Below are 288,358 nucleotides of genomic sequence, written 5' to 3'. Positions count from 1 at the left end.
GTCACAGCCTAAGTGTGCCCATGCACCTGTCATTGCAGACTTGCAACAATCACCATCCACGTCCTTGTCCCAGTGCAACTTTCAGTTGTCCCAACCCTATTCCTTGGAATGCAAGCGCAAGTATGCAGCCAGCCACCCACCCACAGACTGAAATACTATACTGCCAAATTTTTGACAGCTGCTTGCACTTGAAATGTGGCCTTTTAGGCTTGAGGAGGCAGAAGCCGTCCACAACCTCATAGCGGCGGCCGGGTGTCCATACTCGGTCCCCAGCCGACACTATTTCTCCCAGTGTCGTCTCAGTCTTCCACAAGCATGGGTTCCAGAACATTACCCGTGCCCTCCCCAGTGCACTTACTGGGAAGGACTGCCTAACCACAAACACTTGGTCAAGTGAATGTGGCCAGGGATGGTACGGAGCAATTATACAGCTTGTCGGTGAGTTGTATTTCACCACAGTCATATTTTTTAGCTCGGTGAAAGGACTGACTTTTGTGAAACCATATCTACTCTGGCTGTCATTTCTCCATCACCAGGTTCCGCCCATTGTCACACATGACCATGCCTGGCTGTATGTTCAGTAGTGAGAGCCACAGATCAGGCTTCTGTGTTAAGATTTCAACAACTCTGCAGCAGTGGGCGGTTTGTCACCTAAGCATTAAGCATATTATCTTCAACACAGCCTGTTGCAGCTTGGCCATGTTAGAACCCTCCTGTTAGTTTTTTTCTATTTTGTGGTCACGTGACCTGCTGCCTATTTATTCCAGCTCCGCCCTTCTGGCTTTGCTGGACTTCAGTGTTACTTTGACTCTTAATCTAGCCAGGTGCTTTGTACCTATCTCTATAGTTTGCTTGGTCCTTGGACCTCTAAGTATTTTTGTCTGTTTGTCTTTTTGCTCTGCTACAACTTCTGCTAGGAGGTGTCCAATTTTGTCCCAGTCCTTAGTACTTTTAGGGACCCCTCCCTTATATCTATAGGTCTGCGTTCAGACTAGCTGAGGACGAATGCGAGTCTGTTCACAAGGAACAGGTTGCCCGCTGCATCGTAGGGAATCAGCTTAGTCCTATTGTAGGGACAGTTTTCCTATATTTCCTTAGTTCTTGTAGCAGATCATAACAGGCCAAGGCAGTGCTGCAGTCCTTTCAGCTTGTGACTGATGTGGTCTTTCGGAGATGGAGGCCGAACTGGAGGAGGAGGTGCAGGAGCTGACCAATGTGATTACATTGAGGTTACATTGGCGACACTGGTTTTTATACTAAAGAAAGATCCTACTTATCTGGCCATGTGGTCTGTGATACCTCATCAGACACATCCTGTTTCATTTATGATGGAGGGACTCTGAAAGTCACAAACCTATTTTTATAGGGCCATCATGCTGCCTTACTATTCTTAAAGGGCCAGCAGTCAGCCCTTGCTATTGTTAGACAGCCATCAGCCGGCTATGCTTTGTTGTTCCCATTATTAACGAGTGGGTCTCCTATAATGTTATTACGTATGCAGTGACTGCAAGGGCTTCCAAAAATTTGGAGGCACTCCAATGCCCCTTGCAAGACACGTAGAGGTCAGAGAGCCTCCTAAAAACAATGTTCCCATTATTAGAAAGTGGGTCTCCCATAGTGTTTGCCTATGCAGTGAAGCAACGGCTGCCAAAAATTTGGAGGAACTCCAATGCCCCTTGCTGCTGAGCTGCCTGGCGTTTTGTGGGGCCAGGAGACCTGCAGTCTCCTGCCCTCTGGATTTAGCTGCCTGGACTTCAGTACCTGAACATCCACGGACTCCGGTGTCCGGTTTCTCGCGCTTTTCTCTGGGGCGAGCTTGGTCACAGCTCCCCTCCCCAGGTTCTCTCTTTATCGCTCTCCTGTCTCCAACTGACTTTTCTCACTCCAACCGACTTTTCTAAACCCCGCCTCCAGCTCCAATTTAAAGGAGAAGCTCCCCTGAAACCAGGTTAGAGCTCCCCCTTCTGATCTGGAGCCAGGAAATGTGTTGGATGCCGGTGTTACCTGATAAGGGGACCCTTCCTTGCTTCTAGGCATGGCATCACCCCCTGTGAGAGAGGCAATGCCAATGTGGCAACCGGACTCCTGGGGTGCCACACAAGAGATGTAGAGGTCAGAGAGCCTCCTAAAAACAATGTTCCCATTATTAGGAAGTGGATCTCCAATAGTGTTTGCCTATGCAGTGAAGTTACGGCTGCCAAAAATTTGGAGGAACTCCGATGCTCCTTGCAAGAGACGTAGAGGTCAGAGAGCCTCCTAAAAACAATGTTCCCAGTATTAGGAAGTGAGTCTCCCATAGTGTTTGACTATGCAGTGAAGCAACGGCTGCCAAAATTTTGAGGAACTCCAATGCCCCTTGCAAGAGACGTAGAGGTCAGAGAGCCTCCTAAAAATAATGTTCCCATTATTAGGAAGTGGGTCTCCCATAGTGTTTGCCTATGCAGTGAAGCAATGGCTGCCAAAAATTTAGAGGAACTCCAATGCCCCTTGCAAGAGACGTAGAGGTCAGAGAGCCTCCTAAAAACAATGTTCCCATTATTAGGAAGTGGGTCTCTCATAGTGTTTGCCTATGCAGTGAAGCAATGGCTGCTAAAAATTTGGAGGAACTCCAATGCCCCTTGCAAGAGACGTAGAGGTCAGAGAGCCTCCTAAAAACAATGTTCCCATTATTAGGAAGTGGGTCTCCCATGGTGTTTGCCAATGCAGTGAAGCAATGGCTGCCAAAAATTTGGAGGAACTCCAATGCCCTTTGCAAGAGACGTAGAGGTCAGCGAGCCTCCTAAAAACAATGTTCCCATTATTAGGAAGTGGGTCTCCCATAGTGTTTGCCTATGTAGTGAAGCAATGGCTGCCAAAAATTTTGAGGAAATTCAATGCCCCTTGCAAGAGACGTAGAGGTCAGAGAGCCTCCTAAAAACAATGTTCTCATTATTAGGAAGTGGGTCTCCCATGGTGTTTGCCTATGCAGTGAAGCAATGGCTGCCAAAAATTTGGAGGAACTCCAATTCCCCTTGCAAGAGACGTAGAGGTCAGAGAGCCTCCTAAAAGTAATGTTCCCATTATTAGGAAGTGGGTCTCCCATAGTGTTTGCCTATGTAGTGAAGCAATGGCTGCCAAAAATTTGGAGGAACTCCAATGCCCATTGCAAGAGACATAGAGGTCAGAGAGCCTCCTAAAAACAATGTTCTCACTATTAGGAAGTGGGTTTCCCATAGTGTTTGCCTATGCAGTGAAGCAACGGCTGCCAAAAATTTGGAGGAACTCCAATGCTCCTTGCAAGAGACGTAGATATGTTGATATGGTACATATGGTGGTGATATGGTGGTGGAGGATGAGGATGTGGAGAAGGAGGAGGACAAGAGCAAATAGACAAAATCAGGAAGCATATACCCATGTCTGGGTGTGAAGACAGAGGTGCATGGGAATAGAGTTAGACCTCCCCAAAAAAAGACACTGTATTTGAGTTTATGTTACTCTGCTATCATTCGGTGGTGTTGAGAAGTCTGGCCCAATCCAGCCCTTGTTCATGTTTATAAGACTCAGCCTGTCAGCATTTTCAGTTGACAGGGGAATGCGCGAACAGTGTCTCCCTGACTGGTCAGACACCAATATATCTGTTTAAAAATTCTGGTGTACGCCACATAACTATAACTGTGGTTTTGCAGTTCCATGGGTCAAATCTCTGTATTATCCTACTTTTGGCATTTTGTATTTGACAAAAATTCAGCCAACAAAGAAAAGCAGTGTGTGAAAAATTAAGTACACCTTATCTGCTTTAAAAGGAATTAACAGGGGAAGTAGCTGCCATGTGCTGCTAATAATATGGACCTAAAGAGAACCTGTCAGGTCCGATAATCAGGGGCGGAACTACCGCCCGTGCAGCCGGTTCATTGAACGGGGGCCCCGAGGGAGAGGGGGCCCCTTCAGCCTCCAGCAGGGCCGCCATCAGGGCATGACTGCCCTGACTCCAGTATGGGGCCCAGCCGGTAGGGGCCCCCTTGGGGGCCCCCCTCTTGTGCGTCTCTCTCCTCATGGGGCCCCCGGCCCCATGCTAAGCGCCGGGGCCGGAACATCTTAGCGCTGCGCTGCTGCGGCAGCGCTTTCATGATTCCCCTGACTTCCGGTCATGTGACGGCACCGTCACATGACCGGAAGTCAGGAGAACCTGGTGTCATCGATTTGGACGAGCGCCAGGATTCTGCAGGGATCGCATGGGGGTAAGTATAACAAGTTTTTTTTTTTTTTTAAATACAATTTACTAGGAGTGGGGGGAATGGGAGGTGCACATGTGGGGGAGGGGAATGAGAGAGGTGCACATGTGGGGGAGGGGGATGAGAGAGGTGCACATGTGGGGGAGGGGGATGAGAGGTGTGCACATGTGGGGGAGGGGAATGAGAGAGGTGCACATGTGGGGGAGGGGGATGAGAGATGTGCACATGTGGGGGAGGGGGATGAGAGATGTGCACATGGGGGGGATGAGAGAGGGGCACATGTGGGGGAGGGGAATGAGAGAGGTGCACATGTGGGGGAGGGGGATGAGAGAGGTGCACATGTGGGGGAGGGGGATGAGAGAGGTGCACATGGGGAGGGGAATGAGAGAGGTGCACATGTGGGGGAGGGGAATGAGAGAGGTGCACATGTGGGGGAGGGGGATGAGAGAGGTGCACATGTGGGGGAGGGGGATGAGAGAGGTGCACATGTGGGGGAGGGGGATGAGAGAGGTGCACATGTGGGGGAGGGGGATGAGAGAGGTGCACATGTGGGGGAGGGGGATGAGAGAGGTGCACATGTGGGGGAGGGGGATGAGAGAGGTGCACATGTGGGGGAGGGGGAATGAGAGAGGTGCACATGTGGGGGAGGGGGATGAGAGGTGCACATGTGGGGGAGGGGGATGAGAGAGGTGCACATGTGGGGGAGGGGGATGAGAGAGGTGCACATGTGGGGGAGGGGGATGAGAGAGGGGCACATGTGGGGGAGGGGGATGAGAGATGTGCACATGGGGGGGTGAGAGCTGCACATGGGGGAATTGGGAGAAAATGAGCTGCACATGGGGGAATTGGGAGTAGGGGGATAATGAGCTGCACATAATGAATGTGGGGTGGGGGACAGTAAATGATAAATGATGATGGGGTGGGGAGAGCAGGACATGATATAATGAATTGGGGCAGGGGGTGCATGTAAATAATGAATGCGGGGAGCAGGAAGTATAGAGTAGGGGGCGTTGCGGATGCAGGAGTGTAACTGGTAACAAATTGGCGGAAAGAGTAGAGGTTCTAATTAAATTATATATTAAGTGCCTATTTACAGTTAATGGGGGCACCGTGGTGGATTACAATTTATATTTGGAATGGTAGGTTGTATAATAACTAACCATATATTGATGGTGGATACACGTCTGTATTCAGCTGCGTAATGTAGAAGTTGGGGAATGTGCTCTAGATAACTGTGTTATTTTATGCAGAGACGAGTCCTGGCTGGAAGACGTAATGGCGGTCTGTGCTGGATGAAGGAGAAAAGCGTAGCTGAAGGACTTCACCTAGAGACGTCACCAGTGAGTCAGTGTATTACATGTACACTTACACTATATACTATGTACCGGGCTCCTGTGTATAATGTCACTGGTGATCACTGTATTACCTGTACACTGACACTATATACAGAGCTCCTGTGTATAATGTCACTGGTGATCACTGTATTACCTGTACACTGACACTATATACAGAGCTCCTGTGTATAATGTCACTGGTGATCACTAGATTACCTGGACACTTACATTATACATACCATGTATAGAGCTCCCGTGCATAATGACACTTATGGTAATATTAGTAATGTGGTGGTAATATTAGTAATGTGGTGGTAATATGTGGTCTGGTCATGGTGTGGCAGTTTTTCCCCCTTCTGTGTGGTATTATTCGGTCACTATGTTGTGGTAATATGTGGTCTGGTCATGGTGTGGCAGTATTCCCTGTATGTGGTATTATTGGTCATTTTTAAAAAAAAATGTATATGACACATTCCCTTAAAGAAAACTAAATAAAAATATATCTAAAAAGAGTATTGGATATTTTAAGAAAATTTTAATAGGTTAGAGTAGGGCCCTGCCAGAAGAGTCTACCTTATCGTGGTGGCGGCTTTAAAAATCTTTTGGCCAAAACAAAAGCTGATGGCTATGCATGTGGCACCGTCTGGTGGCAGCGACGTGGACGAGCGCCAGGATTCTGCAGGGATCGCATGGGGGTAAGTATAACAAGTTTTATTTGTTTTAAATACAAGTAGTTAACTAGGAGTGGGGGGGATGAGAGATGCACATGGGGGGGGGATGAGAGATGCACATGGGGGGGTTGAGAGATGCACATGGGGGGGATGAGAGATGCACATGGGGGGGATGGGAGATGCACGGGGGGGATGAGAGCTGCACATGGGGGGGGATGAGAGCTGCACATGGGGGGGATGAGAGCTGCACATGGGGGGGATGAGAGCTGCACATGGGGGGGATGAGAGCTGCACATGGGGGGGCGAGAGCTGCACATGGGGGGGGTTATGTTTAGATAACTTTGTTGCCTTATGAAGCGCAGGGGGGGGGGGCCCAAAAAATTTCTTGCACAGGGGCCCACTACAGTCTGTGTCCGCCCCTGCCGATAATGAATATATCTGTTTAAAAGAGTCTGGTGTAGGCCAGAGAAATAGAACTGTGGTTTTGCAGTTCCACGGGTCAAATCTCTGCATTATCCTGCTATTGGCATTTTTTGCCGTAAAAAAAACTGTAATAGTGTCTCCCTGACTGGTCAGACACCAATATATCTGTGTAAAAGAGTCTTGTGTAGGCCAGAGAAATAGAACTGTGGTTTTGCAGTTCCACGGGTCAAATCTCTGTATTATCCTGCTTTTGGCATTTTTTGCCGTAAAAAAAACTGTAATAGTGTCTCCCTGACTGGTCAGACACAAATATATCTGTTTAAAAGATTCTGGTGTATGCCACATAACTATAACTGTGGTTTTGGAGTTCCACAGGTCAAATCTCTGTATTATCCTGCTTTTGGCATTTTTTGCCGTAAAAAAAATCTGTAATAGTGTCTCCCTGACTGGTCAGACACCAATATATCTGTTTGAAAGATTCTGGTGTAGGCCAGAAAAATATAACTGTGGGTTTGCAGTTCCACAGTTCAAATCTCTGTATTATCCAGCTTTTGGTATTTTTTCCGTAAAGAAAAACAGTAATAGTGTCTCCCTGATTGTTCAGCCCCAAAATATATCTATTAAAAAAAGTCTGGTATATGCCAGTAAATTAGAACTGTGGTTTTGCAGTTCCATGGTTCAAATCTCTGTATTATCCAGCTTTTGGTATTATTTCCGTAAAGAAAAACAGTAATAGTGTCTTCCTGATTGTTCAGACACAAATATATCTATTTGAAAGATTCTGGTGTAGGCCAGAAAAATATAACTGTGGTTTTGCAGTTCCACGGGTCAAGTCTCTGTATTATCCTGTTTTTGGCATTTTTTGCCGTAAAAAAAACCCGTAATAGTGTCTCCCTGATTGTTCAGACACAAATATATCTGTTTGAAAGATTCTGGTGTAGGCCAGAAAAATATAACTGTGGTTTTGCAGTTCCACGGGTCAAATCTCTGTATTATCCTGTTTTTGGCATTTTTTGCCGTAAAAAAAAAACGTAATAGTGTCTCCCTGATTGTTCAGATACAAGTATATCTGTTTGAAAGATTCTGGTGTAGGCCAGAAAAATATAACTGTGGTTTTGCCGTTCCACGGTTCAAATCTCTGTATTATCCAGCTTTTGGTATTTTTTCCGTAAAGAAAAACAGTAATAGTGTCTCCCTGATTGTTCAGACACAAATATATCTGTTTGAAAGATTCTGGTGTAGGCCAGAAAAATATAACTGTGGTTTTGCAGTCCCACGGTTCAAATCTCTGTATTATCCACTTTTGGTCTTTTTTACATAAAAAAACTGTTTGAATCTGTTGCTGACTGTTCAGCCCCAAATATATCTATTTAAAAAAGTCTGGTATGCGCCAGTAAATTAGAACTGTGGTTTTGCAGTTCCATGGTTCAAATCTCTGTATTATCCAGCTTTTGGCCTGTTTTACGTAAAAACAAAACAAAACAGTGTCTCCCTGTCTGTTCAGTCACAAATATATCTGTTTAAAAGATTCTGTTGTAGGCCAGAGAAATAGAACTGTGGTTTTCCTCTTCCACTGTTCTAATCTCCTTTTTATTACCCTTTTTCCATTGATAGTGCAAGTGTAAGCTATTTTACTTAATTTACAATGGGCAAAGCGCTTGGCAAGGGACGTGGAACTGGACGTTCTGGTGATGGTGTGTGTAGAGGACAAGGCCGTGGCGAAGGTGAAAATGTGCCACAACCAACAGCTACATCTTATCGCTGCCACTTCTTGACCGAATTACTAGGGAATCACACTACAACACCAGTATTGCGAACTGATCAGTGGGAACAGGTTATTAATTGGATAGCAGATAATACTTCCAGTTACCTGGGCACCACCACCTCCGGTCTGTCTTCCACACGGTCAAGTTTTAGTAGCTGTGAGTCTCGACCGCATACTCCTCCTCACCCTGATGCTCCTTTCTTCCACCATGCCGAGTGTCGTCAGACAGCAACTAATCCCACACTTGGACACTCTGAAGAGCTGTTCACTGGTCCATTTCCAAATTTGTGCCCCTTGCCTGCTCCTCTTGAAGTGGTGGAAGAGGAGATCCCATGTAGCGATGCCCAAATATTTGAACAGCCACGGCCACAGGAAGTTGACGCTGGCAATTTGTCACAAGAGGTGGACGATGACGAGACACAATTGCCACGAAGTGAGGAGGAGGATCGTGGTGTGCAAGTGGAAGAGGAGGAGGTGGTGGATGATCTAGTAACTGACCCAATGTGGCAGGAGGACACGCAGAGCGAGGCCAGCAGCACACAGGTGGAGGGAGGCAGAGTACCCCAACAGACAGGAAGAAGCAGTGTGGTGGCCGCACAGAGAAGGCGGGCAACAGTTCCCCGTAACACCAACAGAAGGGACGTTGCCAATACAACCGGTAGGTCTTCCAGAGTCTGGAATTTTTTTTAAAGACTCTGCTGATAACCCCAAAAAGGCCATTTGTACCACCTGCCATGCCAGCATCAGCAGGGGTGACAAAACTACCAGCCTGACCACCACCAGCATGATCAGGCACATGGCAGCAAAGCACCCGACTTTGTGGGGCGAACCCCAGGGTCCACGACCAGTGTCAGCGGATGTCACCACTCCTTCTTCCGCTGTTGTGCGTGTAATAGAACCCCCTATTGTGCGTGCAAGCAATCCCCTGTCCATACTGCATTCAAAGATGCCCCCTCCTCTCAGTCTTCACTTTTTATTGTAGTTTCTCAAGAAACAGCATCAACGTCCACGTCTACATCCCACCACAGCGTTCAATTGTCCATATCCCAGAGCTATGAACGAAAGCGCAAATTCGCAGCCAACGCCCCACAGGCCACAGTCCTAAATTCGCACATTTCACGACTGCTTACGTTGGAAATGCTGCCTTTTAGGCTGGTGGAGACGGAATCCTTCCGCAACCTTATGGCGGTGGCCATCCCTCGGTACTCGGGCCCCAGCTGACACTATTTTGCCCGGTGTGCCATCCCCGCTCTACACAAGCACGTGTCTCAAAACATCTGCCGTGCCCTCAACAATGCAGTTACTGGGAGAGTCCACCTGACAACGGACACGTGGACAAATGCTTGTGGCCAGGGACGGTACATCTCCCTGACGGCACACTGGGTAAACATAGTGGAAGCCGGGACCCAGTCGGACCTTGGGACGGAACACATCCTCCCCACACCGAGGATTGCGGGCCCTATGTTAGTCAGTTGCCCCCACAGTGTACAGCTCCTGCGCATCATCCTCCTCCTCCTCCTCATGTTCAGCCTCCATCTCAGATATCACCACATCAGTTACAAGCTGGAAGCACTGCAGTACTCACTGCTTGTGAGTTGTGGACAACTGTGAAAGAGCAGGCAGATCTGTGGCTGAGACCGCTGAACCTACATCCAGGCATGGTCGTGTGTGACAATGGCCGTAACCTGGTGGCGGCTCTGAGGCGAGGCGAGATCACACACGTACCATGCCTGGCTCATGTGTTTAACCTCGTGGTTCAGCGGTTTCTTAAATCGTACCCCGAGTTGCCAGATCTGCTCGTCAGAGTACGCCGCCTGTCAGCTCATTTTCACAAGTTGGTTACAGCTTCCGCCACCCTTGCTGTGTTGCAGCAGTGTTTGCAGCTTCCGGCACACCGACTGGTGTGTAATGTCCCCACAGGTTGGAACTCTACCCTCCACATGTTGCAAAGGATTTGTGAGCAGAAGAGAGCAGCTGCAACAAGGCCGTCGATATTCAGGTCAGACTTCACACATAAGACCTCAGGAGTCGACCTGGATGTCTGACATATGTACCATCCTGACAAACTTTGAGGAGTCCACCAAGATGGTGAGTGGCGATGACGCCATCATTAGCGTCAGCATCCCACTGTCTTTTGCAATGTTCTCTGCAGAGAATTAAAGAGGAGGCATTGCAGCCAGAGTATGATGAGATGGATCAAGAAGCTGTAGTGGGCGATTACACACAGCCCAGCCTCATCTCATCCCAACATGCATTGGGGGACAATGAGGGAGAAGAGGAGGAGGAGGAAGAACAGGAGCTGGTATCATGCGCTGTAGACGGTAGTACCTGTACAACTGTCATACCGTCGGTTCAGCGTGGGTGGCCTGAGGACAGGGGGGAGGAGGAGGAGGAGGAGGAGAGCATGGTCAGTCATCATCTTGGTGAGGACACGGAAGTCTTGCCCGTTACCAGTCTGGCACTCATGGCTGACTTTATGTTACGCTGCCTTAACCATGACCCTCGCGTTGAAAAAATGTTGGGTGACAGTTATTACTGGTTGGTGACACTTTTAGACCCCCGCCACAAGGAGAACTTTCACTCTCTTATTCCTGAGGTGGAGAGGTCTACAAAAATGGGGCAGTACCAGAAGGCACTTGCTGCAGAATTGTTAAAAAAATTCCCATCTGAACACGCTAGCGGCAGAGGTCACAGTTCGTTGCCCAACCAAGGCGTACAGGTGAGAGAGACGCAACTCCAATCCAGCAGATTCAGGGGAACACTGTTAACATTCTGGGACAGTTTTCTGAGACCCGCACAGCTTACAGGCCCTGAGGCGCAGGGTAGTCTCACAAGGAGTGGAAAGTTTCAAAAGATGGTGAGGGAGTACCTTGCCGACCGTACCAGCGTCCTCCGTAATTCCTCTGTGCCTTTTAATTATTGGGTATCCAAGCTGGACACTTGGAATGAACTCGCTCTGTATGCCTTGGAGGTCCTGGCCTGCCCTTCCGCTAGCGTGTTATCGGAGCGTGTTTTTAGTGCCGCTGGGGGAATTATAACAGATAAGTGCACTCGCCTGTCAACTGACAATGCTGACAAGCTGACCCTTATCAAAATGAACAAGGGCTGGATTGGGCCAGACTTCTCATCACCACCAAATGACAGCAGAGTAACATAAAGTCAAATCCACTGTATTACTTCGGGAGGTGTATTCCCATGCACCGCTTCACACCCACACATGGGTATACGCTTCCTCATTTCGGCTGTATTTTGCTCTTCTCCTTATCCTCAGCCTCCACCACCATTATACCACCAGGGTGACCTTGGTCCGTGTTGCCAGCATTGCAAGTTCCTCCTTCCTCATTTTTGGCAGCTTTTGCTTTGAAGGCATAGGCAAAGACTATGGGAGACCCACTCCCGAATAATGGGATTAATGTTTTTAAGATGCTGTACTGCATGGCTCTTCCAAGGGGCATTTAAACCGTCTTGTTAAGCTACTGCAACCTCCACGTCTCTTCCAAGGGGCATTAAAACCGTCTTGTTAAGCTACTGCGACCTCCGCCACATTTTCAAGGTGCATTGATATTGTCTTTTTATTCCACTGCGACCTCCACGTCTCTTCCAATGGGCATTAAAACCGTCTTGTTAAGTTACTGCGACCTCCACCACATTTTCAAGGGGCATTGATATTGTCTTTTTATTCCACTGTGACCTCCACGTCTCTTCCAAGGGGCATTTAAACTGTCTTTTTAAGCTACTGTGACCTCCACCACTCTTCCAAGGGGCATTAAAACTGTCTTTGTTAAGCTACTGCGACCTCCACCACATTTTCAAGGTGCATTGATATTGTCTATTTATTCCACTGCGACCTCCACGTCTCTTCCAAGGGGCATTAAAACCGTATTGTTAAGCTACTGCGACCTCCACCACATTTTCAAGGGGCATTGATATTGTCTTTTTATTCCACTGCGACCTCCACGTCTCTTCCAAGGGGCATTAAAACCATCTTGTTAAGCTACTGCGACCTCCACCACTCTTCCAAGGGGCATTGATATTGTCTTTTTATTCCACTGTGACCTCTACGTCTCTTCCAAGGGGCATTAAAACCGTCTTGTTAAGCTACTGCGACCTCCACCACTCTTCCAAGGGGCATTAAAACCGTCTTGTTAAGCTACTCCGACCTCCACCACTCTTCCAAGGGGCATTGATATTGTCTTTTTATTCCACTTCAACCTCCACGTCTCTTCCAAGGGGCATTAGAACCAACTTGTTAAGCTACTGCGACCTCCACCGCTCTTCCAAGGGGCATTAAAACCGTCTTGTTAAGCTACTGCGACCTCCACCACATTTTCAACGGGCATTGATATTGTCTTTTTATTCCACTGCGACCTCCACGTCTCTTCCAAGGGACATTAAAACCGTCTTGTTAAGATACTGCGACCTCCACCACTCTTCCAAGGGGCATTGATATTGACCTTTTATTCCACTGTGACCTCCACGTCTCTTCCAAGGGGCATTTAAACTGACTTTTTAAGCTACTGTGACCTCCACCACTCTTCCAAGGGGCATTATAACCGTCTTGTTAAGCTACTGCGACCTCCACTACATTTTCAAGGTGCACTGATATTGTCTTTTTATTCCACTGCGACCTCCACGTCTCTTCCAAGGGGCATTAAAACCGTCTTGTTAAGCTACTGTGACCTCCACCACATTTTGAAGGGGCATTGATATTGTCTTTTTATTCCACTGCGACCTCCACATCTCTTCCAAGGGGCATTAAAACCGTCTTGTTAAGCTACTGCGACCTCCACCACTCTTCCAAGGGGCATTGATATTGTCTTTTTATTCCACTGTGACCTCTACGTCTCTTCCAAGGGGCATTAAAACCGTCTTGTTAAGCTACTGCAACCTCCACCACTCTTCCAAGGGGCATTAAAACCGTCTTGTTAAGCTACTGCGACCTCCACCACTCTTCCAAGGGGCATTGATATTGTCTTTTTATTCCACTGCGACCTCCACGTCTCTTCCAAGGGGCATTAAAACCAACTTGTTAAGCTACTGCGACCTCCACCGCTCTTCCAAGGGGCATTTAAACCATCTTGTTAAGCTACTGCGACCTCCACCACATTTTCAAGGGGCATTGATATTGTCTTTTTATTCCACTGCGACCTCCACGTCTCTTCCAAGGGACATTAAAACCGTCTTGTTAAGATACTGCGACCTCCACCACTCTTCCAAGGGGCATTGATATTGTCTTTTTATTCCACTGTGACCTCCACGTCTCTTCCAAGGGGCATTTAAACTGTCTTTTTAAGCTACTGTGACCTCCACCACTCTTCCAAGGGGCATTAAAACCGTCCTGTTATGCTACTGCGACCTCCACTACATTTTCAAGGTGCATTGATATTGTCTTTTTATTCCACTGCAACCTCCACGTCTCTTCCAAGGGGCATTAAAACCATCTTGTTAAGTTACTGCGACCTCCACCACATTTTCAAGGGGCATTGATATTGTCTTTTTATTCCATTGCGACCTCCACGTCTCTTCCAAGGGGCATTAAAACCGTCTTGTTAAGCTACTGCGACCTCCACCACTCTTCCAAGGGGCATTGATATTGTCTTTTTATTCCACTGTGACCTCCACGTCTCTTCCAAAGGGCATTAAAACCGTCTTGTTAAGCTACTGCGAACTCCACCACATTTTCAAGGGGCATTCATTTTGTCTTTTTATTCCACTGCGACCTCCACGTCTCTTCCAAGGGGCATTAAAACCATTTGTTAAGCTACTGCAACCTCCACCACTCTTCCAAGGGGCATTGATATTGTCTTTTTATTCCACTGTGACCTCCACGTCTCTTCCAAGGGGCATTTAAACCGTCTTTTTAAGCTACTGTGACCTCCACCACTCTTCCAAGGGGCATTGATATTGTCTTTTTATTCCACTGTGACCTCCATGTCTCTTCCAAGGGGCATTTAAACCGTCTTTTTAAGCTACTGTGACCTCCACCACACTTCCAAGGGGCATTAAAACCGTCTTGATAAGCTACTGCGACCTCCACCACTCTTCCAAGGGGCATTGATATTGTCTTTTTATTCCACTGTGACCTCTACGTCTCTTCCAAGGGGCATTAAAACCGTCTTGTTAAGCTATTGCGACCTCCACCGCTGTTCCAAGGGTCATTAAAACCGTCTTGTTAAGCTACTGCGACCTCCACCACTCTTCCAAGGGGCATTGATATTGTCTTTTTATTCCACTGCGACCTCCACGTCTCTTCCAAGGGACATTAAAACCGTCTTTTTAAGATACTGCTGTAGCACCGGCGTCCCTGCCCTCTGCTAGGCAGGGACGCTGTTCCCCTCACCTCCTTGCTCCGTGCCCGGCGTCCTCCTCCCGCTCTGCTGGCAGCGTGCGCTCCTTCCCGGCCACTGTGCTTAGGGCGCGCGCGCTCTCCCTCCCTCTTAAAGGGGCCGCGCGCGCCGTCCTAAGGAGTCCCCGGCCAATGGCCGGAGGACTTCACCATACATAAGGCACCTCCTCCAAAATGGAGGTGCCCGAGCAATGTTGTTGCACTGTTCACTACTCTGCTTCAGCCCTCAGGTCCCGTTGCCAGTTATCCTGCCAGATTCCTGCCTGATTATCTGCTACCTGCCTGCTAGTCTGAGGTCCGACGGTCTGCCTTACTACTCCTGTCAGTCTGTCTAAGGACCAGCCTGCCCGCTCACCTGGGAGCGCACATCAGCCACCTGCCTGCTTGCCTGAGGTCCGACGGTCTGCCTTCCAACTCCTGTCAGTCTGTCTATGGACCAGCTTGCCCGCTCACCTGGGAGCACACATCTGCTACCTGTCTGCTAGCCTACCTGGAGGCTCCGCCGTCACGTGCTGTGACCACCCGCCTGTCCAGAGACTTCTGCCCGCTCACCTGGGAGCGCTCATCTGCTGCCTGTCTGCTAGCCTACCTGGAGGCTCTGCCGTCACGTGCTGTGACCACCCGCCTGTCCAGAGACTTCTGCCCGCTCACCTGGGAGCGCTCATCTGCCGCCTGTCTGTTGGTCTTCCTGGAGGCTCTGCCGTCACATGCTGTGACCACCCGTTCATCCAGAGACTCTCGCCTGCTCACCTGGGAGCCCACGTCTATCATCAGCCGCCACAGGTCGTACCAACCCTTTACCTAGAGACTGCCCCGGTCACTTGCCGTGACCATCTGCCCGTTCATCCAGAGACTGCCCCGGTCACTTGCCGTGACCATCTGCCCGTTCATTCAGAGACTGCCCCGGTCACTTGCCGTGACCATCAGCCCGTTCATCCAGAGACTGCCCCGGTCACTTGCCGTGACCTCCAGCCCGTTCACTCAGAGACTGTCCCGGTCACCTGCTGTGACTTCCTGCCCGTCTTCCCTGGTCGCCACCCGCTCCCTTACAAGGACCGCCCCCTTGTATAGTAGCTCAGAGGTTCCGCCTCCCAGACCCGTTACAGTTTTGCTCGGGCCATGGAACCCGGTGGCACCCAAGCTCTCTCGCTCTCGGACCTGTGTCATGAACTGTCCCGTCAAAGGTCCCAACAGGAGTCCATCCTGGGTCACCTGCGGAATGTCAATACTCGCCTGGACACTCTGACTGCTCCACCAGCAACCTCCGCCAGTGCCATGACTCGCAACCCGGCAGCTCCGCTGCCCACCAATACCATGGCATCCTACCCCGGACCCCGGCTTTCTGCACCTCCTCGCTTCGGAGGCGACTCCGCCCAGGCTCGGGGCTTCATTAATCAGTGCACCCTGCACTTTGAACTATTGTCACACCAGTTTAACTCCGACCGGGCCAAAATTGCCTTCATCATGTCCCATCTCACCGGGGAGGCCCTGGCCTGGCTAAATCCTCTATGGGAGAGAGGAGACCCCCTGGTGTCCGACTTGCCTGCCTTCCTCACGGCTTTCCGGAAAGTCTTCGACGAACTCGGACGGAAGACCTCATCCGCATCATCTCTGCTACGCCTCCGTCAGGGAAGTCTCACCGTGGGCCAATATGCCATACGGTTCCGTACCCTTGCCTCGGAGCTGGCCTGGGATAACGACGCTCTGGTATCCGTCTTCTGGGAGGGTCTGTCCGGCCGTATTAAAGATGAACTTGCCGGTCGGGACGTTCCTACCACTCTCGATGACCTAATAACTCTTGCCACCCGGATTGACCTACGGTTCCAGGAGCGTGCCAAAGAGGTCGCCCGTGAGAGGAGGTTTCCACGTCTAGCTCCTACTTTTCAGAAACCCGTCACTCCCTCCGTATCTCCCCAGGTACACTCTCCTGAGCCTATGCAGGTCGACCAGACCAAGATGGTCAAAACCCGTCAGGACTTACGCCGTGCCGAGGGGAGCTGCTTCTACTGTGGCAGTAAGGAGCACCGGATCCGTGCCTGCCCAGAGAGGTCGGGAAACGCCTGTGTCTAGGTTCGCTCAGAGAGGTCGACCTAGACAAGAATAAATCCTCTCCATCTCTGCTGCTGTCAGTTTCAATCGTCTGCGGGGAGAACCGTTATTTCGAACTAGCCCAACTGGACTCTGGAGCAGCCAGGAATCTTATTTCACAGTCCCTGGTAGAGAAATACCGCATCCCCACCAAACCTCTGGCTGTACCCTTGTCTGTTGCTGCCGTGGATGGGGGTCTCTTACCACGCCCCATCCAACTCATCACCGAATCCATTACTCTGCAGGTGGGAATGCTGCATTCTGAGAGTATCTCCTTTCATGTTCTGCCTGGACTCTCTCACGCCCTCCTGCTAGGTCTACCTTGGCTCCAGAGACATGCACCCGTGCTTGACTGGCAGACCGGAGAAGTCCTTCGCTGGGGACAGGACTGCCATAAGACCTGTCTGGTTCCCGTCCATCCCGTCCGTCCTTCTCCTACCCCAGCTAATCTACCTGGACTTCCGATTCCTTATTGGTCTTATGCTGATGTCTTTAATAAAAAGGAAGCAGAGACACTACCCCCTCATAGACCATACGACTGCCCTATCGACTTGTTACCCGGTACTACTCCTCCCCGTGGGCGTATTTATCCATTATCCGCTGCTGAGACCCGGTCGATGTCCGAATATATTGAGGAGAATCTGGCCAGGGGATTCATCCGGAAATCTACCTCCCCGGCGGGAGCAGGCTTCTTCTTCGTAAAAAAGAAGGACGGCTTTCTCCGTCCCTGTATAGACTATAGAGGCCTTAACCAGATCACGGTGAAGAATAAGTACCCCCTTCCGCTCATTCCGGAGTTATTTGATCGTCTGAGAGGGGCTAGAATCTTCACCAAACTGGACCTCCGTGGGGCATACAACCTGGTTCGTATCCGTCAGGGGGATGAATGGAAGACGGCATTCAACACCCGGGATGGCCACTATGAATATCTGGTAATGCCCTTTGGCCTCTGTAACGCTCCTGCCGTCTTTCAAGAGTTGGTCAATGACATCTTCCGGGACCTTCTCTACTCCTGCGTAGTGGTGTACTTGGACGACATCTTGGTCTTCTCTCCGGATCTCCAGACTCACCGGAGGGACGTTCGTCAGGTCCTGCTCAGGCTCAGGCAGAATCACCTCTTCGCTAAATACGAGAAGTGCCTCTTTGAGCAGACCTCGCTTCCGTTTTTGGGCTACATTATTTCTCAGACCGGCCTACGAATGGATCCAGAGAAACTGTCTGCCATCGAGAAATGGCCTCGACCGGAGGGGTTGAAGGCCATTCAGCGGTTCCTGGGCTTCGCCAACTACTACCGCCTCTTCATACCACACTTCTCTTCCCGGACTGCTCCAATTTCCGCGCTCACCCGTAAGGGTACTAATCCCAAAGAGTGGCCACCCGAAGCAGAGGAGGCCTTCCTTTCCTTAAAACAGGCCTTCTCTTCCGCCCCGCTGCTGCATTGCCCGGACGGCAACAAGCAGTTCTTCCTGGAAGTTGACGCCTCCTCCTCTGGAGCCGGAGCGGTACTTACTCAAAAATCATCTTCCGGGAGGATGGTAACCTGCGGCTTCTTCTCTAAACTCTTCTCCTCCTCAGAGCGCAATTATTCCATAGGAGACCGAGAGTTATTGGCCATCAAACTGGCATTGGAGGAGTGGCGTTACCTGCTCGAGGGGGCTCTTCACCCGGTAATAATTTACACTGACCACAAGAACTTGGCTTACCTCCAGCATGCCCAGAGACTTAACCCGCGCCAAGCCCGGTGGTCCTTGTTTTTTGCTCGCTTTGATTTTGTTCTTCATTTTCGCCCGGCTGACAAAAACGTCAAGGCGGACGCCTTGTCTCGATCCTTTCTGGTGTCTGATCTCGAGGAAGATCCGAAACACATCATCGATCCCGCCAGAGTAATGCAGGTGGCTCCCGTGAGTCTAAATCGTCTCCCTCCCGGAAAGACGTTCGTATCAGTACCTGATCGGGAGAAGATCCTTCACTGGGGTCACTCGTCTAAACTAGCTGGCCATGCCGGTCAGAAAAAGACCCTCCAGCTTATTACCCGGCACTACTGGTGGCCTACCCTGCACAAGGACGTAATAGACTTTGTTTCTGCCTGTGTGTCCTGCGCCCGCAACAAGGTTCCGAGACATCTGCCAGCCGGTCGCCTCCTTCCGCTCCCAGTACCTGCTGCCCCCTGGCAGCATATAGCAATGGACTTTATAACAGACCTCCCAGTCTCTGCCGGTTGTACGGTCATTTGGGTGGTCGCTGACCGCTTCTCCAAGATGGCTCATTTCGTTCCCCTGCCAGGCCTCCCGTCTGCACCCGAGCTAGCTAAAGACTTTATTCATCACATCTTTCGTCTTCATGGCCTGCCCCTCCACATCGTGTCGGATCGTGGGGTACAGTTCACCTCACGCTTCTGGAGAGCCACTTGTAAACTGCTAGATGTCACCCTGGACTTCTCTTCCGCTTACCACCCACAGTCCAATGGTCAAGTGGAGCGGATCAATCAGAACCTGACCAGTTACCTCCGGCACTTCGTTAATGCCCATCATTCTGACTGGGTGGATCTCCTACCATGGGCCGAGTTCTCTTATAACAATCACGAGAGCGAATCCTCCTCCAAATCCCCGTTTTTTGTAGTCTTCGGTCAGCATCCTCAGATTCCTTTTCCTGTCTCCACCTCTGTGGACAACCCGGCTGCGGAATCTCTCGTTAGCAAATTTTCCTCCATTTGGGAGAGTACCCGATCCGCACTCCTTCAGTCGTCCGAACGGATGAAAAGACACGCAGACAAAAAACGCCTGGATCCTCCACAATTTCGTCCCGGAGATAAAGTCTGGCTCTCATCTAAATATGTCCGACTCAAGATACCTTCTTACAAGTTAGGGCCCCGGTTCATCGGCCCCCTGGAGGTCATCAGTCAGATCAACCCGGTGGCCTATAAATTGAAACTCCCAGCCAACTTACGGATCCCTAACTCCTTCCATGTATCTCTCCTCAAACCTGTGGTACTTAACTCTTTTTCCAAGTCTACAGGTACGCCTCCTGCTCCGGTTTCTGCTGAGGACGAGTTTGAGGTAGAGAACATTCTTGCCACTAAAAGGGTAAGAGGAAAGACCTTTTTTCTAGTAGATTGGAAGGGGTTTGGTCCTGGGGAGAGAACGTGGGAGCCCCGGGAGAACATCCATGCCCCTCTTATCCTTGCTAAATTTCTGTCTGGCCTAAAAAAGGGGGGCCTAAAGGGGGGGGTACTGTAGCACCGGCGTCCCTGCCCTCTGCTAGGCAGGGACGCTGTTCCCCTCACCTCCTTGCTCCGTGCCCGGCGTCCTCCTCCCGCTCTGCTGGCAGCGCGCACTTCTTCCCGGCCACTGTGCTTAGGGCGCGCGCGCTCTCCCTCCCTCTTAAAGGGGCCGCGCGCGCCGTCCTAAGGAGTCCCCGGCCAATGGCCGGAGGACTTCACCATATATAAGGCACCTCCTCCAAAATGGAGGTGCCCGAGCAATGTTGTTGCACTGTTCACTACTCTGCTTCAGCCCTCAGGTCCTGTTGCCAGTTATCCTGCCAGATTCCTGCCTGATTATCTGCTACCTGCCTGCTAGTCTGAGGTCCGACGGTCTGCCTTACTACTCCTGTCAGTCGGTCTAAGGACCAGCCTGCCCGCTCACCTGGGAGCGCACATCAGCCACCTGCCTGCTTGCCTGAGGTCCGACGGTCTGCCTTCCAACTCCTGTCAGTCTGTCTATGGACCAGCTTGCCCGCTCACCTGGGAGCACACATCTGCTACCTGTCTGCTAGCCTACCTGGAGGCTCCGCCGTCACGTGCTGTGACCACCTGCCTGTCCAGTGACTCCTGCCCGCTCACCTGGGAGCGCTCATCTGCTGCCTGTCTGCTAGCCTACCTGGAGGCTGTGCCGTCACGTGCTGTGACCACCCGCCTGTCCAGAGACTTCTGCCCGCTCACCTGGGAGCGCTCATCTGCCGCCTGTCTGTTGGTCTTCCTGGAGGCTCCACCGTCACATGCTGTGACCACCCGTTCATCCAGAGACTCTCGCCTGCTCACCTGGGAGCCCACGTCTATCATCAGCCGCCACAGGTCGTACCAACCCTTTACCTAGAGACTGCCCCGGTCACTTGCCGTGACCATCTGCCCGTCATCCAGAGACTGCCCCGGCCACTTGCCGTGACCATCTGCCCGTTCATCCAGAGACTGCCCCGGTCACTTGCCGTGACCATCTGCCCGTTCATTCAGAGACTGCCCCGGTCACTTGCCGTGACCATCAGCCCGTTCATCCAGAGACTGCCCCGGTCACTTGCCGTGACCTCCAGCCCGTTCACTCAGAGACTGTCCCGGTCACCTGCTGTGACTTCCTGCCCGTCTTCCCTGGTCGCCACCCGCTCCCTTACAAGGACCGCCCCCTTGTATAGTAGCTCAGAGGTTCCGCCTCCCAGACCCGTTACAACTGCGACCTCCACCACTGTTCCAAGGGGCATTGATATTGTCTTTTTATTCCACTGTGGCCTCCACGTCTCTTCCAAGGGGCATTTAAACTGTCTTTTTAAGCTACTGTGACCTCCACCACTCTTCCAAGGGGCATTAAAACCGTCTTGTTAAGCTACTGCGACCTCCACTACATTTTCAAGGGGCATTGATATTGTCTTTTTATTCCACTGTGACCTCTACGTCTCTTCCAAGGGGCATTAAAACCGTCTTGTTAAGCTACTGCGACCTCCACCGCTCTTCCAAGGGGCATTAAAACCATCTTGTTAAGCTACTGCGACCTCCACCACTCTTCCAAGGGGCATTGATATTGTCTTTTTATTCCACTGCGATCTCCACGTCTCTTCCAAGGGGCATTAAAACCAACTTGTTAAGCTACTGCGACCTCCACCGCTCTTCCAAGGGGCATTTAAACCGTCTTGTTAAGCTACTGCGACCTCCACCACATTTTCAAGGGGCATTGATATTGTCTTTTTATTCCACTGCGACCTCCACGTCTCTTCCAAGGGACATTAAAACCGTCTTAAGATACTGCGACCTCCACCACTCTTCCAAGGGGCATTGATATTTTCTTTTTATTCCACTGTGACCTCCACGTCTCTTCCAAGGGGCATTTAAACTGTCTTTTTAAGCTACTGTGACCTCCACCACTCTTCCAAGGGGAATTAAAACCGTCTTGTTATGCTACTGCGACCTCCACTACATTTTCAAGGTGCATTGATATTGTCTTTTTATTCCACTGCGACCTCCACGTCTCTTCCAAGGGGCATTAAAACCGTCTTGTTAAGCTACTGCGACCTCCACCACATTTTCAAGGGGCATTGATATTGTCTTTTTATTCCACTGCGACCTCCACGTCTCTTCCAAGGGGCATTAAAACCGTCTTGTTAAGCTACTGCGACCTCCACCACTCTTCCAAGGGGTATTGATATTGTCTTTTTTTTCCACTGTGACCTCCACGTCTCTTCCAAAGGGCATTAAAACTGTCTTGTTAAGCTACTGCGACCTCCACCACATTTTCAAGGGGCATTGATTTTGTCTTTTTATTCCACTGCGACCTCCACGTCTCTTCCAAGGGGCATTAAAACCATTTGTTAAGCTACTGCGACCTCCACCACTCTTCCAAGGGGCATTGATGTTGTCTTTTTATTCCACTGCGACCTCCACGTCTCTTCCAAGGGGCATTTAAACCGTCTTTTTAAGCTACTGTGACCTCCACCACTCTTCCAAGGGGCATTGATATTGTCTTTTTATTCCACTGTGACCTCCACGTCTCTTCCAAGGGGCATTTAAACCGTCTTTTTAAGCTACTGTGACCTCCACCACACTTCCAAGGGGCATTAAAACCATCTTGTTAAGCTACTGTGACCTCCACCACATTTTCAAGGGGCATTGATATTGTCTTTTTATTCCACTGCGACCTCCACCATTCTTCCATGGGTCATTGCATTTCCTCCTAATTTTAGTCAGCTTTTGCTTTTCATTGCATAGGCGAACACTAAGGGAGACCCACTCCCCAATAATGGGTAGAAGGTTTTTAGTATGCTGTAATCCACGTCTGTTTCAAGGAGCATTGCAGTTCCTCATAATTTTTGGAAAGCCTTCCATTCTCGGCTTACGCCAACAGTGCACAGGAGACCCAGTTGCTATAAATGGAAAAAACGGTTTAGTTAAGGCCCTCTGACCTCCATGTCACTTCCAAGGGGCATTGGAGTGCCTCAAAATTTTTGGTAGGCATTGCACTCTCTGCATGCTCTTTAACTGTGTAGCCGAACCGCTCCTTTTGGTACAGAAACATATCCTACAAGACATGTGTGGTTGACTATCCTGATATTGATGTGAATAGTCCCTGCTCCTCCTGCTCTTTCTCCTTTGCCACCACCTCATCCATCATTCATCACCTGAAGCTTTGTTTTAACGGGAGTCATAGAACTGGGATAGTAGCAGGAAAACATCCAGCAATCCTCGGAGGAGGTAGGATATGCGCCAAAACACTGACCACCTCAGGCCTAGCCGCTACTACATACATGCGCTTGCATTCCAAGAAAACAAAGCAGACGCTAACTTCTATCATCATCATCATGCTCCTCACCTTGGCACTCTCAACTCCCCTGATGGAGAAGCCAGGGCCCACCGGAGGAGTCTGGTTCTCTGGTGGGCTCGTCCAATGCTGCCCTAAAGCAGGCCAGGCTAAGAAAAGTGTGGGGGAAGTTGACAGGAGAAATAGGGGCGGCTGGGGACCGTTTATGGACACCCGGCCGCCCCCAGGCGGCTGGGGAGCGTGTATGGACACCCGGCCTCCTCCAAACTAAAAGGCCCCATTTCAAGTGCAAGCAAGCTAGCAGTATGGTATTGCAGCCTGGGGGTGGGTGGGTGTCAGGCTGCATAGTTGCGCTTGCACTGCAAGGAATGGGAGAGGTACAATTGAACACTGCCCTGGGACAAGGACTTGCACGGGGATAGTTGCAAGTCTGCATCTTCTGATGCGGAAAGGATCACTTCTGATGGGCTCACTTTTAGGCAGTGACCTGGGTGTCAGAGATGTTTCCAGGGGTCTTCCCCATGCTGTTCCCATGTCTTTTCAGCACTGTATGCATGTGTCACACAGCACATGGCCAGATAAGATTGTAAAATGTTAAAATGACATTTCCCGGTGAATGCATTTGTCATGGTTGAAAGCAATACAAAAGTGCAAAAACGCATAAAAAATGCTACTTGTGAACATAGCCCAAGGTGTGGAGGAGTATTTTTGTTTTTGGTTATTTATTTTACCTTATACACAAGTCTTTACCCTGGAAAGGAAGTTCCTAACATATTTCACAGGAAAACCGTTTCAGTTTCGTTTTTGAACATTTTATTGTGAGCCCGTTAAAGTGGCTTAATACCTCTGACCACGTTGTTGACAGCAGTGACCTGGGGGTCAGAAATGCTTCCTGTGGCGATGCCCATGCTGTCCCCATGTCTTTTGAGCACTGTCACTATCGTTTTGGGCACTTTTTAGGCTTTCTACAGACTGCCGGGGGTGCTGCCGCAAAATTGCTCGGGTCTCCCATAGACTAACATTGGGCTCGTTGCTCGGGTCAAGCACCCGAGTATCACGGCGAGCTCGGCCCGAGCTTCGAGCACCCGAGCATTTTAGTGCTCGCTCAACACTAGTCAACATATATGTGAAAAGTGCATGCATGAGTGTATGGTGCATTTGAGATCTGTATGTAAACATATATGCATTGTGTGTGTGTGTGTATATATATATATATATGTATATATATATATATATATATATATACATATATATATATATATATATATATATATATATATATATATATATATATACAGTGCATTGTGAAAGTATTTGGCCCCCTTGAACTTTTCTACCTTTTGCCACATTTCTGGCTTCAAACATAAAGATATAAAATTATAATTTTTTTGGAAGGAATCAACAACAAGTGGGACACAATCGTGAAGTGGAACGAAATTTATTGAATATTTTAAACTTTTTTACCAAATTAAAAACTGAAAAGTGGGGCATGCAATATTATTCGGCCCCTTTACTTTCAGTGCAGCAAACTCACTCCAGAAGTTCAGTGAGGATCTCTGAATGATCCAATGTTGTCCTAAATGACTGGTAATGATAAATGGAATCCACCTGTGTGTAATCATGTCTCCTTATAAATGCACCTGCTCTGTGATAGTCTCAGGGTTGTGTTTCAAGTGCAGAGAGCATCATGAAGACCAAGGAACACACCAGGCAGGTCCAAGATACTGCTGTGGCAAAGTTTAAAGCCAGATTTGGATACAAAAAGATGTGCCAAGTTTTAAACATCTCAAGGAGCACGGTGCAAGTGAGCATATTGAAATGGAAGGAGTATCAGACCACTGCAAATCTACCAGCTGAGGTGGGAGAGTCTGTCCATAGGACAACAATCAGTCGGAAATTGCACAAGTCTGGCCTTTACTGAAGAGTGGCAAGAAGAAAGCCATTTCTCAAAGATATCCATAAAAAGTCTCGTTTGAAGTTTGCACAAGCCACCTTGGAGACACACCAAACATGTGGAATAAGGTGCTCTGGTCAGATGAAACCAAAATTGAATTTTTTGGCTACAATGCAAAACGATATGTTTGGCGTAAAAGCAACACAGCTCATCACCCTCAAAACACCATCCCCACTGTCAAACATGGTGGTGGCAGCATCATGGTTTGGGCCTGCTTTTCTTCAGCAGGGACAGGGAAGATGGTTAAAATTGATGGGAAGATGGACAGAGCCAAATACAGGACCATTCTGGAAGAAAACCTGTTGGATTCTGCAAAAAACCTGAGACTGGGACAGAGATTTATCTTCCAACAAGACAATGATCCCAAACATAATGCAAAATCTAAAAGGGAATGGTTCAAAAATAAATGTATCCAGGTGTTAGAATGGCCAAGTCAAAGTCCAGACCTGAATCCCTCCATCCAACCTCAATGAGCTTGAGCTGTTTTGCAAGGAAGAATGGGCAAGAATTTCAGCCTCTCGATGTACAAAACTGATAGAGACATACCCTAAGCGACTTGCAGCTGTAATTGCAGCAAAAGGTGGCTCTACAAAGAATTAACTCAAGGGGGCCGAATAATATTGCAAGCCCCACTTTTCAGTTTTTAATTTGTTTAAAAAGTCTAAAATATCCAATAAATTCTGTTCCACTTCACGATTGTGTCCCACTTGTTGTTGATTCTTCCACCCAAAAATTTGAATTTTCTATCTTTATGTTTGAAGCCAGAAATGTGGCAAAAGGTAGAAAAGTTCAAGGGGGCCAAATACTTTCACAATGCACTGTATATGTATATATATATATATATATATATATATATATATATATGCACCATGTGTATATATGTGTGCAGTGTGTGTATGTGGTGCCCCTGAGGGTCAGTCTCTACAGGGGTACTGCACCTCAGATAGAGGTGTGGTATCTCCTCTTTCAGGTAAGGATGGAGCATCACTCAGGACCCCACTTTACACTCAACACTACACCATTCCTGTCCTGAAGGGGGCCTAAATGCACCAGGGTGCTGCCCCGGCCCGGGATAGAGGAGCTGTGGGGAACCAAAGATAGGGGGAACCAAGTAGTGGGTGAGGGTGGAGGAAACACTTACAGGAAGCGCTTATAGAATCATATAAAATATACGGCCATCTTTAGTTCAAGGTCTTTTGATTGTGGTCTTCTGTCAGGGTCCAGCAAGAGTCTGTAGCTGGGTGAAGATTCATGGTCCTCGTTCTTTGGCCTTGAGGCGAGGAGCGGGTCAGAGTTAACCAGTGTCTCTGCCCGGTCAGGGTCCTGTTCTAAGAAGGCCTTGGAGGGGATCAGAGGAGATAGGCTCCACTGGCAAAAGGATCCCAGGGGGATAAGGACGGAGCTGAGTCGCCACCTGTATTCTTCACTCTGGCCTAGCCAGAGGGATTCCTGCTGCAAGAGGGGTGACCGGCCCCCGATATCTGACTGTGTACTTCACGTCACTGTTGGAAAAGCCCTGCGGCTTAGTGGATCCCAGGGAGGAACACAAGCAGGAGGAGATAAGAAGGAGAGGAACACACCAGCGGGGTCTTGACAGGTGCTCCTGATCTACCTGGAAACTGTTGAACCCCCTACCCGGTGGCCGCAGTACGCCGTGTGTAGCAGAGAGAAGCTTTGTGGCTGAAAGTTCATCTAAAGTGAGTAAAGACCCGGATGACTTCATTCACCGCCTCCGCTTGTTTATTCCTGCGCGGCACTGCACCCACCATATCTCCATACAGCTCACCAAACACTGCCCTGAGGCAGTGGGGAGTAGTACCAACCAAGCTGCCAGAACACCAGCCTCAGAGGACTGTTGCAGCGCTGGTGGCCTTCACCAGAAACCACAGGTGGCGTAGTCGAACAACCACTCATCCAAAAAGCCCATTTTTCATGTGACAGCCCTGGGCACGGAATGGGTCTAGGCCACGACTGCATCCCGCCCCCCCAACAACATCCTTTTAGGCTCGGCTCCGAGTATTCCCCCATTTGCTCAGGGAGGGCCTCACAACTTGGCATAGTCGGCAGGATTGCGTGCCCGCAGAAACGGAAGAGGATAATCCCCATTGCCGCCGGGTACTGCGCGCTTTTCACAAAAGACTGTCGTTACACACTTAATGTGGCGCCTGCCCAAGAAGAACGGACGTCATTATGTGCAAAAACAACAGCAACCTAAGACCTCCCATCGTGGGCCTGGTTCCCCAATGGCGCCAAAAGAGCCGACCACTCCCTCCAGCAGAGACTGTCCGCATAGTAGTGTCCGTCAAGATGGATGGGACGTCCCAAGGAGTGCCCGTCAGCCAGCCGCCCTGGAGCCGCCCCAAAAGAAGGAGGAGAAACAGACCGCACCCAGCAGCAGAGATGGACGCAGCCAAGGAGAAGCTCTCCGTCGCTGGCCCACCCGCTGCTACCTCCCTCACTATGGAGGGAATCCACTTGACCGCGGAGGAGGCCGACTTCCTTCGCGGTGAAACGCAGGATCTGACCCAGAGGGTTGAAGAGGCCCAACGACTGGCCGCCGCAGAATGGAGGGAAGAGATGCTGAGAAAGATCCAGGCCCGCCGCCAGAGCTCGTCGCGCATGACCATTGCGGCCTCAGCCCAGGTGGAGGAAGCCCAGGAGACCCTGTGCAGCCCTAGAGTGGGTAAGGCTGAAACCCCTATCCTGGGCGCCAGACACACCCAAGCCCTCCTAGATCTCCTGCCGTCACCCCCGTCCCCGGGCGCCATCGTTTGGGAGCAGTTCCTAGCTCCGGAGGCCGAGGCCCAAGCCACCGCCACCCCCGGGAGCCTTCTATGCCTTCCTACTCCCGATACAGAAGACCCTGCAATTTCCTGGGTGTACACCTGCCCCAACCCGGACTGGTCCGCACCAATAGAGGGCCCGCAGCAGCCCCTGTTATTGCTGCTGCCCGCACCTCCGGTCACCTGCCCGGCGGCCGGAGAGTTTGCCTGAGACAACCGGGGGGGCGACCTGATGGGCTTCCCCCGGGAAACCCGGTCCGAAGTGCGGAGGCGGGAGGAGACTTGCCGCAAGGAGCTCCTCCAGCTCGAGAAGGAGCGGCGAGAGAGGAGGATTCGCTTTGAGCGCCTGGAGGTGCGCGCCAAGGCTGCCAAAACACAGGCCCGTCAGGCGGAGGCCACCCATCCAAGCCCCCGGGAAGAAGGCCTTATCGTGTGCTTCCACCAGGAGGCAGGATGGGGCTTTATCCGTAGCCCACAGTTCAACCGGGACGTCTTTGTCAACCGGTGGGACGACGAGCCGCAGCTGGAGCAGGGCCACCCTGGCTGCAACCTCTACCCGGGCGATCTGGTATCCTATACCCGCCAACACGGGGAGCGTGGGTGGTATGCCCTGGATGTCCACAGGGTATTCAAGGAGGATGCCTACACGCACCTAGTTACAGAGGACCGGTCAGGCTCCGTTGGAAAGAATGAGCTGTTTCCCCGGTAGGGATACCAATGTTGAGCAGCCCCGGGAGATGCATCTCCCACTTATTAGGACTGTTATTTGTTTCTCAAGTTTTTGTTGCACCCAGATTCAGTTGAAAAAACATTTGTCCCTGCGGACGCTGAGCAAGAGACAGATTAATTTTGTAAATAGTTTGCACCTATCCAGGTGCTCCCTATTGGTTTTATGCAAAACCATCTCTACCTCATGCCTCAGAAGCAAAACCTGTCTGGTGTGGCTCTACTGGAGGTCCAACTTGGGATCTCCATGCCCTACTGCAACCCCAGGGCGTATGTTGAGGGTTTTGGGCGGGTCCCTCATGCTGCTGAACTGACACTTTCCTACAAAGTTTTCTACCGTGATATCTACATGACGCGCCCCCTGGGCCGTGGGGTACCCGGAGCCGGGCCTGTAGATGCTGGGGGTTGTAGTCACCATGGCGGTGACCCGGTCCGTGACCCAGGTGGTCAAACCAGGGTAGTCTATGTGTATAGGTTATATATAGTCCGACTACGCCACCTGTGGAATGTGGTTATTGGGAACCGCCGCTGCGGAGCAGTCCGCTAAAGCTGGTGGTATGTGCAGCAAGGTGATGTAACTCCCCACAGGAGGAGTGGAGCTTCAGGGCAGCGTATATGGATGATGGTGGTGGTAGTGCAAGGTATCAGTAATGACAACACGGAGTCTTTGCAGTGCAGTCCCAGGGTGTTTACTGTTGGCAATTATATGGGCCCCAATGGGAGTACCGGCTAGTGATGAGGGACTGATCAGTCTGGGAACAATCCTAGAGTCCTCCTGGCCAGGTGGAGTTGTATGCCTGCTGTTCTGACTATACTCTTTGGCTATCCCGCTTATAGTCGTGTTGTAGCCCACGTCCCTGAGTGTAACGTGCTGTGCTCACCCATATGGCTGGCGACTCGGACCTTGTGGATTCCTCGCTCCTCTGTGGCGGTACGGGTCCTGTCGTGTGGCTGAGCCTCCGGGCTTCTGTTGGGCCAGGAGACCTGCAATCTCCTGCCCTGCTGTATCTGCTGCTGGGCCTGAAGGGTCCCACAGCCTCGGACTCCGGTGTCCGGTCTTCTGTAGATACTATCCAGGACGAACTAACTCCAGCTCCAGTCCCTGGCTCTTTACTCCTCCGTGTCCTACTTGACTCCTCACACTAGACTAGACTCAGATTTAGACTGACTAACCCTGCCTCCAGATCCAGTTATATAGGGCAGGATCCTCCCCTTTCTGGTCTGGGGCAGGAAGTGTTGCATGTAATGTATTCCTGAGCAGGAAACTCCTGTTTTGCTCCCAGACATGGTATTACTACCACTGTGGCAACCAGACCCTCTGGGGTGCCACATTCCCCCCTAGTAAATTTCAGTACTCCCGGACTGAGCATATCTTGCAAAAATATAACAGATAACAATAAACAATAGCAATAACAATACATGAACATATTTACAAGCATTACTGTCTTTTTAGGTCACGGTATCATCCGTAACCAGGTGTCCATTCCACTGAAGAAGATGTAGTTTGAGGGACCCGTCCCAAACCCTCCTTGGGGGCCCTGGGGTGGCTACAGGGCATCGATGATCCGGATGTTGGACCATGTCTTCAGCCACCTCCACGGGTTTTTGTTCTGTGGTCTGGCACAAAGGGGCACTTTATAGGTGCAACTATTTATAAGGGAAGTTCTTGGTTATTCATTGTCCATAACCTAAAAGTCTTTGGACCCTTTTCAGGTAACGGGATAAACCGGTTAAATGCACACATATAAAACATTTAAATACGTTTATACTTTAAATTTCTGCATTTCTAAATCCTCCAACGGGCAGGGATTTGATCTCTGGTGCTTCTGGTAGATCTACGTAACACACTGTCTGTCTGTGTTCTACCTTGGTCCCCTGTATTTACCCCTGGTGTGGTGGGCTCAACGTTCACCTCACTACTGGTGTTTGGAGGTGTCTCTGGTAGGTTGGGCAGCTTCCTGCGGATCCTTTGGCTTACTGTGGGTACGACAGGCTCGCTACTAGCAGAGGGTAGATTCTCCTGGTCTGCTGATGAGGAATCTTCTGTCTCCGGGGCCAATGGTTCTTCCAACTCTACTGGGACTTCTACAGCTCCCTGAGGAGCTGGTTGGAGAAATGTAAGGACTGGCACAACAATGGCATTATTCACTTGCGTCCATGACCGGGGAAATTCTCCGAGTACTGTGCTGACCATTTCTTCCACTTCCTCTGCGTGTTGAGGGATATCTTGGCCTTCTTCAGCATGCTGTAGCTGCTCGGGACATTTCTTCAGGTGGTCTCTGGAAACTGTTGCTGTCGTTTCTCCTCCATCCTTACTTATGAGGTACACCTTGGTGTTATCAAGACTTGATGGTAGAATGGTGTACGGCTCTTCCTCCCACTGGTCATCCAATTTATGGAGCTGCCTTTTTCTCTTTAGGACTTGCTCTCCAGGTGACAAGGGGGCAGCAGGTGCATGTTGATTGTAAGTCCTCTCTTGCCTTTCTCTTGCTTGGGACAGACTTCTTTCAACACTTTCCTGTACCTTACAGTATTGCTGTTGCCGCTCAGTATCCCAATCTGCATCTGGTGAGGCGTCCTCTGGTGTCAGAACTCCCATATCCAGATCGATGGGCAGCTTACCAGGTCTTGCTCTCATCAGGTAAGCAGGTGTGCAGTTGGTGGAATTCACTGGGATGTGGTTGTAGAGATCCACCAGGTCTGGCAACTTTTCTGGCAACAGGCTGCGTTCTTCCAGGGGCAACGTCTTCAACAGGTCTATCACCACCTGGTTCATCTTTTCACACATCCCTTTGGTCTGGGGGTGATAAGGCGTTGTCTTGATCTTCTTGCAGCCATACAGGTTGCAGAACTCCTGGAAAACTTCTGCTTCGAAGGCCGGACCTTGGTCAGTTAGCACACGTTCTGGGTAACCATGCGGGCGGCAGAAGTGCTGTTGGAAAGCTCTGGCTGCTGTCTGAGCCGTTTGGTCCTTGACTGGCACTACTCCAGGAACCTGGAGTAGTGGTCTACGATGGTGAGAGCATAGACATAGCCTGACCTGCTCGGGGATTGCTTCACATGGTCCAGGGCTACCAGTTTGAGTGGCTGCTTGGTGATGATGGGCTGCAGGGGAGCCCTCTGGCTGTCACGGTCTTTTCTTCTCAGGTTGCATGGTCCACATTCTCGACACCGCCTCTCGACTGCTTTCCTCATTCCAACCCTGTAGAACCGTTCACATAGCAGGACTTCCAGCTTCTTCCATCCAAAATGTCCCGCTCCATCGTGGTACGCTTCCAGGACCATAGACGCATCTCGCCTCGGGACTACCACCTGCCAGACCAGCTCATGTTGTCCGGGAGTTGACATTTCTTCGACACAGCTTCCCTTCATAGTTGAACAGCTTGCTCTTTTCTTTCCACAGCTGTTTGGTCTCTTCTGGAGCATCTGAATCAGGGTATGAGTCAGCTTGTGTCAGCATCTCTTTGACTAGGCAAACAGCCGGGTCACTGTCTTGCGTTTCTGCCCATCCATGGTGGGGCAATGGATTGAACGTGACTTCTCTGTTGGCAGAGCACCTGTTCTTCACACAATGGGAGCACTGCTTTATCCCATGGCGGTGGAACGCGGGGATTTCTATCTCTTCCAGCTCCTCTGGGTCTTCTCCCCCGTCTGGCAAGTTAGGCATTCTGGACAGCGCATCTGCGTTTGCATTCTTGTGCCCAGCCCGGTACTTGATGGTGAATTCATAATTAGACAGTCGGGCCATCCATCTTTGTTCCAGGGCACCAAGTTTTGCAGTGTCCAGGTGTGTCAGCGGGTTATTATCCGTGTACACAGTGAATTTGGAAGAGGCGAGATAATGTTTGAAGCGCTCAGTCACAGCCCAGACGATGGCAAGGAACTCCAACTTGAAGGAGCTGTAGTTTTCTGGGTTTCTTTCTGTGGGCCAGAGCTTCCTGCTGACGTAGGCTATCACCCTTTCTCTGCCTTGCTGGATCTGGGACAGCACCGCTCCTAGTCCCACGTTGCTCACGTCCGTGTGAAGGATGAAGGGTTGGCCATAATCAGGGTAGGCCAGGACCTCGTCTCCTGTTAGGGTCATCTTCAACCTGGTGAAGGACTCATCTTCCAGCTTGTCCCATTTATATGGTGGTTTCTGGTTCTTGGCCTTCCTGGACTGGCCTATCAGGAGGTCCTGCATGGGTGCCGCCATCTTGGTGAAGCTTGGTATAAACCTTCGGTAGTAGCCTACCAACCCGAGGAACTGCCGCACTTCTTTGATGGTGGAAGGACTCGGACAGTCCTTGATTACGGTGATCTTATCGGGGTCTGGTGCTACACCGTCAGCGCTTACCACATGTCCTAAGTACTGTACTTTGGGCTTCAGCAGGTGGCACTTAGACGGCTTCACCTTCAGGCCAAAGCCAGCCAGGGCTTCAAACACTTCCGCCAGGTGCTTCAGATGATCCTCATATGTCTTGGAGTAAACTATGACGTCATCCAGGTACAGCAGGACTGTCTCGAAATTCTTATGCCCTAGACAGCACTCCATCAACCGCTGGAAGGTTCCTGGGGCGTTGCAGAGCCCGAATGGCATGCAGTTGAACTCGCTGAGGCCCATCGTGGTGGTGAATGCGGTCTTTTCCTTAGCCGCCTCTGCTACAGGAACCTGCCAATACCCACTAGTAAGATCCAAAGTAGAGAAATAATTAGCAGATTTTTACGCAGCTAGTGACTATCCTGAGTAGTGGGTATGCATCTTTATGTGTTATGCAGTTAAATTGCCTGTAGTCTACGCCCATTCTCATTGTGCCATCCTTTTTCTTTACAAGAACTAATGGAGCTGCCCAGGGGCTACAACTGTCTCTTATTACCCCAGCCCCCTTCATCTCTCGCAACATCCCTTTGGCATCTTGGTAGTGTGCTGGCGGTAGAGGCCGGTACCTTTCTTTAATGGGTGGATGGTCTCCCGTGAGGATATGGTGTTGAACCCCCTTTACCTGCCCGAAGTCGAGCGTGTGTTTACTGAAGACCCTTTCATACTCTTGGATCACCCGGTATACTCCTTGTTTTTGGTGTTGAGGGGTGGAGATAGTGCCCACATGCAGCTTCTGACACCAGTCCTCCATCTGTCCCTCAGAGCCATTACCCTCCGCCTGGTTGGATGGAGGTAAGGGTTCCACTGTTTTTATAGAATTGTGGCTGACGGTGAATAGTTCTTTTTCCCCAATGTTCAGGATGCAGACTGGCACTCTCCCATGGCGGACATCAACCACCCCCCTGGCTGTCAAAATGGTGGGCCTACTGTCAGAGTAGACGGGCTCTACCAGGGCCTGGTAATCTCTACCCCGGAGACCGATTGCTGCCCAGCACCTTATCAACATTTCACTTCGTGGGGGCATGGCAATAGGGAATGGGTCACTCATCCTGACACTGCCAATTTCACCACCAGACAGTTCTACCTGTTGTCTTTTCATCAGGGCTCTGATCTCTCTTTGTAGAACCCGCTGCTGGCTGGAACTGGCTGTCTCCGCAACCTGCTGTAACAAGACAATTATTTCTGCAAGACAATTTTCAATGACATTAGTGCCTAAGGTTATCATGGGATGACTTTCTCGGCGATCAATGTCGACAATAATCAGTCCTTGTGCTGGCAGTTCGACTTTGCCAACCTTTATGGTCACTTCTTTGTACCCCACCTGAGGTACGGGTTGACCATTACTAGCATAAATACTCAAATGTTCGTCTGGACGGCGGGTAATGTCCGAATCAGTCTAGTACCGTTTGAAAAGAATGTAGGGGATGGTGGTCACCTGGGACTCAGTGTCCAGCAATGCGCTCATTGGAAAGCCGTCCAGCATGATAGGTAGGACTGGTCGTCCTCCCACATATTTGTCTCACCAGCTTGATGGGCCTGGTGGTCTTACGCCTGGGGGTTGGCCCTCTGCCCCAGGTTTTGCTCGTTTAAATGACAGTACCTTGCATAATGTCCTGGCTGGTTGCAGCGGCGGCAGATGGGTTGTCCGTCCTGGTCGTAGCGGTCGCTGTTCCTCCCTCTGGACGATGGAATCCACTTCTGTGGGCGCCACGGGACGTCCTCTGGACTGGAAGCCAGCTGGATCTTTCATTTGGGATACACCTGCAAGGACTGCACAGTTTTGGTTAGCGTAGCTACACTTTTAGTTAACTATTGGACCTGATGGTGCAGGTCTGTAGACGGGGCCCTGTCCAGAGTCTGTGCATCAGTTCCTACAGGCTCCGGGGAAAAGGGTGCCACCTCCTGGTGGTAGGTGATAGCTGGGCGCCGGTGAGCTGTAGCGCCACCTGGTGCTGGTTCCCGTAGCTCCCGGATGGCCCTGTCCTTAAATTGAGCAAAGTCCAAGTCAGGGTTTTGCAGAGCCATTATGCGCAGCTGGGTTCGGTGGGCGCTGGACAGTAAACCCTCAATAAATTGCTCAGTTAACAGTCTGTTTTCATCACGCACACTGTCAGGGTCTACCTGTTTGATGGCCCTCAGCGCCTCCTGCAGGTTTAAAGCATAGTCCCGTACACTGTACTGTGCCCGTTGTTTGCACCCATAAAACTTCATCTTTATCTCTGCCGTAGTACGGGTGTCAAAAGTGTCCTTTAGGCGGGCCAGTATCTCTTTTACAGTCCCTTTTTCTCTGGCTGACCAGGATTTTACTTCTCTCTGGGCTGCACCAATCAACTGGCCTATGAGCATGCTCACTTTCTGCTCCTCGGACAGGGGGTATACTTTAAATAAACTGCTTAGTCTCTCCTTGAAGTCACTCAGGGTGTGCGACTCTCCTGAGTACTGGGGCAACCACGCCGCCCACAGTATATATGGCATGGAGAGTGGCATTACCGCGGCAGCGGCCGCGCCGGTGTTTGAAGTTCCCTCCATATCGGGCGCCTTCCTCCCCCCTAGTGAACTGTGGCCTACCTTCCTTCTCTTTTCTTCCGTAGGCGATGGTCTCCGTCGAGGATCTGGCGTCGCACGCGTCTGACGTCAGCGTTCGCTGTGGCTCCTTCCAGGACCTGGCGCTGCGTCCGTGCATGGGGCGGGTCTTTGGACTTCGCGTGTTTCCAGCGATCACGCCCCTCTTCTTCCCGCGCGACGACTTGAAAATGGCGGACAATGGCGGGAAAACGGCGACAAATGGCGGGAAATCTTCACCACGGTATGTGACGCAGTCTGTGAAGGCGCGCAGTACCCGGTGGTAGCGGGCATGCAATCCTGCCGACTACGCCAAAGTTGATGTGCCCCCTGGGCCGTGGGGTACCCGGAGCCGGGCCTGTAGATGCTGGGGGCTGTAGTCACCGTGGCGGTGACCCGGTCCGTGACCCAGGTGGTCAAACCAGAGTAGTCTATGTGTATAGGTTAGGGGCATTATCATGCATGAAATGATCTCGATGGTCCAGATGGATGGAGTGGAGGATGGCTGGTTGATGGACACCCCATGCAAACATGGCTACGGCGCTAACAAGGAGGAGGTGGGGTAATGTTTTGGGCTTGAATCATGGGGAGAGAGATTGTCGGCCCTTTTAGGATCCCTGAAGGGGTAAAGATGAACTCCATAATGTTTGTTGAGTTTCTCAAACAACACTTCCTTCCATGGTTCAAGAAGAAGAACCGTGTATTCCGCAGCAAGATCATTTTCATGCATGATAATGCCCCGTCTCATGCTGCACATAACATATCTGCATCTCTGGCTGCTATGGGCATAAAAGGGGACAAACTTATGGTGTGGCCCCCATGCTCCCCTGACCTCAACCCCATTGAGAACCTCTGGAGCATCATCAAAAGGAGTGTCTATGATGGCGGGAGACAGTTCACATCTAAGCAACAGCTCTGGGAGGGTATTCTGTCCTCATGCAAAACAATTGAAGCAGAAACCATCCAAAACCTGACAAATTCAATGCACGAGAGAGTTCAGAAGCTCCTTTCAAACAAGGGGTCCTATGTGCAAATGTAACATCACCTAGAATAAAGTTTTGAGTTGAAAACTGTTTGATTTCAGTTTGTAATAACCTGCTAATGCTTAGAATTTCAAAAATGACCATTTTTTTGTTCTTTATTAAAATGAAAAGGTTGAAAACTCTGCTGTGCATAATAATTTGGAACATGCATTTTGAGTGCAGTTTGAGTCTTTTATTTTTTTTAAAATATACTGTTATCATAAGCAGTTTGTACAAAAACCTTTCAATTGTACTCTAATAGTTATTTCACTGGAAAATTACAATGACTGCAATTCATATAGGTAATTTGGGAAAATCTGAGAAAATATTATTTGCATAATAATTTGGAACACAGTGTATATGTTCGTGCATGTCATAGAGAGAGATGTGAATATACTGTACCTGTGTAAAATAAATATACTACAATATATTACACAGGTATATTTGTGTACACATACTGTACATATTTATATATAGCAAGAGAGAGAGCCATATATATAAGCATACGTGTGTGTATATAGACAGAGGGGCTCAACCATAATATGCAGTTACATAAAGGTGCTCTATATATAGATCTATTGATATAGAGAGAGCCAAAATTGGAACAGCACCATATCTTCAAAATATCGGGTGCAAGGCCCCCAAACAGATATCCATAAGTATAGACAGTATAGCAAAAAAACGACAGACAGCACTCCAAAAGTTCTTTAAAAAAATATGGACTTTATTATCCCGGCGTGGAGACGTTTCGGTTGCGGTCAAGCAGTGATGAAAGTTGTCCGCAACTGAAACGTCGCCACACCGGGCTAATAAAGTCCATATTTTTTTAAAGACCTTTTGGAGTGCTGTCTGTCGTTTTTTTTGCTATAGATATAGAGAGATATATGGAAAAATATCAGCAACCAGCCAAAAACCTTCAAATTAGGAAAAAATAGAATGGAAACAGCACTTCACTGAAAATAAGTGATACAGACTTTACTCCCCCATCTGATCTGCATGGATTCGGCCTTTCTCACTTATTTCCACTGGAGCGCTGCTTCAACTCTATTGTTCAACTTGCTCCATTTTTAGCCAGAAGATGTAAATGTGGATTTTTATTAGCAGATATGGGTGATATAGGCTGAGGTTACTCTGTAGTCTTCTCTCTCGCTCTACACACAGTATATATAGACAGGAGACCCCTTTATATAGATTGTCCCCCTTTCTATTACAACCATTTGATAAAAGAGCTCTTAGGCTGTGTGCCCACGATGCGTTTTTGGTGCGTATTTGCAGCGCGTAAACGCTCCAGAAACGCATTTCATACCTTATCCTATGACCTCCTATGACATTCTGCAAGCTCTGTGCACATGGTCAGGATATTTTCTGCGCAGATTTTACTCGCAGAAAAAATACGGAAATGACCAATTCTTGTGCGTTTCTGCATGTGACGCGCCCCCTGGGCCTGTGCTGTGCCCCGGAGCCGGATCGCTGGGGGTTGTAGTCTCAGTGTGGCGGTGACCCGGTCCGTGCCCAGGGCGGTCAAACCAGTGGCGGTCTTAAGTAATAACAATGTCCGACTACGCCACCCGTGGATTGCAGTCAGTGGGGACCGCCGCTGCGCTGCAGACCGCTGAGGCTGATGTTGTATGCGCAGCCAAGTATGGGATAACTCCCCACGGGAGAAGTATTGCCTCAGGGCAGCTAATGTGGATGATGGGAGTAATGGTGGTGTGAGCGTCCCAGTCCTAATGGTGCTGGTGCGGCGATGAAACACAGAGACTTGTAATTGCAGTTTCCAATGCTTTACTCACAGTTGTTATTCTGGTCACTTGTGCACATGAAGGACCGCCTGAGCCGTGCTGCGTTCACCAGGCAAGGGACTCGACCAACTCCCAGGCAATTCCAGAGCGTGGCACAGGGCTCCCTTCCTTTCCTTTCTCTGGCCTTCCCCACCAGTGACCCACCTTTGTCCAGCTCCCTCGGGCCTTCTGTTGGCGAAACCTATCTCCGGTTTCCCTGACCCTATATGGTATGCCTTCCTGGTGGATGTAGTGAGGGGTCGCACCAAGATGTGGTAACAACCTCCGGTCTTTGGCTGAGGAATTTGTTGCCTCCACCAATTTGGGTTCCGGTACCCTGCTCTGCCAACCCTTCACCCTGTATCTCCTGGGCATATGGGGTTCCTTCTGTCCTCGTGTCTCTGGGCCTTTCTCTGTGTTCCTTGCTTCCTTTCTCCCCTGTTCCAGTTCCTTTCTTACTGTCCTTTCCGTTCCTTCTCCTCTCTCTTTCTGCTGTTTCTGGCCTCCACTCCAGGCCTGCCTCTGGAGCTGGGCCCAGACTGAGCCACAGCTCCCTGTCAGTCCTCTCTGGCTGAGCTCCTGACTGAACTGAACACTGTCGAAGGGACTAATCCTAAGGAATAACTTTACTGCTGATGATTTTACACCAGTCTGAGGGACCTTGAAAATTGATGCCTGGAGTGCTGTTACTATTTTGGGGAGTTCTGAATTGTGGATTGACTATATTCAGTTATGTATATAAAAAAAAGGACATCTAATGGACACCACTCAAGGCACTGTGTGAATCTCAGATGGACTAGAGATTAAGATAAGTGTATTACTATTTCTTATTTGGTCTGACTAGTACACATTTTTACCTATTCCAGTGGGTTGGGACAAAGGGATTAATTATAACCTTATTTGCGGATGACCTTACACCAGTCTGAGGAATCTTATAATATTGATGTCTGGAATATTGCTATTATAGCTTTGGGAAATTTTGTATTGTGGATTGACTACATTTAGTCATTGTACTAAAGGCCAACTAATTGATATAATTTATTATGGCATTGCTTGAATCCTAGTTTGATTGGGGATGAAAATATTCTAATATTTTTTTCGGACTTACTCTGACTGGTACACATGTCTATCTATTTATATTAGTGGGCTACTGTAAATCAAAAACCTTCTATTTGTGCAACTATATCTATTTTTGCCCACTCCCCACTGATATGGTATTGTTGTAATTTTTTATATTGAGCATGTCAATTATGACATGAATAGTCTACAATTGGTCCATTTATATGTATGTGTGTGGCATCTTTTGACTGTGTAGGGATACCTAGGGAAAGGAGAGGGACAGCCTCCAAGGAGCGGGGACACCATCTGAACCTTAGGGTGAAAAACATTCCGCTGTTAGGTAGGGAGAGAAATCTTATTAGGTGCTATCCAGGGTAAGTTTGTCTGAATTAATTGCTAATTTCATATTATATTCTCCTTACATGGTATCCTGTTTTTGAGATATATGTGTAGCTTTTTCTCACTTGTACTATAGAGTACACTTTTAAGGATAATTATTAAAAGTTAATTTTTATTGGGTATTTTTTCTATCTATGGTTCTCTGAACTGAACACTGTCCTAAGATGGTGCTCACCTTAAATACCTCCCTCTATGAGTGAGCCTAGGTGACTAGCAACCAATGGGCTCCTACCTATGCCCAGAGACCCACCCCTATCTGCTCCTACACCACTGGGTTTTCCTCCCCCTCCCCACTCCAGCCAGGGACAGATGCTGTCGTGCCTGCACTTCTGTCTAGTGGGAGCACCGTTGAGCTGTCCCTCGGAAATGGGGTGTGTGTGGTGCATGCAGCCTACCGAGTCCTGGTCCACAATCCATCCTTACCCGGGAGTGGAATATCACACCTCTGGATTGAGGTGCAATACCCCTGTAGCAGCCGAGCCCTCGGGGTGCTACATTCTCCCCTGGTAAATCACAGCACGTCCTCGGGCTGGAAAAGAATAAAACAATTTTCAACATACAAAATTTTTAGAATGCATTCGCATATAAGACATTTAACCAACACTCATCCCTTTATGGGAGGTACTCTTTTCTTTCCAACGTTACTGGTATAAAACATTTTACTAATGCCACCGGAACTCTTTTATAAAATACTATATAAAACTTTGGCATTATTATTTTAGCAGCATATTAAACTTTTCAATTTAAGACATTTTCAAGTGAAACATTTACAAACAGATTCTTGAACTCTGGCCGCTGTGCAACTTGTGACCAGGTAAAGGTGCAACAGTCCATTTAATCCTGAGGTAGACGTTGCAGTCTTTTTATAAAACCAGTAGGGGGCGCTTTAAGAAGCGCAACTATGTACAGGATGGCCGCTCTCAGTCCTCGGCCAGTGGGGATAAGGGAGTGGCTGCTCACAGTCCTCAGCCTGGTTAGGGATTAGGGGCAATTTTTAAACAGTCAACAGTTCACTATTTGTCCCAACGGGGACCACACTTTCACAAACGGGAACAGTTCCATTTTACCGTTTACTGGTAACGGTGTCCTCCTCGCTCTTCCGGGTAGTCCATGTCTGGGCGGTACCGCAGCTCCTCCTCTGTTAGACGGTGGACATGGAGGGCATACAGTCTCTTTGCGCCCTTGTGCCGGGTGTAGGTGACCACGTCGCCGGGGTACAGGTCACGGCCGTGATGTCCCTCTGGCAAGTGGCTTTCGGCGTCCCTTCTAGTGACGAAGACGTCGGTGTCAGCCTCCGGGTCTCTGATGAAGCCCCAGCCGTGCTCCAGCTGGAACTTTACTACGGTCCCGGTGGCTCGGGGACCGCGGATGGCTTGGGAGTCCTGTCGGGCCCTCCTCTTCTGTTCCGCGCTCCTGGCCTGGAGTCGCTCCTCCCTGATGCGCCTCTGCCGCTGCTCCCTTTCATAGGTGGCCAGCTGCTGACGGCAGCAATCCAGGCGCTGGGCTGCTTCCGCCCGGGTCTCCTGGGTGAACCCCATGAGATTCTCGCCGGTGGGGTCCCATGCAAACTGGGCAACCTCCGGCGGGGGTGGAGCGATGTTGGCGGGCTCCGGGGCCGGGATCAGAGGCTCGCTCAGGGGTTGTTCTCTCCGAAGACGGGGGTTGACAAACTCCGGTGGCCACTCAAAGGGCAGCCCGTCCGGGCTGGTATGTTGGGCATACAAGTCCGCACCCAGGGGTGGCACCGCGGGCTTCAGACGGGTGGCAGCGCCCGGGGGCACTCGGCCTTGCAACCAGGCCGGTGGTCGCTTGTTGGTCGTGCCCGGGGGTGGCACCGCCAAGGTAGGGGGTGCTGGTGAGGCAGCGGCGCCAGGGCGTGCTGGGCCTTGCGTCCTGGCCTGTGACGTCTCCCGCTTTACGGCGCCCGGGTTCAGAAGGCACAGCGCGGGGCGTGATGACGGTTCTTGCTGCCTGAGGCCTAGCTGGCGGCGGTGGAGGCGTGGTGTCAGGTACGGTCCCCGGGGCTTCGGGTCCCGCAACGGAGGGTGAGGGCAGGCTGGTGTTCCCAGGGCTTGGGGTGGTGGCGTCCCCATTACCTGCCTCGGTCTCCGTGGCCTCCTCCTCGGCGTTGTCTGCAGCTGCCGGTCCCTCTTCTCCGCGCCCAGCGGTAAGCACTCTGCCCGGTCCCGGTGGGGTCCTCCACTGGCTGCCTTCGTGCTGCCAGGCCATCTCCTCTCTCCACCCGGCAAACACATCCCGCTGCGCCCGGACCATCCTCCTGTTCAGGTCTTCCAGCACTGCGCGCGCACTGCCCGGGTCTCTAGGCAGCTGGGCCAGCAATTCTGTCAGGCTGCAAGGTGGCTCCGCTTGCAGCAGGCTGCGGGCCAGGGTGCTGGTGGAGTTCTCTGCTCCCTCCATCTCCGGGTGCAGCAGGTCCAGACTGATCCAGGCCGCACCCAGCCCCTCAGTTTTCTTTCCTATCCGCCCCCATGGGGGTTGGTCTTGGGGGCATCTGCTGACAATCACCTTCAGGGGCAGCCCCCCCACGTTGATGGACATCCCCACTGCTGCATTCATTGCTGGTGGGGGCGGACTCCTCCTTTGGCGCCATTCTGGGACCTGGCCCACGATGGGAAGTGGCTTCCTGCTGTCTTTTGGTGCGCACATAATGGCGTCCGCTCTGCCAGGGCGGGAAAAACTGATGAAGATGGCGGGAAACAGTCCAAAATGGCGTCTGATGGCGGGAATCGGCTCCGGATGGCGGGAAACGACTCCGGACGGCGGGAAACTTCTGGAAATGGTGGGAGACTTCCTTTTAAGGTACATGTGCAGTTTTCTTCAGGCACGCAATACCCGCTTGTGGCGGGTTGGTAATGATCCTGCCGACTACGCCAAAGTTGACGCGCCCCCTGGGCCTGTGCTGTGCAGGGGGATACCCGGAGCCGGATCGCTGGGGGTTGTAGTCTCAGTGTGGCGGTGACCCGGTCCGTGCCCAGGGCAGTCAAACCAGTGGCGGTCTTAAGTAATAACAATGTCCGACTACGCCACCCGTGGATTGCGGTCAGTGGGGACCGCCGCTCCGCTGCAGATCGCTGAGGCTGATGTTGTATGCGCAGCCAAGTATGGGATAACTCCCCACGAGAGAAGTATTGCCTCAGGGCAGCTAATGTGGATGATGGGAGTAAAGGTGGTGTGAGCGTCCCAGTCCTAATGGTGCTGGTGCGGCGATGAAACACAGAGACTTGTAATTGCAGTTTCCAATGCTTTACTCACAGTTGTTATTCTGGTCACTTGTGCACATGAGGGACCGCCTGAGCCGTGCTGCGTTCACCAGGCAAGGGACTCGACCAACTCCCAGGCAATTCCAGAGCGTGGCACAGGGCTCCCTTCCTTTCCTTTCTCTGGCCGTCCCCACCAGTGACCCACCTTTGTCCAGCTCCCTCGGGCCTTCTGTTGGCGAAACCTATCTCCGGTTTCCCTGACCCTATATGGTATGCCTTCCTGGTGGATGTAGTGAGGGGTCGCACCAAGATGTGGTAACAACCTCCGGTCTTTGGCTGAGGAATTTGTTGCCTCCACCAATTTGGGTTCCGGTACCCTGCTCTGCCAACCCTTCACCCTGTATCTCCTGGGCATATGGGGTTCCTTCTGTCCTCGTGTCTCTGGGCCTTTCTCTGTGTTCCTTGCTTCCTTTCTCCTCTGTTCCAGTTCCTTTCTTACTTTCCTTTCCGTTCCTTCTCCTCTCTCTTTCTGCTGTTTCTGGCCTCCACTCCAGGCCTGCCTCTGGAGCTGGGCCCAGACTGAGCCACAGCTCCCTGTCAGCCCTCTCTGGCTGCACTCCTGACTGAACTGAACACTGTCCTAAGATGGTGCCCACCTTAAATACCTCCCTCTATGTGTGAGCCCAGGTGACTAGCAACCAATGGGCTCCTACCTATGCCCAGAGACCCACCCCTATCTGCTCCTACACCACTGGGTTTTCCTCCCCCTCCCCACTCCAGCCAGGGACAGATGCTGTCGTGCCTGCACTTCTGTCTAGTGGGAGCACCGTTGAACTGTCCCTCGGAAATGGGGTGTGTGTGGTGCATGCAGCCTACCGAGTCCTGGTCCACAATTCATCCTTACCCGGGAGTGGAATATCACACCTCTGGATTGAGGTGCAATACCCCTGTAGCAGCCGAGCCCTCGGGGTGCTACACATGCGTATTTGCCTATGCAATGCATTGGAAAAATGCATGGCAAAAACGCATCAAATACGCATAAAAAACGCATGGAAAAAACGCATGCGTTTTTCTGCCAAGGAGATGCAGAAATGCTCAGGAAAATTTCTGCTTCTTTTCTGCATCGTGGGCACTAAGCCTTAGGCTGCGAGCACAGGATGCGTTTCCGCTGCGGAATTTCCGCAGCGGAAACGCATCAAAAACTCATGGTAATCCGCACCCCATAGTCCCCAATGGCATTCTGCAATGTCAATGCACATGCTGCGGATTTTTCCGCAGCGTTTCTGCAGTGCTCATAAATCCGCAGCATGTTCATTAATTTTCCGGAAGCGCACCGGAAGCGCCGCCATTGACTTGCATTGAGACGCACAGAATCCGTGTCTGTAGATTTGTACACGCGGATAATATGCGATTCATTGTGCGGATGGTACCCAAGTCTGGAGGAGAGAAGACTCTCATCCAGACCTGGGTACCATTGTACCTGTAAAAAAATGAATAAAATAAAAAATAAAGTTTATATTCACCTGTCCGGCGGCCCCTGCAGCGCTTCTCCTTCCAGGACCTGAGATGACGCCGCGGTCATGTGACCGCAGGCTGTCTCGCTAGATGCCCGGTAACCCGGAAGAAGCCAGGACAAGCGCGACAGCACACGCGGCGGGGGATCGGGGGTAAGTATAGCTTTATTTTTTTATTTTTACGGTCACACTGTATAAATCCATGCCGTTTGCATGGATTTATACAGTGCGACCTAGTTGTCAAGCACTTTCCAAGTGATGCTATCGCCTGGAAAGCGCTTGTCAATCTGCATGCGGAAACGCATGTGAATCCGCATGTATTCCGCATGTATTCTGCAGGAAAAACACATGCACAATCTGTATGCGTTTTTTCTGCCAGGGAGATGCAGAAATGCTGCAGAAATTTTCTGCTTCATTTCTGCATCGTGGGCACATAGCCTTAGGGTCACTACACTGCTGCTGACCAGAGGAGCTGCCTAGCAACCAGCCTCTGGGGGTGTGTCTCAGAGCACAGCACGCTGAGCTGCCAATCCCAAAATGGGATGTTTAATAGATTAGAGCAGAGTAGTGCCCGGCCAAAAAGTCTACCTTATCGTAGTGGCAGGATTAAAAAATCTTTTGGCCAATACAAAAGCTGATGGCTATGTATGTGATATGGTTCGATGGGAACTGTCAATGTGTGTTTGGTGAGGATGTGGTGCAGAAATGGAGTTTTTACAAGAGAGGGCGGTGGGACTGTGTAAGGTTCGAGGGGTGGAGATAGAGCTGGGGTGGAGCCTGGGCAAGGGGGGCCCCAAAATATTGCCAGTATGGGGCCCTGAAATTCCTTGTGGCAGCCCTGGAAATGGGTATGTATTTTTAAATGCAATTTTAACTCACAGAAATCGAGGCACGGACAGCGACTGCCCGTCTTTCTTTTCAACAAAGAAAAATCCAGCCACTTCAGGAAAGGAAGAAGGAAGGATATGACCCTTCTGTAAACTTTCATTCACATATTCTTTCTTGGTGGTATGTTCAGGACCCAAAAATTATACAGGCGAACTTTAGGTAATTTGGCATTACAGATAAGATTAATAGTGCAGTCATAAGGACGATGGGGAGGTAATATCTCTCCCTCTTTTTTCGAGAACACATCTCCAAAGTCATTCAGATACCCCAGTAGACCCTCCAGACTTGTGGACCAAATTTATAAAGAATGAGAAAATCTGGGCAGTGAGAAAGATAAAAACTGGGAAAAGAAAGGAGCGCTATCTGAGCGCAGTAAATAACTCCAAAGACATACTGATAGGGAATCTAGATTGTGAGCCCCGATGGGGACAGCGACGATAATGTATGTAAAGTGCTGCGGAATATGTTAGCGCTATATAAAAAATAAAAAAGATTATTATAAAGATATAGAATTTTGAAAAGGTAACTGGAGAGGCTCACCTTTGTGGGTTGTGCAGATCCAGGCACAACTCTAGTAAAGATTTAATAAAATGTTTTAAAGGGTCTCCACCAATGGTCTGCCTCTCATCCAAAAGCCATGGTTGCACACCTTGTCCTGGCCTGACAGGTTGCCTCCACGTGGGTTTGTGGGTTTGAGATTACCGGAGGCGCTCCCGTGGATGATGATAGAGACTCCACTGTAAGTTTAGTGGAAACGTTCCAATAGGCTCGCAGGTGACTGTTCAAAAGCGCATAGGTTCAAGATAAAAATTTATTTTGAATTAAAAACCAGTCAAGGGATGAGTGGTTGGCATATAGTAGCATATAATGGCACAACACGTTTCTACTCTCAAGGAGCCTTCACCAGGTGCATGTTGAGCTATACAATCTTTAAATACCCTATTTGTATCGTAAGGAGTGGGGCTCTCTCCCCCTACATTGAGCTGAACTTTATTATATCAAACAGCCTACACCTTCCCACCCGCACACAGGCTGCGAGAACACTCCATCCCAACCACATTTAAAAAAAAAAAGCCTGCCAGTATCCAAAAAATGACCGGCATACACATGAAATACACAATTGACTGAAAGGATTCTATACACAAATAAAACTAAGAGAATAACCAAGGAGAAAATGAGATTCTCATAAAGAAATATGATGTATTGGATTGATAAAATAGATATCTAAAGGAACCATTTTTGATTTTTAGTTTTACATTTGCATTCCCCATTTACTTCATATTCATTCATAAATAGATTCATGTTTTGTATAGTTGGCCTTTAGATATGTAGAAAAATATATGTAAGTATTATAAATAAAGGGACGATAGTAAATAAAAAAAGAAATAAATTAAAAATTTTTTTTGCAATAGAATAAACATATTAAAATGGCACGACCCTCCTCAAGTCTGAAAACCTTTCTTCCGATGTGAATTCAAACCATGGGCTATATTTGTATATATTTTATATATTCCATCTGTGAATAAAGAACATTGCAAATGTTAAACTGTTTTGCTTTGATAATGGCTAGTAAATAACCGTTTGATAAAACTATGTTTGTATAGTTTATTGTCATCTTGAGATTGAAAAAAATAAATAAATAATAAAAAAAATATAAAAAAAAATAAAAAAACACTAAGAAAAGAAAATGTATGTAAAAAAAATAAATGTTATATATATATATATATATATATATATATATATATATATATATATATATGTATGTAAAAAAAGAAAGAAAATAGAAATAAATAGGGGACTATTTAGGAAAGCCCTACTGGAGTTGCAATAAATTACCAATCACAAGTGCGAAATATACGCACCTATATCTGAAACTAACAGGATTTTTATTTTGGCTGTGGGTGATTGATTCCGTCTACTATAAAAGGATGGTGTTAGATGGACTCTACGACCTCATTTAAAGCGTCCGGGTGGAGGCTCCCAAGCCTAAAAATCCAGAAGGATTCTTTGGAATTAAGGGTGGCTCATCTATTTCTGATATTCAAGGAACATTCACTCAGTCCCTTAGGTCTAAATCTCATTCCAGAGACAATACCTTACCGGCCCCACGGGTGGACACCCCACCTGTTACTCCATCCCACCCTGTTATTAACCATTCCATATCTGCCCCTAATACACACAATCCACTGGTGGATGTGGATCCCTCCAGCTATCCCACACCCAATACAAATTTACCAGCATTCATCACTATTAAAAAAGGAGATACCCTCTTACCTTCTGGATCTGAAACTCTATCTCCTATTAATCTCAGCAATATCTCTGTTTATGACACTTCAGCCAATTCTTCTTCATAAAACACCATAGTTCCCACGAATATCACGACTCCATCCTCCTGGTTTCTCAAATCATCTTCGTCATCAGTCGCATCCACATTCTGCAATGCATCCGATATTTCTTTTTTACGATTGGGCCCCACATGCCCATCCTTGACATTTCCAGGGCACATATGCCGCGCCACTACCCTCCCTCCTCCTCTATCCCTCCGGTCACACTCCATAACAAAGTTCTTTCCACCACTCAAATCATCTCGAAAAAGAAAAGAACATTGCGGGGAAAACGAGGAGGAAGAAAACACCAACAGTACCCCAAAATACACCCCCACAAAAAATGTTCCAAGCTGTAAAGATTTTCAAATTATCACAACATACACTCGATAACTTTGAAATTAATCTCCTGGCCAAAGGATTATCTTGCTTGTCCCTCACTTGTCCCTCACAACAAGCAAGTGAATATCAACTATTCCTGGATTTAAATAGGTTAGTTCGCAAACTCACCCTAGATAGACACTTCCAGATTGAAAAAATCAAAGTTAAATCTGAACCTTTGACTTTAGAGTCAGACGTATACACACATGGTCAAAATTGTTGGTAGCCTTCGTTTAATGAAAGTAAAACCCACAATGGTCACAGAAATAACTTGAATCTGACAAAAGTAATAATAGATGAAAAATCTATGAAAATGAACAAATGAAAGTCAGACATTGCTTTTCAACTCTGCTTCCACAGAATTTAAAAAAAAATTAAACTCATGAAATTGGCCTGGACAGAAATGATAGTACCCCTGAAAATAATGTGACAAAAGGGACATGTTAAATCAAGTTGTGTCCACTAATTAGCATCAGAGTTGTCTACAATCTTGTAGTCAGTCAGTGGGCCTGTATATAGGGCTACAGATACTCACTGTGCTGTTTGATGACATGGTGTGTACCACACTCAACATAGACCAGAGGAAGCAAAGGAAAGAGTTGTCTCAGAAGATTAGAAAGAAAATTATAGACAAGCATGTTAAAGGTAAAAGTTATTAGACCATCTCCAAGCAGCTTGATGTTCCTGTGACTACAGTTGCACATATTATTCAGAAATGTAAGATCCATGGGACTGTAGCCAACCTCCCTGGACGTGGCCGCAGGAGGAAAATTAATGACAAATCAAAGAGATGGATAATACGAATGGTAACAAAAGAGCCCAGAAAACTTCTAAAGAGATTAAAGGTGAACTTCAAGCTCAAGGAACATCAGTGTCAGATCGCACTATCCGTCGTTGTTTGATCCAAAGTGGACTTCATGAGCGATGACCAAGGAGAACACCATTGTTGAAAAAAAATCATAAAAAAACAGACTGGAATTTTCCAAACTATATGTTGACAAGCCGCAAAGCTTCTGGGAGAATGTCTGATGGATAGATGAGACAAAAATGGAAGTTTTTGGCAAGGCACATCAGCTCTATGTTCACAGATGGAAAAATGAAGCATATCAAGAAAAGAACGCTGTCCCTACTGTGAAACATGGTGGAGGCTCTGTTATGTTCTGGGGCTGCTTTGTTGCATCTGGCACAGGGTGTCTTGAGTCTGTGCAGGGTACAATGAAATCTCAAGATTATCAAGGGATTCTAGAGAGAAATGTGCTGCCCAGTGTCAGAAAGCTTGGTCTCAGTCACAGGTCATGGGTCTTTCAACAGGATAATGACTCAAAACACACAGCTAAAAACACTCAAGAATGGCTAAGGGGAAACCATTGGACTATTCTGAAGTGGCCTTCTATGAGCCCTGACCTAAATCCTATTGAGCATCTTTGGAAAGAGCTGAAACATGCCGTCTGGAAAAGGCAACCTTCAAACACGACAGAACTGGAGCAGTTTGCTCATAAGGAGTGGGCCAGAATACCTGTTGAGAGGTGCAGAAATCTCATTGACAGTTACAGGAATCGTTTGATTGCAGTGATTGCCTCAAAAGGTTGTTCAACAAAATATTAAGTTAAGAGTATCATCATTTCTGTCCAGGCCTATTTCATGAGTTTCATTTCTTTAAAAATTCTGTGGAAGCAGGGTTGAAAAGCAATGTCTGACTTTCATTTGTTCATTTTCAAAGATTTTTAATTTATAATTACTTTTGTCAGATTCAAGTTATTTCTGTGACCATTATGGGTTTTTCTTTCATGAAACGAGGGGTACCAACAATTTTGACCACGTGTGTATGTACATCAACCAGTTGCACCAAAATCTCAATTTTATCCTCTACATCATAGAGGACACTTTCTTGGAACCTTTTATAACCTTGTCATGGGGGAGTTCGAAAATATTAATAAAACTAAAATAAGTGCATACAATTTACAAAAAGGGGAACGTTTGGCTTTAAAATGTCTACAAAATAACACCAAAATTGTCATAAGACAAACTGACAAGGGAGGGGGGGTGGTTGTACAAGATCGAGATGATTATATCTAGGAAGCACTAAATATTCTGTCTGATAATAAATACTACAAAATTGTTACAGTACACCCTACCAAATCCTATGAAAAAGAATACAACATCCTGATAAATGAAGCGTATCAAGCAAAAGTACTCAACAAAAAAGAAAAACGTTTCTTAACCAATAATAATTCTAATCAGGCAATATTTTACCATTTACCTAAAATTAATAAAGAAAATAAAAAAACCACGGGAAGACCCATCATTTCCGGAATTGGTTCCTTAATCAGCTCCCTGTCCCATTATGTTGATTTATTCTGACAGGATTATGTATCAAAATGACCCTCATATCTTAAAGATTCCACACAATTGATATTGGAAACTAGAGATATAGAATGGGAGACTGATTTCTTTTTTTAACCCTTGACGTTTGTGTGCTGTATTCAAATATAGATCACAACCAAAGTATCGAATCTATAGATTATTATTTATCAAACGACGCAGCCGTGTTGATGGAACAAGAAATCTTTCTGCTCAAAAACCTGAGATTTATACTCGAACATAATCTTTTTTGGTTCCAAAACACACTGTACCTGCAGCAGTTTGGGAGTGCGACGGGTACTCGGGTCTAGTGTTGAGCCACCCCCGTAGTGTTCGAGTTCGGTTCGGTTCGTCGAACACCCGTGTGTTCGCCGAACTGTTCGTCGAACTGTTCGTCGAACACCTTCGAACACCGTTAAAACCAATGGCAGGCAAACAAAAACACATAGAAACACATAGAAAACACCTTCAAAGGTGTCCAAAAGCTGACAAACTGCTCAGAAGACACAACTAACACATGGAAAAGTGACAAGTACATATAGTCATGCGAAAAGAAAAGAGGTGGAGGAGTAAAAGGAGGGGGAGACACAGATATAGGCATGTCATGCCCTTCTAAAATCCAAAAAGTGAGAAGCCGAGACGGCCAGTCCGCTCCTGCCCGTGCCACCTCCGTGTCGCCGGGTTTGTGCCAGAGCCGCGGTGAACCCTGACGGCCAGCCCCCCTCTCCCAATACTGGTGCCTGTCCGCTGGTGGGTCGAGAGAGCCCCCCTGTGGTGGAGGCAGCTCTAAGCTTTTTAATTTAAATTGTCCCTCTAATTTGAATGAATACACTTTAAATCCATTTACAAGGATCTATTGGAGGGCAAGTCTCATGCCAGCAGCCGCGTAATTCCAGCTCCAGTAGCGTCCACTAAAGCTGCTGCAGTTAAAAAGCTTTTATAAGGATCGAGCTCGGCTGTCCACCGCAAGGCATCCTAGTGCCAGTCCCAGCCCCTATGCCTTGGGGTGCCTCCTGATGCTCTTCACTAAGTATCCCGTGGTCCCGAAGCATTTCCTTTGAAAAAATTAAGTGTCCAAACTACAGGTGGTGTAGCTTGCTTAACAGCCGGGATAATCCGCTGACTAGCAGACACTGCTACTAGGCACAAAGTATTTCCTGGGCTAGATGCAGTTAAAAATTTGTAAGTAGATACTCTCGTTGGATGCTGAGAAAGCATTCCATAGAGTCTCCTGGCACGCCATATATGATTCTCTTAAAAAGCTTGGGGTAGGGGTCTAGGGGACTCTTTTATAGCCAAAATCACGGCCCTGTATCACAATACGTCACCTAGGCTGAAGATAAATGGAACTGTAGCACCGAGGGCTCGGTTGCTACAGACATATTGCACCTCACCCAGAGGTGTGATATCTCACTCTCATATAAGGATGGAGTGTGGATCAGGACCCGACACCTGCATGCATTACACCACATTGCCGTGGGGCAGGGCGACCAATATGCCCCTGAGATGGGCACGACAGTCCCTGTCCCTGGCTGGAGTGGGGGGAGGGAACACTGAGGAAGGGGAACCCTGCAGTGCAGGAGCAGGGAGGAAGCAGTTCCTGGGTGCATTGAGAAGGGAGTATAAAAGGTGGGCACCATCTTAGTTCAGTGCAGAGAAGTCTGAGCAGAAGTGGCAGGGAGCAGGGGCTCTGCATGAGCTCTGCTCCGGAGGCGGGCCTAGTAACAGAGGCCCAGGCCTGCAAGAGGGAGAAGGAAGGAAGAGGAGCGGAGAAGGCTCCAGGAACGAGGAATGAAGGGATCCCAGGGGTGCGGACGGGCGAGTCGCCACCGCACGCCCGAATCCACCTGCGTGGAGGGGTCAGGCCAAAGGGGGAGACCGGTCCCCGAACTAGTGGAGGCAGGAAACGACCCTCAGCTAGAAACCGGAGGCTCTGACATTTTATGTGGCGCAGCCCCTTGCTCCACCCGCTAGGAAGGCACCACATAGGGTCAGGGAAACTGGCGCCAAGTTTACCAAGAGGAGGCCCGAGGCAGCCGGACAGAAGTGGTGGTAAGAAAGGCCAGACAAAGGACACACAAAGGGGGTCCTGTGAAGCGCTCCAAAGTTATCTGGGAGTTGTCTGAGCCCCTCACCTGGTGAGCACAGTACGACGTGGGCAGCCGTTACCTGCAGACGTGGTCTGGATAATAAGAACTGTGAGTAAAGGCCCTGAACTGCATCACTGACTCCGTGTCGTTACTGCTGCTGCCCTGCACCATCACCCCCATCCTCCGCATACACTGCCCTGAGGCTATACTCCTCCCGTGGGGAGTTATGCTACGCTCTGCTGCACCCACAACACCAGCCTTAGCGGTCTGCCCTGTAGCGGCGGTTCACTCTGACCGCAATCCACGGGTGGCGTAGTCGGACATTTAAACATCAAAACTACATAAATAGTTCCGCCACTGGTTTGACCGCCCTGAGCCACGGAACCGGATCGCCGCCACGAAGACTACAACCACCAGCATCCACCAAAAAGGGTCCGGCTCCGGGTGTCCCAAGGCCCAGGGGGTGCGTCAGAACATTTTCATCACCTTTCACAATCACCAATGGGACAAGGCAGGGATGTCCTCTGTCCCCTCTCTTATACATCCTAGTGACGGAGCACCTGCTCTCATCAATTCGCCATAACCCCAATATTAGGTGGATTGAGGTGGGAGGCACCGAGTACAAGTGCTCTCTATTTGCTGATGATGTCCTAGTATATATCACTCAATCACATATATCCATCCCTGCTGTTATGGCTGAAATAGATCACTTTGTTACATGGTAAAATTTTAAAATCAATGCAGCGAAGTCTGAGGCCCTCGATGTCTCCCTCCCTAAATCCATATAGGATTCCATCCAGTCCAACTTTCCCTTTGCCTGGCCCTCACAGGGTATCAAATACTTAGGAATTCCTATTCATAGAGACCTCTCCCATCTATGTTATCTTAATTTTGGGCCCTTTATTGAACAATTCCATACAGACCACGGTTGGCAAGTTAGAACTGTAAGATTCACTACGTGAACCACTGGTGTTTTGTGGAAAAGCACATGTACACCGCGTTCCAAATTATTATGCAAAAAGTGTTTAGGAGTGATAAGGGAAGAATTTGTTTGTTTGTCAGTTAAACTCATTGATGGTGATGTGTGTCAGGGCTCTTTATATCACTGTAAGCAATTGAAGACACCTGTGCTAATTAGTTTGGCAGGTGTGTCCAATGAAAGGCAAGACTACTTAAGAAGGCTCTCTCACATTATTAAGCAGCCTACATTTTCTGCCAAAATGGGAAAGAAAAAGGATGTGTCGGCTGCTGAGAAGCAACAAATTGTGGAGTGTTTAGGTCAAGGCATGACTACAATCAACATTGTGCGATGATCAGGATGAAGTGTCTTGGCAATCAAGAAGTATGTAGCTGATTCACAGTACACACGTGTGCGTGCTGATAAGGGCAAATTGAGGACTCTTTCCTACAGGCAATTACGTCAGGTTGAAAGAGCAGCGGCAAAAAAGCCTTGTCATAGCAGCAGACAAGTTTTTGAAGCTGCTTGTGCCTCCAACGTCCCCCGAACAACAAGATGCAGGGTCCTTCAGAGGTTTGCAGCTGTGCATACGCCATCCTGTCGACCTCCTCTATCCACTTCACACAAGCAGAAACGGCTCCAGTGGGCCAAACATTACATGAAGACTGATTTCAAAACTGTTTTGTTCACGGATGAGTGACGTGCAGCGCTCGATGGTCCAGATGAATGGAGTGGAGGATGGCTGGTTGATGGACACCCCACGCAAACACGGCTACAGCGCCAACAAGGAGGAGGTGGAGTAATGTTTTGGGCTGGAATCATGGGGAGAGAGATTGTCGGCCCCTTTAGGATCCCTGAAGGCGCTAAAGATGAACTCCATAATGTATGTGGATTTTCTCAAACAGCACTTCCTGCCATGGTTCAAGAAGAAGAACCGTGTATTTCACAGCAAGATCATTTTTCTGCATGATAATGCACCATCTCATGCTGCACATAAAACATCTGCATCTCTGGCTGATATGGGCATAAAAGGGGACAAACTTATGGTGTGACCCCCATGCTCCCCTGACCTCTTCCCCATTCAGAACCTTTGGAGCATCATTAAAAGGAGTGTCTATGATGGCGGGAGGCAGTTCACATCTAAGCAACAGCTCTGGGAGGGTATTCTGTCCTCATGCAAAACAATTGAAGCAGAAACCATCCAAAACCTGACAAATTCAATGGACGAGAGAGTTCAGAAGCTCCTTTCGAACAAGGGGTCCTATGTGAAAATGTAACATCACCTAGAATAAAGTTTTGAGTTGAAAACTGTTTGATTTCAGTTTCTAACAACCTGCTAATGCTTATAATTTCAAAAATGACCATTTTTTTGGTCTTTATTAAAATGAAAAGGTTGATCGAAAAGTTTGGGGGATCTAAGAGTGTGGCAACCCAGTAGTCATGATTACTTCGAATTCTGACAATATGAGGGTCATGCTGCAGGTAGTGCAGCAAGAAGGCACTTATGTGTCTTGCGCATCTCGGAGCCCCAAAATTATTTTCCGGGCTAGATGCAGCTAAAAATTATTTTTAATTTTAAATCTGGTGAAGCTTATTATAGATGGCCTAATAGGATCAGTGCTGCACACTGCTACAAAGCCCAAATTATTTTCCAGTCAAGATACAGATAAACATGATTAGTAATTTGAAAGCTTAAAACGGTTGGTAGGGTGATTTTAACCAATCATCAAGCTTTTACTCTCCCCAGGATGACACAGGGGTAGAAAAGTCGTTTCGGATCCATGATTTGTTCATCTTTATGAACGTGAGTCTGTCTACATTATCAGTGGAGAGCCGCGTGCGCTTATCTGTCAGCACACCACCAGCAGCGCTGAACACACGTTCAGACAGAACGCTGGCTGCGGGGCATGACAAGATCTCCAAGGCGTAAGTGGCTAGCTCCGGCCATTTATCCAGATTGGAAGCCCAAAAAGAGCAAGGGTCCAGTGACACAGTCGTGGCTTCAATGTTTAGTTGGAGATACTCCTGTACCATCGTCTCTAGGCGTTGACTATGTGTCAGACTTCTTGTCTCCTGTGGCCTTGCAAAGGATGGGCTAAAAAAGTGGTGAAATGATTCCGCAAAATTGATGTTACCAGCAGATACTGTGGTTCTGTTACGGTTTGAGTGCTGAACACTTGACGGTCCCACGGTTGGCAAGTTGGAACTGTGAGATTCACTACGTGCACCACTGGTATTTTGTGGAAAAGCACATGTAAGATTCTGCAACAGTCTCTGCTGATACTCCTGCATGCGTGCATCCCTTTCTATGGCAGGAATAATTTCTGCAAATTTACTTTTGTACCGGGGATCTAACAGTGTGGCAACCCAGTAGTCAGGATTATTTCTAATTCTCACAATTCGAGGGTCATGTTGCAGGTAGTGCAGCAAGAAGGCACTCATGTGTGTTGCGCATCCAGGAGCACCAAGTCCCTGTTGTGTTGGTGGCGAGGTAACAATCATGCTTCCTTCCTCTGTCCTCTCCCCCCAACCTCGCACAACAGAAATGTGATCAAGGTCTCCCTCATCTGATGAGTCTTCCATCAGTTCGTCCTCCACTTCTTCCTGGGCTCCTGCACCTTCCTCACTAGTTTGGCTGCTACCATGCGCCCTGGTAAAATCATCTCCCCCACCCTCACATGCCTGCCGCCCTGGTGCTGCCGACCGTCTGGACCTTGCAGATGTTAGCCCTTCCGCATACAACTCCTCCTCCTCTACTTCCTCCACCTCCTCTTGTGCCACCACCTGACTCCGAATTCTGTTTAACATGTGCTCCAGCATGTAAATCACCGGAATAGTCATGCTGATAATGGCATCGTCAGCACTAAACATCTTCGTCGCCATTTCAAAACTGTGCAGAAGGGTGCATAGGTCCCTGATCTGAGACCACTCCTCCAGCGTGATTTGCCCCACCTCTGAATCTCGTTGGCCCAGGCTATACGTCAGAACGTATTGCACCAGGGCTTGTCGGTGCTGCCACAGTCGCTGCAACATGTGCAGAGTTGAATTCCACCGGGTAGGCACATCGCATTTTAGCCGGTGAAGTGGCAGGCCCAACGACTTCTGTAGAGATGTAAGTCGCTGAGCTGCGGGATGCGAACGGCGGAAGTGAGCACACAGCGACCGTGCCCTCTGCAGAAGGCCATCTAGTCTGGGATAGTGGGCTAAAAATTGCTGGACAACCAGGTTCAACACGTGAGCCATACAAGGCACGTGTGTGACATTGCCCCGGCGAAGGGCCGCACCCAGGTTTGCAGCATTGTCGCACACGGCCTTCCCTGGTTTCAGGTCCAGTGGAGACAACCATTCATGAAATTGGTTCTCCAGAGCTGACCACAACTCCTCAGCTGTGTGACTCACATTTCCCAGACATTTCAATGTAAAAACCGCCTGATGACGTTGAGCCCTACTGCCAGCATAGTAAGGAGGTGTGCAGGATCCCTTCTGCGCAGTTAGAAAGCTTGTGGCATGACCAGACAGGCTTTGGGTGCAGGTGGAAGACCGAGAGGAGGTTGAGGAGGCAGAAGCAGTGGAGGAAAAATGACATAAAGAGGATTGACGCACAACTCGTGGGGACGGCAAGACTTGGACAGCAGCCCCTTGTCCTGCTGTCACCATAGTTACCCAGTGCCCAGTCAGCGACATGTAACGCCCCTGTCCATGCCTACTCGTCCAAGTGTCTGTGGTGAAATGCACCCTGTCACACACAGAGTTTCTCAAAGAAGCGGTGATGTTGTGTGCGACATGCTGGTGGAGCGCAGGCACACCTTTCTTTGAGAAGTAGTGCCGACTGGGCATCTGGTACTGGGGCACTGCGACGGACATAAGGTCTCGAAAATCCTCTGTGTCCACCAGGCGGAAAGGCAGCATTTCTGTAGCCAAGAGCTTGCAGATGGTGAAATTCAACCTCTTAGCTTTCTCATATCTAGGAGGAAATGGTCTTTTACTTGTCCACATCTGAGGGACCGAGGGCTGGCTATTGTGCTTAGACGGGGTTGATAAGGGTGTCCCCGGCAAACTGCCGGTCTGTGAGGAAGATGCAGGCGGACATGTTAGGTTGCCTTGATCCAAAGGTGGTGCTATCGATGTCGGACAGCGCTCAAGACCAGCTGGTGTTACCACCTCCAAAGAAAATGATGACCTGCCAATCACGCTGGCTGTTGCGGGTAAAGAGGTGGCAGGTCTGCGCCCCAAAACAGGTGTGACTGCTGTCCCCCCAGTCACAGAGGATGAAGAGGCCGCGGATGCACAAGATATGGCAGACGGTGGTTGGCCCGGCCGGCTAGACCGCATTGTAGCACACTGAGCTTCCCACTGCAACTTATGCTTCATGTCCATGTGCCGGTTCATGCATGAAGTACTCAAACTATGTATTTTTTGGCCTCTACTTAGCTTTTGCTGACAAATGTTACAGATAACACGAGTTGGGTCATCTTTATCGATCTGAAAAAATGCCCAGGCTATGCAAGGCTTAGCACCCATGCGACCTGAAGAGCCACCACGACTTGTGGTGAGAGGCAGAGTTGTGTTTGAGGATGCAGTTGTTGACGTGCTTCCAGTACTACGTCTCTGTCCAGGAAGGCGCAACCTGACCTCGTCGTCACTAGCATCTTCCTCCACCTCCTCTGCTGACCTCATCTCTTGGCTGACTGTGGGTTGACAGTAAGTGGGATCTCCGACCTCATCATCATCACCCTGTGCGTTATCACACCCGTCGTCCTCAGAGCCAACCTGTTCCTGCCCTGACAAAAAACTAAAGTTGTCGCTCCAATCAGGTATTTGAGTCTTATCATCGTCTTCCTCATTGTCTCCACCAACAGGAGTTACAGTTTGGGAATGAGGGTCTACATTATGGTCAGAACCTTCTGCGTCTGGTCCTGGATCCGACTCATAAAGATTCTAGGCATCAGTGCAGATCATTTCCTCGTCTGGATTCACAGAAGCGCTGGAGTCGACCTCTGATTCCCAGGCTATAGTATGAGTAAACAGCTCTGCAGACTCAACCATCTGTTCTACCTCATACTCAGACGGGCAGCTGGAGATTTGGGAGCTGTGAGGAAGCAAGTGCGATTTGGGTGACACCTTTGAGACTGGAGTATTTGTGATGTTGAAGTTGATGTGGAGGAGAGCCCACTTAAAGGAGCACTTGATATCCGTTGAAGCACCTGCTGTTTTTGTGCCTCATCTGGAATTTGTAGCGATTGGCGTGGCCGTAAGAAAGGGATCTTATCACATTGTCCGCTAAAAGAAGTAGACATTTTAGTTTGGCTGGAAGATGGTCTTTCTTCTGCACCTACCCCACGGACACAACCTTTTTTCCCCTTCCCAACACGCCTATTCCCCTTTCCACCAGCAGCAGGCCTTTTTCCACTCATTTTGGTGGTTAACTAATTCACAACTCTGGAGTTGTTTGCACAAAAAAACAATGGATGGTAACCGAGCAGAGCTGAGTGGCCAAACTGTGGTATTAGGCCAAAACTATTGGCTGGGTTAGATGCAGAAAAAAATTATTTTTAATTTGCAACCTGATGGAGGTCAGTATAGATGGACTAATAGACCAAGTCCCACACACCGCTAGAAGCCCAAATATTTTTTCAGAGCTAGATGCAGAAAATTTTTTTATTCAATTTGCAACCTGATGGAGGTCAGTATAGATGGACTAATAGACCAAGTCCCACACACTGCTAGAAGCCCAAATATTTTTTCAGAGCTAGATGCAGAAAAAAATTATTTTTAATTTGCAACCTGATGGAGGTCAGTATAGATGGACTAATAGACCAAGTCCCACACACCGCTAGAAGCCCAAATATTTTTTCAGAGCTAGATGCAGAAAAAAATTATTTTTAATTTGCAACCTGATGGAGGTCAGTATAGATGGACTAATAAACCAAGTCCCACACACCGCTAGAAGCCCAAATATTTTTTCAGAGCTAGATGCAGAAAAAAATTATATTCAATTTGCAACCTGCTGGAGGTCAGTATAGAAGGACTAATAGAACAAGTCCCACACACTGCTAGAAGCCCAAATATTTTTTCAGAGCTAGATGCAGAAAAAAATTATTTTTAATTTGCAACCTGATGGAGGTCAGTATAGATGGACTAATAGACCAAGTCCCACACACTGCTAGAAGCCCAAATATTTTTTCAGAGCTAGATGCAGAAAAAAATTATTTTTAATTTGCAACCTGATGGAGGTCAGTATAGATGGACTAATAGAACAAGTCCCACACGCTGCTAGAAGCCCAAATATTTTTTCAGAGATAAATGAAGAAAAAAATTATTTTTAATTTGCAACCTGATGGAGGTCAGTATAGATGGACTAATAGACCAAGTCCCACACACTGCTAGAAGCCCAAATATTTTTTCAGAGCTAGATGCAGAAAAAAATTATTTTTAATTTGCAACCTGATGGAGGTCAGTATAGATGGACTAATAGACCAAGTCCCACACACCGCTAGAAGCCCAAATATTTTTTCAGAGCTAGATGCAGAAAAAAATTATATTCAATTTGCAACCTGCTGGAGGTCAGTATAGAAGGACTAATAGAACAAGTCCCACACACTGCTAGAAGCCCAAATATTTTTTCAGAGCTAAATGAAGAAAAAAATTATTTTTAATTTGCAACCTGATGGAGGTCAGTATAGATGGACTAATAGACCAAGTCCCACACACTGCTAGAAGCCCAAATATTTTTTCAGAGCTAGATGCAGAAAAAAATTATATTCAGTTTGCAACCTGATGGAGGTCAGTATAGATGGAGTAATAGAATGATGCTATGCCCAAAAGATTTTACTTCACTAGGTGCAGTAAAAAAATTGGTATTCTATACACAGGTGGTATATCTTGCAACACAGATAGGCTACTCCACTGACTAACACACTCTGCAATAGGCCAAAAAGGATTAGCTTTGCTAGATTCAGCCAAATGCTGTGAAAAAAACTTGCACAGCACTGGCACAGACCTGCCTGGCAAAAACTGATAGGAACTGATGTAACCTAGTCCTGAAAAGTACTCCAATTACAATTAGTCTTTACTCCCACAATCTATCTATTTAAGAGCACAGACCTGCCTGATAAAAGTCGTAGGAAATGCTGTAACCTAGTCCTTAAAAGGACTGCAATCACAACTATTCCCTACTCCCAAGCTATCTGTATATTTGTGCGAAAATTGGCTTGAAATTAACAAGGTATAGCGCACACAGCAACAGCGGTGCCGTCTAACACGCAGCTGCAGCAGTGAGAAAATGGTGGCGACGGGGAAAATGGCTTGGTCTTATAGGGCAAGGACATGTGACATACACTGCCAATCACACATGCCCTTGCTTGTGTGAAAAAAAGCTCTTCGCTCCGTGTGTGCGCTGCTGATAGGCTGACAGATTGCAACTCCCCACTGCAAATGCGGGAAAGAGAAAAAAAAATGGAGATCTTCATTGTTCCTGCAGAGATCCATCCCCTGCCCCTCCCCCCGCCCCGCTGTACACTCAAACTGCGTATTAACATTAATTTTCATCATTACTGAGAAAAAATCCAGTTATGATTTTGGTGCACGAACAGTTATCGAACATAACCTCGAACAGCCGAATTTTTCTCAAATTGTTCGTGTTCGCCGACCGGCTCGAACACCGCCCAAAACAGCTCGAATTTGAGATTGGCGAACAGTTCGAGTAGAACAACGCTCATCTCTACTCGGGTCACACCCAGTTTCACAAATTTATTCATGGGGCGATTCGAGTCCCTGTCACCACTCACTGCCCCCAAATACAAGGATCACATTCGATATTATCGCAGATATATCGATGATTTAATCATAATATGGAGGGGCACAGCAAGCGAAGCAGAGTCCTTTGTGAAAGAGTTAAACCAAAATGATTGGGGCTTATCGTTCGCTAGCAATACATCTAAAGAAAAAAATGTTTATTTGGATCTTGAACTACATACTGCAGGTCAAAAAATCCAAAGTAGAACATATTTCAAATTGGTAGACACTAGTGATGAGCAAGCACTAAAATGCTCGGGTGCTCGAAGCTCGGGTCGAGCACATTGGAATACTCGGGTGCTCGACCCGAGCAATGAGCCCAATGTAAGTCTATGGGAAACTCGAGCATTTTTCTGGTGGTCCCCCCCGGCGGTCTGCAGAAGGTCAAAAATTGCCCAAATCGATGGGAACAGTGCTCAATTAAACGTCAGGCAGGCAGAATATATAGGCAGACAGGGTATATAGGAGGGTGCATGAAAAACATAGCAGGGCACTTGGAACACACTAGTGACCTCCGATTTTCATGCACCCGTCTCTTTAAAAAAGCCGGCCGGCAATTCAGCAGCGGCATACACCGGTACCCGACAATTTAGAACAGAAAGAATAGAGCATCACACATAGATTAGATAGATAGAAGCATGTCAGTCACATATATAATAAGTACAGTGACAGTGTTGGTTACTGTACTTGTTATTTAGTGTTAAAATAAAGGATTTATTTAAAAAAAATAATAGTGTTTTTGTCTCTTTAAAAAAGCCTGCCGGCAATTCATCAGCGGCATACACCGGTACCAGACAATTTAGAACAGAAAGAATAGAGCATCATACATAGATTAGATAGATAGAAACATGTCAGTCACAAATATAATAAGTACAGTGATAGTGTTGATTACTGTACTTGTCATTTAGTGTTAAAATAAAGGATTTATTAATTAAAAAATTGGCGTGGGGTTTCCCATAATTTTAGTCTCTAGCAGAGGTTAAGCAGACGGCTGTGGCAGATGTTTGAAGCCTGGGAAGGGGGTAATACCCATGGAGCTTCCCAGGCTACTAATATCAGCCCCCAGCTGAATACCAAGCCTTTACCAGCTATTAAAATGGGGGAACCCTCAAAAAAATGACATGGGGTCCCCCCTCTTTTAATAGCTTGCAAAGGCTAGGCAGATAGCTGGGGGCTGATATTAATAGCCCAGGAAGGGTGCCATGAATATTGGCCCCCTCCCAGGCTAGAAACACCAGCCGTCGGCCGCCCCAGAAATGGCGCATCCATAGGATGCGCCAATTCTGGCACTTAGCCTGGCTCTTCCCACTGCCTTGTAGCGGTGGTAGTGGGGTAATAGGGCTAGGGTTGATGTCAGCTTATAATGCCAGCTGACATCAAGCCCAGGTTAGTAATGGAGAGGCGTCTATAAGACACCCCCATTACTAACCCCATAGTCAAAGTTAAAAAAGCCACAAACACCCAAAATAAAGTCCTTTAATTGAAATAAACACACAATTCCTTAATGTTCTAAATTAAACCATACTTACCATCACGCCCATTCCAGCTGGAGCCAATGATCTCCTGCAATAAAAATAAAATAATAAACCAACCTCATCCTTACCTTTCCATGGTTCCCAGGACAGCTCCAGCTCTGCTACATTCACATGACAGGCTGGATCGCAGCAGAAAGCTGCCATTATTTCATGAAATAATTTAAAAAAAAAATACGTGGGGCTTCGCCCTATTTTTGTGTCCAGCCAGGTACAGCAGGCAGGAACGGGCTGCCCCCATCCCCCAGATGCCTATTTGTACCTGGCTGGAAAAAAAATACAAGGAAGCCCTTTTTTTAATTATTTCATGAATTTCATGAAATAATTAAAAAAAAAAAAATACGTGGGGCTTCGCCCTATTGTTGTGTCCAGCCAGGTACAACTAGGCAGCTGGGTGCTGGAATCCGCAGCACAGGGAGGCCCAAGCTTTCTGGGCCCCACTCGCTGCAAATTGCAGTCCGCAGCCACCCCAGAAAATGGCGCGTTCATAGAAGCACCATCTTCTGGCGCTGTACCCAACTCATCCAGGGCCCTGGTGCAGTGGCTCACTGGGTAATTAAGGGGTTAGGGTCAGCTTGGTATTATCAGCTGGCCCTAAGCCCAAAATTCATGGGGTCACGCCAATGTTAGACATGACCGCCATGAATTTCTAGTAAAGTATTTAAAAAAAACACAACACCCAGAATAAAGTCCTTTAATTGAAATAAACACACGATTTTTTAATGTTCTAAATTAAACCATACTTATCATCACGCCCATTCCAGCTGAAGCCAATGTCTTCTGCAATAAAAGTAAAATAATAAAGCAACCTCATCCTTACCTTTCCATGGTTCACATGACAGGCTGGATCGCAGCCGAAAGCTGCCATCCAGCTTGCCATGCCGCAGACACTGAGAAGCGCAGGCATGCTTGCGCTCCTCAGTGTCTGGCTGTGACGGCATCCAGATGAGCCGAGTTCATGTCCAATGAACTCAGCTCACCTCATGCACGTCACTGACAGCGTGGGAAAATTCTCCTGCGCTCAGTGCTTCAGCAGGAGAATTCTCCCACACTGGGATGGCATTGAGATGACAGGCTGGATTGCAGCTGAGCGCTGCCATGCAGCTTGTCATCCTGCAGAGACATTGCAGAGCGCAAGCATGCCTGCGCTTCTCAGTGTCTGCGGCATGGCAAGCTGGATGGCAGCTTTCTGCTGCGATCCAGCCTGTCATGTGAATGTAGCAGAGCTGGAGCCGTCCTGGGAACCATGGATGAGGTTGGTTCATTAATTTATTTTTATTGCAGGAGATCTTTGGCTTTAGCTGGAATGGACGTGATGGTAAGTATGGTTTAATTTAGAACATTAAAGAATTGTGTGTTTATTTCAATTAAAGGACTTTATTCTGGGCGTTTGTGTTTTTTTTTTAACTTTGACTATGGGGTTAGTAATGGGGGTGTCTTATAGACGCCTCTCCATTACTAATCTGGGCTTGATGTCAGCTGACATTATAAGCTGACATCAACCCCAACCCTATTACCTCACTGCCACTGCTACAGGGCAGTGGGAAGAGCGAGGCTAAGTGCCAGAATTGGCGCATCCTATGGATGCGCCATTTCTGGGGCGGCCGACGGCTGGTGTTTCTAGCCTGGGAGGGGGCCAATATTCATGGCACCCTTCCTGGGCTATTAATATCAGCCCCAGCTGTCTGCCTAGCCTTTGCTAGCTATTAAAATAGGGGGGACCCCACGTCATTTTTTGGGGGGGTCCCCCATTTTAATAGCTGGTAAAGCCTAAGTATACAGCTGGGGGCTGATATTAGTAGCCTGGGAAGCTCCGTGGGTATTACTCCCTTCCCAGGCTTCAAACATCTTTCCCAGCCATCTGCTTAACCTCCGCTAGAGACTAAAATTACGGGGAACCCTACGCCAATTTTTTTTTTAATAAATCCTTTATGTTAACACTAAATGACAAGTACAGTAACCAACACTGTCACTCTACTTATTATATATGTGACTGACATGTTTCTGTCTATCTAATCTATGTGTGTCGCTCTATTCTTTCTGTTCTAAATTGTCGGGTACCGATGATGAATTGTGGGCCGGCTTTTTTAAAGAGACGGGTGCATTGAAAACACTATTATTTTTTTAAAATAAATCCTTTATTTTAACACTAAATAACAAGTACAGTAACCAACACTGTCACTTTACTTATTATATATGTGACTGACATGTTTCTATCTATCTAATCTATGTGTGATGCTCTATTCTTTCTGTTCTACATTGGCGGGTACCGGTGTATGCCGCTGCTGAATTGCCGGCTTTTCATTTTTCACTGTGAGCACTGTTCCCATCAATTTAGGCAATCACTGTAATGCCACAACCACCATGGCTGTGACATTACAGTGAGTGGCAGACAATCCCTGTATGATTGGTGCTCTAAATAGCGCCAAACATGCAGGACGGGGACCCGAGCTCCCATCCGAGCATCGCGCAAGTACTCGGCGAGCTGCGAACATCTCGAGTACTGAGATGCTTGGGCGAGTACCGAGCAGTGGCGAGCATGCTCGCTCATCACTAGTAGACACAAATGGATATCTTGATAACTCAAGCATACATTACCCCAAGTGGAAGAAAAAAATTCCCTTCTAGTCAATTCCGACGCATTAGGCGTAACTGTACCTCAACAGCAGATTACCAGGAACAATCAAACACATTGATCACAAGATTCAAAGAGAAGGGTTACCCTAGAGCATTAATGGCATCCTCCAATCAAAATAATCTAGCGCTCACTCAAAACGATTGTTTGATTCAGAAACCACCAAGCAATCCAGAGAAGAGCAAATCCGACTGGAAACATAGTTTCATTACAGTATATAATAAAAGAAACCACATCATTCGTAAAATATTAAATAAATATTGATATCTTGTTAGGAAGGACCCAATTTTAAAAGATCGAGACCCAATATAGTGTTTAGCAGGGGCAAAACTATAAAAAATAGTTTAGAGCCCAGTCTGTTGAGGAATGAAAATATTTATACTGTACAGAGGCCTGATAAAGAAAAAGTGGGAATCTTTAATTTCCAGAAGAAAAATTGTTGTTGTTGTAGAATTATCAACTTTGACAAGAGAGCCCCAAACGATAAAATAGCTCAGGTTACTGCAAAGCCTACGTATGAGTTCACATGTGGTTCTGAATTTCTTATATATGCAGTCACATGTAACTGTGGGCTCAATTATGTGGGATGTACAGTTCAGACCTTGCGGAACCATGAGAACGGCCAGAGGCATAATGCCAAAACAGGCTTTCTGAAGCAAAGTCTATCCAAGCACATCACATTAGTGCATAATAAAAATTTTGATTCTGTAGTAGTCACACCGCTTGAACAGATCCCTGCAGGTATCAGAAATAGAAGAGCCACCCTTAATTCCAAAGAATCCTTCTGGATTTTTAAGCTTGGGAGCCTCCATCCGGACGGTTTAAATGAGGTTGTAGAGTTCGTCTAACAGCATCCTTTAATAGTAGATGGAATCAATCACCCACAGCCAAAATAAAAATCCTGTTCATTTCAGATATAGGTGCGTATATTTCGCACTTGTGATTGGTAATTTATTGCAACTCTAGTAGGGCTTTCCTTATTTATTTCTATTTTTATTTATTTATTTTTTTAATATTATTTTTTTTTTACATAAAAAAAATGTTGTGTGTCTTTTTTTAGTGTGTTTTTATTTTTTTCTGTTTTTTTTGTTTGTTTTTTTTAGTGTTTTTTATATATTTATAGTACAGACCAAAAGTTTGGACACACCTTCTCATTTAAAGATTTTTCTGTATTTTCTTCACTATGAAAATTGTACATTCACACTGAAGGCATCAAAACTATGAATTAACACATGTGGAATTATATACTTAATAAAAAAGTGTGAAACAACTGAAAATATGTCTTATATTCTAGGTTCTTCAAAGTAGCCACCTTTTGCTTTGATGACTGCTTTGCACACTCTTGGCATTCTCTTGATGAGCTTCAAGAGGTAGTCACCGGAAATGGTCTTCCAACAATCTTGAAGGAGTTCCCAGAGATGCTTAGCACTTGTTGACCGTTTTGCCTTCACTCTGCGGTCTAGCTCACCCCAAACCATCTCGATTGGGTTCAAGTCTGGTGACTGTGGAGGCCAGGTCATCTGGCGTAGCACCCCATCACTCTCCTTCTTGGTCAAATAGCCCTTACACAGCCTGGAGGTGTGTTTGGGGTCATTGTCCTGTTGAAAAATAAATGATGGTCCAACTAAATGCAAACCGGATGGAATAGCATGCCGCTGCAAGATGCTGTGGTAGCCATGCTGTTTCAGTATGCCTTCATTTTGAATAAATCCCCAACAGTATCACCAGCAAAGCACCCCCACACCATCACACCTCCTCCTCTATGCTTCACGGTGGGAACGAGGCATGTAGAGTCCATCCATTCACTTTTTCTGCGTCGCACAAAGACACGGTGGTTGGAACCCAAGATCTCAAATTTGGACTCATCAGACCAAAGCACAGATTTCCACTGTTCTAATGTCCATTCCTTGTGTTCTTTAGCCCAAACAAGTCTCTTCTGCTTGTTGCCTGTCCTTAGCAGTGGTTTCCTAGCAGCTATTTTACCATGAAGGCCTGCTGCACAAAGTCTCCTCTTAACAGTTGTTGAAGAGATGTGTCTGCTGCTAGAACTCTGTGTTGCACTGCCCTGGTCTCTAATCTGAGCTGCTGTTAACCTGCTATTTCTGAGGCTGGTGACTCGGATAAACTTATCCTCAGAAGCAGAGGTGACTCTTGGTCTTCCTTTCCTGGGGCGGTCCTCATGTGAGCCAGTTTCTTTGTAGTACTTGATTGTTTTTGCAACTGCACTTGGGGACAATTTCAAAGTTTTCCCAATTTTTCGGACTGACTGAACTTCATTTCTTAAAGTAATGATGGCCACTCATTTTTCTTTACAAATTCTAACAGTCTATTCAGTAGGACTATCAGCTGTGTATCCACCAGACTTCTGCACAACACAACTGATGGTCCCAACCCTATTTATAAGGCAAGAAATCCCACTTATTAAACATGACAGGGCACACCTGTGAAGTGAAAACCATTTCCGGTGACTACCTCTTGAAGTTCATCAAGAGAATGCCTGGTTCCCATTGTGAAGCTTGGAGGAGGAGGTGTGATTTTGTGGGGGTGCTTTGCTGGTGACACTATTGGGCATTTATTCAAAATTGAAGGCATACAGACCCAGCATAGCTACCACAGCATCTTGCAGCGGCATGCTATTCCATCCGCTTTGCGTTTAGTTGGACCAACATTTATTTTTCAACAGGACAATGACCCCAAACACACCTCCAGGCTGTGTAAGGGCTATTTGACCAAGAAGGAGAGTGATGGGGTGCTACGCAAGATGACCTGGCCTCCACAGTCACCAGACCTGAACCAAATCGAGATGGTTTGGGGTGAGCTGGACCGCAAAGTGAAGGCAAAAGGGCCAACAAGTGCTAAGCATCTCTGGGAACTCCTTGAAGATTGTTGGAAGACCATTTCCGGTGACTACCCCTTGAAGCTCATCAAGAGAATGCCAAGAGTGTGCAAAGCAGTCATCAAAGCAAAAGGTGGCTACTTTGAAGAACCTAGAATATAAGACATATTTTCAGTTGTTTCACATGTGTTTCATGTGTTAATTCATAGTTTTGATGCCTTCAGTGTGAATGTACAATTTTGAAAGTCATGAAAATACAGAAAAATCTTTAAATGAGAAGGTGTGTCCAAACTTTTGGTCTGTACTGTGTATATATATATATATATTATTTATTAATTAATTAATTTATTTTTTCCAATCTCAAGATGACAATAAACTATACAAACATAATGTTATCAAACGGTTATTTACTAGCCATTATCAAAGCAAAACAGTTTAAAATTTGCAATGTCCTTTATTCACAGATGGAATATATAAAATATATACAAATATAGCCCATGGTTTGAATTCACATCGGAAGAAAGGCTTTTGGACTTGAGGAGGGTCGTGCCATTTTAATATGTTTATTCTATTGCTAAAATATATATATATACTGTATATATATATTTTTTTATTTACTATCGTCCCTTTATTTATAATACTTACATATATTTTTCTACAAATCTAAAGGCCAACTATACAAAACTTGAATCTATTTATGAATGAATATGAAGTAAATGGGGAATGCAAATGTAAAACTGAAAATCAAAAATGGGAGAATCTCATTTTCTCCTTGGTTATTCTCTTGGTTTTATTTGTGTATAGAATCCTTTCAGTTAATTGTGTATTTCATGTGTATGCCGGTCATTTTTTGGATACTGGCAGGCTTTTTTTTTTAAATGTGGTTGGGATGGAGTGTTCTCGCAGCCTGTGTGCGGGTAGGAAGGTGTAGGCTGTTTGATATAATGAAATTCAGCTTAATGCAGGGGGAGAGAGCCCCACTCCTTACTATACAAATAGGGTATTTAAAGCTTGTATATTGTATAGCTCAACATGCACCTGATGAAGGCTCCTTGAGAGCAGAAATGCGTTTTGCCATTATATGCTACTATATGCCAACCACTCATCCCTTGACTGGTTTTTAATTCAAAATAAATTTTTATCTTGAATCTATGCGATTTTGAGCAGTCACCTGCGAGCCTATTGGAACGTTTCCACTAAGCTTACAGTGGAGTCTCTATCTTTATCCACAGGAGCACCTCCGGTAAAAATTTATAAAGAAATAAATAATTTCTTATGAGAGTTGAGGCTCCACTTAACAATATTCTTCAATCACCAATCAATAACAGAATAATGAATACGCAGCCATGGAAACCCCAATAACAACCCAGCAGGCAAATTATCCAAAACATAGCAGGAGATGGACTCAGAGTGAATTGTTCCCACTTTAAGTGTGAATTCCACCATTATCAACTTGACAAAGTTCTGGAGTAACAGTGTCAATGGCAAGAATTTGAATAGGTCTTTCTAACCTAACTGTCCCAAATCCTAATCTGAGGACTAGTCCTGAATCTATGAAGTTGGCAACAGACCCACAATCAATGAAAGCTACCTCTGATAATGATACCTGACCCTGGACTTGGCTTCTGACTATCCATTTAACTTACTCTTTTGTCTTGATGTACTCTCCTGGCATTTAACCCTGGACTATTTCCTGGCCATGCCACTTGTCTTTCCTCTCTGTACCTCGATCCCTCCTGGTATCTGACCTTGGACCTACTGACTACCTTTTCTCATGGCTTCTCAGAGTCACATTACAGTTGACCGTTTCCTTTTTTTCACCAGCATGGATCCCATGCACACGCTTGGTGATCATGTGGCGAACTTGTCTCTGGAGATTCAAGATCTGGCTGAGAGACACTAAATTCTTGAATCTTCTCAGTCCCAATTGCAGGGCCAGATGACTAGCTTTAGGAAAACTCCCCATAGCTCTTCGCTGCCAGCAGAGATTGTGATGTCTACACCTTATGACTTTCAGGGGGTCTCCCCCGAACCTGTAGTGACCTTCCCATATAAATATTCAGGGGAAAGAAACCAGTTTAAAGTCATCAACTGTAGTCATAGGCAACGGGAAAATACGGTGTGAGATGGCCCGGCTATTAAGGGGCGGAGGAGACTTTTTTTTTTCTCTTTTTAATTCTGCCTTATATGCAAGTCATTATACGGGAAGGAATGGTTTTGAACATTTTTTTCCTGTAAAATTCATTTTATCTTCAGTTTTGTATGTTTAATTGTCAGTCTATAAAAGTGGAGGAAAACTCTTGACAACATTGTCCCCAACATTGACCTTGGAGTCAGAGATGAGTCCAGGCATCTTCCCCATGCTGTTTCCATTCCATTTGAGCACTGCTTTCACCCATTTCAGCAATTTTTTTCCTTGCCTCCCCAACCCTCCTGTTAAGGTCTTCCGGAAAAAAGTGCGAGTTTCCCATTGACTTCCATTATACACGGTACTCAAGTAGGGCCCATCCGAGCGTCCAACATGCTTGATTCGAGCACTAGAGTATTTAGTGCTGGATCATCACTAATCCCAATATATTGGAGCTGTGCTACTAATGGAATTATAAATGAGGCTGAGGCAGACCTAAGCATTGGTCCTGAAATATTTGGGGTAAGACCCCTGAAGATGGGTAATTTGTAGAGCACCAGGTTCTGGAGAAGTTTAAATGAGAAATGACTCTTGTAAGTGATTTCCTGCTTGTCACCTATTATCTGGAGCTGGTGAGCTCTAATCATCATGAGATGGGTGGAAAAGCAATGAATCTGGTCATTAATACTTTATTCAGCTGAGATGTTAAACTTTATTTCATGTATTAATTATTGTAATGGCTCACAATCTAATTATTGATATTGTTGTGGCTCACATTCTAAACTCCCTATCTGTATGATTTTATAGTGTGGGAGGAAACTGGAGTACCTGGAGGAAATCCACGCACTCACGGGGAGAACATACAAACTCCTTGCAGATGTTGTCCTTAGTGGGATTTGAAACCTGGACCCAGTGCTGCAAGGCTGCAGTGCTAACCACTGAGCCACCGCGATGCCCCAAATGTAATTCAGACAAGTTGTTTCCGTACAACAGCTCCATCCATCGCTTCTTCAACCTTGTACTGTATAGCGAGGAGAGCTGTCCGCCTTGTCTCTTCACCCTGAGTTGCTCTTGTTGCTGTGACATCCTTACATGGTGGCCAGTTGATGTACTCGACCTCCACAGCGGCGGCAATAACATTTATTCTCGGCTGCTTTTCTAAAATGCCCGAATCTAGAAAGATAGAAGGAACATTGGTTAGCAGACTGGCATGAATGTTGGTTAGTACCATGGATTGTTTCAAAAAGTACAAACAAAATATATATAATATATATAATATAATGTAGCATCCTTAACCCTACAGCTTCCAGATGTCAGTCTACTCTTATAGAAGTAAAATATAAAAGCATAATACCAAAGAGCCGCACCGGTGTTCTTCCACAGTGATTGCATTTCATGAGGTATTGAGTCATCAAATTTACTTACCTGTTATCACAAAGTACATCGACAGTTGAAGTTATATCATAAAGTATAATTGTGATGTTTCTTCACCTCTGGCAGCTCAGGATGGATAGAATTGACACTTTTTGCATAAGCCTGCCATAACGGACCATGCTTGTCATTTACATCATTGATTAACCAGCAGGCAGCATGGCACATCTCGTGTGCAAGTGTGGATCGTAATCGCTCTGAAAATAAAATAATTTATACAGGCATTAGATTAACTAAGTACACCCTGTATGAATTTTTTTTGCTTTACATATCAGGACATAATAAGAAAAGATCTGATTATTAGAAGATCTTCAAAGAAGGGAAATACAGGCATCCCTGGATCAATACAGTTGCCACTTAGGGCACTGAAATCGGTGGCTGTAAAAACACTCTGACTGAGAGCCACACTGAACTGCGCACTGGCGAGCTGGCTATCAGTCAGTGCCGGGGTGTGCTCACCGGTGACTGTAATTGCTCCGGGCACACCTGCATCACTGAAAGCCGGCAGTTCCCGGATGAAGTAAAGTTCATTTTCTCCCGGGTGCTGTACTTTCAGTACTGCGGCCGGGCTCCCTCGTAACACTATTACCCTACACAATAACCCTATATCTGCAGGCTAATAGCATTATCGGACCTGACAGGTTCTCTTTAGCTCCATATTATTAGCAGCACATGGCAGCTACTTCCCCTGTTAATTCCCTTTAAAGCAGATAAGGTGTACTTAATTTTTCACACACTGCTTTTCTATGTTGGCTGAATTTTTGTCAAATACATAATGTCACAGAGTTATTTATCAGGAGTTGTTGTTTCTGAGGTTTTATTTACCTAATTTTAAGACATTCTAAGCACCAAATGCTTTTTTATTTTGTCCTGATGTAAATTCATGGAATTCAAAGAGGGTGTACTTAGTTCTTCTCATGATTGAATGTACAATGAGTATATGAGATGTATTACAACCAAGTAGCAGCTTTTTACCATGTATACACGTTATCTTATGAAGCTGGTGGAAGTGATGTGAAACCTACCGGCAGAATCCAAGACTTTGTCGGAAAGTTCTATGCTGGAATAATGTTTTTTTCTTCCCTTCAGGTTATAGGTTTGACCAGATGTTGTGGTCAACGTGTTATTCCACACAATTTTCATTTCGTCAGGAAGCTAAAAAGAGGAAACAATTTCCATTTAATCTGTAAACTCTTAGGTCCCAATCTAACAAACTTCCCACACTCATATGTAATTTACTTTACTGGTCTCCTTATATTGGGCATGGGATAAAAATAAACTCATTATAAAATGTTCACATGTCAACTAGATGGATTTATATATAAATGTAATAATCCTTTGAACATTAAGATAAAATGTGAGATTCTCTATGCCTATGTATGGTGGATCTCCTGTATGGTCTCCACTCATTCTATAGATAAGAAGAGGGTTTTCCTGAGATTCTCAATAACTAAATTACAGAACAGTGACAAAGGTATTAGGGTGCCCTCCAGAAAGCTAAAGCCGCTTTTCTTGTTTTCATGTATAACCCAGATACCTGATTCCCGAAGACGGTTTCATTATACAGCCGATACAGTCGTTTCACTAGCTCCTCTTTATTCTCCTGGAAGTTTGTCACGTAGATGGAACTTGGTGATATGATGTCTTCCAGGAAACAACCAGGGATTTTGCACATTGGCATTCTGGGAAAAATAAGGAATCATCTATAAATTCACAGGAAACATTTCTTACCTAGTTCATGGCTTTATATAGAGATATTTATGTACAACATAACTCACCTCTCCTCAGTGCCGGGGCTCTCCTGATTATCAGATGGTTCATTATCTGTACAGAAATATGGAAGAGTGAAAAGATTTTTCAAAGTTTTAGGCTCAAAACTGATGATTTTGCTGATAAAGTATGTCAGTATACAGGTCCATACTAGACAGTCTGGAGTCTGGAAAGCCAACAAGACTACAAATGTAGGTTCAAACCAGAGCAGAATACATCACTGACCAGACTACCAGGTCAACAGGATCCAACATTAGGACCAGAATCTGACATTATAATGAGGTCCAAACCCAACAGGACGCAGGAGTTTTACCAGATGTCTATCCCATCTGCTGCTCAGTTAAATTGTCCTTATTGTTTATATGATTAATGTATTCAGTACAAGATTAGAAATGAACATGTCCTACGTAGCCGGAGTGTGGACCCTCAAAAATCTCAATCATTCTAACAAGGAAATAAATGGATGCTCAGATTAGATGATTTCCAACTAGTTATGAAAAGTTAAGTCACTTAATATCTTCTGCACAGATAATACTGTCATATTAGTTATTTATGGCAGATCAAAAGGAAAGGTCTGTCCAGTGGGGCCTCTATTTAACATGAAAATAGACATCCCGTGACCTTAATTGATGTGTCATGGTAGTGTCCATAGGTTTTAATGGAGATGTGGGAGCACTTTTATAGGACTCTATCGATGTATATGGGACTTAAAGCAAAACCCAAGCAAATTTATTGCATTGATGTAAGAAATTCTGTAAAGACAACGGTGGCCATAAGTCAACATGGCGGTCAGTTGTTTTGCCAATATGGAAGTGTCCATCTCAAAAAAACTAAGAATTGTTCTTTCTACAATAACATAAACCTGAATTTTATCTGACCCTATGCTTGGTGTGCCTTTCTAGCCGGAACCACAACTCCCTGTCAGCCCTTCTGGCTGAGCTTCTCTGCTCTGCTCCTCAGGCTAAACTCTGACAGACTGACCCTGATCTAAGATGGTGCCCACCTTATATACTCCCTCTATGTGTGAGCTCAGGTGACCAGCACCCAATGAGCTCCTAGCCTTACCCAGACTGCTCCCCCTATCTGCCCCTACACTACTGGGATGTTCCACCCCCCTCCCACTCCAGCCAGGGACAGACACTGTCGTACCTGCACATATACTGGTGGGAGTACCGTCGGTCTGTCCCCCGGAAATGGGATGTATGTAGTGTATGCAGCTAACTGAGCTCAGTTCCACACTCCATCCTTACCCGGGAGTGGAATACCACACCTCTGGCTTGAGGTGTAATATCCCTGTAGCAGCTGAGTCCTCAGGGTGCTACATTCCCCCCTGGTAAATCACAGCACGTCCTCGGGCTGTAAAAGAATAAACATCCATAAACATACAATTTTTTTTCATAAAACATAAACATATAAAACAATATATATACTATCAGCATAAAACTTTTTCATATAAACATTTTTGTAAACTTTCTTGTTCCTCCGGCCACGGTGCAACTTGTGACCGGGTAAAGTGCGACAGTCTCTTGTAGAATAACACAGCTTTCCTATAAAACCAGTAGGGGGCGCCTTAAAAAGCGCAACTATATACAAGGGGAAATATGGCCGCTCTCAGTCCTCGGCCAGGTATTAGGAAAGGAATGACCGCTCTCAGTCCTCGGTCAGTGGGAATAGGGACACACGGGTTTCAGTTCAATTTGCTGGTCCCAACGGGGACTATATTTTAACTAGCAGCAGTAACAGTTCTTATACCCTGACGGGTAACTATGTACAGTCTCTTTACCGTACTTTAATGACGGCGTACTCCTGCTCCTCCTTCAGACCCGTCCGGATCCTCTTGCTCCTCTTCACACCGTAGCTCCTCCTCCGTCAGCCGGTGTACATGGAGGGCGTAGGGTCCTTTGGCACACTTGTGCCGGGTGAACGTGACCTCGTCCCCTACATATAGGTCACGACCTCTGTGTCCCTCCAGCAGATGGGACTCCACGTCTCTTCTGGTCACAAAGACGTCGCCGGGGGTGTGGTGATCCCTGATGAAGCCCCACCCGTGCTGCAATTGAAACTTAATCACAGTCCCGGTGGTACGGGGACCATGAGCTGCACGGGGGTCTCTCCTGGTCCTGCTCTTCTGCCCTGCGCTCTGTTCCTGCAGCCGCTGCTCACGGACCCGCCTCTCTCTCCGTTCTTGCTCGAAGACTGCCAACTGCTGGCGGCAGCACTCCGCACGCTCAGCTGCGGCTGCCCGAGTTTCCTGAGTGAACCCCATGAGGTCTCCTCCGGTGGGGTCCCACTCGAACTGTGCTTCTTCCAGCGGGAGCGGGGTCCTCTTAACGGGCTTCGGAGCCGGAATCAGGGGCTCGCACAGGGGCCTTGCTTTTTGGAGTTCCAGTTGGTAGTACTCCGGTGGCCATATAAAGGGCTGCCCATCCGGGCACGTATGCTGGGCAAATAAGTCTTCACCCAGGTGCGGCACTCTAGATGTTGAGGGCGCGGTGGTGGTAGCGGCGCCCGGGTTCGCCAGGCCTTGCGACCAGGCCTGGGGTACCCTGAACGTAAAGGACACCGTGAAGACGGCGGCGCCCGGGGTTACTTGGCCCAGCGACCAGGCCGGTGGCTCAGTGGAGGTAGAGGGCGCTGTTGGTACTGCGGCGCCCGGGGGTACTAGACCTTGCGACCAGGCCTGTGGTGTTTCCTGCTTTGCCGCGCTCAGGGTTGAGGCGCGTGACGTCACAGGGGTCGCGGCCGCGGCTTCTGCTTGAGGCCTTGTCTGGAGCGGTGACGATGCAGCGACGGGCACAGCAGGGGGAATTTCGGGCTCTGCGACGGGGAGCTGGGGCAGGCACGCGGTTTCTCGGCTCGGGGTAGTGACGTCCCCTTTACCTGCCTCCATCTGTTCAGCTCCCTCTTCGGCGCCGTCTCCGGCCTTCACTCCTCCTGCACCATCCTCAGAGGCGGTCTGTCTCCTCGTCTCGGGTGGCGTGCTTCGCTGGCGGGTTCTTGCCTGCAGGGCCATCTCTCGGCTCCACTCCGTCAGCGTCTCTCGCTGCACCTGGGCCATCCTCCATGCGAGGCGCTCCAGCGCGGTCTGCGCACACTCCCGGTCTCGGGGGAGCTGTGCCAGGATCTCCACTAAGCCTAGTGGGGTTGTTGCTTGCAGCAGGCTCCTGACCACATGGTCGGTGCTGCCTGACTCTCCTTCCATCTCCGGGTACGACTTCTCCGGAGTCCTCTCCAGACTTCTTGTCTCCGGGTGCGCTCTCTCCAGACTCCTCCAGGCTGCACCCATATTCTCTCTCTTGTTCTGTCTCCGCCCACATTGGGGGTGGTCCTAGGGCAACTTTGTGATTGTCAGTTCCAGGGGCAGTTCTCTCACGCTGATGGACATTTCTAGCATCACAGTCTCTGTTGGTGGGGGCGGTTTCCGCTTTTGGCGCCATTCCTTGACCTGGCCCACGATGGGAGGTGACCTCTTGCCACCCTCTGGCACGCCCATAATGGCGTCCGCTCTTCCAAGGCGGGAAATCTTCTGGAAATGGCGGGAATCGTCTCCCAGTGACGGGAAACTCCGTGGATGGCGGGAAAAAGCTGCAGATGGCGGGCAACCGGCGGGAAACGATCCGTGATGGCGTCCCATGGCGGGGACCCTCTGGAACCGGCGGGAGACTTCTTTTTGAGGTAAATGTGAACTTTTCTTCAGGCACGCAGTACCCGGTGGTTGCGGGCACGAAATCCTGCCGACTACGCCGAAGTTGACGCGCCCCTTGGGCCAGTGCTGTTTGGGGATTACCCGGAGCCGGATCAGATGGGGGTTGTAGTCTCCGAGTGGCGGCGACCCGGTCCGTGCCCAGGGTGTCAAACTCAGTGTGTGGCAGTCTTTACAGATGTTATAGTTGTTCTTAGTGTCGACTACGCCACCCGTTGATTTGCGGTCAAAAGGCCGCCGCTGCAGAAGGGTCCGCTGAGGCTGGTGGTATGTGTGCAGCTGTGGTAGTATAACCCCCAACGGGAGGGGTATAGCCTCAGGGGGTCAGATGTAGAGGATGGTGGTTGTGAAGGTGCAGGATGATCAAGCAAGAAGACTCAGAGTCGGGCTGTGCAGTTCAGGGGTTTTTACTTACGGGTGTTCTTATGGTCACTCTGGCCTGAAGCGACCACCCGAGCCGTGCTGCGTCCACCAGGTCCTGGACTCGGCCAACCCCCAAGCAATTCTGGAGCGTGGTGCTGAGCTCCCTTTCTGACTGTCCTCTCTACTGGCCGTTCCCACCAGGGATCCACTTTTGTCCGGCTCCCTCGGGTCTCTTGTTGGTCAAGCCTCCTCTGGGCTCCCTGACCCTATGCTTGGTGTGCCTTTCTAGTGGATTTGGTGAGGGTCGTGGCGGATCCTGCCCACGACCTCTGGTTCCTGGCTAAGGTGTGCTTTTCTCTCTGCCAGCTTGGGATCCGGTACCCTGGGTGCCAACCCTTCACCCTGCTGTTTGTATTCTGGGGTCTTGGGGTTCCTTCTTCTTCTCTCTGGGTCCTTCTGACTCCTCTCTCTCTCTCAGACTTGGCCTTGGAGCTGGGCCCAGCCGGAACCACAACTCCCTGTCAGCCCTTCTGGCTGAGCTTCTCTGCTCTGCTCCTCAGGCTAAACTCTGACAGACTGACCCTGATCTAAGATGGTGCCCACCTTATATACTCCCTCTATGTGTGAGCTCAGGTGACCAGCACCCAATGAGCTCCTAGCCTTACCCAGACTGCTCCCCCTATCTGCCCCTACACTACTGGGATGTTTCACCCCCCTCCCACTCCAGCCAGGGACAGACACTGTCGTACCTGCACATATACTGGTGGGAGTACCGTCGGTCTGTCCCCCGGAAATGGGATGTATGTAGTGTATGCAGCTAACTGAGCTCAGTTCCACACTCCATCCTTACCCGGGAGTGGAATACCACACCTCTGGCTTGAGGTGTAATACCCCTGTAGCAGCCGAGTCCTCAGGGTGCTACAAGAACATCATGAAGACCAAGGAACACACCAGGCAGGTCCGAGATACTGTTGTGGTGAAGTTTAAAGCTGGATTTGGATACAAAAAGATTTCCCAAGTTTCAAACATCTCAAGGAACACTGTGCAAGCGATCATATTGAAATGGAAGGAGTACTGTGGTGCCCCTGAGGGTTCGGTTGCCACAGAGGTGTTGCATCTCAGCCAGAGATGTGGCATCTCACTCTCAGGTAAGGAAGGAATACAGCTCAGGACCCTAACACCTGCATCCAACGCACCACTCCAGGCCAGCAGGAGGGGCAAGATGTCTCTGGTTCTTGCTGAGCCCCTGACGCGCCCCCGGGGCAATGGGGTAATCGGCAGCCGGGCCTATGGATGCTGGGGGAATATGTCACAGTGGCTGGCCCGGTCCGTGGCCCAGGGCGGTCAACCAAAAAGGGGGATTGGAACTTGGATAGAAATAAAAATAAAATAAATAGTACGTGACGCCACCTGTGGTACCTGGTAAGGATTACCAGCGCTGCTGCAGACCTCCGGGGGTGATGGGATGGCAGCTGGGATGTTTCTGCTCCCCACAGGCGGAGCGGTCCCCCGGGGCAGTGTAGGTGCAGATGGTGGTGATGCTGGGCGTTGTAGTGCAGGCAGGATGGCACAGCAGGAGTAACTGACAGAGACAGGGGATTCGCTTCAATACCTTTACTGGTGCGGATGTCAGGTACGGTCCAGGGTACTCAGTAGGATGGGTGCACATCAGGACTTCTCCCCAGTGAGCGGGTGTAAGGCCTCCTGGTCCGTGTCTGCCTCTCTGTATGCTCCTGGCCAGCCTGCAACTGGGCCTAGCTTATGTGTCGTGTTGCTCTCTTCACCTGTCGCTTGGTAGTAGGACCTTCTGCTTGCAACCACTATCCCTGGTAACGCTGGGGCCTTCGTGGTTCCTGGTCCTGTTATGGGTCTAGCTTCAGGTCTGCCAGGGACTTGTAGTCCTCCTGGAATGCCCGTGGTCCCTACTGGGTATAAAGGACCCTGTAGGCGCGGATCCCTTGTCCGGTTTGTATCTTCGGGGTGAGCCTATGATGCTCCTCTGCCCCTTCAACTCCTCTCTCCTCTCCTCTTTTCCGTCGGCCACACTCTGGGCCCTCAGAACTCAGCAGCAGATGTGCTGCGTCTTCGCAGCTCTCAGCGTCAGCACGCTCTCAGACTCACTCTCTGTCTGACTCTCTCCAACTGACTGACTGCCTGGCTCCACCCTCCATATATATATGTCCCTAACGGGCTCCATCTGCTGGTGTGAGGTGGAAGGGTGGAGGTGTTTGTATGTAGGGAGGGCCTCTTGTGGAGAAGTCCGCCCATGCACCCTGGGTCCTGTGGTACCTGTGAACAGCAGGGTGCCACATTCCCCCCTAGTACAATTCACTACTCCTGGACTGAAGCATTTTTTTCAAAACCGGTTACAACAATAACAACAATAATAATTATAACAACAATTATAATAGAGTTACAGTATGTCCCGTAACCTGGTGTCCATTTCACCGATGATGTAACAAGAGTAACATGAGGGACCCGCCTGAAAGCCCTCAACGTAGGCCCTGGGCGTGGCTACAGGGCATAGGTGATCCAGGTGCTGGACCACGTCTTCGGCCACGCCAAACGGGTTTTTGTTCTGTGGTCAAATAAAGGGGGCACTTTGATAAGTGCAAATATTTACAGGACAGTTTTTGGCTGCTCACAGTCCTCAGCCTACAAGTCTCTGTACCCTGACGGGTAACTAAATGCACACATATTATTGTCAGTTTATGCAATAAATATTAGGCAATACCCAACTGGGTAACTATTTACTATTTAGGCACTTCATGCTTATTCCCTAAACCGGGCAGGGATTTGTCCTTGTGTGCTGCATGTGGACCTTCGTAGCACTGGGGTGTCACTATTGTCTGTGCGTACCCTTTCTGTTAATCTAGCAGGTGTATGTGCTGGTAGATTATAGAACTGCCTTAATCTCTCTATGGGACTGGCAAGTACACTGTCCACTGGGCCTTCAGGCTCTGTTTCAATGGGTGATCCTCCTCTTACTGGGGACTCTTCCTGTTCTTGAGCAGGTTCTTCCAGAGCCCTCACAGGTTCTTCTTGTGGCTGATAGAAGTGTATTACGGGTATAATCACTGCTCCATCAAGTTGAGGCCAGTCCGCAGGGAAATCTCCTAGAACTGTGTGAAGCACATCTTCCTTGGGTTCTTCCGGTGCTATAGGAGGTACTTCTTCCGTTGTCTTCAGTAGACCTGGGCACACTTTCAGATGGTCTCTTGAGACTGTTGCAGTTGTTTTTCCTCCATCTTTGCTAATCAGGCAAGTTTTACTGTTGTCAAATCTGGAGTTCAGCACTGTGTAGGGCTCTCTTTCCCACTGGTCATCGAGCTTGTGACTTCTTCTCTTCCGCTTTAGCACTATCTCTCCAGGTGCCAAGGGTTCTGCTGGTGCATGTTTATTGTACTGTTCTTCCTGTCTTTCCCTTACTCTGTTCAGACTTTCTTCGACACAGGCCTGTACTCTCCTGTACTGCTCTTGCCGATTTATATCCCAGTCTTCAGTGGACATATCTGCTTCTGGTTCTACCACTCCGAGTTCCAGGTCCATGGGCAACTTTCCGGGTCTTACTCTCATGAGGTACGCTGGGGTACAATTAGTAGAACTCACAGGTATGTGATTGTACAGATCTACCAGGTCAGGTAGCTTGTCTGGCCACTGATTTCTTTCTTCCAAGGGTAAGGTTTTCAGCAGGTCTATGACGATGTTGTTCATTTTCTCACACAAACCATTGGTCTGAGGGTGGTACAGCGTAGTCCGGATCTTTTTGCACCTGTACAGGTGTCAGAATTCTTTAAACGGCTCGGCTTCAAAGGCAGGGCCTTGATCCGTCAGCACTTTGTCCGGGTATCCATGGGGCCTGCAGAAGTATGCTTGGAATGTTCTTGCTGCAGTCTCTGCTGTCAGGTCCTTGACAGGGGCTACCACCAGGAACTGGGAATAGTGATCCACCATGGTCAGTGCATAGGAATAGCCTGACCTGCTGGGTGACAGCTTGACGTGATCTAGAGCGACGATCTCCAGGGGCTGGGTTGTCTCGATGGACTGCAAGGATGCTTTCTGGCTGCCGTAGTCTTTTCTTCTGAGGCTACAGGGCCCACAATTCCGGCACCACCTCTCTATGGAGCTCCGCATTCCAACCCAGTAGAACCGGTCCTTCAGCAGGGTTTCCAGCTTCTTCCAGCCAAAGTGACCTGCTTGATCGTGGTAGGCTTCCAACACCATCTGGATATCCGTCCTGGGTACAACAATCTGCCACACCATTTCATGGGTCTTGGGGTTGACATATCTTCTGCACAACTTCTCTCTGTAGATGAACAGCCGGCTTCTTTCATTCCACAGTTGCTTGGCTTGTGGAGGAGTATCCTTCTCCAGGTGAGAACCTTCCTGGGTGATCAGTCTTTTGATAAGGCTGACAACCGGGTCACTGTCCTGGGTCTCCTTCCAACTGTGGTGGGGTAGAGGATTCAGCGTCCTTCCCTGATGTCTTCTGGTGACGTGATGCTCGTGGACCACTCCGCTTTGGTGGAAAGCAGGTAATTCAACTTCCTCTAAATCATCCACTTCATCCTTGGTGTCTGACTGGTGAGGCATCCTTAACAGGGCATCAGCATTGGTGTTCTTGTGACCTGCCCGGTACTTGATGGTGAACTGATAATTTGACAGTCTGGCCACCCAATGCTGTTCCATGGCTCCCAACCTGGCTGTCTCCAGGTGTGTCAAGGGATTGTTGTCAGTAAAAACTGTAAACTTAGTTGAGGCTAGGTAATGCTTGAACCTTTCAGTGATAGCCCAGACCAAGGCCATGAACTCCAGCTTAAAGGAACTGTAGTTCTCCGGGTTCCTCTCGGTAGGGCGTAGCTTCCTGCTGGCATACGCAATTACCTTCTCTCTTCCATTTTGCTTCTGGGGCAACACAGCTCCCAGTCCCTCGTTGCTGGCGTCAGTGTACAGCAGGAAAGGCTGGCTGTAGTCAGGGTAAACCAAGATTTCTTCACCAGTCAGGATTTCCGTCATTACTGCCAAGGATTCAGCCTGTTCTTTGCCCCACTGGAATGGGGGACTCTTTCCTCTTTTGGACTGTCCTACCAGGAGGTCTTGTAGAGATGCTACCTTTTTGGTATAGTCCTTTATGAACCTCCTGTAGTACCCGACCGGTCCCAGGAATTGCCGTACTTCTTTGATGCTTCTCAACTCAGGCCACTTCTGGATGGCAGTGACCTTCTCCGGGTCTGGTGCTATTTCCTCCGAGCTGACTACGTGCCCCAGGTACTGAACCTTCTGCTTGAGCAAGTGGCATTTAGAAGGCTTTAGTTTCATCCCATACCGGGACAATGCTTCAAATACCTCCGCCAGGTGCTTCAGATCGTCCTCATACATCCTCGAGTACACGATAGCATCATCCAGGTACAGCAGCACTGTCTCGTAGTTCCGATGTCCCAAGCAACACTCCATCAGCCTCTGGAACGTTCCAGGTGCATTGCAGAGTCCAAACGGCATACTGTTGAACTCGCACAGTCCCATCGGGGTGGTGAAGACCGTTTTCTCCCGATCTTCCTCTGCAACAGAGACTTGCCAGTACCCGCTGGTGAGATCCAGTGTAGAGAAGTAATTGGCAGATTTTAGTGCAGCCAGGGATTCCTCTATACGGGGCAAAGGGTATGCATCTTTATGTGTTATGCGATTAATCTGTCTATAATCTACACACATCCTCATGCTACTGTCCTTTTTCCTGACCAGGACCAGGGGAGCTGCCCAAGGGCTACAGCTATCCCTTACTACCCCTGCCTTTTTCATGTCACGCAACATTTCCTTGGCTTTCTGATAATGTGCTGGTGGTATGGGTTGGTAACGCTCCTTAATGGGTGGATGGTTACCGGTGGGTATGTGGTGTTGTACCCCTTTAACGCTTCCAAAGTCAAGTGGGTGTTTACTTAACACTTGTTCATATTCCTGAACCACTCTGTAAACACCGTGTTTCTGATGGACAGGAGTGGCGTCAGTCCCAACATGGAGCTGTTGACACCAATCCTCCAGCTGAGCTTCGGAGTCATTGTCCTCCACTGCATCTGGTGGGGTCAAGGATTTCACTGTGTGTATGGCATCATCATTCACAGGATACAATCTAGCAACAGTGGCATACCTTGGCAATTTGACTTCCTCCTCCCCACAATTTGACAGTGTCAGCAATCTGTTGGAGCAAAAACAACACTTCTCCCAAACAGTTACCAACAATATTTGTACCAAGTATCATATACAAGTCTGTATCACCAGGGTTAGATTCTATGACAATTAGTCCTTTAGTTCCACTCTCCCCACCTTCACTGTCACATCCTTAACCCCTACTAGGTTAAGAGGAAGGCCGTTAGAGGCATACACAGAGAGGTTCGGGGCTGGCGGGTGGAGTTCATCTATGGACCAGTACCTTTTGTAGAGGACATCAGGTATGATGGTTACCTGTGAGCCGGTGTCCAGTAACGCAGGTGTTGCTATGCCGTCCAGAACGATGGACAGGAAAGGCCTTCTTCCTACGAACCGGTGGTACCAGCTTGATGGGCCTGGTTGATTTACTCCTGGGTGTCGGCCCTCGGCCCCAGGGTTTGCCCGTTTAAAGGACAGTTCCGCGCGGTGTGGCCTGACTTGTGGCAGCGGTAGCAGATGAAGTCTCCTGGAGGGCGACGTTGGTCGTTGGTCCTCCCACGGGGTGGCGTTGTCCTCCTATGGGGTGGCATTGTCCTCCTATGGGGTGGCGTTGTCCTCCTTCTTCTCCTCATCCAGGGGACATCCTCAGGAGTGTCGGCGAGTAGGATCTTTCCTTCTGGCTCAGGCTCCGTCTGTAGCTGCAGGGTGCTCAGGACAGTGGCCAGGGTTTAACTTAGCTAACGCACTTCAGAGCGCAGGCTGTCCAGCTCGCTAGGGGGCACTGTTTGCATCTTTGTTTCAGCCGTTAATGAAGGAGCAGTGGGTGCTGCGGGCACTGGGGTGGCCCCACCCTGGTAACGCTGGATAGCAGTCCCTGATGTTTCCAGGGGCTGAAGGCCCTTAATAGCAATGTCCTTCACGGTGTCAAAGGTGGCATTTGGATGATCTAAGGCCCACCACTGTACGGTTCTGCTCTCCTCCTGAGACCTCAACCCCTGGATGTATTGTTCTGTCAGCATTTTATTCTCATCTTGTATGCTGGCTGGACTAACCTGTTTCAGGGCCCGCATGGCTTCTTGTAAGCGCCAGGCATAGTCCCCTATACTGTCCTCAGCTTTCTGGGTACAGTGGTAGAACCTCATCCGGAGATCTGTCTCAGTGCGGTTTTCAAACACAATTTGCAGTCTCTTAAAGATAATGGATACTGATTCCTGGTCTGCTGCTGGCCAGGTTTCAACTTCCCGCTCTGCGGCACCAGTCAATTGTCCCAGCACAACTGCGGCTCTCTGTTTACCAGTCATTGTACACCGCATATTTTCCTTTTGAATCCAGACAGGGTGTCTGGTTTGCCATCATACTGGGGAAGCCATTTTGCTCCAGGGATATACGACAGGGCCATGGGTATTAATGGAGTCACGACCCCAGCTGGTGGGGCGGCCGCTCCGACCTGAGCAGTGCCGGGCGCAAGTTGAGCATCAGGAGCGTTAACCGGTGCTCCGGCGTCTCGCTGGTCGTCGGCCATGGTTGCGCCCCCCTAGTGAACCATAGCCTATCTCCTGTTTCTTTAATCGGGTAGGCCACAGCTCCGCAGATGACGGTCTCCTTCCAGGACCTGATGCTACCAGGTGCTGTGTCAGAGCGCGAGGCGGTGCTTGAGCTTTGCGCACTTCCAGCAGTCACGCCTCTCCGATTCCCGCGGTTATGCCCCACTTCTTCCCATGAGGCAACAGGAAAATGGCGGATAATGGCGGGAAACAGCGGTAATTGGCGGGAAAACATCACCATGGTATGTGACACGGTTCTTTAAGGCGCACAGTACCCGGTGGCAACGGGCACGCAATCCTGTTCGTGATGCCAGAAGTTGACGCGTCCCCGGGGCAAGGGGGTACTCGGCAGCTGGGCCTATGAATGCTGGGGGAATATGTCACAGTGGCTGGCTCGGTCCGTGGCCCAGGGCGGTCAACCAAAAAGGGGGATTGGAACTTGGATAGAAATAAAAATAAAATAAATAGTTCGTGACGCCACCTGTGGTACCTGGTAAGGATTACCAGCGCTGCTGCAGACCTCTGGGGGTGATGGGATGGCAGCTGGGATGTTTCTGCTCCCCACAGGTGGAGCGGGCCCCCGGGGCAGTGTAGGTGCAGATGGTGGTGATGCTGGGCGTTGTAGTACAGGCAGGATGGCGCAGCAGGAGTAACTGACAGAGACAGGAGATTCGCTTCAATACTTTTACTGGTGCATATGTCAGGTATGGTCCAGGGTACTCAGTAGGATGGGTGCACTTCAGGACTTCTCCCCAGTGAGCGGCTGTAAGGCCTCCTGGTCCGTGTCTGCCTCTCTGTATGCTCCTGGCCAGCCTGCAACTGGGCCTAGCTTATGTGTCATGTTGCTCTCTTCACCTGTCGCTTGGTAGTAGGACCTTCTGCTTGCAACCACTATCCCTGGTAACGCTGGGGCCTTCGTGGTTCCTGGTCCTGTTATGGGTCTAACTTCAGGTCTGCCAAGGACTTGTAGTCCTCCTGGAATGCCGGTAGTTTAAAGGACCCTGTAGGCGCGGACCCGGTGTCCGGTTTGTATCTTCGAGGTGAGCCTATGATGCTCCTCTGCCCCTTCAACTCCTCTCTCCTCTCCTCTTTGCCGTCGGCCACACTCGGGGCCCTCAGAACTCAGCAGCAGATGTGCTGCGTTTTCGCTGCTCTCAGCGTCAGCACGCTCTCAGACTCACTCTCTGTCTGACTCTCTCCAACTGACTGACTGCCTGGCTCCACCCTCCATATATCTATGTCCCCCACGGGATCCCTCTGATGGTGTGAGGTGGAAGGGTGGAGGTGTTTGTATGTAGGGAGAGCCTCTTGTGGAGAAGTCCATCCATGCACCCTGGGTCCTGTGGTACCTGTGAACAGCAGGGTGCCACACCCCTTTCCTGGCTGGAGTGGGGGGAACCCAGAGAGGGGGAACCACGTAGTGGGTGTGGGTGGAGGAAGTAGCTTAGGGGAGCACATGAGAGGAAGATATAAAATTGGAAGCCATCTTAGAAAGAGAGTTTAGTCAGAGGAGGAAAGGGAGGGGAGCAGAGGCTATGCAGGAGCTCTGCTCCAGAGGCGGGCCTAGTCAGTGAGGCCCAAGTCTGAAGAGAAGGAGAGAAGAGAGGAGACGGAGCAGGAGCAAGGCTCCAGGAATCAGGAAAGGACCCCAGGGGTACGGCCGTACAGGAAGCCACCCGTACGCGCGCATCTGCCAGGCGGTGGAGGGGTCAGGCCATCTAAAGGGAATCGGTCCCTCAACTAGCGGAGGACTTTATGCCCAACTAGAAACCGGAGGCTGCAGAACTTTATATCCTGTAGCCACAAGTCCACGCCAGTCTCACCGAGAAGGTAGCCACATAGGACCCAGGGGACGGAACAGACGTCGCCCGCCAAGGCCCGCGGTACCAGATTGGAGATACTAGGTGTGAGGTGCAGGAGAAGGCCAGAGAGCGAGGACACATGGAAGGGGGTCCTGCTAAGTACTCCGGAGTTACCTGGGGTTAGACCGAAACCCTCCCTGAGTAAACACAGGGTGACGAGGGCAGTTACATGGATCCCTGTAATCTGAACTGCAACAACTGTGAGTAAAGACCCTGGGACTGCACTTCCTTGTTTCTGTGTTTCCTGCTGCGACTTCAACCCCTGCACTACAACGCCCAGCACAACCTACAACATATACACTGCCCTGGAACTAGCTCTTCCTGTGGAGAGCCACACCATCCCTGCTGTAGTAACATCAGCTTCAGAGAACTGCTGCGCAGTGGCGGCTCCCTTTAGCCACAATCCACAGGTGGCGTCACGAACTTTATAAACTATAATCCCCTGTAAATATTTATCTATTGTATGACCGCCCTGGGTCACTGACTGGGTCAACGCCACTGTGACATCACCCAGCATTCACCTGCCCGGTACCGGGTACCCCACGACCTAGGGGGCGCGTCATCTTTGGCGTCACGAACAGGATAAACTATAATCCCCTGTAAATATTCCCCTATTGTATGACTGCCCTGGGTCACGGACCGGGTCACCCCCACTGTGACATCCCCCAGCATTCACTGGCCCGGCACCGGGTACCCCACGGCCCAGGGGGCGCGTCATCTTTGGCGTCACGAGCAGGATATGAACCCACTCGTTATCACCAGGTATTGTGCTCATAGAGACTGTGTTTTATACTGAATGTGGCGCCCGCCCCAGAAGAACGGGCGCCATTATGTGCAAGCAAAACGACAACAAGAAATCACCTCCCATCGTGAGCCTGGTCCCAGAATGGCGCCAAAAGCGCGGCCCACCCACTGCAACTGTGGCCATATCCCTGGATCTGTCCATCGGTCTGGAGGAGACGCCCCCAGGTGTGACCGAGAGGAAGCAGACGTGGGACCGCCCCAGAAAGGGGAGAGGGAAGAATAAAACTGGGAGACAGGGTGTGGTCTGGGCCAACTTAGACAGACTACACCCGGCAGGGAACATGGAAGGAAGAGAAACCGGAATCCCTGCCAGCGGCCTGCTACAACCGGAGGCGCCCCTCATCCTGGAGGGGTTAGTTGCCAGGCTGTTCCGGGAGGGTTCAGAGTTCCTCTACGCCGGGATGGAGGACCTAAACAGGAGAATGGAGAGGGCCCAGCAAGATGCCATCACAAGCTGGAAAAAGGAGATGGTGGAAAGGATGTCAAGCCAGCAGCAGTCAATGCTACCAAGCACAGGCAGCGCCCCAGCCTTGGCGGATCCAGACCAGCACCAGGAAGCAGAGTGCAGCGCAAGAGCGGCCGTGGGAGCAGGTAAGAGGAGTCTCCCTGTCCCGGGCGCTAGAGCCGCTGACCTGCTTCTGGGCCCCCTGGTGGAACCGCCGATCCCCGGCGCTACTGACACCGGCCCGCTCCTGACACCCCAGCCAGGCCCTCTGCCCCCGGGCGTGGAAGAGGCGTACCCATTCCGGACCCTCCTCCCAGGACATCTGCCCCCGGGTGCGCCCGCCCTAGACATCCTCCAAGCCCCGGAACCATCATCTCTGGGCACCAGCGACACCGGCCCGCTCCTAGGCCCCTTATGGAAACGGCCTCCCCCGACACCCGAATGGGTGTGTAGACGCCATCCATGGGATTGGTCCGCGGAGGTGGAGGACCAGCAGCCCCCACTCCAACCGGCTCCCCTTCCCTCCGCCGTCTCCCGAGGTGAGGAGGATCAATTCGAATGGGACAACCCTGGGGGAGACCTCATGGGGTTTCCCCAAGAAACGAAAGCAGAGGTGGCCCGCAGGAAAGAGCACTGCAGGAGGGAGCTGGAGCAGCTCGAGAGGGAGCGGCACATCCGACGGGTGCGTTGGGAGAAGCTGGAGGCCTAGAGCATGGAGGAGAAGGCCCGGGCTGGCAAAGACAGGAGGGCAGCATCTGGTTCCCGTGCCGAAGGGACCATAGTGAAGTTCAACCTGGAGGAAGCTTGGGGCTTCATCCGGGACCCGCAGTCCGAGACAGATCTTTTTGTAAACCGGAGGGACGTGGAGTCCCACCTAAAAGAAGGTCACCCGGACTGGAATCTGTACCCGGGTGATTATGTCACCTACACCAGGCACAGAGGCGAGAGGGGCTGGTATGCCCTGAATGTCCACCGGGTGGGGAAAGGGAGCAGTTCCTCACCCTACAGCGCTGAAGACCCGGCTGGGCCAGCCTACAGTGGACAAGAGCTTCCCCGGAGGGAGCACCACTACTGAGCGCAGTAGATGGAACTGAACTGAACTCTGTAAATAGTTACCCGGAAGGGTACAGAAGAAAAGTTAAAAAGAGTGATTTTCCATAGTTACCCGGTAAGGGTACCAAAGACTGACAGGCTGAGGACTGTGAGCAGACAAGAACTGACCTTGTACATAGTTGCACTTCTCAAAGTGCCCCTTATTGGTTTTATATCTATACAACAATGACCTCAGAACAAAATCCCGTTTGGCGTGGCCGTAGACGTGGTCCAACACCTGGATCACCTATGCCCTGCAGCCACGCCCAGGGCCTACGTTGGGGGTTTTCGGACGGGTCCCTCATGTTCGTGTTTGCTAGTTTGCACCTTAATAAGGAAAAAGGACACCCGGTTGCAGATCGTGCTGTAACCTGCAGAAGAATAGTTTATATGAAGAATGTTTTATGTGAAGAAGAGTGTTATTAAAAATGCTTTTGTAATGTTTTGATAAAGGAACCAGCAACGTTCATGAAAGTGTGCCTCTCATAAAGGGAAGAAAAAGTTTGTTTAATAATCTTCTATGTGAATGCATTCTAAAATTTTGCATGTCTTTAAAATTGTTTTTACTCTGTTCCAGCCCACGGACGTGCTGTGTTTTATCAGGGGGGAATGTGGCGCCCCTGAGTGTTCGGCCGCCACAGAGGTGTTGCACTCAGCCAGAGATGTGGTATCTCATTCTCAGGTAAGGAAGGAGTACAGCTCAGGACCCTAACACCTGCATCCAACACACCACTCCAGGCCAGCAGGATGGGCAATATGTCTCTGGTTCTTGCTGCGCCCCTTTCCTGGCTGGAGTGGGGGGAACCCAGAGAGGGGGAACCACGTAGTGGGTGTGGGTGGAGGAAGTAGCTTAGGGGAGTACATGAGAGGAAGATATAGAATGGGAAGCCATCTTAGAAAGAGAGTTCAGTCAGAGTAGGAAAGTGAGGGGAGCAGAAGCTATGCAGGAGCTCTGCTCCAGAGGCGGGCCTAATCAGTAAGGCCCAAGTCTGAAGAGAAGGAGAGAAGAGAGGAGAGGGAGCAGGAGCAAGGCTGCAGGAATCAGGAAAGGACCCCAGGAGTACGGGCCGTGCAGGAGGCCACCCGTACGCGCGCATCTGCCAGGCGGTGGAGGGGTCAGGCCATCTAAAGGGAATCGGTCCCTCAACTAGCGGAGGACTTTATGCCCAACTAGAAACCGGAGGCTGCAGAACTTTATGTCCTGTAGCCACAAGTCCACGCCAGTCTCACCGAGAAGGTAGCCACATAAAACCCAGGGGACGGAACAGACGTCGCCTGCTAAGGCCCGTGGGTACCAGATTGGAGATACTAGGTGTGAGGTGCAGGAGAAGGCCAGAGAGCGAGGACACATGGAAAGGGGTCCTGCTAAGTACTCCGGAGTTACCTGGGGGTAGACCGAACCGCAAACTGAGTAAACACAGGACGACAAGGGCAGTTACATGGATCCCTGTAATCTGGACTGCAACAACTGTGAGTAAAGACCCTGGGACTGCACTTCCTTGTTTCTGTGTTTCCTGCTGCACCATCAACCCCTGCACTACAACGCCCAGCACAACCTACAACATCTACACTGCCCTGGAGCTAGCTCTTCCTGTGGAGAGCCACACCATCCCTGCTGCAGTAACATCAGCTTCAGAGGACTGCTCCGCAGCGGCGGCTCCCTTTAGCCGCACTCCACAGGTGGCGTCACGAACTTTATAAACTATAATCCCCTGTAAATATTCCCCTATTGTATGACCGCCCTGGGTCACGGACCGGGTCACCGCCACTGTGACATCTCCCAGCATTCACCGGGCCGGCACCGGGTACCCCACGGCCCAGGGGGTGCGTCATCTTCAGACCACTGCAAGTCTATCAAGACCTGGCCGTCCCTCTAAACTTTCATTTCGAACAAGGAGAAGACTGATCAGAGATACAGCCGAAAGGCCCATGATCACTCTGGATGAACTGCAGAGATCTACAGCTGAGGTGGGAGAGTCTGTCCATAGGACAACAGTCAGTCGTACACAGCACAAATCAGGCCTTTATGGAAGAGTGGCAAGAAGAAAGCCATTTCTCAAAGATATCCATAAAAAGTCTTGTTTAAAGTTTGCCACAAGCCACCTGGGAGCCACACCAAACGTGGAATAAGGTGCTCTGGTCAGATGAAACCAAAATCAAACTTTTTGGCCACAATGCAAAACGATATGTTTGGCGTAAAAAGAAACACAGCTCATCACTCTCATAACACCATCCCCACTGTCAAACATGGTGGTGGCAGTGTGGCACCCCAGGGGTCTGGTTTTCCACAGTAACAGCAATGTTATGTCTGAGAGCAGGTGGGAGGTCTCTTGGTCAGGGATCCTATGCATGCCACACCTCCTGCCCAGTCCTGGGAGGGGAAGAACTTCCCCTATATAAACCTAGGGCTGAGGCAGGGTGAGTGAGTAGAGAAGAAGCAGAGAAAAGAAGCAAATATAGGAAGAAACAACAGGAGCTCTGTGGGAGCAGTGTTACAAGGAGTCAGGGGCTGGCAGCTGCAGAGCTCGCCCTGACTGAGAAGTTATCACCGGACCCGGAGTCCGAGGCTGTGGGGACTAACTCCTATCCAGCAGCAGAAACCGACCGGCAGGGGATTGCAGGTCCTCTGGCCCAGAAACCCGAAGGCCCCGAGTCACCGGCCATACGGGTGAGCACCACACGGTACACTCAGGGACGTGGGCTACTTATACCCGCCTCTAGCAAGGTAGCCAGAAGAGTATCGTTTGTTTGGGAGGCCTACAACTCCGCCTGGCCAGGGGAGATCCCATCTGCTCAAGGACTGATCAGGCCCCAATCGCTAGCCAGTACTCCGGGAGGGTCTATCTTTGTCACCAGTAAAGACCCTGAACTACACAGTACCGTCTCCGAGTGGTTCCTGCTACCCCCATCATCCACGTCGGCTGCCCTGAGGCCATACCCCTTCCGTTGGGGGTTATACTATCACGCTGCACAATCCTACCACCGGCTTCAGCGGTCTGCCCTGCAGCAGCAGCTCCCTGGCTGCACTCAACGGGTGGCGTAGTCGTCCAACATCTACCGCTAAAACAGCGCCACTTAGTCTGACTCCCTGGGCACGGACCGGATCACCGCCACGAGACTACAACCCTCAACAGATCCGGCTCCGGGTAAGCTCCCACGTGCGCAACGCAGCGCGACACAGGCCCAGGGGCGCGTCAACTTTTGGCGTAGTCGGCAGGATCTCGTGCCCGCAACCACCGGGTACTGCGTGCCTGAAAAAGACTGTGAAAACTTACCCGTGGTGAAGATTCCCGCCATCCGGCGCCATCTTCCGCTTTCTTCCCGCCATCGGTGGAGTTTTCCCGCCATCCGGCGCCATCGTCGGCCTTCTTCCCGCCATCCGTGGAGTTTTCCCGCCATTGGACGCCATCTTGAGGACGCCGCGCGGGAAGAAGAGGGGCGTGGACTCCGAAAACGCGCGAGAACTGAAGCCCCGCCTCACGTCCGGACGTTGCGTAAGGTCCTGGAAGGAGCCCAGCAGACGCCGACGTCACAGGAGCGCGACGGAAGGTCCTCAACCCTGACGATCCACTGCAGAGCCGCGGCCTACGGAAGAGGATCATCGCAAGGTAGGCCACGGTCCACTAGGGGGGAGAAGGATGTCGGATACGGAGGAGAGCTTCACCGCTCCAACCCCCGCCAGCGCCACCGCTGTTGCGGTCATGCCTTTCACCATTCCCTATATCCCGGGGGCAGCCTGGCTACCCCAGTACTCAGGGGAGTCACATACCCTGCAGGACTTTAGAGAAAAACTGGATAGCCTCTTCCAGGTGTACCCCCTCACAGAAGAGCAAAAAGTAAGCATCCTGGTGGCCCAATTAACCGGGGCAGCCCAAAGGGAGGTAAAGTCCTGGCCACCTGGGGGGAGGACTGTCGCAGGGATACTAACCCGGCTGAGGCACACCTTTGATACCCGCACCTCAGCCGAGATCAAGCTTAGATTCTACGGGTGCAAACAGCGGGCACATGAGAGTATAAGGGACTATGCCCTGAACCTACAAGAGGCCCTGAGAGCCATTAAGCAGATCGACCCTGACGGCGTGGGAGACGAGGACAGGCTGTTAACTGAACAATTTATAGAGGGTTTATATTGCAATGCCCACCGAACCCAGTTGCGGGCAATGGCCTTACAGGACCCTCATCTGGGATTTGCACAGTTCAAGGACAGAGCCATCCGGGTGCTCCGAGAACCGGCACCAGGTGGCGTTGTGACCCACAGACGCCCCACTACCACCTACCACCAGGAGGTGGCGCCCTTGTCGGCAGGGCCTGTGGGAGCTGATGCGCAGGCTTTGAACAATGACTCGGCTCCAGACCTGCACCATCAGGTCCAAGAGCTAGCTAAAAGCGTTGCTGCGCTAACCCGAACTGTGCAGTCTTTACAGGTTTCCACTCCAGGGAAGATCCAGCTGGCATCCGGACCGGAGGACATCCCGTGGCGTCGACCAAGGAGAACCCCACCGGCCAGAGGAAGACCCAGCGACCGATACAACGAGGACGGACGACCCATCTGCCGCCGCTGTAATCAACCCGGACATATGGCAAGGTACTGTCCTTTAAACTGGCACAACCTAGGGTAGAGGGCCAACCCCTAGGAAAAAGATCATCAGGCCCATCAAACTGGCGCGACAAATATGTGGGAGGATGTCCAGTCTTGCCTGTGGTACTGGATGGCATTCCTATGAGTGCCCTACTGGACACCGGGTCACAGGTCACCACCATCCCGTACGTGCTCTTCAAGCAGTACTGGAATGACTCGGATATTACCCGCTACCCTGACGACGACTTGAGTATCATCGCCAGCAATGGTCAGCCCGTGCCACAGATCGGATTTAAAGAGGTGACCATTAAAATTGGTAGAGTTGAACTGGCAGCACAGGGACTGATCATTGTAGACATTGACAAACACGAGAGTCACCCAAAGATAACTCTAGGAACTAATGTAATTGAAAATTGTCTTGCAGAGGTGATTTTCCTTTTACAGCAGGTTGCCAAGAACACCAGCTCCGGCGAGCAGCGAGTGCTCCAAAAAGAGATCCGGGCACTGATGCGACGGCAACAGGTGGAACTCTCCGGCGGTGAGATTGGTAGCGTGAGAATGTGTGACCCTTTCCCTATTGCCATGCCCCCAAAAAGTGAAATGATGATTTGGTGCCGGGCAGCTATTGGTCTGAGAGGTAGAGATTACCAGGCAATGGTAGAACCAGTTTACTCAGACAGTAGGCCCACCATCTTGACAGCACGGGGGGTGGTTAATGTACGCCATGGGAGGGTGCCCGTTCGCATAATCAATATCGGGAAGAGGGAAGTGTACCTGCCCCGGTATGCCACGCTAGCCAAATTATATACCATTAACCAAAATGCTATACAATCTGTGGAACCCTTGCCTCCATCTCACCCGGAGGAAGGTAACGGCTCTAAGAAAACAATGGAGGACTGGTGTCAGCAACTACATTTGGGTACTGACTCCACTCCCTCACATCAGAAACAGGGAGTCTATCGGGTGGTTCAAGAGTACGAGAGAGTGTTTAGTAAACACCCGTTAGACTTCGGGCGAGTCAAGGGGGTAGAACACCACATCCCCACGGGAGACCATCCTCCCATAAAAGAGAGGTATCGACCCGTACCCCCTGCACACTACCAACACGCCAAGGGGATGCTTAGAGACATGAAGGAGGCTGGGGTGATCAGGGATAGCTGTAGCCCCTGGGCAGCTCCACTAGTCTTAGTCAAAAAGAAAGACAACACCATGAGGATGTGTGTAGATTACCGGAAAATCAACCGTATCACACACAAGGATGCGTACCCCTTACCAAGGATAGAGGAGTCTTTGGCTTCTTTAAGATCTGCTAACTTCTTCTCTACCTTGGATCTCACTAGTGGGTACTGGCAGGTTCCTGTTGCAGAGGCGGACCGGGAGAAGACCGCATTCACCACCCCGATGGGACTTAGCGAGTTTACCTGCATGCCGTTCGGACTCTGCAACGCACCAGGAACCTTCCAACGATTAATGGAGTGCTGTCTGGGCCATAGAAACTTCGAGACGGTCCTGTTGTACCTGGACGATGTCATCGTATATTCTAAGACTTATGAGGACCACCTGAAACACCTGGCGGAAGTGTTCGAAGCTCTGGCAAGCTACGGCCTAAAGGTGAAACCCTCCAAGTGTCACCTCCTGAAACCAAAGGTGCAGTACCTGGGACACGTGTTGAGCGCTGACGGAGTGGCTCCCGACCCTGATAAGATCACCGCAATTAAGGAATGGCCAAGTCCCTCCAGTGTAAAGGAAGTGCGGCAGTTCCTCGGGTTGGTAGGCTACTACCGCAGGTTCATCCCCGGTTTCACCAAAAAGGCAGCTCCTATGCAGGACCTCCTGATAGGCCAGTCCCGGAAGGCCAAGAACCAGAAGCCGCCCTTCAGATGGGAGAAGTTGGAAGAGGAGTCCTTCCGCCAGCTGAAGATGGCCCTCACGGGGGATGAAATCCTGGCGTACCCGGATTACAGCCAGCCCTTTATCCTCTACACCGACGCAAGTAACATCGGGCTAGGAGCCGTGCTGTCCCAGATCCAGCAGGGGAAAGAACGAGTAATCGCTTACGCCAGCCGAAAACTGCGACCCACCGAGAGAAACCCTGAGAATTACAGCTCATTTAAGCTAGAGTTCCTGGCAGTGGTGTGGGCAGTCACCGAACGCTTTAAGCACTACCTCGCTTCTTCCCGGTTCGTCGTGTACACGGATAACAACCCGTTGACACACCTGGACACAGCAAGACTCGGTGCCCTAGAGCAGAGATGGATGGCCCGTCTGTCCAACTACGAGTTCACAATCAAATACCGGGCAGGACGCTCCAATACCAACGCGGACGCCCTGTCCAGGATGCCAAACCTACCGGACGTAGGAGAAGATCCAGAGGGACTGGAAGAAGTCGAACTCCCTGCGTTCCACCGGCATGGGACTATCCAGTATTCCCACCGGGTAAGGAGTAAGCAAGCCGCTACGTTTAACCCCTTGCCTCACTACAACTGGGAGGAAACGCAAGACAGTGACCCTGCCGTCCGACTGGTGAAGGAGATGCTGACTCGGTCAGAGGCTCGCCTTGACCCAGACGCTCCGGAGGAAGCCAAGCAACTGTGGGCTGAGAAGAGTCGACTGTTCCTTTATAAGGGGAAGTTGTGCCGCAGAATGGTTAACTCCCGGACGCATGAACTAATCTGGCAAGTAGTGGTGCCACGAAGAGACGCAGCCATGGTGATGGAGGCATACCACGACGGGGCTGGACACTTCGGATGGAAGAAGCTGGAGTTCCTGCTGCGCGAGCGGTTCCACTGGGTAGGCATGAGGGGAACCATCGAGAGGTGGTGCAGAGACTGTGGCCCGTGCAACCTAAGAAGGAAGGACCGTGCCAGCCAGAAGACTCCCCTGCAGTCCATCGTCACCTGGCAGCCGTTGGAACTGGTAGCCTTGGATCATGTAAAACTGACCCCAAGCAGAAGTGGCTACGTCTACGCACTAACCATCGTGGATCACTACTCCCGGTTCTTGGTTGTCGTCCCCGTCAAGGACTTAACAGCTCGAACAGCAGCGAGAGCCTTCCAGCAGCATTTCTGCCGTCCACACGGGTACCCGGACCAAGTGTTGACAGACCAGGGACCTGCCTTTGAAGCGGAGGTCTTCCAAGAATTCTGCACTCTGTATGGCTGCCGGAAGATAAGGACGACACCCTATCATCCGCAAACTAATGGACTTTGTGAGAAAATGAACCAGGTGGTAATGGATCTTCTGAAAACGTTGCCCCTGGAAGAACGCAGTCTGTGGCCTGAGAAGCTGCCCGATCTGGTGGACCTATACAACCACATCCCGGTAGGTTCCACCAACTGTACCCCGGCTTACCTAATGAGGGCGAGACCTGGTAAGTTACCTGTTGACCTGGAAATGGGAGTCCTGACACCTGAGGACACTTCACCAGAAGCAGACTGGGACACAGAGAGGCAGCAGCAGTACCGGAGAGTACAGGAGAGCGTGGAGCGAAGTCTCTGTCAGGCTAGGGAAAGACAAGAGAAAACTTACAACCAGTATGCTCCCACTGTTCCCCTGGGACCCGGAGAGCAGGTCTTGAAGAGAAAAAGACGGCTCCACAAGTTGGACGACCAGTGGGAGAAGGACCCGTACACCGTACTGCCCTCAAGCCATGACAACGCAAAGGTCTGTACCATCAGTAAAGACGGAGGGGAAACCACGACCATTGTATCCCGGGATCACCTGAAGAAGTGTCCCGAACAGCTACGGAACCCTGAAGAGGAACAAGAAGACCCTCGACCCGTAGAGGAAAGGGAAGACATGGTTAATACTGTGCTCGGAGACTTCCCTCGGTCTTGGACTCAAGTCAATGGTGCAGTTGTGGTACCCGTACTCACCTTCCTCCAACCAGCATCCCAAGCACCTACGGAGCAACAGGTAGAGCTGGAAGAACAGCCGGTCCAGGAGGCAGAAGACCCCACACCAGCAGACCAGGAGGATCAACCCTCTGCTTGCAGTGAGCCTGCCATATCCCTAGTGAGCCAAAGGGCCCGTAGACCGCTGCCCAGTTTACCCTTAACAGCTCCTACACCCTGTAGTTCAGGGCCAGACAGTCATCTCCGTAGGTCCACTAGGGCCACTAGGGGCCAGTTACCCGCACGTTGGAGGATTTGAAGTGTATAAATTGTTTTATTTGTGGTTACCTGTTTATTGTTGCTTGTGTATAATTATGTGTTTCTAGTTATTTTTAGGAGTCCTTGGTGGATTTACCGGGAATCCTTTGTACATAGTTGGAGCGTAACCCAGGACGGACTAAAGACTGTTAAGGACTCGGGGCAGGACAGACCCCTACCTGGTTACGTCTCCCTGTTTTGGTGAAATGGACACCTTGCTTTCTTCAAAGACTGCACCCGGTTACGGACATGCCGTGACCACCTTTATGTGTTTCTTTATTGTTATTGTTATATCTTGTTATGTTTTTCTAAAATATGTTTAGTCCCGGAGTACTAAATTTCACTAGGGGGGAATGTGGCACCCCAGGGGTGTGGTTTTCCACAGTAACAGCAATGTTATGTCTGAGAGCAGGTGGGAGGTCTCTTGATCAGGGATCCTATGCATGCCACACCTCCTGCCCAGTCCTGGGAGGGGAAGAACTTCCCCTATATAAACCTAGGGCTGAGGCAGGGTGAGTGAGTAGAGAAGAAGCAGAGAAAAGAAGCAAATATAGGAAGAAACAACAGGAGCTCTGTGGGAGCAGTGTTACAAGGAGTCAGGGGCTGGCAGCTGCAGAGCTCGCCCTGACTGAGAAGTTATCACCGGACCCGGAGTCCGAGGCTGTGGGGACTAACTCCTATCCAGCAGCAGAAACCGACCGGCAGGGGATTGCAGGTCCTCTGGCCCAGAAACCCGAAGGCCCCGAGTCACCGGCCATACGGGTGAGCACCACACGGTACACTCAGGGACGTGGGCTACTTATACCCGCCTCTAGCAAGGTAGCCAGAAGAGTATCGTTTGTTTGGGAGGCCTACAACTCCGCCTGGCCAGGGGAGATCCCATCTGCTCAAGGACTAACCAGGCCCCAATCGCTAGCCAGTACTCCGGGAGGGTCTATCTTTGTCACCAGTAAAGACCCTGAACTACACAGTACCGTCTCCGAGTGGTTCCTGCTACCCCCATCATCCACGTCGGCTGCCCTGAGGCCATACCCCTCCCGTTGGGGGTTATACTATCACGCTGCACAATCCTACCACCGGCCTCAGCGGTCTGCCCTGCAGCAGCAGCTCCCTGGCTGCACTCAACGGGTGGCGTAGTCGTCCAACATCTACCGCTAAAACAGCGCCACTTAGTCTGACTCCCTGGGCACGGACCGGATCACCGCCACGAGACTACAACCCTCAACAGATCCGGCTCCGGGTAAGCTCCCGCGTGCGCAATGCAGCGCGACACATTCCCAGGGGCGCGTCAGCAGCATCATGGTTTGGGCCTGCTTTTCTTCAACAGGGACAGGGAAGATGGTTAAAATTGATGGGAAGATGGACGGAGCCAAATACAGGACCATTCTGGAAGAAAACCTGTTGGAGTCTGCAAAAGACCTGAGACTGGGATGGAGATTTATCTTCCAACAAGACAATGATCCCAAACATAAAGCAAAATCTACATTGGAATGGTTCTAAAATAAACGTATCCAGGTGTTAGAATGGCCAAGTCAAAGTCCAGACCTGAATCCAATCGAGAATCTGTGGAAAGAGCTGAAAACTGCTGTTCACAAACGCTCTCTATCCAACCTCACTGAGCTCGAGCTGTTTTGCAAGGAAAAATGGGCAAGAATTTCAGCCACTCGATGTGCAAAAGTGATAGAAACATACCCCAAGCGACTTGCAGCTGTAATCGCAGCAAAAGGTGGCGCTACAAAGTATTAACTCAAGGGGGGCGAATAATATTGCACGCCCCACTTTTCAGTTTTTAATTTGTTAAAAAAGTCTAAAATATCCAAGAAATTTCGTTCCACTTCACGATTGTGTCCCACTTGTTGTTGATTCTTCCCCAAAAAATTAGAATTTTATATCTTTATGTTTGAAGCCAGAAATGTGGCAAAAGGTAGAAAAGTTCAAGGGGGCCAAATACTTTCACAAGGCACTGTAGGTTGTAACTACAGATGACCGAACCTCTCAAGGTTGGATTCAGTTCATATCAGCAAACTTCCCCATATTCTCCAAACAATTCGTTGTACAGTTCGACAAAAATATCCGAATCCCGTTGCATTCAATCGGAGGCAAAACCAAACTCATAGACAACACCTTCAAAAGGGGCCCAAAAGTTCCAAAGCAGCTAAAATTGAGGGCAGACACCAGGAAAAGTGGTGTCAATTAACCCACAGTGTACAAATAGTATAATTATTATTATTATTTATTATAGAGCCATTTATTCCATGGCACTTTACAAGTGAAAAGGGGTCACTGACTGGTACAGGAGGAGAGAGGACCCTGCCCGCGAGGCAGGGCTGGCGTCAGCACCCGGGCAAGAGCCGGGGCCATGAGCAGGCGGGGGGGCCCACTCGCCGTTGGGCACCCCGCCGCGCTATGGGACCCGTGAGCGAAAGAGAGTGGTGCCAGCGCCCACTCCCCCCCCCTGCTTGCTCAGGGCCCCGGCAGCTGGCGCAATACTTACCTCTCCCTGTGCCTCCGCAGCAGGTCCTGTCTCTTCCGCGGCTGCTGCACAGTGACGTCTCAGGTCAGAGGGCGCGGTGACGTCTTTCGACCGCGCTCTTTCCTGAGCAGTCACAGCGCAGAACGGGAAGACGCCGGCGCGCGTGAGGAGTCTGGAGCAGCGGCAGCAGGTGAGGAGTGAGATGAATATTTGATTTTTTTTTTTAATAGTATGGAGACATGGGGCATTTTATGGTGGGGTGGGGTAGGGTGGGGTGGTGTGACATCCAGCATGGGGCATTATAAGGGGGGTGTGTGACATCCTGCATGGGGCATTATAAGGGAGGGGGGTGACATCCTGCATGGGGCATTATAAGGGAGGGGGGGTGTGACATCCTGCAAGGGGCATTATAAGGGAGGGGGGTGTGACATCCTGTATTGGGCATTATAAGGGGGGTGACATCCAGCATGGGGCATTATAAGTGAGGGGGGGTGACATCCTGCATGGGGCATTATAAGGGAGGGGGGTGTGACATCCTGCATGGGGCATTATAAGGGAGTGGAGGTGTGTGACATCCTGCATGGTGCATTATAAGGGAGGGGTGTGGGTGACATCCGGCATGGGGCATTATAAGGGAGGGGGTGTGTGTGACATCCTGCACGGGGCATTATAAGGGAGGGGTGACATCCTGCATGGGGCATTATAAGGGAGGGGGGGTGTGACATCCTGCATGGGGCATTATAAGAGGGGGTGACATCCTACATGGGGCATTATGTGGGGGGAACAGCCTGTGTGGGGCATTATGTGGGAGGAACAGCCTGCGTGGGGAACAGCCTGCATGAGACATTATGTGGGGGGAACAGCCTGCATGGAACATTATGTGGGGGCACAGCCTGCATGGAGCGTCACATGGGGGCCAGTATTCTGTATGGAGAGTTATATGGGGCCAGTATCCTGTATGAAGCGTTATATGGGGGTCAGTATCCTGTATGGAGAGTTATATGGGGGCTAGTATCCTGTATGGAGCGTTATATGGGGACCAGTATCCTGTTTGGAGCGTTATATGGGGGCCAGTATCCTGTATGGAGCGTTATATGGGGGCCAGTATCCTGTATGGAGAGATTCACCGGTTTCTGAGCTTTTGTAGAATTTACAATAGATATCACTCATGTAATGTAAGAAGTGAAATCTTTGGCCTTGTACTATATATATATTTCTCTGCAGTATCTTTGCATCATGAATCGTGGTATGTGTTAAAGGGGCCCACTGAGAATCTTTCACCCAGGGCCCACAAAAACCTGGAGCCGGCCCTGCCGCGAGGGCTCACAAACAACCTACAAGGGATAAGTGAGGATACAGTAGGTGAGGGTATAGCTGGTCATGCAGCGGTATGGTGGAGCTAGGGTTACTGCAGGTTGTACGCTTGTCGGAAGAGGTGGGTCTTCAGGTTCCTTTTGAAGTTTCCCACGGTAGGCGAGAGTCTGATATGTTGGGATAGAGAGTTCCAGAGTAGGGGGAATGCACGGGAGAAATCTTGTATGCGATTGTGGGAGGAGGAGATAAGAGGGGAGTAGAGAAGGAGATTTTGTGAGGATCGGAGGTTGCGCGCAGGTAAGTACTGGGAGACTAGGTCACAGATGTATGGAGGAGACAGGTTTTGAATGGCTTTGTATGCCAAAGTTAAGGTTTTGAACTAGAGTCTCTGGGCAACAGGGAACCAGTGCACGGATTGACAGAGGGGAGAAGCCTGGGAATAGCAGGGTGACAGGTGTATTAGTCAGCCAGTAAAGTTTAGGATAGATTGGAGGGGTGTGAAAGTGTTAGAAGGGAGGCCACAGAGCAGGAGGTTGCAGTAGGTGGGAGATGATGAGGGCGTGCACTAGTGTTTTTGCAGATTCATGGTTGAGGAATGTGCGGATCTGGGAGATATTTTGGAGTTGAAGTCGTTAGAAAGTGGAAAGGGCTTGGATCTCAGGTTTGAAGAAGAGATCAGAGTCAAGTTGCGGGAATAGGGAGAGAGGGCAGCCATTGATTTTGATGGATAGCTCAGTTGAGGGGGTTGAATGAGAAGGTGGAAAGATGATGAATTCGGTGATACTGATGAGACTCAGATACCTGAAATGCACGCGGGGCGTACTGTGCTGTCAGGGCAGGTAGAGGAGGAGGGTGACTCTCAGGGCCAGGAGTGGGAGAACAAATAGGATGATGATGAGGTTGTAGATCCCACTTGGTGTGAACCCAGAGGCACGCAGCTGATTAGCTCAGCAGAGGAGGTGGAGGAGGAGGAAGATGAAGAGGTTACATTGCGGCTTCCTGCACAGACACTGAGTGATGCAACCACGATAAGCACTGCATCCACAGCCACAACTGTGGCCAGCAGCAGTCACGGGTCTGCAGTTCACAGGGGTGGCAAGGGTTTCCTAGCCTGGGTCTTTTTGGAGACCTCAAAGGATGACACAACTCACGTTATCTGCCAACTTTGTAAAAAACGATTGAGCATAGGCAAAAATTGCAATAATTTGACTACTACATGCATTAGACTGGGAATCTCACTGCTCTAAAATGCAGACTCGTGGGCCTCGCCTACCACCAGCTGCCCCATCAACTGCCACTGCTGCTTCTTCCTCCTCCGTCACCGTGGCAAGTGTTATCACCCAGGTCTCCGGCCGCAGAACCTCCACTTGTTTACCCGCAACAGACGGGGTGAGTGAGAGCCTTTCAGCTGTTATGGAAGTGGACATGCCTGCTGTTTTTGACCGATCTCAGACACCGAGCACACCACATCTTTTTCAATACACCATAACATCTCCGCCTGCACCTTTCTTACAGTCCAGCAGTTTGTGGTGTTCACCCTACTCCACCCTCTCTCAGGACAGCAGCCAATCCCCAGTACCACAGTTGTGGTCACGTAAAAGATTGTTTCCTCCTACACATGTCAAAGCAAAGAACATGACCTTCACCATCTCCAGTCTGTTGGCCACGGAAATGCTGCCTTTCCGCCTGGTGAATACAGATGTTTTCCGAAAGCTGATGGCCGTCGCAGTCCCCCAGTAGCAGTTGCCCAGTCGCCATTACTTCTCTATGAAAGATGTGTCTGTGCTACGCCAGCATATTGCAGACAACATCAACTGTTCTTTGAAAAAATCTATGTCTGAGAGGGTGCATTTCACCACTGACACGTGGACAAGCAAGCATGGCCAGGGGCATTACATCTCACTGACTGGGCACTGGCTGACTCTGGTGGCTGTGGGGGCAGGCACGGAATGGGCTGTTCCACAAGTCTTGGAACCCCCAAGGCTTGCAGGGAGCTTGGGGATGGAGAACTAAACCACTATCCACCAGAAGATGGAGAACTAAACTAACAGACAACAGAGGTTGGAGAACTAAACTGGGAAGTAGCTAGTGTTGGAGAACTAAAGCATTACACACCAGGGAATGGAGAACTAAACCACTAGACACCAAGTCTTGGAATCCCCAAGGCTTGTGGGATAAACCACTGCTTCTGCATCCTCCACTTCCTCTAGGGCCTCCACCTGTGCCCTCAACCTTTGCCTTAATGAGACATGCATTCCAACAGTGGAGAGAGAATTTCCCCCTCCTCTGTACTGTGCAGCTTGGGCTCTCTGCAATCAGGCAGTGTTTAAATTAATATGCCTTGGAGATCGCAGTCATACAGCTCAAAAGTTGTAGACAACTATCCAGGCCAAGTTTGAGCAATGGCTGTCTCCACTGAACCTGGAGCCAGGGAAGGTCACGTGCGATAATGGTCGAACCTGGTGGCGGCCCTACGCCAAGGCAACCTCACACATGTGCCTTGCACTGGCTCACATCCTCAACCTGGTGGCACAGCAATTTTTCCGCCACTATCCTGGCCTGGATGCGCTGCTGCAGAAACCTGTGCTTACTTCCGCCATTTGCAATCTGCGGTTCATCGACTTGCATTGCTGTAGAGATCTTTCAGCCTACCGGTTAACCTGTTGATATACGATGTGCCGACATGGTTTAATTGAACTCTGCACATGTTGCAGCGACTGTGGCAGCAGCTATGAGCCCTGGTTCAGTATGTCATTTTACATAGCCTGGGTGTCAAGGGTGTGTCAGAGATGACAGACAGTCTCCCTGCAGTTGGTTGCAGTAGATCTCTACGTTTGGCATTACAAAAATCTTTCTAGAGGTGGGATGTCTCTAGGACCCAGCAGCTAGCTCCCTCTGGCTGATTAGCTCCATGGCCTGGGTGTATAAATACCTGGTGTGTCTGAGAGGGAGGTGCCAGCGATATTCATTACTACTTGTGAGGCTTAGCAAGAGTAGTACTTCGTCCTCTCTGGAGCTTGAGGCCGTGTGCGCATTTGTTTGGAGTCGTCTAAATCTAAGCAATTCCCCCTGTTTGTCTACCCTTGTTGTCTATATAGTTTAGTGGAGATCGGCTAGTGCTCATTTCCTTCCTTTCCTAGCCTTAGCCATACGCCAGGGAAAGTCAGGGCGAGGCACGCGTGCTGCGATTGGTGAAGAGCCATTATAAGGATGGTAGTGGAGATAGGGTGACACTAGACCAGACTAGAAGATCTTCACTCCCCTCTTTCCCTAGTGTCTGGGCCCCCTTTCCCTCTTCCCTTTGTGTTGCACTAAGTCTTTCCCACACCTTGCGTGACACTGGGTCAATGCAGTATGAATGTGGTGCAAATCACACTTGCGGAGTGGACACTGTTATGATCTGCAACATGTACTAAGGAAAGATAGGGGAAAGCTGTCCCTACAGTAAGACTTAGCTGAATCCCTACGATGTAGCGGGCTGCCTGTTCCTATCGAACAGACCCGCCTTAGTCCTCGGCTAGTCTGAACGAAGACCTATAGCAAAAGGGGAGGGGTCCCTAAAACAACTAAGGACTGGAACAAAAATGGGACACCTCCTAAACAGAGAAGTTGTTGCAGAACACATAAAGACAAACTGATAAAAATGTACTAGAGGTCCCAGGGGACCAAGCGAACTTGACAGAGAAAGGCACCGAAGCACCAGGCTAGAGAAACAGTCAAACACTGAAGTCCAGCACAGTCACAAGGGCGGAGCTGGAATATAAAGGCAGATGGTCACATGACCACAAAACACAAGATGGAAAAAACAAACAGGAGGGTTCAAACAGTTCCCGCTCTTTTATGAGGATCCTCCAGATCCTTCAGGCCCAGGCCTATCCGGAAACCTCCTGTGGAAAGCTTTAACAAGCCTAGGAGCAGAGACATCATCCGTCCTTACCCAGGAGTTGTCTTCGGGACCGAAACCCTTCCAGGAGACAAGATACTGTAATCTCCCTCTATGCCATCTGGAATTCAAGATACGAGAAATTTCATATTCGCCGTCTTCCACAACAGGAGGAACTGTGACAGTGGCGTCCCTATCAGATACATCAGCCTTTTTCAACAAGGAAACATGAAACACAGGATTAATCTTCCAGGAAGTAGGGACATCCAACCTAACAGCAGACGGGTTAACAACCTGAAGCACTTTAAATGGACCCACAAACTTAGGACCCAGTTTTTTAGAGGGAATCCTCAACCGCAGGTTCTACAAGGACAACCAAACCATGTCACCCACAGTAAACAAAACATCCTTACGTTTCCTGTCAAAATAATTCCTGGACTTCTTGTTAGCCTGTTGAAGGTTGCAACGTACATTAGTCCAAACTTTCTCCAAATCACCGGAAAAATTCTCCTCCTCTGGCACCGCCGACCCCAATTTGGAGAACGAACAAAAGACGGATGTCTCCCAGTACAACAAAAAAAAGGAGAACACCCAGCAGAGGAGGATGTATGATTGTTAAGAGCAAATTCTGCGAGAGGCAGAAACTCAGACCACACCTCTTGATTGTCCGCCACAAAACAACGCAAAAACTGTTCAACATCCTGGTTCTTTCTTTCAGTTTGTCCATTAGACTCAGGATGATAACCAGACGAAAATGACAAATGGACTCCCAACCTGTCACAAAAAGCAAGCCAAAAGCGAGCCACAAACTGAGGTCCTCTATAAGAAACAATATCCATGGGAACGCCATGGGGCTTGACAATCTCCTTAACAAACGCCTTAGCGAGTGTCTTGGCGCAGGGCAACTTAATGAATGGAACCAAATGACACATCTTACTAAAACGGTCCACGACCACCCAGATGACAGTAAAACCCTCGGACACAGGAAGATCAGTAATAAAATCCATTGTGAGATGCGTCCAAGACGCACTAGGAACCTCCAGAGGGCAAAGCAACCCCGCCGCAGGAGTATGTGAAGCCTTTGACCGAGCACAAACAGTACACTGACGCACCCACTTGACGACTTCCTTCTGCCATCCAGGCCACCAAAAACTGTGACTGATAAGTCTCTTAGTATCCGAAATTCCTGGATGACCTGCCAACCGAGACTCATGACACTCCACAAACAAATCTCTCCTAAAGGCTCTAGGCACGAACAACCTCCCATGGGGAGTGTTGGATGGAGCATCATCTTGAGCTTTCAGAATCCCATTCTCCAAAACGGAGTCCAATGCCGCCACCACAACTCCTTTCTGTAAAATGCTTTCCTCCTCCTCAGCACCGACCGTAGGAGAGAAGCTGCGAGATAAAGCATCGGCTTTAACATTCTTAGTACCAGGGATATAGGTAACAGAAAAATGAAACCGAGAAAAAAAAAGTGTCCACCTAGCTTGACGGGCATTCAAGCTCTTGGCAGCATCCAGAAAGATCAAATGTGAAAACCTGAATAGGAAATCTAGCACCTTCCAAAAAATGATGCCAATGTTCCAAAGCAAGTTTAATAGCCAGCAACTCCTGATTTCCAACATCATAATTCAGTTTGGTTTCCGAATTTTTTTTCGAAAAGAAGGCACAAGGATGTACTCCACCCTTGTTCTCCTGAGACAAAACTGCTCTGACCCCCACCGATGAAGCATCGACCTCGACCATAAAAGGCTTGGTCTCATCAGGCTGCATAAGGATAGGGGCAGAACTGAACCTCTCTTTGAGATACTCAAACACTTCAATGGCCTCAGTAGTCCACTGGACCGTATTCGCACCTTTCCTGGTGAGATCGGTTAGAGGTTTATCAATTACAGAAAAATTCTTAATGAATTTCCTGTAATAATTGGCAAAACCCAAAAATCTCTGTATAGATTTCAAACCAATAGGCCTATGCCATTCCTGCACAGCCTGAACCTTCACAGGGTCCATCTCAAAGCCCTCGCTGGAGACAATGTAGCCGAAAAAACTAATTTTCTGCACAGCGAACTCACATTTCTCCAGCTTAGCAAAGAATGAATTATCACTCAATAACTGCAAAACTTCACGTACACTCTGCCAATGGGACTCTAGATCTGGTGAATAAATCAAAATGTCATCCAAATACACAACCACATTCTTACCAATCAAAGGTCTCAGGATGTCATTAATAAGGTTCTGAAAAAATGCAGGTGCATTGGTAAGACCAAAAGGCATCACCAGATTCTCAAAATGACCTAACGGAGTGTTAAAAGCAGTTTTCCATTCATCACCCTCCTTCACACGTAACAAATTGTATGCCCCTCGGAAATCAATTCTTGAGAACCACTTGGCTCCCACTAACTGGTTAAACAAGTCAGGAATTAACGGCAATTGGTAGGAATTGCGTACAGTAATCTTATTAATTTCACGAAAATCCAGACATGGACTTAAACCGCCTTCCTTTTCTTTAACAAAGAAAAATCCAATTGCCACAGGCGACTTAGAAGGTCTAATGTGACCAGCAGCCAGGCTAGTCTGTATGTACTCCTCCAAGGCCTTTCTTTCAGGGACAGATTAAACAAGCGACTCTTGGGAAGAGTAGCTCCCAGAACAAACTCAATGGCGCAATCATAATCCCTATGAGGAGGTAAAACTTGCGACTCCTCCTCCGAAAAAGCCTCCAAAAATCTTGAATAGGGTCCGGTAATTCCCCTTTTTCCACAGCCGCAATGCGACCATTACAACATTTATCATAACACTTCGGACTCCAAGACTTAATCACATTAGTAGACCAGTCCAATAAAGGATTGTGCAGTATTAACCCTAGAACACATACCTGGGGCCTCGCAGGCCCGCCCTGTTAATTGTTTTCTATTTTCTGCAAGATTTCTTTAGTTAGAATTTTGAAACTCTAGCTATTCCTCAGGTATATAGTTGTTTGTCATTTCCAGTTGGTCATTTATTTATTATTTGCACACGAGCCTAAAAGGACCCAGGTATGTGAAAGTGTAGATTTTTGTGGTCATGCGTTCTAGGGTTAACCAAGGCAATCCTAGAACAACTGGAGAGGGTAAATTATCTAAACAACCAAGCCCAAAATTTCTTGGTGAACTCCATTAATAGTGAGGGGAAATGCAGCAGTCTTGGGAGTAATGCATTTCAAAGGAGTGTTATCAATTGCAATCACAGAAATAGGTGATGACAAAGGTTTGGATTTCAATTTAAGGTTTTCCAAAAACCCTTTATCAATCACATTAAGTGTTGAACCACAATAGGCAAATACCTGAAATTCAATCAAATCTCCCTGCAAAGTAGTACTCCCAGAAAGAAATACTCCTGCAGAGAGTAAACAAGCTATATGGGCGTAACTGACCTTTTTTTTTTCTTTGCTTAAACGACGCTCACAATACTTAATCAAATGGTCAGCTTTACCACAATAAAGACACAATCCCTCGGTAGCCTCCGGTCTCTTTCCTGAGAGCGGAGTGACATCGCCCCAACCGCCATCGGTTCTCCGCCGTCAGAGCAGATTTTCTGGGGACTAGGAACTGACATTACAGGAGTCTTTACCTCATTGAGCCTGCACCTCAGTCTCCTGTCTATACGAACAGCTAACTGCATGGCATGCTGCAGAGTCTCAGGTGCAGGGAATGCAATTAGCAAATCCTTAACCCTTTCACTCAGACCAGAAAGAAATAAACATCTCAGCGCAGGATCATTCCACTTAACTTCTGAAGCCCATCTCCTGAAGTGTGTGAAATAATTTTCAACATCATCTGACCCCTGATTCAAACGCCTGAGTTCTGATTCAGCAGATGAGATTTGATCAGGATCGTCATATAATAGCCCCATAGCAGAAAAAAATTCTTCAACAGACCTTAAACACAGATCATTAGGCTGGAGAGAAAAGGCCCACCTTTGTGGTTCTTTGCGCAAATGTGACATAATAAAACCAATGCGCTGTGATTCATTCCCAGAGGACCTTGGTCTCAAATGAAAATGTAACAAACAAGCATTTTTAAAGGAAAAAAAATCTTGCTGTTTACCATAAAAAACATCAGGCAGTCCTACCTTGGGTTCGACAAAATGCGCTCCAGAACAGCTAATCACGTGTTGCTGAAGCTCGGCCACCTCCAGAGACAATCCCTGCAGGCGTTGACCCAAATCCTGGATGGAAGCCATACTGATCCCCGAATTTCTTTCCTTTTAGTTTTTTGGGCTGGGCTTACTGTTATGATCTGCAACATGTACTAAGGAAAGATAGGGGAAAGCTGTCCCTACAGTAAGACTAAGCTGAATCCCTACGATGTAGCTGGCTGCCTGTTCCTAGCGAACAGACCCGCCTTAGTCCTCGGCTGGTCTGAACGAAGACCTATAGCAAAAGGGGAGGGGTCCCTAAAAGAACTAAGGACTGGAACAAAAATGGGACACCTCCTAAACAGAGAAGTTGTTGCAGAACACAAAAAGACAAACAGACAAAAAGGTACTAGAGGTCCCAGAAGGACCAAGCGAACTGACAGAGATAGGCACCGAAGCACCTGGCTAGAAAGACAGTAAAACAACACTGAAGTCCAGCACAGCCAGAAGGGCAGAGCTGGAATATAAAGGCAGGTGGTCAAGTGACCACAAAACACAAGATGGAAAAAACAAACAGGAGGGTTCTAACAGTACCCCCTCTTTTATGTGGATCCTCCGGATCCTCCAGGCCCAGGCCTATCCGGAAACCTCCTGTGGAAAGCTCTAACAAGCCTAGGAGCAGAGACATCATCGGACATTACCCAGGAGTTATATTCGGGACCAAAACCCTTCCAGGAGACAAGATACTGTAATCTCCCTCTATGCCATTTAGAATTCAAGATACGAGAAATTTCATATTTGCCGTCTTCCACCACAGGAGGAACTGTGACAGTGGAATCCCTATCTGGTACATCAGCCTTTTTCAACAAGGAAACATGAAACACAGGATTAATCTTCCAGGAAGTGGGGACATCCAACCTAACCGCAGACGGGTTAACAACCTGAAGCACTTTAAATGGACCCACAAACTTAGGACCCAGTTTTTTAGAGGGAATCCTCAACCGCAGGTTCTTTGAGGACAACCAAACCACGTCACCCACAGTAAACAAAACATCCTTACATTTTCTGTCAAAAAATTTCTTGGACTTCTTGTTAGCCTCTTGAAGGTTGCAACGTACATTAGTCCAAACTCTCTCCAGATCCCCGGAAAAATTCTCCTCCTCCGGCACAGCCAACCCCAATTTAGAGAATGAACCAAAAGATGGATGTCTCCCAGTACAACAAAAAAAAGCAGAACACCGAGCAGAGGAGGATGTATGATTGTTAAGAGCAAATTCTGCGAGAGACAGAAACTCAGACCACACCTCTTGATTGTCTGCCAGAAAACAACGCAAAAACTGTTCTACATCCTGGTTCTTTCTTTCAGTCTGTCCATTAGACTCAGGATGATACCCAGACGAAAATGAAAAATGGACTCCCAACCTGTCACAAAAAGCACGCCAAAAGCGAGCCACAAACTGAGGTCCTCTATCAGAAACAATATCCGTGGGAGCGCTATGAAGCTTGACAATCTCCTTAACAAACGCCTTAGCGAGTGTCTTGGCGCAGGGCAACTTAATGAATGGAACCAAATGACACATCTTACTAAAATGGCCAACGACCACCCAGATGACAGTAAAACCCTCGGACACAGGAAGATCAGTAATAAAATCCATTGTGAGGTGCATCCAAGGCGCACTAGGAACCTCCAGACGGCAAAGCAACCCCACAGCAGGAGTATGTGAAGCCTTTGACCTAGCACACACCGTACATTGACGCACCCACTTGATGACTTCCTTCTGGCATCCAGGCCACCAAAAACTGTGACTGATAAGTCTCTTAGTCTCCGAAATTCCTGGATGACCTGCCAACCGAGACTCATGACACTCCACAAACAAATCTCTCATCTCTCCTAAAGGTTCTAGGCACGAACAACCTCCCATGGGGAGTGTTAGATGGAGCATCATCTTGAGCTTTCAGAATCCCATTCTCCAAAACGAAGTCCAATGCCACCACCACAACTCCTTTCTGTAAAATGTTCTCCTCCTCCTCGACACTGACCGTAGGAGAGAATCTGCAAGATAAAGCATCGGCTTTAACATTCTTTGTACCAGGGATATAGGTAACAGAAAAATGAAACCGAGAAAAAAAAAGAGCCCACCTAGCTTGACGGGCATTCAAGAGCTCGGCAGCATCCAGATAGATCAAATTCTTATGATCTGTGAACACCTGAATAGGAAATCTGGCGCCTTCCAAAAAATGACGCCAATGTTCAAACGCGAGTTTAATAGCCAGCAACTCCTGATTTCCAACATTATAATTCAGTTTGGTTTCCGAAATTTTTTTCGAAAAGAAGGCACAAGGATGTACACCATCCCTGTTCTCCTGAGACAATATTGCTCCGACCCCCACCGATGAAGCATCGACCTCGACCAAAAAAGGCTTGGTCTCACCAGGCTGCATAAGGATAGGGGCAGAACTGAACCTCTCTTTGAGATACTCAAACGCTTCAATGGCCTCAGTAGTCGGTTAGAGGCTTAACAATTACAGAAAAATTCTTAATGAATTTCCTGTAATAATTGGCAAAACCCAAAAATCTCTCTATAGATTTTAAACCAATAGGCCGAGGCCATTCCTGCACAGCCTAAACCTTCACCGGGTCCATCTCAAAGCCCTCGCTGGAGACAATGTAGCCCAAAAAACTAATTTTCTGCACAGCGAACTCACATTTCTCCAGCTTAGCAAAGAGTAAATTATCACTCAATAACTGCAAAACTTCACGTACACTTTGCCAATGGGACTCTAGATCTGGTGAATAAATCAAAATGTCATCCAAATACACAACCACATTCTTACCAATCAAAGGTCTCAGGATGTCATTCATAAGGTTCTGAAAAAATGCAGGTGCATTGGTTAGACCAAAAAGCATCACCAGATTCTCAAAATGACCTACAGGAGTGTTAAAAGCAGTTTTCCATTCATCACCCTCCTTCACTCGTGACAAATTGTATGCCTCCCCGATATCATTTTTAGAGAACCACTTGGCCCCCACCAACTAGTTAAACAAGTCAGGAATTAATGGCAATTGGTAGGAATTGCGTACGGTAATCTTATTAATTTCGCGAAAATCCAGACATGGACGTAAACCCCCGTCCTTTTTTTTAAACAAAGAAAAATCCAACTGCCACAGGCGACTTAGAAGGTCTAATGTGACCAACAGCCAGGCTAGTCTGTATGTACTCCTCCAAGGGCTTTCTTTCAGGGAAGGAATAGTCAGATTAAACAAGCGACTCTTGGGAAGAGTAGCTCCCAGAACAAACTCAATGGTGCAATCATAATCCCTATGAGGAGGTAAAACTTGCGACTCCTTGGAAAAAACCCTCCAAAAATCTCGAATAGGTACCGGTAATTGCCCTTTTTCCACAGCTGCAATGCGACCATTACAACATTTATCATAGCACTTCGGACTCCAAGACTTAATCACATTAGTAGACCAGTCCAGTAAAGGATTGTGCAGTTTTAACCAAGGCAATCCTAGAACGACCAGAGAGGGTAAATTATCTAATAATACCAAGTCCAAAATTTCTTGGTGAACTCCATTGATAGTGAGGGGAAATGCAGCAACCTTGTGAGTAATACATTTCAAGGGAGTGTTATCAATTGCAATCACAGAAATAGGTGATGACAAAGGTTTGGATCTCAATTTAAGTTTTTCCAAAACCCCTTTATCAATCACATTAAGTGTTAAACCACAATCCACAAATACCTGAAATTCAATCAAATTTTCCTGCAAAGTAGTACTCCCTGAAAGAAATACTCCTGCAGAGCGTAAACAAGCTATACGGGCATACCTGACCTTTTTTTGTTCTTTACTTAAACAAAGCTCACAATACTTAATCAAATGGTCAGCTTTACCACAATAAAGACACAATTCCTCGGCGAACCTCCGGTCTCTTTCCTGAGAGGAGAATGACTTCACTCTAACCTCCATTGGTTTTCCTCCGTCAGAGCAGATTTTCTGGGGACTAGGACCTGGCATTACAGGAGTCTTTACCTCATTCTGCCTAAATCTCAGCCTCCTATCCACACGAACTGCTAATTGCATGGCATCCTGCAGAGTCTCAGGTGCGGGGAATGCAATCAGCAAATCCTTAACCCTTTAACTCAGACCAACAAGAAATAGACATTTCAGAGCAGGATCATTCCATTTGACTTCTGAAGCCCATCTTCTAAAGTGTGTGCAATAATTTTCAACATCACCTGACCCCTGAATCAAATGCCTGAGTTCTGCCTCAGCAGATGAGATTCGATCAGGATCGTCATATAATAGACCCATAGCCGAAAAAAAATCTTCTACAGACCTTAAGCATGGATCATTAGGTTCTTTGCGCAAAAGTGACATAATAAAACCAATGCACTGTGATTCATTCACAGAGGACCTTGGTATTTTTAAAGGAAAAAAAAAATCTTGCTGTTTAACATAAAAAACATCAGGCAGTCCTACCTTGGGTTCCACAAAATGCGCTCCTGAACAGCTACTCACGTGTTGCTGGAGCTCGGCCACCTCCAGAGACAATCCCTGCAAACGTTGAGCCAAAACTTTGACGGAAGCCATACTGATCCCTGAATTTCTTTCCTTTAGTTTTTTTTCTTTTTGGGCTGGACTTACTGTTATGATCTGCAACATGTACCTAGGAAAGATAGGGGAAAGCTGTCCCTACAGTAAGACTAAGCTGAATCCCTACGATGTAGCGGGCTGCCTGTTCCTATCGAACAGACCCGCCTTAGTCCTCGGCTAGTCTAAACAAAGACCTATAGCATAAGGGGAGGGGTCCCTAAGAGAACTAAGGACTGGAACAAAAATGTGACACCTCTTAAACAGAGAAGTTATTGCAGAACACAAAAAGACAAACAGACAAAAAGGTAATAGAGGTCCCAGAAGGACCAAGCGAACTGAAAGAGATAGGCACCGAAGCACCTGGCTGGAAAGACATTTAAACAACAGTGAAGTACAGCACAGCCAGAAGGGCGGAGCTGGAATATAAAGGCAGGTGGTCACTTGACCGCAAAACGCAAGATGGAAAAAACAAACAGGAGGGTTCTAACAGGAGACCCACTCGTTAATAATGGGAACAACAAAGCATAGCCGCCTGCTGGCCCGTTAAGAATAGTAAGGGCCGCCTGATGGCCCTATAAAAATATTCTTTTCGACTTTCAGAGTCCCTCCATCATAAATGAAACAGGATGTGTCACACACCAGATGGCCAGATAACGTAGTAAAATGTTAAAATGACATTTACTGGTAAATGTTTTTTCACCGGTAAATGTTTTTTCACCATTGAAAGCAATGCAAAAGTAAAAAAATGCATCAAAAATGCTACGTGTGAACATAGCCCAAGGTGCGGAGGAGCATTTTTGTTTTTGGTTATTTATTTTGCCTTATGCACAAGTCATTATCCTGAAGAGGATGTTCCTAAACATATTTCCCAGGAAAATCCATTTTAGTTTTATTTTTGCATGTTTTATTTTGAGTGCGTAAATGTGGCGTAAGACTCTGACAACATTGTTGACAGCAGTGACCTGGCAGTCAGAAATGCTTCCAGGGGTCTTCCGCATGCTGTTCCCATGTCATTTGAGCACTGTTCCCATTAATTTGGGCAATTTTTAGTCCCTGTGCATGCTGCCGGGGGGAGCCGCCGGTAAAATGCTCGAGTTTCCCATAGACTTACATTGGGCTCGTTATTCGGTCTGAGCACTCGAGCATTCCAATTTGCTTGACTCGAACAACGAGTACCCGAGCATTTTAGTGCTCACTCATCACTAGTGGAGACTCCAAGTCGGGTCTCCATCTGGTGGATTTCCTGTAGGGGAAGGGTGTCAGAGCCCCATTATACTATTTCAATTCTGGGGAAATTGATAATGTCTGTAAAGTGCTGTGGAATTAATGGTGCTATATAAGAGAGTAAAATAAATAAATAAAAATTGATTTCACTTTAGTGGCATCTTCCCATAATTCTTGGAAATGTTTGGTCTCCAAGTTGGGTTTCATTCATGTGTGTTGCCCAGCTCTCAGAGCACCTGTCATTCATCCACCTGTTACTGATCAAAGTTTAAGCTAGAAATGCTGCTCTAAGCCCTGTCCAATGTTGAAATGTGGCCTGGTTTCAGCACCACGCTATTAGCACAATCAATTTAGATTCTGAAATTGGGACTCCTGGATGAAGCACAATATTACAGAAAATATTTATATGCTGAAATGTGGCCTGGTTTCTGGACCATGCTATTAGCACAAAGAATTTAGATTTTGAAATGTGGATTCCTAGCTAGAGGACAATATTAGCACAAAATAATTAAAAACTGAAATGTGACATGGTTTCTGTACTACGGTAGTACCAGAAAAAATTAGATTTTCTAATGTGGGGCCCTGGTTAGAGCAGAATCTCAGCGTAAAACAATTACAACCTCACTCCTGCTTCTGTTCTCTGCTGGTGACAGTTTACAACTGCCAAGTTTGGTGTTGAAGGAGTAGTCCATATTTGTAGCAGTCTGTTGTTATTTTTTTTCAAGGAGATATCTGCATGGTTTTGGTATTGTGTATATCCTTATCCTCTTCCCATTTGGTTGGTCCCTCCTACTGTTCTCTTGATTTCCACTTTTTTATTTTTTGAGAGTATTTGTATGATTGCAGTTTCCTTTTATCCTTGTCTGTTTTCCCTGTCTGTCTGCTATGCTATCCTATACACATCTGTCCCATACCTCCTTGGGTGGGGAATGAAACAGTTCAGTGTGCATTTAGGAGCGTAGCAAGGTACAAGGCCCCAGCATATCCATTATCTGGGGCAATTTGGGGAACAGGAATAGCCAAGGGTCCCCCTAGCTTGAGGGACAGGGAAGGAGCCCATTGCCTTGGGAAATCCTGCAATAGTATTGTGACATCCCACTAGGTAGTAATTTGGTATCTAAACATAAAATCCTATATGCTTCTCTCAAAGTAAGCTGTTTTAACCAATCTCCACCACGTCAAGGGTATGCAACTTCTTCAATGCCAAAAAGGGCAAAATGTGTGTGATTATGAACAGGTACAAAATGTTTTGTTGCACCTGAGTATGTGCAGTTGTTCTTGATAATATTTGCAACATGTTCCGCAATTCTTTTTTTTTTAAATTTTCTTGTAGTGCAACCTATATATTTTATTTTGCACAATTGGCATTCTATGTAATAAACAATGTATTTGGAGAGTCAGTGCCAGGGTGAGGACATACTTTGTTGGTGGAGTTAGCGTGCAATGCGATCCTGTCCCACAGATGAGGAGAACAGTGGCAGCCCCTCACCAGTGATGTCTATACCCCCAACCCCCCCAGTGATGTATATGCCCCCAGCGTCTCCTGTGATGTATATACAGCAGTCCCAGCATCTCCTATGTGATGTATTTGCTTTACAAAACTTGTTATCACAAAGAGTTGACTGCGCCCCAGTCCTGGAAAAGCAGTTGTGAGAAGTAACATTCTCAATATCACCAAACATCAAAACCGCACCAAAGAGAAGCAGCAGCAGACGTCACATTAGGGGTGAGTTGATTAATTGTTTGGCCAAATATAGTAGGGTAATTTTCAAGTTGATAATTTTGTGCGGACCCCAAATGATGGTAAAAATTTCCAAATGGCCCTTGGCAGAAAAAAGGTTCCCCACCCTTGCTTTAAGGTCTTGAAGTTGAACTCAATCAATTATGGCCTGCACCTTCCCTGCATCCATCTTAAAGCATTCAACTGATACAATGAACCCCAGAAACGATATTTCTTGAACATAAAAAGTACATTTCTCCAATTTAGCAAAGCAAATAAAGAATTTTCCCTAAGTTTTTGTAAAACAAAATGGACATGTTCATAGTGCGAATCCAGATCACAGGAAAAAATTAGAATGACTTCCAGGTGTACCACAACAAACCTTCCAATACAATTAGAAAATATATCTTTCATAAAGTTTTGAAAAACTGCTGGGGCATTGGTTAGCCCAAAATGCTTGACAAGATTTCCAAATAGACCCTCAGACGTTAAAAACGCTGTTTTCCATTCATCACCCTTCCAGATATATCAAATTAGAAGACCCTCTAAGATCTAGTTTACAAAAACATTTAACACCAGTTAGTTGATTATATAGGCCGGGGATTAGTGGAAGTGGGCAGGGCCACATTGAGGGCATTACTACCCTTAGTGGTGTATGGGGCCTAGTGAACAGAAGCAAAGGGGGGGCCCGAATCAGGTGAGACACGCTGAGCACATGTCTCATCCAGTCCAGGCCCACCCCTCTCTTGCTTCAGCTCACTGGGTTCTAGGGGCAGGGGTAGGTGGGGCCGGTTCAATATATTACCATGCAGAAAGCCACCGGCTTAATGCACGGCAGTGGTTAACAGCCGCCAGCCAATCAGAGGCTGGCAACTGACTCATATCAATAAGGAAGAAGATGTCACTGGACTGCGGCCAGGTAAGAAGAAATTTTTTTTTTAATTTGCTTGCAGTGTTGAGCGAGCACTAAAATGCTCTGGTGCTCGAAGCTCGGGCCGAGCTCACCGTGATACTCGGGTGCTCGACCCGAGTAACCAGCCCAATGTTAGTCTATGGGAGACCCGAGCATTTTTGCGGCGGCACCCCCGGCAGTCTTTTAAAAGCCTAACAAGTGCCCAAAACGATAGTGACTGTGCTCAAATGACATGGGGACAGCATGGGGATCGCCCCAGGAAGCATTTCTGACCCCCAGGTCAATGCTGTCAACAACATGGTCAGAGGTATTAAGCCACTTTTAAGGGCTCACAATAAAACGTTCAAAAACGAAACTGAAACTGCTTTCCTGTGAAATATGTTAAGGAACTTCCTTTCCAGGGTAAAGACTTGTGTATAAGGTAAAATAAATAACCCCCCAAAAAATACTCCTCCACACCTTGGGCTATGTTCATAAGTAGCATTTTTTATGCGTTTTTGCACTTTTGTATTGCTTTCAACCATGACAAATGCATTCACCGGGAAATGTCATTTTAACATTTTACAATTTTATCTGGCCATGTGCTGTGTGACACATGCATACAGTGCTGAAAAGACATGGGAACAGCATAGGGAAGACCCCTGGAAGCATCTCTGACACCCAGGTCACTGCCTAAAAGTGTGCCCATCAGAAGTGATCCTTGCCGCATCAGAAGATGCAGACTTGCAACTATCCCCGTGCAAGTCCTTCTCCCAGGGCAGTGTTCAATTGTACCTCCCCCATTCCTTGCAATGCAAGCGCAAATATGCAGCCAACCAACCACCCACCCACCCGCAGGCTGCAATACCATACTGCTAGCTTTCACTTGAAATGGGGCCTTTTAGTTTGGAGGAGGCCGAAGCTGGCCACTACCTTATGGCTGCTTCTTCAGCGAGGTATCCATACTCAGTCCCCAGCCGCCCGGCGGCCGGATGTCCACGCTCGGTCCCCAGCCACCAGGGGGTGGCCTGGTGTCCATACTCGGTCCCCAGCCGCCCCGCGGCCGGGTGTCCACACACGGTCCCCAGCCGCCTGGGGACGGCCGGGTGTCCATAAACGGTCCCCAGCCACCCCTATTTCTCTTGTTACCTTCCCACACACTTTTTTTAGCCTGGCCTGCTTTAGGGCAGCATTGGACGAGCCCACCAGAGAACCAGACTCCTCCGGTGGGCCCTGGCTTCTCCATCAGGGGAGTTGAGAGTGCCAAGGTGAGGAGCATGATGATGATAGAAGTTAGCATCTGCTTTGTTTTCTTGGAATGCAAGCGCATGTATGTAGTAGCGGCTAGGCCTGAGGTGGTCAGCGTTTTGACGCGTATCCTACCTCCTCCAAGGATTGCTGGATGTTTTCCTGCTACTATCCCAGTTCTATGATTCCCGTTAAAACAAAGCTTCAGGTGATAAATGATGGATGAGGTGGTGGCAAAGGAGAAAGAGCAGGAGGAACAGGGACCATTCACATCAATATCAGGCCAATCAACCACACATGTCTTGTAGGATATGTTTCTGTACCAAAAGGAGCGGTTCGGCTGCATAGTTATAGGGCATACAGTGAGTGCAATGCCTACCAAAAATTTCGAGGCACTCCTATGCCCCTTGGAAGTGACATGGAGGTCAGAGGGCCTTAACTAAACCGTTTTTCCCATTTATAGCAACTGGGTCTCCTGTACACTGTTGGCCTAAGCAGTGAATGGAAGGCTTTCCAAAAATTATGAGGAACTGCAATTCCCCTTGAAACAGACGTGGATTACAGTGTACTAAAAACCTTCTACCCATTATTGGGGAGTGGGTCTCCCTTAGTTTTCGCCTATGCATTGAAAAGCAAAAGCTTCCTAAAATTAGGAGGAAATGAAATGCCCGTTGGAAGAATCATGGAGGTTAGAGGTAATTAAGAACAACATTTCAATGCCCCTTGGAAGAGCTGTGGAGTTCAGAGTGGTTTAACAAGACGATTTTAATGTCCCTTGGAAGAGCTGTGGAGTTCAGAGTGGTTTAACAAGACGGTTTTAATTCCCCTTGGAAGATTAGTGGAGGTCGCAGTGGAATAAAAAGACAATATCAATGCCCCTTGGAAGAGTGGTGGAGGTCACAGTAGCTTAACAAGATGGTTTTAATGCCCCTTGGAAGAGTGGTGGAGGTCGCAGTGGAATAAAAAGACAATATCAATGCCCCTTGGAAGAGACGTGGAGGTCACAGTAGCTTAACAAGACAGTTTTAATGCACCTTGGAAGAGCTGTGGAGTTCAGAGTGGTTTAACAAGATGGTTTTAATGCCACTTGGAAGAGTGGTGGAGGTCGCAGTGGAATAAAAAGACAATATAAATGCCCCTTGGAAGAGTGGTGGAGGTCCCCGTGGAATAAAAAGACAATATCAATGCCCCTTGGAAGAGTGGTGGGGGTCGCAGTGTAATAAAAAGACAATATCAATGCCCCTTGAAAGAGACGTGGAGGTCACAGTAGCGTAACAAGACGGTTTTAATGCCCCTTGGAAGAGCTGTGGACTTCAGAGTGGTTTAACAAGACGGTTATAATGCCCCTTGGAAGAGTGGTGGAGGTTGCAGTGGAATAAAAAGACAATATCAATGCCCCTTGGAAAAGTGGTGGAGGTCACAGTAGCTTAACAAGACGGTTTTAATGCCCCTTGGAAGAGTGGTGGAGGTCGCAGTGGAATAAAAAGACAATATCAATGCCCCTTGGAAGAGTGGTGGAGGTCACAGTAGCTTAACAAGACGGTTTTAATGCCCCTTGGAAGAGTGGTGGAGGTCGCAGTGGAATAAAAAGACAATGTCAATGCCCCTTGGAAGAGACGTGGAGGTCACAGTAGCTTAACAAGATGGTTTTAATGCCCCTTACAAGAGCCATACAGTACAGCATCTTACAAACATTATTCCCATTATTGGGGAGTGGGTCTCCCATAGTCTTTGCCTATGCCTTTCAAGCAAAAGCTGCCAAAAATTAGGACGGAGGAACTTGCAATGCCACAAGAGCCATGCAGTACAGCATATTACAAACATTGTTCCCATTATTGGGGAGTGGGTCTCCCATAGTCTTTGTTTATGCCTTCCAAGCAAAAGCTGCCAAATATTAGGACGGAGGAACTTGCAATGCCCCTTACAAGAGCCATGCAGTACAGCATATTAAAAACATTATTCCCATTATTGGGGAGTGGGTCTCCCATAGTCTTTGCCTATGCCTTCCAAGCAAAAGCTGCCAAAAATTAGGACGGAGGAACTTGCAATGCCCCTTACAAGAGCCATGCAGTACAGCATATTACAAACATTATTCCCATTATTGGGGAGTGGGTCTCCCATAGTCTTTGCCTATGCCTTTCAAGCAAAAGCTGCCAAAAATTAGGACGGAGGAACTTGCAATGCCACAAGAGCCATGCAGTACAGCATATTACAAACATTGTTCCCATTATTGGGGAGTGGGTCTCCCATAGTCTTTGCCTATGCCTTCCAATCAAAAGCTGACAAAAATTAGGAGGAAATGCAATGCCGTTCGAAGAGTCGTGGAGGTTAGAGTTAATTAAAAACAACATTTCAATGCCCCTTGGAAGAGCTGTGGAGTTCAGAATGGTTTAACAAGACGCTTTTAATACCCCTCGGAAGAGACGTGGAGGTTCCAGTAGCTTAACAAGACGGTTTTAATGCCCCTCGGAAGACATGTGGAGGTCGCAGTAGCTTAACAAGACAGTTTTAATGCCCCTTGGAAAAGTGGTGGAGGTCACAGTAGCTTAACAAAACGGTTTTAATGTCACTTGGAAAAGTGGTAGAGGTCACAGTAGCTTAACAAGACGGTTTTAATGCCCCTTGGAAAAGTGGTGGAGGTCGCAGTAGCTTAACAAGACGGTTTTAATGCCCCTTGGAAAAGTGGTGGAGGTCGCAGTAGCTTAACAAGACGGTTTTAATGCCCCTTGGAAAAGTGGTGGAGGACGCAGTAGCTTAACAAGACGGTTTTAATGCCCCTTACAAGAGCCATACAGTACAGCATCTTAAAAATATTATTCCCATTATTGGGGAGTGGGTCTCCCACAGTCTTTGCTTATGCCTTCCAAGCAAAAGCTGACAAAAATAAGGACGGAGGAACTTTCAATAATGGCAACACGGACCACGGTCACCCTGGTGGTATAGTGGTGGTGGAGGCTAAGGATAAGGAGAAGAACATAAAACAGCCGAAATGAGGAACTGCATACCCATGTGTGGGTGTGAAGCGGTGCATGTGAATACACCTCCCGAAATAACACAGTGGATTTGACTTTATGTTACTCTGCTGTCATTTGGTGGTGATGAGAAGTCTGGCCCAATCCAGCCCTTGTTCATTTTGATAAGGGTCAGCTTGTCAGCATTGTCAGTTTACAGGCGAGTGCGCTTATCAGTTATAATTCCCCCAGCGGCACTAAAAACACGCTCCGATAACACGCTAGCAGCAGGTCAGGCCAGGACCTCCAAGGCGTACAGAGCGAGTTTATTCCAAGTGTCCAGCTTGGATACCCAATAATTAAAAGGCACAGAGGAATCACGGAGGACGCTGGTACGGTCGGCAAGGTACTCCCTCACCATCTTTTGAAACTTCCCACTCCTTGTGAGAGTAACCCGCGCCTCAGGGTCTGTCCGAAGGGGGAGTCTGAGAAAACTGTCCCAGAATGTTGACAGTGTTCCCCTGCCTCTGCTGGATTGGAGTTGCGTCTCTCTCGCATGTACGCCTTGGTTGGGCAACGAACTGTGACCTCTGCCGCTAGCGTGTTCAGATGGGAATTTTTTTAACAGTTCTGCAGCACGGGCCTTCTGGTACTGCCCCATTTTTGTAGACCTCTCCACCTCAGGAATAAGAGAGTGAAAGTTCTTCTTGTAGCAGGGGTCTAAAAGTGTCACCAACCAGTAATGACTGTCACCCAACATTTTGACAACGCGAGGGTCACGGTTAAGGCAGAGTAATATAAAGTCAGCCATGCGTGCCAGACTGGTAACGGGCAAGACTTCCGTGTCCTCACCAAGATGATGACTGACCATGCTCTCCTCCTCCTCCTCCTCCCCCCTGTCCTCAGGTTACCCATGCTGAACCGACGGTATGACAGTTGTACAGGTACTACCGTCTACAGCGCATGATACAAGCTCCTGTTCTTCCTCCTCCTCTCCCTCATTGTCTCCCAATGCACGTTGGGATGAGATGAGGCTGGGTTGTGTGTAATCGACCGCTATGGCTTCTTGATCCATCTCATCATACTCTGGCTGCAATGCCTCCTCTTTAATTCTCTGCAGAGAGCGTTGCAAAAGACAGACAAGTGGAATGCTGACGCTAATGATGGCGTCATCGCCACTCACCATCTTGGTGGACTTCTCAAAGTTTGTCAAGAAGGTACATATGTCAGACATCCAGGTCCACTCCTGAGGTCTTATATGTGGAGTCTAACCTGAATATCGACGGCCTTGTTGCAGCTGGTACTCCACAACTGCTCTCTTCTGCTCACAAATCCTTTGCAACATGTGGAGGGTAGAGTTCCAACGTGTGGGGACATCACACACCAGTCGGTGTGACAGAAGCTGCAAACGCTGCTGCAACACAGCAAGGGCGGCGGAAGCTGTAGCCGACTTGCGAAAATGAGCTGACAGGCGGCGTACTTTAACGAGCAGATCTGGCAACTCGGGGTACGATTTAAGAAACCACTGAACCACGAGGTTAAGCACATGAGCCAGGCATGGTACGTGTGTGATCTCGCCTCGCCTCAGAGCCGCCACCAGGTTATGGCCATTATCACACACGACCATGCCTGGATGTAGGTTCAGCAGTGTCAGCCACAGATTTGCCTGCTGTTTCACAGCTGTCCACAACTCACAAGCAGTGTGAGGTTTCTCACCTAAGCTTATGAGTTTCAGCACAGCCTGTTGCCGCTTGGCGGAGGCAGAACTGCAGTGCTTCCAGCTTGTAACTGATGTGGTGATATCTGAGATGGAGGCTGAACATAAGGAGGAGGAGGAGGAAGATGCGCAGGAGCTGTACACTGTGGGGGCAACTCTGACTGACATAGGGCCCGCAATCCTCGGTGTGGGGAGGATGTGTTCCGTCCCAAGGTCCGACTGGGTCCCGGCTTCCACTATGTTTACCCAGTGTGCCGTCAGGGAGATGTACCGTCCCTGGCCACAAGCACTTGTCCACGTGTCCGTTGTCAGGTGGACTCTCCCAGTAACTGCGTTGTTGAGGGCCCGGCAGATGTTTTTTGACACGTGCTTGTGTAGTGCGGGGATGGCACACCGGGCAAAATAGTGTCGGCTGGGGACCGAGCACCGAGGGACGGCCACTGCCATAAGGTTGCGGAAGGATTCCGTCTCCACCAGCCTAAAAGGCAGCATTTCCAATGCAAGCAGTCGTGAAATGTGCGAATTTAGGACTGTGGCCTGTGGGGCGTTAGCTGCGAATTTCCGCTTTCGTTCAAAGGTCTGGGATATGGACAATTGAACGCAGCGGTGGGACGTGGACGTTGACGTTGATGCTGTTTCTTGAGAAACTGCCATAACAAGTGAAGACTGAGAGGAGGGGGCATCTTTGCATGCAGTATGGACAGGGGATTGCCTTGCACACACAACAGGGGGTTCTATTGCTCGCACAACAGAAGAAGCAGTGGTGACACCCGCTGACACTCGTCGTGGACCTTGGGGTTCACCCCACAAAGTCGGGTGCTTTGCTGCCATGTGCCTGATCATGCTGGTGGTGGTCAGCCTGGTAGTTTGGTCACCCCTGATGATGCTGGCATGGCAGGTGGCACAAATGGCCTTTTTGGGGTTATCAGCAGAGTCTTTAAAAAAATTCCAGACTCTGTTCAAATATTTGGGCATTGTTACATGGGATCTCCTCTTCCACCACTTCAGGCGGAGCAGGCGAGGGGCACAAATCTGGAAATGGACCAGTGAACAGCTCTTCAGAGTGTCCAAGTGTGGGATCAGTTGCTGTCTGACGACTTTCGGCATGGTGGGAGGAAGGAGCTTCAGGGTGAGGAGGAGTATGCGGTCGAGACTCACGGCTACTAAGATTTGACCGTGTGGAAGACAGACCGGAGGTGGTGGTGCCCAGGTAACAGGAAGTATTATCTGCTATCCAATTAATAACCTGCTCACACTGATCAGTTTGCAATACTGGTGTTGTTCTGTGCTTCCCTAGTAATTCAGTCAAGAAGTGGAAGCGAGAAGATGTGGCTGTTGGTTGTGGCACATTTTCACCTTGGCCACGGCCCCGTCCTCTGCACGCACCATCACCAGAACGTCTAGTTCCACGTCCCTTGCCACGCGCCTTGCCTATTGTAAAGGAAGTAAAATAGCTTACACTCGCACTATCAATGGAAAAAGGGTAATAAAAAGTAGATTAGAACCGTGGAAGAGGAAAACCAGAGTTCTATTTCTCTGGCCTACACCCGACTCTTTTAAACAATCTGAACAATCAGGGAGAAACTATTACTGTTTTTCTTTACGGAAAAAATACCAATAGCTGAATAATAGAGATTTGTTACTGTAGAATGGCAAAACCACAGTTATTGTTTACTGGGGTATACCAGACAATTTTAAATAGATATATTTGCAGCTGAACAGTGAGCGACACACTCAAACTGGTCTTTTTTTAGGTAAAAATGGCCCAAAAGTGGATAATACAGAGGTTTGAAACGTGGAACTGCAAAACCAAACTTTTATTTCTCGGGCCTACACCAGACTATTTTTAACAGATATATTTGTGTCTGAACAATCAGGAGACACTATTACTGTTTGACTTTATGGCAAAAAATGCCCAAAGCAGGATAATACAGAGATTTGACCCGTGGAACGGCAAAACCACAGTTATAATTTACTGGTGTATACCAGACTCTTTTAAACAGATATATTGGTGTCTGAACAATCAGGAGACACTATTACTGTTTTTCTTTATGGAAAAAATACCAAAAGCTGGATAATAGAGATTTTTTACTGTGGGACGGCAAAACCACAGTTATAATTTACTGGTGTATACCAGACTCTTTTAAACAGATATATTGGTGTCTGAACAATCAGGAGACACTATTACTGTTTTACTTTACGGCAAAAAAAGGCAAAAGCAGGATAATACAGAGATTTTTTACCGTGGAACAGCAAAACCTCAGTTATAATTTACTGGTGTATACAGACTTTTTTAAATATATATATTTGTGGCTGAACAGTGAGCGACACACTCAAAGTGTTTTTTTTTAAGGTAGAAATGGCCCAAAAGTGGATAATACAGAGGATTGAACCGTGGAACTGCAAAACCACACTTCTGTTTCTCTGGCCTACACCAGACTATTTTAAACAGATTTATTTGTGTCTGAACAATCAGGGAGACACTATTACAGTTTTTTTTTTACGGCAAAAAATGCCAAAAGCAGGATAATACAGAGATTTTTTACCGTGGAACAGCAAAACCACAGTTATAATTTACTGGTGTATACCAGACTTTTTAAAATATATATATTTGTGGCTGAACAGTGAGCGACACACTCAAACTGTTTTTTATAGGTTTTTTTACGCTTGCATTCCAAGAAAACAAAGCAGATGCTAACTTCTATCATCATCATCATGGTCCTCACCTTGGCACTCTCAATTCCCCTGATGGAGAAGCCAGGGCCCACCGGAGGAGTCTGGTTCTCTGGTGGGCTTGTCCAATGCTGCCCTAAAGCAGACCAGGCTAAGAAAAGTGTGTGGGAAGGTGACAGGAGAAATAGGGGCGGCTGGGGACCGTTTATGAACACCCGGCTGCCCCCAGGTGGCTGGGGACCGTGTGTGGACACCCGGCCGTGGGGTGGCTGGGGACCGAGTATGGACACCTGGCCTCCCCTTGGCGGCTGGGGACCGAGCGTGGACATCCGGCCGCCGGGCGGCTGGGGACTGAGTATGGATACCTCGCTGCCGAAGCAGCCATGAGGTAGTGGCCAGCTTCGGCCTCCTCCAAACTAAAAGGCCCCATTTCAAGTGCAAGCTACCAGTATGGTATTGCAGCCTGGGGGCGGGTGGGTGGCAGGCTGCACACTTACGCTTGCATTCCAAGAAAACAAAGCAGATGCTAACTTCTATCATCATCATCATGCTCCTCACCTTGCCACTCTCAACTCCCCTGATGGAAAAGCCAGGGCCCACTGGAGGAGTCTGCTTCTCTGGTGGGCTTGTCCAATGCTGCCCTGAAGCAGGCCAGGCTAGGAAAAGTGTGTGGGAAGGTGACAGGAGAAATAGGGGCAGCTGAGGACCGTTTATGGACACCCGGCCGTCCCCAGGTGGCTGGGGACCGTGTGTGGACACCCGGCCGTGGGGCGGCTGGGGACCGAGCATGGACACCTAGTCGCTGGTCGGCTGAGGACTGAGTATGAATACCTCGCTGCCAAAGCAGCCATGAGGTAGTGGCCAGCTTTGACCTCCTCCAAACTAAAAGGCCCCATTTCAAGTGCAAGCTAGCAGTATGGCATTGCAGCCTGGGGGTGGGTGGGTGGCAGGCTGCACACTTACGCTTGCATTCCAAGAAAACAAAGCAGATGCTAACTTCTATCATCATCATCATGCTCCTCACCTTGGCACTCTCAACTTCCCTGATGGGGAAGCCAGGGCCCACCAGAGGAGTCTGGATCTCTGGTGGGCTCGTCCAATGCTGTCCTAAAGCAGACCAGGCTAAGAAAAGTGTGTGGGAAGGTGACAGGAGAAATAGGGGCGGCTGGGGACCGTTTATGGACACCCGGCCGCCCCCTGGTGGCTGGGGACCGAGCGTGGACACCCGGCCGCTGGTTGGCTGGGGACTGAGTATGGATACCTCGCTGCCGAAGCAGCCATGAGGTAGTGGCCAGCTTCGACCTCCTCCAAACTAAAAGGCCCCATTTCAAGTACAAGCTAGCAGTATGGCATTGCAGCCTGGGGGTGGGTGGGTGGCAGGCTGCACACTTACGCTTGTGTAGCACCCTGAGGATTCGGCTGCTACAGGGGTATTGCACCTCAACCCAGAGGTGTGATATTCCACTCCCGGGTAAAGATGGAGTGTGGGACTGAGCTCAGAAGGCTGCATGCACTACACACATCCCATTTCCGAGGAGCAGACCAACGGTACTCCCACTTAGAAATGTGCAGGTACGACCGAGTCTGTTCCTGGCTGGAGTGGGAGGGGGGTGGTACATCCCAGTAGTGTAGGGGCAGATAGGGGGAGCAGCCTGGGTAAAGATAGGAGCTCATTGGGTGCTGGTCACCTGAGCTCACACATAGAGGGAGTATATAAGGTGGGCACCATCTAAGATCAGGGTCAGTCTGTCAGCTTTTTGTCAGAGCAGAGTGGAGGAAGAGGAGCAGAGCAGCCCCAGAGAGAGAGAGAGGAGAAAGGAAGAAAGACCCAGAGGGGGTGAAGGAAAAGGACTCTGAGAACCCAAAGTCCATCATCGGGTGAAGAGTTGGCAAAAGGGTACCGGATCCCAAACTGGTGGGGGCTAAAGCACACCCTAGCCAGAGACCGGAGGCCGTGGGCAGGATCTGCCACGGCCACCCACCACATCCACCCTGAAGGCAAACCACATGTAGGGTCAGGGAACCCAAGGCCAAGGGTTTCCCAACAGAAGGCCCGAGGGAGCTGGACCTAGGTGGATCCCTGGTGGGGACGGCCAGAAGACAGGACAGGAAGGAGGGCTCAGGGTCACACTCCGGACTTGCTTGGGGGTTGGCTGAATCCAGGACCTGGTGGACGCAGCACGGCTCGGGTGGTCACTTGAAGCTGGAGTGACCGGAACATCAGCAGTAAGTAAATACCCTAAACTGCACAACCCGACTCTGTCTTTAATTACCATCTATGCTGCACCACCACAACCCCCATCCTCTGCACCTGACCCCCTGAGGCTATACCCCACCCGTTGGGGGTTATACTATCAAAAGCTGCACCAACACCATCAGCCTCAGCGGACCCTGCTGCAGCGGCGGCCGTAGTGACCGCAATACAACGGGTGGCGTAGTCGACATAAAGAACTTTATAACATTCTGTAGGACTGCCACATACTCTGAGCTTGACACCCTGGGCACGGACCGGGTCACAGCCACTCGGAGACTACAACCCCCATCTGATCCGGCTCCGGGTATTCCCCTAAAGAATATGGCCCAGGGGGCGCGTCAACTTTGGCGTAGTCGGCAGGATTACGTGCCCACAACAACCGGGTACTGCGTGCCTGAAGAAAAGAACAAGTTTACCTCAAAAAGAAGTCTCCTGCCGGTTCCGGAGGGTCCCCGCCATCGGACTCCATCACAGATCGATTCCCGCCGGTTGTCCGCCATTAACAGCTTTTTCCCGCCATCTGCAGAGTTTCCCGCCACTGGGAGACGATTCCCGCCATTTCCAAAGGTTTCCCGCCTTGGAAGAGCGGACGCCATTATGGGCGTGCCAGAGGGTGGCAAGAGGCCGCCTCCCATCGTGGGCCAGGACCGAAAATGGCGCCAAAAGTGGAAACCGCCCCCACCAACAGAGACTGTGATGCTAGAGGTGTCTGTCAGCGTGAAAGAACTGCCCCTGGAGCTGACAATCACCAAGTGGCCCCGGGACCGCCCTCGAAGTGGGAGGACTGAGAAGAAGAGAGCAAAGATGGGTGTCGCCTGGAGCAGTCTGGAGAGAGCGCACCCGGAGACAAGAAGCCTAGAGCTGAGTCCAGGAGAAGCTTACCCGGAGATGGGAGAAGAGCAGAGCAGCACCGGCCCGCTGGCCAGGAGCCTGCCGGGAACAGCAGAAGGAGAGCAGAGCAGCACCGACCCGTTGGTCAGGAGCCTGCTAGAAGCAACGACCCCACTAGGCCTAGTGGAGGTCCTAGCACAGCTCCCCCGAGACCGGGAGTGTGCGCAGACCGCTCTGGAGGGCCTCGCAAGGAGGATGGCCCAGGTGCAACGAGAGACGTTGGCGCAGTGGAGCCGAGAGATGGCCCAGCAGACCGAGACTCGTCAGCGGAGCACGCCACCCGAGATGAGGAGACAGACCGCCTCTGAGGATGGAGCAGGAGGACTGAAGGCCGGAGACGGCGCCGAAAAGGGAGCCGAACGAAAGGAGGCAGGTAAAGGGGACGTCTCTACCCCAAGCCGGGAAACCGCGTACCTGCCCCAGCTCCCCGTCGCAGAGCCCGAAGTACCCCCTGCCGTGCCCGTAACCGCAACGTCACCGCCACAGACTAGGCCTCAACCGGAAGCCGCAGCCGCGACCCCTGTGACGTCACACGCCTCGACCCCGAGCGTGACCAAGCAGGAAGTACCACCAGCCTGGTCGCAAGGCCTAGTACCCCCGGGCGCCGCAATACCAACAGCGCCCCCTACCTCCGCGGAGCCACCGGCCTGGTCGCAGGACCAAGTAGCCCAGGGCGCCGCCGTCCTTACGGTGCCCTTCACTTTCCAGGTGCCCCAGGCCTGGCCGCAAGGCCTGGGCAACCCGGGCGCCGCCACCACCACCGCGCCCATAAAACCTAAAGTGCCGCATCTGGGAGAAAATCTGTTCGCCCAACACACATGGCCGGACGGGCAGCCCTTTGTCTGGCCCAGGGAGTACTACGAACAAGAGCTCCAAAAGAGGGCAAGGCCCATGTGTGAACCCCTGATCCCGGCTCCAAAGCCCGTAAAAAGGATCTCGCCCCCACTAGAGGAGGCACAGTTTGAGTGGGACCCCACCGGAGAAGATCTCATGGGGTTCACTCAGGAGACCCGGGCAGCTGCAGCGGAGCGTGCAGAGTGCTGCCGGCAGCAGCTCGAGGTCTTTGAAAGGGAGCGGAGAGAGAGGCGGGTCCGGGAACAACAAGCCCAGATAAGGAGCGCGGAGCAGAAGAGCCGGGCCAGGAGAGACCCCCGTGCAGCGCATAGTCCCCGCACCACCGGGACTGTGATCAAGTTTAACATGCAGCATGGGTGGGGTTTCATCCGAGACCACCGCACCCCAGGCGACGTCTTCGTGACCAGGAGAGACGTTGAGTCCCACCTACCGGAGGGACACAGAGGTCGTGACCTTTACATCGGGGACGAGGTCACCTTTACCCGGCACAAGTGTGCCAAAGGACCCTACGCCCTCCATGTGCATCGCCTGACGGAGGAAGAGCTGCGGTGTGAGGAAGAACAAGAGGACCCGGACGGGTCTGAAGCTAAAGGTAACCACAAAGAAAGAGCAGGAGGACGCCGTCGTTAAGTACAGCAGAGTACAGGCTGTATATAGTTGCCCGTCGGGGCACAGTGAACTGTTGCTAATATAGTCCCCGTTGGGACCAGCAAGTGTGAACTGTTTACCCGTTTATCCCTTAAATCCCACTGACCGAGGACTGAGAGCGGTCATCCCTTTCCTAAATACCTGGCCGAGGACTGAGAGCGGCCATATCCCTTGTAAATAGTTGCGCGTCCTAAAGCGCCCCCTACTGGTTTTATAGGAAAGCCACGAGTTCCAAAGACTGTCGCACTTTACCCGGTCACACGTTGCACAGTGACCGGAGGAGGAGCCAGAGGCGACGAGAATGTTATTAATATGAAAAGTTTTATGATGATGCTGATATATATATATGATATTTTATATGTTTTTTATTATGTTGTTTATATGAAAAAAAAAAATGTATGTTTGTGGATGTTTTATATCTTACAGCCCGAGGACGTGCTGTGATTTACCAGGGGGGAATGTAGCACCCTGAGGATTCGGCTGCTACAGGGGTATTGCACCTCAACCCAGAGGTGTGATATTCCACTCCCGGGTAAAGATGGAGTGTGGGACTGAGCTCAGAAAGCTGCATGCACTACACACATCCCATTTCCGAGGAGCAGACCAACGGTACTCCCACTTAGAAATGTGCAGGTACGACCGAGTCTGTTCCTGGCTGGAGTGGGAGGGGGGTGGTACATCCCAGTAGTGTAGGGGCAGATAGGGGGAGCAGCCTGGGTAAAGATAGGAGCTCATTGGGTGCTGGTCACCTGAGCTCACACATAGAGGGAGTATATAAGGTGGGCACCATCTAAGATCAGGGTCAGTCTGTCAGCTTTTTGTCAGAGCAGAGTGGAGGAAGAGGAGCAGAGCAGCCCCAGAGAGAGAGAGAGGAGAAAGGAAGAAAGACCCAGAGGGGGTGAAGGAAAAGGACTCTGAGAACCCAAAGTCCATCATCGGGTGAAGAGTTGGCAAAAGGGTACCGGATCCCAAACTGGTGGGGGCTAAAGCACACCCTAGCCAGAGACCGGAGGCCGTGGGCAGGATCTGCCACGGCCACCCACCACATCCACCCTGAAGGCAAACCACATGTAGGGTCAGGGAACCCAAGGCCAAGGGTTTCGCAACAGAAGGCCCGAGGGAGCTGGACCTAGGTGGATCCCTGGTGGGGACGGCCAGAAGACAGGACAGGAAGGAGGGCTCAGGGTCACGCTCCGGACTTGCTTGGGGGTTGGCTGAATCCAGGACCTGGTGGACGCAGCACGGCTCGGGTGGTCACTTGAAGCTGGAGTGACCGGAACATCAGCAGTAAGTAAATACCCTAAACTGCACAACCCGACTCTGTCTTTAATTACCATCTATGCTGCACCACCACAACCCCCATCCTCTGCACCTGACCCCCTGAGGCTATACCCCACCCGTTGGGGGTTATACTATCAAAAGCTGCACCAACACCATCAGCCTCAGCGGACCCTGCTGCAGCGGCGGCCGTAGTGACCGCAATACAACGGGTGGCGTAGTCGACATAAAGAACTTTATAACATCTGTAGGACTGCCACATACTCTGAGCTTGACACCCTGGGCACGGACCGGGTCACAGCCACTCGGAGACTACAACCCCCATCTGATCCGGCTCCGGGTATTCCCCTAAAGAATATGGCCCAGGGGGCGCGTCACTTGCATTCCAAGAAAACAAAGCAGATGCTAACTTCTATCATCATCATCAAGCTCCTCACCTTGGCACTCTCTACTCCTCTGATGGAGAAGTCAGGGCGCACCGGAGGAGTCTCTGGTTGTCTGGTGGGCTCGTCCAATGCTTCCCTAAAGCAGGCCAGGCTAAGAAATGTGTGGGGAAGGTTCCCCGGACAAATAGTGGTGGCTAGGGACTGAGTATGGAGACCTCGCCGCCGACGCAGCCATGAGGTAGTGGCCAGCTTCGGCCTCCTCCAAACGAAAAGGCTTCATTTCAAGTGCAAGCTAGCAGTATAGTATTGCAGCCTGCCGGTGGGTGAGTGCGTGGTTGGCTGCATATTTGCCCTTGCATTGCAAGGAATGGGGGAGGTACAATTGAACACTGCCCTGGTACAAGGACTTGCACGGGGATAGTTGCAAGTCTGCATCTTCTGATGCGGAAAGGATCACTTCTGATGGGCACACTTTTAGGCAGTGACCTGGGTGTCAGAGATGCTACCAGGGGTCTTCCCCATGCTGTTACCATGTCTTTTCAGCACTGTATGCATGTATCACACAGCACATGGCCAGATAAGGTTGTAAAATGTTAAAATGACATTTCCCGGTGAATGCATTTGACACGGTTGAAAGCAATACAAAAGTGCAAAAACGCATAAAAAATGCTAGTTGTGAACATAGCCCAAGGTGTGGAGGAGTATTTTTTTGGGGGTTATTTATTTTACCTTATACACAAGTCTTTACCCTGGAAAGGAACTTCCTTAACATATTTCACAGGAAAGCAGTTTCAGTTTCGTTTTTGAACGTTTTATTGTGAGCCCTTAAAAGTTGCTTAATACCTCTGACCACGTTGTTGACAGCAGTGACCTGGGGGTCAGAAATGCTTCCTGGGGCGGTCCCCATGCTGTCCCCATGTCGTTTGAGCACTGTCACTATCGTTTTTTGGCACTTGTTAGGCTTTTAAAAGACTGCCGGGGGTGCCGCCGCAAAAATGCTCGGGTCTCCTATAGACTAACATTGGGCTCGTTGCTCGGGTCGAGCACCCGAGTATCACGGCGAGCTCGGCCCGAGCTTCGAGCACCCGAGCATTTTAGTGCTCGCTCAACACTAATCATAAGAATTTGATCTATCTGGATGCTGCCAAGCGCTTGAATGCCCGTCAAGCTAGGTGGGCACTTTTTTTTTCTCGGTTTCATTTTTCTGTTACCTATATCCCTGGGACTAAGAATGTTAAAGCCGATGCTTTATCTCGCAGCTTCTCTTCTACGGTCGGTGCCGAGGAGGAGGAGAGCATTTTGCAGAAAGGAGTTGTGATGGCAGCTTTGGACTCCGTTTTGGAGAATGGGATTCTGAATGCTCAAGATGATGCTCCATCTAACACTCCCCATGGGAGGTTGTTCGTGCCTAGAGCGTTTAGGAGAGATTTGTTTGTGGAGTGTCATGAGTCCCGGTTGGCAGGTCATCCAGGAGTTTCGGAGACTAAGAGACTTATCAGTCGCAGTTTTTGGTGGCCTGGATGGCAGAAGGAAGTCATCAAGTGGGTGCGTCAATGTACTGTGTGTGCTAGGTCAAAGGCTTCACATACTCCTGCTGCGGGGTTGCTTTGCCCTCTGGAGGTTCCTAGTGCGCCTTGGACGCATCTCACTATGGATTTTATTACTGATCTTCCTGTGTCCGAGGGTTTTACTGTCATCTGGCTGGTCGTGGACTGTTTTAGTAAGATGTGTTATTTGGTTCCATTCATTAAGTTGCCCTGCGCCAAGACACTCGCTAAGGCGTTTGTTAAGGAGATTGTCAAGCTCCATGGCGTTCCTACGGATATTGTTTCTGATAGAGGACCTCAGTTTGTGGCTCGCTTTTGGCCTGCTTTTTTTGACAGGTTGGGAGTCCATTTGTCATTTTCGTCTGGTTATCATCCGGAGTCAAATGGACAGACTGAAAGAAAGAACCAGCATGTTGAACAGTCTTTGCGTTGTTTTGTGGCAGACAATCAAGAGGTGTGGTCTGAGTTTCTGCCTCTCGCAGAATTTGCTCTTAACAATCATACATCCTCCTCTGCTGGGTGTTCTCCTTTTTTTTTTTGTACTGGGAGACATCCGTCTTTTGGTTCGTTCTCCAAATTGGGGTCGGCGGTGCCGGAGGAGGAGAATTTTTCCGGTGATTTGGAGAGAGTTTGGACTAATGTACTCTTCAAGAAGAATTTTGACAGGAAACGTAAAGAGGTTTTGTTTACTGTGGGTGACATGATTTGGTTGTCCTCGAAGAACCTGCGGTTGAGGATTCCCTCTAAAAAACTGGGTCCTAAGTTTGTGGGTCTATTTAAAGTGCTTCAGGTTGTTAACCCGTCTGCTGTGAGGTTGGATGTCACTACTTCCTGGAAGATTAATCCTGTGTTTCATGTTTCCTTGTTGAAAAAGGCTGACGTATCTAATAGGGACGCCACTGTCACAGTTCCTCCTGTGGTGGAAGACGGCGAATATGAAATTTCTCGTATTTTGAATTCTAGATGGCATAGAGGGAGATTACAGTATCTTGTCTCCTGGAAGGGTTTCGGTCCCGAAGACAACTCCTGGGTAAGGACGGATGATGTCTCTGCTCCTAGTCTTGCTAAAGCTTTCCACAGGAGGTTTCCGGATAGGCCTGGGCCTGGAGGATCCGGAGGATCCTCATAAAAGAGGGGGTACTGTTAGAACCTTCCTGTTAGTTTTTTCTATCTTGTGTTTTGCTGTCACGTGACCATCTGCCTATATATTCCAGCTCTGCCCTTCTTGCTTTGCTGGACTTCAGTGTTGTTTGACTGTCTTTATAGCCAGGTGCTTCGGTGCCTATCTCTGTCAGTCTGCTTGGTCCTCTGGGACCTCTAGTACTTTTTGTCAGTTTGTCTTTTGTGCTCTGCAACAACTTCTGTTTAGGAGGTGTCCCATTTTTGTCCTTAGTTCATTTAGGGACCCCTCCCTTAATTCTATAGGTCTTCGTTCAGACTAGCCGAGGACTAAGGCGGGTCTGTTCACAAGGAACAGGCAGCCCGCTAGATCGTAGGGATTCAGCTTAGTCTTACTGTAGGGACAACTTTCCCCTATCTTTCCTTAGTATATGTTGCAGATCATAACATCAGTACCTTGGTAATGTATCAATACCGCCCGAAGCCACAATGACACTGCCAGTGGGACAGACTGTACTCACTTTACCGGTACTGGCACATGTGTCCTTAGAGGGCGTGGACATTCAGATTGAACCAATGCAGGGAGAGGAAGCGCCCTCTGGACTCCTGGTTGCTTGGACCTTGGCCACCGTGTGGCAGGGCCAAGTGCACATGCGTTGCATCAATCTAAGTGGCACGAGTTTACAGTTGTTGCCCCGACAAGAGGTGGCGCGAGTTTGCATAATGCCAGAGACCCTTACCAGAGCTGACGCTATAGGGCTGGCACCTGTGGAAGGAGAGCCATGGACCCTGGAGGTGTCCCTCAACAGCCAAGAGAATGGAAGAGAACTGTTGGCTGGCTGCCATCTCTTGGAGAAAATGAGGCTAATCTTACTGAGTTTTCTGCTGGACAAGTCAGACAGATCAAACAACTTCTACAGCGGTATCAGGGAGTTTTTGTACAACATGAAGACGATTTTGGGTGCACTCGGGAAATTCAGCATGAAATACCCACCGGAAATACTGCTTCCATTCGAGAGAGATATCGGCAGATCCCACCTCAAATGTACCAGGAGGTGAAAGAATTGTTGGCCCACATGTTGCGGAACGGTGTGATCCGCGAAAGTCAGAGTCCTTGGGCGGCTCCTAGCGTGCTGGCCCGGAATGGTACCCTGAGATTTTGTGTAGACTATCGGAAGCTGAATGAATGTACAGTGCAGGACTCCTATCCTTTCCCCCGAATTGAAGAGTCTCTATCTGCACTAGGAAGTGCCAAGTTCTTCTCTTCCATCGACCTGGCCAGTAGCTATTGGCAGATCCCAGTAGCTGAGAAGGATTGTCCAAAGACAGCTTTTGTCCTCCCTTTGGGCTTGTTTGAGTTCAATCAGATGCCATTCGGGCTAACAAATGCACCGGGGACTTTCCAAAGACTGATGGAGAGATGCTTGGGGGACCTCAAATTTGAAGCCACTTTAATTTATCTGGACGATATAATTATCTATTCCGCTACATTTAAAGATCATCTCCGCCGACTGGAACAAATGTTAGAACGGCTTCAGAGGCACGGCCTGAAAATGAAGCCTCGAAAGTGTCGTCTCTTCAAGCGAGAAATTGAATATCTGGGGCACACTGTGTCCAGTGCGAGAGTGCACCCCACTGAATTGCTGAGAGAAACGGCTGGGGGAGCCAAGCGGCAGCAGAAGAATCCGGACAACTACAGTTCGTTCAAGCTGGAGCTACTGGCACTGGTGAGGGCCATGACTGAGAAATTTTCTGAGTACCTGTCTGGGTCAGAAGTGCAAGTGCGGACAGATAACAACCCTTTGGCCCACTGGGAGAATGCCAAGCTGGGTGCGTTAGAGCAGCGGTGGGTCACAAGGATGTCCAAATACCAATATGAAATCGCCTGTCGGTCCAAGGCCCTGAACACTCATGCAGATGCCCTGTCCTGGGTCAGACAGGGCCAAAGAGGGACAGAGATGAGGAGCTCGAAGGTGATGAGATTCCGGATTTCAGCCAGTTCGCCGCTGCCGTGGTCGACGCCCAGGAGACCAGAGAAGAGCCGAGGCCCACTCAAATTGTGGGCCGCTCAAGAGACGAGTGGATACATCTGCAACAATCCGACCCAGAGCTGGCAAAGCTGAGAGAATGGGTCGCCCTGGGTCAAAGACCCGACCAGGAAGACAGGGCCGCTTCACTTCCAACTACCCTACAAATCCTAAGCCAGTGGGAGAGGCTCTTCCTGAAGGATGGCTTGCTATGCCGAAGAATCCAGCTACCTCGTGAGTTTGAGGTTACCTGGCAAGTAGTAGTTCCAGAAGTGCTGGTAACGCAGCTAGCCCAGGAAGATCATAGAAGTGGTGCTCACTTCGGTGTGGAGAAGACCTTTCGGTGGTTATAACGGCTGGTGTATTGGCCTCAACTGCGGCAAGAAGTCGAAGGGGTCTGCCGAACATGTTGCCAGTGTGAGTTGAATAAACCCCCAGAACAAAGAGCTCCCATTCAGACCATCCGAACTTCTGCACCCTTGGAAGTCCTGATGATTGACTACCTGATGATCGGAACTTCATACAATGGTTACGGACACTGTTTGGTAATGACTGATCACTTTACCAAGTTCGCAGTGGTGACGCCTACCCGAGACCAGACAGCAGAAGCCGCAGCTAAGGCCATCTGTCAGGATTTCATCCAGATTTATGAGTGTCCGAAGCGAATACATTCTGACCAGGGGGCCTACTTCCAAGGACTAGTGATGGAGGAACTATACCGTATTATGGGATCAACCGATCCCGAACAACGCCCTACCACCCTCAAGGGAACGGCGCATGCGAGCGCTCCAACAAAACCCTGTTGCAAATGTTGCGAATGCTGGAAGCGGACAAAAAGCTGAAGTGGCCCGAATTCATATCCGAGCTGGTATGGGTGTATAATATTCAAGTTCATGCGACTACTGGCTACACCCCTTACATGTTGCTGTTTGGAAGGAGTGGGCGAGAAATTACTGAACTAAAGCTAGACTCAGAAGACTCCGGCCCGGGCAGTAGCCCGAGTATCTGGATTCGAGAACACAAGCGCCGGCTTCATACAGTGAGAAGATTGGTTGCGCAGAAGTTTCAGGAAATAGAGCATGCAGATCGGCCCCCGACCTCGGGTGGATCACTCCAGCCAGGAGACCGTGTGCTGGTAAGGGTCAAACGATTTGGGAGTAAACTGGACCATCGTTGGAGGCGATACCATATCGCGTGGTGAAGAAGATGACCCAGACTACCCAGTCTACGAGGTTAGGCCCGAAGGGAATGACGCCGCGACACCCATGGTGTTGCACCGCAATGTGCTGCGACCTTGCTCCTCTGAAGCAAGTAACGGAGTTGGGCCTTCAAGCAAATTGGCTGAAGTGCCACATACAGGAACCTTGGGGGATGAAGAAGGATGGGCCACAAAGCAGTTGGGCCCGTCAGAACCGTCGATACCAACCCTGAGTGGGACCCAGAAAGAATCGGGAAGTGACTTGCAATCCCCAGTGGTTGATTCATCGGATAACCCGGAGTCACCTCCGCAGGAGGAGCTCCGCAGAACTGAGTGGGCTAATGCCGGAGTTCCTCCTAACCGGTATGCTCAAAAATAGTTTATCTGGTCTCAGATCCAACAGAAAATGGAGGGGTGTTCCCAACTCCTGTCTGAACTTGCACTGCCTGGAAAGAGACATCAATCCTGCAAGAAATCCACTCACCCTAGGACTGGCGAACAAAAGGGAGGGAGGAATGTAGTAGAGGCAAGAGAGCCTTTAAGAGAATTCTTACAGGATGCCTCAAAGATGGAGAGAGATTGCCATCTGCTGGTCAGGCACAGTCAAGCGCAACCAAGATGTGCAAGGGAAGTTGAAGGGGGAGCAGATTTAGACGCTGGACCCAGTCAGGTGACTTCCAGGAAGGAGTTCCTGGGTATAAGAGGCCAGCGCGCCAAGCCTGAGCTGGTTTTGGCGCCAAGCAGCAGAGAGGAGCAGACGTGCTCCCTACGTGGTGAGAAGCCCCGCTTGGCAGGCCTAAGCCAGAGGCCTGCAAGGTGCCACAGACGGACACCGGTGGATGAGCTCCGGATCCCTCACAGATGTGCCCCGAGTGCTGTGCCTACTGAGGAGAGTCAGAACCTGCTAGCGGTGCTGAGTGAGTTCGCGGAACCCGACGTCGCCTGCAGACAGATGAGGTCTGGACCCCCCTGTCCCCGGCTGGAGAGACTGCCTCCAACAGCCAGAAAGAGAAGAGTTGGGAGACGGCTGCACCAGGAAAGTCACGCCAGTGAAAGCAGAGGCGCTGCATACGTGAACAGGGCCGTCACTTCTACTGTTCACTCACAGTACCGGGGCCAGTTGGGTTTAGGTACTCAGGTTGGGAGGGGAACAGTTGGCGCGGAAGAAGCTAAACGTGATTTAATTGACTTTGTCTGGAAAAGATTTTCGGCCTAGCGAAAATAACCGGTGACCCCCGCGAGAGGCCATATACAGAGTTAAAGAACTGACGTCGTGGCTCCCATGATTGGGTGCACCACACTACCTTGAGAGACTTTGCATTTTATTAATATTTGAAATTACCGTTCATTACCACTGTTGCCATTCCCTTGTTTAGAATACCTGTTATATCTATATATAAACTGTTTATATTCATCTCTGACTGTCCTCGCCTTTTGTCTCTGTGTGTCGCATTCCGGCACCTGCATTACTCAACTACGAATATAGCTTTATTGGCGGAAAAATAAAAATGTTAAGAGTCTCGTAAAATGGCGATACAAACCAAAAATGTTTTCTATTACAGTCTTTCAGATTTTTATTAAATAAAAAAAAAATGTATGCAAAATTTGGATCGATGTAGTTGTACTGACCAGGAGAATCATGCTACCAGATCTTCTGTACCATACAAAGTGTTAGAACCCTCCTGTTAGTTTTTGCTATCTTGTGTTTTGCGGTCACGTGACCAGCTGCCTATATATTCCAGCTCCGCCCTTCTGGCTTTGCTGGACTTCAGTGTTTTTTGCCTGTCTCTCTAGCCAGGTGCTTCGGTGCCTATCTCCGTCTATTTCGCTTGCTCCTCTGGGACTTCTAGTACTTTTTGTCTGTTTATCTTTTGCTCTGCAACAACTTCTGTTAGGAGGTGTCCCATTTTTGTCCGAGTCCTTAGTTCTTTTAGGGACCCCTCCCTTTATTCTATAGGTCTCCGTTCAGACTAGCCGAGGACGAAGGCGGGTCTGTTCACAAGGAACAGGCTGCCTGCTACATCGTAGGGATTCGGCTTAGTCTTACTGTAGGGACAGCCTTCCCCTTTCTTTCCTTAGTTTATGTTGCAGATCATAACAGTAAGTCCAGCCCAAAAAAAAAAACTAAAAGGAAAGAAATTCGGGGATCAGTATGGTTTCCATCCAGGATTTGGCTCAACGCCTGCAGGGATTGTCTCTGGAGGTGGCCGAGCTTCAGCAACACGTGAGTAGCTGTCCTGGAGCGCATTTTGTCGAACCAAAGGTAGGACTGCCTGATGTTTTTTATGGTAAACAGCAAGATTTTTTTTCCTTTAAAAATGCTTGTTTGTTATATTTTTGTTTGAGACCAAGGTCCTCTGCGAATGAATCACAGCGCATTGGTTTTATTATGTCACTTTTGCGCAATGAACCACAGGGGTGGGCCTTTTCTCTCCAACCTAATGATCCGTGTTTAAGTTCTGTTGTAGAATTTTTTTTTGCTATGGGGCTATTATATGACGATCCTGATCGAATCTCATCTGCTGAATCAGAACTTAGACGTTTGAATCAGGGGTCAGATGATGTTGAAATTTATTGCACACACTTCAGGAGATGAGCCTCAGAAGTTAAATGGAATGATTCGGCGTTGAAATATTTATTTCTTACTGGTCTGAGTGAAAGGGTTAAGGATTTGCTAATTGCATTCCCTGCACCTGAGACTCTGCAGGAAGCTATGCAGTTAGCTGTTCGTGTTGACAGGAGAATAAGGTCCAGGGTCAATGATGTAAAAACTCCTGTAACTTCAGGTCCTAGTTTCCAAAAAATCTGCTCTGACAGCGGAGAACCAATGGAGGTTGGGGCGATGTCACTCCGCTCTCAAGAAAGAGATCGGAGATTCGCCGAAGGTTTGTGTCTTTATTGTGGTAAAGCTGATCATTTGATTAAGTATTGTGAGCGCCGTTTAAGTAAAGTAAAAAAAAAAGGTCAGTTACACCCGTATAGCTTGCTTAAGCTCTGCAGGAGTGTTCATTTCTGGGAGTACTGCTCTGCAGGGAGATTTGATTGAATTTCAGGTATTTGTGGATTGTGGTTCAACACTTAATGCGATTGATAAACGGTTTTTGGAAAAACTTAAATTGAAATCCAAACCTTTGTCATCTCCTATTTCTGTGGTTGCAATTGATAACACTCCTTTGAAATGTATAACTCACAAGACTGCTGCATTTCCTGTCACTATCAATGGTGTTCACCAAGAAATTTTGGACTTGGTTGTTTTGGATAATTTGCCCTCTCCAGTTCTTCTAGGATTGCCTTGGTTAAAACTGCACAATCCTTTATTGGACTGGTCTACTAATGTGATTAAGTCTTGGAGTCCGAAGTGCTATGATAAATGTTGTAATGGTCGCATTGCGGCTGTGGAATAAGGGGAATTACCAGTACCTATTCAAGATTTTTGGAGGGTTTTTTCGGAGGAGGAGTCGCAAGTTTTACCTCCTCATAGGGATTATGATTGCGCCATTGAGTTTGCTCCGGGTGCTACTCTTCCCAAAAGTCGCTTGTTTAATCTGACTATCCCTGAAAGAAAGGCCTTGGAGGAGTACATACAGACTAGCATGGCTGCTGGTCACATTAGACCTTCTAAGTCGCCTGTAGCAGTCGGATTCTTCTTTGTTAAAAAAAAGGACGGCGGTTTACGTCCATGTTTGGATTTTCGTGAAATTAATAAGATTACTGTACGCAATTCCTACCAATTGCCGTTAATTCCTGACTTGTTTAACCAGTTAGTGGGGGCCAAGTGGTTCTCAAGAATTGATTTCCGAGGGGCATACAATTTGTTACGTGTGAAGGAGGGTGATGAATGGAAAACTGCTTTTAACACTCCGTTAGGTCATTTTGAGAATCTGGTGATGCCTTTTGGTCTTACCAATGCACCTGCATTTTTTCAGAACCTTATTAATGACATCCTGAGACCTTTGATTGGTAAGAATGTGGTTGTGTATTTGGATGACATTTTGATTTATTCACCAGATCTAGAGTCCCATTGGCAGAGTGTACGTGAAGTTTTGCAGTTATTGAGTGATAATTCACTCTTTGCTAAGCTGGAGAAATGTGAGTTCGCTGTGCAGAAAATTAGTTTTTTGGGCTACATTGTCTCCAGAGAGGGCTTTGAGATGGACCTGTGAAGGTTCAGGCTGTGCAGGAATGGCCTAGGCCTGTTGGTTTGAAATCTATACAGAGATTTTTGGGTTTTGCCAATTATTACAGGAAATTCATTAAGAATTTTTCTGTAATTGTTAAACCTCTAACCGATCTCACCAGGAAAGGTGCGAATACGGCCCAGTGGACTACTGAGGCCATTGAAGCGTTTGAGTATCTCAAAGAGAGGTTCAGTTCTGCCCCTATCCTTATGCAGCCTGATGAGACCAAGCCTTTTTTGGTCGAGGTCGATGCTTCATCAGTGGGGGTCGGAGCAGTTTTGTCTCAAGAGAACGAGGGTGGAGTACATCCTTGTGCCTTCTTTTCGAAAAAAATTTCGGAAACCGAACTGAATTATGATGTTGGAAGTCGGGATTTGCTGGCTATTAAACTTGCGTTTGAACACTGGCGTCATTTTTTGGATGGCGCTAGATTTCCTATTCAGGTTTTCACAGATCATAAGAATTTGATCTATCTGGATGCTGCCAAGCGCTTGAATGCCCGTCAAGCCAGGTGGGCACTTTTTTTTTCTCGGTTTCATTTTTCTGTTACCTATATCCCTGGTACTAAGAATGTTAAAGCCGATGCTTTATCTCGCAGCTTCTCTCCTACGGTCGGTGCCGAGGAGGAGGAGAGCATTTTGCAGAAAGGAGTTGTGGTAGCTGCATTGGACTCTGATTTGGAGAATGGGATTCTGAATGCTCAAGATGATGCTCCATCTAACACTCCCCATGGGAGGCTGTTCGTGCCTGGAGCCTTTAGGAGAGATTTGTTTGTGGAGTGTCATGAGTCTCGGTTGGCAGGTCATCTAGGAGTTTCAGAGACTAAGAGACTTATCAGTCGCAGTTTTTGGTGGCCTGGATGTCATCAAGTGGGTGCGTCAGTGTACTGTGTGTGCTAGGTCAAAGGCTTCACATAGTCCTGCTGCGGGGTTGCTTTGCCCTCTGGAGGTTCCTAGTGCGCCTTGGACGCATCATTTGGTTCCGTTCATTAAGTTGCCCTGCGCCAAGACACTCGCTAAGGCGTTTGTTAAGGAGGTTGTCAAGCTCCATGGTGTCCCCACGGATATTGTTTCTGATAGAGGACCTCAGTTTGCGGCTCGCTTTTGGCGTACTTATTGTGACAGATTGGGAGTCCATTTGTCATTTTCGTCTGGTTATCATCCTGAGTCTAATGGACAGACTGAAACAAAGAACCAGGATGTTGAACAGTTTTTGCGTTGCTTTGTGGCAGACAATCAAGAGGTGTGGTCTGAGTTTCTGCCTCTCGCAGAATTTGCTCTTAACAATCATACATCCTCCTCTGCTGGGTGTTCTCCTTTTTTTTGTTGTACTGGGAGACATCCGTCTTTTGGTTTGTTCTCCAAATTGGGGTCGGCGGTGCCGGAGGAGGAGAATTTTTCCGGTGATTTGGAGAGAGTTTGGACTAATGTATGTTGTAACCTGCAAGAGGCTAACAAGAAGTCTAAGAAGTATTTTGACAGGAAACGTCAAGAGGTTTTGTTTACGGTTGGTGACATGGTTTGTTTGTCCTCGAAGAACCTGCGGTTGAGGATTCCCTCTAAAAAACTGGGTCCTAAGTTTGTGGGTCCATTTAAAGTGCTTCAGGTTGTTAACCCATCTGCTGTCAGGTTGGATGTCCGTACTTCCTGGAAGATTAATCCTGTGTTTCATGTTTCCTTGTTGAAAAAGGCTGACGTTTCTAATAGGGACACCACTGTCACAGTTCCTCCTGTGGTGGAAGACGGTGAATATGAAATTTCTCGTATTTTGAATTCAAGATGGCATAGAGGGAAATTACAGTATCTTGTCTCCTGGAAGGGTTTCGGTCCCGAAGACAACTCCTGGGTAAGGACGGATGATGTCTCTGCTCCTAGGCTTGTTAAAGCTTTCCACAGGAGTTTTCCTGATAGGCCTGGGCCTGGAGGATCCGGAGGATCCTCATAGAAGAGGGGGTACTTTTAGAACCCTCCTGTTAGTTTTTGCTATCTTGTGTTTTGCGGTCACGTGACCAGCTGCCTATATATTCCAGCTCCGCCCTTCTGGCTTTGCTGGACTTCAGTGTTTTTTGCCTGTCTCTCTAGCCAGGTGCTTCGGTGCCTATCTCTGTCTAGTTCGCTTGGTCCTCTGGGACCTCTAGTACTTTTTGTCTGTTTATCTTTTGCTCTGCAACAACTTCTGTTAGGAGGTGTCCCATTTTTGTCCCAGTCCTTAGTTCTTTTAGGGACCCCTCCCTTTATTCTATAGGTCTCCGTTCAGACTAGCCGAGGACGAAGGCGGGTCTGTTCACAAGGAACAGGCAGCCCGCTACATCGTAGGGATTCAGCTTAGTCTTACTGTAGGGACAGCCTTCCCCTTTCTTTCCTTAGTTTATGTTGCAGATCATAACACAAAGACTACTGTATAAACAAAACGTAAAAAGCTCTGGCTAGATTGCATTTTTTGTCACCATCTCATCACACTTGAATTTTTTTTCCCATTTTTCAGTACATAGTATGGAGAAATGAATGGTGTAATTCAACAATACAACTTGTTCCAAAAATACAGATATGTTGACAGAAAAATGAAAAAGTTATGGGCCTTGGAAAAATGGGAACGGAAAGTCCAAATGTAATAATGTAAATTGGTTTGCGAAGGCAAAGGGGTTATGCTTGGTAATACAGCTTTTGGCTCATATCTAAAGCTGCTGCTTCCCATGCAAGAAGTTAGGAGTTCAAATCCCAGGCAAGACCTGACGTCAGAGAAAGCAAAGAATTAACGTATGTAATAATGTTGTACAGAAGAGGAGTTCCAATGCTCACCTGTCAGACGTTATTGGGAAAGAAAATGTTATGTCCATTTTATAAATGGGCATTAGCAGGGGGCAAATACTTTTTTATATTACTTTTTAATTATAATATTTTATGACATTTAAATAAAAATAAATGTACCTAACGCTGACATGTTTTGGACCTACAATATCCTTGTTCTGCCCTTTAGCCATTAATAAAGTCAATGATAAGTTCAAGTCTTAGGAGGTTAATATTTCACAGCTGTAGCTAGTTGTGTAATTGTAGTGTTTCATTATATTAATAAAGATTTCTGAGATTAACGGGTAAAGAGTTTTCTTATAATTCTTATAAAGATCTCATCATAAACAATTTAGACATTTTGTGAACTTTCATCATGATACAAGATTAACCTACTTTATCAGAGAAGTCTATCAATATTATCATTAAATCGCTGATTAGTTGTAATAAACACTTAGGTGACGATCCTCCCCTAATGAAAGTCCAATCTGATAAAATGCTGTAAAATATATTTTATTATTTAGAGTCAAAACAAGATAACACACAAATGATGACCATTGTGGTGATTTACTGCAATACATGAAAGAGTTTCTTTTATCGATCGCTAATATATGTGGAAGGGTTTCCCTTATGGGACTTTGCATCTGGTCACTTCTACTGCTTGCAATCGAGCTTGCTAACCTTAAGATTCCTTGTAATCTACATTATGGATGCTGGAAAAGTGTGAACTAAATTAATTGCTCATACATATGGAAAATCCACAGCCATTAGCCCTGACTTTGTTATGTTACATAAAAATAATGAGTAAATCAGTCTTTGCAATATCACAGGAATATCTTAGATTTTTGGACAGATGCATTTTGTAACCACCCTCCAACCCATGAAGTGCGGATTTAGAACAGGCGAAACTCTTCTATTAATTCAGAATTCCGTTGTAGGGTACAAAGAAATCTTTTTTGTAACCAAAGCTTTAAGTGCCAACGCACTCTAGCACCCGCTTATCTTCTGTGGGTTCAAGGATGTTAAATTCAACATTCTTCGTTTTGCCAACCTTTGCCCGTCATGAAGAGTTGGGAGGTCCCCATAAACATTCAATGGTTTATTAATTCTGCAGAATTAGCAGGTTTGGCGGATTTGTTGATGTGTTGGACACCTTTCATTTTTGTACAGCTTTAGTAACTGAAGGTCTTGTGTCATAAAAGCAGACTAAGGTTTGTTTCACCGCTCTTTTGCTGTCTCCATTTGGGGCTTCAGTCTGAAAAATGGAATTCAAGTAGAACCGGTACAACACCATTTAGTATAACAAGGCAGAGACCAAAGTCTGTAACTTGGACTTTTAGATATTTTCAGCTGTGTCTGTCTTTTATGCTGGACACATGGCCGTCTTTTATGCTATTGGAAAAAATGTCAGAGTCCAAAGTTGCGACTTTTGGGGTTGCTTCTGAATCCCGTTTTCCTGCGTTTTAAATGGAAGCCCCTGATGGAGACCGCAAAGGAATCACTAGCTTATTACATATTATGAAACAAGCCTAATACATCCAAAAATGTACTTCTTGTGCAGCAACTTAAAAGTTAATTTTCATGTAGGTTACAGGTCTGCAATGGCAGAAAAATTTTCTGACTGGTATAGAAGAATTACTTTCATGTAATGAAAAATTCTGATTCTGGAGACACTGACATTCCATGAAAAAGTGTCTGAACCGTTAAAAGACCATATAATGCTGAACTGGATGAAACTGGGCCCTTTTATTGAAAATGTGATTACTTATAATATTTTATTGTTTTTTTTTGTTTTCTTACTTCTATAGTTACTTCAAAATAACTTATTACCTGTACTTTTCTGAGCTGACGTATATATTACTTGCCCTCATGTTTTTTTTATCAGAAAAAAAGGCTAAGATATCCTTGAAGTAATAAAGATAAGACTGGAATAGCAGCAAGAGATGATTCAGAAGTTTTTGTGCCAGTTCATGAGAAGTCACTACATGATTTCCTTGAGAAGGTGGCTTGGATAAACTCTCTACACTTCATGAGACACTTGTGTATGTGACAGCTATAAGGTAAGATGTCCACATTTCATACGTACAAACATGATTTGCATCCTATTAAATGTCAATTATATAAGTTTCAGGGATGTTCAAGGCATAATGGTACTCTCATGGAAAACTGTCATCTAATGCCTCCTTATGTTTTTAATTTGGCACAGATTTTTCAACTATGGGTTTGAAATTCTTGATTTTGAATGGAAACAAATTCCATGTGAAAACTGTTTTGGGCATCTACATGCTGAACAGCCACCTGCAACAAAAACCTGAGTGCCAGCCTTCCATTGCTGCACCGGGTTCTCTTGCAAATCAGTGTCATATCTTTTTAATTCAAAGTCTGTTTGCATGTAGTCTTATAAATACTAATTATTTGTCTGTATCAGGATATTGGACCTGTGGCTTTTGATATATCCTTATTCGGCCTTCTTTCATCCTCTGTAGCTTTTCCTACAAAGTAATGTTACACTATTGGGGTAAATATGATGCACTGTTTCAATGGTTTCCCTTCACTGAGCCTCTGACTTCTTTGAAGTCTACTACTCTACTCCTCCAGTTGTCGTCCAGTCATTACAGCCTCTATTGCTCTCATCTGTCCATCTTCCTGCACTAATGTCATCTGCCCATATTGAACAACAATCATTCATCCAGACTGAGGATTTTTAGAATTCACCCAACCAGGAGAGACGTGGAAAATGGTTTGAAGAACATCACAATGAGTTCAAAGTGTTGACTTGGCCTCTACGTTCCGCAAATCTCAATCCGATGAAGCATTTATGGGAAGTCAAAATCCATGGAGGCCCTCTCTTGCAACTAAAACCCCCCATACAATTTAGATACTGTAACTGTCTGCCAAACGAAAGATCATTCAACCAGCAGCTATCTCAGTCAACTCTCCAATACATAGGAGCGCTTGTTCTGTTGATTGCTCTTATGTTCGATACGAGAGAGTTACTGCCAGACATCGCTGGTGGCGGCTTATCACTTACAAAACAAAAGGATCAGCAGCAGTCTGACATTGTCTGATGGATCCTTGTCTCCGTGATGTCATCTGTCAAGGAAGAGTTGGGGACCCCTCTTACACATTAGACTGTCAGCTAAACCCGTCGACTTTAGTCTAAAGTGTATGGGGTCCTTTACTGGACCTAAAGGTTCTGATGCTAACTTCTTGGTACCAGATTAAAAGAAATGTGTTTGGGCCAACCTCCTTTTATGGCAACCAAGCTATAAATAAATATATAATTATTACATAGTCTCCTCTCATTGTGTGTATTGTTATTCCTTATTACACTATGCCCTCCCTTCTTATGAACAGCACCATCCCTTATATATCGGATTCTCGTTATTTATAGTGCCCTGTTCTTTATTACATACCATCCTATTTTGATAGATATAAGCTGCAATGATGACTGATGGACGATGGGAAAGCTTTTTTTCTGCTGGAGGTGACTGATGGACTGGTCTTTTGGTCAGATGCTGCCCAATTAGCAGTAATTTTATATCTAACAAGAGAAGACTCTATGTAATAAAGAGAGGGCGCTGTGACTAACAAAAATAATGAGAATACGCTATGTAAGGGACAGTACTATATATAACAAGATACAATACTATGTAATAATGTGACAGTACTGTACATAACAACAGAGAATGCTACATATAAAGGGACCGCCCCATTCATAACTAGATAGGATGGTACATAATACGGGAGGCCTTTTCCAGTAATAATGTCCCCTATACTGGGCCTCTTCCTGGGATAATGTATCCTAACCTGGTCCCCTTCTTGGTATAATATCCTCCATCCTTGCTCCCTTCTTGATATAATGTGCCCCCTCCTGGTACAATATGCCTCATCCAAGTATATACAGTGCCTACAAGTAGTATTCAACCCCCTGCAGATTTAGCTGGTTGACACATGCGGAATTAACTTGGCATTGTGACATTTGTACTGTAGATCAGCCTGGAAGTGGGAAATGCACTGCAGCAAATTTTTTTTTTTTTTTTTTTAAAACGTAAAAAGTTAATTCAGAGTGTCATTTATTATTCAACCCCTCAAACCACAAGAATTCTGTTTGGTCCCCCTAAAGTATTAAGAAGTAGTTCAGGCACCAAGAATAATGAGCTTCACATGTGTGGATTAAAGATCTCTTTTGCCAGCCTTTTCTGACTATTTAAGACCATCCCCAAACTTGTGAACAGCACTCAGACATGCTCAACATGGGAAAGACAAAGGAGCATTCCAAGGCCATCAGAGACAAGATCGTGGAGGGTCACAAGGCTGGCAAGGGGTACAAAACCCTTTCCAAGGAGTTGGGCCTACCTGTCTCCACTGTTGGGAGAAGGCTTATGGAACTACTGTTAGCCTTCCACGGCAAGGACAGCCTTTGAAAGTGTCCTCCCGTGCCGAGGCCAGGCTTGTCCGAAGAGTCAAGGCTAACCCAAGGACAACAAGGAAGGAGCTCCGGGAAGATCTCATGGCAGTGGGGACATTGGTTTCAGTCAATACCATAAGTAACGTACTCCACCGCAATGGTCTCCGTTCCAGACGAGCCCGTAAGGTACCTTTACTTTCAAAGCGTCATGTCAAGGCTCGTCTACAGTTTGCTCATGATCACTTGGAGGACTCTGAGACAGACTGGTTCAAGGTTCTATGGTCTGATGAGACCAAGATCGAGATCTTTGGTGCCAACCACACACGTGACGTTTGGAGACTGGATGGCACTGCATACGACCCCAAGAATACCATCCCTACAGTCAAGCATGGTGGTGGCAGCATCATGCTGTGGGGCTGTTTCTCTGCCAAGGGGCCTGGCCATCTGGTCCGCATCCATGGGAAGATGGATAGCACGGCCTACCTGGAGATTTTGGCCAAGAACCTCCGCTCCTCCATCAAGGATCTTAAGATGGGTCGTAATTTCATCTTCCAACAAGACAACGACCCAAAGCACACAGCCAAGAAAACCAAGGCCTGGTTCAATAGGGAAAAAGTCAAGGTGTTGGAGTGGCCTAGTCAGTCTCCTGACCTTAACCCAATTGAAAACTTGTGGAAGGAGCTCAAGAATAAAGTCCACATGAGACACCGAAAGAACCTAGATAACTTGGAGAAGATCTGCATGGAGAAGTGGGCCAAGATAACTCCACAGACCTGTGCCGGCCTGATCAGGTCTTATAAAAGACGATTATTAGCTGTAATTGCAAACAAGGGTTATTCCACAAAATATTAAACATAGGGGTTGTATAATAATTGACCCACACTTTTATGTTTAAAATTTAATAAAATTCAACTGAGCAACATAACTTTTTGGTTTGTAAGATTTATGCTTCTGTTCATAAAACCTACTCTCGTTTGCAGTTTGAAGGCTCTAACTTATTTGCATCTTATCAAACCAGCTAAATCTGCAGGGGGTTGAATACTACTTGTAGGCACTGTATGTGCCCCACCCTCATATATATGTCCCCATCCTGGTATATATGTACACCATCCAGGTACTGTATACATGTGCCTCATCCTGCTATAATGTTCCCCATCCTGGTATATATGTGCCTCATCCTGGGATAATGTGCCCAATCCTGGTATACAGTATATGTACCTCATACTGGGATAATGTGCCCCATCCTCATATATATGTCCCACATCCTGGTATAATGTGCACCATCCAAGTATATATGTGCCCCATCTTGGTATAATGTGCCCGTCTTGTAATACATTAAAAACAAACGATACTACTCACCTTCCCCCACGCTCCCAAGCTGTGCTGGGTCCTCTTCTACAGCCGGTACTGACTTTGGCGTCCCCGCCATGGCACATGACGTCACTGTAATGCGCGTGCAGTAACGGGCACGCTGATGTCAGCTGCCAGCCTCTGACTAACCGGCGGCATGTATTGTAACACAGATAGCCGGCGGGTTCCCAGCGCTGCAATACATTTCTGCATGTGTCTTGTGTGTCCTTGGACGCATATCCAGCAGAAATAGTCGCTGGTGCCGGCGGGCCCCCCTCCACCTCCGGGCCCTGGTGCACCTGCACCGGCTGCACCGTCAGTATGTCCGCCCCTGAATTACACAGGATATTGTACCTTCAGAGGTCTTGTGGAGTCCATGCCTTGTTGTGTCTGCAGAGTGTTGTAGCACAAGGGGACCAACACAGTATTATGCAGGTGTTTTTATTATTAGCTGATCGGTGTGTGTAGAGATGAAGGACAGATGAAGCGCATTTGTCAGGAGGTACACTTAATATTCTAATGTATATCTGGGTACTCCATAGCATTTCAGTTAAACCTTTTTCTTAAAGTGATTATATGAGTTTAAAGGGAATCTGTCACCCCCTGGGACTTATCAAACCACTAATATGGGCATACAGGTTATAGAAATGTGAATCTATACTTACCTGTATGGCCCATATTAGCGGTCTGGTTGCTGTGTAATAGCTTTTTTACTAAATTATTTCTGCTAAGCTTCGCATCCGGGGAACGCCAAGAAATGCCCACCTACTAGCCCCATTTCAATACTCACCCCACCTCCCCTGCACGTCACAGGGCCCTATGACGTGAAGTTCCAGACCGGATCCCGCGCCTGCGCTGTTTCCTCTGTATGGACGGCGCTCTTCTCCCTGCTGTCAGTGTAGTGTTGTGCAGCAGGGAACTTGTGCGCAGGTGCCGGTGAGTCACTCTGCCTTCCCAGCGCCTGTGCACAAGTTCCCTGCTGCACAAAACTACACTGACGGCAGTTTGAAGAGCGCCGTCCATACAGAGGAAACAGGAACTGCACGTCACAGAGCCCTGTGACGTGCAGGGAAGAAGGGGTGAGTATGGAAATAGGGCCAGTAGGCAGGGATTTCTTGGCGTTCGGGGGACGTGAAGCATAGCAGAAATAATTTAATAAAAAAGCTATAACACAGCAACAAGACCGCTAATATTGGCCATACAGGTAAGTATAGATTCACATTTCTATCACCTGTATGCCCATATTAGCGGTCTGAAAAGTCCCAGGGGGGTGACAGATTCCCTTTAATGCAGTGCTATATTTGTGTCTGGTTGTAGCAACTACAAAAATAGAAGTTTGAGAGGTTTTCCCATCTCAGACGTTTATGGCATGTCTTAGGATACTGTATACCATAAATGCCTGGTAGATTAGGGTCACACTGCTGGGACTAGCATTTATTCCAAGAATGAGAGGTCCTGTCTCATTTCACCAAGAATGTGGAGGACGTCGCAAATGGCAGACTTTCAACCATTAACTAAGGGAGTTACAAAATTATCTTAGCATATACCTGATAGATGTGGGTGGGACTCACATCTGTCACACATTCTATGGAACTCCTAGATATATTTTCCTTTCCTACATCTGTAATCCATCATAACTCAGCGTAGGTGGACAGACATGACGAATATTTTGCTTATTAATGCATTACATGATGGTTTTCACTGGTACAAATGTTTATGATTGCAACAAAAAAGTCAAGAAAAAATGATTCTTAGATGAAACAATAATGCGAATTCATCAGTGTAAGCTGTCAATGGGAAATGTACATACAGTAGATAACTGTGTAATCACAAAAGTTACAGAGTTATGAAATCACGCTCAAAATACAAAAGTCAAAGTATTAGATTATCTGCAGCGCTGTATGGGTGAAGACAGGTGAAGCAAGGTTCAGCACAAGAATATTTTATTGTTTCACTTTTAGTGTCAATTATCTGTTACTTGGGTGCAGGAGGGTATACTGGGGATAATTATGAAGGCATTCGATAATTCTGACCACAATCACTTTAATGTAACGTGGCGATCATCTGATAGATCATGCTCATGACGTGTGATGATCAGTAACATCAGTTGCTCCAAATCAGTAGGACTCATGTAGAACAGCTCCATTGCTTCCGTTATCAATGGATATGATGCATATGTATCTATATAACAGTATTGTCTTGAAGTTATAGCTAAGGTTATCGCCCCACTTACTATTCTTCTGTGTTCCCATTATTGTGGTTCCTAAATAGAAATCAATAGAAGGTCAATGTTAAATGAAACGAGGTCAGCTTTCAACCTTCTACAATATAGAACACGTCTCCAGACTGCTCAGAGCAGACATTTTCCATGTGATAACCTGTTTTCTGATATTATATGCACAATCCAAAAAATAAGATCGATGACAGCCACATATTTCTTCAGAGAGCCTGACATTTTTTACTGCTGTATGTTCAGTTGCATTGCGCAATTAAATGGAGGTTTCTGTAATTCCTCATTGTTTGTGCTAGACATTCCTGTAGATGATAATAGACCCTGATGGTGTCCTACATTCAGAGAGACCATAACGTCCACATCTGGTTTGTGTCTTTCTTGGATGTTTAAATTTGCCCTTTCCATTAAAGGACATTTACTTATAGTAAAATACATTCCAAAAATGACGTATGTGCCATGCCCAGGGAGGAGCTGCCAATTGGGGATTAGTGGAGTTACTGAAATATATTTAGATTTGAGAGTCCTCAGTGGTTGATACCTTTTAATGGCTAACTGAAAAGATGGTAACAAATTGCAAGCTGTCTAGACTACGCAGGTCTCTTCATCAGGCTGGTATACCACAAAATCTGAAGAATCACATATTTATACACAATAAGACACACAAAAAAATGCAATAGGTAAGACAGGTGATGAAAAGCAGAGTTATTATGGAAGAGATAAACAGTTCTGGCTATAAATATTTTAGCAGTTAATAGATAAGGAATGTGAAGGTTTTATTGTCCTGTGACTAGGTCCAGTGTTATGATGGCCTCACAAGTCTGAGGAGCACATTCCTTAGTTGATGTAGAATGACATAAATCTATGCGACACATTCATTCCTGCTCTGAAAGTGTTAAAGGTCACCATCAGTTTATATTCTGAGATTCTTCTTTCTCTTTGAGATTTGAAGTTACCTTTTAATACCAGTAATTTCATGTCTTTTATGCTGTGATCAGGGGAACAAAAATGCTTGGCTACAGGTAAATCTATTCTTTTTTCTTTTATTGTGTGGCGATGATGATTCATCCTTGTTCTAAGTTTTTGCCCTGTCTCCCCTGCATAAAGACCCCCCAGCTGGACATTTGGTACATATAATTAAGTACACTACATTAGATGTGATACAGCTGAAAGTACGTGGGATCTTATAGTCCTGATGTGAGTTGGGGATCTTTACCTTGTCTGTGGTCGTTATAAACGGACAGGTTTTACATTTTTTATGGTTGCAAGGAAGGGTACCTGTAGCTGGTGGAGATGACAGGGAGCTTCTGACAATGATGCTTCTTAGATTTGGGGGCTGCCTGAAACACAGAAATGGGGGGTCTGGAAATATGGATTGTAATCAGGCATCTTTTTGTAGTAAGGGTTGTAGTTTCCGTGCAGCTCTTCTTAGCGCCTCCAGATTTGGATTGTAGGTGACTACTAGAGCACCCGGTTGTTTTCTTGATTGGTTTTGTAATGTAGGAGATGATTCCTTGATATTCTGGTGGCTCTTGTAATCTGGTTCTCAATTGTTATTGGATGGTAGTCCTGTTTCAAAAAGGTCTTTCTGAGGCCATCAAGGTGTTTGTCTCTATCCATAGGGTTGGAACATATCCGATTGTATCTGATGGCTTTGTTTTTTATGTGTTTTGGATGGAAACTGCCCAATTTAAGGTATGTAGGACAGTCAATTGGTTTCCGGTACAAGGATGTCTCTATTTCATTGTTCTGTAGCTTGATGATGGTGTCCAAAAAGTTAATTTCAGTACAGGAGTAGTTGAGTGTTAGGTTGATGGTGGGATGAAATTGATTAAAGTGTTCATGGAACGTCTTTAGCTGTTGCTCAGACCCCGTCCAGATGATTAAAATATCATCAATGAAACGATAGTAGGCCAGAGGCCTGATGGGACATGAGGATAAAAAGTCACTTTGAAGCTTGGCCATGAAAAGATTTGCGTACTGTGGAGCCATGTTACTTCCCATCGCTGTACCAGTTTCCTGTAGATATATGTTGTTATCAAATTCAAAGTAATTGTGGGTGAGGATGAATTCTGTAAGTTTGACCACAGAATCAGCAACAATTCCTGTATTTTCTACGAAGATTTTGCAGGCATTTAATCCATCCTTGCGTGGGATATTAGAATACAAAGATTCCACATCCATGGTCGCCAGGATGGTTCCTTCTGGTAGAGGACCTATTGCTGCTAGTTTATTCAGTAGGTCTGTCGTGTCCTGAATGTAGCTGGGTGTACTCTTTACCAGTGGTTTAAGAACACACTCTACCCATCCAGAAACTTGCTCAGTAAGGGTGCCCACACATGAAATAATTGGTCTTCCTGGATTTCCAGATTTGTGGATTTTGGGGAGTGTTACACTCACGCCCGGACTGACTGGTGTGAGCATGGTTAGTGGTCCTACTGGGCCATGAACCGAGAAGTGCCTGGTGGGGCGTGACTAGGGACCTCGCCAGATCCGACCACGAACACACGGTGGCTTAATCAACTCCGTGGTCTTAGGAGGGACGTGGGAGGTGGCCCAGGTGCTACTCCAGGTCAGACCCCGGTCACAGCTGTTGACCCACACCGGGGAATGCAGGAACAGGCAGGCATGGCTGGTCTGCAGACAGGTGGGTACTGGCAGGCACGGCTGGTATGCAGACAGGTGGGTACTGGCAGGCACGGCTGGTATGCAGACAGGCGGGTACTGGCAGGCACGGCTGGTATGCAGACAGGCGGGTACTGGCAGGCACGGCTGGTATGCAGACAGGCAGATACTGGCAGGTAGGAGCCCAGGCTGGATAGGGATCAGTACAGACTGGGATACAGGAACAGAGCCACAGGCGCGGTGGACAAGCAGAGCAGAACCGCAGGCGTGGAGGACAAGCGGAGCAGAGCAGAGCGAAACTGCAGGCGCGGAGGACAAGCGGAGCAGAGCAGAGCGAAACCGCAGGTGCAGAGGACATGCAAAGCAGAGCGAAACCGCAGGTGCGGTGGACAAGCAGAGCAGAGCGAAACCGCAGGTGCGATGGACAAGCAGAGCAGAGCGAAACCGCAGGTGCGGTGGACTAGCAGAGCAGAGCGAAACCGCAGGTGCGGTGGACAAGCAGAGCAGAGTGAAACCGCAGGTGCGGCGGACAAGCAGAGCAGAGCGAAACCGCAGGTGCGGTGGACAAGCAGAGCAGAGCGAAACCGCAGGTGCGGTGGATAGGACAGGGGTCTGTTCACATGGAACAGACTGGGAAACACAGGAAGATAGTTAGAACACAGGAGGTAGATATGGAGGCAGGGAGACGGGACAAGCAGAACCAGATATACACAAGGTACCTGCCATTTCGCTCTGCTCTGCTTGTCCACTGCACCTGCGGTATCGCTCTGCTCTGCTTGTCCGCCGCAATTGTGGTTTCGCTTTGCTCTGCTTGTCCACCGCACCTGCGGTTTCGCTCTGCTCTGCTTGTCCACCGCACCTGCGGTTTCGCTTTGCTCTGCTAGTCCACTGCATCTGCGGTTTCGCTCTGCTCTGCTTGTCCACCGCACCTGCGGTTTCGCTCTGCTCTGCTTGTCCACCGCACCTGCGGTTTTGCTCTGCTTGTCCTCCGCACCTGCGGTTTCGCTCTGCTCTGCTCCGCTTGTCCTCCGCGCCTGCGGTCTTGCTCTGCTCTGCTTGTCCTCCGCGCCTGTGGTTCTGCTCTGCTTGTCCACTGCGCCTGCGTCACTGTTCCGGTATCCCAGTCTGTACTGGTCCCTATCCAGCTTGCGTTCCTACCTGCCAGTATCGGCCTGTCTGCATACCAGCCGTGCCTGCCAGTACCCGCCTATCTGCATACCAGCCATGCCTGCCAGTACCCGCCTGTCTGCATACCAGCCGTGCCTACCAGTACCCACCTGTCTGCATACCATCCGTGCCTACCAGTACCCACCTGTCTGCATACCAGCCGTGCCTGCCCGTTCCTGCATTCCCCGGTGTGGGTCAACAGCTGTGACCGGGGTCTGACCTGGAGTAGCACCTGGGCCACCTCCCACGTCCCTCCTCAGACCACGGAGTCGATTAAGCCGCGGTGTGTTCGTGGTCGGATCGGGCAAGGCCCCTAGTCACGCCCTTCCAGGCACTCCTCATTCATGACCCAGTGGGACCACTAACCACGCTCACGCCAGTCAGTCCGGGTGTGAGCGTAACACTCCCCAAAATCCACAAATCTGGAAATCCAGGAAGACCAATTATTTCATGTGTGGGCCCCCTTACTGAGCAAGTTTCTGGATGGGTAGAGTGTGTTCTTAAACCACTGGTAAAGAGTACACCCAGCTACATTCAGGACACGACAGACCTACTGAATAAACTAGCAGCAATAGGTCCTCTACCAGAAGGAACCATCCTGGCGACCATGGATGTGGAATCTTTGTATTCAAATATTCCACACAAGGATGGATTAAATGCCTGAAAAATCTTTGTAGAAAATACAGGAATTGTTGCTGATTCTGTGGTCAAACTTACAGAATTCATCCTCACCCACAATTACTTTGAATTTGATAACAACATATATCTACAGGAAACTGGTACAGCGATGGGAAGTAAAATGGCTCCACAGTACGCAAATCTTTTCATGGCCAAGCTTGAAAGTGACTCTTTGTCCTCATGTCCCATCAGGCCTCCGGCCTACTATAGTTTCATTGACGATATTTTAATCATCTGGACGGGGTCTGAGCAACAGCTGAAGACGTTCCATGAACACTTTAATCGATTTCATCCCACCATCAACCTAACACTCAACTACTCCTGTACTGAAATTAACTTTTTGGACACCATCATCAAGCTACAGAACAATGAAATAGAGACATCCTTGTACCGGAAACCAATCGACCGTCCTACATACCTTAAATGGGACAGTTTCCATCCAAAACACATAAAAAACTCTATTGTTTACAGCCAAGCCATCATATACAATCGGATATGTTCCAACCCTATGGATAGAGATAAACACCTTGATGGCCTCAGAAAGACCTTTTTGAAACAGGACTACCATCCAATAACAATTGAGAACCAGATTACAAGAGCCACCAGAATATCAAGGAATCATCTCCTACATTACAAAACCAAACAAGAAAACAACCGGGTGCCTCTAGTAGTCACCTACAATCCAAATCTGGAGGCGCTAAGAAGAGCTGCACGGAAACTACAACCCTTACTACAAAAAGATGCCTGATTACAATCCATATTTCCAGACCCCCCACTTCTGTGTTTCAGGCAGCCCCCAAATCTAAGAAGCATCATTGTCAGAAGCTCCCTGTCATCTCCACCAGCTACAGATACCTTTCCTTGCAACCATAAAAAATGTAAAACCTGTCCGTTTATAATGACCACAGACAAAATAAAGATCCCCGATGCACATCAAGACTATAAGATCCCAGGTACTTTCAGCTGTATCACATCTAATGTAGTGTACTTAAGTATATGTACCAAATGTCCAGCTGGGGGGTCTTTATGCAGGGGAGACAGGGCAAAAACTTAGAACAAGGATGAATCATCATCGCCACACAATAAAAGAAAAAAGAATAGATCTACCTGTAGCCAAGCATTTTTGTTCCCCTGATCACAGCATAAAAGACATGAAATTACTGGTATTAAAAGGTAACTTCAAATCTCAAAGAGAAAGAAGAATCTCAGAATATAAACTGATGGTGACCTTTAACACTTTCAGAGCAGGAATGAATGTGTCGCATAGATTTATGTCATTCTTCATTAACTAAGGAATGTGCTCCTCAGATTTGTGAGGCCATCATAACACTGGACCTAGTCACAGGACAATAAAACCTTTACACTCCTTATCTATTAACTGCTAAAATATTTATAGCCAGAACTATTTATCTCTTCCATAATAACTCTGCTTTTCATCACCTGTCTTACCTATTGCATTTTTTGTGTGCCTTATTGTGTATAAATATGTGACTCTTCAGATTTTGTGGTATACAAGCCTGATGAAGAGACCTGAGTAGTCTCGAAAGCTTGCAATTTGTTACCATCTTTTCAGTTAGCCATTAAAAGGTATCAACCACTGAGGACTCTCAAATCTAAATATTTTTCTATCTACTGGCTAACACGGTACAAGAATATATATTTTCCCTATATCAAAGTGGAGTTACTGGAGTTTTATCATGTAAATATTTCATCAACCCATAATAAAAATACATTACGTATCAGTGTGATTGTGGTCTACAGTATCTGATCAGTACTTCTAGCATGGCAAACCTAATCCTGATCTTGGATCTACAAAATAGGGTTAGGCCGTGTGCCCACGATCCGAAGCCGCTGCGGGTGTGATGCTGCGGACTTATGCAGCAGAGGCCAGATGTTACAGCATAGTGAATGGGATTTGCAGAATAGACTTTTCCCATAGAACTAACCTCTATGAGTAAAGTCCGGAGGTGAAAAAAAAAAAAGAGTCACCGCTCACTTGCATATCCGCCAGCGGCTCCTCTGCAGCGTCGGGGCCGCAGGCCGGAACTCATCGTGTGCACATACCCCAAAGGGGGTTTCCAAAACATTCATTGCACCATGTAAAGTGCAAAAAAAAATCCAGGTTTTCTATTTTAACCTTGTCATTTAAAGGGGTGTTTCGGAAAACACCTGGCTGTGTTTTTTTTTTTTTAAATAAACCGCTTTATTCACCTTCCTCGGATCCAGCGCTGAGTCTCCGCCACTGTTTCTAGTGTCTGTGTCTGTTATAGTGTGTAATTTGGCAAAACTTAAGATAGGAACAAAATGATCATATACACGGCTATAAGTAAGTAAAAAGCAATAGTGCATATAAATAATATAGGGTACTTAGTAAGCACTGTTTTTGATTAAAAAAAATGTAAAAGCCATCCCAGCAGCGTCAAGGTGTTCCCAAATCAGGATGGTCTTAACCTCTAGTATTAAAACCTTATCATGTGTCAAAAATTGTTGCACAGCTTCTTGATACCCACAGTTGTGGTAGAAACTTCACAGAGCAGATTACATGGGATAACAAGCTTTTACTTCTCAGAACATGAGGTAAAGGAAAAAACGCACAGTCACACAGTATTGCACCAGGAAGTAAGAACAAAACAGAAAATACAAGAGAGACTTTTTTTTCTTTTACAATACAGTAAACAAGGAAACTTTACACAACATCGCCATCTACTGTCAGATCAGCATAAAGTCCTCCTTCACACAAAGAAAGAAGTCCACAACTGTTGCATACACCAACAAAAATTACCTCAATGTGAATAAGGGCCAAGCAGGACCGGGGCCCGATTACGGACACCCAGCCATGGGAAGCTATATAAATGTAATGTCCAGCTCAAAGAAAGGAAGACGATGCCCTTGAGTGCACTAGTGCAAGAACCTAAAGCCAAAACCTTACACATGGTAAGGTTTTAATACTAGAGGTTAGGACCATCCTGACTGGGTACAATTTGGCGCTGGTGGGATAGCTTTTACACTTTTTTTGATCAAAAACAGTGTTTACTAAGTACCCTATGTTATTTATATGCAGTATTGTTTTTATACTTACTTATAGAAGGGTATATGTTCATTTTGTTTCTATCTTAGGTTTTGTCTATTTAATGGCTCCTACACGTTGCATGTATAACAACTTATACTCCAGTTCATTTCTTAAGATAGTGTGTAATTTGTCTCATAACATTGACAGCCCAGCAACTCTTGCCATCAACTCACAGAGAGCTTCGTTATTGGCTGCAGTGCTGTCATCAGTGCTGCAGACAGTACCAGATTCTGGGAACTGCAGCAGAGATTGTGCACTGGACCCATTTAAATGAAAAGTACGTTTTAGGCTGAGTGCACACGATGAGGTTTTAATGCGTTTCTGCGGCGTTTTTTCCGGCGTGGAAACGCATTAAAACCGCTTGGCAATAGGTCTGCCATGTATAGCAATGATAATCCGTATGTGCTGTGCACATGATGCGGAAATTTCCGCTCCGGATTATCATTGTGGCAAAAACTGCAGCATAACCAATTCAGGCGAGATTCTGTGGCAAATTTGCACCCATTGACTTGCATTGAATCGCAGCATAATATCTATACATGCGGATTTGCTGCATTTCAATGAAAATCAATAGGCGCACAATCGCGCCGGAATCGGGCTGTGACTGGTATCCGGGTCGGGAGAGGAAACTGCTACTCCTCTCATCCGACCGCTACTCTGGCTGATAACAGCGAGAGCAGCGTGGATGGGAGGAGCAGCAGTCCAAAGAATGAAAAAGTAAACATAAGAGAAAAAACCTTTATACTCAACTGCCCAACGGCCCCTGGTGTCCTCCTGGTCCTCGGCGGCGATTCTCTCTCGTCGGTGGCCAGCGGTACACTGTAAGGCGCGGGCTCGCACCCCGCAATGTACTGCCAGGACCTGCAGCGACGTCACTGATCACCTGATGGTCACGTGACCATCAGCTGATTGCTGACGCCAGTGATCAGCTGATCGGTCTCATGAGACAGTACGAGGGGTATTCAATAAGTTATTTACTTGAATATGAAAACAAAATGTTCTTAAAAAATAGAATTTACTACTTTTCAATGTAATCCTCCTTGACTTCAACACATTATTCTACTTTGCCTACAGTTATCGATGCCCTCAGAATAGGAAACTTCTTGCTGCTGCTAGAACCCTGTTACTGACTGTTTGACTGCATTATCATCAGGAAATAGATTACTGGGAGGGGCTGGTGAGAATCCAGCGATCATGGTGCACATTGGCACAAATGACAAAGTTAGAGATAGGTGGAAGGTCCTTAAAGATGATTTCAGGGAATTAGGCTGCAAGCTTAAAGCAAGGACCTCCAAGGTGGTATTCTCTGAAATACTACCTGTACCACGTGCCACGCCAGAGAGGCTACGGGAGATTAAGGAGATAAATAAGTGGCTCAAGAACTGGTGTAGGAAGGAGGGATTTGGGTTCCTGGAGAACTGGACCGACTTCTCAGTTGGCTACAGACTCTATGCTAGGGACCGGCTGCACCTCAATGGGGAGGGTGCAGCTGTGCTGGGGGAGAAGATGGCTAGAAGGTTGGAGGAGTGTTTAAACTAGAGATTGGGGGGAAGGGTATTCATTTTATAAGTGGGGAAGATAGTGCAGATAGTGACACAAATAAAGAAATTGGGGGTGGGGTTAGGGTCTATAAAGTAAGAAGGAATAGAGGTACAGAGAGATACATAAAATGCATGTACACTAATGCCAGAAGCCTCACCAACAAAATGGAGGAATTAGAATTAATTTTGTTGGAAAATAATTATGACATGGTGGGGATATCTGAGACATGGCTGGACGAGAGCTATGACTGGGCAGTTAATTTACAGGGCTATAGTCTGTTCAGAAATGACCGTACAAACAAGTGAGGGGGGTGTTTATATGTAAAATCATCCTTAAAACCCATCTTGCGGGAGGATATATGTGAATCTAATGGAAATGTAGAGTCCCTGTGGGTGGAGATAAGGGGAAGGGGAAAAAATAATAAATTACTGATAGGGGTTTGTTATAAGTCTCCAAAAATAATGGAAGCAGCGGAGAATATCCTCGTAAAGCAAATAGATGAAGCAGCGACTCAAGGAGAAGTCATTATTATGGGGGACTTCAACTACCCTGAAATAAATTGGGGGACAGAAACCTGTAGTTCAAGCAAAGGTAATAAGTTTTTGATAAGTATGAGAGACAATTACCTTTTACAACTGGTTCAGGACCCAACAAGAAGGGGGGGCACTGCTAGACCTAATATTAACCAATAGGCCAGACCGCATATCAAATATACAAATTGGAGATCACTTGGGTAATAGTGATCACAAAATAATAAGATTTCATGTAACCTTTAATAAGATGTGTAGTAGAGGGGTTACAAGGACACTAAACTTCAGGAAGGCAAATTTCCAAAGGTTGAGAGATGATCTTAGTGCAATAAACTGGGACGATATCCTGAGGCATAAAGCTACACAAAACAAATGGGAGACATTTATTAGCATCCTGAATAGGACCTATGCACAATATATACCCTATGGGAATAAACATGCTAGAAATAGGAGAAAACCACTATGGCTAAATAGAGCTGTAAGGGGCGCAATAAGTGACAAAAAGAAAGCATTTAGAGAACCAAAGCAAGTAGGTAGTGATGAGGCATTAAATAAATATAGAAAATTAAATAAATTCTGTAAAAACCAAATCAAGGCAGCAAAGACTGAGGCAGAGAGAATCATTGCCAGAGAAAGTAAAAATAATCCCAAAATATTCTTTAACTACATAAATAGTAAAAAAATAAAAAATGATAGTGTTGGCCCCCTTAAAAATAGTCTGTGTGAATGAGGATGAGGAAAAAGCCAATATGCTAAATGATTTTTTTTCAACCTTATTTACACAAGAAAATCGCATGACAGAAAACATGATTAGTGATAACAAAAATTCTCCATTAAATGTCACTTGCTTAACCCAGCAGGAAGTACAGCGGTGTCTAAAAATCACAAAAGTTGACAAATCCCCGGGCCCGGATGGGATACACCCGCGAGTACTGCAGGAATTAAGTAACGTCATAGATAGACCATTATTTTTAATCTTTAAAGATTCTATAATAACAGGGTCTTACCACACGACTGGCGTATAGCAAATGTGGTGTCAATATTCAAAAAGGGGACAAAAACTGAACTTGGAAATTATAGGCCGGTAAGCTTAACCTCTACTGTGGGTAAAATCCTGGAGGGTTTCCTAAGAGATGCTATACTAGAGTATCTGAAGAAAAATAACCTCATGACCCAATATCAACATGGGTTTACGAGGAACCGTTCCTGTCAAACTAATCTGATCAGTTTTTATGAGGAGGCAAGTTCCGGACTGGACCAAGGAAATGCAGTGGATGTTGTGTATATGGACTTTTCAAAAGCTTTTGATACGGTTGCACACAAAAGGTTCATACATAAAAAGAGAACAATGGGGATAGGGGAAAATATATGTATGTGGGTTAAGAATTGGCTCAGTGATAGGAAACAAAGGGTGGTTATTAATGGAAAACACTCAGACTAGGTCTCAGTTAACAGTGGGGTACCACAGGGGTCAGTATTGGGCCCCCTTCTTTTTAACATATTTATTAATGACCTTATAGGGGGCATACAGAGTAATATTTCAATATTTGCAGATGACACTAAACTCTGCAGGGTAATCAATACAGAGGAGGACAATTTTATATTACAGGAGGATCTATGTAAACTAGAAGCTTGGGCTGATAAATGGCAAATGAGCTTTAATGGGGATAAATGTAAGGTAATGCACTTGGGCAGAGGGAATAAAATGTATAATTATATGCTTAATTGTAAAACACTGGGCAAAACAGTAACTGAAAAAGACCTGGGTGTATTGGTGGACGACAAGCTCATGTTTAGTGGCCAGTGTCAGGCAGCTGCTGCAAAGGCAAATAAAATACTGGGATGCATTAAAAGGGGCATAGATGCTCATGAGGAGAACATAATTTTACCTCTATATAAGTCACTAGTGCGACCACACTTAGAATACTGTGTACAGTTCTGGTCTCCGGTGTATAAGAAAGACATAGCTGAACTAGAGCGGGTGCAGAGAAGAGCGACCAGAGTTATTAGAGGACTGGGGGGTCTGCAATACCAAGACAGGTTATTACACTTGGGGTTATTTACTGTGGAAAAATAAAGGCTTAGGGGTGATCTTATTACTATGTACAAGTATATGAAGGAACAGTACAAAGACCTGTCTACTAAGCTTTTTACTCTGAGGCCAGAGACGGGGACAAGGGGGCATCTTTTACGTCTGGAGGAAAGAAGGTTTAATCATAATCACAGATGGGGATTCTTTACTGTAAGAGCAGTGAGACTATGGAACTCTCTGCCGCATGATGTTGTAATGAGTGATTCACTACTAACATTTAAGAAGGGCATGGATGCCTTTCTTGAAAAGTATAATATTACAGGTTATACATACTAGATTCCTTGATAGGGCGTTGATCCAGGGAACTAGTCTCATTGTCGTATGGAGTTGGGAAGGAATTTTTTTCCCCAATGTGGAGCTTAGTGTTTGCCACATGTTTTTTTTTTGCCTTCCTCTGGATCAACATGTTAGGCTATGGGTTGAACTAGATGGACTTAGTCTTCCTTCAACCTTAAAAACTATGTTACTATGTTAAATCATTGCCCACTCTGAAATTTCTTCAGGTTTCTAAATAAAAAATAATCACTGGGAGCCAGGTCTGGACTGTAGGGTGGATGGTTAAGCTTCAAGAAGCCACATTCCCTGATAGCAGCTTGTGATGTATGAGACTTGTAAGCTGGTGTCATTAAGCAGCAAAGCTTTTCTCTTTGATTGCCTCACGTAATGCCTTCACTGTGAAGTATAAGTGTCTCCAATAATTGTCTTGTGTGAAATTAATTCTAGTAATAAAACGACTTTGGTATGCCAAAAATATGTTGCCATGGTCTTTCCAGCTGACTGCTGAACATGAAATTTCTTTGGAATTGATGACCCCTTGTGCTTCCGTTGCATGGGCTCTTGTTTGGGCTCAGGATCATGGTGGTGGACCCATGTTTCATCACTGGTAACAATTAAAGAATAGGAGTCTCCTGGATTTTATCTAAACATGTCTAAATTCTTTTGCCTAAATTGCTGGAAACATGTTTTTTGCTCAGGTGTCGACATTCTTGGCAACCATCAGAAACTGACCCATGACATCATCAAAACATCATGAATGGTACTGGAAACTAGGCCAACTGAAATACCTAATTCATGAGCTATAACACTGACTTTAACCAGACGCTCTTCTAAAATCATGGCCTCCACTTTACAGCGCATTTCCTTTGAAGATGCTTTGACAGCTTCCCTGAAGGGGTGTCATCTTCATATGATTCTCTACCCCATCTGAACTGCTTGGCCCAAAACTTTATTTGGTAGAAGGAAGATGCATCATCACCATATACAGCTATCATCCTTTCATGGATTTCTTTAGGCTTCTTTTCTTCCTTTGTAAGGAATTTAATCACGGAATAAAGCTCCAAATCCCTTTCTTTGTAGAGCCGCACTGTACTGCACTTGCCATCCTGTCACTTCCAGTGCTTTCATCAGATTGAACTTCTACTGTGTCTGTTGCATATCCAGACATGTCTCAACAAGCAAAGAAAAGCTCATATCTCTAACACTGACAGAATGTGCTGGGGTAGATAACTTATTGAACACCTCTCGTATGATGTTTTTCCCTGTAGTCTACATAGTGCAATGATTCACAAATCCTAGGGTGGCATTGTAGCTTTACTCTGATTTAAATCAATGTTAGTTTCGGACCAGCCCTTTAAACAACTTTCTAAATTATCTTCTTTAAAAATGTGTACTCTTTTTCTACTGCAATTTGTCTGTAGATCCTATATTTGAGTGACAAGTAAAAAAAGATACAAAGCTGTCAGAGCTCCAGTTGCTACTCTTGATGTCTCTCTCTACTCCTTCTTCCCTTCTTATAAGTGTTAAAGATAGCAGGAGAATGAAGGGACTACCCACAGGTCTGCGGTGGAGAAAGTATAAAGTATCTCATAGAGGGCATAGAAAACAGGCCAGAGAAAAGGAGTAAATCACCTGAAAGGGAAATAGGTACAAGATTAGAGTTTTTATGATACATAAAAGTAAGTGAAGTAAAAAGCACCCTGGATACACTCAGATATTGCATACAGCCTAAACTCCTGGACACTCCCACAAGAAAAGAATCTGAAGCTTGGATCAGCTGCAAACTACATATCAGGGGGATCAGAAAATGAAGGAGTGAAGATTGCAGTGGAAGTTAATGCAATTTTAATAACTAAAAGTAACTACTAGCATATATAAAAAAATATTTTTTTTTCCATGTCCATTTAAATTTTATTTCTGCTGCAACCAAATAACATTGAAACATAGGGCAGTAACAAGCCATGACTAGATCCAAGCCTGAGATCTTCATGATATGCTTCAGCCATTTGTTAGCTTTTTTCTAGTAGTGATAATTAGTTTAGCCAAACAATTGCTTTATATGGAATGGAAAATATTTTCCTTTATGTAATTGTCCCAAAAAGCTAATGAAAACAGCAGTTTAATAGCTCGTGTACACAGTAACAACTCTTTTCATTGACTCTAATCATCCCATTCGTGCCCTGCGTCTGTATAACCAAAGCAATTATACAATAGCGCCAGACATTAGCTCTTTCACCTCCATTTCATTCTTTGATGCTCATTATTAAGTTTTGCTACATACGGTTTTATTTTCACTATTGGTGTTGTTTGAATTTTCAATACCAGAAAATGCAACATTAGGAAACCTTTTCACTTTATTGATGTAGCTCCAAACGGAGGGAGACTATAGTGTTCACAATCATTCAGCATGTTCATGGAGAAAACTCTCTCTTATGAGTAATCCTATTTTTACACATGTACTGTATGTAGCAGCAGTAAAGCATGAGAGCAGCATTATATGCATCCAAACAGGGCTGCCACCAGAAATTTTGGGGACCCATACTGGCAAAATTTTCTGGCCCCCTTGAGACTCCGCCCAGGCTCCGCTTCCATCCCTCGAAACTTCTACAGTCCCACTTCCCACCCTTGGAAAAACTCCACTTCTGCACCCCATCCTCACCAATCACACATTACCAGTTCCCAGTGAACACCAGATCACATACATAGCCAGCAGCTTGCTTTGGCCAAAAGATTTTTAAAGTCGCCACCACGATTAGGTAGACTCTTCTGGCCGGGCCCTACTCTAAACTATTAAAATTTTCTAAAAATATCCAATACTCTTCTTAGGTATATTTTTATTTATGTTTCTTTAAGGAAATGTGTCATATACATTTTTAAAAATGACCAATAATACCACATACAAGGATCAAATACCACCACACCATGACCACACCACATATTACCACCACATAGAGACCGAATAATACCACACAAAAGGGACAAAAACCGCCACACCATGACCAGACCACATATTACCACCACATTGTCACCGAATACTACAATACTGATCATTAATAAAAGAACACAATACTAATATTACCATAAGTGCCATTATACACAGGATCTCTGTACATGGTGTGCAGTGTATAAAGTAAGTGTACAGGTAATCTAGTGATCACCAGTGACATTATACACAGTAGCTCTGTATATATTGTACAGGTAATACAGTGATCACCAGTGACATTAAACACAGGAGCCCTGTACATAGTATATAGTGTAGAGTGTCAGTGCACATGTAATACACTGACTCACCGGTGACGTCTCTAGGTGAAGTCCTTCATCTTCGCTTTTCTCCGTCATCCAGCACAGACTGCCATCTCTTCTTCTAGCCAGGACTTGTCTCTGCATAAAATAACACAGTTATCTAGAGCACATTCCCCAACTTCTACATTACACAGCTGAATACAGACGTGCACCCATCATTAATATAATTTTAGTTATGCAGCCCACCATTTCAAATATAAATTGTAATCCACCCCTGTGCCCTCACTAACTGTAAATAGCCACTTTCCCCACCTAATAAATATATAAATTAATTTGAACCTGTACTCTTTCCCCAAATTTATTACCGGTCACACTCCTACATCTGCAATGCCCTCCACTCTGTACCTCCTGCTCCCCCGTTTCATTATATTTACATGCACCCTCTGCCCCAATTCAGTATGTCATGTCTGTGCTCTCCCCACCCCCACCCTCTATTCATCATCATTTACTCTCCCCCACCCCCCATTCACCATTTTCTCTCCCCACCCCCCCAGTCCCAATTCTTCATGTGCTCTCCCCACTCCCATCTCCTAATTAACCATGCGCTTATCCTCCCCCACTCCCAAACCCCCATTTGCAGCTCATTCTCGTTTGGCACTTTATTACAGCTTGGGGCCCCATGAGCAGACGCACAAGAGGGGGGCCCCGACTGGGCCTGCCCCCCCCTCTGTATTGCTGCTCATGGGGCCCCATACCACAGTAAGGGCAGTAATGCCTTGATGGCGGCCCTTCATCCAAAGGCAGCCAGGTCTTTCCCAAGAATTACTTTACAGAACAATTCTCATGCTTTATCTTTCTATCAAATGTGATGATCTTAGGGACCAGATATACAGTAGTTGAAACCAGAAGTTTACACACACTATATAAAAAACACATATGTATGTTTTTCTCAATATCTGACATGCAATCAGAATAAATCTTTCCTGTTTTAGATTAATTAGGATTACCATCATTTTTAATATTTGCCAAATGACAGAATAATGAGAGAGAGAATATTTTAAGGCTTTTTTATTACTTACTGCAAAGTCAAAAGTTTACATACATTTCATTAGTATTTGGTACCATTGCCCTTAAACTGAATGACTTGGGTCAAACTTTTGTGATATCCTTCCACAAGCTTCTCATAATACGTGGTCGGAATTTGGGAACATTCCTCCTGACAAAACTGGTGTAACTGATCCAGGTTTGTAGGACGCCTTGCTCGCACATACCTTTTCAGCATTGCCCAAAAATTTTCAATAGGATTGAGATCAGAGCTTTGTGATGGCCACTCCAAAACATTGACTTTGTTATCTTTAAGCCACTTTGTTACCATTTTGACAGTATGCTTCGGGTCAATTTGGAAGACCAGTTTCCGCCCAAGCTTTAACTTCCTGCCACATAATCTTCTTTTCTCATGATGCCATCTACTTTGTGAAGTGTATAAGTCCCTCCTGCAGCAAAATAAACTCACAACATGATGCTGTCACCCCCTGTATTTCACAGTTGGGATGGTGTTCTTAGGCTTCCAAGCTTCTCCATTTTTCCTCCAAACGTAACTATGATCATTATGCCCAAAAAGTAAAATTTTAGTTTCATCAGACCACAGGACATGTCTCCAAAAATTAATGTCTTTGTTCCTGTATGCATTTGCAAACATTAATCTGGCTTTTTTATGTTTCTTTTGGAATAATGGCTTCTTCCTGGCAGAGTGGCCTTTCAGCCCATGTTGATACAGTACTCGTTTCACTGTGGCTATTGACACAATCTTGCAAGCTTCCGCCATCATCTTCACAAGGTCTTTTTCTTTTATCCTTGGGTTGATATGCACATGTCAGACCAAAGCACATTCATCTCTGAGGCACAGAACCTGTCTCCTTCCTGAGCAGTATCATGGCTGGACATTCCCATCTTGTTTGTACTTGCGTATAATTGTTTGTACAGATGAACGAGGCACCTTCAGGTATTTTGAAATTGTATCCAAGGATGAGCCAGACTTGTGCAAGTCCACAATTCTCTTCCTGATTGTGAAGGATCCACACCTTGCCACCCGCCTGATGTCACAATTACGTCAGACGGAACACATGATACGGATCTGCCCTTTGCACCAACGTGACGTTCCGCACCCCCTCGGGAACGCGTAAGGTTAGATTGGCACAGTTCTACACAGACAATCCCTGTCCGCATGGGTACAGGGAGGCACCGGGAGTGAGAAGAGGTGGCCCACTCAGTCACTGACTTAGCACCACACTCGCTCACACCCCTGACAGGCTGAGAGGCCCCTTCCACTGACCCCAGTGAAACAGAACCTTGTCGGCCTGGTAAAGCTGCCACCAGTTTCTATTAGATATAATGGGACTTACATCAGGCCAGAAATCAGCCCCGGTAGCGTGTTCGTTGGACCAAACAACGGACATGAGGATTTGTGGATCGAGATAAAAGAGCAGCTCAAGGTTAAATGATACATTTAATCGCCTCAAGGGCACACTAGACAATACAGTATATACACAAGGGTGATACATACATAATGGTCAAAGATGCAAACATAATAGTAGTGGTACAAAAGATATAAGCAGTTATTAAGAGTCAGTTAGTAATAATAATAATATTTTTATTTATATAGCGCCAACATATTCCGCAGCGCTTTACAATTCAGACAATTTACAGACATTAGTGGCACTGTCCCCATTGGGGCTCACGATCTAGATTCCCCATCTGTATGTCTTTGGAGTGTGGGAGGAAAGAGGAGAACCCAGAGGAAACCCACAGAAACACGGGGAAAACATACAAATTCCTTGCAGATGCTGTCCTTGGTGGGATTTGAACCTAGGACCCCAGCGCTGCAAGGCTTCAGTGCTAACCACTGAGCCACCGTGCTGCAGTTACCAGTCAGATGGAAGGCCTTGCTTGCGGGGGAGGGGCTGCCACATGGGAGGCTTATGGGTCCCTCTCTCTTTTCTGTGACTTCCCTTACACAATGTGTCGTTGTGACCTTCTCAGAGAAAAAGCACTGGGCTATAGCTGCAGGAGCTTTTAACCTTTTTGGGTCACGCCCCCTTCTTCCCCCTGGCTGGACCTAAATCTCCACCCCTGGCCTCCCTCAGATGAAAACTCCAAAAAACGAAAATGGGTTATACTTCTTTAATGGACGGTTCTAGGGAGCCTGTTTTGGAGTCATCGGATCCAGCTGGGCCCCTGCTACCCATAGAGACCAAACACAGTGGCCCTTGGGGTTTCCGAGGGGCTGTGCTGGGTATCTCCTCATCCCTAAGTGCTAGACAGGGCTGGAAGCCAAGGTGACAATCCCCATTCTCTTGGGATCTCGAAAATCTAGGTTATGAATAACTAGGACATACGGTATTCCCATAACTCGGTATTGAATTATAATTGTCTGACACAAAGGGAAGGCCACATGGCTTGGATCTCCAGGGGGGTCTTCCTGTAGCAGCTCCTTGGCTGGGAGCTGTTGTGAGATATTTGTCACTCACTGTCTCTCTGCCTCCTCCCTTCTTTTTAGCTGCAGAAGTGTCCGATTACAGCTGTACACTGTAGACCTTTATAATCCCCTGCCAAACAGGACACAATGATTGTCATGGGATATCTCTCCAAAATTCTTCACACTGAAATCTTGGCTGATTTCTTTAGACTTTCCCATGATGCTACACAAAGAAGCAGTGTGTTTCAGGTGTGAATTAAAATACATTCACAGGTGTGTCTCTAATTAACTCAGATGTTGCCAAAAAAACTATCAGAAGCTTCCAAACACGTGACATCATCATATGGGCAGTCAAGAATTGTTTAAAGGCATAGTAATCTTAGTTTATGTAAACTTTTGACTTTGCAGTAAGTAATAAAAATGCCTTAAAACATTCTCTCTCTCATTATTCTGGCATTTGGCAAATATTAAAAATGATGGTAATCCTAATTGACCTAAAACGGGAAAGGTTTATTCTGATTTCATGTCAGAAATTGAGAAAAACATGCATATGTGTCTTTTTATATAGTGTATGTAAACTTCTGGTGTCAGCTGTATATCTTTGTATATCTTAGGGGCTGCTCACATTGCATTCAACCACTACGGTTGCTGACACAATTCGGGGGTTGTCTATGAATCCTCGAAAAATGGGTTTCAGATAGAATCCCTATCAGAGCCATTGTGGAGAATTTATCATGTTTTGTGACAGCATTTTACAGCATTTTGTTATTCATGGATATTCATACAGTGGCGTAACTGATAGGCCCAGGTGCAACATTTGGACATGGGCCCTTACCTGCATGTTTGTCAGATGTACAGGCCCTTGTAGCGTTCTAAATCCTATAAAGACATATGTGTTGCCCCCATCTTACTACATAAAGAGCTTAATGTTGAGGTGAGTCCGAGAAAAACATCAGCTGACGTTGGAGCGATGACTCTGTTGTTGTAGATGACGACGATGAAAGGGAACATTTTCCTACTGAATATTTAAATAGCTTAATCCCATCAGGCATGCCAAGTCATTGCCTTAAACTTAAGGTGGGCAGCATTATTATGTTGTTGAGAAATTTGAATACAAAACGAGGACTCTGCAATGGTACACAATTAGTTGTAACATCATTGAATAGAAATGTTCTTGAGGAAGAGATTTTAACAGGATCAGATGAAGGTGATAAGGCATACAGAGAGATTTCCATGCGATCTGCCCTGGGCAATTCACTTTTTGAATTGGTGAACGTCTCTGTAATCTTCTAAATTTTATTTTTGTTTTCCGTAATGCCATTTACTAATTTATTAATTATGACAACTTTGTTGTTTATTGTGTAAAAAGGCTGAAAGTAAATAGACATGGGTAATTACAGTTAGTTTTTATTATGGAGAGCACACTTTTCTAACTTCCGAAACTTATTTGTTTCGGAACTCGGGCTGCTAGTATGTAATAATGTCTCCCATCCTGGGTCCCTTCCTGATATAATATCCTCCATCCTGGGCGCCTAGCTTCTCCCGAGACCTGTAATATTTTAATTTTTCAGGCTATGGGGCTGTATATGGGCTTATTTTTTGCGCCCTGAGCTGACTTTTTTATTGATACTATTTTGGGTAGGTACAATGTTTTAATCGCCTCTTGCATTTTATTGCAATGTTGTAGTGCACATGTAAGAGGGTGCCCGGGACAGTCATGCACCTCTTTTCCTTTTGTGAATGTATTGTTCTACTCTGTGTTCATATACAGTACAGACCAAAAGTTTGGACACACCTTCTCATTTAAAGATTTTTCTGTATTTTCATAACTATGAAAATTGTACATTCACACTGAAGGCATCAAAACTATGAATTAACACATGTGGAATTATATACTTAACAAAAAAGTGTGAAACAACTGAAAATATGTCTTATATTCTAGGTTCTTCAAAGTAGCCACCTTTTGCTTTGATGACATGCTTTGCACACTCTTGGCATTCTCTTGATGAGCTTCAAGAGAAGTTTTGATGCCTTCAGTGTGAATGTACAATTTTCAAAGTCATGAAAATACAGAAAAATCATTAAATGAGAAGGTGTGTCCAAACTCTTAGTCTGTACTGTATGAATATGTAAATGTCTATTGTCTAATGTTAGTTACAGGGACATTATATTTTAGGAGTGGATGGTATATTAGATTAGGAATTGGGTACAGTGTGTTACGGGTCAGGGTGGTGGAACCTCTGTGCCTTGGAACAAGGAGGGACCCCGAGGGGCAGGTGTTAGTCTGGGGACGACCTTGCAATTGAGCAGGTGGCTCCCACGGGTCAGATAGCGGGGACTGACCGGTGTAGCGGGTAGACACAACAGAAGGGTAGCAGTCTCTGGGTGAGCAGGCGGGTGGTCACGGCAAGTGACGGCAGAACGGGTAAGAGTCTCTTGGCAGGCAGGCAGGTGGTCACGGCAAGTGACGGCAGAGCAGGTAAGAGTCTCTTGGCTGGCAGGCAGGTGGTCACGGGAAGTGACGGCAGAATGGGTAAGAGTCTCTTGGCTGGCAGGCAGGTGGTCACGGCAAGTGACAGCAGAGCCTCCAGGTAGCCTAGCCGGCGGGTAGCAGGTGAGAGCTCCCAGGTGAGCGGGCTAGCAAGTACGGCAGGTAGCAGGCAGGTAACTGGCAGGTGCTTCCTGATCCGTAGGTGGACTTGCCCATAGACAGACTGGTGGATGCTTGAGACCGACTGTCGGGCTGAAGAGCAGACAAGCAGGCAGACTGGACTGGTAGTCAGGCTGGCAACGGGACCTGAGGGCAGAAGCAGAGGTGAGTATGCTTTGCAACAACTTTGCTCGGGCACCTCCATTTTGGAGGAGGTGCCTTATATATGGGAGGTCCTCCCATATTGGCCGGGGACTCCTTAGAACGGCGAGGGAAGGAGCGCTGGAGGACGCCGAGCCCGGAACAGGAAGGTGAGAGGGACCGCGTCTCTGCCTAGCAGGGGCAGAGACGCCGATGCTACACATTGCAGTGGTGGGCACAATAGTTTAGGATGGAAATAGTTAATATATTTAGTAATAGCTCCAGTGTAGAAGGAGCTGGGATAGTAATGGAGTAGTTTACCCAGCAACCGACGGAGACGGTTGATGATTGGTCCAGTTGAAAAAGGGAAGGAGTTTGGGCCAGAGGAGAGCAACGGTTATTCCTGTCAGGAATCAGTTGAGTCAGAGCAGTTGTTGCTGCTGGTAGCATTAAGTCTGTGCTGGAGGAAGACTGAGGAGAAGTTCAGGGCCCTGGGGGCTGAAGGTCAATAGAGATGCAGACGGATGATTGGAAAAGAGTCCTTTTACCGGCCGTAGACCTCGGACGTTTAGGGAACTTTCCTCAGAGTTGTCCACTTTATCATTCCCCAAGCTGCCTAACTCTTTTCCAACTATTCCACTGCACTGTACCCAATTCCTAATTTAATATACCATCCACTCCTAACATATACTGTCCCTGTAACTAACATTAGACAATAGACATTTACATATTCATATATAAACACAGAGTAGAACAATACATTCACAAAAGGGAAAGAGGTGCATGACCGTCCTGGGCAACCTCTTACACACAAAAAACGTAATTCTGGCATTTTGATTTTTTTTGTTACGCCGCTTACCGATCTGATTAATTTATATTATATTTTGATAGAACTGACTTTTGCTAACTCAGCTATATCAAATATGTAAAAAAATATATATTTATATATATATTTATTGTTTTATTTTTAATAGGGCAAAAGGGGGGGTAATTTAAACTTTTGTGGTTTTTTATTTTTTTCATATTTGTGAAAACTTTTTTAAAAAACGTTTTACTGTATTTAATAGTCCCCTTAGGGGACTTGAAGCTGCGATCATCTGTATTGCTAAGTATAGGGAAAATCATGATCTCCTGTGAACACCGACTACAGGCTAGCTTTCACAGGAGAATCGTCATGACACGCCCACAGGGCCGTGGGGTACTCGGCACCCGGGCCCCTGTGTATGCCGGTAGGGGGAGTATCACGGTGGCTGGCCCGGTCGGTGACCCAGGGCGGTCAGTGCAAAAGGGGGATACTTTTATATGGGGTTTTTGGGATTGTTTGTGACGCCACCTATGGATTGCGGCTAAAGGGGGCCGCCGCTGCGGAGCAGTCCTCTGGAGCTGGTGTTACGGCAGCAGGGATGGTGTGGCTCTCCACAGGTAGAGATAGCTCCAGGGCAGTGTGGGGGGTAATGGATGGTGGTGCAGGGGAGAGACGACAGGATGGTAAGGGAGGAAAGACGGACACTCACACGGGGGTAAGCTTCAGTACCTTTACTGGTGGTGTTGCAGGCTCGGTCCAGGGTACTCCAGGCGAAGGGCACACTTTTGGACTCTCCCCAGTGAGCAGGTATAGGGCCTCCTGATCCGTTGCTTTATTCTCTAAGCTTCTGACCTGCCTGGAGCTAGGCCTAGCTTGGTTACTGTCTCTCTTTGCACCTGCTGACCTGGTGGTAGGGCCTTCTCTTTGGAGATCACTCTCCCTGGACGCTGGGGCCTCCGTGACTCCTAGCCCTGGTACTGTAGTCAGCATTTGGTGAACCTGGGACCTGTAGTCCTCCAGGGGTTCCGGTGGTTTCTACTGGGTATAAAGAGTCCCTGTAGGCGCGGACCCGGTGTCCGGTATATATATATCGGGGTGAGCCTGGTATGCTCCTCTGCCCCCTCATTACTTCTTCCTTCTCCTCTCAGCCTTTGGCCCACTCAAGGCCCTCACTAGGCCTTCACACGTGCTGTAGGCCTTGGCTCGCCTAAGCACAGCAGCCAGCTTGCTGCCTCTTCACTGCTCTCTGAGCGTCAGCACGCTCTCTGCTCAACTCTGAGCTGTGTTCCTCTCTGTCTCTAAGCAGGAACTAATCTCTAGACTAAACTGAGCTGCCTGGCTCCACCCTCCCTATATATATCCCTAACGGGCTCCCTGTGCTGGTCTAAGGTGGTAGGGTGGAGGTGTGTGAATGTGTGAGGACCTCTTGTGGAGAGGCACCATGCACCCTTCTAGGTTCTATGGCACCAATGCGCAGCAGGGCGCCGCAGTCATCACAAGCACGGGGGTCTTCAGCAGCCTTACGGCTGTCATGGCAGCCTATTGGCATCCGGGAATCAAATCACGGGCGCATCGAAGAGAGCGTGGAATGCTGCATTTCCTGCAGGTGAGTGTTAAATGCCACTGTCAGAAATTGATAGCGGTATTTTACAAGCTAACAGCCGCGGGCGGTGCTCCGCTCTACCGACAGCTATTAAAGGCACATAATTCAGCCATCATCTGCTGGGAAAGATGCGAGCCCAACATGTGAGCTGGCATCAAAGGCATGTACGTCAAAGGTCGTGAAGGGGTTAAAAGATGAGATATGCTTGCAATATGGTCCCCATTTTAAAGAAAGAGCCAGGTCAACAACCTATGGGGGAGTCATCACCATGAGCAATGGTATGGACTATGTGGTGCTGTGCAATAGGCCCAGGGTCTCCACATGAGGGACTCTGAAAGGTGGTTGGACAATTATCTATTTTTGCTTGATGTTGATGTACTGTATGTAAGAAGATAAATCTGGCTATGGCCAGTCTTGGACCCTATTCACATTGGGCCTGCTTCATCAAAGCTTTTACACCATAATTCTTGTGTAAAATAATTTGAAAAGTTGCAAAATTTTGGCACAATGCAAAGCAATTTTGCAACTTTTAGTGTTCTCATACCATTTTTGCCCAGCTGCAACACAATGAGCAGAGCAGGGGCGGGACGTGGTCATGGCAGCCCCTGCTCAAATTAATGACGAATGGTGGTGTTTGCTAAGTCAGAAATCATGCTCAAGTCCCCAACTGGAGTAAGATTTGTGGTGAGGAGCACATGGAAGCATCTTAATGAGTCACAAATATTTAACTCCAGCACACATCCTCATCAAGAGGACGAAAAGCACCGGTCTTGATGAAGTGACCGCTTTGTTGGTGTGAAAAATCTCTATTTAACCCAGAAGATGGTGATGCCTTGAGAATAAATTATTAATGATCCTCTATAATAGATTACATAATCATTTAAAGGTGTAAATCTTATAAAATAATTGTGTAAATATGTCATCAGGAAATATTTTATTGTTTCCATCAGATTTTTATGTTAAATTTATTTTATTAAAATTTATGATATTTTTTAAAATTTTTGCATCACTATCTATGTAAATTAGCATACATCTTGTAATTTCCACTCTATTAGATCTTATACTAGTCTCGCACTTCCTGATCTTTACAAAAGACTTTTCAGTAGTCTCCTTATCATTACAGACAGGATTACAAAGACAGGAATCCACCATTCCCAATAGGCGATGTCACAGCTCCTATCATCTCCCTCTCAGCGCAAATACATTTTCCCTGATCAGAACACAAGCCGAAAAAACCTTCTACTCAAGTCACTACTGTCAGAGCCAGGCTATTGTTGCCTGTCCATGTGGCTGCTGTGTAGAACAAGAAGTAGAATCCAATATTAGTCTTAGTGGCCAGTGTAAAATCTGTAACATTTTCTTTTCAATGTTGACCATGATATGAAAAATTGACAAGAAATACAAAAATTATCAATGAAAAAAAAGTGCATTTAACAAAAAACCCAGTTTTTAACCATAGGTTAATTTTCTGTCAACACATTGCCTTTAAAAACTGGATTTTATTCCTATGCAGGTTGTATTTGTCTTTTATTGCATTTTATTTGAAGATCGGCAAATATAATTCATGTGATAAATATGGCGTCGAATGTGTTCTGCACAATGAATCCATTATCCAATCTCAATGTGAACTTTTCCCTTTCTTTGTAGATTGTGTATTGCCTGCACGTGACAATCCAGAAAAATGGGAAAGAAGAGGACTTTCAGCAACCTGGAAGTGGCCCTTATTGTGCTCACAGTATTACTATTCTGTATTTCCATTGGTTTTATAGCTATGTTATTCGTCCTGGAAAACACACTGAGAGACGATAGTAAGTTCATCCACTGTAACACTCCGTGCGCTGCTCAGTGTTTGCTGTGCACCATTAATAAAGGTGGAGAAATGGAAAATGGAGGCGGTTTATTTATTGTAATAGGAACTGAACTTCAAGGTTTCTGCACTGAATAAGGCTAGGTCTCCATTTTTTTTCACCTTATGAATAGAAAGAGGGTAGTAAGAGAATACACTTCCCGATATTAATTCAGGAGGTACATCGCATCATGTCTTAGCCTCCCATCAGTGTAGGGATATGTACATCCAATGGGACCAATGCATCAAAGCTTACATGCCAGAATTCTGGTGTAAAAGCTTTGAACAGTCGCAAAATTTCGTTGAAACTCAGAGCTGTGCCTAAATTTTGAGACTTCACAGCAATTTTTCCCAGTTCCATCGAAATGAGTGGAGTTTAGACGGGACTGTGAAATGGCGAAAAATGCCAAAAGTCGCAACATTTTGCACAGTCTTGTGTTGCGCAAAAAATTCTGCTCCTTTTCAAAGATTTTTATGCCAGTTTTCTAGTGTAAAAGCTTTGATGAATTAGGGCCTTTGTGTCTCAGATGAGTAGTCTGAGGCAGGTTGTCGGTGACTTCACCCCACCCACTACCCTCGCCTGACAAGAGTCTCCCTATACACACATATGTAGAAACCAGTCAATGTAGAGGAGAGGGGGCAGGGAGAAGTCGACTAGTAATCCGAGACTCATAGTGCCAGATGCATCAAAGCATTCATCCAAGAATTTTGGCGTACAAGCTTTGAAAAGTTACTAAATTTAGGCTTAACTTGGAGCTGTGTCTAAATTTTGCGACTTCTGGTGTCTTCACGACAATTTTTCCCAGCTCCATCGAAATGGGCACAGCTGGGACGGGACGGTGGCATGGCATGAATGCCACCACTCGTCATGAATTTGACAAGTGGCGGCATTCACTACACCACAAATCTTACTCCAGTTCACGAAGGTGCACACCACTTTTCCGCTGCTCATGATTTGTGAGAGAGATGTATGAATCAGGAGTACCTGACACCAGTACATCTTCTCATCAAGATCAACAAGAACAACACTAGTCTTTATGAATAAGGCCCAATGTCTTTTTTAGACATTTTTCCCCATGGAACCCACTTGAAAAGTGCCACAAAACAGCAGCATAAAATAAACATATTGCACAGCAGCGTAAAACCAACATTGCTGTGCACATGTTCAGTCTTTTGTTACTTCTTTACACTGCTTCAGGGTTCGGAACTTTTAAAAGAAGTAATGTTCCATTTTTCAGGCGGCTTCTGCTATGGAGACGCCTACAAGGTATAGTTTAAATCAAGGGTCCTCAAACTTTTTAAACAGGGGGCCAGCTCACTGTCCCTCAGACCATTGGAGGGCCAGAATATAGTTTTAAAAAAAACTATGAACAAATTCCTATGCACACTGCACATATCTTATTTTGAAGTAAAAAAAACAAAACGGGAACAAATACAATATTTAAAATGAAGAAGAAGTAAAGTTAAATCAACAAACTTACCGGTATTTCAATGGGAACTATGGATCTGCTTTTGGCTAATGAGATGGTCAATGTCCGGTTCCATATTTGTCACTGCTAGTCGTAACAGTTAGTCTGGATCTGGTTGGAGATTTCAGATGTTTCATTCTGGAAAAAGTCTGTTCACAGGCATAAGTGCTGCCAAAGATTGTTGCAATTTTGAGTGCATGGTTCCTGAGATTAGGATATGTCTCAGAGGGGAGAGATGCATAGAAATTAGGAAGGCTGCTTGACTTGAATGCATCTTTCAGAGAGTCACAATTCTGCAGTTCAGCCAGTTCCATTTGGTAAATTGTATCCACATTTTCAATGTCAATAGAAAATGGGTTATGGAAAAGCTGTATGTCCTGTTCATGGAGATTAAGCTCTTTAAATCTACATTGGAACTCCTTTTGTAACTTTTCCAGTGAATCCAGACATGTTTTGTTTGTGAATGCAACCAATGGTTTTTCCGCTAGCAGATTTTGAGTTGTGGGGAGATGGCAGAAATTTTCCTTTTTTACTTGTTTGATGAGGAGGCCTAATTTTACTTCAAATGCTTTCACATGTGATTGCATATCACAGATGAGCTTCCCCTTTCCTTGAAGTTGCACATTGAAACTGTTAAGTAACCCTGTTACATCTGTCAGAAAGGCAAGGTGCCATTTCCATTCGGCATCATTGAGCTCCGGTACTTCTTTGTTTTTTGAAAGCAGAAAAGCTGTAACCTGTGGAAGTAAGTCATAGAAATGTTTCAAAACTCTCCCTCTACTCAGCCAACGGACTTCTGTGTTGTATTGAGCATCTTCATAGGCAACATTTAGCTCAGACAGAAATTCCTGAAATTGTCTGTGGTTTAATGCATTAGCTCTAATGAAATTAACACAAGATACCACAATTTTCATAACAGAGTCCCACTTCAGTGATTTACTACACAGCGCCTGTTGGTGGATGAGGCAGTGTATGGCTATTGGATGAGAATGGTTATGTTTGTCCATCTCTTGCTTAATGCGAGCAATTACGCCTTTCTTAGACCCCACCATGCTAGGAGCACCATCAGTTGTCACACTGGCTAGTTTAGCCCAGTCCAGCTCCAAACCATTCACAGTTTGGCAAACCTTTTCATAGATATCCTCTCTTGTAGTTCTTCCTTTCATGCCTTGCAGTGCAGCAAGCTCTTCTGTGACTTCGAAACAGTCATTCGTCCCACGAATAAAAATTAGAAGTTGTGCAGAATCACGAATATCATTACTTTCGTCAAGTGCCAAGGAAAAATAGTTTTTTTTGCGGAGTTTTACAAATACTGATGCAAATTGTCTCCCATTTCTTCAATCCTTCGAGTAATTGTAGGTCCTGAAAGACACACTGTACTAAATAAATCGGCTTTCTCTGGACACATCTCTTTCGCAACAGAAAGAAGGCATTCTTTAACAAATTCTCCCTCCACGAATGGTCTGCCAGTGCACGCTATTAGCTTTGCAACTTGAAAACTTGCTCGCAGTGATGAGATATTTAGCTGCTTCTGCTTCACAAAAGTATTTTTGCTGAGTTGTCAATGTATTTTTCAGTTTTAATATTTTTTCCTTTCTCCTTTCTCCGACCAAACAATCATATTTATCTTTATGTTGAGTTTGATAGTGTCGACGCAAATTGTATTCTTTGAACACAGACACTATATTCTGGCATATCAAACACACAGCTCTTTCCTTGTACTACATGAAAAAGTAATCATAAGTCCACTGTTCTTTGAATATCCTACACTCCGCGTCAATTTTTCTTTTTCTTGATATCATTGTTTCCTAGGGATTCCAAATTGCTATTAGTAAAATACCAATATATATACAGCGCTACAAAAACAATATACCAGCAATAAAATTGCCCACATAGAGACATACAGACGGCACTGCCCATCAATGCAATCTGATCAGTGCCCATCAATGAAGCCTTGCCAGTCTATATCATTTCAGCCTCATCAGTGCCCATATTGGTGGAACTCCACTTTTACCTCAGGCTCAGACTGCTGTGGTGCGAGAGTCCGCAATAAGCAAGTAAATGTCCCCAATATGCAGGTAAATATCTCCAATAGGACTGACGCGGTCCAGTCTTGTTGGGGGGCTACCTGGTTGATCCTGCCAGTAGCATATGCTTGTCTCAAAGATTAAGCCATGCACATGTAAGTACACACGGACGGTACAGTGAAACTACGAATGGCTCATTAAATTAGTTTGGCTCATTAAACAAGTAAATGTCCCCAATATGCAGCATAGGTCTCCAATATGCAGGTAAATGTCCCCAATAGGCAGCATAGGTCCCCAATAGGCAGGTAAATATCCCCAATAGGCAGCATAGGTCTCGAATAGGCAGGTAAATGTCCCCAATAGGCAGCATAGGTCTCCAATAGGCAGGTAAATGTCCCCAATAGGCAGGCAAATGTTCCCAATAGGCAGCATATGTTCCCAATAGGCAGCATAGGTCCCCAATAGGCAGGTAAATGTCCCCAATAGGCAGCATAGGTCCCCAATAGACAGGTAAATGTCCCCAATAGGCAGCATAGGTCCCCAATAGACAGGTAAATGTGCCCAATAGGCAGCATAGGTCCCCAATAGACAGGTAAATGTGCCCAATAGGCAGCATAGGTCCCCAATAGGCAGCATAGGTCCCCAATAGGCAGGTAAATGTCCCCAATATGCATGATAGACTGGACACAGTGTTAAAAATAAAAAAAATACCAGTACTTACCTATGTCCCCCGCTGCTCTGAATAGGCGCCCGCTCGATTCTGTCTACTTCTGGCACAGGCGCGTGACATCATCACGTCGACTGCGCTGTCTTCCGGAGTGGCAGTGCATTGCATTTACTCGCCGCCTCGTCGTTCCGCCCACGATTACAGGGCCCGCCGGCATTGAACTGTCGTCTGCTAAGCAGGACAGGCAGCGGCAGCAAAAACACCCGGTGGGCCGGATAAACATCCTCGGCGGGCCGCATGTGGCCCGCGGGCCATAGTTTGAGGACCCCTGGTTTTAATAATAGGAAACCTTGGAGGGTGCGCCAGCGTCTTAAAGGCATGGTGTGCACATGGTCTTAGTCAGGGATATTGCCCACACAGGCATACAGTGGCCTGCATTGTCCATTCACTCCTATTGGAAAAATGTACACTGTGTAGTATTGGTCTGCACTTTTCTATACAGTAAAAACAAAATGATATTAAGACCTATATCGACCTAACAAAGGCCCAAAGGTCTGTGTTGGATAAATGAAGACGAATGAATGCTTTTGACACATATTGGATATTTCCTATAGCGGCTTTTAAGTTTATTTATGTTTTTTGTTTTTCACTTTCTATGTTATTATCTATATTAAAAAAAATTGTTAATCCTTGCCATTTTCACGCTTGCCACTCTCAACCGGCTCATCAAGTATAACCTATGGTCCAGAGGTATAGTTACAGTTGCATCAAATTAGGGGAAAATGCATTCCGAACTCCAAATAGAGCACAGCAAATCCCTGGATCAATGCCCTGTCCGCAGAAATCTAGCACACCTAAATTTGTAATATTATATTTTTCAAGAAACACATATAAGCCTCTTCTTGATCTTGTTCAATCAATCACATTCATGTACAAAATATAAAATAAAAACCTTCTACTGACTGACTAATGTTATAATCTAAAAGCTAATATCTGTGTTCACAGACATATTGCACTATTACATTGAAAAGTCTTAAAGATGTCCTGTTATTTTATGCTATAGCTGCAATGCAGACAAATGTGTCCCCATGGTAACAGACTACAAAGAATCTCTATGTAGTCTGATCTATGTAGTCTGATCATGCACTTACTCTACCTTCTGCGAATACTTCTTGCTCACATTTATTTAGTAGGTTAAAAGAAGTAAGGACAGATGAGTAAGTATGATTATAGGAATAAGCTACACATGGTCTATTTGTAGCCTGTTACCATAGACATACATGAGCTGTAAACGCAAAAATAATATTTTTTTATGGAGATTATTGGTGAATCTTCATGTTTTTTCTTTATTGTGGGTGTTTTGGAGCAATAAAAACAATAGGTTTTAAAATACTTTCTACTGCAATATTAGAAATATATTATTTATAATGTGTTTTCGCAGGTTCAACCACAACAAAATCACCTACAACAACATCATCATCATCAACATCATCACCATCAACATCAAAAAGAACCACAAAACCTCCTGAATCAACAGTTGATCCTCATCCTGACGCCTATCTGATTGGAGCCGGAAGAGCAGATTGCACCGGCCTCCTGGCAGATGTTCCTTTGGTAATTGACCCATTTAGTACTATCTGGTTCTGTGCTGATATATTTCATGTAGTTAATGCAGCCTGATTTACTATTACATAGGTATGGAGGTATGATAGCTCCATCACAAGAGAGAGGAGCAGGGTTTTCAGGAATCCAATATTCCTCAGCTATGTTATGTATGATGTAGAATCATAATGCCGTCCTGATATGCTCTGTTTCCCTGAGATATGCTAAGCACTGGCCATTTTGTTTGTCTTTTTCCAGATGGGCTATGCTAGCAGTGATCAACGTGCTGGAGGACTACACACACGGCTATACAGTCGTGCTTTCATTGTAGCGCAACCGGATAATTCCAAAAGAGTCGTTTTTGTGAGCGCTGACATAGGAATGGTTTCACAAAGGGTCAGATTAGAGGTAGGAATGATTATTAAGCTAACCATTTTTCATTGTTAGTCACTGACTGATATGTGATGATAATATAACAAATACAAAAATAGAACTATGGTATTTGACCCAAAAAAATGTAGGAGAGCAAAAAATAGACAGCTTACACTCCAGGGTGTCACTGAAATATAAATAAATCTTTTATTCCACCATGTCAAAAGACCACAACGTTTCGACTCAAAAGAGTCTTTATCAAGTGCAAAAAAATGTTGTGTCAGACTGAAAATTACTGAAAACTTTACTGTGAGTAATACTGAGACAGGCCAATGTATAGATGTTAGGTGTCACTTTGTAGACCTAAACTAACATATGGTCATTGTTTTGCTGTAGCTCCACCATGGAGTCTTGTGTCACCAGGGGTTAGCATAAGCTCACATGTGCTCAAGAATCTAAAGGCCCACTCACAATGGGTTGTTCATAAGAATACTCATTCCTGATCATCGACATGTGTAGATACACCACACATGAGCCAATGAATGATAAATATGATTGTCAATTGACTGGATCCTTAAGGCAGGGTTCACATCATGTTTTACTCTACGTTCAGTGTCTCCGTCAGGGCTTACGTCTGAACCCCCGCAAAACGGTATCCGGGCATATGCACTAACGGGCCATTGACTTTAATGATTCAGATGGAGTCACAGTGTGCTCAATTTCGGACGTACAGTACAGACCAAAAGTTTGGACACACCTTCTCATTTAAAGATTTTTCTGTATTTTCATGACTATGAAAATTGTACATTCACACTGAAGGCATCAAAACTATGAATTAACACATGTGGAATTATATACTTAACAAAAAAGTGTGAAACAACTGAAAATATGTCTTATATTCTAGGTTCTTCAAAGTAGCCACCTTCTGCTTTGATGACTGCTTTGCACACTCTTGGCATTCTCTTGATGAGCTTCAAGAGGTAGTCACCGGAAATGGTCTTCCAACAATCTTGAAGGAGTTCCCAGAGATGCTTAGCACTTGTTGGCCCTTTTGCCTTCACTCTGCGGTCCAGCTCAACCCAAACCATCTAGATTGGGTTCAGGTCTGGTGACTGTGGAGGCCAGGTCATCTGGCGTAGCACCCTATCACTCTCCACCTTGGTCAAATAGCCCTTACACAGCCTGGAGGTGTGTTTGGGGTCATTGTCCTGTTGAAAAATAAATGATGGTCCAACTAAACGCAAACTAGATGGAATAGCATGCCGCTGCAAGATGCTGTGGTAGCCATGCTGGTTCAGTATGCCTTCAATTTTGAATAAATCCCCAACAGTGTCACCAGCAAAGCACCCCACACCATCACACCTCCTCCTCCATGCTTCACGGTGGGAACCAGGCATGTAGAGTCCATCAATTCATCTTTTCTGCGTCGCACAAAGACACGGTGGTTGGAACCAAAGATCTCAAATTTGGACTCATCAGACCAAAGCACAGATTTCCACTGGTCTAATGTCCATTCCTTGTGTTCTTTAGCCCAAACAAGTCTCTTCTGCTTGTTGCCTGTCCTTAACAGTGGTTTCCTAGCAGCTATTTTACCATGAAGGACTGCTGCACAGTCTCCTCTTAACTGTTGTTGTAGAGATGTGTCTGCTGCTAGAACTCTGTGTGGCATTGACCTGGTCTCTAATCTGAGCTGCTGTTAACCTGCGATTTCTGAGGCTGGTGACTTGGATAAACTTATCCTCAGAAGCAGAGGTGACTCTTGGTCTTCTTTTCCTGGGGCGGTCCTCATGTGAGCCAGTTTCTTTGTAGCGCTTGATGGTTTTTGCAACTGCACTTGGGGACACTTTCAAAGTTTGCCCAATTTTTCGGACTGACTGACCTTGATTTCTTAAAGTAATGATGGCTACTCGTTTTTCTTTACTTAGCTGCTTTTTTCTTGCCATAATACAAATTCTAACAGTCTATTCAGTAGGACTATCAGCTGTGTATCCACCAGACCTCTGCACAACACAACTGATAGTCCCAACCCCATTTATAAGGCAAGAAATCCCACTTATTAAACCTGACAGGGCACACCTGTGAAGTGAAAACCATTTCCGGTGACTACCTCTTGAAGCTCATCAAGAGAATGCCAAGAGTGTGCAAAGCAGTCACCAAAGCAAAAGGTGGCTACTTTGAAGAACCTAGAATATAAGACACATTTTCAGTTGTTTTACACTTTTTTGTTAAGTATATAATTCCACATGTGTTAATTCATAGTTTTGATGCCTTCAGTGTGAATGTACAATTTTCATAGTCATGAAAATACAGAAAAATCTTTAAATGAGAAGATGTGTCCAAACTTTTGGTCTGTACTGTATATGCCTAGTTGAGGTGGGCGGCAGAAAGACGTTGTCTACTACATCCTCATCTGTTTAGAATTCACTAATAGGGGATATGACAATTTGTTTTAAACTGGATAATCCCTTTAAATGATAAGAGAAAAGATGAATTATTTCATGAAATTTGAAATCACTTACTGTGTATTTTTTTTTTAGGTCATGGATATCCTGGAAAGCAAGTATAATGGTCTCTACAGACAGGACAATGTGATATTAAGTGGGACGCACACACATTCAGGACCGGCTGGATATTTTCAGTACACAATTTTTAGGTTGACAAGCGGGGGATTTAGCCGAGAGGCCACTGATGCCATAGTAAATGGCATTGTCAAGGTACCGCCAAAAATAGTTTAATCTTGAACAATATTGTAATGCATTAGCTGCAAATACTATGCACAGGTGACCAGACTGGCTGTAGATCTTCTTCTCAATGCTTTGTGTCATCTCCAATCCAGAGCATTGACATAGCACATGGGAGCATGAGGAGAGGACGAGTCTTTGTGAACAAAGGTGACCTTGACAAAAGCCATATCAACAGAAGCCCTTCCTCCTATCAGCAGAACCCTCAAGCAGAGAGAGACAGGTATTTTGACTTCTTAATTTTTGGTACCACCTCTTAAGACCCCCATAAACATTCAATATCAGTCGAACAGCTATCTCTCCTGACTACCCTATACACAGGAATGCTTCAGGGAGAACATAAGGATCGGCTGCTGAAATTAAGCAGGTTAGATCCTTCTTTCCTCTAATATTATGTGTCGGGGGAATATTAGGAAGCCCCCATACACATTAGACTGTCGGCCGATCTCACCGAAATAAGCGGGTTCATAGAATCATAGAATGTTAGAGTTGGAAGGGACCTTCGGGGTCATCTTGTCCAACCTCCTGCTCAATGCAGGATTGATTAAACCATCTCAGACAGATGTCTGTCCAGCCTCTGTTTGAAGACTTCTATTGAAGGAGAACTCACCACTTCTCGTGGCCGCCTGTTCCACTCATTGATCACCCTCGTTGTCAAAACCTTTTTTCTAGTATCTAATCTCCCATTCAGTTTCATCCCATTGCTTCTAGTCTTTCTTTGTGCAAATGAGAATAAGGATGATCCCTCTACAGTCTGACAACCCTTGAGATATTTGTAGACAGCTATTAAGTTTCCTCTCAGTCTTCTCTTTTGCAAGCTAAACATTCTAAAATCCTCTAACCGTTCCTCATAGGACATTGTTTGCAGACTGGTCACCATCCTGATAGCTCTTCTCTGAATTTGCTCCAGTTTTTCGATGTCTTTTTTAAAATGTGGTGCCCAGAACTGTACACAGTATTCCAGATGAGGTCTGACCAAAGAGGAGTAAAGTGCGATAATGACTTGACGTGATCTAGACTCTATGCTTCTGTTAATGCATCCCAGAATTGTGTTTGCTTTTTTTGCTGCTGCATCAAACGGTTGGCTCATGTTCAGTCTGTGATGGATTTGGCCAACTCTAGTCTAATGAGGGTCTTCATTTTATGGACAATACTGTCTAATGGACTTGGCCAGCAACCACTACTTTTGGGGGTAACAGGTTAATCTATTAAATAAATGTGACAACATAATTCATTTTTACAAAAACTGAACTGGAATTGTACGCTGTCAGTGAGCAGCTGGAGCAAGGATTAGTTATTGACCATCTATTTTCATACCATATCTAAATCGTTTACTTTAGAGAAACCTTTAAGATGAGCCAGTTATATGACATAGGACTGCTGAGAGCTTTTATGGGTGACAAGCTCAATCAACTGGTAAATTAACTTTCACTGGCAAATAGAAAAAACACTCAGAAGTAATTGCTTAAGTTAGAAATATGGTTTGTGAACGGTTCAATAAGGGCTCATAACATCCATCTGCTGGTGCTGTCCTCTGATCTTCAGTTTTGAGTGTGGATTTTTTTTTTGCATTTGCCTTAGTAAAGGTCATTAACAGGATAAATTAACAATTAAACTGACCTTGTCATACTACACGTCACTTCTGCAACAACTGAACACACCATGTGTATCATCTGTAAAAGCTGCATACCAATGCAAATTACTGGCACACTACTCCAATGTTTTCATTTTGAAGTATAATTCCACTTTCAGCTTCACTTTTTAAGAAGTCTACAGTATGTATTCTTCTTCACAGGAGTTAATGGTAGATTTTCCACCCTCTGATCCCCATCCCTGCATCACTACTTTATCTCACATATCTTAACCCTTTACTGACGTGGAGCGTAATAGTACGCCCCACGTCAGATCCCCCTGAGCCTGCACCTTTCTGGGCATATGTCAGCTGATCTATACAGCTGACATGTGCCTGCAACAGCCGAGGGTGGAATCGCGATCCACCCGCGGCTGTCAACTAGTTAAATGCCGCAGTCAATCTCTGAAAGCGGCACTTAACTCGCGCTTCCGGGAATTGGCCCCGCCCATCGGCGACCCCGTCACGTGATCGCTGGTCACCGATGGGTTGGCATGACAACCCGATGTCTGCAGGGGACCCCTGTGGTTGTCATTGCCAGATTGCTATGAGCGCCACCCAGTGGTTGGCACTCATAGCAAGTGAGCAAATCTGCTACACACAGGTGATCTGATCATCGCCTGTGTGTAGCAGAGGGGATCAGACAACTGCAGCTTCTAGTATCCCATAGAGACTATTGAAGCAAGCAGAAAGTGTAAAAAAATGTTTTCAAAAATATAAAAAAAATAAAAAATATATAAAAGTTTAAATCACCCTCCTTTCGCCCCATTCAAAATAAAACCGTAAAAAAAAAACACACATACACATATTCAGTATCACCACGTTCAGAATCTCCTGATCTATCAATATAAAAAAATAACTAATCTGATCGGTAAACGGCGTAACGAGAAAAAAATTCGAAACGCGAGAATAAAGTTTTTTTGGTCGCGACAACATTGCAATAAAATCCAAAAATGGTATCAATAAAAACATCAGCTTGGCGCGCAAATAATAAGCCCTTACTCGGCCCCAGATCACGAAAAATGGAGACGATACGGGTCTTGGAAAATGGCACCATTTTTTTATTTTTTTTAGCAAATTTTGGATTTTTTTTACATTTATAAATGAAATAACAACCTATACATATTTGGTGTCTTCGAACTTGTAATGAGCTACAGAATAATAATGCCAGGTCAGTTTTAGCATTCAGTGAACGTGGTAAAACAAACCCCATGAAAACAACTGTGTAATTGCACTTTTTTTGCAATTTCACAGCACTTGAATTTTTTTTCCTGTTTTCCAATACACGATATGGTAAAACCAGTATTGTCGTTTAAAAGTACAACTTGTCCCGCAAAAAATAAGCCTTCACACGGCCATATTGAACGAAAAATAAAAAAGTTATGTCTCTGGGAAGAAGGGGAGCAAAAAACGAAAATGCAAAAAGGGAAAATGCTCCGGTTATGAAGCTGTTAAGCTTTAGAGGACCCCATGAAACATTTACTCACATTCACAATATGGACACTATATGGACAAAAACATTGGGACACGTTACACCTGTAGGAGCTTTTATGACATCTCATTCCAAATCTATAGGCTGTAAGGGAACCTGACTGGAGATTCATGCTAAACGAATAAATGGTAGCAGGAATTGGACTCATTTTTTACTTTGAAATGGTACAGCGTTTCAGAGAAAATATTTTGAAAAGCCGACGAAGGACTATGCATCAAGATTGGCATTCTTCATTCTGGTCTTGATGAGGGAATGTGAGGTGCCTGATTCATTAAAAGACACATGCCTCTTAATGAATCGGGATATGTGTAAAGTAGTTGGCCCCTCCGGGTCCCTCGTGACAAACCTTACTCCAGTCAGAGACTGGAGTAAGATTTGTGGTATAAGGAATGCACTACTTGTCATGAATTGGACAAGCTGAGGACGCCACACCCTGTCACATCCTAGCTTCAACCACTTTGTGGAGCTTTGAGAAAATGGCATGAAAATGGCAGGTTTCTAGCCTGGCAAGTTTCTCCCTATACACACATATGTAGAAACCAGTCAATGTAAAGGAGAGGGGGCAAGGATACAGTGTCCATTTTAGGACATGATCAGATATCAAAATCAAACATCAGAATAATGTCAGTTTGAGGCTAAATACCCTGTCTGAGAACTGATTTTGATAAGTAATTCTGACAAGTGATTCTGACGAGTGATTTTGATGAGTGATTCTGACAAGTGATTTTGACAAATGATTTTGGCTATGTAATTTACCATGCAAATAGACAGTGTGTCTGAAACTCTTAACACATCAGGATGACAATCAGAGTGTCAGATATTAAAAGTAAAACACCCCTGTAGTTTGTGTGCTAAATAGGCATAATAAAAAAATTATTTTTCCTATCCAGATTTGAACTCTAACACTGTAGTTTCAGAGGCTTATGCCTTACCATTGTGCTATTCAGTCAAGTGATAGTAGCTGGCAGCTTTTCTTGTCTTATGACAATAACCATGAAAATACTCAGGGTGACTAAAAGTCATTGTGATTCTGATGTTTGAAGAAAGTCACACATCAGACTCACACATCAAAATCAAACATCATTTGAATTTGGCTTACTTGCAGTCTGTGCATACGTCCCAATGAGTTATAGACAAGTTTGCACTGAAAATCATATAAGCAAATAGAACTCCTAGGTTTCAACAACTGAGTTTATAGCTTAGTGGTTAATGCACTGGCTTTGGGACACAGGATTTTGGGTTCAAGTCCCATCAGTGAACAGTTACTTTTTTTTTATTATTATTATAGTTGTAAAAGTCACTTGTCAAAGTCACTTGTCAGAGTCACTTGTCAAAATCACTCGTCAGAATCACTCATCAACATCACTCGTCAAAATCATTTGTCAAAATCACTCGTCAGAATCACTTATCAAAATCACTTATCAAAATCACTTGTCAGAATCACTCATCAAAATCACTTGTCAGAATCACTCATCAGAATCACTCATCAAAATCACTCATCAAAATCACTCGTCAAAATCATTTGTCAAAATCACTTGTCAGAACCACTTGTCAGAATCACTCATCAAAATCACTCTTCAGAATCACTTGTCAAAATCACTGGTCAAAATCACTTGTCAGAATCACTCATCAAAATCACTCTTCAGAATCACTTGTCAAAATCACTGGTCAAAATCACTTGTCAGAATCACTCATCAAAATCACTCGTCAGAATCACTTGTCAAAATCACTGGTCAAAATCACTTGTCAGAATCACTCGTCAAAATCACTCGTCAGAATCACTCGTCAGAATCACTCATCAAAATCACTCATCAAAATCATTTGTCAAAATCACTTGTCAGAATCACTCATCAAAATCACTCTTCAGAATCACTTGTCAAAATCACTGGTCAAAATCACTTGTCAGAATCACTCATCAAAATCACTCATCAGAATCACTCGTCAGAATCACTCATCAAAATCACTCGTCAGAATCACTCGTCAGAATCACTTGTCAAAATCACTGGTCAAAATCACTCGTCAAAATCACTTGTCAGAATCACTCATCAAAATCACTCATCAGAATCACTCGTAAGAATCACTCGTCAGAATCACTCATCAAAATCACTCGTCAGAATCACTTGTCAAAATCACTTGTCAAAATCACTCGCCAGAATCACTCATCAAAATCACTCATCAAAATCACTTGTCAAAATCAGTTGTCAAAATCACTCGTCAGAATCACTTATCAAAATCACTTATCAAAATCACTCGTCAGAATCACTCATCAAAATCACTTGTCAGAATCACTCATCAAAATCACTTGTCAGAATCACTCATCAAAATCACTCATCAAAATCACTCATCAAAATCACTTGTCAGAATCACTCATCAAAATCACTCATCAAAATCACTTGTCAGAATCACTCATCAAAATCACTCTTCAGAATCACTTGTCAAAATCACTGGTCAAAATCACTTGTCAGAATCACTCATCAAAATCACTCTTCAGAATCACTTGTCCGAATCACTCGTCAAAATCACTCTTCAGAATCACTTGTCAGAATCACTCATCAAAATCACTCGTCAGAATCACTTGTCAAAATCACTTGTCAAAATCACTTGTCAGGATCACTTGTCAGAATCATTTGTCAAACTCATTTGTCAGAATCACTTGTCAGAATCACTTGTCAGGATCACTTGTCAGAATCATTTGTCAAAATCACTTGTCAAAATCACTTGTCAGGATCACTTGTCAGAATCATTTGTCAAAATCACTTGTCAGAATCACTTGTCAGAATAACTCGTCAAAATCACTCATCAAAATCACTCGTCAAAATCATTTGTCAAAATCACTCGTCAGAATCACTTATCAAAATCACTTATCAAAATCACTCGTCAGAATCACTCATCAAAATCACTTGTCAGAATCACTCATCAGAATCACTCATCAAAATCACTTGTCAGAATCACTCATCAGAATCACTCATCAAAATCACTCGTCAAAATCATTTGTCAAAATCACTTGTCAGAATCACTTGTCAGAATCACTCATCAAAATCACTCTTCAGAATCACTTGTCAAAATCACTTGTCAGAATCACTCATCAAAATCACTCGTCAGAATCACTTGTCAGAATCACTCGTCAAAATCACTCGTCAGAATCACTCATCAAAATCACTCGTCAGAATCACTTGTCAAAATCACTTGTCAAAATCACTTGTCAGGATCACTTGTCAGAATCATTTGTCAAAATCACTTGTCAGAATCACTCGTCAGAATCACTTATCAAAATCAGTTCTCAGACAGGGTATTTAGCCTCAAACTGACATCATTCTGATGTTTGATTTTGATATCTGATCATGTCCTAAAATGGACACTGTACAGGGAGAAGTTGATGGGGAGCTGCCTCGGACTAGTAATCTGAGACACATGGCGCCAGACGCATCAAAGCTTTCATGCCAGAATTTTGGCATAAAAGCTTTGAAAAGTTGCTAAATTTTGGTGCAACTCGGAGCTACCCCTAAATTTTGCGACTTCTGGCGTCTTCAAGCCAGGTTCTTTCTCCTAGCTCCACCAAAATGGGTATAGCTGGGAGCGGGACAGGAGCAGGCGTCTGCTACCGGTCAAATTCATGACAAGCAGTGGCATTCGCTATGCCACAAATATTACTTCAGCAGGGGCTGGAGTTGGATTTGTTGCGAGGCACATAAAGGTGTATGGGAACAGAAAATGGTCTTCCACACACGGTTCCCCCTGCATTGGAAGCTACAATGTCCAAAGTGTCTTGGTTTGCTGAAACATTATGATTTCCCCATACTGGAACTAAGGGGCTCAGAACAAACCCTTGAAAATAAACTCATACCATTATATTATCCCTCCTCTACCAAACTTTTCAGTTGGCACAATGTAGTCAGGCACGTAACTCTGCATTCAGGCAGGGAACTTCTGGCATTCAGCAAACCTAGACTGGTCCTTCAGACTACTGGTTAGAGAAGTGTGATTCATCCATGGACAGAATACATTTTCCCTTCTCCAGAATCCAGTGGCAGCTGCTTTACACCACTACATCCAACTCTTGGCGTTGTGCTTGGTGATGTAAGTTGTGAAGCTCCCAGGGCACAGCTTTTATGCTCGTGTCAGAGGAGATCTGGACTCTGCAGTTATGGAGTCAGCAGAGCATTGGAGACTTTCATGCACTACCTACCTACGCACTTGGTGAACCCACTCTTTAACTTTTAGTGGTCTTCACTTTGTGGTTGAACTTCCACTTTTCAATATTACCAGTTACAGTAGATCATGAAATATTTAAGAGGGAAGAGATTTCACAAGATTTCACAAACTGACTTGTTGCATTGGTGGCTCCTATTACAGGACCATATTGGCTTCAGTGAGCTCTTTACAGTGAATCATTCTTTCATATGTTCTGTTCGTAATGGCACTGAATGAAAACTCTGAATTCAATGGTGAAGCGATATGTTTCATTACTTTTGTCTATACAGAATGAATATTAGTGTCTTTCTAGTCAATGGATTTGACCACCAGTGACATTGATTGATGATTGTATGTGCCATTATTCTCATTAAAGAGAACTGTGTTTAAGTGTCAGAGAGAGCCCACCAGCCCCTTCATTCAGAGGAGTTTACATATAATGCCATGCAGGGAGAGCCTGTCAATCAAGCTTAACTAGGCAAGGAGAACCTGCACCTGTTAACATTATGGACAGATTTAGGCAGTGTGAACTTAGATAAATCAAATTATGCCGGAGGATTTGTCTTAAAATTTAGCTCATCCTTATGGACCTTATTTTGTCTAACTTTATACAATCTATTGGTTGTCTTAATTTGCTCCAAAATGCTACACCAAGATTTTAGTGCATTGTTTTGCATCTCAAGTGAAATCGCACTCAATTAGTCACGCTCCCTTTTTTCAGCAAAGCGCCCAAAGTTTCTAAATTGTATAACAATTGTGGTTAGTCACTATGCTTCAGTGAAAAACTTGAAGGAACAGACAATTCACAGTTTTGGGCAACCCGAAATGATGACTCTTGACCCAATATATAAAGAAGCAGTTTTTATTCCACAACGCGTTTCCATGCTGGACAAGCGTCTTTCTCAAGTGTAAAATGCAACTGTACAGTGCAAATAGGAGCAAGAGGTGTTAAAGTAACCTCAGTGGGAAACTTAGCTCATCATGGTCTGGGGGAATGTTACTTATCTATGATTGTAAGGGGGTTCCCCGATTATGGTTCCCCTGATTCCTGCTCCATATGTATAGTTAACAAGTACTGTTTAAGTTATGTATTGTTTCTTTAATTTCCACAATTTACTATGTGTATTACTCTTTATGTTTAAGCCATGCTCAGACGCACTATTGTATTCATTTTGTGGGCTGACGGGAACCATGGTGATATTAGTTCTGGCCTTCTATGGAAAAGGCTACACTCCCAAAGAATTGCTTTGCCATGGGTATGAGTGATTGGCTATAAATAACACTGGGAAAATCCCCATCTGTTAGTACTTGACATGACTGAATGTGCCAGTAACACCTTATTGCTAAGCTTCATGTATCGCTGCTGCCGGCGTCCCCGCATGGCTCGCCTTCTGCCTCTATGCAGGGACGCTGACAGACTCACCCCCATGGCCATGTTGTCACCTCCCTGTCACTCGGCATGTTCGTCAGTGTGCTTCCTGTCCCTGTGCACTGTTTCCTGCAGTGCACGTGTGCTGTCCTGTTCTTGAAGGGACAGCGCACGCACTTGCTAAGATGCCCCCAGCCAATAGCTGGGGGGCATTTTATTTAAAAGGCACCCTCCCCAATAGGGTGATGCCAAAGCAACGAGTTTCATTAGTGTGTTAGTGGTGCAACTAGTGAGTTGTTAGGTCCCCTGGTTCTGGTGTGGCCAGTGTCCTGAACTTGAAGTCCCTGGTCCTTGCGTAGCCAGTACTGAACCCATACCCCTTGCTCCTTGTGTGGCCAGTCCTGAATCTGTAGTCCCTGGTCCGAGCATGGCCAGCCCTCAACCCGTAGTCCCTGGTTTTAATGCGGCCAGTGACTGCTGAACCTCGTCCCCTTGTTCCTGTATGGCCAGTGCCTGAAACTCAAACCCCTGGTCCCTGTGTGGCCAGTGCCTGAACCTCATCCCCTGGTCTGTATGCGGCCAGTATCTGAATCAGTATCAGAGACCTGTGTGTCTGAACATGTGCCTATCCAAGTATTCCATGTATCCAGACTGTCAGTCTCTCAATCAGCCCTGTCTGAGACTCTGCGTCAGTAACCCTTCTACCTGTGGATCCTGAACCTAGTCCGAGTCCGTGTCAGTAACCATTCTGCAGAGGATCCAGAACCTAGTAGTCTGAATGGAGCCCGAGTCCTCTCCGTGTCAGGGTACCTGATCCCTGGGGTCAGCAGCTGCAGTACCGGGGACTGCTTAGGAGCGGTACCTGGCGGCTACCTGCAGCTCTAGCCTGACTACACCATCAGGAGCTCCGGTGAACACCAAGTAGCCGCTTAGCTATGCTCCTCCTAGTTAAGCCTGGCCCCGTTGCACAGTGGGTCCACGAACCACATGCGCCACCTGCGTGCGTAACACTTCATGTGCTCCAATAATATATTGAGACAGCTCACTGGTTTTACCCATCTTGAAATGTTTCTTGGTAATGAGGCTCCTTTTTGTAAGCCATCAGTTGAACCAGCTGATATTATTTTTCACTAAGTGGCTGGATTGCTTTCTAATTACTGATAGATTTCAGCTGGTATCTTGACTTTCCATGGCTTTTTGCACCTCTCTTTCTACATGTATTTAATATCTTTTCCCTATGTCATTTCTCATTATTACACATAACTTAATTTATGGACATTTATGGTGATTTCTTTGCCTGTGTGGATTGGATGGGCTGTTACCGACATCTGGTGAGAATTTCACGTCAATAGCACCTTTAGAAATATATTTACTTAGAAAAATGGTGACGTGATCAATACTTATTTCACCTACTGCGTATGTATATATATATGTATATATATACATACATATATATACATACATATACATACAGTATATATATATATACATATACAGTATATACAGTTGTGCTCAAAAGTTTACATACCCCGGCAGAATTGGTTTGAAATGGGTTTGAATGGCTACTAAAGGTAACATCCTCACCTGTGACCTGTTTGCTTGCAATCAGTGTGTGTGCATAAAAGTTGAGTGAGTTTCTGGGATCCAGACAGACTCTTGCATCTTTCATCCAGCCACTGACGTTTCTGGATTGTGAGTCATGGGGAAAGCAAAAGAAATTTCAACGGATTTACAGGAAAAGGTGGTTGACCAATAACCATGAGTGAAGAAAAAGTTTTTTTGTTATCATTCATATTCTCTGAAACAAGGCCAAGAAAGGAAAAATTCTGTCAGGGTATGTAAACTTTTGAGCACAACTGTATATGTGAAAACATATGTGGTTTTTGTTTAGAATATCACAGTAGTGAGGCAACAGCAAGTGGAAGATCCTTGTGTGGCCAAGAGAGTTACGAGCAGTCTGATGACAAAATCATTCCATGTTCACTATTGACTTTTCTGAGACTAACCGAACCTTGTGTGGATGAGCTGACGTTTTATTCTAAAGTATGAATGAACATGTATTTGATACTTGCAGGTACCCATTTAACACAGACAAAGAAATGGTGATAATGAAAATGGTGGACATGAATGGTCGGGAGGTGGGACTTGTCAGGTAATCCCAGATCACATTTACACTGTAAAGGTATTATACAGTATAGCTGTACGGCATTAGCAGAATAAGGTATGACACAGTGTATTTAGTAGCACCCATGGTGGCTAAGATTGCGCTGCAATTTGATGTGTTTTTATTAGCCCATCATTATTTATCTATCTCATATCTATCTATCTATCTATCTATCTATCTATCTATCTATCTATCTATCTATCTATCATCTCCCTCTGACTCACATACTTATCTCCCCAATTATATCCCACTGTGATAAACCTATAGATAACAGTCCAACGTTCTGATGATTTTTTCGTTGCGTTTGCAGTTGGTTTGCGGTGCACGCAGTCAGTATGCCCAATACCAATCACCTGGTCAGTAGTGATAATATGGGTTATGCCTCGTACTTGTTTGAACAGGTAAAGAATATGGGATCCCTGTCGGGCGAGGTAACTATTCCACTAAATTACAATTTATGTATTATTATTCCAAAATCAGATTGTTATCTGTAATTATCGCTGCACAGAGTAGATAACATGTCAGAACTGATTATATAAAGAAGAAAAATAATACAAAGTACAAGTTCGTCCTTATTTAATAGACAAAATGACCCAAATTATGGGCTTGGGGGTTTGAACAGTCGGTTGACAGTTTGTTAGACTCTAGCAATACATTTCCCAAAATATAGGTGTACATAACTTTAATGTTTTTTTTTGTGAAATTGACCCTATTGAATGTATGACAGATGTACAAAACTCTATGAAAATTTTTCCAATTAGTAAAATGCACTGATGTCAAGTAACCAAGAAAGGACAGTAATTCTATTACACACTTTTAAGTTGCCTTGTACATTATAGATTGTGTGATGGTCGCTGTACTGTCTGACAACTAGCATACAAGCAGGCTTTCAGTTCAGGGTAGGCAAGTTATTGGACAATGACAGGCACAATGCATGCTCGGAATTGCGGGGATGAGAGTTCTAGCACCTAAAGTTCTGGCATAACTGATAATTGATAATGTTAAAGGGAATCTGTCACAAGATTTCACAATGCAAACGTAATAAATTATTAAATAGATCTCTTAGACCTGATGGCACTGGTGTAATAACTTTAGAAAAACAACATGTCATAATGACTGTGTAATACAATGGATATATTATAAGTACAGCAGCTTCATCAGGACTAAGAGATCTTTTTAACTAATAAGTGCAGTTTGTATTGTGAAATTTAGTGACAGATTCCCTATAACATTTACTGTATTCTATGTAACTGTAGTCTGCGAGGTGCAGCCTCAGACAATAGCTGCTGAGCAAATACTGATGTCCGAGGAGGTGGCATCCTTATATCGACTTCTCTTGTATAGCTCAGTTATAAGCAGCCATCTTGGTATTTTCGCTTGGTGTTAAGATCTGTATGAAAAGTGTGGCTTTGCTGACTTTCGTGGAGGCTGTTGGCACAATGTGTAATGAGTGACATATTGTATTACATTTTTTATAAATGGGGAAATGTTTTTGATTATATTGAAATTGGAAAAAGCAGTAAAGTTAAAGGGGTGGTCCAAAACACAAATTAATTTTCATCCTAAATATAAATCTATTTAATGCCATAATCGAATCTATTTTCTAATATACTTTATTTAGAAAGTCTGTAACACTACCTCACTACACTAACTGCTTTATTTTATTTTTTTACTACCTCTTTTTTGATGACGCTTTGAAACAAAGCATCATCAGGAGGTCGTCATTTGTGGGGGCGGCGCTGGTCTCTGCATGCAGGGTATTCTTCCTAAAATGCATACTGACAGTGCGCTCTCTTGCTGACTACTTATTTCTGATCAGAGCCAGTGAGCGCACTGTCACTGTGCATACTGCACAGTGACAGGAATCTACTGAGCGTCCATTGGAATTGACAACTGACTTATGCTCAGTAGAGCAGCGATTAGCACAGTCCTTGAAACTAACGTCACTGATGACGCTTCGTTTCAGGTAGAGGGCAGAGGCTGTGTCAGTGACCGCAGACTCTGCCCCCTGATGATGCTTTGTTTCAGTATCCCCAGATGAAGCGTCATCAAAAAGGAAGTAGTTAAAAAAAAAAATAAAGCTGATAGTGTAGTGAGGGAATGGTAGGGACTTTTTAATTAAAATATATCAGAAAACAGATTAGATTATAACATTAGATAGACATTTAGGATGGAAATAAATTTGTGTTTCGGACCACCCCTTTAATATTACAAAAAAAATGTAGAGTTACGGTTTTGCATTGAGTAATAAAAGGCAATAATTGGAGTTATATTTTTGCAGGGATCATTTGTAGCAGCTTTTGCATCATCAAACCTTGGAGATGTTACACCAAATACCAAAGGTCCTCACTGCATAAACACCGGACTCTCATGTGAAAACCCAACCAGCACCTGTCCAGAAGGAGGGGTATGCAACATTTTCATTATCACTATCTTCTAAAAGATGTTGAATAACATTGATCAGTTCCTGTCCGAGAATTCACTGGAATGAACTGCAATACTGGACAAAACCTGTGGACAAGAGTGGCGCTGCTTCTGTAATGAATACAGCCTTTTTTTTCTCATCTCTTACAACCTCATCAAAAATAGGTTGTTTTCATATTCATGAAAAAAAATTATTAGGTTCACAATCAGTTTAAAAATAAGTAGAAACTGAAATGCAGCTTAGATTTAATGTCCAGCTAAGCTCTGTCAGCTGGAAAATCAATAGGTATAAACATTAGGACAATTAAATTGACTTTTACGTTAAAGTGGCTTTTTTTGCAAGGCAAAGGTTTTGTCATCTTGTGGTTGTGGAAACTGGTATGAAATTTAATTTCTTTGGGAGATTTGAATCCAGGGATGATCGAAAAACTGATTATTTTAAAATCTCCAAATATTTTGTCCCTTAGAGAGACAATGTAATGGAAAAGTTACATCTCCTGTTTATGTAAAAAACTTAATAAAAATCCTCTTGTAGCAAATAGCATTAAATTAAGGAGGTTGCATTATATATCTTGTCAACCAATTTCATGATATTGATGTTAGAAAAGTATCAAGCGCAAGAGAAAGAAAATTAAATAAGTACTTTAAAGGGGAAGAACCATCAGAAAATGATTTATTATTTACATCATCTTCTTGTGTTACATGTATTTTTTTTTATTTTTGGCAATGTTTTTTTCCACATATCACAACAATCTGTTTTAAAAATAAAATAATAGAAATCTTGACACTTTCACACTGGCCACTGAGGTTTTTAGACTTCAACTTTCTTTTGCATTAGGAAACAACACATGTACATTAATCAGATCTGGACTCCATCTTTTGACTTGCAGTGTCTAATGAGCATGTGCAAAGGTCATTGTAATGGGAGGGGGAGCAGGAGTAAGGTGCCCCAGCGAGGTAGTCGTGGGTGAACTGTGGCCCTTGCTCACTCTGGCACTCTACAGACAAGGATGTCCTCCCTCTGATGTGCTGCAGTGTATGTGGTGCTTTCCACTTACTTCAGACCAGCCGGTCGCATCTGTCTCCAGGCATTGGTCTTCTGGAATCAGGGCAGCAATAAATTCAGAGGACACGAGGTTCATAACCATAACTGGGACTTTACTTGGGGAAGAGGAATATGTACAATAATTGCAGGCAGATATAATGGATAAGGCCCAACGGGTTGTCATATTTCCCACAGGTACTTGATACAACTTCAGCCCTGGTTCCCTCTTTAAGTGAAGCATCTCTGCTGCTCTATTCTCTAGCCCTAGAGAATCTTCCTCACCAATGACAGTATATCCAAATCCTAGTTCTCCCCACGTCCTAGTGTTAGAACCCTCCTGTTTGTTTTTTCCATATTGTGTTTTGCGGTCACGTGACCATCTGCCTTTATATTTCAGCTCCGCCCTTTTGGCTGTGCTGGACTTCAGTGTTTGACTGTTTCTTTAGCCTGCCTTTCTCTGTCAGTTTGTTTGGTCCTTCTGGGACCTCTAGTACCTTTTTGTCTGTTTGTCTTTTTGTGTTCTGCAACAACTTCTTTGTTTAGGAGGTGTCCCATTTTTGTCCCAGTCCTTAGTTCTTTTAGGGACCCCTCCCCTTATGCTATAGGTCTTCGTTCAGACTAGCCGAAGACTAAGGCGGGTCTGTTCGCTAGGAACAGGCAGCCCGCTGCACCGTAGGGATTCTGCTTAGTCTTACTGTAGGGACAGCTTTCCCCTATCTTTCCTTACTACTTGTTGCCGATCATAACATCTAGACTTGAGTCCTAGCTTCTTCTGCAGCCTGTAGACAGAATGTGCCCCCGGGTCCTCAATGGCTCTCTTGAGTTTCTCTGGCCGGCTAAGGGGACTCTTGTGGAGGGAATCTTTACTCTGGTGATCCTACTGTCTGGGGTATGGGGCTCACATCTGCCCTAGCAGCCACTCGAGGCTGCCCGTACTGTCCCAAGTACTATCTCTCACTGACTCATCACTTCCTGTTTCTGGAAACAAACCACAGGTTTCCTAAAGTGCCCACCCTCTATGGGCTGTCCACACACACAATTAACCACTTCACTGTCCTTCATGTCTGCAATACTACTGGCAGACTTAACCTGTCATCTGCATCCGGGACAGTGGCATCTTGTGGCTGGTTACAAATACTACGGCCCACAAGGAAACACCTTAAAAACAAAGCTTTGTTCACATTCTGTGCCCAACCATAGCACTGGGTTCCCCTTTGCTCTACTGGGCTGGATTATCACAGCTAACCCCTTAACTGGACCTAACTGCAGCCCAGAGATATCTAACTATCGGCAACATTCTGTTTAACCCTTTTAGTGCCAGTGGGAAGTTACTTACTTCCCCCCTACTACACAGGGTCAGATTTGACATCACCTATTCTGATTGGTGTTTCCTATGTTATCAGCTGTGTATGGAGGTGTAACCTGTCATTGTAATCCTGCTTAATGATAAGAAATCTGCTGTACTACTCTTCCTGAAAGAACAGAAAGTATGAATCTAAAAAACCCCAGTGGCCAGTGTGAAAATTTCAAAATACAAATTTTTATTTTTTTAAATGTAAGGATCATGATAAATATAAAAGAAAATGCCATTTTTTTTAAACACATGTAATACAAAAACCTGATTTAAACAAAAAGTTATTTTCTGATGATACACTCCCTTTTGAACACAATGTTATGGTATATCCTAGTAAAAAACACAACATTCAATGTGGGAATGCACCTTTAAAGGGAACTTGTCACCTGAAAAAATGCTATTAACCTGCCGATATTGGGTTAATCTTCAGGTTAATAGCATTCTGAACCTCCCAGCTGCCTGCACTTAGACCCCTGCTGCTGGGAGGAAATGAACTTTATTCCCCCTGGCAGCATTCTTGTGTCAGCCACAGGGGCGGCACCGCCGCGGGTTCAGTCACCGCTCTGTGTATGGAAGGCAGTAGCTGTAACCACACCCCGGTACTGATTGACAGTCGGCCCTAATGCTGAGCTGCTATCAGTCAGTACCGGGGTGCGGTTACAGTCACCATTCTCTATACACTGAGTAGTGACTGAACCAGCGCACCGGTGACTGGAACTGGAATGCTGCCAGGAGGAATAAAGTTAATTTTCTCCCGGCGGCAGGGGGTCTAAGTTCCGGCGCCAAGAAGGTTTACAATGCTATTAACCTGCAGATTAACCCCATATCTGCAGGTTTATAGTGAGTTTTCAGATGACAGGTTTCCTTTAAGACCAATAAAGCAATTTTTTTCTGACAGAGTTTAACTACGTAAGAGGTTTTGCTTTGACACTTCCAGCCTTTACAAAAATATTCCTGATTTTTGATTGGCGAGTAAAAGTGGAAAGATACAAACATATGTTACACTCCACGTTTTATTACAAAGATTATCCTGGTGAGAAAAAAAACATTTTTATATAAAAGAATTCAGCATCCTGATCCTTTGACCAGAGTGAATAGTGGTTAGCAAGAGTGTCTCTCAATCTGGACGACCTGTCCTGTGATTTATATGAGCATTGTGCAATACCTATTTTTTCCTGTGGGGGCACTGCAGGGAATTTGAACACATACTGCCAGTTTAATACACAGACTACAACTGATCACTTTTGACCCTAGCCATGTGATCACTTTATTGCTAAAAGACCCTAACAAATTGGGATTGTCCAAAATGGAGAGCCCCTTTAAGTGACAATGTAAACCTGGATATATTCTAGGAACGATTCACTTCATACTGGGCTGTAAAAAGCACAGATACACAGACTGCATTTAGAATGTGTTCTTACCTAAAATTATTTTTGCTATTAATATGATTGAAGAATTCTAAATTCCCATAAATTGTGATAAGTAATTTTATATTCTAATTCAACTACAGGTCTCAGCATGCGTTGCAACTGGTCCTGGAGAGAATGTGTTTGAAAGCACAAGGATAATTGGAGAACAGATCTTTGACAAAGCCATGGTAAATTCATTTCTATCCTGTTTATTGGGTAAATGACCTCTGAAAGGTACAGGATAGGAATACAAATATACCAATATGGTATAACTTAGTGCATAATACAGCAGGTTTATACACTTCATCCACGTGCTGAACAAGAGTAGACTATTAAAAACAAAATCCCAGTAGTTCCTGATCATAGTTATTGAGAAATTATTGCACTGTACTTTTGTCAACTGTAATACCAGACACAGCCAATGTACTAGAGTGGCGCTGTTTCTTTAAAGAATACAGACTTTTTTTTCTCATTTCCTACAACTGCTTCATCATTAGGTTTTTTTAATTTTTAATGAAAAATAGTTGTTAGGTTCACGATCACTTTAAATTTTGTAGAAACTGAAAAAAAAGCTTTGGGCTGGGCTCGGATTGGAGGTGGGTGGCAATATAAATATTCAGTATTTCAAACCTTTAGTTTAAAATGTTATTTATAGGTGACTAAACCAGGGGTTTGCATGGTAAAACAGTCCTAAATTGGTCCCTGTCTAAACTATCACCAGTATGATAGAGAAATATAATTTTGAAAACTTCTATTCTGCAGTGGAAACTGGTCACAATCTCCTCACTGCTGGCACACCCACTCTGCTGTGATCAACATCTCCATCATACTAGTGCTTTTAAAGAGGTTGCCCACTACTAATTTATACATTAAAATCGGGCCCATGGTGGTGTATAAAAACAAAAGAAAAAGAAACAACACATGCTCACCTACCAGACGCTGCCACTACTCCGTACTCCTGACTGTATTCCAACAGGTAACTGGTGCAGCCAGTCAATGGTCACGTGCTGTCTGAGCTAGAAGAGACAGTTTCTGAGATCTCAGACGGCTCCAACTCAGAGTGACTGCTGCTGACAATCGGTGGTTACTGATTGGCTGCATTGTTCACCTGATACCCCCTCATTGGAAGACAAAACGAGGAGGTGGGCAAGGAACACCGGCAGGAGTGGAAAAGTAAAAATGTTTACTTTAGGAATCTGATGCAAAGCTAATAATAACTCTTGTGTCACGCTCTACAAAGGAACAAGATGGCGCATGGCGAGACGGATGGGAAGGGAAAAATTAAAGGGGTACCCCTGAATCTTGGCCTGCGTAACCCTGAGCTCCCTAACATCCCTAGAAGGGTTCTTTCACCACGTGCGGCAATCACGTTCCTAATCCCTGTCTTGCCATAAGCATGGCCCTGGCTAATGCGTGAGGCAGCAGGAACACTAGTCCTGCTCTATAATAAAGACACAAAGAGAGACAGACAAGGGTAAAGAAAACAGAAATCACTGTCAGAGCGCCCAAACTAAGGAATGGTATATAACGGGACAGGAAGGGCTAGGCAAACCAAAAAGGGAGATAAGAAGAAGAAGAATTCCAAACAAACTTCCAAACGGCAATCTCCAGAGAAGACTCCTAAGTGGATTCTCATTCCACAGTTCCCAGCTCCCAAACCAACTCCAAGATATAGCAAGCTGTCACTGGCAACTACTCCAGCTAAGAGGTGAACATTAACACTAGAGGGAAGTGGCAAACTCAGAACAGCTGAGATAACTCAGGGTGGAGAGCTCTAGGAGATGAACAGGACTGTTTAACCCTTGCAAGAATAGAACAAGGGAAATCTGCACAGCTTAACCCTTGCAACACCAGAACAAGGGAAATCTGCACAGCTAACTTGAAGGCAAAGCAGATAAATCCAGTGCAGGTACACGTGTAACCATATGCCGCAATCTTCTGACCCCTCCCCTTGACATCTTGCCACATAGTGTTTGCCAGCAGCTACCACTAGGGAGCGCTTACCGTATTCAGATTTTTAAATCTCATTTTGAATGTAACCCTATGGCCCCGAGTCATCATATGCACTTTTTTAATTTTTAGTTACTTATCATTATTGTCTTATGGTATTAGTTGCCGTTTTTGCCAAAAAAAACCTTCAAAATGGTGCTCGCGATCCATGAATTTTGTGCAAATTAAATCAAATGGCCTTTTTTTGTGTCTTGAACTATTTTTATGACCTTTGGCATTAAAAGTCACACATTTCAGAAAAGGGTGCAAAAATTGTGCCAAAATACTGGCATCCTCAAAAATACCCCAAGCAGTGGAATTGTGCCAACTTTTAGATGAATCATGCAAATATATCGGGAATTGCTAAACCCTGCTCACAAAACGGAAAACAAAAAAAAAATAGGAGAGCACATATAAAATAGGCTTAAAAAAAGGCGCAAATAGAAAAATGAATTGGTGCAAAACACAAAACTAGACAAAAATCAGGCGAAAAGTCAATGATGAATCGGAGCCTATTACTACAGATACATATATAGTGAGCTCCCTGGTGGAAGTAGGTAGCAATAATTTTATTATGTAGCTAGAATTGTGTGAAGAAAACTGGGGATTCGAAACTGTATCTATATGTGAAAATGCAGATTAATCATTTTTCTCTTTAGTTCTTTAAGGACATACTGTATTTTTGTATCTTTGTGCTCTGTGTATTTATGTCACTGATATTTTGATTCTATGTCAATTAAAGGAATTGTATAATTCATCAAACAAAGAAATGTTGGACACTGTGAACTCTGCTCACCAGTGGGTAGACATGAGTAACGTCACTGTGAAGCTTAATGAAACTCACACTGTAAGTATACATGGCACATAATGTTCACTTTGGTGGCCCAATTAAGTTTTATTTCCTTACTGTTGCCTTTGAGCACTTGGCATTGTTACATTGATATTAAAATGCTGAAAGTGGTAAAAGCCATTGCAAAGTCTGATCTGGTTCCAGTATTTTTGCATACATTTAGAATTATGGCTTCTGCCAGAAACAGTTTCTCTAACATATGATAATAGATAGTGTTGAGCCACCCCCGTAGTGTTCGAGTTCGGTTCGGTTCGTCGAACACCCGTGTGTTCGCCGAACTGTTCGTCGAACTGTTCGTCGAACACCTTCGAACACCGTTAAAACCAATGGCAGGCAAACAAAAACACATAGAAACACATAGAAAACACCTTCAAAGGTGTCCAAAAGCTGACAAACTGCTCAGAAGACACAACTAACACATGGAAAAGTGACAAGTACATATAGTCATGCGAAAAGAAAAGAGGTGGAGGAGTAAAAGGAGGGGGAGACACAGATATAGGCATGTCATGCCCTTCTAAAATCCAAAAAGTGAGAAGCCGACACGGCCAGTCCGCTCCTGCCCGTGCCACCTCCGTGTCGCCGGGTTTGTGCCAGAGCCGCGGTGAACCCTGACAGCCAGCCCCCCTCTCCCAATACAAGGGGGTCCTGTGAAGCGCTCCAAAGTTATCTGGGAGTTGTCTGAGCCCCTCACCTGGTGAGCACAGTACGACGTGGGCAGCCGTTACCTGCAGACGTGGTCTGGATAATAAGAACTGTGAGTAAAGGCCCTGAACTGCATCACTGACTCCGTGTCGTTACTGCTGCTGCCCTGCACCATCACCCCCATCCTCCGCATACACTGCCCTGAGGCTATACTCCTCCCGTGGGGAGTTATGCTACGCTCTGCTGCACCCACAACACCAGCCTTAGCGGTCTGCCCTGTAGCGGCGGTTCACTCTGACCGCAATCCACGGGTGGCGTAGTCGGACATTTAAACATCAAAACCACATAAATAGTTCCGCCACTGGTTTGACCGCCCTGAGCCACGGAACCGGATCGCCGCCACGAAGACTACAACCACCAGCATCCACCAAAAAGGGTCCGGCTCCGGGTGTCCCAAGGCCCAGGGGGTGCGTCAGAACATTTTCATCACCTTTCACAATCACCAATGGGACAAGGCAGGGATATCCTCTGTCCCCTCTCTTATACATCCTAGTGACGGAGCACCTGCTCTCATCAATTCGCCATAACCCCAATATTAGGTGGATTGAGGTGGGAGGCACCGAGTACAAGTGCTCTCTATTTGCTGATGATGTCCTAGTATATATCACTCAATCACATATATCCATCCCTGCTGTTATGGCTGAAATAGATCACTTTGTTACATGGTAAAATTTTAAAATCAATGCAGCGAAGTCTGAGGCCCTCGATGTCTCCCTCCCTAAATCCATATAGGATTCCATCCAGTCCAACTTTCCCTTTGCCTGGCCCTCACAGGGTATCAAATACTTAGGAATTCCTATTCATAGAGACCTCTCCCATCTATGTTATCTTAATTTTGGGCCCTTTATTGAACAATTCCATACAGACCACAGTTGGCAAGTTAGAACTGTAAGATTCACTACGTGAACCACTGGTGTTTTGTGGAAAAGCACATGTACACCGCGTTCCAAATTATTATGCAAAAAGTGTTTAGGAGTGATAAGGGAAGAATTTGTTTGTTTGTCAGTTAAACTCATTGATGGTGATGTGTGTCAGGGCTCTTTATATCACTGTAAGCAATTGCAGACACCTGTGCTAATTAGTTTGGCAGGTGTGTCCAATGAAAGGCAAGACTACTTAAGAAGGCTCTCTCACATTATTAAGCAGCCTACATTTTCTGCCAAAATGGGAAAGAAAAAGGATGTGTCGGCTGCTGAGAAGCAACAAATTGTGGAGTGTTTAGGTCAAGGCATGACTACAATCAACATTGTGCGATGATCAGGATGAAGTGTCTTGGCAATCAAGAAGTATGTAGCTGATTCACAGTACACACGTGTGCGTGCTGATAAGGGCAAATTGAGGACTCTTTCCTACAGGCAATTACGTCAGGTTGAAAGAGCAGCGGCAAAAAAGCCTTGTCATAGCAGCAGACAAGTTTTTGAAGCTGCTTGTGCCTCCAACGTCCCCCGAACAACAAGATGCAGGGTCCTTCAGAGGTTTGCAGCTGTGCATACGCCATCCTGTCGACCTCCTCTATCCACTTCACACAAGCAGAAACGGCTCCAGTGGGCCAAACATTACATGAAGACTGATTTCAAAACTGTTTTGTTCACGGATGAGTGCCGTGCAGCGCTCGATGGTCCAGATGAATGGAGTGGAGGATGGCTGGTTGATGGACACCCCACGCAAACACGGCTACAGCGCCAACAAGGAGGAGGTGGAGTAATGTTTTGGGCTGGAATCATGGGGAGAGAGATTGTCGGCCCCTTTAGGATCCCTGAAGGCGCTAAAGATGAACTCCATAATGTATGTGGATTTTCTCAAACAGCACTTCCTGCCATGGTTCAAGAAGAAGAACCGTGTATTTCACAGCAAGATCATTTTTCTGCATGATAATGCACCATCTCATGCTGCACATAAAACATCTGCATCTCTGGCTGATATGGGCATAAAAGGGGACAAACTAATGGTGTGACCCCCATGCTCCCCTGACCTCTACCCCATTCAGAACCTTTGGAGCATCATTAAAAGGAGTGTCTATGATGGCGGGAGGCAGTTCACATCTAAGCAACAGCTCTGGGAGGGTATTCTGTCCTCATGCAAAACAATTGAAGCAGAAACCATCCAAAACCTGACAAATTCAATGGACGAGAGAGTTCAGAAGCTCCTTTCGAACAAGGGGTCCTATGTGAAAATGTAACATCACCTAGAATAAAGTTTTGAGTTGAAAACTGTTTGATTTCAGTTTCTAACAACCTGCTAATGCTTATAATTTCAAAAATGACCATTTTTTTGGTCTTTATTAAAATGAAAAGGTTGATCGAAAAGTTTGGGGGATCTAAGAGTGTGGCAACCCAGTAGTCATGATTACTTCGAATTCTGACAATATGAGGGTCATGCTGCAGGTAGTGCAGCAAGAAGGCACTTATGTGTCTTGCGCATCTCGGAGCCCCAAAATTATTTTCCGGGCTAGATGCAGCTAAAAATTATTTTTAATTTTAAATCTGGTGAAGCTTATTATAGATGGCCTAATAGGATCAGTGCTGCACACTGCTACAAAGCCCAAATTATTTTCCAGTCAATATACAGATAAACATGATTAGTAATTTGAAAGCTTAAAACGGTTGGTAGGGTGATTTTAACCAATCATCAAGCTTTTACTCTCCCCAGGATGACACAGGGGTAGAAAAGTCGTTTCGGATCCATGATTTGTTCATCTTTATGAACGTGAGTCTGTCTACATTATCAGTGGAGAGCCGCGTGCGCTTATCTGTCAGCACACTACCAGCAGCGCTGAACACACGTTCAGACAGAACGCTGGCTGCGGGGCATGACAAGATCTCCAAGGCGTAAGTGGCTAGCTCCGGCCATTTATCCAGATTGGAAGCCCAAAAAGAGCAAGGGTCCAGTGACACAGTCGTGGCTTCAATGTTTACTTGGAGATACTCCTGTACCATCGTCTCTAGGCGTTGACTATGTGTCAGACTTCTTGTCTCCTGTGGCCTTGCAAAGGATGGGCTAAAAAAGTGGTGAAATGATTCCGCAAAATTGATGTTACCAGCAGATACTGTGGTTCTGTTACGGTTTGAGTGCTGAACACTTGACGGTCCCACGGTTGGCAAGTTGGAACTGTGAGATTCACTACGTGCACCACTGGTATTTTGTGGAAAAGCACATGTAAGATTCTGCAACAGTCTCTGCTGATACTCCTGCATGCGTGCATCCCTTTCTATGGCAGGAATAATTTCTGCAAATTTACTTTTGTACCGGGGATCTAACAGTGTGGCAACCCAGTAGTCAGGATTATTTCTAATTCTCACAATTCGAGGGTCATGTTGCAGGTAGTGCAGCAAGAAGGCACTCATGTGTGTTGCGCATCCAGGAGCACCAAGTCTCTGTTGTGTTGGTGGCGAGGTAACAATCATGCTTCCTTCCTCTGTCCTCTCCCCCCAACCTCGCACAACAGAAATGTGATCAAGGTCTCCCTCATCTGATGAGTCTTCCATCAGTTCGTCCTCCACTTCTTCCTGGGCTCCTGCACCTTCCTCACTAGTTTGGCTGCTACCATGCGCCCTGGTAAAATCATCTCCCCCACCCTCACATGCCTGCCGCCTTGGTGCTGCCGACCGTCTGGACCTTGCAGATGTTAGCCCTTCCGCATACAACTCCTCCTCCTCTACTTCCTCCACCTCCTCTTGTGCCACCACCTGACTCCGAATTCTGTTTAACATGTGCTCCAGCATGTAAATCACCGGAATAGTTATGCTGATAATGGCATCGTCAGCACTAAACATCTTCGTCGCCATTTCAAAACTGTGCAGAAGGGTGCATAGGTCCCTGATCTGAGACCACTCCTCCAGCGTGATTTGCCCCACCTCTGAATCTCGTTGGCCCAGGCTATACGTCAGAACGTATTGCACCAGGGCTTGTCGGTGCTGCCACAGTCGCTGCAACATGTGCAGAGTTGAATTCCACCGGGTAGGCACATCGCATTTTAGCCGGTGAAGTGGCAGGCCCAACGACTTCTGTAGAGATGTAAGTCGCTGAGCTGCGGGATGCGAACGGCGGAAGTGAGCACACAGCGACCGTGCCCTCTGCAGAAGGCCATCTAGTCTGGGATAGTGGGCTAAAAATTGCTGGACAACCAGGTTCAACACGTGAGCCATACAAGGCACGTGTGTGACATTGCCCCGGCGAAGGGCCGCACCCAGGTTTGCAGCATTGTCGCACACGGCCTTCCCTGGTTTCAGGTCCAGTGGAGACAACCATTCATGAAATTGGTTCTCCAGAGCTGACCACAACTCCTCAGCTGTGTGACTCACATTTCCCAGACATTTCAATGTAAAAACCGCCTGATGACGTTGAGCCCTACTGCCAGCATAGTAAGGAGGTGTGCAGGATCCCTTCTGCGCAGTTAGAAAGCTTGTGGCATGACCAGACAGGCTTTGGGTGCAGGTGGAAGACCGAGAGGAGGTTGAGGAGGCAGAAGCAGTGGAGGAACTTTGACATAAAGAGGATTGACGCACAACTCGTGGGGACGGCAAGACTTGGACAGCAGCCCCTTGTCCTGCTGTCACCATAGTTACCCAGTGCCCAGTCAGCGACATGTAACGCCCCTGTCCATGCCTACTCGTCCAAGTGTCTGTGGTGAAATGCACCCTGTCACACACAGAGTTTCTCAAAGAAGCGGTGATGTTGTGTGCGACATGCTGGTGGAGCGCAGGCACACCTTTCTTTGAGAAGTAGTGCCGACTGGGCATCTGGTACTGGGGCACTGCGACGGACATAAGGTCTCGAAAATCCTCTGTGTCCACCAGGCGGAAAGGCAGCATTTCTGTAGCCAAGAGCTTGCAGATGGTGAAATTCAACCTCTTAGCTTTCTCATGGCTAGGAGGAAATGGTCTTTTACTTGTCCACATCTGAGGGACCGAGGGCTGGCTATTGTGCTTAGACGGGGTTGATAAGGGTGTCCCCGGCAAACTGCCGGTCTGTGAGGAAGATGCAGGCGGACATGTTAGGTTGCCTTGATCCAAAGGTGGTGCTATCGATGTCGGACAGCGCTCAAGACCAGCTGGTGTTACCACCTCCAAAGAAAATGATGACCTGCCAATCACGCTGGCTGTTGCGGGTAAAGAGGTGGCAGGTCTGCGCCCCAAAACAGGTGTGACTGCTGTCCCCCCAGTCACAGAGGATGAAGAGGCCGCGGATGCACAAGATATGGCAGACGGTGGTTGGCCCGGCCGGCTAGGCCGCATTGTAGCACACTGAGCTTCCCACTGCAACTTATGCTTCATGTCCATGTGCCGGTTCATGCATGAAGTACTCAAACTATGTATTTTTTGGCCTCTACTTAGCTTTTGCTGACAAATGTTACAGATAACACGAGTTGGGTCATCTTTATCGATCTGAAAAAATGCCCAGGCTATGCAAGGCTTAGCACCCATGCGACCTGAAGAGCCACCACGACTTGTGGTGAGAGGCAGAGTTGTGTTTGAGGATGCAGTTGTTGACGTGCTTCCAGTACTACGTCTCTGTCCAGGAAGGCGCAACCTGACCTCGTCATCACTAGCATCTTCCTCCACCTCCTCTGCTGACCTCATCTCTTGGCTGACTGTGGGTTGACAGTAAGTGGGATCTCCGACCTCATCATCATCACCCTGTGCGTTATCACACCCGTCGTCCTCAGAGCCAACCTGTTCCTGCCCTGACAAAAAACTAAAGTTGTCGCTCCAATCAGGTATTTGAGTCTTATCATCGTCTTCCTCATTGTCTCCACCAACAGGAGTTACAGTTTGGGAATGAGGGTCTACATTATGGTCAGAACCTTCTGCGTCTGGTCCTGGATCCGACTCATAAAGATTCTGGGCATCAGTGCAGATCATTTCCTCGTCTGGATTCACAGAAGCGCTGGAGTCGACCTCTGATTCCCAGGCTATAGTATGAGTAAACAGCTCTGCAGACTCAACCATCTGTTCTACCTCATACTCAGACGGGCAGCTGGAGATTTGGGAGCTGTGAGGAAGCAAGTGCGATTTGGGTGACACCTTTGAGGACTGGAGTATTTGTGATGTTGAAGTTGATGTGGAGGAGAGCCCACTTAAAGGAGCACTTGATATCCGTTGAAGCACCTGCTGTTTTTGTGCCTCATCTGGAATTTGTAGCGATTGGCGTGGCCGTAAGAAAGGGATCTTATCACATTGTCCGCTAAAAGAAGTAGACATTTTAGTTTGGCTGGAAGATGGTCTTTCTTCTGCACCTACCCCACGGACACAACCTTTTTTCCCCTTCCCAACACGCCTATTCCCCTTTCCACCAGCAGCAGGCCTTTTTCCACTCATTTTGGTGGTTAACTAATTCACAACTCTGGAGTTGTTTGCACAAAAAAACAATGGATGGTAACCGAGCAGAGCTGAGTGGCCAAACTGTGGTATTAGGCCAAAACTATTGGCTGGGTTAGATGCAGAAAAAAATTATTTTTAATTTGCAACCTGATGGAGGTCAGTATAGATGGACTAATAGACCAAGTCCCACACACCGCTAGAAGCCCAAATATTTTTTCAGAGCTAGATGCAGAAAAATTTTTTATTCAATTTGCAACCTGATGGAGGTCAGTATAGATGGACTAATAGACCAAGTCCCACACACCGCTAGAAGCCCAAATATTTTTTCAGAGCTAGATGCAGAAAAAAATTATATTCAATTTGCAACCTGCTGGAGGTCAGTATAGAAGGACTAATAGAACAAGTCCCACACACTGCTAGAAGCCCAAATATTTTTTCAGAGCTAAATGAAGAAAAAAATTATTTTTAATTTGCAACCTGATGGAGGTCAGTATAGATGGACTAATAGACCAAGTCCCACACACTGCTAGAAGCCCAAATATTTTTTCAGAGCTAGATGCAGAAAAAAATTATTTTTAATTTGCAACCTGATGGAGGTCAGTATAGATGGACTAATAGACCAAGTCCCACACACCGCTAGAAGCCCAAATATTTTTTCAGAGCTAGATGCAGAATTTTTTTTTATTCAATTTGCAACCTGATGGAGGTCAGTATAGATGGACTAATAGACCAAGTCCCACACACCGCTAGAAGCCCAAATATTTTTTCAGAGCTAGATGCAGAATTTTTTTTTATTCAATTTGCAACCTGATGGAGGTCAGTATAGATGGACTAATAGACCAAGTCCCACACACCGCTAGAAGCCCAAATATTTTTTCAGAGCTAGATGCAGAAAAAAATTATATTCAATTTGCAACCTGCTGGAGGTCAGTATAGAAGGACTAATAAAACAAGTCCCACACACTGCTAGAAGCCCAAATATTTTTTCAGAGCTAAATGAAGAAAAAAATTATTTTTAATTTGCAACCTGATGGAGGTCAGTATAGATGGACTAATAGACCAAGTCCCACACACTGCTAGAAGCCCAAATATTTTTTCAGAGCTAGATGCAGAAAAAAATTATTTTTAATTTGCAACCTGATGGAGGTCAGTATAGATGGACTAATAGACCAAGTCCCACACACCGCTAGAAGCCCAAATATTTTTTCAGAGCTAGATGCAGAATTTTTTTTTATTCAATTTGCAACCTGATGGAGGTCAGTATAGATGGACTAATAGACCAAGTCCCACACACTGCTAGAAGCCCAAATATTTTTTCAGAGCTAGATGCAGAAAAAAATTATTTTTAATTTGCAACCTGATGGAGGTCAGTATAGATGGACTAATAGAACAAGTCCCACACGCTGCTAGAAGCCCAAATATTTTTTCAGAGATAAATGAAGAAAAAAATTATTTTTAATTTGCAACCTGATGGAGGTCAGTATAGATGGACTAATAGACCAAGTCCCACACACTGCTAGAAGCCCAAATATTTTTTCAGAGCTAGATGCAGAAAAAAATATATTCAGTTTGCAACCTGATGGAGGTCAGTATAGATGGACTAATAGAACAAGTCCCACACACTGCTAGAAGCCCAAATATTTTTTCAGAGGTACTGTAGATGCAGATAAAAATTAGTTTTAATTTGCAACCTGATGGAGGTCAGTATAGATGGACTAATAGAGAAAGTCCGACACACTACTAGAAGGCCAAATATTTTTTCAGAGCTAGATGCAGAAAAAAATTATATTCAGTTTGCAACCTGATGGAGGTCAGTATAGATGGACTAATAGAATGATGCTATGCCCAAAAGATTTTACTTCACTAGGTGCAGTAAAAAAATTGGTATTCTATACACAGGTGGTATATCTTGCAACACAGATAGGCTTCTCCACTGACTAACACACTCTGCAATAGGCCAAAAAGGATTAGCTTTGCTAGATTCAGCCAAATGCTGTGAAAAAAACTTGCACAGCACTGGCACAGACCTGCCTGGCAAAAACTGATAGGAACTCATGTAACCTAGTCCTGAAAAGGACTGCAATTACAATTAGTCTTTACTCCCACAACCGATCTATTTAAGAGCACAGACCTCCCTGATAAAAGTCGTAGGAAATGCTGTAACCTAGTCCTTAAAAGGACTGCAATCACAACTATTCCCTACTCCCAAGCTATCTGTATATTTGTGCGAAAATTGGCTTGAAATTAACAAGGTATAGCGCACACAGCAACAGCGGTGCCGTCTAACACGCAGCTGCAGCAGTGAGAAAATGGTGGCGACGGGGAAAATGGCTTGGTCTTATAGGGCAAGGACATGTGACATACACTGCCAATGACACATGCCCTTGCTTGTGTGAAAAAAAGCACTTCGCTCCGTGTGTGCGCTGCTGATAGGCTGACAGATTGCACCTCCCCACTGCAAATGCGGGAAAGAGAAAAAAAAATGGAGATCTTCATTGTTCCTGCAGAGATCCATCCCCTGCCCCTCCCCCCACCCCGCTGTACACTCAAACTGCGTATTAACATTAATTTTCATCATTACTGAGAAAAAATCCAGTTATGATTTTGGTGCACGAACAGTTATCGAACATAACCTCGAACAGCCGAATTTTTCTCAAATTGTTCGTGTTCGCCGACCGGCTCGAACACCGCCCAAAACAGCTCGAATTTGAGATTGGCGAACAGTTCGAGTAGAACAACACTCATCTCTAATAATAGAGTCATTAGACTGGATCGTTGCAGCGTGGAAGCCTTATTTTCCAGAAATATTGGATTTGTAAATGTCTCACTATTATATATGTGAAAATGGTTAAATATTTGACTCGACTTTTCATTTATCTATAAAGGAAACAACTTGCAAACCTGCCCTTGGATATAGCTTTGCTGCTGGAACAATCGATGGTCCTGGATTGATCAATTTCACCCATGGTGAGAATTTTCTGTGGACTTTACTCTACTTCATCTCTGTGAAATGCAATGACTTCAGTCTCATACTAATAATACTAATATTCTGCTGTCATCCGTACACTTATGATATATGATCGATACAGTTACATTTGGATTTTAAATCTTTTATAAAGCTATGGGCTAAAGGGTCGTTCCTATGTTATCAATTAATGGCATATTGTTAGGATATGTCCTCACTTTATGATGTGCCCCCACCAATCCTAAAAATGAGCATGACTCAGTGTTGGTTTAGTTATGTAGCATCCTGGCCAACCACTGTGTAGACAAGTACAGCAGAATGGGGCCGTACTGCGGTACCCTGTACAGCTTGTGAGTGACTGCACCGCTATGCAGGGAAAATATAAATGAAGTACAGCGATAAACCTGTGCTAATGCTCCTTTATTCTCAGGGTTTGCCAGTGTCTTGGAGGTAGCACACCCAATGACCATAGAGTGATGACATATCCTAGTAATCAGAGACATACATAGGAATCATGGGGCCCACTAACAAAAGTCCATATTGGGCTTCCTCCCCGCCACCCAAAAAAAAAGGTTGGTAGAGTCAGGACACATAGGTGCAGTCACAAAAGAGGAATTACCTCCCAACTTTGAAACACAGGGGGAGAGAAATGTTTTTAAGCATGTACACAGAATAGTGACTCTGATAAAGCCCCTTAGTGTTCTCACCCACTACAATACTCATTTTATAGTTCATATAGAGTGTCATGCCCACAAAAGTGCGCCCACAGACAGTATGATACCTCACAGGGAATCCTGCCACATAATTTGCTTCTACAGACACACATATGAGCAAGCCCCACCAGATTGATGTCTCCACAGTTCCCCCCACAGTATAATGGCCCCACCCCTCCCCTTACACACAGTATGATGGTCCCACAACCCCAATACATTATGATGGCCACAGTTCCCTCACACAGTATGATGGCCCCACAGCCCCTCATGCAGTATGTTAGACATTACAGTATCCCCATATAGTATTATGGATGCCACAGGTCCTCCAAATTAAGGATCCCACATCCTCTCCTCCCACACAGTATGATAGACTCTACAGCCCCCCACACATTATGATGGACCCAATAGCCCCTCCATACAGTATAATAGACATCACAGCTCTACCAAACAGTATGATGGACCTTACAGCCCCCAACACCATATATTATGTTCCTGAAGGGGGGCTCAGGGCCGGTGCTGTGAGCCAAAACTGACTTCTCTTCACCCTGAAACCCCTCTTCTTAACTGGAATCTGACATTTGTATGTTGCACTGTGGGATGCGTTCTGTACTCACTTGTCTTTCGGGAGCCCTTGTTACCTCCCTGTTCTTAGGACCAGAAACAGCTGCACACATATCAAGAGTAGTGTTGAGCGATACCTTCCGATATCGGGAAATATCGGATCGGATTGGATTGGACCAATACCGAAAAAGTATCGGATATCGCCGATTCCGATACCGGAAACCAATGCAAGTCAATGGGACAGAAATATCGGAATGAAAATAAACCCTTTCTTTCCTTGTAAGTTAATTCTACATGAAGGAAAACAACTAAGAATAATGTAGAATGTATTGGGGGAGGTGGGGGAGACAATAAAGGCATAGAGGCTTAGCCCAATCAAATGGAATAGCAGGAATTAATATTTTTTTTAAGACGTTCTGAGTTACGGAAATATTGACTATGTTAAGTATTTTTATATTTTGTCAGATATTTATGTTTCACTACTTCCATGCTCTTCACCTTCTTTTTTTCTTCTCCCACACTTTCTCCTTCATCATCCTCAGCATCTTTTTCATCCACTTCTTCTTCACCTTCTTCATCTTCTTCTTCCTCACCTTCTTCGTATTATTCTTTTTTTTTACATTCTTCATATTCTTCTTCTTCATCTTCTTCATATTCTTCTTCTTCATCATATTCTTATTTGTGACAGGCATTCCTGTAGTTGTTATCTATAAAAGGTTGGACATTACACCTTTCGTTCTGCCCGTCACAAAAGATTTACAACAGGATTTGTCCGCGTTCAGTTTGGCCTGCAGCAGCAGGTCTTTTACAGGGGCACCACGAGGAGGAACGGACTCACCCCCATACACTGCTTAGTCATCTTCTGCTTATAATTTAGATATTATCTTTTGCTCTGATTTTTAGTCCTATGCTTAATGTTCTTCCGCTTTTTGTTCTGCAGCTTCTTGTATTTCTGCTTCTTGGTTTTCTGTCTCTTGTTCATCTGTATCTTGGTGCTTGTCTTCTCTTCTTTGTCCTCTTGGTCAACTTCTTCAGGGTCATCTTCTTGGTCTTCTTCGGGGTGGTCTTCAGGGTCGTCGTCTTCGGAGGTCGTCGTCTTCGGGGTCCTCGTCTTCTTCAGGTTGGTCTTCTGGGTCCTCGTCTTCGGGGTCCTCGTCTTCTTCGGGGTGGTCTTCAGGGTCCTCGTCTTCTTCGGGGAGGTCTTCAGGGTCCTCGTTTTCTTCGGGGTGGTCTTCAGGGTCCTCATCTTCAGGGTCATCGTCTTCGGGGTCCTCGTCTTCTTCGGGTGGGTCTTCAGGGTCCTCGTCTTCAGGGTCCTCGTCAGGGAGATCCAGAGTGATTACCAAGAACCATTTCAAAAAGCTTGAACTTGGAAATGTAGCAGAAGGTACAAGAAGGCTGAGGAACTACCGAGGACCAGCTGACGGTACTGGAACCCGGATGGGTAGCAGAAGGTACAAGAGCCAATGGAACTACCGAGGACCAGCTGACGGTACTGGAACTCGGTTACTAAGCAGGAGGTACCTGTGCCAGAAAGCACTACCAAGGACCAGCAGACGTTGGTGGAACTTGGATACCGAGAAGGAGGCACCTAATCCAAAGGCACTGCCGAGAACCAGCTGACGGTACTGGAACCCGGATGGGTAGCAGAAGGTACCCATGTAAAAAAAAGTTTCAAGGCCGCGAGCCGGCCGCAGTTACCAAAACCCACAGTCCTACAGGGGGTGCTTGTCCTATTGGCACTATGGAACCAGCCTTCATTGCCAGATCCCGCAGCCCACATAGGAGTCACCTAAACTGCAGGCACCATAGAGTCGGCTAACCCGACCGCAACACGACAAGACAACGCATTGGAGGCAAAGTGACGTTGACACTACCCGGAAACAGCTGGCGTGCTGGAACCAGGCTGGGCAGGAGGGAGTACCCGTGCCAAAGACACTGCCGAGAACCAGCTGACGGTACTGGAACCCGGATGGGTAGTAGAAGGTACAAGAGCAAATGGAACTACCGAGGACCAGCTGACGGTACTGGAACCCGGATGGGTAGCAGAAGGTACAAGAGCCAATGGAACTGCCGAAGACCAGCTGACGGTACTGGAACTCGGTTACTAAGCAGGAGGTACCTGTGCCAGAAAGCACTACCAAGGACCAGCAGACGTTGGTGGAACTTGGATACCGAGAAGGAGGCACCTAATCCAAAGGCACTGCCGAGAACCAGCTGACGGTACTGGAACCCGGATGGGTAGCAGAAGGTACCCATGTAAAAAAAAGTTTCAAGGCCGCGAGCCGGCCGCAGTTACCAAAACCCACAGTCCTACAGGGGGTGCTTGTCCTATTGGCACTATGAAACCAGCCTTCATTGCCAGATCCCGCAGCCCACATAGGAGTCACCTAAACTGCAGGCACCATAGAGTCGGCTAACCCGACCGCAACACGACAGAACAACGCATTGGAGGCAAAGTGACGTTGACACTACCCGGAAACAGCTGGTGTGCTGGAACCAGGCTGGGCAGGAGGGAGTACCCGTGCCAAAGACACTGCAGAGAACCAGCTGACGGTACTGGAACCCGAATGGGTAGTAGAAGGTACAAGAGCAAATGGAACTACCGAGGACCATCTGACGGTACTGGAACCCGGATGGGTAGCAGAAGGTACAAGAGCCAATGGAACTGCCGAAGACCAACTGACGGTACTGGAACTCGGCTACTAAGCAGGAGGTACCTGTGCCTGAAAGCACTACCAAGGACCAGCAGACTTTGGTGGAACTTGGATACCGAGAAGGAGGCACCTAATCCAAAGGCACTGCCGAGAACCAGCTGACGGTACTGGAACCCGGATGGGTAGCTGAAGGTACCCATGTAAAAAAAAGTTTCAAGGCCGCGAGCCGGCCGCAGTTACCAAAACCCACAGTCCTACAGGGGGTGCTTGTCCTATTGGCACTATGGAACCAGCCTTCATTGCCAGATCCCGCAGCCCACATAGGAGTCACCTAAACTGCAGGCACCATAGAGTCGGCTAACCCGACCGCAACACGACAGGACAACGCATTGGAGGCAAAGTGACGTTGACACTACCCGGAAACAGCTGGCGTGCTGGAACCAGGCTGGGCAGGAGGGAGTACCCGTGCCAAAGACACTGCTAGGAAACAGCTGGCGGTGCTGGAACCCAGGGTAAATACTAAAAACAGAGTGGAGCCAGAGGCGTAATTGGAGCAACTTTAAAATCTGTAGTAGTGTGAATGTGGACAGAGCAGGAGAATTTGCCGAACACACAGCTGGGGAACAGCTGACGTTACTGAACCCCAATAACACTGGAGCAAGCATTGACTGTGCAGACGGCACTTCTGAGCAGCAACTAGCGGCATTGGAGCCCAGGGTAAATACTAAAAACAGAGGAGCCAGAGGTGTAATTGGAGCAAGTTTTAAATCAGTAGTACAGTGGATGTGGACAAAGCAGGAGAATTTGCCGGACACACAGCTGGGGAACAGCTGACGTTACTGAACCCCAATAACACTGGAGCAAGCATTGACTGTGCAGACGGCACTTCTGAGCAGCAACTAGCGGTATTGGAGCCCAGGGTAAATACTAAAAACAGAGGAGCCAGAGGTGTAATTGGAGCAAGTTTTAAATCAGTAGTACAGTGGATGTGGACAAAGCAGGAGAATTTGCCGGAAACACAGCTGGGGAACAGCTGACGTTACTGAACCCCAATAACACTGGAGCAAGCATTGACTGTGCAGACGGCACTTCTGAGCAGCAACTAGCGGTATTGGAGCCCAGGGTAAATACTAAAAACAGAGGAACCAGAGGTGTAATTGGAGCAACTTTAAAATCTGTAGTAGTGAGAATGTGGACAGAGCAGGAGAAATTGCCGTCCGCACAGCAGGGGAACAGCTGACATTACTGAACCCCAATAACACGGCAGCAAGTGTTGACTGTGCAGACGGCACTTCCGAGCGCCAACTGGCGGTGTTGGAGCTCAGGGATAATACTGAAAACAGAGGAGCCAGAGGTGTAATTGGAGCAACTTTAAAATCTGTAGTAGTGAGAATGTGGACAGAGCAGGAGAAATTGACGTCCGCACAGCAGGGGAACAGCTGACGTTACTGAACCCCAATAACACGGCAGCAAGTGTTGACTGTGCAGACGGCACTTCCGAGCGCCAACTGGCGGTGTTGGAGCTCAGGGATAATACTGAAAACAGAGGAGCCAGAGGTGTAATTGGAGCAACTTTAAAATCTGTAGTAGTGAGAATGTGGACAGAGCAGGAGAAATTGCCGTCCGCACAGCAGTGGAACAGCTGACGTTACTGAACCCCAATAACACGGCAGCAAGTGTTGACTGTGCAGACGGCACTTCCGAGCGCCAACTGGCGGTGTTGGAGCTCAGGGATAATACTGAAAACAGAGGAGCCAGAGGTGTAATTGGAGCAACTTTAAAATCTGTAGTAGTGAGAATGTGGACAGAGCAGGAGAAATTGTCGTCCGCACAGCAGGGGAACAGCTGACGTTACTGAACCCCAATAACACGGCAGCAAGTGTTGACTGTGCAGACGGTACTTCCGAGCGCCAACTGGCGGTGTTGGAGCTCAGGGATAATACTGAAAACAGAGGAGCCAGAGGTGTAATTGGAGCAACTTTAAAATCTGTAGTAGTGAGAATGTGGACAGAGCAGGAGAAATTGCCGTCCGCACAGCAGGGGAACAGCTGACGTTACTAAACCCCAATAACACGGCAGCAAGTGTTGACTGTGCAGACGGCACTTCCGAGCGCCAACTGGCGGTGTTGGAGCTCAGGGATAATACTGAAAATAGAGGAGCCAGAGGTGTAATTGGAGCAACTTTAAAATCTGTAGTAGTGAGAATGTGGACAGAGCAGGAGAAATTGCCGTCCGCACAGCAGGGGAACAGCTGACGTTACTGAACCCCAATAACACGGCAGCAAGTGTTGACTTTGCAGACGGAACTTCCAAGCGCCAACTGGTGGTGTTGGAGCTCAGGGATAATACTGAAAACAGAGGAGCCAGAGGTGTAATTGGAGCAACTTTAAAATCTGTAGTAGTGAGAATGTGGACAGAGCAAGAGAAATTGCCGTCCGCACAGCAGGGGAACAGCTGACGTTACTGAACCCCAATAACACGGCAGCAAGTGTTGACTTTGCAGACGGAACTTCCAAGCGCCAACTGGTGTTGTTGGAGCTCAGGGATAATACTGAAAACAGAGGAGCCAGAGGTGTAATTGGAGCAACTTTAAAATCTGTAGTAGTGAGAATGTGGACAGAGCAGGAGAAATTGACGTCCGCACAGCAGGGGAACAGCTGACGTTTCTGAACCCCAATAACACGGCAGCAAGTGTTGACTTTGCAGACGGCACTTCTGAGTGCCAACTGGCGGTGTTGGAGCTCAGGGATTACAGTTCAGGTGGTAGAAACATGAACACAGCAGGAGACCTGGATACTGTTGCCAACCAATTATTTATTCTGGGAGAGGGCTGGCAAATTCATGAGAGATCCAGGCCTTGTTCATTTTGAGAAAAGTAAGCCGGTCAACGTTATCGGAGGATAGTCGCATGCGACGGTCTGTTAGTACACCACCTGCGGCACTAAAGACGCGTTCCAATAATACACTAGCAGCAGGGCAAGCTAGCACCTCCAATGCATACTGACTAAGCTCTGGCCATGTATCCAGCTTACAGACCCAAAACTTGAAGGGAGAAGAGCCGTCTGGGAGTACACTAAGAGGGCAAGACATGTAGTCTGTCACCATCTGACGGAAACGTTGCCTCCTGCTGACTGGAGCCGTCTGTGATGGTGTAGACATTTGTGGCGGCGGGGACACAAAACTTTGCCACATTTCGGCCATACTGGTCTTGCCTTGTGCTGAGGCGCTGCTTCTGCTCCCTCTTTGTGCAGAGCTTCCTCCACTGCCTCGACGCACTGAGCTGCTTTGTAAAGCACTAGCAGCACTGCTCTCGGTTGGAATGGAGAACATGATGGAATGCACCAGTGCGTCTTGGTACTCCCGCATTTTACGCTCCCGGTTCAACGGTGTTATGAGGCTTTGTAAGTTGTCCCGGTAGCGAGGATCTAGGAGGGTGGACACCCAATAATCAGCCGTGTTGAGAATGTGGGCGATGCGGCGGTCGTTTCTCAGGCACTGCAGCATGAAATCAACCATGAGCTGCAGACTGCCAACTGGCCAAGGAACGCTGTCCCCTGCTTGAGGCGTGATCTCTGCCTGCTCTGCATCACCCCACCCTCACTCTAGATACTGACTACTAGAGCATTGTGTACCTCCCTCCTCTGGACAGATGTCTTCCTCATCCATTGACTCCTCCTCATCCTCCTCACAAAGTGTCCCCTGCCTAGGCCTTTGTGAGGAACCACGTCGCGCAGACTGTAGAGAAGCAGATGGCATTTGTGACTCCTCATCTTCCACTTCTTCCAAAACCTCGTCCCTTAGTGCTTGCAGTGTTTTTTCAAGCAGGCAGATAAGGGGGATAGTCATGCTGACTAGTGCATCATCTGCACTCGCCATCCGCGTGGAATAATCGAAGGCACGCAAAACGTGGCAAATGTCCTTCATAGAGGCCCACTCAGTGGTGGTGAAGTGTGAACGGCGCGCACTGCGACCTGTTTGCGCCTGCTGCAGCTGGTACTCCATTACTGCTGCCTGCTGCTCACACAACCTCTCCAACATATGTAACGTTGAATTCCACCTGGTGGGTAGGTCACATATGATGCGATGTTCCGGAAGACGTAATCGGCGCTGCAGAGCTGCAATGCATGATCTTGCGTTGCTGGAACGCCGCAAGTGAGCGCACTCTATGCGGACCTTGTGAAGCAGTGCATCAAGATCCGGATAGTCCCTCAAAAAACTCTGCACGACCAAGTTGAGCACATGTGCCAGACATGGGACGTGAGTGAGGTTGCCTAGGCCCAGAGCTGCCACCAGATTTCGGCCATTGTCACACACTACCATGCCTGGCTGGAGATTCGCTGGCACAAACCACACGTCGCTCTGCTGCTTGATGGCATTCCAGAGCTCCTGCGCTGTGTGGCTTCGATTCCCCAAATAAATTAATTTTAATACGGCCTGTTGATGTTTGGCCACGGCTGTGCTCATATCGGTCATCATAACAGGTAACCGTTCACGGGTCGATGTGGAGGTAGACCGTGACTGCTCCTGCAGCGCTGATTCAGAGGAACTGAAGTATGAGGAGGAGTCAATGTGTACAGACTGGATTCCTGCAATCCTTGGAGTTGGCAGAACACGTACAGCACCACTCTCAAGATCTGTACCCGGCTCCACAACATTTACCCAATGGGCAGTGAGGGAAAGGTATCGTCCCTGTCCATGCTTACTGGTCCACGCATCGGTGGTCAAGTGGACCTTGCTACTGACGGCGTTTTGTAGCGCATGTTTAATTTTTCCCTCCACATGATGTTGCAGGGCAGGGACGGCTTGCCTGCTGAAATAAAAGCGGCTGGGCACGTTGTTTTGTGGGACTGCCAATGCCATAAAGTTACGGAATGTGTCAGTCTCCACCAGCCTGAATGATAGCATTTCAAGGGCCAGTAGTTTAGCAATGCCAGCATTCAGAGCCTGTGCTCGGGGGTGGTTTGCCGAGTATGGGTGCCTTTTCTCCCATGCCTGTGCTAACGATGGCTGTAGACTGGCCTGGGAGTGTGAGGATGACTGGGAAAGTGGTGCTGTGGGTGGAATTACACTGTGTCTCTGTACAACAGTGCCAGAGATTCTTCCATGGCGATCCTGTGAGGAAGCCGAACCAGCTGTGTGTGAGCTGGAGGAAGAGGCTACAACACGAGCTGAAGAGGTGGTAGGTGTCGCTGTAGGTTGGCCTAGGTCTTCAGTGTGTTTTTGTAACTCCACCACGTGCTTGGTCCGCACATGTTTCCACATATTTGTGGTATTGAGGTTGCTGACACTTTTCCCTCTTTTCACCTTCTGATTACACAGCTTGCATTTGACAAAGCAAATGTCATCTGCAACTGTGTCAAAAAAGGACCAGGCACTGCAAGTCTTGGGAGCGCCCGCTTTGGATTTTGGAAGAGTCATGCTCCTAATGGGTGCCGAAGTGGAGGCTACAGGCAACCAAGTCTGCCCCCTCCCTCTCCCTCCTTTTTGGGCTGTTCGGGGAATCTCTTCCTCAGAGCTGCTCCCACCACCTTCCTGTCCCTCACGCCATGATGGGTCAAGGACCTCATCATCTACACCACCCTCTTCAAACAACTGCTTCTCCTGGGTAGTCTCGACAGCACAGTACGCACCAGAAAGTGGCACCTGAGTCTCATCATCAGATGCGTACTGAGGTGTGCTGCTGACCATAGGCACTGGCTCACCCGCCTCTTCAGATTCAGAGAGACAAAACGGTTGCGCATCACTGCATACTACCTCTTCTTCAAATTCTCGAATTCTGCTTGGCTGGCCCCCTCTTTCCAAGCCAAGAGATTCAGAGAACAGAAGTAGAGATGGCTCCTGTCCAGGGCTCTCTGACTGCCTGGGAAATTTGGCAGATGGTGAAGAGACAGATGGGTGCTCTTCAGTGCTCAGGACCTGAGAGCATCTGGAACTAATTGAAGTCGATGCGTTAGCTGCCATCCATCCGACAACGGCTTCAATTTGGTCCTCCCGCAGCAGTGGGGTACGGCTAGCTCCTACAAAGCTGCCCATAAAGGACTGTTCCCTGGTAAAACTGGGGGATGCTGATTCACTGGTGCCCACAGCAGGCACAGAATCCCCACGTCCTCTCCCTGCAGGCACAGAATCCTCACGTCCTCTCCCTGCAGAAACTCCACGCCCACACCCACGCCCACGACCACATGCCTTACTCCCTGCCTTCTTCATCTTGGTAGACTGATAAAGATAGGCAGAAAAGTACTAAGGGCTTAGTGTGCTTATTCCTGAACAGCTGCTAACAGGTATAAGACACACTAATTTTATAAAGTGTGGACTAGACTTTAATATGAGCTAATGTGGCCTATACAACTGTAAAGTGGAATGTTTGGTGAACTTTATTTAGGTTTTTTTTGTCACAAAAAGACACTGGATGTGCCTAAAGATGTAATACCGATAGTATCACAAACTTTTTGTAGCTATTACAATGTAGGAAGGTAACCTACAATGCAATAGATGAGGCTACAAAAAATAGGCTAATACTAATCTGGCTGGGGCTGCAGGGCCCAATGCTGCAGAAAGGCTCCTCTAACTACTCCTATATAGTGTGTTTGGAACCAATGTAGCTGAATACGGATGGAACCACCACACTAATAGGAGAAATCAGGAAAAATTATGAATTGGCAAAAAAGGACAATGTATGAGGCAGTGACGCACACTGAGTGCACTACAACCAGACGTGGCTGAAGCACACACTACAGCGTGAGCTGCACTCACACACCAGACCTTGCAGACAGCGGTGAACAGTGCAGATGCAGAGCACTGTGCACTAGCGCTGCAAGACCAAAAAAAATTCTCTATCTACTCCTATATAGTGTGTTTGGAACCAATTTAGCTGAATACGGATGGAACCACCACACTAATAGGAGATATCAGGAAAAATTATGAATTGGCAAAAAAGGACAATGTATGAGGCAGTGAGACACACTGAGTGCACTACAACCAGACGTGGCTGAAGCACACACTACAGGGTGAGCTGCACTCACACACACAGACCTTGCAGACAGCGGTGAACAGTGCAGATGCAGAGCACTGTACACTAGCGCTGCAAGACCAAAAAAATTTCTCTATCTACTCCTATATAGTGTGTTTGGAACCAATTTAGCTGAATACGGATGGAACCACCACACTAATAGGAGATATCAGGAAAAATTATGAATTGGCAAAAAAGGACAATGTATGAGGCAGTGAGACACACTGAGTGCACTACAACAAGACGTGGCTGAAGTACACACTACAGGGTGAGCTGCACTCACACACACAGACCTTGCAGACAGCGGTGAACAGTACAGATGTAGAGCACTGTGCACTAGCGCTGCAAGACGCTGCAAGACTTCCTTGAAAATCATTAAGGAAGGTGAAGAGTTCTTAGACAGAGCAGAATTATCTCTTCATGATTCAGAAAGAGAAGAAATTCGAACTGCACCTGACGAAACAGAGGAATGGAAGCATGTGACCCACAGAAGCAGGAGGATCGAGAGGCAGTCAGCACCCATACTGCTCAGGAACCAGTACCAGGCTCTCACGCAGGAGAACCATGAAGAAATACAGCAAAATAAGACTTTGCCAGCAATGAATAACCTTGTAAGCCCTCAGAATCCTCCTGGATGGAGAAAGAAGAATGTTGTGAAGAAAAAACGGAGAGTGGTGGTCATGGGGGATTCCCTGTTAAGAGGAACAGAGGCCGCTATCTGCAGACCAGACATAACCTCAAGAGAAATGTGCTGTCTTCCAGGAGCAAAAATTAAAGATGTGTCTGACAGGATATCAAGACTCTTCAGACCTACAGATCACTACCCATTCCTGCTAATACATGTGGGGACAAATGACACCGCAAGAAAGGACCTGGAAACCATCTGCAGTGACTTTGAAGACTTAGGCAAGAAAGTGAAAGAATTGGGAGTGCAGGTGGTCTTCTCATCCATCCTCCCAGTGGATGGCCATGGAACAATGAGGTGGAATAAGATTCTACAGGTGAACAACTGGCTACGTCGATGGTGCCGTCAACAAGGATTTGGATTTCTGGATCACGGAATGAATTACCTATACGATGGACTACCTGCTAGAGATGGGGTGCACCTTACGAAGACTGGAAAACATGTATTTGGAAGTCGCCTTGCTACACTCATCAGAAGAGCTTTAAACTAGAACAATGTGGGAAGGGAAGCAAAAGGCCAGAAAAAGCCATACAGCTGACAAATACTAATGAGATCTCTGCTACTGGAAGTGGAAAGGAAGAACAAAGACAAAACAATTTAAATAATAAAAATATGGGAGGAAGAGAAACCAATCACAAACTAAAATGTTTTTATACAAATGCACAAAGCATGGGCAACAAACAAGGAGAATTGGAACTACTAATGCAGGAAAAGGAATATGATGTCATTGGAATCACTGAAACTTGGTGGGACGATACACATGATTGGAATAAAAGGCTAAAAGGATACAACTTATTTGCAAGAAACAGACTTGATAAACGAGGAGGAGGTGTCGCATTGTATGTTAGAAAAGCATATATCTGCACAGAGATTGAAGCTTCAGAGACTGGGAGTTCTGTGGAAACTGTTTGGGTAAGAATACAAGGAGAGAACAACGGAAAGGACACCATTGTAGGCATTTACTACAGGCCACCTGGGCAAGCTGAAGATATGGATGAACTCTTTATGTATCAAATGACCAAGTTCTCCAAAAAATATGACGTAGTGGTCATGGGAGATTTCAACTATCCAGACATTTGTTGGGAATCTCTCTCAAGTAATACTAACAGGTCAAGCAAATTCTTATCCTCTCTTGCTGACAATTTTATCTTCCAAAAGGTAGGGGAGAAAACAAGGGGATCTGCTACTTTGGATCTAATCCTTATAAACAGGGAGGAAATGGTTGAGGAGGTAAAGGTGGCTGGGACCCTAGGAGGCAGCGATCATGCTATTATAGAATTTTGGATAACTAGAGGAGGAAGACATGTGAAGACTCAAACTTCAAGGTTAGATTTTAGAAAGGCAGATTTTAAGAGACTCAGAAAGAGAATAGGAGTGATCCAATGGCTGGATGTCCTTAAGGACAAAAATGTCCAGGAAGGATGGGAAATTTTTAAAAATGAGATTCTCAAAGCACAATCGTTAACAATCCCGAAAAGTAGGAAGAATGGGAAGCATTTAAGGAAACCAGGATGGATGAACACAGAACTTAAACACATGCTAAAAAGAAAGAAAGAAATGTTTATTAAATGGAAAGAGGGAGGCATATCTAAAGAAGATTATAATGCAGTCTGCAGATCCTGTAGGGCACGTATCAGGGTAGCTAAAGCTGACAATGAATTAAGGCTTGCAAGAGATGTCAAAAGCAATAAAAAAGGATTTTGGGGGTATGTCAAAAGTAAAAGAAAAGTCAAAGATGCTATAGGATTTTTACAGGATGAAAATGGAGAAATGGTAAGAGAGGATGTTGAGAAGGCCGAACTTTTTAATTCCTATTTTGCATCTGTTTTCTCTCAGAAAGAAAATGTAACATCAACTGATCTTCACTGTCCTTTTAAAGGAATAGAGGAATCCAAGTTATCTGTAAACAGAAAGATTGTGAGGGAATATTTAGCTAACATAAATGAGTTCAAGTCTCCAGGTCCAGATGAATTACACCCCAGAGTACTGAAGGAGATCATAGAAGAAATTTTAGAACCACTCTCCATAATCTTTGAAAATTCTTGGAGAACAGGAGAAGTCCCAGAAGACTGGAGAAGAGCAAATGTTGTTCCTATCTTCAAAAAGGGGAAGAAGGTGGACCCAGGGAACTATAGGCCGGTGAGTCTGACTTCTATACCAGGAAAGATCTTTGAACAAATTATTAAACAACATGTATGTAAGTACATGGATAAGAATGAAGTGATTAACCAGAGTCAGCATGGGTTTGTAACTAACAAGTCATGTCAGACTAACTTAATTTCCTTCTATGACAGAATCACTGACTGGGTGGATCAGGGAAATGCTGTAGATATAGTATATCTTGACTTCAGCAAAGTATTTGACAAAGTATCTCACACCATCCTTATTGAAAAAATGACCAAGTATGCAATGGACCAGGCAACTGTTAGGTGGATTCATAACTGGCTTAGTGATCGGACTCAAAGGGTGGTTGTAAATGGCTTCACATCCAGCTGGATGAATGTCTCAAGTGGGGTACCACAGGGCTCTGTCCTGGGACCTGTATTGTTCAACATCTTTATCAATGATTTAGATGAAGGAATTGAGGGTAAACTGATTAAATTTGCTGATGACACAAAGCTAGGAGGGATAGCTAATACTAGAGAAGAGAGAGAGAGGATTCAAAAAGACCTAAATAAACTGGAGCAGTGGGCAGCAACCAACAGAATGGTTTTTAACAGGGAAAAATGCAAAGTACTACATCTGGGCAATAAAAATGAAAAAAGCATATACAGAATGGGAGGAATAGAGCTAAGCAACAGTACATGTGAAAAAGACTTAGGTATACTAATAGATCATAGACTGAACATGAGTCAACAGTGTGATGCAGCAGCAAAAAAGGCAAATACAATTCTGGGATGTATTAACAGAAGCATACAGTCTAGATCACGTGAAGTCATTATCAGTCTTTACTCCTCTTTGGTCAGACCTCATCTGGAATACTGTGTACAGTTTTGGGCACCACATTTTAAAAAAGACATAGACAAACTGGAGCAAGTTCAGAGAAGAGCGACCAGAATGGTGACTGGTCTGCAAACCATGTCCTATGAGGAACGGTTGCAGGATTTGGGAATGTTTAGCTTGCAAAAAAGAAGACTGAGAGGAGACTTAATAGCTGTCTACAAATATGTCAAGGGCTGTCACATTGTAGAAGGATCATCTTTATTCTCATTTGCACAAGGAAAGACTAGAAGCAATGGGATGAAACTAAATGGGAGGAGACACAGATTAGATATTAGAAAAAACTTTTTGACAGTTAGGGTGATTAATGAGAGGAACAGGCTGCCACGAGAGGTGGTGAGTTCCCCTTCAATGGACGTCTTCAAACAGAGGCTGGACAGACATCTGTCTGAGATGATCTAGTGAATCCTGCTTTGAGCAGGGGGTTGGACCAGATGACCCAGGAGGTCCCTTCCAACTCTACCATTCTATGATTCTATGATTCTATGAAGACCAAAAAAATTTCTCTATCTACTCCTATATAGTGTGTTTGGAACCAATTTAGCTGAATACGGATGGAACCACCACACTAATAGAAGATATCAGGAAAAATTATGAATTGGAAAAAAGGGGCAATGTATGAGGCAGTGACACACACTGAGTGCACTACAACCAGACTTGGCTGAAGCACACACTACAGCGTGAGCTGCACTCACACACACAGACCTTGCAGAAAGTGGTGAACAGCACAGAGAACTGTGCACTAGCGCTGCAAGGCACAGCGATTTATAAAGTAGCTTGGGTAAAGCAGAATAGACCAAATAGGTAGCTAAAACTGTCCCTCAGAACAACAGCGTCCTATCCCTAACTGAATTCACAGCAGAGTGAGCTCAAAATGGCGGCGGCGGCTTTTATAGTGCATCATGACATCATTTCAGCAGCCAATCACAGCCATGCCATTAGTTAAGATGCCTACATGCCTAACAGGATGTGCCTACACTTCTTAGGATCCTCATTGGCTGAATAAAATGAAAATGGCTCATTGCATTATGGGAACTTCCGATTCCGGTATACGATATTGCAAAAGTATCGGAATTAAGTATCGGAATTCCGATACCGAGAATATCGGCCGATACCCGATATTTCAGTATCGGAATGCTCAACACTAATCAGGAGACATTTGTTCCGGTTAAACAGGTTCAGTTTTACTGTAAGATTCGGATACATTTGGCTGCGTCATACAGAATGAGACAAAGTCCCCTCCGGTTGGTATTCCCTTTGCCCAGTACACTATCAGTTCTTGCCTCCGTTCTGCCCAAACTGCTCCCACCTCAACAGCTCCAGTTGGTACCAGGGACTTCCTATCCAGCATTACAGCTTCTCTGAGGCCCACTATCTTATCCTCTCGCTGTGACCTGATAGGCCTCTTCCACTCAGGGAAGACAGAGCCATGGAATCCGATGCCTCTTCTGGGCCCTAGACCCAAGACCGCCCTGGAATCTTCACAAAACTTCAGATGTGTCCTAATACTGTTTGGAGACTTGATACTGACAGGACATTTCGCCGCTTATGCATCCACTGAACTTGAACCTCTCACTCATTGTCACTGTCTGAGACTTTCTCCCACTAAGAAGTGCTTCCCCTTTTTATCTGGTTCTAACCCCTCCCAATATGTGGGCTATTCCCAATCTTTTAACTATATCTTACCCCGACTGATGCTAAATGTATCCCTATGCCTTCCACTGGTTCCCCTATGGACAGCCCTCCCCAATCCCCGGGGACGGCCTTGAGGTAAAACCTTCAGGAAAACCGAGACACAAAGTGGCCATAAGGATAAAATACAGATATATATATATAAAACACATAACAATAAAACATTACTATACATTACTATAAAATTCAACTCCCTCTTGACACGGCGTCTTCTTCTCACCCCCTTACAGCTCCACAGCTCTCAAACAGTATGAAGGCCCCCACAACTCCCTATACAGTATGAGGGACCCCACAGCTCCCCCACACAATATGATGGGCCTCACAGCACACCATGCAGTATGATGGACCAGACAGCCTCCCCATACAGGATTATGGACCCCACAGCTCCCCCACACAGAATGAAGGATCCAACAGCCCCTCCCCCAACAAAGTATAATGAAATCCACGGCATCCCACACCATATATGATGGTCCCACAGTCCTCATATGGCACTATTGCCCCCACTGCATGATGGACCCCACAACTTCCTACATCATATATGATGGCCCCTATATAGTATGATGACCTTCACAGCTCCCTATCAGTAAGCTGGTCCCTATAGCTCCCCACACAGTATGTATGATGAACCCCACAGTCCCCCGCACAGTCTAATGGACCCCACAGCCACCCACACCATGTAATTTGGCCCCCACAAACCCCAAAACATTATGATGTCCCACAGTATTTGTTTGAAATTGATATAAATAGTAAAAATAAACACTCACCTAATCCTTTTCCTCTGATGCTCTGGGATATGCTATGTGGAGACCAGGGCTCTGCACAGTGGGTGCGATGTAGTGAAACATCAGAGATCAGGCACACAGGCTGAATGATGAAGCTGGGTACTATGCCACTTGGCGCTGTGCTTCCCCAGTTTACGGGTCCCATTGCTGCCACATGGTCTGCCACTATGGGTGGTACACTCCTGCTAATAGTAAACTATTCTTTAAAAAGTTGGGTAAGCCTTTTTAGAGTGAGTCAGCACAAAATTATGGTTCAAATCAAGCTTGGCACCACGTAGGGGAAGGTGCATTGAATCGCTCAGTCATGCCAAGAGTGCACCAAGCCCCTCATTAGCCTGTTTCAATAAAGAACAATTTCAGGCAAACACAATACTAAAGGTAGGGTTTTATTAAAGCTAAAATGTACTCTGCTTGGTTGGAACAGTCATTTTATGCTGTCAAATTCCTTTAACTGTCTTAGTAGTGGCAGTGTATTTCACAAGTTTTATTTTCCTTTTTATATAGGAATGACTGAAGGAGATCCAATTTGGGATGCTTTAAGAGATATACTTTTTGGAGTCCCATCAAATGAAACTATAGAATGCCATGAGCCCAAACCCATCCTGCTCAACACCGGAGAGGTAGATATGATAAATCCTTATTGTATCCTGACATTTCAAATGTCAAAATCTTATTTGACATAAACTTAGCACCATAGTATTGTGATGATAAAGGGTAGGGTTATGTGAACTATCCATATGAATTCTGGGAATGCTCAGGTGAACAGAATAGTTCAACCAAATTTTAACCACCAGTTGGTATAAATTACAGTTGCACATGGTGCCTGAGGTGTCCAACAGCTCCTGTATTACCTATGTAGAGAGAAGAATGAATGGCATGTGGCATGGGGGGAAGTTAGTGCTTTGTGGCTCAGGAAATTGATATAATCCCTTAGCCAACAATTGTTACAAGTGGTGCCTCTCATAACCGCATGAGAGGTCAATCAAACCAATGAGAATATTGATTGACTAAGGGCTTCCATTTACTCTTTTATCTGAATTATAGTTCTTTAAAGACATTCAGCCTTTATGAAGGACTTGTTCTTCTTAGTTACACTCCTGCCATATCTCTGCTTCTTCAAGGTCCGCAGAGGTATCCCATGGCATCCAACAATTATTGATGTTCAGATGATCACCATTGGATCCTTGGCCATTCTTGCTGTTCCAGGAGAGTTTACGTGAGTAACTGTAGGCTTTGCTGATGCTACGGAGAGAGTGAGTAGAAATATACAGTACAGACCAAAAGTTTGGACATACCTTCTCATTTAAAGATTTTTCTGTATTTTCATGACTCTGAAAATTGTACATTCACACTGAAGGCATCAAAACGAGAAATTAACACATGTGGAATTATATACTTAACAAAAAATTGTGAAACAACTGAAAATGTCTTATATTCTAGGTTCTTCAAAGTAGCCACCTTTTGCTTTAATGACTGCTTTGCACACTTTTGGCATTCTCTTGATGAGCTTCAAGTGGTAGTCACCGGAAATGGTCTTCCAACAATCTTGAAGGAGTTTCCAGAGATGCTTAGTACTTGTTGGCCCTTTTGCCTTCACTCTGCAGTCCAGCTCACCCCAAACCATCTCGATTGGATTCAGGTCTGGTGACTGTGGAGGCCAGGTCATCTGGCATAGCACCCCATCACTCTCCTTTTTGGTCAAATAGCCCTTACACAGCCTGGAGGTGTGTTTGGGGTCATTGTCCTGTTGAAAAATAAATGATGGTCGAACTAAGCGCAAACCGGATGGAATAGCATGCCGCTGCAAGATTCTGTGGCAACCATGCTGGTTCAGTATGCCTTCAATTTTGAATAAATCCCCAACAGTGTCACCAGCAAAGCACCCCCACACCATCACACCTCCTCCTCCATGCTTCACGGTGGGAACCAGGCATGTAGAGTCCATCCGTTCACCTTTTCTGCGTCGCACAAAGACACGGTGGTTGGAACCAAAGATCTCAAATTTGGACTCATCCGACCAAAGCACAGATTTCCACTGGTCTAATGTCCATTCCTTGTGTTCTTTAGCCCAAACAAGTCTCTTCTGCTTGTTGCCTGTCCTTAGCAGTGGTTTCCTAGCATCTATTTTACCATGAAGGCCTGCTGCACAATTCTCCTCTTAACAGTTGTTGAAGAGATGTGTCTGCTGCTAGAACTCTGTGTGGCATTGACCTGGTCTCTAATCTGAGCTGCTGTTAACCTGCGATTTCTGAGGCTGGTGACTCGGATAAACTTATCCTCAGAAACAGAGGTGACTCTAGGTCTTCCTTTCCTGGGGCGGTCCTCATGTGAGCCAGTTTCTTTGTAGCGTTTGATGGTTTTTGCAGCTGCACTTGGGGACACTTTCAAAGTTTGCCCAATTTTTCGGATTGACTGACCTTCATTTCTTAAAGTAATGATGGCCACTTTGTTTTTCTTTACTTAGCTGCTTTTTTCTTGCTATAATACAAATCCTAACAATGTATTCAGTAGGACTATCAGCTGTGTATCCACCAGACTTCTGCACAACACATCTGATGGTCCCAACCCCATTTATAAGGCAAGAAATCCCACTTATTAAACCTGACAGGGCACACCTGTGAAGTGAAAACCATTTCCGGTGACTACCTCTTGAAGCTCATCAAGAGAATGCCAAGAGTGTGCAAAGCAGTCATCAAAGCAAAAGGTGGCTACTTTGAAGAACCTAGAATATAAGACATATTTTCAGTTGCTTCACACTTTTTTTGTTAAGTATCTATTTCCACATGTGTTAATTCATAGTTTTGATGCCTTCAGTGTGAATGTACAATTTTCATAGTCATGAAAATACAGAAAAATCTTTAAATGAGAAGGTGTGTCCAAACTTTTGGTCTGTACTGTATATCAGCCCTGTTCCAATACATGGGGAAAGTTTAATATTATTGGAACGGAATGGTATATGTTGTGTGTATATATACTGTATATGTATATACAGTGTATATATACATACAGTATGTATATAAGTATGTATACAGTGAGATTTTTCTGCACTATGTCTTTAATTTTTTTATATACTATGTATTTGGCCTCTCTGTTGACAACTAACCCTCTACAAGACCATTTGCAGTCATCTTGGTGAGGTTTCACTGTATACACTGATCAGTAAAGGGGTTCTCCAAAACAAAAAACTTCAAATAATCCATACTGCAAATTTAAACAATTACGTAATTTACATATATTAAAATTTACATACCCATGCTGCTCTTCCTAAAATCCATTTGGGCTGTCAATTTTTCAGCAGAAGCTATGTTTGAAACCCCCATCATATCTAGCACAGACTCAAATGGAGCTTCAGTTTAGCTATTGGACTATGCCTCAGTTCCAGTGAGCATGCAGCGACGAGTGCATGCTCAGTCCATTCGTCCCTAACCTACACATCACCACTATCCTACTCAACGATCCCTTGCATCGATGGCACATGCCCACCACAGCTGACTTCTAATGTTCACAAAGCATCTGTGACTAATTTGCATATAAGAATCCTAAGAGTAGAGATATTAGGGAACATTTATGAAAACCTGTGCACTTTAAAGGGGTTGTCCAACCATAGTATACAAGTCTGCAGTCACTCTATGTGACTGCAAACTTGTGAATCCTCACAGTGCGCGATAAGGATTTTCTGGTGTTAGCGCCAGAAACGGGCAGTCATATGATCGAAAGTATGCAATTTGCATACTTCCAGTCACATTCCGACTAGATGTGTCCGGCCCCACTTAATACACTTGCATTGAACGAGGTCACGCATGTCTAGTTGGCACATGACTGCATGTATGCAAATCACATTCCCGCAGCTCCCAGCACCGGAGAATCTTTACAGCTCACAGACATGTTGTGAGGATTCACAATTCTGCAGTCGCATAGAGTGACTGCAGACTTGTACCCCAAGGAGGGACAACCCCTTTAAGCCATTCTTTATAAAAGCTTGCTTGTGTAATGCACCAGAATTTTGAAGAAATGCATGCCTTAAAATAAATCTGACACATTGCTTGCTGGGAATGTACCAAGAAATCATAGGCTGTCATAGATTTGCAGCCTATCTGTCAGATCGTGTGGGGTCTTCATGTGGGGTCTACCCCCTTCCTCAAAACACTGTGCACTTTTTTTTTTTAAATGACATGAGCAGGGTATGAAAGTTTAAAAGATTGCAAATTATGGCATATACCGGGATATGTCGTGCACTGTAACCTGCAACTTTTTTTTTTACCCCAGAAGGTGGGGTGGCGTAAATTCTATAAGAAATGAGCCCCATTATGTTAAGGATTTCACACCATCTTATGATGACTTTAAGATTTCACTTTCCAGGGACTGACGAAAATTCTGTGGATTTCATAAAAATGTCTTAAGTTTTGACTTAGATTTTACTTATATATACTTTCGAATTATATTTCTTTAATAGGACCATGTCTGGAAGAAGATTAAGAGAAGCTGTAAAAAAGGTAGAAAATTGATATATTTCAATGTGATTACACAGGTATCCGGGGTGGTTTCCAAGCTTGCTGAATCGTTCCCTCTGACCAGTGGAGGGGAAGCTAGATGCATAACAGTTTATTTTTTTTTAGTTTAATTAGATCTGTACAAACCCTGTATACAATAAGCTTCCTCTGATATTGGCTGTCGGAAGAAAGCATTCGATAATTTAACTAGATTGTGTGAAAGCGAAGTATCAGAAAAGTGATCTTCAAATCCTATAAGATTAAATAAAATGATGAATACAAAGTCCTTCCCGCAACCATCACTATTAACCCTTTAGCAACGGTATCAAAAAATATATAATAGGTTATATCACATTATCATTAAAGAATGATTCATTTTAACTTCTAATTCCCCCCCCAAATCTTTTTTTTTTTTCTAGAAAAAGTAGATATTGATCCATAGCCACCCAAAACCCCTATAGTTAATATTGAGTGCCTCCTCACTCTAGGTCCCTAGGGAATTTAGAAAATATACTGATGATACGGCTCACTCCTGTTTGTATTGTGTGTGTATTGTGATCCAGTCTGTAGGCGATCCACACTCCGGTGCATGGATCAAGCTTATGAGGCTTCAATCAGTACTTCCCAAAGTCATGCCAATTGAGTTTCCAATCCAGCACTAGGCTTAAAAAAAAAACTTTATTAAAGCTTCATTAAAATGAATTCTATAGATGTAAAGTTCTCTTGTGATGCTTTTCAAGTCGATCTGACTCTTAGTCATAGATAGATTAATAGATTTTATCTAGGACTAAGATCGGCTCGAAACTTGTCAGAAGAGAACTGTATGCCTATGGAATACATTTTTAATGACACTTAAAGATTTTTTGATTTTTTTTTAAACCTGTTGCTGGATTGGAAGCTTATTTGCCACATCCCCAAGGGTATTATTGGAATATGATCGCTCACCTGTGTAATATATGTGTTATATTGATATCAACATGGGAAAAGACGGGAATTGTGCCATCCTTTTTATGGGTAACAACATTTGAAAACTAATTTTAATGCCATTTGTTTGCTCTTGAATTTGTTTCCTTGAAACAGTTAAGTGTAGTCAACCATGATAGCTTAGTGTAGTCTACAGGCTACAAATAGACAAGTCAGCCAAAATCACTGATTTTAGTGAATTGGTCAACCATCTAATGTGTTTGGGGGCCTCCTGACTGATGATATTGGGGGAGAACAGGATCGGGGGAGGGGGAGGAGTGTGGTTTACATTTTTTTTTTTGCTCTGCAGGCAAGATAAGTGGCTGCTAAATGGGTCTGGCAGTGGCTTCTTTCATTTTCACTTATGCTTTTCTATGTATGTAGGTAAATTAAAAGCATTAGCTATTGGCACAACTGTTATCTAAGGTGTACGGTCACATTATGAACAACACAGCGAGAAATGTAAAGCCAATGTACTTGTATAGACCCCTGCAACCTATCTACTAGACTAAAGACGTACATGGTAATCATATTTATATCGAAGAATATAAACAAAGTATATTACGCACCATTTAAAATTTGTTTAATAATACATAACGATTTAAAGGTGTATTCCAAGTTCGCTTTTGCCTGTGATATGGCGTAGTTCCTATAAGGGAATGGTGTTGCACTTCCCGGCTCAGTGGGTAGATTTCTGTACAGGAAGGATCGGTGCGGCCATTGGACCTTCTATTATTAGAACATTTTGGCACATCCTACAAATCCTACAGATACGTCATGACTTTCTATCATTGGAAACCTTCCTTAAAATGTTTTCTTACTTTTACATTAGTTTGAACTTATGTTTGTAGGAACTGGATCCAACAGGTGCCAAGGACATCAGTGTGGTTGTTTCTGGGCTTAGCAATGTATATACACATTATGTTACAACATTTGAAGAATATCAGGTAATTAAAACCATTCTTCTGGGGGGCGACAATCACTTATGGACCAATCATACAGTATATGTTGTCTCTGTCCTTTAAGATAGAAAATGAACTGAAATACCTTACATTACAACTTTGTACTTCTCTTTGTATGATCCAATTATTTGTTGCTCCTGTTTTAGATAAAGTCCATCTTTTTTGTCCAGAATGACCATCCCCTTTTTATAAAATGCTGTAAGTCTCTGCATGCAATGCATGCATAAATCACATATTTACATAGATGGTTGGCGTTACATAACAATTATACATTTCTGTATAAATTAAAATTATTTTTGTATCAAATCAAAATAGCTGAGAAGCCAATAACAATATAGTAATGCTATATCATGTCGATTTAAAAAGAATCTGCAGGTTTTTGCTATTTAATCTGGGACAAGAGAGCCTGATTCCAGGATGTGTCACTTATTAGGCTGTGTTTTTTAGATTGGCCATATTCTTGCACCACATGAACTGTGTGAACAGCTATCTTCACTATTACTGATAATAAACCTCATTTTCATGTAAATACTAAGATTTAGTCACACTTCTGATATTAGCATAACTAGAAAGTGATTTGATTTAACTCATTAATTGCTGATTTTTCTCTCATTTTTTCTATCTTTAACAAAAACAGCCAATTCAGGTCTATAAACGAGCTGTTCTTAAAGGGGTTGTCCATTACTTTTACATTGATGGCCTATCCTTAGTATAGGTTATCAATGCCTTATTGGTCGGGGTCCGACACCCTGCACCCCAGCCAATCAGCTGTCTTCGGTTTCGGTGGCGGCAGCCGCTGGCTGGAAGTACTTACTTGCCGAGCTGCAGTGTCTACTTGTAGTGGCTGCCGCAGGGTACTGCACATACGCCTGCTGTTGATTTGAATAGGAGGCAGATGTGCACTACCCTTTGGCAGCCACTACAAGTAGACGGAGCAACTTAGTACTTCTGGCCAGCCACCACCGCCACCGACACCAACAACAGCTGATCGGCAGGGATGCCGGGGGTTGGATCCCGGCCAACCAGACATTGATGACCTATCCTAAGGATAGGCCATCAATGTAAAAGTAATGGACAACCTCTTTAAACTTGTTTCCTCCTTGACATATCCATGCCTCTTGCTTCCATAATCCATAAAAATATACATACTTAGATCAGAAGTTTATTTTAGCTCATGTAGGGTATTATATTATGACCTTTGAGTGACCTAGTCACCAAAGCTGGGACCACTAGCGAAGAAGCCTTCACTCACTCTCAAAAATGAGTAATACTTCTTTGAGGGAGAGCATAAGAGGGAACTTTTTGGCAACATTGGGATGGCTTGTGGTTGTCTTTAAAGATCCACATGGACTGTGCCATTAGTTTTATCTTCTCCTTTAAAGTCACCAATCTTAAGAGATGGCTGTCATAAAAATAATATTTTGAAATTTAGGTTATTTAACATTTAGGAAGCCTATAAAGCAAAATAAAGGTTAGAGACTAGTGTTGAGCATTCCGATACTGTAATATCGGGTATCGGCCGATATTCGCGGTATCGGAATTCCGATACTTAATTCCGATACTTTTACAATATCGGATACCGGAATCGGAAGTTCCCATAATGCCTGCGCTCTGCAGTGTCTGTGAAGGATGACAAGTTGGATGGCAGCGCGATCCAGCCTGTCATCAGAATGCCATCCCAGCGGGGGAGAATTCTCCTGATTGTTTAAAAGCCGGCGCGCGGTATAAAGCCGCCGGCTTTTAAACAATCACACAGCCCCATACTGCTTCCCCGCAGCCTCCCACCCCGATCCTCCGCTCCCCTCGCCACCTCCCATCCCGATCGTAAGTTAAGACCGGGCGGGGAGCGCAGCTCCAAGGAGCGGGGAGTGAAGGACCCGGGCGGGGAAGCCGGCAGTGAAAAGACTTCACCGCCGGCTTTCCCGTTCTGTGCTGCGCTTTCCCGCCGGTTATTTCAAATGAACAGCTGAGGTATCAGCTGATGCCGATCAGCTGTTCATTTGAATTAGCCGCGGTGCCCTCAGAGGGTTCATGTGAGTTCATGCTTGACTGCATGAACTCACATGAACTTTCCCACGGCCGCACAGGTCAGCCTCACCTCCCAGACGATCAGACCGTCATGATTAGTGTGTGTGCGGGGTGTGTGTGCGGGGTGTGTGCGCGATGTTTGTGCGGGTGTGCGCGGTGTCTGTGCGATGTCTGCGAGTGTGTGCGGTGTCTGTGCGGGTGTGTGTGCGCGGTGTCTGTGCGATGTCTACGAGTGTGTGCGTGCAGGCAGACATAGGCCGATGTGACACTACTACTCCCATCGGCCTATGTCTGTCCCCCGTCCACTCCTGCCAGCAGGATCAGCTCGATGGGAGCAGTAGTTCCCATCAGACTGATCCTGCTATTTAAATTGCCCTACTGTGTCCCCAATAAATGTTAAATACATGTCATTGGTGGCCAGTGGTTACCTAAAAGAAATTAGTTCATACATTACCTGTCCCCGCCGATCGCCACCTAAAATAAAGTAAAAAATAAAAAACTACACCTATACTCACCAAGACACCTAATTCCCCGAAGCCATCGATCTCCTGTAATAAAATATAAAATAATAAACCACAACCTTATCCTTACCCCTCCGTAGCAGTCCACGAGTGTCCCACGAAGATCTCCAGTTCAGAGCAGCCACATAGAATGTGACCGCTCTGAACCGCTGCCGCCGCTAGAATGACGGGGCCGTAAGGGTTCACCGGAGTTCAGGCAGCGCTGCTCCGGTTAGCTCCTTTACGGCCCTGCTGTATCGTGAGAAATTCCCACGGTACAGCAGTGCCGTAAAGGAGGTCTCCGGAGCTGCGCTGCCTGAATGCACTCCGGTGACCTCAGTCAGTGGCTCCCGCTGCCGGGAGCGGACGTGTTCCCGGCAGCGTGAGCTTACAGCAGCCATGCACAGCTGTCACCATCTCCAGATGTGACAGCTGTGCATGGGAGATCAACGCAGGAACGTGGACAGGTAACTATTATTTTTAGTAAACTAAGAATTAAATAAAATTGTGTTTTATTTCAAATAAATTATTTTTTTCTGGGTGTAGTGTGTTTTTTCTTTTTAACACTTTGTAGGTTAGTAATGGGGGTGTCTTATAGACGCCCATCATTACTAACCTGGGCTTCATGGCAGCTGGCGCTGACATGAACCCCACCACTATTACCCCCTGCCACCGCACCAGGGCAGCGTGGAAGAGCGAGGCTAAGTGCCAGAGTTGGCGCATCCTATGGATGCGCCATTTCTGGGGCGGCTGACGACTGGTGTTTCTAGCCTGGGAGGGGGCCAATATTCATGGCACCCTTCCTGGGCTATTAATATCAGCCCCCAGCTGTCTGCCTAGCCTTTGCTAGCTATTAAAATAGGGGGGACCCCACGTCATTTTTTTGGGGGGGGTCCCCCATTTTAATAGCTAGTAAAGGCTAGGTATTCAGCTGGGGGCTGATATTAGTAGCCTGGGAAGCTCCGTGGGTTTTACCCCCTTCCCAGGCTTCAAACATCTGCCCCAGCCGTCTGCTTAACCTCCGCTAGAGACTAAAATTATGGGGGATCCCACGCCATTTTTTTTTTAAATAAATCCATTATTTTAACACTAAATGACATTTGAGGAGTTAATAAAGATGCAGTCCCTAAATTATTATTTATTTTTTAATTAATTTTTCCCAAAACTTTTGACGTGGGCTTCGCCATATTTTTGTATGCCAGCCAGGTACAGCATCCAGCTTCTATGAACGCGCCATTTTCCGGGGCGGCCGCGGACTGCAATTTTCAGCGGGGGGGGGGGGGGCAGAAAGCTTGGGCCTCCCTGCGCTGCAGATTCCAGCCCCCAGCTGCCTAGTTGTACCTGGCTGGACACAAAAATAGGGAGAAGCTCCACGTTTTTTTTTTTTTTAATTATTTCATGAAATTCATGGAATAATTAAGAAAAAAAGGGCTTCCCTATATTGTTGTGTCCAACCAGGTACAAATAGGCAGCTGGTGGTTGGGGGCAGCCCGTTCCTGCCTGCTGTACCTGGCTGGACCCAAATATAGTGCAAAGCCCCACGTCAATTTTTTTTTAATTATTTCAGGAAATTCATGAAATAATTAAAAAAAAATTATGTGGGGCTTCGCCCTATATTTGTGTCCAGTCAGGTACAGCAGGCAGGAACGGGCTGCCCCCAACCACCAGCTGCCTATTTGTACCTAGCCGGACACAACAATATAGGGAAGCCCTTTTTTTCTTAATTATTCCATGAATTTCATGAAATAATAAAAAAAAAAAATACGTGGGGCTTCGCCCTATTTTTGTGTCCAGCCAGGTACAACAAGGCAGCTGGGGGCTGGAATCCGCAGCGCAGGGAGGCCCAAGCTTTCTGGGCCCCACCCGCTGCAAATTGCAGTCCGCAGCCGCCCCGGAAAATGGCGCGTTCATAGAAGCGCCATCTTCTGGCGCTGTACCCAACTCATCCAGGGCCCTGGTGCGGTGGCTCACTGGGTAATAAAGGGGTTAAGGCCAGCTTGGCATTATCAGCTGGCCCTAAGCCCGAAATTCATGGGGTCACGCCAATATTAGACATGACCACCATGAATTTCTAGTAAAGTATTTAAAAAAAACACAAACACCCAGAAAAAAGTCCTTTAATTGAAATAAAGACACAATTCTTTATTGTTCTAAATTAAACCATACTTACAGTCACGCCCATTCCAGCTGAAGCCAACGATCTCCTGCAATAAAAGTAAAATAATAAAGCAACCTCATCCTTACCTTTCCATGGTTCCCAGGACAGCTTCAGCTCTGCTACATCGAGATGACAGGCTGGACCGCAGCAGAACGCTGCCATCCAGCCTGTCATCCCGCAGACACTGAGAAGCGCAGGCATGCTTGCGCTCCTCAGTGTCTCGCTGTGACGGCATCCAGATGAGCCGAGGTCATGTCCAATGAACTCAGCTCACCTCATGCACGTCACTGACAGCGTGGGAAAATTCTCCTGCACTCAGCGCTTCAGCGTGAGAATTTTCCCACGCTGTCAGTGACGTGCATGAGGTGCGCCGAGTTCATTGGACATGACCTCACCTCATGCACGTCACTGACAGCGTGGGAAAATTCTCACGCTGAAGCGCTGAGTGCAGGAGAATTCTCCCACGCTGTCAGTGACGTACATGAGGTGAGCCGAGTTCATTGTCGGCTCATCTGGATGCCGTCACAGCCAGACACTGAGGAGTGGAAGTATGCCTGCGCTTCTCAGTGTCTGCGGGATGACAGGCTGGATGGCAGCGTTCTGCTGCGGTCCAGCCTGTCATCTCGATGTAGCAGAGCTGGAGCCGTCGTGGGAGCCATGGAAAGGTAAGGATGAGGTTGGTTTATTATTTTTCTTTTATTGCAGGAGATCGTTGGCTTCAGCTGGAATGGGCGTGATGGTAAGTATGGTTTAATTTAGAACAATAAAGAATTGTGTGTTTATTTCAATTAAAGGACTTTTTTCTGGGTGTTTGTGTTTTTTTTAAATACTTTACTAGAAATTCATGGTGGTCATGTCTAATATTGGCGTGACCCCATGAATTTCGGGCTTAGGCCCAGCTGATAATGCCAAGCTGGCCTTAACCCCTTTATTACCCAGTGAGCCACCGCACCAGGGCCCTGGATGAGTTGGGTACAGCGCCAGAAGATGGCGCTTCTATGAACGCGCCATTTTCCGGGGCGGCTGCGGACTGCAATTTGCAGCGGGTGGGGCCCAGAAAGCTTGGGCCTCCCTGCGCTGCAGATTCCAGCCCCCAGCTGCCTAGTTGTACCTGGCTGGACACAAAAATAGTGGGAAGCTCCACGTTTTTTTTTTTTAAATTCATGAAATTCATGGAATAATTAAGAAAAAAAGGGCTTCCCTATATTGTTGTGTCCGGCTAGGTACAAATAGGCAGCTGGTGGTTGGGGGCAGCCTGTTCCTGCCTGCTGTACCTGACTGGACACAAATATAGGGCGAAGCCCCACATCACTTTTTTTTAATTATTTCATGAATTTCATGAAATAATTAAAAAAAAAAAATACGTGAAGCTTCTCCCTATTTTTGTGTCCAGCCAGGTACAACTAGGCAGCTGGGGGCTGGAATCTGCAGCGCAGGGAGGCCCAAGCTTTCTGGGCCCCACCCGCTGCAAATTGCAGTCCGCAGCCGCCCCGGAAAATGGCGCGTTCATAGAAGCTGGATGCTGTACCTGGCTGGCATACAAAAATATGGCGAAGCCCACGTCAAAAGTTTTGGGAAAAATTAATTAAAAAATAAATAATAATTTAGGGACTGCATCTTTATTAACTCCTCAAATGTCATTTAGTGTTAAAATAAAGGATTTATTTTAAAAAAAATTGACGTGGGCCTTCGCCCTATATTTGTGTCCAGCCAGGTACAGCAGGCAGGAACAGGCTGCCCCCAACCACCAGCTGCCTATTTGTACCTGGCCGGACACAACAATATAAGGAAGCCCTTTTTAAAAAAAATTATTTCATGAAATAATTAAAAAAAAATTGACGTGGGGCTTCGCACTATATTTGTGTCCAGCCAGGTACAGCAGGCAGGAACGGGCTGCCCCCAACCACCAGCTGCCTATTTGTACCTGGTTGGACACAACAATATAGGGAAGCCCTTTTTTTCTTAATTATTCCATGAATTTCATGAAATAATTTAAAAAAAAAATGCGTGGGGCTTCGCCCTATTTTTGTGCCCAGCCAGATACAACTAGGCAGCTGGGGGCTGGAATCCGCAGCGCAGGGAGACCCAAGCTTTCTGGGCCACCCCCGCTGCAAATTGCAGTCCGCAGCCGCCCCAGAAAATGGCGCGTTCATAGAAGCGCCATCTTCTGGCGCTGTACCCAACTCATCCAGGGCCCTGGTGCGGTGGCTCACTGGGTAATAAAGGGGTTAAGGCCAGCTTGGCATTATCAGCTGGCCCTAAGCCCGAAATTCATGGGGTCACGCCAATATTAGACATGACCACCATGAATTTCTAGTAAAGTATTTAAAAAAACACAACACCCAGAAAAAAGTCCTTTAATTGAAATAAACACACAATTCTTTATTGTTCTAAATTAAACCATACTTACCATCACGCCCATTCCAGCTGAAGCCAACGATCTCCTGCAATAAAAGTAAAATAGTAAAGCAACATCATCCTTACCTTTCCATGGCTCCCACGACAGCTTCAGCTCTGCTACATCGAGATGACAGGCTGGACCGCAGCAGAACGCTGCCATCCATCCTGTCATCCCGCAGACACTGAGAAGCGCAGGCATACTTCCACTCCTCAGTGTCTGGCTGTGACGGCATCCAGATGAGCCGAGGTCATGTCCAATGAACTCAGCTCACCTCATGTACGTCACTGACAGCGTGGGAAAATTCTCCTGCACTCAGCACTTCAGCGTGAGAATTTTCCCACGCTGTCAGTGACGTGCATGAGGTGAGCTGAGTTCATTGGACATGACCTCACCTCATGTATGTCACTGACAGCGTGGGAGAATTCTCACGCTGAAGCGCTGAGTGCAGGAGAATTTTCCCACGCTGTCAGTGACGTGCATGAGGTGAGCTGAGTTCATTGGACATGAACTCGGCTCATCTGGATGACGTCACAGAGAGACACTGAGGAGCGCAAGCATGCCTGCGCTTCTCAGTGTCTGCGGGATGACAGGCTGGATGGCAGCGTTCTGCTGCGGTCCAGCCTGTCATCTCGATGTAGCAGAGCTGAAGCTGTCGTGGGAACCATGGAAAGGTAAGGATGAGGTTGCTTTATTATTTTACTTTTATTGCAGGAGATCGTTGGCTTCAGCTGGAATGGGCGTGATGGTAAGTATGGTTTAATTTAGAACAATAAAGAATTGTGTCTTTATTTCAATTAAAGGACTTTATTCTGGGTGTTTGTGTTTTCTTTTAACTTTGACTATGGGGTTAGTAATGGGGGTGTCTTATAGACGCCTCTCCATTACTAACCTGGGCTTGATGTCAGCTGGCATTATAAGCTGACATCAACCCCAACCCTATTACCCCCTGCCACCGCACCAGGGCAGCGTGGAAGAGCGAGGCTAAGTGCCAGAATTGGCGCATCCTATGGATGCGCCATTTCTGGGGCGGCTGACGGCTGGTGTTTCTAGCCTGGGAGGGGGCCAATATTCATGGCACCCTTCCTGGGCTATTAATATCAGCCCCCAGCTGTCTGCCTAGCCTGTGCTAGCTATTAAATTAGGGGGGACCCCACGTTATTTTTTTTGGGGGGGTTCCCCCATTTTAATAGCTAGTAAAGGCTAGGTGTTCAGCTGGGGGCTGATATTAGTAGCCTGGGAAGCTCCGTGGGTATTACCCCCTTCCCAGGCTTCAAACATTTGCCCCAGCTGTCTGCTTAACCTCCGCTAGAGCCTAAAATTAAGGGGAACCCCACGCCAATTTTTTTTTAAATAAATCCTTTATTTTAACACTAAATGACAAGTACAGTAACCAACACTATCACTGTACTTCTTATATATGTGACTGACATGTTTCTATCTATCTAATCTATGTGTGATTCTCTATTCTTTCTATTCTAAATTGTCGGCTACAGATGCTGAATTGCCGGCCGGCTTTCTTAAAGAGACGGTGCATGAAAACACTATTATTTTTTTAAATAAATCCTTTACACTAAATGACAAGTACAGTAAGCAACACTGTCACTGTACTTCATATATATGTGACTGACATGTTTCTATCTATCTAATCTATGTGTGAAGCTCTATTCTGTCTGTTATAAATTGTCGGGTACCGCTGCTGAATTGCCGGCCGGCTTTTTTAAAGAGACGGTGCACGAAAACACTAATATTTTTTTTAATAAATCCTTTACACTAAATGACAAGTACAGTAAGCAACACTGTCACTGTACTTCATATATATGTGACTGACATGTTTCTATCTATCTAATCTATGTGTGATTCTCTATTCTTTCTATTCTAAATTGTCGGGTACAGATGCTGAATTGCCGGCCGGCTTTCTTAAAGAGACGGTGCATGAAAACACTATTATTTTTTTAAATAAATCCTTTACACTAAATGACAAGTACAGTAAGCAACACTGTCACTGTACTTCTTATATATGTGGCTGACATGTTTCTATCTATCTAATCTATGTGTGAAGCTCTATTCTGTCTGTTATAAATTGTCGGGTACCGCTGCTGAATTGCCGGCCGGCTTTTTTAAAGAGACGGTGCACGAAAACACTAATATTTTTTTTAATAAATCCTTTACACTAAATGACAAGTACAGTAAGCAACACTGTCACTGTACTTCATATATATGTGACTGACATGTTTCTATCTATCTAATCTATGTGTGAAGCTCTATTCTTTCTGTTGTAAATTGTCGGGTACCGGTGTATGCCGCTGATGAATTGCCGGCTTTTCATGTCATTCTACATTATTCTTAGTTGTTTTCCTTCATGTAGAATTAACCTACAAGGAAAGAAAGGGTTTATTTTCATTCCAATATTTGTGTCCCATTGACTTGCATTGGTTTCCGGTATCGGAATCGGCGATATCCGATACTTTTTGGGTATCGGCCCGATCCAATCCGATACGATATTTCCTGATATCGGAAGGTATCGCTCAACACTATTAGAGACATAATTGCCTATATGTAATCACAATTTAGAGGAACACGAAAACCAACAGATTTGTAGAAAATCCACAGAAAACACGAGGATTCAGTTTCTGCTGATCTTTTCCTTTTTCAATTGTTAGAGGACTGACGGGTATAACTTAGTCAGTTGGGTGGGGCCTAAATAATTTGTGTCCTACTGCAGATAAGGCAGAGGGGGGAGCGCTCCTGCTGCAGTCAGTTGTCTTGCTGTCAAATATAGGACAGGGAAAAAAAGATACAGTAGTAGGTTTCATGGGACACACTGAGAAATTTTCTTAACTGTAATTTAAGTTTTAACTTTAATTGGAAAAAAATTGGATAAATGAAGAATGTAAGGAATTGCTGGGATCTAATTTTTTGTTCTTGTTTCTGTTTTTAGCATTGTTATAGAAGGTTTTTCTAGAAGTCTAAAAAATTATCTCCTTTTGTATAGATTTCATATTGCAGCTCAACCTAATCCTGTGGAGAAAGAGGCGCTGTTTCTAGAAAAAAAAATTTTTTTCCCCTAATCCTGTAAAATCCTTTAATTTCTCAGTTTTTGTTGGTGTATTTTTGCATTGTCATCTTCTGCTTCTACTGCAGAATAAACTTTGATCAGAACCATAAATGTGGAGTAATACATTTTCTATGTAAATAATTTATCAGTAATTGTCTCTGGAATGCTAATGACCGAGTTCACCCCCAATTGATAATGTCAACACACTTGTTTTTCTGATTACAGGCTCAAAGATACGAGGCCGCATCTACTATTTATGGGCCGCACACTCTTTCTGCTTACATACAGCAGTTCAGAGGTCTGGCGAAAGCAATTGCAGAGGTAATGGAAGTTTGTTGTTTTGCATCAAAGTCAGTTTATACAGTTGCATTTTTTAAGTGTTGTTTTTTACCAGATTTTTGTCAATGAGAGTTGCACAGATTCACAGTTTCGTATGCATTAACTGAGGAAAGTTAGCAGATTCTGTCAGGACCAAGGTGTGGACTTCCCATCTGAATACTGAATATGTGACCATTGGCTTGCTATACTTACTATCACCTCTGCAACTATAAAATCTTCTAGAAAACCCAGGAGTGAAGATGCAGGAGCTTTTCTTCATGTTACTGTAGCGCGGCGCGGGGCGGTAGCTGGGGGCGAGGCACTCGTCTACTTTTACGCCCCAGTGTGCTACATGAAACTGTGTGTCCTGGCTGGGTGCGTGGACTTGTGCTGTGAGGGCATCACGCCCGTGCAGGCCGCATGTAGTTTTTGGTGTGGGCTGGCCAGGATCATAGGTTCCACAGTTCAATAAAGGAGACTGTACAAACCTTTGCTAAATTATCACTCAGTAAAGACTCTATGTTTGAACGACAGTCTTATGGACGTTTCCTCTACAGTATAAAGCATTTCCCTTCACACCATGTCCTTCCTCTGTAGTTCCACTCCAGGGCTTTGCAGACACACTGTTTAATACTACGTCTCCACAACCCAGCCTGAATGTCACAGTTCTGATCAGCGAGTCTCTCTTCTCACCCAGATATTCCACGTCGTATTTCTTCCAATACTGGTGACCTGGATCTACCGCTCGGGACCCAAACTAGTCCCACAAACTCAGGCCTGTTTAGACACATTACATTCAGCATTGCAAGCTCAGGGGTTCGAGATTAGGCATCCTACCCACGGACCCTTCTCCGGAAGGCCACCATGACTAGCCAGTTACTTTTTTAAGAACTCGCTGTCCTTGACCTTAAGTCTCCTTTTCTATGGTTCACCCTTTTTTGCCAGCACTCCTCAGTTGACTCTCCAAACCTGAACTCCCTAACTACTGGAAGCAGTCACTTACCCTAACACTAAGCCCCTCCCAATATGGACTAATCCCAAACATTAACTGTATCTTTCCCTAACGTCACTACCTATACTACCTATCCTATACACTACAATACCTTACATTATACATTATAACACAATTCACATGACACAATATTTACAAAGAAGCATGACACTATTCACACACAACGCGATTTGTGTCTTCAGGGGTAGGAGTGCTACAGCACAGTCCTACATCCTTACAATTTCACACCTGTTACCAATCAGGGTACATTTATGCTCTCTGGTGGTCATCTTAGGATTTTATTTAGTAATACAGGAGTGAAAAGTTGAGCAGGTCTAAGTATAATCATCCCCGTATCGACACAGATAAAGTGTGCAACTTGTGACTTGAATGTTTATTGACATCTAGCTTGCCCATAATTTTTGTTTAATACTGGTGAATATGGGATAATTGTCCATGTAGACACAGATATCTCCATATAGTGACGTGTGAACTCTGCATTGGTAGAATACATGAACAAACGTCAAAATGGCCAGTTTTAGTGAATATGACGAAACGACTTATATGGTGACTCTAACGCAATGGTTTACTGTACATCCCCTTATTGTTAAACTAATTTCTGTTATTACCTGTATTCATAACCATCTTTATATTGATGCCATCTGATTATATTTGATTTATGACTTCTCATCAATTTTAGCTAGTTTCCTTTCTGATTCTGGAATTATATGTTACCATAATGTTATCAATGGGTGTTAGCGTATATGTCTCCCAATTTTGGGGCTTGCACCATTAGGAGGTATTACTTTATAATGGTAAAAACTAATTGTGACAACACGGCATTTCTTAAACATCCAGACTTCTAAATTCAGTAGGCCAGGAGAAATACACTATTATCTTTATGTTGACTTTTGAATTTATGTGTTTTTTTGGGGTTGGTTAAGAAGGACAGTGACTGAGGGGCATGGAACAATGATGTTTGCAAATATTCTAATTACATATTGAACCAGGCCATCTAGTTTTGTTGATCTGCAGACAAACTATGCAAATTGATTAAATGCTCAAACAATGAGACATGAACCCCTGCCACCTCTCCCCCTGTCCTGTGAATGATGACAAACACCTTTACAAAATTACAGCCATGTGAGACTCGTCAGATTGAGAGACTCTTCAGAACAGCAACCAGCACACATGGCTCCATCAAGAGCAACACAGATTTAGACTGTACAGGATGTTAGCTTAGGGAACCACGGCCTCAGCTGCAGGAATACTGATCTCATCTATTGACCATTGCTGAACTCTCAGAGACATTATGAAGAAATCCAGGTTGGGACAATCTGATTACCTGGCCATATATCTTACTTCTCTATTCCTGGTGGACCAGCAGAAGGGTGAGACCCTGTAACTTGCACCATCTTGTGTATTTGCTGGGACTGTTCTATATGTTATTGTTTGTTTGGTGGTTCAATAAAGTATTACCCTCACCCTGTGTTGTCTGAGTAGTATTATGCCCGTGGGAGACCCACGTGTCTCCACATATTGGTGGCAACAGTGGGATACTGCTCAGCCCAGCGGATCTGGGGGAGCTGCAGGGGACAGGTGTTTGCAGACACCGTCCAAGGGCTCCACAACCTGGGAGGCATATAGACAGACCCAGCGGACCATAAGTGAGGCATAGACAGCAGGTTTCAGATGCTACCATGTCCAACCCCACCAGCCTGGCCTTGGGAGGAGGTCTGGAGGGGATATACAGCCGCAACAATAAACGGAGACTTCAGCAGCTGTGCCAGCTTCGACAGACCGATCTGTCCATGCCACACCCATATTGGCATAACTGGCAGGACTGGTGTGTAAACTGTCGAATTACGCAAAAATATTGCAACTTATTAAGGTGTCTATGGCAGATTTTTGAGGTAAGCAGTGCACTTTGCACCAGGTCTGTGAATTCGCTGAGTTTTTTCTGAGAAAGACGCTCTAGGAAACGTCAGTATTTTTCTCCCATTTAATTTTTTTTAGCATTTTTTTAGTTGTTTCCTGAGCACCTTTTTTACGCTTTTGTCCGCCAGTAGGTTTTTTGAGCATTTTTCCTACATTTTTGGGGTTTCTCTTTTCTGACTTTTTTTTCTTTTTAATTCCATTCAGCAATGAAGAAACACAAGCGTCTTTTGAGCTTTCCCATCAACTATTGTAAAATACAGAGTGTCTTCAGAACAGAAGACGCCCGAAGAATGGTCCGCTCACTTTTTTTAACCACTTGACGTCTTAGGAAACCTGAAGTGGTTAAAGCCAGAACATATGAACAGCAAGTCAGTTTTACATAGAAATGCATATGTTCATTCTTAGTTTTTAGTTAGTGGTTTTTCAGGGGGTTTTGGTGCGAACCCGCGTGAAAAAGACGCTGTGTGCCCTTACCCTTACTGCATGACCGGAGAGGGCTGTGTATGGCAGGGAATCAAAGGACACCAGTGATAGACTACCTGTTCATGCACAGCCCCACAGGCCTGGTACTAAATATCAGCGTTGCCTTGATTTTTCCTTTAAAAATGCAGACAACAGGAATTGCATGATAATTATTCAGTTGCTTTCTTTTCTAGGACACAGTCTCAGAACTGCCCAGAGGACCACAGCCTCCATTTTTTAATGAGTCTGATCTTAATAGTTTGCTGCCCCCAGTTCCTATAGACAGAGCTCCTGCTGACAAAACATTTGGAAGTGTGCTGGTGGATGTTGAGCCGCAATACTTACCTGTAAGTCCAAACGATTTTTACCTTCATATAAGGCCCCATTCACATGTCCACTTTTGTCGTACGTATGTTGCTAGTGTTTTCATTTCAACAGTTTGAGAAGATTTCTTATTTTGTGTAATGCGGTGCTAAGCTGGAAGTGCGAGGATTGGAGTCTCCACCACTTAGAGACCTAGTGACCTAGTTCACCATGCTGAGTATATTGTATAAACCCTATACATAAATATATCTTTATTACTGTAAGGTCATATTCCCACGTGCAAAAATACTGCATTTTTTCCCCAATGTTTTTTTTTTCTGCAGGTGTCTACACCAAAATATGCAATAGCAATCTGTTCTGATAACTGCGTTTTTTGCAGCGTTTTCCTCTTTTTTATGAGTTTTTAATGCAGCTTTTTTAGTGCTTTTTTAAGCACAGAAGCACTGGGATTTATGAACCTCTTTGATTAACAGCTCTGGTTTTATGGAGCCAGAGAAGGGCAGAGATAGAGGGAAAACCAGTAAGTATGTAAATGTTTCGTCACACCATGATGCACCGAGCGCCTGTGCTTGGTTTGAACAGTCATTCTGTGCTGACAGAGTCCTTTTAAGTGTACAGTGGCCATGAGTTTTCACACCCGCTTTGGTAGAACTGTTAAACTCAGCAGATCTTCTGCACAAAAAAAAATGCAACGTTAAAAATGCAGCAATTATGTTATGTGGGAACATAGCCTAATGGTTTTGTCCAGAATATTTCCATTCTTTGACTGCAAGCACAAACTGTATATTGACAACTGTGACAAGCTGAAACAAAGTACACCGCTCAAAAAAATAAAGGGAACACTAAAATACTACATCCTAGAGATCACTGAATGAAATATTTCAGTTGCAAATCTTTATTCATTACATAGTGGATTTCGCTGAGAACAATAAAACATAAAAATGATCAATGCAAATCAAAATTAATATTCCATGGAGGTCTGGATTTGGAATGATACTCAAAATCAAAGAGGAAAATCAAATCACAGGCTGATCCAACGTCAGTGGAAATACCTCAAGACAAGGAAATTGATGCTCAGTAGTGTATGTGTCCTCCACGTGCCTGTATGACCTCCCTACAACGCCTGGGCATGCTTTTGATGACGAGGCAGATCTTCTCCTTAGGGATCTCCTCACAGACCTGGACTAAAGCATCAGTCAACTCCTGGACAGTCTGTGGTGCAACGTTGGTGGATGGAACAAGACATGATGTCCCAGATATGCTCGACTGGATTCAGGTCTGGGAAACGGGCAGGCCAGTCCAAAGCATCATTGTCTTCATCATGCAGGAACTGCTGACACACCTCAGCCACGTGAGTCCTAGCAAAGTCATGCATCAGAAGGAACCCAGGACCCACTGCACTTACATATGGTCTCACAATGGGTCTGAGGATCTCATCTCGGTACCTAATGGCAGTCTTGGTACTTCTGGCTAGCACATGGAGGGCTGTGTGGCTCTCCAAAGAAATGCCTCCCCTCACCATTACTAACTCTCTACCAAACCGGTCATGCTGGAGGATGTTGCAGGCAGCAGAACGTTCTCCATGGTGTCTCTAGACTGTCATGTCTGTCATAGGTGCTCAGTGTGAACCTGGTCTCATCCATGAAGAGCACAGGGTGTCCATGTTTATTCTGCCAATTTTGGTGTTCTCTGACTAATGTCAATCACCCTGCTCAATGTTGGGCTGTAAGCACAACACCTACTTATGGACCTCGGGCCTCATACCACCCTCATGGAGTCTGTTTCTGACAGTTTGAGAAGACACATGGATGTTAGTGGCCTGCTGGAGGTCATTTTGCAGGGCTCTGGCAGTGCTCCTCCTGTGAGGTAGCGTTCCTGCTGCTGGGTTGTTGCCCTCCTACGGCCCCCTCCAAGTCTCCTGGTGTTCTGGTCTGTCTCCATGTATCTGCTCCATGCTCTGGACACTGTGCTGACAGACACAGCTACCCTTCTTGCCACAGCTCGCATTGATGTGCCATCCTGGATGAGCTACACTACCTGAGCAAATTCTGTGGGTTGTACTGTAGACACCACCTCATGCTACTGTACCTCTAGGGGTGAGAGCAATGTCTAAATGAAAAAGTGACCAAAACAACAGCCAAAAAGAACAGAGAAATGGTTTGTGGTCACCACCTGCAGAACCACTCTTTTATAGGGGGTATCTTGCTAATTGTCTATCATTTCTACCAGTTGTCTGTTCCATTTGCACAACAGCAGCAGAAATTGATTCACAATCAGTGTTGCTTCATAACTGGACAGGTTGATTTCACAAAAGTGTTATTGACTTGGAGTTACATTGTGTTGTTTAAGTGTTCCCTTTACTTTTTTGAGCAGTGTATATTAGGATAAATCAATATCGTGTTTATTTTGTTGAAACTTTTTAAAATAATCCATTGCATGTAAAAAAACTAAAGCATGAATCTTGTGCGAAAAAGTGCAGTCACCAATTTTACAATACAGTAGGGGCCTCAGTGTACAGAAATATCCTTTCCAAATGTACGATTTGCAGAATGGACACCCATTTGGCCTATGTCTGTTCATTATGAATTTCTCACATGGCTGAGAAATTCGGAAGCTGCATACATTTTAGTTATATAAAACTAGACTACCCCTTTAAACTCTCTTTTTATGTGATGATATTCACAGGGTGAAGTCGCTTCGGTTACATTTGTTGCTGGGAACCCCAGAAGTTCTGTGACATATATGGTATGTGGATTTACAATGTTATCATTTTAGAAGGATCCCTGCATTTTTATTATATAGCAGCGTTGGTTATAGGCTCAACTTGAACACTTGAACAGCTTTACCATATAGATAATTATATGGTTACAACATTTGAAAACAGGCTGGTCTCAGCAAATGTGCGAATTGGATAAGCTTGTGATTTAATGGCCACATGCACAGAGCAAAAATTACCTGATCACCCCCATGGAATAATTGCAATAAAAATAATATTTTGTTTTTATGTCAAAAATTGTGTGCTTATTAATTTTATGTTACATTTTTATAGTGGGTCAGACCTCAGGTTTTCGGTTGCAGAGCTCCAAATTTCCTGCCAATATTAGGGGGAGCCCAGTGAGGATAGGTATTAGATAGAAATAAGTCTGTCTTCAGTATGCTCTTGAGCTCCCTCCAGTGGTGCAGGATACCAGCATTTTATTATGCTGAAGCTCTGCTATGTACAGCACAGGTGATTGGATGATCACAGCCACAAGTCTCCTAAAGGGATTACTGAAGTCAGTAAAAAGTGTGAAAAAAGTGTTTAAAAATGTGAAAAAAATAAAAGAAGCGCAAAAGTTCAAATCACCTTCCTTTTACCACATTGAAAATAAAACAATAAAAAAATACACATATTTGGTATTGCTGTGCTCAGAACTGTCGATCTATCAAAATATAAAAACAATTAATCTGATAGATAAATGGCGTAATGGGAAAGAAAATCGAGTCTCCAGAATTATGCTATTTTGGCAACCACAACATTGCAATAAAAAATCAAAACACCGTATCTACCCCAAAATGGTATCCATAAAAACATCAGCTCAGGGCACAAAAAAATAAGCCCTCACCCGGCCCCAGATCTCGAAAAATGGAGACACTACAGACACTACAGGTCTTAGAAAATGGCGACATAAGCAAAAATTTTTTCTCTTACAAATTTTGGATTTTTTTTCATCACTTAAATAAAAAAAACCCTATACATGTTTGGTATCCGCGTACTCGTACTGACCTAGGGAATCATAATGGCAGGTCAGTTTTACCATATATTGAACATGATTATATAAAAAAAAAAAAAAAAACAATTGTTGAATTGCACATTTTTTTGCAATTTAACTGCACTTGGAATTTTAAAATCAATAGTGTCATTCAAAAGAACAACTCATCCCGCAAAAAAACAAGCCCTCATACGGCTATATTGATGGAAAAATCAAAACGGAATGGCTCTTGAAAGAAGGGGAGAAAAAAATGATTTCAATACTATTTCAGTGCCAAGATGCTCCTTTCAGCTAAGAGCCATACAAAGTATTAAAACAGTCAGTGTAGTTGAATTCCCCTGTTTGAGTATATAAGGGCTCATTCAGACGTCCGTTTTTGGCATACGGGTTCAATCTGTTTTTTTTTCACGGAGAGAACCCATACATAGCATAATCTATGGGTCTGTCCACATGTCCGATTTTATTTTTTTTGTGCACTTAGTGGTATGTCCTAGTGTCCAGGTCCATGTAAAAGTCAGACTCTGAGTGCTGTCCATTTCTCACAGACTGTTAAATAAGAGATCCTATTTTTGTTTTTCATAATAGAAAAACTTATGAAACTCGGACCAAACTCCGGTGAAACTCTGATGAACATCTGATGAAAATCTGAATAAAATCACTAGGACTGTTTTTCTCATACGCAAAAATAACGGATGTGTGAATGAACCTTAAGGCCTCATTCAGACGTCCAATTTCCTCATGTATGGGACTAAAGGATCTATTATTTTGATCAGAGTGTGGTTCAAGTGTCATCAGTTTTTCTCATACGTGGAGAAAAAAAAAGTTTATCCACCTTCTCCTGTCTAACAGTCCGTGAAAATTGGATGTCATCCGAGTGTGGTCTGATTTTTGTTCACGGATCCATAGACTCGCATTGCCGATTTTGATGCGATGCTTGGATCATAGCCAGTCATGTCTCTGTGAAAAAAGTCACAGACATGTGAATGGCCCCATAGCCTATCACAGGTACGAGTGATGTCCGTGAAAACCACAGATAGCACTAATACAAGAAATTCGGAAGTCTGAATGAGCCCTAAGGGTGAGGAGCAGAGCTGCTCAGACAGGGAAGGTCCTGTACACTGACTATTTTATTATAGTGTATGGCTCTTTGCTGAAAGGAGCTTCTTGACATTGAAACATCATAGTGTTTGGAAGAGCAGGAAGCAAAATAAGGTATTGGAGTATATTCCAAAAATGTATAACTTTGCAATACTTGAAGAATTATTTAATTAAAAAAGAGTGCAGTTACAGTGGGGAAAATAAGTATTTGATACACTGCCGATTTTGCAAGTTTCCCATCTACAAAGAATGGAGAGGTCTGTAATTTTTATCGAAGGTACATTTCACCTGTGAGAAACAGAATCTAAAAATAAAAAACAGAAAATCACATTGTATGATTTTTACAGAGTTAATTTGAATTTTATTGCATGAAATAAGTATTTGATACAATAGAAAAACAGAACTTAATATTTGGTACAGAAACCTTTGTTTGCAATTACAGAGGTCAGAACTTAAAAATTTGCAAAATTGGCCATGTGTTTTCCCCACTGTATTCTTCATTAGTTATAGTTTGTTATGTATCTTTTAAGGATTTAAATGTAATAATTTATACCATCCCATAGTCCTTCCGCTTGTGTTGGACAGTTCCTGGGTCTCCCCAGTCATGTAAAGTTGCACAAAGTGAAATGTATTTTTTCTTTCCTGAATAACAGCAGTCATTTGAGCAAAATTCTAATTTAGCAGTATACTAAGTGCAGGGGCTTGAGGAGGGTTTAGTCCATGAGAAATTAAACTTTTTTTTTTGGTAGTGAAATGATCCTTTTTTGGTGGTCTTCGAGTCCCTGTGTTATGCATCACCCCCTTGGGGCCTTCACTAGACATAACTCTATGTAACGTCAAAAGTATTTTGTTGGATTAAAATAAATGTGTGATCCCATAAAACTATTGTAAGGCTAATAATAACATTTATCTTTCAGAGTGATGACACTTACTTAAAAGTAGAAAAGTATGAAGATGTAGAGGGAGCTTGGCGCACAGTGTATAATGACGCGTCCTGGGAGACAAGGTGAGAAGGGTGTATGTGATTCAGCCAGGTGTGTAAGTGTTTTCAATGGGGAAAGGAGGGATTTTTAGGGGACCAGTCATATACCTAATGTGTATGGATGCCCCTGCACCTCATCTGTTAAGGTGAGAGAAGGAGCAGACAGATTGAATTTTAATGGCCAAACCTTGTGTTCTTCCCAGAGATAAGTTGCCTCCAAAGGTTTCTGGCAGCTGCTTACTCCCCCTCTACATATCCAGAATACATGACACTTGGCCAAGCCCAGTATGCACTTCTAGGGGAAGTGGGTTGGGAGACATAACTGTCCATCAAAATAGGGTTGAGCCGATAGTTGTCCATAGTGTATGGAGAACTTAATCGGCTACCAGACTTATCTTCATTGGGAACAAGAGGTCAGCCATGTTGAAATCCAACATGCCCAATCTTTCTAAAACCAGCCATACACATTAGATGGCTGTCTGCTGAACAGTGCTTTGGCCAATCGTCATCATTGCTGTCACTTGCATTGGCCGAGCGCTACTGTGTTCTGTATGATTACAAACATTTATTCTGTCCGGTTATCTCCGTGAGAACCAAGTGGTTGGCAGTCCGAAGTTAGACATGATCTATCTACAGCTCTCCCAACGATTAGTTGGCCGGTGCCCCATACACATTAGACTGTCAGCAGAACCTGTCAATGTCATTGGCTTAGGCCGACATTAGACTAATGTGTATAGGACCCTTTACCCTTTATATCTACCACATATACAGTACATCAGATTGTTATATACAGGTGGCCCAGCAAGAAATCTGTGCATTTGCCTAACTTTCTTCTAATGTACTGTATACAAGCATCTTAGATGTGAGATTTTTAAGGGAACCTGTCACATGAAGAAATGCTATTAACCTGCAGATATGGGCCTGCCTGGCGCTCGCACTTAGACCCCCACTGCCAAGAGGGAATTAACTTTATTCCTTCTGGTCGCATTCGGGTTTCAGTTACGGGGGCGGCGCCGGCACGGGTTCAGTCACCGCTCAAGCGGCGGCTGTAACTGCACCCGTGGAAATGACTGACAGCCAGCCCTAATGCTGAGCTGCTGTCAGTGACGGCATCAGGCAGGTGCAGAACACTATTAACCTGCAGATTAACCCCGTATCTGCAGGGTAATAGTGTTTTTTTCACGTGACAGGTTCCCTTTAAAGTATTACTTTTATTATATACCCTAAGATATACACTCTGAATAAGTTTTACCCAAATCTCAATATTTTTCATAAATTTTTTTGTTTTCAAATAATAAAACCACTTACATTGATTTTATATTTCTGTAGGTATTACTGGCATAAGGGCACAGGAGGCGAAAGCAATGCTACAATTGAGTGGCACATACCGTCATCAGCTGCATCTGGAATCTACAGGATTTCTCACTTTGGACACCGTAAACTATTACTTACTCCCACCATAAGACCCTACGAAGGAACCTCTGCTGAATTTGAGATAAAAAGAGCCATTAGATGATCGTCCGACTATTTTTATAATGAGCTTGCTTCATGTGAATGATTCAGATGAACTGAACAGCCCTGTGACACTGATATGCCAGAGAATATAAAAATCAAACCTCAGTCTCTCCTTAGGCAGCTGAGGTCTTGATATGTGCATTTGATATAGTGCAGTTAGAAATTTTGATCTCCTGGTCTCTCTAAGTCTACATTCTCACATTTCTTCATTTTGTTTCACTGAAATGAAGATATTGAGATCCTGCAGCTGCACCTCCCTCGTCCCCCATCCTGTCTTATTAGTTGTATTAAGCTACAGAAATGGTTTTTTTTGTTTCTATGGGAGGTATTTAAACATTTTCAGAAATTCTGCAGGTAGAAAATGGAAACTAGGTGCAGCAGGCAAGATGGTTGGCACTTTTCCATTTCTAAATTGTAATAAAACGCTTCCCATATTCACATTTGTGAAAAAAATAATAATCTGAGAACACATATTTTTTCAATAAAACAGAATGGAATTGATTAAGATTTTGTCTTTTTTTGGGAATCACAAAATGATTGGCCTGTCATTAAGACATAAATATGAGATTGGTGGTGTCACGCAAGGTATAGGAAAGACTAAGTGCAACACGAAGGGAAAGGGGAAAAGGGGGCCCAGACTCTTTGGAAAGGGGGTAGTGGAGACCTCCTAGGCTGACCTTATATCATCCTGTCTTCCCTAACGTCCCTATATTGGTTCCACACCAATTACCGCACAGGAACCTCGCCTTGTCTTTCATTGGCGTTTGGCCCTGGCTAGGGAAGGGAGGGGATGAGCGCTAGTCATTCCCCACTGACAACTAAAGACAACAAGGGGGAACAAACAAGGGAAAATAGCTTAGCTTTAGTCGACTTCAGAGAGATGAACACACGTCTTCTTAGCACCAGAAAGGAAGAAGTAATGCACTTGCTCCAAGCCTTCACCAGGGATCATGTGAGTATCACCGACACCTCCCTCTAGCAAACTGCAGGTATTTATACTCCCAGGTCAGGGTGTTAATTAGCAAGAGGAAGGTAGCTACTGGGTCCTAGAGAGACAGCTTCTAAGAAGGTGTTTATAATGCCAAACGAAGAGATCTCCTGCAACCAACTGCAGGGCGACTGTCTGTCACTTCTGACACACCTGTGACAGGTGGAGTGGGAACGATTCTCATGATTAGTTGTTTTTTGGGGCTGCATCACTTGTACCAGTGCTGCAGCTACTTTAGCTGGCGTTCATAGGAGATTGTGATTTTCACAGGGGCGGACACAGACTGTAGTGGGCCCCTGTGCAAGAATTTTTGGGGCCCCGCCCCTGCCCTTTGTAGGGGGCATGAAGGCCCCCCCCCCATGCATCTCTCATCCCCTCGTGCATCTCTGATTCCCCCCACTCCTAGTTAATTAATTAAAAAAAATAAAACTTGTCATACTGTACTTACCCCCAGGGCCGGCTCCAGGTTTTTGTGGGCCCTGGGCGATAGAGTTTCAGTGGGCCCCTTTAACACATACCATGATTCATGATGCACAGATACCACAGAGAAATATATATACAGTATATATAGTACAAGGCCAAGGATTTCACTTACTACATGACATAAGCGATATCTATTGTAAATTCTACAATAGCTCAGAAACCGGCGAATCCTCACAGCGCACAGTGCAGACTGGACAATATAGTCTTTCATACAGTATTATGGGCACAATATAATGCTCCATACAGGATACGAACCCCCTTATAATGCTCGATACAGGATACTGGTCCCCATATAATGCTCCATACAGGATACTGGTCCCCATATAATGCTCCATACAGGATACTGGTCCCCATATAATGCTCCATACAGGATACTGGTCCCATATAACACTGCATACAGAATACTGGCCCCCATATAACGCTCCATACAGAATACTGTCCCCCATATAATGCTCCATACAGAATACTGACCCCCATATAACGCTCCATACAGAATATTGGCCCCCATATAACGCTCCATGCAGGCTGTCCCCCCCTTATAATGCCCCATTACACGAGGGATATCTATTGTAAATTCTACAATAGCTCAGAAACCGGCGAATCCTCACAGCGCACAGTGCAGACCGGACAGTATAGTCCTCCATACAGCATTATGGGCACCATATAATGCTCCATACAGGATACTGACCCCCTTATAATGCTCCATACAGGATACTGGTCCCCATATAATGCTCCATACAGGATACTGGTCCCCATATAACGCTCCATACAGGATACTGTCCCCCATATAACACTCCATACAGAATATTGGCCCCCATGTAACGCTCCATGCAGACTGTTCCCCCCTTATAATGCCCCATGCAGGATGACACCCCCCTTTTAATGCCCTATGCAGGATGTCACCTCCCCCCCCATATAATGCCCCTTGCAGGATGTCACTTCCCCCCTTTTCAATGCCCCATGCAGTATGTCAGACCACCCCCTCCCTTATAATGCCCCATTCAGGAGGTCACCCCCCCCCTTATAATGCCCCATGCAGTATGTCACACACACACCCTCCTTATAATGCCCCATGCAGGATGTCAATTCCCCCCTCCCCCTCTTATAATGCCCCATGCAGGATGTCACTTCCCCCCTTCCCCTCTTATAATGCCCCATGCAGGATGTCACTTCCCCCCTTCCCCTCTTATAATGCCCCATGCAGGATGTCACACTCCCCCCCACCCCCATATAATGTCCCATGCAGGATGTCAATTCCCCCCTCCCCCTCTTATAATGCCCCATTCAGGATGTCACACTCCCACCCACCCCCATATAATGCCCCATGCAGGATGTCAATTCCCCCCTCCCCCTCTTATAATGCCCCATGCAGGATGTCACCCCCCACCCCCAAATAATGCCCCATGCAGGATGTCAAGTCCCCCCTCCCCCATATAAAGCTCCATGCAGGATGTCAATTCCCCCCTCTCCCTCTTATAATGCCCCATGCAGGATGTCACACCCCCCACCCCCAAATAATGCCCCATGCAGGATGTCAATTCCCCCCTACCCCATATAAAGCCCCATGCAGGATGTCAATTCCCCCCTCCCCCTCTTATAATGCCCCATGCAGGATGTCACCCCCCCATATAATGCCCCATGCAGTATGTCACTTCCCCCCTTTCCCTCTTATAATGCCCCATGCAGGATGTCACCCCCCATATAATGCCCCATGCAGTATGTCACCCCCCCATATAATGCCCCATGCGGTATGTCACACCCCCCATATACTGCCCCATGCAGGATGTCACGCCCACTCTCCCCCCACCATATAATGCCCCATGCGGTATGTCACCCCCCTCCATATATGCCCCATGCAGGATGTCACACCCACTCTCCCCCCATCATATAATGCCCCATGCCCCCATACATAAAAAAAAATAATCAAATACTCACCTCACTTCTCACCTGATGCTGATCCGGACTCCACAGCGTCGCCCGCGTCTTCCCGCTGTGACAGCTCAGGAGAGATCGCACGCGCTGTAAACATATCACCGCGCCCTCTGACCTGAGACGTCACAGTCAGAGGACGCGGAAGACGCTGTGGAGGCAAAGGGAGGGGTAAGTATTGTGCCGGCGCCGTCACATGACCGCAGATGTCCCTGCGCTCAGGGACATCTCCGGTCATGTGACGGCGGGGGGTCATGTGACGGCGGGGGGTCCTGCGGGGGGGGGCCCCATGAGGAGACGCACAAGACGGGGGCCCCAACGGGGCTCCGAGGGGGCCCCGACAGCCCGGGCCCCATGCTGGAGTCAGGCCAGTCATGCCCTGATGGCGGCCCTGCTGGAGGCTGGAGGGGCCCCCTCTCCCTCGGGGCCCTCGTTCAATGAACCGGCTGCACGGGCGGTAGGTCCGCCCCTGGATTTTCACTATACCTACTGTAGCAGTGCATCAGCACTGCTATGTATAGCATAAGCGATCAGAATAATAAATAATTCACATATTTGGTATTGCTGCGTTTGTAAAAATCTGATCTGTCAAAATATAAAATAAATTAAACCTATTGGTAAACGGCGCAACGAGAAAAAATCTAAATGCCAGAATTACATTTTTTTTTTGCTGTCACAGCATTGCAATAAATTGCACTAACAGGCAATCAAAGCATTGTATCTACCATTTTTATCAGTAAAAACATCCACTTAGGGCACAAAAAATAAACCCTCACTTAGTCTCATATTCCGAAAATTGAAAATGGTACAGGTCTCGGAAAACTTGCCCTTTTTTTTTGCAATTTCAATGCACTTTGAATTTTTTGCCAGAATTAAATTGTTTCTTGCTTTCCAGTGCATCACTTGATAAAATGAATGGTGTCATTCAAATATAATAATAATAATAATAATTTTTATTTATATAGCACCAACATATCCCGCAGCACTTTACAATTAAGCGGGGACGTGTACATACAATAAATTCAACACAAGGTAAGACAGTTTAAACAGTTACATTAGGAGTGAGGGCTGCAGGATGTTTGAGACCTTTGGTTCATAAAGTGGAAACCTCTCCACAAGAGACATGGATCCACCATTACGGAAGCCCAAGAAGGCTGTATAGATCAAAAGGGCCCTGTTTTGGTCTGGATATTATTTTAACATTCTCCTTTACAATTGTGTTAAATGGTCGCTTTGCAGATTTATTTTTATCCTCCATGATAAATAAAGCATGACCGCTTACTCTATAATCTTCAATGTCTTTTTCTGCAACATGAAAGAAGGTTTACTAGGAAAGTTATTTCATATTTTTGCTTATCCAGTGACCCAGATTCCTGGTCATCTATCATGTATGAAAGTATTTCAGCTGAATTATGTTATCAGGTGAAATTAATGAAAGGCTAAGTACATTTAGAGTCTGTAGCTGCTGGGACTATGGGGAAGCCTAGCGGTAAGGGTTGAATATTTCTGCAGTAGCACCACGGAGGACACAAAGGGAATTACACAGTGTCCATTTAAATCATTGGGTGATCTGTGCAATGCAGCAAAGAACCGACCTCCAAAGCAATTGGCGCTCATTGTAAAGGCTTAATTGTCTGGCCATGAGATGAGGATCCTAAGCAGGAGACCTCCCTCTATTAACGGGGTTATCCTGTCTGTTTCTAAATGTTTGCAGTTACTCTATGTGACTGCAGGCTCCTGAATTCTTACAGCTTGAACACCGCATGCTGTCAGCTTTCTGTTATTGCCAGCGAGAGCGGGCAGTCATGTGACTGCAAGTATGCGATTTGCATATATGCAGTCACGTGCTCAACCTCACTCAACATAAGTGAATTGAGCAAGGCCACGAGTTGGAATGTGACCAGAAGTATGCAAATCCCATACATACGGTTACATGACCGCCCGGAGCAACACCGTAGAATCCTGACAGCATGAAGTTTGCTCCAGCATGTTATTTGCTGAGAGGGTTAAACCTTCATTTTAAAAGGGAGTGGTTTTTGGGAATGACCATTGTGAAGGGTGGGAGGTCATTCACCATATCTCCACCTCAGGGTGTGGTCTGGGGTTTAAATACTCGGCCTGCTGAGGCATTCAGTGTTCAGTGAGTCTGGAGCGACTAACTCCAGACATCTTTGTGTTGAGCTGACCTGAAGGAGTTGCTAAACCCTGAGTAGTAGTAGTGGATCCCTGTTACCACAAGGACTTTGCTTTGTGTTTCCATTTTGTTTTGTTTTATTGCTGTTTTGCCCAGCGGGCTGTGTTTTCTTTTATGGACTTAAATGTTAGTTTATGGCACACTTTAATAAACCAACACGAAATTTAAAGAGACAGCATAGCTGTGTCTACCTCCATGTGCAGCTGAGTGAGCGATCTACCACACTTAACAGGGGATATTTTCCAAATATACCACCCTCTTTAAAGCCCAAAGTCCAGATTATTATTATATAATTTATATGTGTAAACAGAAGAAAAGTTAAAGGGATTGTTCTGTTTCATTAAGAAATGTAGCCAAGGCTGCTTTTTCTTTAAAGGGGTTTTCCACTAATTTGATATTGATGACCTATCCTTGGAATAGTAAGAGAGTCACTTTGGCACTGAAAAAATGCAAGAAAGGTTGATTGCTCAAGTGGTGTTTATTAGTCTCCGACGAATGGAATAGTTAAATACCCAACGTTTTGGCCTTTGTCAAGGTTTATCTGGTATGCACATACAAACATACTAACAGTATATACAGTAACGTACAGACATGATCAGAGAGTACCGACCATAATTCACACTTGCAACTGACGCGCCCCCTGGGTCATGGGGTACCCGGAGCCGGGCCTGTAGATGCTGGGGGTTGTAGTCACCGTGGCAGTGACCCGGTCCGTGACCCAGGTGGTCAATCCAAGGCGTATTTATGTATAGGGGTTATATAATGTCCGACTACGCCACCTGTGGAGTGCGGCTAATGAGGCCGCCACTGCGGAACGGTCCTCTGAAGCTGATGGTTTTTGCAGCAAAGGTGGTATAACTCCCCATAGGAAGAGTGTAGCTTCAGGGCAGTGCGTGTGGATGATGGTGACAGTAGTGCAGGGGGTCAGTAATGAACACAGAGTCAGTATAGTGCAGTCCCAGGGTCTTTACTCACGGTTATCAACTTCCAAGTTACAGACGTCCAAGCAACTTCCCACGTCGTGCTGTGCGTACTCAGTGAGGGGCTCAGTCCACCCTCAGGTATCTCCGGAGTACTTAACAGGACCCCTCTCTATGTTCCTTCCTCTGGCCTTCTTCCCTGCACCTCACACCCAGCGACACTTCTATCCGGTACCCTCGGGCCTTGGCGGGCGACGTATGTTCCATCCCCTGGGTCCTATGTGGCTACCTTCTTAGTGCGACTGGTGTGGACTTGTGGCTACAGGACATGAAATCCTGCAGCCTCCGGTATCCAGTTGAGCATTTGTTGTTCTCCACTAGTTGAGGGACCGGTTCCCCTTATCTGGCCTGACCTCTCTACCTCCTGGTAGCAGCGGGCGTACGGGTGGCTTGCTGCACAGCCCGTACCCCTAGGGTCCCTTCACTCCTTGTTCCTGGAGCCGTCCTACTCCCTCTCTTCTCTCTCAGGCTCAGGCTTTCTGACTAGGCCTGCCTGTGGGGCAGAGCTCATACAGAGCCTCTGCTCCCTGACTCCCCCTCAGTCCGTCTGACTGGAACTCCCCACCGATCTAAGATGGTGTCTAGTTTTTATACCTCCTTCACATGTGCTCCCAGGATCTACATCCTCCACCCCATCCACTACATGGTTCCCCCTCTCTAGGTGGTTCCCCCCACTCCAGCCAGGGACCAGGGACTGTGCTCTCCCGTAGGAGCAATCTCACCCTGTCCCCTGGAAATGTGGTGTAGTGAATGCAGGTGTTAGGGTCCTGAGCCATACTCCTTCCTTACCTAAGAGTGAGATACCACACCTTTGGGTGAGATGCAGTACCTCTGTGGCGTCTGAACCCTCAGGGGCGCCACACCCCCCCCTGGTAAAGCACAGCACGTCCGCGGGCTGGAACAGAGTAAAAACAGGGTAAATTAGGACATACAAAATTTTAGGATGCATCCGCATATAAGATCATAAACAACATTTCTTCCCTTTATGGGAGGTACACTTCTTCTAACATTACTGGTTACGTTTCTTTTACCAAAAACATTATAAACACTTTTTAAAGGACATCTTTCTTTACGCATATAAAACATTTCTTCACATATATAAGACATTTTTCATATTAACATTCTTCATATTTTGGCATTTGACATATCAAAAACAATTTTCACATAAACTTTTCAAGTAAACTTTTGGTCAACCAGTCACAGTGATGTCTGCAACCAGGTGTCCATTTTCCTATAAAGTGCAACCTTGCAAACACGAACATGAGGGACCCGTCTCAAACCCTCAACGAAGGCCTTGGGGTGGCTGCAGGGCATAGATGATCCAGGCGTTGGACCACGTCTTCGGCCACCTCCAACGGGTTTTTTTTCTGAGGTCCTTTGTTGTGATTTTTATAAAACCAGTAAGGGGCACCTTAAAAGGTGCAACTATTTACAAGAAGTGGCTGCTCCCAGTCCTCAGCCGGTCAGTCTTTGGACCCTTTCCAGGTAACTAAGTAAACAGGTTAAATGTTCACTCAAACTTTAACTTACAGTGTCCATTCTGCACGGGTACGGGTGACTATGTGTAGCCTTTAATAGGAGTGCTCCCTCTGGGGAGGCTCTGGTCCACCATAAGCTGACCCAGCCGGGTCTTCAGTTTCGCAGAGGTAGAAGTCGCTCTCTTCCTCCACCTTGTGGGCATTGAGGGCATACCAGCCCCTTACTCCTCGGTGACGGGTGTAGGACACGGTGTCTCCGGGGTAGAGGTCCCGATCAGGGTGACCCGCTTTTAGGTGAGACTCCACGTCCCTCCTTTTCACAAACAAATCAATGTCTGTGTACGGGTCCCGAATGAACCCCCATCCGGCCTCTAAGTTGAATTTGACTACGGTCCCTTCTACTCTGGGACCGTGGGTGGCTTTGTTGGCCTGATGGGCCCGGGTCTTCTCCTGCATGTTCTGGGCCTCTAATTTCTCCCAGCGGACCCGCCGGAGGTGTCGCTCCTTCTCTAGCTGGGCTATCTCTCTGCAGCAGAACTCTTTGCGGTGGGCTGCGGCTGCCCTGGTCTCCAGGGATAATCCCATCAGATCCTCCCCAGAGTGATCACACTCGAACTGGACCTCGTCTTCCGGCAACTGGGAGATGGCGGCGGGCTGCGGAGCGGGCAGGAGCGAGGGCCGCTGGTCCTCCACCTCTGCGGACCAATCCCACCGGCGACATCTGTACACCCACTCGGCCGGCGAGGGAGTGGGTTCCTGCAGGGGACCCAGAAGTTGATCGGCATCGCTGGTGCGCGGAGGTAGTGGTGTCGGGGTCTGCGGGGCGTGCAGGGCGGGCGCGCCCGGGACTTGTGGGGCTTGCGGCGGGACCAGGGGCGGGCCGCCGCTAGTGGCGCCCGGGGTCAGAGGGCTTGGCTGTGGGCCTAGGAGCGGGCTGCCACTGGTGGCGCCCGGGGATGGAGGGCTTGGCTGTGAGCCTAGGAGCGGGCCGCCGCTGGTGGCGCCCGGGGCTGGAGGGCTTGGCTTTGGGCCTTGGAGCAGGGTCAGGAGTGGGCTGGTGTTGGTAGCGCCCGGGGTCAGCGGCTCCACCAGGGGGCCCAGGAGCAGGTCGACGCTGGCAGCGCCCGGGACTGGGAGACTCCTCCTACCTGCTCCCGCAGCCGCTCCTGCGTCACGTGTCACCTCCTGGCGCTGGTCCGGATCGCCAAGGCTGGGGCTCCGCCGGTGCTTGGTAGCGTCGTCGGCTGCCGGTTCGCCATCCGCCGTTCCATCTCCCGTTTCCATTCGACGATGGCGTCTCGCTGGGCCCTCTCCATCCTCCGGCCCAGGTCTTCCATCCCAGAGCGGAGGAACTCCGAGTCCTCCTGGGGCAGCTTAGCCACTAGCTCCTCCAAGGTGTAGGGTGCAGCGGCCTGTCCTCCATCTTCTCCACCGGGTGCGGTCTGTCTAGACTGATCCAGACCACACCCTGTCTCCCAGTTTTCTTCTCTCCTCTCCCCTTTTGGGGGTGGTCCCAGGGCAGTTTGCTGCGGTCCCATGGCAATCTGCTGTTGGTCACCTTCAGGGTCAGCCCCCCACCTTGATGGACACACTTGCATACATGACCAGTACTGTTTGGGGCAGGCTCCGCTGTTGGCGCCCTTCTGGGACCTGGCCCATGATGGGAGGTGCTTTCTTGTCGTCTTTTAGCACGCACATAATGGCGCCCGTTCTTCTGGGGTGGGTGCCACATTCAGTACAGTGAAACAGTCTCTAGGCGCGCAATACCAGATGATAACAGGTTGGTTACATATCCTGCCGACTACGCCAAAGTATGACACGCCCCCTGGACCGTGGGGTACCCGGAGCCGGGCCTGTAGATGCTGGGGGTTGTAGTCACCGTGGCGGTGACCCGGTCCGTGACCCAGGTGGTCAATCCAAGGTGTATTTATGTATAGGGGTTACATAAGGTTCGACTACGCCACCTGTGGAGTGCGGCTAATGAGGCCGCCACTGCGGAACGGTCCTCTGAAGCTGATGGTTTTTGCAGCAAAGGTGGTATAACTCCCCACAGGAAGAGTGTAGCTTCAGGGCAGTGCGTGTGGATGATGGTGATAGTAGTGCAGGGGGTCAGTAATGAACACAGAGTCAGTATGGTGCAGTCCCAGGGTCTTTACTCACGGTTATCAACTTCCAAGTTACAGAAGTCCAAGCAACTTCCCACGTCGTGCTGTGCATACTCAGTGAGGGGCTCAGTCCACCCTCAGGTATCTCCGGAGTACTTAACAGGACCCCTCTCTATGTTCCTTCCTCTGGCCTTCTTCCCTGCACCTCACACCCAGCGACACTTCTATCCGGTAACCTCGGGCCTTGGCGGGCGACGTATGTTCCGACCCCTGGGTCCTATGTGGCTACCTTCTTAGTGCGACTGGTGTGGACTTGTGGCTACAGGACATGGAATCCTGCAGCCTCCGGTTTCCAGTTGAGCATTTGTTGTTCTCCACTAGTTGAGGGACCGGTTCCTCTTATCTGGCTTGACCCCTCTACCTCCTGGTAGCAGCGGGCGTACGGGTGGCTTGATGCACGGCCTGTACCCCTAGGGTCCCTTCACTCATTGTTCCTGGAGCCATCCTGCTCCCTCTCCTCTCTCTCAGGCTCAGGCTTCCTGACTAGGCCCGCCTGTGGGGCAGAGCTCATACAAAGCCTCTGCTCCCTGACTCCCCCTCAGTCTGTCTGACTGGAACTCCCCACCGATCTAAGATGGTGTCTAGTTTTTATACCTCCTTCACATGTGCTCCCAGGATCTACGTCCTCCACCCCATCCACTACATGGTTCCCCCTCTCTAGGTGGTTCCCCCCACTCCAGCCGGGTACCAGGGACTGTGCTCTCTCGTAGGAGCAATCTCACCCTGTCCCCCGGAAATGTGGTGTAGTGAATGCAGGTGTTAGGGTCCTGAGCCATACTCCTTCCTTACCTGAGAGTGAGATACCACACCTTTGGGTGAGATGCAGTACCTCTGTGGCGACTAAACCCTCAGGGGCTCCACACAACCATAGGTATAAGGTAAGTAAAGTTGGATGTTCTACTTAGAAGGGAAGAGTTTTCCGGCAGTTTTCAAAGTGTATTTTGATAAGGATTTTGGAATGGATCTGCTTAAAACAGAAAACTTTGTATGAACATAGCCTTAGAATCTGCCACGAGGCTTAGCCCTAAGCCAAATCTTTTAGAGACCCAATGAGTCCATATTCCCTATTGGCTTCATTACAAATTTGTCACCCAAAGTGTATGTGCACATGACGTTTTTTAGACACTGGCGTACCAGGAGTTTTTGAAGCAGAAGATACTTTAGAGAAACGCATGTGTTTTTTTTCCTTAAACATCTTCTTTGGCATCTTTCTGGGCATTTTTTAAGTGGCTTTGCTGCTGGAAACTTTTTTAAAATTGTGTATATGAACTACAGAGCCTGCAACATGGAACAGTCACTTTTTTTTTGCCATTTTGCGACTTTTGAAGCCTGAAGCGGTTAAAAGAAACTCAAAAAGATGGAACATATGCACAACAAGTAATTTTGACATTGCTGTGCATATGTTGATTTTTTGGCACTTTTTCAGGCAGGTTACGGTGTCCACATACCCTAATAAGGCTTCATACCCTCTCGGCAGCAGAACTATAATCTAAATAAAATTAATAAATGACATTTTGCTTCCATCACAATCACATATGTTACTACTCCGCATAAAATAAACTTGTAGCCTCATATTTGATGGATTTTGAAACATTGATTTACTGGATTGATTGCTATGGGCAATACTGTTTTAATAAAATGAACGTAAATAGACCATTACGACTAACTTGCACAAACTTTTATTGATAACGTGTTTAATATTAACCGGGATTTGCTCATTTCAAGTTATATTTGCCAGAAATGAAAGCCATATTTTATGTACAGCATGGAACATGAAATGAGGCTTCCTGAGTAGCCAAGACCATCAATTATGCCAAGACCTTGAGACAACGTAAAAAAAATATATACTCAGTAGGTATAAAATAGGGTTATTGGTTGATTTTCAGGCTGGAAATTGACCTGTTTGCAGATTTTTCATTGGCTGGGGATTTGCTTTATTATTGAACATTTTCTGCTTGGACATGAATGGGATGGCTCAAATAGCCAGTAAAAATAGTAAAAATGCAATATTGTTTAGTTTGTTGCAGATCCTTTGCGCTTACTTAGCACAATCTGCAAAGGAAAAATATAAAAAACACAAAAAGTTAAAATGCACAAAAAATAAACAGAATTCCTCAGATGGTGATTCCTCCACATCTAGCAGAGATTCCTTACCGATCTAGGAACATCTTGACCTCCAGTGGTGATGTTCCATCCCAAGTGACTGCTACAGCCAATCAGAGGCTGCACTTAATATCTACTGAGTGTGACGTCACATAGACGCTAACCATAATCACCACAATCTTAATCTTAATACTTGAGCTGGATCTATACATTGCATTCAAGCATCAATGATTTCCATTAAAGCAGGTTGCAATCAGAGGGAGTCTCAGTTCATTAAAGAGTTGTAAGAAAATATATAAAATGAACCTTCCCTTTAACATTCCATTTTAGAAACTCACCACTAGATGTCAGTATTGGATTACGCAATCTTGGAGTTGGGGAAATTTTTTTTATAGACATTATTTGAAGATTTTTTCCATCTTCTAACTAGAATCTTTTTCGATAGCTCAAGAAAGCAAATCCCTGTCTTATTTTTATGCCTTTGCATCACCACTGACTATGATTCCTTGATTTTTTTTCATTTTAAGCTGAAATTCCTGAACAAGTTTTTTTTTTCTGTATATGGGACACATGGCATTGGATTTATACATCAGAGTGATTACAGTAAACGATGACTTAACATTCGTGAATAGAAAATAGTCTATTTTGCTAAAAGTTCATGGCTAGTCAGTGTGAGAACAAACACTTTTATCTGATGACCTCTGCTGAACCTAATTGCACGGCAGAGAATGAATGCTGTCACGGAGAGTGGAATATTTATAATAAATATTATGAGCTGCCAGCGATCTGCAAATATGGAAAATATGACTGTCCTATTAAAATGGTGCAAAATCAGCTGCTGCTGAGACCTTCTCAATAATGACCTCATTTAAAAAGACATTGGTATAATATGGTAAATATTTGGCAATTGCATAAATTGTAAGCTAGGGTATGAGGTATGTGGCTTAACACTTTGTGAGTTAAAAGTGACTATACATTTCCCATGCATAGTCACCCTACCTGGTTCCCTTTGTTTGCCCCCCGCTGTCACCTCTGCTCAAATCGGTCTTCCTTTAACACTGCATGCAACAAGGCTGCTGCATTGGCATGGGGAGTGCGATAATAAGTCTAAGTCATAATTCCCTGCCTTTATATCCTACAAGACAGGAAAAACAAAGGGAAGGGTGGCTTAGACCAGAGTTTCCCAAACTCCAGTCCTCACGGCCCCCAACATGTCATGTTTTCAGGATTTTCTTAGTATTGCACGGGCGATGGAAGTATCATCAAGGCATCAGGAATTCTCTCACCTGTGCAATACTATGGAAATCCTAAAAACATGACCTGTGGTTGGCTGTGAGGACTTGAGCTTGATAAACACTGGTTTAGACTTATCACTGCACTCTCCATGTCACTGCATCAGCGATCTTGATAGCAGGAGGAATGGAACGCTACTCTAAGCAGAGAAGGCAGCGGGAGGTGAACGGAGGGCATCAGGTAGGGTAACTATACATGTGAAATGTATAGTCACTTCTTTTTTGTTCACGTGTAAGAAGATGGACATACTTCCCATGTTCCCCCTTGAAGAACATGTATATTATTGTATTGTGTAATGTGAACTGTGACATGCGTTAACGGTGTTAATGTTGTTTCCCGAAGGTAGGAAGAGATAGAGTTAATGGTTAGGACTAACCCAGAGTGGGAGGGACTAAGGTGAAGGGACAGAGACAGTTTCCTGTCAGGACATCAGATAGGGCCCAGTGTGCGTAAGAAGCAGACCTAAGGTCTGGACAGTAAGCATTGCCGCATGACGTGGGTGTTCTGAAATGAGGGGAGACCAAGACAGTGGTTAGCGTCAACCGGTGTAAAGAGGAAAAGGATAACCGACAGAAGGACAGAGTTGTCAATCAGAGATGGGCCGTGGGAGAGGACACCTAGCAGTACGACCCCGAGTATATAACTCCAAGACGTAACGAGCCAAGACAGGACAGAGTACGAGAGACGAAGAGAGTGCCCCGAGCGGGCGTTCCAGAGCGTCAGTAGTAAAGAAGCTAAGTAACGGCAATACTAGCAATATAGTTCCCTTGAGAGGAAAGAATGTACAGCACAGTTCCTGGATTACAGCCTATTAGTGACGCACATATTATTAGATTAGGCGGGCTGCCCAGCAATATATAATTGTATCCCACTGGGACAGACACCCTAGTTTACAAAGCTAGCATCGATGGGCTTGGCTACGCCCTGCAGTATTTTGCACCTGTGTTGCCTCTGCCTTTATCAAGAGTGGCTTGCTGCATCCTGTTAGTGCATGAGTTTCTGCGATCTGGCAGGTAAATACTGTTGCCTGTTCTGCTGTTATTTTTTTCTTACAGATGTGGCCACCTTTATCTTCCCATGAATTTGGAATAATGGCACATTATCACAACGTGCTAACCAAACACGTGTCAGGTTGAAATCCACATCACAATCACTGGGTTGCCACATATAGATACAGTAGAGACCAAAAGTTTGGACACACCTTCTCATTTAAAGATTTTTCTGTATTTTCATGACTATGAAAATTGTACATTCACACTGAAGGCATCAAAACTATGAATTAACACATGTGGAATTATATACTTAGCAAAAAAGTGTGAAACAACTGAAAATATGTCTTATATTCTAGCTTCTTCAAAGTAGCCACCTTTTGTTTTGATGACTGCTTTGCACACTCTTGGCATTCTCTTGATGAGCTTCAAGAGGTAGTCACCGGAAATGGTCTTCCAACAATCTTGAAGGAGTTCCCAGAGATGCTTAGCACTTGTTGGCCCTTTTGCCTTCACTCTGCAGTCCAGCTCACCCCAAACCATCTCGATTGGGTTCAGGTCTGGTGACTGTGGAGTCCAGGTCATCTGGCGTAGCACCCCATCACTCTCCTTGTTGGTCAAACAGCCCTTACACAGCCTGGAGGTGTGTTTGGGGTCATTGCCCTGTTGAAAAATAAATGATGGTCCAACTTAATGCAAACCATGGAATAGCATGCCGCTGCAAGATACTGTGGTAGCCATGATGGTTGAGTATGCCTTTAATTTTGAATAAATCCCCAACAGTGTCACCCCCACACCATCACACCTCTTCCTCCATGCTTCATGGTGGGAACCAGGCATGTAGAGTCCATCTGTTCACCTTTTCTGCATCGCGCAAAGACACGGTGGTTGGAACCAAAGATCTCAAATTTGGACTCATCAGACCAAAGCACAGATTTCCACTGGTCTAATGTCCATTCCTTGTGTTCTTTAGCCTAAACAAGTCTCTTCTGCTTGTTGCCTGTCCTTAGCAGTGGTTTCCTAGCAGCTATTTTACCATGAAGGCCTGCTGCACAAAGTCTCCTCTTAACAGTTGTTGAAGAGATGTGTCTGCTGCTAGAACTCTGTGTGGCATTGACCTGGTCTCTAATCTGAGCTGCTGTTAACCTGCGATTTCTGAGGCTGGTGACTCGGATAAACTTATCCTCAGAAGAAGAGGTGATTCTTGGTCTTCTTTTCCTGGGGCGGTCCTCATGTGAGCCAGTTTCATTGTAGCGCTTGATGGTTTTTGCAACTGTACTTGGGGACACTTTCAAAGTTTTCCCAATTTTTCGGACTGACTGACCTTCATTTCTTAAAGTAAGGATGGCCACTCGTTTTTCTTTACTTAGCTGTTTTTTCTTGCCATAATACAAATTCTAACAGTCTATTCAGTAGGACTATCAGCTGTGTATCCACCAGACTTCTGCACAACACAACTGATGGTCCCAACCCCATTTATAAGGCAAGAAATCCCACTTATTAAACCTGACAGGGCACACATGTGAAGTGAAAACCATTTCCGGTGACTACCTCTTGAAGCTCATCAAAAGAATGCCAAGAGTGTGCAAAGCAGTCATCAAAGCAAAAGGTGGCTACTTTGAAGAACCTAGAATATAAGACATATTTTCAGTTGTTCAACACGTTTTTGTTAAGTATATAATTCCACATGTGTTAATTCATAGTTTTGATACCTTCAGTGTGAATGTACAATTTTCATAGTCATGAAAATACAGAAAAATCTTTAAATGAGAAGGTGTGTCCAAACTTTTGGTCTGTAAGGTACATATAACATAAACATTTCCTAACAGAGTATCATGAAATCCTGTTTTTTATTCAAGGCTGGCCATTTCACTCTACTTGTCAGGTTGTGTACTACTATCACTTCCAGCTCCATTGTTTCTTCTTTTCGTCCAACAGAACCTACAAAAGACAAAAAATATATCACATACCCTACCATCATTATACATAAATGTAAAGCCAAGTTGCATATGAAATATAGGGTACTTAGTGAACTATTTTTGATCAAAAAAAGTATACAAGCCGTCCCACCAGCGACAAGGTGACCCTAATTGGGACGGTCCTACACTGTCTATATTAAAAACCTCACTGTATATCAAAGTTGAAGTAATGCATATAAAAGGGTAGACAAATAGAACTGGGTCCCAAAATCAGACCACCTAAGCCCGTGGTAAGCTACATATATACTGACCAGCTCAACAAGGGGGATGCAAAGCCCTAATTTGCACAGAATGCAAACAAGAGAAAAAACCAAGCAATGTGAACTGAGGTCTAAGATGGTACACATGCAAGAAATAAGAGCATGTTCACACTAGCAAAAAGATACAAAACCTACAAAAGACAAAAAATATATCACATACCCTACCATCATTATATATAAATGTAAAGCAAAGTTGCATATGAAATATAGGGTACTTAGTGAACTATTTTTGATCAAAAAAAGTATACAAGCGGTCCCACCAGCGACAAGGTGACCCTAATTGGGACGGTCCTACACTGTCTATAATAAAAACCTTACTGTATATCAAAGTTGAAGTAATGCATATAAAAGGGTAGACAAATAGAACTGGGTCCCAAAATCAGACCACCTAAGCCCGTGGTGCAACAGGTTGCATATACCGATGTTTAAATTCTAGAACCCTCCTGAGGCCAAGCGCTGTTTTTCCGCACCGTACCGATCTTTGTTGACATGCTACAGCAGGGACTTCATAGCTACAGCACACATGATCACAGCCAATCACTGGACTCAGTGGCCAACATCAAATAAATTAGCAGAACTGCTGAGCCCAGTGATTAGCTGCATTGGTCACATGGGCTGTATTAGTGATGCGACCTGGGGAGAGTAACTTCTGAGTTTATTATTTTAACCCAGTGGAAGGTGATGGGCATGAAAAACTTATACTTGGAAAACCCCTTCAATTGTGCCATTTTTGTGCTAGAAACTTTACTTTTTTTAACTTATGTGTTGAAGTGTTAGACATTGATCAACCTTGGTCACTTTCTCAGTTTAGAACCAAAGTGTCAAGTCAATTCTATAGGGTGCAAGCACGTAATAAATAACGGGGGAAAAAATACACAAAAAAAGGCTAATTCCTGAAACAAATTGACACAAACAAAATAATCAATCTGTTAACAAATTTTTAAATCATTTTTTTATTTACTGCCTTAACAAAATAATAATAAAAAAATATTTAATGTAAATTGCATTGAAAAATATTCAGTGGCGCCACAATGTCATGATATACACTGTGTGCTCCCGGGTGTCTGGTGGAACCCACTCGGGCACCCTGACAGCCGTAAGACAGTGTGAGGGGCACAAAGATTCCACTCAGAACAGAGGTGGATCAGAAGATGCGTCGAGGAACATGTAATGACCGGAGGTCCAAGAGAGATCCAGTGAGTCACAAACTGAGACAGAGACAGAAATAAACAACACTTTCTTTACTAAAACAGGGATTAGACTAAAATTCAGTATTAAATGAATCAGTCTCAGATTCTGCCCGGGACACTGTCTCTACTAAATACACACAATCAGCAAAAGCTGAAATCAATGTGCCAATCTCAATGTTTCCAGCTTATGTGAATTATTCTAGTGATCTGGAACAATTTTACCTAAACACAGTGTCAGTCCAGTAAGGGCGGTATATGGGGACCCCCTGAGATGGCACACTGAATACAATCCTACCACTATAACAATAGTAATGCATGAAACTATACCAATTGCTCTTCTACCCTTATTATCAGGATACCCGGGTATCTTAAAGTTATGGTACCGTTAACCTCAGATGCAGTCTATCACAGGCCTGTGAATCATGGTGGCTGCAGCTAGTCCCGGAAAACTTTGGCGCCAAAACAAAAACAAAGTTCACAAAAAACAGCAAAAATTCCTTGTCTTGTCGGCCGATGCCGAGCCCACACGCCGGGGACTTTAGCCCTGTAGCCTCAGATTAAGGTCTGGGAAGATCTCTTCACAAAGTCTTGTCAATATCCTCTAAGTGGAAATGGCACCAGAAACCTTCTTTCCTCCCAAAGTCTCTCACTCTTATCGAGTACACCAACCATGTGCTCCGTCACAGAAATGGATTCCTAAGTCCCTTCCTTTATCACTCGACACGTGACTCCTTCAGCACAAAGTCTCTAATTCACTTATCATGGACTTTCACAAAACTCCACAGAGCCACACAGCTTTCCCAGCATAGCACTTGTTCTTAAACAGAGAAAGGGGTAAACAAACTCCACAGGGAAGAGTGTAAAGGCAGCGTCTTGTTGCAGCTCCTTCTCACAGACTTCCTGTCTAGACTGTCACACATCAGACGCTCTTAGAACACACACAGTTTCTTGCACTGCCCCTCCTCTGAGCTCAGCCAGGCAAAAGTCACAGGGTCCTAGTGCTCTCCTGCTGTTACCACATTTCACACTCTCACAAACAGACGGGTGGCGGTGTGTAGAGGGGATCCAGGTAGGTGACCAGTAAGGTAAGTATAAGTTTTTTTTAATTTTCTTAACCTTTTGATGGCCAGCTGCCGGGAATTTTGCTAAACCCGCGTGGAAGCAAATTGAAAAAAAAAAATCAACATTTTTGTAAAATTCTAGTAGAATTCAATTACACTCAAATTTATTCGCTCATCTCTATGCAAAAGCAATCCAAATATGTCAATATGTTCCTTTTATATGTCAATATATACTAGTGTTTAATACTAAAGGTGTTCATACCTTTTTTGGTTTCTTTTTTGTAGTATTGATTGGGGAGGTAGGACCCCCTCCAGGGATCAGCAACTTTATCCACCCATCTTTCCCATACAAAGTCTGACTTCGCACATGGAGAGGTAGGACATTAGTGATAGGGACCATCCATATTTAGGTTCACCTTGACGTGGTTGGATGGCTTTTGCATCTTTTGATCAATAAATGTTAAGTAACGTTTACAGCAATATTGAAGTTCATACATTCAATAATTGCAGTATGCTGATGCATAGTATATGTATATATTTGTATATTGGCCAAATAGTGTATTTGCGGACCTGTACATTAATTTATTACTAAAGGGGATCCTATGTTATTTTTTTGTGGCAATTTGAATATAGTTCTGAAGTTCATGTTATACTCACTAATACACTCCAATAGAAGTCTCTCATAGAAGTCAAAGTTTACAGTTAAAAAATCAATTGATCAAATAAAGCAAAGTTCACAGTTACTGAGTAGTGCCAGCTCGGCTGTTGCATTCCAGGTGTAAACAGAGCATAATTCTACTATTCTAAGGCTGTGTGCCCACGTAGCGTTTTTCAAGCGTATATGCTGCGGAATTTCCGCAGCGTAAACGCTTGAAAAACGCATGTATATCCGCCCCCCCATGGTCCCCAATGGCATTCCGCAATGTCAATGCCCATGCTGCAGATTTTTCCGCAGCGTATATGCTGCGGTCAAAAATCCGCAGCATGTTCATTAATTTTGCGGAAGCGCAGCGGAATCAATGTGCGGATGGTACCCAAGTCTGGATGAGAGGAGACTCTCATCCAGACCTGGGTACCAAAGAACCTGTAAAAAAAAGAATAAAATAAAGTTTATACTTATCTTCTGATGTTTTCCCTCCGTCGCGCTGTTGTCTGAAGGACCTGCCACGTCATTGAGTCATGTGACCCACCACATGACTCAATGACGTCACCGCAGGTCCTGCACACAACAGCGTGAGCCGCTCAAGACTCCGGACGGGGCAGAGAATGCATCAGAAGGTGAGTATAAAGTTTATTTTTTTATTTTTTACCATTCTGAACAAGTTGTCAAGCACTTTTCCAAGTGATGCTTGGAGAAGTGCTTGATAACCCGCATGCGGAAATGCATGCAAAGACGCCTCACAAACGCTTCTACCTGGCGGGAAAACCGCATGTAATATCCGCATGCGATTTTCCCGCCAGGGAGAAGCGTAAAAAATATGCTTCAGGTCCGCAACGTGGGCACATAGCCTAAATACCTAAAAGAGTAATAATCTCCTTTGTAATCCATTACAAATTATAATAATCTGCATACAAAATCCAATAATTTCATGTACTGATCATAAATTACAGGCGATTTCTAGGCTTAAGATAAATTGCAGATTTGCATAGTGGTGGTCACAGCCAACTACATTCTCATCCTCCTTTCTTACTAGAATATTGTCAAGATTTGCCAAACTGCAGTTACATAGAGTGACTGCAAAAGTTAGCTGAAACTCGCTAAACACCTTTAAAACCTGTATAATAATCCTGAGCTTTACTTAGAATTCTGCAGGCTTCAGAGCTGGAATTTCCCAGCATTCATTGCTGGTTTATTTCCTACACAGAGCTTGTTCTAATTTTTAATTTTAATGTGTGAAGTGTAGGATTTAAGGCCTCTATACACATTAGACTAATGTCAGCCAAACCTGCCATTATCGGTGAGATCGGCTGACAGTCTGATGTGTATGATGTCGGGGAAAACAAAGATCCAGTATGTCCGATTTCAAAATGTAAATCATTTTGTTCTTCCTGAGATAAGCTGCCGCCAGAGGTGTCTGGCAGCAGCTCTCTTGTAAAAAACACAGGGGCCAAGCACTCCTGTGTGTGGGGATGTCAGGCGAGATAGCTGTCAGCCCAAAAATCAGCTCATCACACAGCTATCTATTCTGTATGGGGGGCTTTTCAATGTAGTTTCTCAATGCAACTTTTCAAATAGATTTTACCTACATAGAAAATGTTGATTGTTGGTCAAAGCTTCTTTTAAGAGGTTGGTCCAGTACTTAAAATGTTCTTTGTAAATATCTATTTTTACAACCACTTTTGTAATTAGCTTTACAACACAATACCCTATACTTCTCCCTATCTAGCTAATCCGTAAATGTGTTTTTTTTTTCATCTCAAGCGGGACATCACAGGAGGCTGGGGCTGCACTCACTCCTCGCAGCATCTATCGCTCCTGCTAGAACAGGACGTCACCAGGGGGCCACGCTGCAGTTATTTAATACGTTTCTTGCATTGTCGCCTACTCTAACGATCAGTGGTGTAGTTAGACTCTGATGAGCCCCGATGCAGGATTTGGACTGGGCCCCCCAATCCTGAACAAATTATATATATGCGCCCTCCATCCTGGTATATATGTCCCTCGTCCTGGTATATATGTCACTCATCCTGGCTCCATCCTGATATATATCGCCAATTCTGGTATATGCCCCTTATCCTGGGCCCCATCCTGGTGTATACATACCCATCTTGGTATATTTCCCCATTTCTGCCGCTCTTCTTTAATTCATAAAAAAAAACATTATACTCACCTGGGGCGTACATAGAAGTCATGGGGCTCCATAGCAGAAGTATAATGTACCCCCCATAGTCCTCCATATAGTATAATGCATCCCATAGTCCTCCATATAATATACTGCACAGCCCATAGTCATCCATGTAGTATAATGCACAGCCCATAGTCATCCATGTAGTATATTGCACAGCCCATAGTCATCCATATTAGTATAATACACAACCCATATACTTCATATAATATAATGCACAGGCCATACTCATCCATAAAGTATAATGCACAGCCCATAGTCATCCTGAAAGTATGATGCACAGTCCATAGTCATCCATAAAGTATAATGCACCCCCATAGTCATCCATAAAGTATAATGCGCCCCCATAGTCATCCATAAAGTATAATGCAATCCATAGTCATCCATAAAGTATAATGCACCACCATACTCATCCATAACGTATAATGTACCTCATAGTCATCCATAAAGTATAATACACCCCCATAGTCATCCATAAAATATAATGCATCCCATAGCCATCCATAAAGTATAATACACCCCATAGTATATTAGTATGGCCGCTGATTTAAAAAAAAAATACTCACCTTCTCTTTGGTCCGTCGCCGTGCGGTGTCCAGTTGTGAAGCCGGCAGCTGACTTCAGTGTGCGACAGGAGAGTATGACGTCACTGCCATGCGCCCCATCACATGCACACCGACGTCGGCTGGCCTCTGATTGGCCGACAGCGTGTATTGTCATGCACGAACCCGATGGGTCTGTGTGCTGCAATACACTTCAACTGGATGTGCGTCTGAGGATGTTTCTACTGGCGTTGGCGGGCCCCTCAACCACCGGGCCCGGTTGCAACGGTCGTTATGCCCCTGCTAACGATTTTCTAGATTCATGGTGATAGACACTACAGGAGAGGTGAGTGTAGCGCCCTAACTCTGCTTCTATCTTCGCTGCATCGTCTAACTGTGAAAGAAAACCTAGTCAGGGGGTGGAGATACAAGCAGTGAGTGACAGCAGTGCCACCCCCGATGACAATTAGTTTGAGAGTGGGAATTGGAGTTGTGGGGCTGCGCTGGTATCAATCCGCTCCCTGACAATGTCTTGTCTCAAAGTAAGGGCCCTTACACACAGAGTATTTGCCTACATTCAGTGGCCCTCCCGGGGCTTACGTCCGAACCCCCCGCAAAATTCATGGGGGTATTGAGGATTCGGGTCTATGCCTCAATGGGGACATTGACTATAATGGTGCAGACGGAGTCACCGTCGTGCATCATTTTTGGTTGTATACACCTATTGGAGGTGGACAGCAAGATATAGTCTACTGCGTCTTGCTGTCAGCCTCAAATAGGCGTATGCAGCCGTATGCACAGATAACATGTGACTCCGTCTACACCATTATAGTCAATGGGCTTGTCGGAACATACGGCCATAAAACTGTTTTCCAGGGGTTTTGTACGTAAGCCCCGGCGGGACTACTGAACGCATAAGAAAATGCAATGTGAAAGGACCCCTAGAAGCTGCGGCAGCAGACATAGAAGCAGAGCAGAGTGCCAGTGCTGTACTCACTTCTCACACAGCTTCTATCACTATGGATCCAGGACATCTTCAGAGGGCAGTGTTGCAAGAAAGTGTATTAAGCAACTGCTGGTGAAGTCCTGTTCAGGAGGGGTGATAGGAGCTGCAGGGAAGTGACTGCAGCCCCAGCCTCCTTTGACATCCTGTTTGAGACTCTTCTCAAATAACATATCACAGGAAGTGAAGTAAAAAAAGCACATTTAGGGATTAGCTAAACAGGGATATGTTTTCAGTGTTTTGTAATAAAGTAAATTACAAAAGTGGTTAGGGTGTTAGATTCAGAAAGGGCATTTTAGGTACCGGACCAAACATTTAAGGAGTTGTCCAGGATTTGAAAAGAGTTGTTCAGGATTTGAAAAATATGGTTCTTAGAAATGAAGTGTCATGCCTGTACTGTCGTTTTTAGACAAGTGGAGCCATAATTTTATTTACAACCTAGAATCTAGATCAATCATTTGAAATGTGTTTTAGAACAGCATCCTATAAATTCAAAAGAATGATTCTCCAACAATTTATGAACCCTTTTTTTCCTTTTTAATAAACAAAAAACATAATCACTCAGGGTTATTGGTTGTATATACAAGTTTATTAAAGATACAGTAATCAATATCTCAGTTAATTAGCACATTTGTCAACTAGTATTTACATCTGCATTTGATTTATAGGGCACCAATTTTATTTATTCCTTGGAGAGTTTCTCCAGATACCAAGATAATTAAAATCCATTTTCTGCAAATGAAATCTCCCACAAGTGGTGTCTGCAAATATCTTGTGACTCCTGCATGTGGCTATA

At 46.1% G+C, this 288,358-nt stretch overlaps 1 protein-coding gene across 1 annotated transcript; it reads left to right on the top strand.

Moving 5' to 3' along the window:
• Positions 1-148,429: 148,429 nt before the first annotated feature.
• On the top strand, positions 148,430-264,584 carry ASAH2 (N-acylsphingosine amidohydrolase 2). The gene is made up of 21 exons (XM_073685497.1): positions 148,430-148,587; positions 180,063-180,223; positions 185,866-186,038; positions 186,285-186,434; positions 188,936-189,112; positions 189,235-189,362; positions 199,896-199,973; positions 200,296-200,416; positions 202,267-202,392; positions 206,319-206,405; positions 208,949-209,053; positions 218,964-219,045; positions 236,647-236,762; positions 237,264-237,358; positions 240,596-240,635; positions 242,447-242,542; positions 252,925-253,020; positions 256,603-256,755; positions 259,418-259,477; positions 262,500-262,588; positions 263,894-264,584. The coding sequence occupies exons 2-21, from the start codon at positions 180,097-180,099 to the stop codon at positions 264,078-264,080; spliced, it is 2,286 nt and encodes a 761-aa protein (XP_073541598.1). The 5' UTR covers positions 148,430-148,587; positions 180,063-180,096; the 3' UTR covers positions 264,081-264,584.
• Positions 264,585-288,358: the final 23,774 nt, after the last annotated feature.

This window comes from Phyllobates terribilis, unplaced genomic scaffold (assembly GCF_046119375.1).
Source record: "Phyllobates terribilis strain yellow unplaced genomic scaffold, ASM4611937v1 Scaffold_5__5_contigs__length_657084704, whole genome shotgun sequence".
NCBI lineage: Eukaryota > Metazoa > Chordata > Amphibia > Anura > Dendrobatidae > Phyllobates > Phyllobates terribilis.
This window is presented reverse-complemented; position numbering and strand designations above follow the sequence as displayed.

Bases quoted from the DNA above. Each gene is read 5' to 3' on its own strand.
- ASAH2 (XM_073685497.1), top strand. From the start codon at position 180,097: ATGGGAAAGAAGAGGACTTTCAGCAACCTGGAAGTGGCCCTTATTGTG. The intron at 199,974-200,295 runs GTAATCCCAGAT...TTGCGTTTGCAG, and splicing joins CGGGAGGTGGGACTTGTCAG to TTGGTTTGCGGTGCACGCAG. The intron at 259,478-262,499 runs GTATGTGGATTT...TTTATCTTTCAG, and splicing joins GAAGTTCTGTGACATATATG to AGTGATGACACTTACTTAAA.